Source organism: Pipistrellus hanaki (genome assembly GCF_964339955.1).
Source record: "Pipistrellus hanaki genome assembly, chromosome: 6".
In the NCBI taxonomy this organism is placed as follows: Eukaryota; Metazoa; Chordata; class Mammalia; order Chiroptera; family Vespertilionidae; genus Pipistrellus; species Pipistrellus hanaki.
Window position 1 is genome coordinate 67,189,939 of NC_140508.1, and position 226,893 is coordinate 67,416,831.

Below are 226,893 nucleotides of genomic sequence, written 5' to 3' on the forward strand. Positions count from 1 at the left end.
AACTCAATAATAATAATAAAAAAATCCTTAAAGACTCCATATCCTGTGTTGCCTTGATATCTGGTAAGATCCAGGGAGACCTGGATTGTCCTGACCTAAGTTCCTCTCCTCACTCTGCCCCCCACTGATAAGGTCTATAATGATGTAATGAAGTTGCCAAGAGCTTGTATTACATGTAAGTGTGGGAAATGCAAATGCAGATTATGAAAAGTGTTGCTATTATAAATACCATGTTGTAAAATAGTCAACAGCTTTTGATAAAATTTTGAACAAAAATTAGCTTCCCTGCATTGGCCTATGGACTGAAAGGTCAAGGGTTCAAGTCCCAGGCAAGGGGCATGGGCTTCGGTTGCAGGCTCAATCCCTAGCCCGTAGGGTCCTGTGTGGGAGGCAACCAATGTCTGTCTGTCTGTCTCTCTCTCTCCTCTCTTCCTTCCATTCTCTCTGGAAATCAATGAAAAAAAAAATCTTTGGGTGAGGATTAAAAAAAAAACAAAAACCCTTAAATTTACATCATAGTTGCATTCCTGAAAAAACAAAACACAACAATACACCTAATGGTTATAACCGGGAAAATAATATTTTCTGTATATACAGTACATAAAATGAGTTTGATGCAAGGTTCAGATAAACAAGTTTCATCTTCAAAATGTCCAACAACACATTTAAACAACATTTAAAAATTAAAGTGAGAGTTATATAACTAATTTAACTTTTAACTATTTTGAAGTGTACAATTCACAGGCATTTAGTACATTCATAGTGCTAAATTTCCATCTCGTTTCGAGACATTTTCATCCCCACAAACAGAAACCTTGACCTTTTAAGAGTCACACTCACTCCCTTTCCCCTGAAGCCTTTGGTCTCTATATTCTGACTCATTCTGGGTGTTTCATACAAGTGGATTCATACCGCAGAGGACCTTCCATGCCTGGATTCTTTCACTTAGCGTGATGCTTTCACTGTTCGCCCACTTTGTAGCATGCATCAGCACTTCATTCCTTCTTATGGCTCAATATTCCATTATGCGGAGAGATCACCACTGTGGAAGACAGTCCAGTGCTTCCTCCAAAAGTCAAACATGGAATTACCACGTGACCCAGCAGTTCCACTCCTAGGTATCTGAAAACAGGTATTCAAGCAGATCCTCGTGCCCAGATGTCCACAGCAGCACGATTCACATTGTTGGTGCATTCTGAGTCATGCGAGGCGTCGGCTCTTGTTAGGTGTGAAGGATTGTGGGTGCAATGGTATTTCTGTGCTGGGTTTCCATCCATCCAACAGAACCATGAGGGTGGGAAGAAAACACAGCAGGTCCCCAGTGCTGAAGCATGGATCTGATTCCCTTCCCATGACCTGATTCTCAACACCACTGGAGAGGATGGGAACTCCCTCACTGGAATGTAGGCCGCTCTTCGGAGAACATAATGTCCTGATTTTATATATGGCTCATGAGGACAGGGATTTCGAGTCTTGATTACTTCTGAATGCTCCATGCCTAGGCAGTGCCTGGCCCGTCTAGGTTTTACGTATATTCATGTATTGGTTGAATGAGTGGATGAAGAGCGTGTGGTTGTGTGGTCCAAAGATTCTCTTTCTCCTCAATGGGATGGAAAAGTAGCTGAGTTGTCCCTCGTATGAGCACATTTTTTAAAGGTAACTTTGGTTTGATTCATCTGTGTCCCTCAAGCACTCAACTCCAGGCCTTGTAAAATTCACTCTTTGTTGGGTTCCCAAGAAGGGGGGGGCGGGAGGAGAAACGCTAAGAAGGAAGCGGTTAAGCCATCTGTTTCTCTCTAAGGTGTGGGGAGGTCTGGCTGCCACATCTGTCACCCATGCATCTCCAGAGGTGGCTGAAATAACCTGACCCCTCTTGTTTGGTCTTTCTCAGTCAGTTCTTTCTGTCCCCTCTCAGCAGTATTCTTCCCTGATACTTACTGCCCCGCCCACTACTTCTTCAGGCCTCCTGATTTCTGAATCTCCATTCCCGTTAGGTCATTGTTGACTATTTCATATGTTTTGTCCAAGGAAATATTTCAAGTTAAGTTCTAAAGGCCACTGCAAACGTCAGAACCTGGGCTGAGGCTCCTGAGGTGACCTTGTTTCTTACAGTTATCGTCTTGGGACAGAGGGAGAAACCGAGGCACAGAGAAAGGCAGTGGCTGCCTCATTCATATAGAAATGAGCCATGAGAAACTGGTCTCCTGAGTTTTGGATTCTGAAGGGATTTCTTTTTTTGAGACTGAGAAACAGTGTATTTTAGCTAAGGGCAAAGGTGTCGTCTATCAGCACGGGGAAATCAGAACCATATCTCCCTTAGACCTGCCGACCGGGGCTCCTGCCCTGAGCCTTGAGCCCCTCCAGAGCTGGCTACATGATTTGTGGACCCCCGGCAAAATGACACTGTTAGGGTCCCTTGCTCAAAAGCAGAAAACAAACGTTGTTAAACCCAACCAAACAAAAATCCCCACCACTTTTTCCTTTCTTCTGCAATCCTTCTTGGTGTTGTTTACTTGTCATTTAACACAGCTTCCCCTCAGGCCCGGGGATACTCACAGAGACAGCGCAGTGGGCCCTGTCCCACTCCTCAGCATGTCCGCAGGGAGGGCCCACCTATTGCCAGGCCCCGCTGGCTTCCCAGCAGCTGCATTGGTGGCCACTGACAAGGAACCACGTTGAAACAGTCATTGGAAGCCAGTTCTGAGGGGTGACAGTGAATAACACAGCCTTAGGAATATTGATGAAACTGCCATTAAATAAGTGGTTAGAGGGAAGGTTGTAATGGTCAGGGTTCTCCAGGGAAACAGAATCAATATGCAATTTAGATAGATAGATAGATAGATAGATAGATAGATAGATAGATAGATAGACAGACATTTATTGTAAGGAACTGACTAATTGGCTCATGCAGTCTTGGTGCCTGGCAGGTACAAAACGCACAGCGCAGGCTGAAAATTCAGATGAGAGCTAAAGTTGCAGTCTCGCAGGCTACGAAGTCAGGCCTTTCTAGGTTTCTGCCTGAAGGAAGATTTTGTCTTCTCCAGGAAACTTCTCATTTTAGCTCTTCAGGCTTCAACCGATGAGGCCCACTCACAGTATGGAAGGTAATCTGCTTGATTCGAAGTCTACTGATTGAAGGGTTTAATCACATCGAAAGAATACCTTCACAGCAGCATCTGGACTGGTGTTCGGCCAAACAACAGGGCAGTAGAGCCTCCCCACGTTGGCACGAAAAACTAATACAAACAATGTGGAGCCACGGCACTCTGAAGAAGAGCAGGAATGCCGTCTTTCGTTTGTGCTGGGCGGTTTGAAACCAGTCACATCTGACACTAAAGAACGCGAAGATCTGGTTTCTGGACTCGTCAAGGGAGAAATGCTGCCCGGATACCAAGAAGAGTCTTCTCGTGCTCTCTGGCTGGACAATATGTACATATGTTGGCACCTCTTCCCTACCATTATTTCAGATCTTCGTGGACAAACCACTATACCCACATGGGCCCATGAACATATTTTGAAATCAAATAGTTTCTATAGACAGAGGCCCACACATACCCTAGGAGCAGTTCTAGGCATTTAAAGGGGCAGAGCAAGAGGGACCAGACCCAAGGACCGGGGTGCAGGGAGAGCCTGTGCTCCCGGTGCCCCTACGGTGCAGTGTGCCCAAATGGGATAAGAACAATGTCTACCATACCGAGTGGACCAGACTCTGTGCCAGTGATGTTCTCCCAACCTAAATCACTCTGACTTTAAGTTCTTTTCTTTTTTAAAGTAAATTTATTGGGGGTGATATTGGTTCATAACATTATATACATTTCAAGTGCACAGTTCTGCGATACATCATCTGTATATTGCATTGTGTGTTCCCCACTCAAAGTCTAGTCTCCATATGTTTGATCCCCTTAACCCTCTTCGAGTTTAGGTTCTTAGCAACCACATGGTACTGACTCATTTGCCTTCTTCATCGTAGCCTCGGGGCCTACCACAATGCATGGCATGTGGTAAGACTTCATTGAATAATTTTTGTGTGAATGAACTGAATGAATAAACGAATCTCTAGTTCTTAGTAGACGGCAACAGAGGGTGTGTGAAGTAGGCTTCATCCTGGGTTAAGATCGGGTTAGGAAGGTGGAGTGTCCATCTGCAAACAGGTTCTGGGAATGAGCATGGGAGTAGCCAGTTTTAATAAAGTTGAATTTGGTGCTGTCGTAACTCATTATGCAACTCATCATGTTGGGCTTGCACCTCCTCCTGAGGGCTGCAGCCTCTTGCTGCACATGGGAGTTTTGGTCTCGATCAGGAGTAAGCCGCAATTACTCAACTCTGCCTGGGAAAGTAGCCACAGACTACATGTAAATGAAGAACATGTGGTTTGTCCCAATAAAACTTCACTTAGTAAAACAGGCAGCAGGGTTTGGCCCAGGGGCAGGCGTTTGCTGTCCCTTGGTTTAGATGATCTGACATCCTTCACATCCTATCAGTCTATGACTTAAAGATTTCAAACCCATGGTGTGCAGGACAGAAGTGACCATACAATATCATTATACTCCTGTGGTGCCGGGGCCAACATTGTTCATTGATCACAGGCTTCATTTCTGACGAGGAAGGAATTGGCTTTTATAAAAAAATCACAGATAAGGAACTCTATTCTCCATTTTACTCTTTAAGAAGCAAATACTTGGAAAACTCCAGATACTCTCCTGAGTGCAGCATTGAGGAAGATAGAGGGAGTGATAGTTACATGGGATTTGCTTTATAATAATTTATTAAATTGCATATTTATGTTTTAGGCACTTTTTTCACTGTGTTATGTTTGTCAACAGATTAATTTAAAATGTACCCTTAATGAACATATTGGCAAATTATATATCAATGTCTGCACATTGGAAAAAAAATACTCATATTAGAAATATTAAGTTACATCTGACAATGAAAAACTGACCAAAGAAAAACTTGAAAAATCTCCAAAGTAGGCAGGCATGCACACCAAAGGAAATGCAAATATTGAAATAGTTTAAGTGTCTTAGATAACAGGTGGAGCTGGTTTCTTTGCTGGACAAACTCATGTGAGGGGAATTCACTGGCTGGTGGGGGGTAGGGGAGCTGCGAGGTCTACTGGCAGGGAGTCACAGGTTTCAAAATGTGGACCGGGGCTTCCTCCTTTAAGGGGCTCAGTTTCCCTGTCTGCACGTTGCAGTGACTGGACTGCGAGATCCTTAGATTATAAAATAAACAAGATGCAGAAGTGCAGGATGTCTGTCTGCAGATGGCAGAGAGAAAGGTAAGAAAAAATCAGAGAGCCAGGACCAGTTTGGCTCAGTGGATAGAGCGTCGGCCTGTGGACTGAAAGGTCACAGGTTCGATTCTGGTCAAGGGCATGTACCTCGGTTGCGGGCACATCCCCCATGGGGAGTGTGCAGGAGGCAGCTGGTCGATGATTCTCTCTCATTGATGTTTCTGACTCTCTGTCCCTCTCTCTTCTTCTCTGTAAAAAATCAATAAAATATATTTAAAAAAAGAAAGGGGGGCGGGGAGAAAAAATCAGAGATGCTGATACATCCCCACCCTAGTGCCAAGATGGAGAGACTGGGGCTCAGAAAGGGGAAGAGTGTGGCCCACATTTTCCCAGGGCACCAGAGGGGGAGCAGAACCAGAGCCGTCCCTCCAAAGTGCTCTTCTCCCTGATGCTTTCTGCATTCTGACCCTGGGGCAGCTGAGAAGCTGGGGCCGGTGAGGGAGGTTGCTGCTATTCCAGGCACGGCACTGGGGAAGTGAAGGCTGCCGGGTCCCAAAGCGGTCTGGGTCCGAGAGTCCAGGAGGAATCCAAGCCCCGTTTCACAGGAATGGCACTGGTTTCAGGGAAAGAATTCCCAGATGGGCCTGCCCTGACCTTCTCTGTTCTACCCCACACCAGCACTGCCTCAACACTGGCCATTGTTTTACCTTCACATCCTCGCACTTCCAGGAAAGGACCAGGGGGTGTTTCAATAAAACTCACAGGGCGTAGCCTTTCTTAGCTTCGGGGCAGGTACTAATGTTTCCCACGGAGCGTGGACCCATGCCCCCGGAGACCTGACTGTTATTTCCTGGTAAGATTCTGATAAATTGTAAGTGCATGAGCATGTGTGGGTTCTTACTTACGCCTGCATGTGGCTTTTCTTGGGCCTGTTGTGTCTTTGTGGCATACCTGCTCGCTCCTCGATTTACACGTTTGTCTATTATTCTTGGGCCTGTTGTGTGGACCGCAGACCAGCTGGATTGGCAGACCTGAGAGCTGGAGAAATGTAGTATCTCTGGCCCCTCTCAAGATCTACTGAATCAGAATCTGCATTCCATGGTTCTTGTGCACATCGATGTTTGACAAGCTTGGCATATCTGCATTCTAGATCTGGATAGCAAAAGGCACACGTGTCTCTGTATGTGAGTACAATGTGTCCCTTGTTCAAAGAGGAAGCATTTCCCGGGTACATTTTAAATTATGTACTGCAAGTTCTTTAAAAAAACAAACAAACAAACAAAAAAAACCAAACATATATATATATATATATGATTTTCCACAGAGAAGAAGGGAGAGGGATAGAGAGCTAGAAACGTCGATGAGAGAGAAATATCTACCAGCTGCCTCCTGCACACCCCCTACCGGGGATGTACCCGCAACCGAGGTACATGCCCTTGACCGGAATCGAACCTGGGACCTTCCAGTCTGCAGACCGATGTTCTATCCATTGAGCCAAACCGGTTTCGGCACACTGCAAGTTCTTAACACAATCATGTATACCCTCTGCCTCATGTGATTTTCCTAAAGGCCTTGGAAGGAGAGTGGGTGTAATTTGTGTTGAAAGCCTTCACAATATCCAAACCCTTGAAATCAATACATTTCATTCTAGGCATTGGTCCTAGGAGAAGAATCTGCGAGAAAGAAAAAGTGATTCACGCACAGGGTTTACATATGCATAGAATATACAATAGAAACCAAGAACTGGTCATAACTGGTTTGTCCAGTGGAGTTACAGTTTTGATGTGAGCAACAATATGGCCATTTGTGGAGGTCAGCTAACCAGTATTTCTTGGGTGGTCTCTCCATGCCAAGTTCATGCTGTGAAGAAGACTGATGAGCCCACTGAAGTCGTGAACACGGCCCCTGCTCTCATGATCAAGATGCTTAGGAAGTTTGTGTAACATGGGAGATTGTGCTATAACATAAACCAGAACTGAGGATATGGAATCTTACCTAATAATAGACAAACATGTAAATTGACTGTACCTCTGCCACGCCCACAGCCAATCAGAGTGAGTATGCAAATTAACCCAACAAAGATGATGGGTTAATTTGCATATGCAGGCTCAGCGTGGCCGGGGGCAGAGGGGGGGCAGGATGCCTGCTATGAGGGGATGGGAAGGGGGTGGCGGAGGGAGGTACAGAAGCAGTGCTCCAGACAGAAGAGAGGACTTGTCAGCTCCTGGGCAGGCCGGGAGTGGGGATGTGCCGGTTCCTGGGCAGCTGGGAGTGAAACCAGAGAAAGAAGGCCTATTCTTGCACGAATATTGTGCAACCAGCCAGGGATCAAACCTGGAACCCAGATAGGTGCTCTTGACCAGGAATAGAACCTGAGACCCTTAGGTGCGCAGGCCAACGCTCTAACTATTGGGAAACACAGGCCAGGCATGATCACTTTTTATCATTGTCCTTAGGTCAGGTTTCCTGGGAAACAGTCTCAGAGGCAGATACTTATGTGCAGGAGTTGCTCCTGTGAGAGGTAAGAAGCAGGACTGGAGAGGAGTGGAATTGTGATGTAGCTGCAACAAAGTCTCAGCCATTTTCATGGGAGTCCTGGGGCTGAGGGCCCTTCAAGGTGTCTCTAACCAAACAAGGGAGCTAGGCCTTAAGGTGCTAGGCCTTTGCACCTTAACACCCAGCAGTCCAGGGATACAGGTTGCCCTGGGAAGGGGGTGTGACCATGGGTGAAGCAGCTTACTTTGGCCCAGGGAAAGTCCCAGGGAGGGACTGAGCTGTGAGTGCCTCAGCCCTAAATGGGGATCTGGACAACACACCACCCCATCCACTCTAGAAGCCCCAAGTACAAATAAATTTGAAAACAAAGGACAGGAATGTGGGGTTTGGAGGTAAAGAATATTCAGCTCCACCACTGACTGGCTGTATGATGTTGGGCACTTCTCTTTGGGCCTCAGTTTCCCCATCTTCACAGAAGGTGCTACTAGACAGACTATCTTTCACTTCCTAGCTAGAGCTAATTGCGACACCATAAGTCACAGTCACCAGGTAAGCAGGTGCCCTGGAAGCTGACCACACAACTAGAGAAGATGGGGCTGAGGTGGGGCTGAAGGGTGGAGAGAAGCTATAGTCACAGGGAGTTCACAGAACTAACTGGGGAGACCCACCCCACTGGGACTGTCCCTCAAGGTGTTTCTCTGAAGCATTACATTAATAGCAGAACAAAATGGGACCTGAATCATCCTTTAATTACACAAATAAAGAATCAAAGAACATGCCCAATGTCACAGACTGAGTCAGTAGCAGACTTAGAAACAAACCTCTTGGTTCTTGAAACCTGGCCAAGTGATTTCTCAATACCCCCACATTGTCTGTACCTGGAGAGACTGGATGAAAGTTTGCTGTGGTTGGAAGAAAGAGATATTCTCTCAAGCTAACTTCCCTGAGAGGAGACCTGTTTGAAAGGAGTCCGGATGAAAGAGCATTTCCCTCACCATCCTCTTTAAAAAGGAGAAACCAAACCCCTGGCCAGTTTTTCTCAGTGGTTAGAGCATGGGCCATCGGACTGAAGGATCTCGGGTTCAATTCCCAGTCAAGGGCAGGTACCTGGGTTGCAGGTTCATCCCTGGCCCTGGTTGTAGTCAGAGTATTGGAAGGGCAGATGCTCTCTTAGCATCGTAAGGTTAGCATTAGATAAGATTCCCTCATGTAGACTTTGGGAGGTTCTCAGGGAAAAGTAATATTTCAGGTTCACATATTTGATCTTCAGTAAGCTAGCTGTAGGCTCGAGCCAGAGTGAGAGATGGCAATCCTTATCCTCCTTCTCCCACCAAAGAAGATGAATTTCTCTCTTCTCTCTTCTGGACCTCCACCACTCCACCACACAGAATCAACAGGCACTGAGAGTTGAGTTCTCCCTTCCCCACCCAACACCAGACGCATATATAAGAGAAAATTGCTTGCTATTCAGTGTACCTGGAAAGCAACAATAATTTATTTATACATGGTGTTCCTGCAGGGAGGTTTCTGACCCTTCTGCTTTCATTCCCCACCCCCACCCCATCCCCACCCCCACCCAGAGATGGACTAGAGACAAACAGGTCCATGTGGGATCCATGATGAAATGAGGCATCACACAGAACTCCAGGGCAGGAAACAAAGTGAGGCTATCCAATGGATTCCAAACAGTGGTCGGGACTGTGTTACTCATGTAATAAACCAATTCCAAATCTCAGTGGTTTAACACAATGATAATTTATCTCTCTTTTTTTTTAAAATATATTTTATTGATTTTTTACAGAGAGGAAGGGAGAGAGATAGAGAGCTAGAAACGTCGATGAGAGAGAAACATCGACCAGTTGCCTCTTGCACACCCCCTACCGGGGATGTGCTTGACCGGAATCGAACCTGGGACCTTTCAGTCCGAAGACCGACGCTCTACCACTGAGCCAAACCGGCTTCGGCTGATAATTTATCTCTTGCTCATGTCATAGTCCCAGGCAAGTGGGGAGGAGAAGCTGTGACCCACACAGAAATTCAGGGTCCCAGGCTCCTTCCACCTACACCTTCCTCTGGGTCTTCCAAGTCCTCTCCATGCAAAGGCAGCTAGGGACAGAGGAGTTTTGTGGGCCAGGTCCAGAATTTGGACACATCACTCCCACTCACATGTCATTGACCAGAACCCTGTCATATACAATAGCTACACTCAACCGAAAAGGGACCTATCATGCAACAGTCATTGTGCCATTATGGAACCGGCATGGCTATAATCATCCCTCTATTGTAGATAACCAAACTGAGGCTCAATGGGATAAAGTCATTCGGCCAAAATTACAGAGCCAGTAATCTACAGACACAAGATTTAAACCCATATCTGCTTGACTCCAAACACTTGCTTCTTTCTACTTCAGGGGTTGTGGGAGAAACCCCATACATGCAGACATTTCATTCTTCATCTCACCCATCATATTCTAGGTCAGACTCAATGAGTCAAGGAAGATGGAAACACAGAGAAAACTTTGCACATTTGTTTATTCATTAATCAACATATTATACATTTCCCATTTGTGCCCAAGACTCTTGTTGGATGAGGAGGATTTATAGATAAAACAGGTAAAAACTTAGCCCCCAAGGAGGTATTGGTCTCAAAGCCACATCTTCATCAAGGTTCTCTGTCTTTGTCCAGGCTTGAGGAAAAAGGAATCCCAGGAAGTAATTTCATACATAGCAGGAAGTGCTAATCTAGATTTATTCTGTGGAAAGAAAATAAAACAGAGCCTCAGCACAGGAACAACCCAAGTGACCTTTACATCCTCCCCACTGAGAGGAGCCTCCTGCCACCAGGCCCTAAGTCCCTTGGGATAAGTGGAGAGAGACCATGTGCTGGAATAGGTGAAAGGCTGCTGGCCTTTGGTCTAGGGATCAAGAACAAATCCAGACTTTTCACTGACTCTTGCTTCTGTCTTCCCTCTGGTAAAACGAGGACCCTACGTCAGAGGACCCTGCAAAGGCCTCTACATCATCCTAGGGTTTCCATTGGTTCCAGATCACCCAGCCGACCGAGGCCATAGCCGTAGCAGTACTATGTCAATGTACATTGCACCTCCAGACTTTTGTTGTTGTTGTTGTTGTTTTTTTTTAAGCAAGAAAACATAGTTATTATTATTTACATTTTATGTGCCAGATAGTATGTTCAGAATTGTATTTATATTCAACAAACAGTACTATCTCAGTTAATCTTTGCAAAGCTTTTAAAAATTTGATTTCATCATCATCATCATCATTTTATATATGAGAGTCAGGGAGGCTAAGTCACTTGCCTCACTCTTACAGCTGGTAAGTAGTAGAGTCAGGTTTGTCTGACCACCAAGCACTTGCTATATGCCACAGAGATGGACAACCTAACAATTACGTTCTTTTAAACTGTGGTAAAATACACATAACAAAATTTACCATCTTAATCATTTTTTTAACTTTTCAATTGCAGTTTACTTTCAATATTATTTTGTCTTGGTTTCAGAGCACCTTCAGTCTTAAAAAGCACTTTTACATTTAGTATTTCAGGGGGTATAAATGCATCCATTTCACAGATGGGGAAACTGAGGCCATGAAGGATGCAATCAATTGTTCATAGTCACCCAGTCAGTCAGAGGCAGACATTATATTAGAAGATAGAACTCTTGCCCCTTTTCATGGCTCCTTCCTCCTGGCTTATTTCAACAATCCTTCCCTTCCAGGACCCAGCCTCACCGGTCACTGGGGGATTCTTGGGGGTAACAGTGCGGAGGCAGAAGGTCTGCTTGTGGCAGGAGGGACAGGGAGAAGCAAGCATCTTCCTTTGCAGGGAAGGGCGTAGGTGGCTGAGGCTGCCTGAGGATGTGGGGAGGAGTGGAACGCTCAGGTCTCCTCCTCACCTCACGCTGGGTGGACACATACATTCCCACATGGCCCCCTGCAGCATTTGAGACTCTTCTGGAAGTGGCTGTCATTCAGGCAGTCGCTTGGGGGGCTGAACAACTTACACTAGCCAGTGACTATGGGACACCTCCCAAGATTGGCAAGAAGAACGTTACAACTCAGGCTAGATCCCCTAGGGACCACGCCAGGTCCCATCCCCATCTCCATCTCATGCATGGAAATCAGGTCCTCACCCACCTCAGCACCCAAACAGAGGCCAGTACATGTCTTGAAGGAGACTCCTTCCCACTGAGGGAGCCCCAACTGGTAGTGTAAATGTCAGACAGACAGATGGACTCATGGACTGACAGCAATCAATGAGTTGACAGATTGACTACTGACCAACCGACCGCCGGAGAGTACAGGGATGGGAGTGAACAAGCCCTGACTCTGCCCCACCCTCCAGCCCACTTCAGAGGAGCCCCCTCCACTTCCCCAAGATGCATGTCCTCAAGCTCAAATCTCACTGGTCCCCTTTCCCAGGACCCCATTTCCTCACCTGGCTCTGATGAGTCTATAGGATCCAAGCATTTGATGCCACAAAGGTCAGGACAGCATTTCTGCTTATGTGGACAGTGCCAGTCACTGTGGCATTGAGGAGGTTCAAACACAAGACACATGGCTGGCTCTATGGAGGGGCAGGCTCCATGTTTAGCTTTTTCTGAAGGGTAGGAACAGAAGAGGGAGAAGGAGCTGATTCTGAGTCAGGACCACAATTCTGAACAAGGAATCAACTGCCCAGGAGGGGAGAGAAAATTCAGGTGGCTGACCCCAAATGAATGCAGGGAGCAGCTAGGATTCCAGTGTGAAGGCAGCTGTGGGGCAGCATCAAGCTCAGACAAGCACTCAGCTAAGAGGGAGTCAATAACCCAGGAAAGAAGGTCCAGATGGAGGTGTGCTGATAAATGTTGTGAGAAGGCAGCCTTTGCAGCACTTGCCAATTTCCATTGTGTAAATACTCCCATCATGATTGATTTCAAACTAGTAGTATGATGGCAACTAGCTCATGACAGTCTTGGAAACTTGCCAATTGGCCATTGCAAGCCAGTATAAGCCAACTCCAGGGCACAGCTGCATAGAGCACATTAGGTGTTCCCGGAGAGAGGGAGAGATACCTCCTGGCTGGGAGGGAGCCAGAGAGGGGCAGGAGGGACAACTCATCAGAGACTGGAAGAAAGAGGGCGGATCAACTGATAAACAGAGATAAAGTGACCACCAAAAAAGCAATGCGGAACATTTGGAAAATGAAGCAGGAGGCAAAATGCCGTGACTGGGAAAAAGAGCAAACAGTCGGAAAGAAAGCTTGAAATTAGGGGCCGTGGACCAGACCATGGGAAAGATGACTTCCAGGCACCGGGATGGCCTGGGAGTCGCTGACTCACCTTTGCTCGTACCTACTACAGCCCCGGACGACAGGATTCCGAGGGCCAGGAGCACCGTGACGGCCAGGCTGTTCGGCTTCATGGTGAGGGCAGGAGGCTGTGGTGGCCGGTGCCAGCCGCATCCTTTATACCTTTCGCTGTGGGTGTGGCTCCGCCGGAGCTGCCCCGGCCATCCCAGCGGCTATTTCATAAGCAGGGAATTCAGGCAAAGACAGTGACCTCACCACCGGGAGGGTCAGTGGTTCTTTCTCCCCCAGGCAAGAGTACGAGGCCCAGAGAGGGAAAGGTAGAACTTGGAGGGGGACGGTCACAGTTTGGGGGGCCCTTTGGGGTGAATGGAGGAGAGGGGGGTTGGGGAGAGCTTCTTAGAAACCTGGAACAATCGCCAAGATGTGTGGAAAGGCCATCAGCAGCGGTCTCAGAGAAAGTGTAGCAAAAAGCGTCGCTCCTTCTCAGAATAACCTATGCACCTTTCATGGGACCCAAACTCAGAAAATATGACTCCACATGCCCCATGGCCCAAGGTCAGGTTTTGGAATCTGACCAACAGGAAATCTGAGTGTCAGAAGAACATGACAGGAAAACAGAAATGCAGGAATCAATCAGTACTCTATGGGAAACAGCCCTGACCGGTTTGGGTAGGTGGATAGAGTGTCGGGCCTGCAGACTCAAGGGTCCCAAGTTCAATTCCTGTCAAGGGCATGTACCTTGGTTGTGGGCACATCCCCAGTGGGGGGTGCGCAGGAGGCAGCTGACTGATGTTTCTCTCTCATCAATGTTTCTAACTCTCTTTCCTCTCCCTTTCCTCTCTGTAAAAAAAAAAAATCAATAAAATCTTTTTAAAAATCTATATGGGAAACAGTAGCCTCATCCTTTTTTTTTTTTTTTTTAAAGAGGTGAAGACTTTGATATATATATTTTATTTATTTTGTACAGAGAGGAAGGGAGAGAGATAGAGAGTTAGAAATATCTATGAGAGAGAGTCATTGATCAGCTGCCTCTTTCACACCCCCCACTGGGGACATGCCCACACCCAAGGTACATGCCCCTGACCAGAATCAAACCCGGGACCTTTCAGTCCCCAAGCCGACGCTCTATCCATTGAGCCAAACCGGTTTTGACGCCTCATCCTTTTTTACAAACCCTCAAGAATTTTCCCAAAAGGCGGAACACAGAGAGATCCGGCAGTCTTAGATTTTCACGGACAATTGTTTTAGGCATATGACACTTTATTCCTTTGTGTTGTTTTCATAGTAACAAGCGTTGAACTCTGATAAAGGAAGTCTGGGGGATGAGGAGGACATGGAAGAACTGGAGCCCAGTTATCTGAGTTAGAGCCTGTACTACTAGTGTCTTCTCCGGCCCCGGGAAGAAGGGATTTCCACCTGGGGAGAGAAGACAGGGTCAGCGATAGGGGAAACGGTGCAGGGGGCATTGGCTGCGTCCCAAGACCGCTGTGGTCAGAATCCTGCTAAGTCCCTCCCTCCCTAAGGATCAGGGCCTGGGGATTAGGAACACTAGGCAAGCCCTCCTAAGGAATGAAGAACATGTGTCCTTCACTTCACAGTTTACCTGTGGAGAGGAACGTGATTCATTATTATAAACTAAGAGAAAGAAAGCAAGAGCACCTGACACCAGCCATCATAAACATTCAGTGACAGTGCAGGAGCTTAGAGGTACATGTCCCTGTCACTCATTGAACAGCGACGCCCACGCCACGACAAGGAACTGTGCCTTTGCTGAGGAGAGAGGTCTCTTGATTGTCCTGGAGGCAAACTGTTCAGGGCCGATCCCCAGTTTCAAAGCTCTGATCTCAGCGACTTCCAAGGCACGGGGCAGCGGCTCTCAGCTCCCTCTGGGGACCTGCTTCCCTGGGGGCGTGTCTGGGGCAGGGGCAAGGATGGCAGCAGCTGGGAGATTTCTTACCTCAATCCAGACTCGGCCACGGAGCCACGCACTGCTTTCTGCAATTGTAGAAACAACACTTCATGTCCTTCTTGCAGCCTTTATCGTGCCGGCACTGCGATGTCATGGTGGAGGGGCAGAGGATTGTGAACTCCGGGCATATTCCAGGTTTTTCCACATCTGAGGAAGGAAGCCCCAGGGTGAGTTGGGGGCAGCTGTGAGTCCTTGCTGGGCCTCGGTCCCAGCCACTCACTTCTCTGAGGACGCATTCCCCACTCCATCACTCCCAGGACCTCTCCCTACACCCACTCTTCCCCATTTCAGGCCGCGCCATGTGGAGGCAGAGGAGGAGGAAAATCCCAGTGAGCGCGGACAGGCTGCTCTGCCTCATCTTGCAGAAGAGTGCGGTGAACTTTGGGACGGGATGTTTATATCGCCCATGGCAGGGGCCCGCCGGCAGGGGGAGCTGTAGAGCCTGTGACCCAAGGTCAGCAGCGCCTTCACTTGACCTTTCTGTTCATCAGCGGTTCTGTTCATGGCCCCCCGGGAAGAGGGGGAAGAGGCGCTGGAATAAATTCTGGGGCATAAGTCTGAGAGCCTAGAGGAGCTTCCTCTTTTTCAAGGAGTGTTAGGGCTGGCCCGGCCCTTCGTAATTCTTGCTTTCTGCAGTGGAGTTTGAGGCAACGAGAGGGAATTACCTTTCCAGGACATTCCTCAGGACTAACACACATCACTCCTCACTATGTAAGCCACACATCTCCCAACAGATTTAAGAAACAGGGACATTCGAAAAATTTACTTTGGATAAATGAACACTTGAAACACTCACAGGCACGATGACAAGGCAAGATAATGAGCTATTACGAGGATCATTTTCAGATTATGGAGAATTGGAGATCAGTTAACCAAGTCTGGGATATATTGTGAACTGACTGCACAGACACAAGTTTAAGTTGTGTGATGAATATTTTCTGCCTTAACTCCTATCTTTAGTTCTCCATGACTTTGTATAGACTTCTTTTGCTTTTTATTTTTATTTTTAATATATATATTTTATTGATTTGAGAGAGAGAGAGAGAGAGAGAGAGAGAGATATTAGAGAAAATCATTGACTAGCTGCCTCCTGCGTGCTCCACACTAGGGATCGAGCCCGCAACCCAGGCAGGTGCCCTGACCAGGAGTCAAACCGTGACCTCCTAGTTCATAGGTCCATGCTCAACCACTGATCCACACTGGTCGGGCTTGTTTTTAATTTTTAAAGAAATAGTTACTTCATTTTTTTAAAAAAATGACCTTTATTGTTGAACATATTACAGATGTCCCCTCCCCCCCATTAATCCTTTTCCCCTGTGCCCCCCACAAGGCCTTCATTACACTATTATCTGTGTACATGGGTTATGTATATATGCATATAAATTCTTCGGTTAATCTTCCCCCTCCCCTTTGTTTTAAAGGTTAAAAGTCTAATGAGGTCATTTTGGAATGTGAACCATAGGCCAAATAACTCTTTTAGCTCTTTCTGTGCTCATGTAAAAGTGTGTGTTGCTTCTGCTTGCTTGTTGGCAAAGGAGGAACCTATCTTAAGTCATGGTAAGAACTATGACTTTTTTTTTTTTTTACAGAGAAGAAGGGAGAGGGATAGAGTTAGAAACATTAATCAGCTGCCTCCTGCACACCCTTGACTGGGGATGTGCCCACAACCAAGGTACATGCCCCTGACCAGAATCAAACCTGCGATCCCTCAGTCCGCAGGCCAACACTCCATCCACTGAGCCAAACCGGTTAGGGCAAGACCATATTAATGGATGCACACAGGACCATTGGTACCAGGTGTGGGAGGCAGAGAGATGCTGAAGAAAAAGAAGGCTCTCTTCTACCGTAACTCTACCCACTAACTACTCTTCCTTCCTTCCTTCCTTCCTTCTTTCCTTCCTTCCTTCCTTCCTTCCTTCTTTCCTTCCTTCCTTTCTTCTTTCTTTCTTTCATTTTAATTAAAGTATAGTTGACATACAATATTATATTAGTGTTAGGTGTACAACAAAGTCATCTGACTTTTATATACCTTATAAAGGAATTACTATGACAAGTTTAGTATACACCTGTTACTGTACAAAATTATTGCAATATTATTGACTATATTCCCTATGTTGTGAATTATTTATTTTATAACTGGAAGTTTGTACCTCTTATTCCCTTTCACCTTTTAACCAGTCCTCTCACCCTCTGGTAACCATTATTTTATTCTCTGTCTCTATGAATCTGTTTCTGTTTTGTTTAGTTTAGATTTCGCAGATTTCATTAGTTTTCATGGCTAAATAATATATACATACATATATATCTCACATCTCCTTTATCTATTCATCTATTGATGGACACCAGGTTGCACCCATATTTTCACTATTATAAATAATGCTTCAATAAACATAGGCATTCATATATCTTTATGAATTAGTGTTTTTGTTTTCTTTGGATAAATACCCAGAATTAGAACTGCTGGGTCATCTGGTAATTCTAATTTTAATTTTTTGAGGAGCCTCCATACTGTTTTCCATAGTGGCCACACCAATTTACAATCCCACCAGCAGTGGGCTCCCTTTTTGCCACATCTTTGCCAACACGTGTTGTTTGTTATTTGTTTTTTTATGATAGCCATTTTGACAGATGTGAGATTCCTCTTCTTTCTACTGTAATCTTGTGGCTACTTCCTGCTGTTTTGTCACTGTGCACCTACATTGCTCTCTTCTAACTCTAGTTTGGCCTGTCCTCTGTGTGTTTTCATCCAAATTTAGAAGGGGAAAAAAACAACCCAACCCTTTCTAATTATTTTAACAGTCCAATAACTTACAGCGCCTGCACTTTGTTTTGATCATTCTATTATTCTGGAATTCTTGCTATGAACTTGATTTCTGGTTCAAGTAAAATGAAAAGATCAATGAGCCTTTTTTTTTTTTTTTTTTTTTTTTTTAAGGCTACTAATCCTCCTGACTAAGTCAACAACCTATAGAAAGAGATCAAGCCTATTGGACAGGCAGTTCCCAGCCTCAGCTCTGCCTTGACGCATGTAGAAGTCGGTTTCCCTGTCTGCAAGATGAAGATCTGGATTATGTCAGCAGGTACTTCCAATTCCAAATTCAGTGGAAGACTGTGGCTCAGGCCCCTGGGACAGGCTGAGAAGCAAGTGGTGTGAGCATGACCCTCATCATGCTGGACTCCTGGGGGCAGACACAGATGGCTGGCTGGGACAGCGCCTCCTCATCTGAGGAGGTTCTGGACAAGGAGAGCCTCAGAAGAGGCCAAAGAATGTCCAGTCATTATCAGTGACTCTGGCTGCTCACCTCCCAGGGTGCACACAGAACAGAGCCTGCAGGTGTAACATCAGGGTTACCGCTCAGCAGACGCTCCTCTGCTGGAGAACCCTGTGTCTCTGGGAGGAGCCTGGTAGCTACTGAGCTGCTCCCAAACAGCCGGGACCCTTAAGGCTGCATGCTCGTCCTGGGTGCTTCGGCCAGCAGCTGCGGCCCTTTCACTGACACGCAGCTCAGAACTTCACTTCCCAGTCATCCTTGCTCTCTCCCCTCCACTTCATGCAGAACTAATAAAGCCTTTTATGAGGCCTGAGGGGAGGTTAGGGAATATCGGCCACGAGGCCTTGGAAGCCCTACGAGCTCCAGTTTCCTTCCTTTTCATCATAGGCTAAACTAGAGGCCAGAAGCTGGGGCTGGAAGACGGAATGGAGGGAGGGAGCATAGCAGCTGCCACAGTGCTCACAGGTTTAGACAACTTTCATTTTTTTAAAATATATTTTTTAAAGTTGATTTTGAGAGAGAGAGAGAGAGAGAGAGAGAGAGAGAGAGAGAGGGAGAGAGAAACATTGACTTGACTGGTTGTTGTTTTCCATATGCACCTTGATTATCAACATAACACAACCTGGTATGTTGGCATGAGCCCTGTCTGGGAATCAAACCAGGACCTTTCAGTGCATGGGACAACACCCAACCAACTGAGCCATACCAGCCGGGGCCAACTTTCGTTTCTTGACTGCTGTGGTATATAAATTCCCATAATTAGAACATATTTGCCAGGCCAGTCTCAGAAATGGGAAGCTGAGCCCATGTCCCCCATGGAAGCTGGAAGGTCCAGATGTCTGCTCTCCCTGCCTCCTCTGCAGCCACCCCATGCGCACATGTACTGGCTCAGACAACACATGCTTCCGTCACGGATGTGGGGACCAGTGATGGTAAAAAGCAGACACGGAGGAAGGATGGGGTTTAATCCAGCATCCAATGGCTGCAGCATTTCACTTCCAGGAAGGGGCATGGAAGTGATGTCCAAGGCTATGGCAATGCTGGCTGGACAGGATGCGACACCAAATGAAGTGCCCAGAGGCAGGAATGGTATGCTGCACTGTGACTCGAGAGTCAAAGGTTGTGGGAGCTTCCAGGAGCACAGGCATTGTGGATGGATATGCGTCTCCATAAAAATGCCAAACTGCAGAAAGGGAAGACATAGTACCGCCTAGTGTGAAGAGGCTGAAATGTAACCTGTGATTAAAATCGGGGCAGGAAGATAATTCAGGTTCATCAAAAGTGGCCTTGTGAAACCGATGGAGCAACTGACAGAAGATAAGTCTTGTTGTCTAGCTTGTTATAAGAAGGCACTTTTCTAGGGACATTTCCATGGTGACTGGGGAGTCTTCCAGAGGTGCCAAAGCTGGGGCTAGAACTCAGGTCACTGACTCCCAAAATGCTCCTCCTCCTCCTCCTGTGGCTTTGGTTTCCAGAGAGCTTCCTGTCCAAGTGCCAACAACAGAGCTATGAGGTCATTCAAGTTTGCCCTACGAATACTCTCCATTCTCATCACTACTTGGATCTGCCCCACCCCCAACTTTATATCTCCAGAGAACACTATTCAACATTCCTACTAAAGGATTAAGGACTTGGTGTGTCTTGTCTCCTCATTCACATCTTAAAACGTAAAGTTGGGAAAGGATATTGCTTAATCCAAAAGAAATATGTGTTAATGGAGGCATCTTGGGCATGAACAAGTGGAATGTCCAGATTTCCATTTCCTGGTGATACGGAGAATACAGTTCTTGGGATGTTTCTTGGATTTCTAATATTAATCCCTAGGAGTGGGCCTCTTGCTCCTGCCCCTTGCTTTCCTTCACACCAGGAGCAGCTCACATGGAGCCCTCTCACCCCCACCCTCACTGGGGAGAGGGAGTCCCAACTCTACACCCACCTCCAGGAGCTTCCAGGAGCAGAGAAGTCATAGGAGCCAAACAAATGGAGTAGAAAGCAGTCTTTTATTGAGAAATCACTGAGGGAAGCAGCCCAGGTTTAGGCATCCTCGATAAGAGGAAGAATGAGCCATGTGGGAAAGGAGTTCAAATGCTGTAAGGACCAGGGACTGTAGTCCTGGGCCTTCACCGGTGCAGCAAGAACAGGCTCCACCTGTCAGGAGAGAGGAGAACCAGAGCTGTGAGTCGGCAGGTCAAAGCACTCAGAAGCAGTGAGAGATAGGGTCAAGTTCACATGTCACTCCTCTAAGAAGCCCAGTGACAGCCTCTGAGACACCTCAGTTTCCCCGTCACTTTCCAGGTTCCTCCCGCTCAAGAACCAAGGATCCTTTCCCACCGCTCAGCTTTCTCTGTTCCCTCAGGAGTTACCTCTTCCTCCATTCAGTTCCTCATTCTGGGCTTCATGCAGATTCTTCCACAGGAGCCCACGCAGCACTTCTTGTTCCCATTGCACTCAGAGTCCCTCATGCAGGCGTTGGGGGGATTCATCATGGCGCACCTCATCAGAACCCTGGGGCAGGAGCCAGGCTTCGAGGGGACTTTCTGTGGTTGTTGGACTGGACCTTTGACTGGATGTGAACCTTTGGCTGGATATGGACCTTGTCCTTTGGCCATCACATGTTCCACTTGTTGACCTCCATAAGGAACTGTGGAAAGAAAGAAGAAATGTACCCGCAGTTAGACCTCATGTCCCTCTTTCAGCTGTCTTGTCTTTATTCTTGGTCCAGTCACTGCTCACTCCAGTGGTAGAGGAGGATCGTCAAGGCTAACTCGGGTTTGTGCCCTGAGCTCTGGGGAATGGTCTACAGGACCACGGTTTACCATCCCTCCATCCCAAGTTCGGTGCTAAGGAAGAAATGCCAGACTGGAGCGACTCCAAGAAGTGAGGAGGACATATTGTGACTTCCGAGGGGAGAAGAGCTCGGAGACACATGCTAGGAGACCTGAGCTCCTCCTGGCTCTGGAGATTTCCTAGACAATTCCGCACCCTCTCTTGGTCGCAATGTCCTCCTTAGTAAAATGGTGGTCTTCTTCAAATTACATGCTCTCTGAAGCTCTTCAGGTTCTTTTTTTTTTTTTTTTTTAATAATATTTTACAGAGAGGAAGGGAGAGGGTTAGAGAACTAGAAACATCAATGAGATAGAAACATCGATCAGCTGACTCCTGCACACTCCCTACTGGGGACGTACCCGCAACCAAGGCACATGCCCTTGACCGGAATCGAACATGGGATCCCTTAATACAGGGGTCCTCAAACTTTTTAAAGTGGGGGCCAGATCACGGTCCCTCAGAGAGCTGGAGGGCCTGACTATATGAACTACTAATTCCTACTGTAACACCTTGGCTGCGCTCACTGCCCAAAAAACCTGGCGGGCAGGATCAGACTCCCCTGGGGGCTGCATGTGGCCCGCGGGGCCGTAGTTTGAAGACCCCTGCCTTAATACATAGGCCGACGCTCTATCCACTGAGCCAAACCAGTCAGGGCTGCCCTGCAGATTCTTAAACTCCTCTTAAAAGACTCACTAGTTTCAGGTGCTTTTACAGGGCAGACAGACAGGGGACAAACCCTACTCCCAGGGCCCAGATTCCTGGGACTCCTCACTTCATTCTGCAGAAGTCCCATTGTCTGAGGCCAAGGGACAGGACAACACTTCTTCCACAGTCTTCCTATCTCAGTCCTGGGGTGAAAAGCTGGACAACTTCCTAATTTATCTGGATACAACGGAGGTGACCAGAGGCTGAAGTGAGGGCCTGAGCCCTGCCTGCTGCTCCAGAAGTGCTTCCTGTCAGCACCCAGGTTGCCCCTGACAGACCCTCCTCAACCCAACCCAGCCCCACCGGGCCGCTTGTCCACTCACCTCCCCTGACAGCGGCCTGTCCCACCAGCAGGCCGAGGACAAAGAGAACCGCCAGAACCAAGAAGCTGCTGGGTCTCATGTTGTCGGGATGGTGTGTGGCTAAGGGCTGAGGCCAAGCCTAATTTATGTAGCCACAACTTGGCCTGGTGCCAAGGGCGGGTCTGTGGTATTACAAGGGACAGGACCTACATTTTTGTGTTTCTTCCAGGAACTACCCACCCCCAGCTTGGGAGGGACCTTGGGGCTTTTCCCAAAGACTATTCACAGAGGGAAATGACAGTCACTGTGTTACGCCACCTATGACAGTGCCAAGAGCTGTCCTACTTTCTCATGGGGAGCAGGGCTGCCGGCCCTGAGACACCATCACCACCAAATTCTTTATATTTAGAAAGGATAGGAGAAGCCCAGAGAAAAGACAGAATTCACTCAAGGTTACTCAGCAAGTCAGTGGTCCTGTGTTCAGATTTCAGAACGGAGGCCTTCTCCCATTCCTCCCTGGTCCTGCCAGCCCCACCCAAACAGTTTAACACCCCCCTTCCCCCCAGCATCAAGTTGGGCTTCTCTTTAATTTTCCCTAGGCCCTGAAAACAAACAAACAAACAAACAAACAAACAAACAAACAAACGTCAAAAGACAAATTTGCCATAAAAGTCTAATGGCTAATCATTGCACTTTGCCATTTCCTGGGTGGTCTCTGAAATGCACCAAAAAAGTAATGAGAAAGGTGGAAGTCTAGATCTGGAAGGAGATGATGCCTAGAAATCATAAGAAGAAGAAAACACCCAGCAAAGTGACAGGTAGAAAATAGAAATCATCTATTCTTAGAAGAGCACCCTATCTCTGAAGAGTCTAATGAGAACTGCTAATCATGAAAGTAAGGGTGTATGTTCTTGTGGCTCTATTGAAGTTTAGGTATTTCATATTTTATTGATTTTTTTTACAGAGAGGAAGGGAGAGGGATAGAGAGCTAGAAACATCGATGAGAGAGTGACATCCATCAGCTACCTCTTGCACACCCCCTACTGGGGATGTGCCCGCAACCAAGGTACATGCCCTTGACCGGAATTGAACCTGGGACCTTTCAGTCCACAGGCTGATGCTCTATCCACTAAGCCAAACCGGTTTCAGCAAAGTTTAGTTATATTGAAGTACATTACTTGAATGGACATTAAGGGGAGGAGGGAAACCCCTCCTTTTGGTTAACATGCTAGATATGAGCCCAGGAACTCCAAGAGATGGTCCCATCCTAGGAGGAGTTCAACTGTGGGAGAAAAATGAACCTAATTAATACACTAACAGAGAGAAAGTGGCGAGAGAGAATTCAGAAGGCACAAGCCTACCCTTCATTCCTCTTTTTCTTAAGAGCAGTTCATCCCACACTCTACCCACAGTTGGTTATGACCCAATAAACTAGCTTTCTTCCTAAGCTAGTCTGAGTCGGTATTTTGTCATAGTTACCAAAGTTGAGAGTAATAGAAACCCATACCCAGAAGTTGGGTGTTACCAGGGACAGAACCTGAAATGTAGATATGACTGAGTTGAGTTCAATTGAAACATAGAAAAAAAACAGACTAATTATTGGGTAGTAAACCAGTAAATGAAATCTTTATGATTTTTACAATTATATAAAAACACAAGGAGCTTATAAATACATTTAATACATTCTGTGCAAGACAGCTTCAGAGAAAATTATAAAACTTTAGTAAGAGACACTTTTGTTTAACACTCCTAATTAGAAAGGTATACCATACTCATGGATTGGAAGATTGAATATGATAAAGATGCCAGTTCCCTTCATATTGATTTTTAGATTCAATGCAATCCCAATTAAACCCCCAGAAAGGTTATTGTAAAAGTAAGCCAAAACTTGGCTGTACGATTATAAAATATACATAAAAACATGCAAAAGGCAAAATAGCCAAGATACTCTTGAATAAGAACAATTTCATAAAACTTTAACATAGCAGATCTCAAGGTATCTTTTAAAGCTGTAGTAATTACAATAAAGTGGTTAAAACATGATAGGTTAAATATGCAAATGAAATAGGATAGAGGGTCTAAAATCAGATGCTTGCACATAGTGAGAGTATGTTTTTAATATGGTTACATTACATAAATGGCTATGGTTATATTAAGAAGACTGCACATCATAATATCAACATAGGTTCCTGAGTGGTTGATGGAAGAAGAGATTGGATAGGAGAGACAAGGCAAAGAACATAAATATTGCTTCACCAAAAAACTTGTAAGCTCTGATGTATCCTACTATATTTATAAATATCTTAGAAAAAGAACAACAATCACTAGATCTCAGTTTACTGGCTTCTGGAAATGTCCATAAAATCTAACCAGTAGAAAAAAGCACGTTGGAAAGTGGTATCCAACGTTTTGGTATTTCAGGAGAAACACATACAACTTCCATATATGCCTATATTTTTATGGATGAAAAAGGGTAAAGGTGTGAAGGAATATCCACACTATGCTGGTAGTGGGCAGGGTTGATTCGACAAGAAATGTTGGCGGGAAAGGTGTAGAAGGCCAGCAAGTGAAATGAACTGAGGTTGAAGGAGGTCAGAGGCTCAGGCTGAAATTGCATAGTACGGCCTGCAGAGGGAGATGGAGTTCAAGGCCAAGGAAGCTGAGGCTCTGGGATCCCCAGAATTGCAGCACTGAAGTGAAGGACACCCAGGAGAAGGTGACCAGCCTTCAGACCCACTTCCCACAAAGCAAGGCTGAGGTCCTGGCTAACCTCTTGGCCTTTGCTTGTGACATCTGAGCAGGAATCCATGAAAACTACTGCGTAAATGGAGAGGGGACGAAGAAAGAAGCACCTGTTCCACAGATTGGCATTTTTAGATGTCTCCATGGAATAGGAAAATTTTGCAAAACTTGAGTTATAGTCCTCTGAAAAGGCATTAAGTTATTTCTGTCTATTATATAGCAGGTCTTTTACTTTTGGAGAATAGCAAATCTAGGTTTGTTGTATAGACTTAGAACTTATAAAAAGATTTTATCTTTTAAAAATATAAATTTTTATTGATTTAAGAGAGGAAGGGATAGAGAGATAGGAACATCAATGATGAGAGAGAATTATTGTGCCCTTGACTGGGATCGAATCCAGGATCCTTCAGTCTGCAGGCCAATACTCTATCCACTGAACCAAACCAGCTAGGGCAAAAGATTTCATCTTTTTATCTCATGTTTCTTAGAAATGTAATGGATATACATTGTTTCCTATGCCTTTTAACTCAAGTAATATATGTATACTAGAGACCTGGTGCACAAAATTTGTTCATGGGGGCCGGGGGCGGGGGGTGGGTAGGGCCCTCAGCCCAGCCTGCACCCTCTCAATCCAGGACCCTTTGAGGGATGTCCGACTGCCTCTCAAAATCTGGGACCACTGGCTCCTAACTGCTTGCTTGCCTGACTGCCTGATCACCCCTAACCCCTTTGCCTGCCTGATTGCTTGATCGCCCCTAACCATCTCTGCCTGCCTGATAGCCCCTCAGTACCTCTGCCTGCCTGATCACTCCTAATTGCTCCCCTCCTGGTCTGATTGCCCCTAATCACCTCTCCCTCACTCCACACCCAGGACCCAGGATTTCCTCCTCTAGCCAGCTGCAGACACCCAAGACCTGGGCCGGCTTCATCTGGGCTGCTGCCGCAGGTGCCTGGGATCACGGGGCAGATGGCTTGTCCCTTTCCCAAGCCACAGCCCCAGATACTGGCGCCCAGGCCAGCAGGGTGTGCGGCTTGTCCCTCTCCCAGGCTGCAGCCTGGCTGGTCCCCATTCCTCTCTTGTGAGCTCATTTGTGCCTGGCTGGTCCCCATTCCTCTCTCCTCCCTGTTGAGTGTCTGAGCCATTATGGCATGATGGCATGATAGCATGAGGACATGATGTCCATTGCATATAGCTCTTTATTATATAGGATATTAATAACATATATAAACATATATCAATAATAATATATATTACTACTTTTTCTCTCTCAGATGTAATAAAGATCCCAATTTTTAAAGAAAGAAAAAGTTTCCTCCCTAAAGCTTTCTTGAAGGTCAGGGGCTTTGTCCATGAAAAAGTAGTAAATAGCCCTGACTGGTGTGGCTCAGTTGGTATGAGTGTTGGCCTATACGCCGAAAGGTTTTGGGTTTGATACCCAGTCAGGGAACCACCACCAACAAAAAAAAAGTAGTAAGTAGTTATCTGTAACCTGTGTAGAACAGTAGCCAGACATAAATAGTCCTTTCTGGCTAAGGGTTAGAACAATGAGTATAATTGTTTGGGCCCTTTTAGTATCTCTTAGTCAAAATTACTAGATGATAGAATTCAAGAACTTGTTACATGCTTAGTATGCAGTGTCATGCATAAAAAGGAAAGAATGAAAGACAGAAACATTTGTGGAAATTAGAAAAATTACTATCATTGAGCACTGAACATTTTGATCTCAGAACTAACTCCAAAGCAAAAGTGGAATAAACAGTATGCAAAATATGATCTTCTGTGAAAATGTAGAAATAATAAAACTTCGATCAAATTGGACAAGGGGGCAAGCAGGTGGATAAGAGAGTCAGCTCTCTGACTGTTTTATATGTAATAGCTTCAAGTTTTATTTTACACTAGAGGCCTGGTGCACAAATTCGTGCACCAGTAGGGTCCCTGGCCTGGCCTGAGAGATTGGGCCAAAACTGATTCTCTGACATCCCCTGAGGGGTCCCAGATTGTAAGAGTGTGCAGGCCAGGCAGAGGGATTCCACCAGTGCACGATTGGGGCTGAGGAGGGACTGTGGGAGGGCTCCAGGACATGTCCAGCCCATCTCACTCAGTCCCAATCGGCCGGACCCCAGCAGCAAGCTAACCTATTGGTTGGAGCATCTGCCCCCTGGTGGTCAGTGCACATTATAGCGAGCAGTTGAGCTGCCTTAGCATACATATCATTAGCATATTATGCTTTGATTGGTTGAATGGATGACTGGATGACCAAGCACTTAGCATATTAGGCTTTTATTACATAGGATAATTTAAAAAAGTTTTAAAGGTTCTTGAAATAGGAAACTTCCACAAGGTAAAGATGTTCATCTTGGCTAACATAATTTACACCTTAAATAGAATAAAAACAAACACCTGGTGGGTTTTGTGTCCACTAATGCAGTGTTTCCCAACCTTCTCTCATGATGAGAATCACCTGGTGGAGTTGTTAAAACACAGATTCCTGAATCCCAACTAAGAAGTGCTAAACTAGAATTTTTGAGAACATATAGGTAAAATTGCATACCTAACTTAGTGCTCTGTATATAACATCTGTGTTAGAGCACTAGTTAAGTATACAATTTTACCTATATGTTCCCAAAAATTCTAGTTTAGCACTTCTTAGTTGGGATTCAGGAATCTGTGTTTTAACAACTCCACCAGGTGATTCTCATCATGAGAGAAGGTTGGGAAACACTGCACTAATGAAATCACTGATTCAGGCAATGATCATCCATGTCTTCCAAATCATTAGGGAGGGTGGGAGTAGAGATTAACCAAAGAACAGATATGCATATATGCGTAGCTCATGGACACAGATGATAGTATGAGAAAGGCTTGGGTGGAGGGTTGGGGTTTGGTGGAGGGGTGCAAAAAGGGAGAAAAATGGGAGACATCTGTAATACTGTCAACAATAAAAAAATAATAAAAATCATTAGGTGAAAGTTTGACTGGGACTGGCTATTTACAGGGGGCCAGCTTATCACCCCATAGTTTATTTGCTGTTTATAAGTAGGAAAGCATAACTTTACCATGGGGCCAGGAAAGGGCATATGAATGCACATGTCCAGGGTATGAACTCGATCCCTGGTAGGTGGTGTGCAGGAGGCAGCCAACTGATGTTTCACTCTCACGTGCATTCATCTATCTTCACCACCCTAGAAGTGGGTGGGCGGAACCCATGTTTCCCCCGAGGTGACGCAAGACAAAGGCACACCTGTAACATGTTTGTGCCAAGGTAGTTGAACTTGAACCTCACTGAGCCTCGAGAGCCAATAGAGAAGGAAGTTGAAAGGGAAGTGGAACATTGTGGGGAACAATTCATCTTTTTTCTTCAACAGGTAAATAGCATGAAGAGGGAGGAGGAAGAGAAGTTAGAGTTGGAGGAAATGTTTTAGATTAAAGAGATATGCAAGACATTGCAACCAATGCAATGTGTGCACCTTGCTTAGATTCTGACTCAAACACACCAACTGAACAATGTCATTTCGGAGACCATCAGGAAGACAGAATACTAGGAGAATATGATGTGATAGACATCACTGCTAATTTTGTCAGGTATGATGAAAACATGCTGATTATGTGAGAAAATGTCCTTATTTCTTTGAGATTCATATTGAAGTATTTAAGGGTGAAATGTAAGACACGTTGAATTTATTTGAAATTTATTTCAGCCCAAAAGGGGTAGGAATATACATGAAGGAAGTGTAAAATGTTAAATTTTGAGACTCTCAGATATAAGATGATTAAGTTCCAGGGATCTAATGTCAAGCATGGTGACTACAACCATCAATACTGGATTGTCTGCTTGAAGGCTGCTCAGAGTACATCTTTAATGCTCTCACCATGACGACAACAAAATGGTAATTGTATGGGATGAGGCAAGTGTTGCCTAACTTACTGTGGTATTTCATAATACCTACGTGTATCAAAGCATTACACTGCACGCCTTACTCTTACACAATGTTATATGTCAATTATATCTCAATTAAGCTGGGGGAAAATGTTAATTGTTGAATCTGGGTGAACAGCGGTAGGCAATTTTCTCAATCTGACAATGGATTCTGTGTACCAAACCCTGGCCTTTGAAGTGTATATCTACCTAAAAGTATTTATTGTTCTTTTGTGTATTAAAAAAAAAAAAATTATGATGATTTTTTTTTTTTACAAAAATCAAGATTTATTTTGGAACTTAAGAAATGATTTTAAGGTTCATATGGGAGAATGAAATACTTGTGACATGGATGATTTGAAAATGCAGAGTAGTGAAGGGTAATAGGACACGGTCAGTCATTAAAATGTATTGTGAAGCTGCAACAATTACAAGCAGTCCAGGCAGGAGAATAAACAGTCAGAAAGAGAACAGAAAACCCAGAATCAGTCCATTACATAGAAGTCTTTAGCTTTTGCTAAAGCTGTGATTCCCAACCAATGGCAAGAGTTCAAATTATTTACTAAATGATACTAGGACAATTGCTTAATAACTTGGGAAAAAAGGCATTTCCCTATCTTACACCCCATGCCTAAATAGATTTGGGCTGGGTTAAAGAATTAACATGGTTTTCAAAGTTACAAGAGAGCCCAGCTGGTGTGGCTCAGCTGTCTGGGCAATGTCAGGTGCACCGAAAGGTTACTGGTTCAATTCCCAGTTCAGGGCACAGGTCTAGGTTATGAACTCAGTCCCTGGCAGGAGGCAGTCAATTGATGTTTCACTCTCACATCCGTGTTTTTCTCTCTCTCTAAAAGAAAAAAAAAATTAAAAATCACATGAACCCTGACTGGTTTGGTCAGTAGATAGAGCCTCGGCCTTTAGACTCAGGAGTTCCAGGTTCGATTCCGGTCAAGGGCATGTACCTTGGTTGCGAGCACATCCCCAGTAGAGAGTGTGCAGGAGGCAGCTGATTGATGTTTCTCTCTCATCGATGTTTCAAACTTTCCCTCCCTCTCGCTTCCTCTCTGTAAAAAATCAATAAAATATATATATTTTTTAAATCACAAAATAATTATAAGTATAGTGAATAATTATCTGGCATTGGAGTAACAATGACTTTACAGCATAAAAACAAAGGGAGAAAATACAAATGAAAAGACTGAGCTAACTACCCCAAAACTGAAAACATTGGTACAAAGGAATAGAAGAGGATAGAATTAAACATTTATCAAGCTTATCTTTTTTTTTTTTCTTCAAGAGAAACATCACAAGTGCTTTATTCAAAGTAATGTCCATCGCTAGCTACACATTCCCCCATCTTTCAGGTAACTTGTGGATACTGTCCCAATAGAATTTTTCTTGTTTTGAGGCAGACAATTCAGAGACTCAATTTTCCATTTCTTCGTACGTTTTGAAGTGCTGCTCAGAAAGTGTGTGTGGCATTGATTGGAACAAGTGGTCATCTGAAGGAGCAAGGTCTGGTGAATATGGCAGGTGGGTTCATACTTCCCAGGCAAGATCTTTTACCGTGCCTTTAACTGGTTTTGAAATGTGTGATGGTGAGTCATGAAGCAAAATTACTTTGCCGTGTCTTCTGACCCATTGTGATCATTTTACAATCAAAGCATGGTTCAGTTTGATTATTTGTTGTTGGTAGCAATCAGTATTAACAGTTTCACCTGGTTGTAGAAGCTCATAATACACCACACCTTCCTGATCCCACCAAACACAGAGCATTGTCTTCTTTCCTAAGCGATGTTGATGGTTGACCTGAATCAATCCGTGATTTTTGTGCGTTTGGAATTATCAAGATAAATCCACTTTTTTAAAAACATTTCTTTATTGATTAAGGTATTGCATATTTGTTCTCAACCCCCCATATCAAGCTCATCTGATTCAATTCTCAAAACCATCCTATAAAATAAATATCATCTCTATCTTACTATTTTTTATTTTATAGAAGAGCAGACATGTTTAGAAAAGGTAAGTAATTCATTCAGAATCACAGAGCTCGAACTGGGGGCTCTTGTGTTCAAAGCCAGGTGTGCCTGACACCAGCTTACATCTGCTAACCACCTTCCCATTCTGCTTCTTGTGCACGACAAGTTAGTAGTACCCTTAATGTATAAACAGCTCTTTTTTTTTTTAAACATATTTTATTGATTTTTACAGAGAGGAAGGGAGAGGGATAGAGAGCTAGAAACATCGATGAGAGAGAAACATCGACCAGCTGCCTCCTGCACATCCCCCGCCAGTACATGCCCTTGACCGGAATCGAACCTGGGACCTTTTAGTCCAATGTACATGCCCTTGACCGGAATCGAACCTGGGACCTTTTAGTCCACAGACCGACGCTCTACCACTGAGCCAAACCGGTTTTGGCTATAAACAGTTCTTAAAGCTCCATAATAGAAATAACGTCTCCCCAATAAAAATGGGCAAAGTACAGAACCAGGCAAAAGAAGAAGTACAAGTGGTCTGTGTCAGTACATGAAGAAAGTCTCTCCCTCACCCAGATTCAGAGAAAGGCAAATTAAAATGAGACTGTTGTCCATTGGCAAGCATTTCCTTTTATTCTTTCATTGTTTTGAGGCAATATTTATTGAGGCTTCAGTGAACAGGAAAGACACCGCATTGCCCTGGCCCTGCTTTCAGAGGTGGTGCAGGGGCCTCCTGAGTGCACAAAGCATGGTAGCAGGTAGTCTCCCACGCGTCCCAGGTGCAGGACTCCGCAAGGCCTTCCCAAGGAAGAAACGCTGCCAGAGGCTGATGAGCAGCACCCGCTGTGGCTCACCTGGGAGCAAGCAGGCAACACGGGCCAGATGGAACCAGAGGGGAGACATGGTCTGCCTGCTCCACAGATGGTGGTGTGCTGGAAGCCAATTCCAGCACCTCAGCAGGGCTGAATCACCTGGAGATGGCTGAGGGCATTTCCCCAAACCTGAAAGGGATGCATGAATGATTGCTTGCTGCCAGACAGATGAGGGCATCTTAATCTACACGGTATTGCCTCCTCCTAGCCAAACACCTGAACAGCTGTAGGCAATTTTCTCATTCTGACAATGGATTCTGTGTACCAAACCCTGGCCTTTGAAGTGTATATCTACCTTGCCTTAGGACAATTTGTGTTAATAAAAAGCAAGGGGTCCTGAGACAAGGAGAACTTGGTTTCTTTAGCCAAGCTCCTCTGGCACCCATAATGCCTTCCAAAATTATGTTTCGTCTCTGGACTCTTATTTAAGTTACACAGAGTGCTTCTCCAGATTCCGGAACCCTTCTAGATGCTGGATGAAGACCCCTGGCAGTTGTGGTGAAGCACGAACCACCAAGATCCTGTCCTTCATTCAGAAGCCACCTGAGAGCCTCCTAGTTTATTCCAATTCTGCTCCACACATTGCTTGAAGATGTCTGCCTCCTTTCTGAGAGGAGTGCTGGAATGACACTCCCACTCTTCCCCTCTCCCTTCTTCCCTGCCCGGGCCCACCTATTTATTTGTTGTTTTTTTTTTTAATTCATTGGGGTGCTATAGGTTAATACCATCATACAGGCTCCAGGTGTGGGTTTCCATGTTACAAGATCTGTGTATTGCACCATGTGCCCACCGCCCAAAGTCAAATCACTCCCAAAGCCATATATTAGCACCCCATTCACCTCCCTCCTGCCCTCACAGAGCAATCAAGTGCTTGAGATAAAGAAGCTGCATGCAGGAGCCGAGGCCAGATCCCTGATGCCTGTCCCCTCAGTCCCTACGCAGGGTAGACCCTGTCCTTGCAGGTTTCAAGGTTGGAGAGTTCTGGGTCCCCCTGACCAGGGCATGCTGGTCTTAGGCCCCCTCTCTTGCTTATTGAATTTCATCCTTTCAAGATGACCTTGAGAGCATCTAGCCCAACCTGGTTGAGGGGGTTCAGGTTAAAACCCTTCAGCTCCGGTTTGCCTAGGGACTCAAAGAGGCAGTTTACATTCACATGAAGTTGTTTCCAGAGTTTCTCTATTTCTTTATCCAGATGATCCTGCTTTTTCTCAATCATTCCTTCGTCTGCGGGTGAAGCATGTTGATAAGCATGCTCCTGAAGCAAACATCACATCTTCCGAGAGGCTGAGGTCCTTCTGCAGGGCCCTCTCAGTTCTGTTTCCTTTCGGTGTCCAGGTCCACAGTTGTCTACCTGCCCCTCATCCTCCAGCACCTTCGCCATGAGCTCCTCCACTTCCACCAGGTACTGCAGCACCTGCTTCTCCAGGGGGCAGCGTGGTGCCTGCCAGCTCCACTCTGCTCCCGCTCTGCTGCCTACCTCTTTGATAACAGCCTCTATTTGGTGAGCGGATTTGTTAAGGATGTTTGGTTGCAAGCAACGGCAACTGAATTTTAGACCATTCTCTAGACCACTGCCTTCTCTGTTCAGGATTTTAATGGAGGAGTGGACAGGCTAGAGGTTATGGAAGAGTTCAGTGGCTCCAATCTGGGTCAGACACTCCCCCTGTGACAGGGGAAGTGTCTGGTGATTGACAGCCAAGCAACCTTACAGGAGGTGGAGCCTAATGACTCCACCAAAGGAAGGGATGCTGGGCAGACAAACACAGGAAGTGTCTGCTACAGAGCTGGTGGAGGCTTTCACACACCAATTTACTTCCTCTCTTTTTTAAAAATCAAATTTATTTATTTATTTTTCTTCAGGTGTACAATTCTATAATATGCCCGGCTGGCGTGGCTCAGTTGATGAGTGTTGAGCTATGAGCCGGAAGGTCACAGATGGATTCCCAGTCAGGGTACATGCCCAGGTTGTGGGCTGATCCCTGGGGTGGGGGTGGGTGTGCAGGAGGCAGCCAATCAATGATCTTCTCATCATTAATATTTCCATCTCTCTTCCTCTCTGAAATAAATGAAAATATTTTTTTAAAAATTCTCTAAAACATCTTCTATATATTGTGTTGTATTCACTACTCCAAGTCAAGTCTCTTTCCATCACCACTTATCCTCCCTTTACTCTCTCTTCCCTCCCCTTGCCCCTTTCTCTTTGGTTATCACTGTATTTCTTCATTTACTTCAGATGTGGGTTTTCCGAAATGCAATTTCAGGATATTCAAAGCCTGAAACACTGTCCTGCCCTTTGACGTTGCATTTTTGTTTGCTTCCCTGGTTGTTTCTGGGGCTTGATTCTTTTCTAATGGAGGTATAATTGACATATAAGATTATAGTAGTTCCAGGTGTACAACATATAATTCAGTATTTGTATATAGAACATTTGCAAAATGTTCTCCACAATTAATCAAACTTCCGTCACCACAATAAATCTAGCTAACTTCCACCGAAACTGGTTTGGCTCAGTGTATAGAGCATCGGTCTGCGGACTGAAGCCATGTTCGATTCGGGTCAAGGGTATGTACATTGGTGCGGGCACATCCCCAGTGGGGAGTGTGCAGGAGGCAGCTGGTCGATGTTTCTTTCTCATAGATGTTTCTAGCTCTCTATCCCTCTCCCTTCCTTTTTGTAAAAAATTAATAAAATGTATTTTTTTTTTAAATCTAGCTAACTTCTGTCACCACACAATTTTTTTCTGTGATGAGATCTTTTAAGGTCTACTCTCATAGCAATGTGCAAATATTCAATACACTATTATTAACTATAGGAATCACGTTGTACCTTACAAACCCAGGTCTTATTTATTTTTAACTGGAAGTTTGACATTTCTAATTTGACAGACTTAACCCCACGAAAATAGTCAGAGATCTAACTCAAAATGTATGTACAAAGATTGTTGTTGCAGCTTTACTTATAAGAGTGGAAAAAACAAAAAAGGAAACTTGTATGTTCCATGAAAGAGAACTGATTATATATGTTTTGGCATATCAATCTTGCAAAATACCATGCCGCTATTAGAAACGAAGATATTGCAGGACACTTCATCACCCAGGAAAATGTCTGGGAAATAATCTTAATTGAAAAAAGCATGTCTTTAATATGCAGATGAATTTCAAAATCAGGGAAGAAACAGCCTCATAAAATTATCCTTCCAGATAAAGCCTCCAAGGGAATGCTAGCATTCAAAAAGTAGCACCAGATCGCAGACTAGAGGCCCTGATTCCCGAGAGCTCAGGAGACAGCAACAAGGCCCAGCGAGGGACAAGGCTTGCTCCAGATCACAGCCCAAGCCAGCAAGACAGGCAGGCCTGGATCCTGCCCCCACCCATCGTCCATTCTTGCAAAAGCGCCCTGGCATTGAGGCTCTCAGGCAGGGAGAGGGTGGGACCAGGATGAGGCAGCCACCAGCAGCCACTCCATCCGCCCCCTCGGCCTCCTTCCCTTACTCAGCTGCCACCGCCTCCCTGGGGCCGCAGGTGTTAATTTAGGGGCCCCTGGGCCCTGACCTTATCGGGTGCCGCGACAGAAATATGAGGGCCTGGAACCTCCTCCTCCTGGTGGCCCTCCTGGCTCTGGGAAGCCAGCTGCCCGCTGCCTCGGGCAGGAGGAAGGGAGGTGAGTGAGCTTGGGTTCTTTTCCTCCAGGTACCAGCGGTTTCTGCCTCTCTGGGGAGCGTAAGGATTGGGGGAGGCAGGTAACTCAGTGTGTGTCTGTGTGTGTGTGTGTGTGTGTGTGCCTACTCAGTGGGCATGTTTTGTTTGTGCCCGTCAGCTTGTTCGTGCCTAAGTCTGTAAACATCTTCCTGCCAGTTTCTCTGTGCTCGTCCGTGCCTGATGCTCAGCTGAGTGTGGGGTCCTGGCTACACGCGTGCCCATCTCCGTGTACATGTGTGTGTTCGTGCCTGTGCGGGTCTGTCCCCTCTGCTCTGGTGGTCTCCACGGAGGCGTATGGGCCTGTGGGTCCACATGGCAGGGAGGTGGCCCTTCCTGTCATCCTCTGTGGCCGACAGGCCATGCCTGGTCTGGCTTCTGTCTGTCTCAGGCCCTCTCCGTCCCCAGCCCCGTCTGTGGAAGGGACTCTGAATTGAGTAGGGGTGTGGCTTTTTTAGATCTGGATCTGTTGGGAGGAAGCTCTAGCCCTTCTTCTCCCCCCCCCCCCCCCCCAACAACAACAAAAAAAGGCTGGGGCTGACCTGTCACCAGGGAAGGGAGGCCAGGCTGCCGGAGTAGCTAGACAGGTGCCTCCCCACCTGGGCGAGGCCTCCACTTCCATACCCTTCTGGGCTGGGACACTCTGACCTACATACACTGTGCAGCCTGGCCCTGCCTTGGAAGGGGACAGTGAAGGGGACAGGTCCCCCTTCACAGGGCCCTGGGGAGCAGTTCCCTGCAACCTTGCTGCCACATCTAGCCTAACTGGAAAAAAAAAGAAAAAGAAAAAGTTTTTACTGATTTCTTAGAGCAGCAGGTGCCAACCTTTCGGACCTCAAGGACCACTGGTTGGCGACCGCTGTCTTAGAGAGAGAAAGGGAGAGAGAGAGAGAGAGAGAGAGAGAGAGAGAGAGAGAGAGAGAGAGAGAGAGAGAGGGAGAGAGAGAGAGAGAGAGAGAGAGAAACATGGATGTGAGAGAAACATCAATCGGTTGCCTCCTGTATACACCCCAACTGAGGACCGAACTCCCAACCTGGGCATGTGCCCTGATCAGGAATCAAACTGGTGACCTTTCAGCACATGGGACAATGCTCAACCAACTGAGCCACACCAGCCAGAGCCCCTCTAGCCTAACGTATGCCTTCCTCAGAGGCAGGGCTCTCTCCCTGGGGATGAGCTGGTTTGGGGATGAGATTGCTCACAACTCAAGGCTGAGGAGGGAAGGGTGCTGTCAACTTCCACGGCCAGACCCCATGCTGGCTGAGAGTCCCAGGCCATCACCACCTTCCTCCTCACAGCAAGGCTGCGAGGTCACAGCTATTTCTATGCCCATTTTGCAGATGAGGAAACCGAGGCTCAGTGGGAAGCCACTTGCCCAAGGATAAAGACTGCTTCTGAGTCAGTGTCGAAGGTGGCTGCTGAGGGCAGGTCTTTGTAATCAGGAAGACTCACCTCCCAAACCTTGTGAAATGGGGTCTCGTGCCTCTCTCTCAGGAGTAAATGGAATAACACATGCTGGTCGCCCCCAGCTCATCGCATCTGCGTCGCTCCTGGGTCTCCCCCCTGAGGCCACTGCCTGGCTCTCTGGAGTTTCAGACAGAGGAGGAAAGCAGCAGAGTTGAGGGAAGGGGTGTCTTGGTTTATTTTCCGCGGAAGCGCAGTCACCTCTGTGTATCAGATTCCCTCCACACACACTCAGACACGTCTGGGTGTCTGACATAGAGGGCAGGGCACAGTCCCTGACAGAAGTGTCTTACAGGTGCTTTCAACAGTCGTATTGTATTCTGAAGAGACCGGGGTCTGTAGCTCTTTGCATATGGTTGCGCACTTGACCGAGTGTGTATGTTCATGTCTCTGTTCACACTCATGCTGCATGTTTACATATACATGACTGCATGTCTGGGTGTATGTGTAATTTCTGTGCATGAAATCTGGAAATGGCCCAAAATACTAACAAGAAAAGTGGCCAGGTAAGCTCCAGGGCAAAACATTCTAGAACCGTTCAGAGGACATCCTGGATGACCCAGCGGATGCAGATCCCTGGTGCAGTGCCACGGGCAGCAGTGCGAGCACAGGGTGGAAGTGGCCGGTGGTGGCCGTGTGACAATGTGCCAGGCTGCCAACACCTGACACACCTGCGAGGCTGGGCCTCCCTTCAAACTGTTCTTTCAAACAGTCTCTGAGCCCCCAGTGTTTTGTGTCAATGACTGTGCGTCAGCCCAATGGTGAGCAAAGCGGGCTGCGGTGGGGGGGTTATTGTCACAGCTGCTGGGCAAGTGAGAGAGGCAGACAAACAGAGACGGAATCACGCACTGAAGGAGGAGCCTCTGGGAGTGTGTGGACTGACAGAGTGAATCCTGAGGACGTGGTGCTTCAGCTGAGACCTGAGGAATGGGCAGAGGACAGAGCAGCAGGCGAGGGCATGGCCAACGCCAGCCCCTGCAAAGAGCAGAGGCCTGGAGCGGATCAGGAGCCACACGAGTGAAGAGGCTGAGGCCAGAGAGACGGGCAGGGGCCAGGCCTGGTTAGTGCAGGCGGAGATTTTTAACTTCATTCCCTCCCCCCGGCCCCTCATCTATTATGCCATCTGAGTCTCAAACCTGCCCAGAAGGAGGGAGTCCAGCTTCCCATTTCATAAACAGAAAACTGGGGCTTGGAGTAAACATTTTTAGAAAGTTGCCAGCCATTTGGGACGGGGATGGACGGTGAGGGCATTGTGCTGAGTGAAACAGAGAAAGACAAATGCCGTGGAATCTAAACCTTACATGTGAAATCGAAAACACAAAACAAAACCAAGAAAACCAAGCTCGTAGACACAGAGAGCGGACCCGTGGTTGCCAGGAGTGGAGGGGTGGAGGGCGAGTGAAATGGGTGAAGGGGATTCAAAGGCACAAGCGTCCAGTTATAAAACAAATACGTCACAAGGATGTCATGTGCAGCAGGCACCTACAGTTAATGACCCTGTATCGCATCTTTCAAAGTTGTTAAGAAAGTAGATCTTAAAAGTTTTCATCATAAGGAACAAAATTTTAACAATGCATGGTGACAGATGTTAACTAGACCTATCCTGGTGATCATTTTGAAATATATACAAATATTGAATCATTACCTTGTACATCTGAAGCTAACATAATGTTGTGTGTCGATTATACCTCTATGAAAGAACTAAATAAAAACAAATAAAAGCAAGTCCATCAAAAAAAAAAAAAAAATACAAATAGCCGGGACTGGTTTGGCTCAATGGATAGAGCGTCGGCTTGAGGACTGAAGGGTCCCGGGTTCGATTCCGGTCAAGGGCATGTACCTTGGTTGCAGGCATATTCCCAGTAGGGGGTGTGCAAGAGGCAGCTGATCGATGACTCTCTCTCATCAATGTTTCTAACTCTATCTCTCTCCCTTCCTCTCTGTATAAAATCAATGAAAAATATATTAAAAAAATACAAATAATAACTTGCCCAAGAACAGGCAAGAACTAAAGGGAGGAGAATTCAGAGCTGGTGAGTTCTGGGTCAGCCCCGAATCCAGAACTCTGGTCTGCCTCCAGCCGCAATATCTGGGGGGGTCTCTTCCAGAGAGACATGGGGGATGTCCACCGGACGATGGGCCCTGCCCTCAATCGGTGCCTGACCAGTGCGTGAACGACAGCCAGTGTCCCGCCAAGATGAAGTGCTGCCACAAAAACTGCTTCCGCCAGTGTGTCCGCAGGGTCACAGGTAAGTATCCCTCTCCACCTTGCTGACCGCCCGAGCCCCAAGTCCCAGGCCACAGGCCCCAGGGCCGAGGCTCAGGCAGGCTCACCCAGGCCCCTGTGTTGCAGTGAAGCAGGGCACCTGCCCCGAGGACCGACTGCGCTGCCTGAGCCCCATCCAGCACCTGTGCCACAAGGACGCAGACTGCAGGGGCAACAGCCGGTGCTGCCTCAGTGCCTGCGGCCGGGACTGCCGGAACCCAGTCAGAGGTGTGTCCCATGTGCCTGGCAGGCTCTTCCCTCCCTGAGCCCCAGCTCTAAGATGCCAGCCACCTCAGCACGCAGACTGGGACACCTTCTCAGAGCCTGGGCCTCCCTGAGACCATCAGTGGGGACGTGGGTGGGGTGTGCCGGGTCCTGGCAGGATGACGGAGGCACTGGGGATCCTTGGTTCTCTTGGTGAACTTGTCCCCGGGACCACAGCCCTGAACCACTTTGGGCTTCAGGCTGCTCTTTGAAGGATGGGGGAGGGGAGAGTCCTGCCTCCGGAGGCCACCAGGCCCAGCTGATGGGGTCTGGATGGACCATCAAGCCCAGAACTCAGAGCCCTATTGTGGGAGCGGTTAACCCTTTCCTTCTCTCTCCTCAGGCTAATTCTGGTTTAGGATCCATGGCTCTGAACCTCAGAGGTTCCCTGCAGGAAGGGCTGATGACGGGGCCTGGGACCTGCCGCCCAGACAGCACTGTCTCTGCCGGTGACAGTCCCAACCTCCTGATAAACACCGATCCGTGGTGACCTTCCCTGCAGCCATCCACCAGGTTTTTCCTCCTGGGAATCAAGGGCCATGGCCAGACCTCAAAGGACACCTCTCCTTTGGTGTACTGCCTGTACTCCTGTTTATCTTAATGCTTTTCCTTAAGTGAACTCACTTTTGTATATAAGTAATTTCAAAAGAAAAACTTGATGTGACTAACATAAACAGGATAAGCAGGATCACTTGTCACAAATAGAATCCTATATAATAAAGGCCTAATATGCTAAGTGTCCAGTCATCCATTCAACCAATCAAAACATATGTTAATGATATGCTAAGGCCACTCAACCAGTCGCTATGATGTGCACTGACCACCAGGAGGTAGATACTCCAATCGGTAGGTTAGCTTGCTGCTGAGTTCTGACTGATTGGGACTGAGCGAGAAGGGCCAGGCACACCCTGGAGCCATCCTGAGGTCCCTCCCCAGCTAGCCAACCTCCCTGACTCCAATCATTCACTGGTGGGGTCCCTCGGCCTGGCCTGTGCTCTCTTGTAATCCGGGACCCCTCAGGGGTTTCAGAGAGCCGGTTTTGGCTCAATCCCATAAGCCAAGCCAAGTGACTCCATTGGTGCACAAAATCGTGCACCAGGCCTCTAATAAAAGCTAATGCAATGAAAACCACTATGTTCCATTAAAATCATATCTGATTAAACAGTATTAAAGAACGTTATTAAATTCTAACTAGATGCTGTCACCTGCCAAGACTGTGAGTCTAAAGCATGCTCTCTGTTGTAATAACTGAAGATTAAAGATACATGCCTCTAACCCAAGATTAACTCCAAGTCATTGTTGGATAATGTTGCATCCAGGTGCACCCTAAGGTCACTTTAAGTTTAAGTTTAACATTTGGGGAAATGTTGCTTGAACAGTTGGGATGTCATACTTTGGGGAGGGTCTATCTCCACCATTGGACAATACTTCAGTCACTTCCATTTCTTTCTTTTTTGTTTGTTTTGTTAATCCTCACCTGAGGATATTTTTTCCCCATTGATTTTCAGAGAGAGTTGAAGGGAGAGAGTAAGGAGGGGGTGGGGGAGAAACATGGATGTGAAAGAGACACATTGGCTGACTGCCTCCCACACCCTCTCTGATGGGGGCAGGGAGTGAACCTGCAACCCAGGTACATGCCCTTGACAAGAATCAAACCCATGACCCTCCAGTGCACAGGCTGACGCTCTAACCTAGGGGTGTCGAACTCAATCAGAGAAGGGGCCAAAATCTAAAATCCAGCCTAAATCGCGGGCCGAATGGTTTACTGAACAGTCATAAACTGACAATGTCATAAACTGACAGCGGAGTGCAGTGATGACAGCGCGGTGCGGGCCACATTGCAAGGCCTGGCGGGCCGGATTTGGCCCGCGGGCCTTTTGTTTGACATGTGTGCTCGCTCTAACCATTGAGCACACTGACCAGGGCTCACCTCCATTTCTTGCAGGTCCCCATCTGTAGTCAGGGCCTGATAAGAAGGAGGGAAGTCAATGAGGGAATGACAGCCATCCCAAGAGACATTTCTGGACCCCGATAGCTGGATTCCTGGCTGTCCCTTTATCCAGGACTTGCTTGGGGAGAGGGTGGAGGTGGGCAGAATCCTCCCGCTTTACCTGCTGGGTCACCCCTTGTGTGCCGATAGAATCTGGGTCCTGGGCTTCTGGGTCTCACAGGCTGAAGACGAGATATTGGCCAAAGTTGGGGTTTCATTTGAGCTTTGACTGGAGAAGGAGCCGCTTTCAAGTTCATGTGGTTGTTGACAGAATTTCAGTTTTTTGAGGGCATGTGAATTTAATTCCTTAGTTCCTAGCTGGTGGTTGGTGGGAGGTTGCCCTTACTTCCTCGTCTTTCCCGCACGCGATTTGCTTCATTAAAACCAGCCCGGAGCCAACTGTTCTGTAACCTCATCCAGAAAGTGACATTCCATCACATTAGTCCCATTCTGTTCATTAGGAACAAATCAGGAAGTCTTACTCAAAAGGGGAACGGATTACACAAAGGTATGAATACCCGGAGGCAGGCATCCTTGGGAAATATTCTAGAAGCTGCAATGTCACACCCAGCCTACTTAATTCCAAAATCGCTGTACTTTATGTCACATCCAGCTTACTCTTTAGGTAAAACCCCATGGGTTCAGATGGTCCTTGGGGCTAGCAGCTGAAGGAGATTGGGGGGAGTGCCCATCCATGGCACTGGATGGATATATTCAGCCCCAAAGGCCCCCATGCCCCTTTTCCCACTTCTATCAAGCATGAATTCAAACCCCAGCATGACCTGGGACAAAACCAGATCCTGGCTTCATTCCTTCTGCCCTTTGGAACCAGATCTGTCACACCTTTCTGGAAACAACCTTTCCAACTCCAGGGGGAACCCCCGACTTTTGGGGAGATTGAAGGCTGCAGATAGAGCACCAGAGCAGGAAGTGGGAGACCTTCTTCTCTGCAGATCTGCCTCAGTTTCCTTGTTGGGAAAGTAAGGGAGTTGGCTAAGACAGCACTCAGTGTCTCTTTTCTAATTTTGAGGGAAGAACTGAAGTGATAAAGCCTAGAGCTGCACTGCCCAATATGGTAGCCACTGGTCACATATGGCTACTGAGCACGTACAATGTGATTGGTCCAATTGAGATTTACTGTAGGTGGATGTAGTGGGCAGAGTTCTAAATAATTGCCAGTGACCCTTGTCTCTGGATAATCTCCTTCTCTTTGAGTGTAGGTAGAGCCTGTGAGTGTGTGTTACATGGCAAAGGGAGATGGTCATGGGTGGGCCTGGCCTTTAAAAGCAGAGCATTTTCCCTGGCCGGTCACAGAAGAGGAAGCCAGCACTCTGGTTTGCTTGGAAGAAAGCAAACATCCATGTTGTGAATTGCCTATGGGGCCACATATGCAGAAACCACATGTAGCCTCTATCAACGGAGAGGGATCCCCAGCAGACAGCCCGAAGGAAAAGGGGACCTCAGTCCTACAACCACAAGGAAATGAATTCTGCCTGTAACCTGTGAGCTCGAAAGAGAACCCCAAGCCCCAGATGAAAACCATAGCCCTGGTTGATATCTTGACTTCAACCAAGTGAGGCCCTGGGTAGAGAGAATCCAGCCATGCTGTGCGCAGACTTCTAACCTATGGAAAATGTGAGATAATAAGTGTGTATTGTTTTAAGTTGCTAAGTTTGTGGTAACTTCACGGCAATGAATAACTATAATCACTGGATCTTGAAGACTTAGTACAAAAATGAAAATGTAACATCTCATTAGTAATTTATTTACTGATTCCATGTTGAGATTATGGTATTTTGGGTATACTGGTTACATAAAATACATTTGTTAGGTTTGATGGAGCAGTTAAGTTGATACCCTTACCCCAGGATCTGGCTTTTCAGGATGTTTCACTATGGACATTCCCTTTGCTGAAGACCACTTTTCACTTGCGGTGACCACCTTCCATTCTCTCCCCTCTGGGTATGCATAAAGAGGTCTCCGCCCAGAAAAATCTGCTGAAAGTCCTTTAAAAGCCTCTGACTCCCCTCCCTGGGTGCTGGAGCGCTGCAGGCTCAGCCACCTGGTGTGTGGGTGATGGAATAAATTCATAATCCCTCACCACTCTGGCCCTGTGCATGCCTCCTTCGGCGACCTAACAATATTATTAAGACTAATTTCACCTGTTTTCTTTTTAATGTTGCTATCAGAAGATTTTCAGTTATATGGGTGGCTTGCGTTGTATCTGTTGAACAGTGCTGCTCTCGAGGACTCAGAAATTGGTATATGACCTTGGGCAAGTCACCTCTCCAAGCTTTACATTTCTCCTTTTTTAAGATAACATATTTTTATTGATTTCAGAGAGGAAGGGAGAGGAAGAGGGAGAGAGAAACATCAATAATGAGAGAGAATCATTGATTGGCTGCCTCCTGCATACCCCCTACTGGGGATGGAGCCCACAACCAGGGCATGTACCCTGATAGGGAATCGAACTATAACCTTCTGGTTCATAGGTTGACACTCAACCACTGAGCCACGCGGACTGGGCGAGCCTTACATTTCTTATCTGTGAGGTTGGAATAATGTATTTTCAGCTTAAATGAGAGAGACCTATAGAATACTTAGTCCAATATAAGTGCTTGTTAAATGTTGGTCATGATTATTTTAAAACCATTAATATTTGTAAAGTTAGGAATCCTTTCTTGTATCCAGGTCTAGTCTCCAGCACCCTCTCCCCAACCAGGCATACAGTAGGTGCTTAATCAATGCTTGCATATTACACAACCTTGACAAACTCTTGGTCACCGTTCTCCCTTACCCTCACAACCCGCTCGGAAGTGGGAAGCGGGAATCTCTGGGCAGGTGAGGAGACTGAACTTCAAGGGGCTGAGGATCTGTCTGGGCTCCGCAGCCAGCAGGGAGGGCAGGTCTCCCTGGGGCTCTGGGGGTGGTGAGGCCTCTTCCCCCCGACTCCCAGCGCAGAGGAGGTGCGTTCTCACCTCAAGTCCACAACGCCCCGCTGAGTGCCCTGAGCAGGTGGCCGGGGCCCCTCTGTAAAAGGGGGAGCATAAGCCCCTGTCCCTGACAAGTTTGCAGGAGCAGCACCTAGGCAAAGTCACCTCCTTAGGCAGAGTGACCAGCACATCACTTAGGGAGCTGTCATTACCGTTGCTCTTTAGGGGGGACCCTGGCCCCTAAAGGCCTGCTCCTCCCCGCGTCTCTGACTCGGGAGGATGTCCCAGCCGTAGGGCCCGGTCCCCAGACACCCTCACACCCCCGGACGAGTCAGGAATAGAAACCACCGCCTCCGCCGCCCGCCCGCGGCCTCCCTCCTTCCCCCGGCAGCGATCGATGCGGCCTCAGGAGGAGGACAGGGAAGGAGGGGACAGCGGGACCTCCACAGCAGCCAGGCTCGGCGGGGCCACCAGGCAGAGACCGGCCGGGCGGCCAGGGGGCTCCCGGTCTCGGCGCCTCCCGGGACAGACGCTCTGGGCGGCAGGTAAGGGCCTCCCGCGGGGAGGGGCGTGGTCGGGGAAGGGAGGTGGGGCTGCGGTCCCGGTGCTCACACCCTCTCCCTGAGACCCTCCAGGGAGGGAGCGGTGTGGGATGGCCCCGCTTGGAGGCTGGTCCTGCTTGTTCCTCTGTCAGGTGGGGTTAGAAACCTCCCCGGAGGGTTCGGGGTAGGGATGCAAACCAGGGAAGAGTCCACAGAGCCCAGGGAAGTGACGGGACAAGTGTGGAAAGAGTCTTGAGAATCACAAAACCTAGTTTCCAGCCTTCCCTGTGCGTGGACTAGCTGTGGGGCACATCACTAACCTTTCCTGCTGGTACTCAGACTCTTTCTGGGGAATGTTTGTTGAATTCATTCTCCCCTTCCATAAACAGGAAGGTGAGTTCCAGAAAGAGAAAGGGGTTTGCCCACAGAGGGGCAGCTCATGGTGCTGGAACTGTGTTAGGGACCTCCTTTAAAAAAAAAAAAAAAAAAAAAAAATACATTTTTAAACATTGATTTCAAAGAGGAAGGGAGAGGGAGAGAGAAACATCAATGATGAGAGAGAATCATTAATCAGCTGCCGCCTGCACAGCCCACTCTGAGGATCGAGCTTGCAACTGGAGCATGTGCCCTGACCGGGAATCGAACCCTGACCTCCTGGTTCATAGGTGAGGCTCAACCACTCAGTCATGCCAGCTGGGCAGAAACCTCATTTTTTAAAATAAATATATTTTATTGATTTTTTTTACAGAGAGGAAGGGAGAGAGATAGAGAGTTAGAAACATCGATGAGAGAAAGTCATCGATCAGCTGCCTCTTGCACACCCCCTACTGGGGATATGCCCACAACCAAGGTACATGCCCTTGACCGGAATCGAACCCGGGATCCTTCAGTCCGCAGGCTGACACTCTATCCACTTTGAGCCAAACCGGTTTTGGCAGAAACCTCATTTTCTGATGACAAGCCCAGGTGGAGGGTGGGAGGCTGCTGCGGCGCACACATGTTTATTGTGCACAGTGTATGTGCCAGGACCGTGCTGCTGTGAACACTTTCCTCACGTAACCCTCACGGCTCTCCTGGGAGGGACGGTGCTCCCCGCTTTATGGGGCAGCTGAAGCTCAGAGCAGGGTCTGCTCACGGTCAACAGGAAGAGGCAGACTCAGAACTGGAGCCCAGGTCCGACCAGAAAGACACGCAGGAGCACGTACTGTGTTGCAGGGGTTTTGCACACATACAACAACCCTTCAGCTGAAGCGCTGTTACCCCCATTCTATAGGTAAGAGAGCCAAAGCCCAGACGGGAGGAGACTGGCCTCCGGCCACACAACACATCTAAGGACAAAAACCTCAACGCACTTCACCGCCGAGCCCAGGGTAAGTGAAGGACACCCTGCCCGCTCCTGGCCAGGCACTGGGCCAGCGGCTTGATGCACATTCCATCCCTGTCCACCCGAGAGGCAGGCATTACCGAACCCACAGTGCAGATGACATTACCGAGGTCAGGAGGCGAGTCACTGGGCCTCAGTTCCAGCAGCGCTTGGAGACGGTGGGCAGCGGCAGGAAACTGACATTCCCTGAATATCCACGCAGGCCGACCACCTCTATACCCGCCCCCGTCCCCCAGCCCTCCCCGGAAGGTCTGGCTTCTGCGTTGTGCAAGAAGCTGACCCGGAGGAGAGCAGCTTCCCCGAGGCTCCGGGTGCATCTGGAGACAGTGAGCAGGTGGATGATGTATTAGCCCTCTTCTGGGAGCCAAGCCCAACAAAGACATTGTTAGTTCAGCTGACCTTTTAACCATAGTTGGAGGTGGACATCTTTATCTCCACTTGACAGAGGCTCAGAGAGGTGACGTGACTTGCCTATAGTCACACAAGAAAGCCAGAGTTCAACCTGACAGACCCTGCAGATGCCGTAAATAGTCCCGGCCAATGGCTGTCAAGCTTGACCATGGGTCAGAATCACCCATCCCCAGAGTTTCTGACGCAGCCCGTCTAGGGCAGGCTGAGAAATCGTATTTTGACAAATTTCCAGATAATGCCAACTCTGCTAGCAAGGAACACACTTTGAGAATGGCTGGCCTAGACTGACTCTCCCCACAACCCTCAGTGGGAAGCACTCACTGTCCCCATTTTGCTAAGGAGCAGTTAGGTTCTGAGGGTGGCATGTCCAAGATACCACAGGAGACCTCTGGGATGCAAAACTCAAATTCTGTCTGGGAAAGGGAGACATCCTATAGAAGCATCCCTCCCCCCAGATGCCAGACTACCTGCCTCCAAAGTAGGTTCAGCGTTTGTTTATGTCAATGAAGCAAGGGTGGGGAGGCTCAGTGATTGACCAGAGTCCCCCAGTCAGGGAGTGAGGACTCGTCCAACCGAAGCCTGACTCTTCAGTCCAGAGGGCATGATACCTACTGAGCGCCTACTGCATACCACTTTTTAACAATTTGTCCGGCGTCCTGGGGCGTTTTAAAAAAGTCCCAATTTAGCCGAAATTGGACTGGGGCGGGGGGGGGGGGGGGGTCCAGGGTTCAATTCCTGTCAAGGGCATGTACCTTGGCTGCGGGCACATCCTCAGCAGGGGGCGTGCAAGAGGCAGCTGGTCGATGACTCTCTCATCGATGTTTCTAACTCTCTATCTCTCTCCCTTCCTCTCTGTAAAAAATCAATAAACTATTGATTTTAAAAAATCATTTTTTAAAAAAGTCCCAATTTTTTGAAAGATTCTTTCCAAAAACGGGACTTTTTTAAAACGCCGCGGGACAAATTGTTAAAAAGCGGGACTGTCCCGCCAAAAGCCGGACGCCTGGTCACCTTACCCTGGGTGGTAAATGGGACGGGACGGGGGTTTGATGATCTTCCCGTAAGGAAAGTCCGGGGGCCCCGGGACCCCTCCCCTCCCCTCCCTCCTAAGGGCGCTTCTCCCGTGTCCGCAGGGCAGGGCGCCACCGCCATGGTGAGCGAGTCCCCGGAGCCGGGCGCCGCGGCCGTGTGGCGGCGCAGGGACGAGGCGCTGAGCGTGAACGTGGGCGGCGTGCGGCGGCGGCTGAGCGCGCGCGCCCTGGCGCGCTTCCCGGGCACGCGGCTGGGCCGCCTGCAGGCCGCGGCGTCCGAGGAGCAGGCGCGGCGCCTGTGCGACGACTACGACGCGGCCGCCCGCGAGTTCTACTTCGACCGGCACCCGGGCTTCTTCCTGGGGCTGCTGCACTTCTACCGCACCGGCCGCCTGCACGTGCTGGACGAGCTGTGCGTGTTCGCCTTCGGCCAGGAGGCCGAGTACTGGGGCCTGGGCGAGGGCGCGCTGGCCGCGTGCTGCCGCGCGCGCTACCAGGAGCGGCGGGTGGCGCGGCCGCGCGCCTGGGACGAGGACAGCGACGCGCCGAGCAGCGTGGACCCGAACCCGGGCGAGATCTCCGACGTGCAGCGCGAGCTGGCGCGCTACGGCGCGGCGCGCTGCGGCCGCCTGCGCCGCCGCCTCTGGCTCACCATGGAGAACCCGGGCTACTCGCTGCCCAGCAAGCTCTTCAGCTGCGTGTCCATCGGCGTGGTGCTCGCCTCCATCGCCGCCATGTGCATCCACAGCCTGCCCGAGTACCAGGCCCGCGAGGCGGCCGCGGCCGTGGCGGCGGTGGCGGCGGGCCGCAGCCCGGAGGCCGTGCGCGACGACCCGGTGCTGCGGCGCCTGGAGTACTTCTGCATCGCCTGGTTCAGCTTCGAGGTGTCCTCGCGCCTCCTGCTGGCGCCCAGCCCGCGCAACTTCTTCTGCCACCCGCTCAACCTCATCGACATCGTGTCCGTGCTGCCCTTCTACCTCACGCTGATGGCCGGCGCGGCGCTCGGCGACCAGGGGGGCGCGGGCGGCGAGGATCTGGGTGACCTGGGCAAGGTGGTGCAGGTGTTCCGCCTCATGCGCATCTTCCGCGTGCTCAAGCTGGCGCGCCACTCCACCGGCCTGCGCTCCCTGGGCGCCACCCTCAAGGTAGGGCCTCCGAGGCCGGGCCGGGGGCTGCGGGGGAGGCAGGTGAAACCAGGGGGCAGGTCAGCAGATGGACGTAACCGGCCTGTTGTGTCCAGGCACACGGTGGACTGAAGCACATCCTTTATACCAGGCACAGGGCCAGACAGCAGGTGTACATTTCACGTCCAATTCGACCTTCCCAGCCTTCCGGTTATCTCTATGCCCCATGGGAGAAAACTGAAGCAGGGCTGTGCTGGTCCTCATTTCCAAAAAAATTAAAAATAAAACAGGAAGGTCACTTCTGATCTATGTGTCAAATATCAAATAATACGTAGCACAATATGCAATGCAGGATGCTAACTGGCTTCTCCACTGAGCCGTTCTTCCGAGGTTATCAGGGGCCACAGATATCCTAGGTCTTGTCTTGCTTAGTAGACAAGTCTAGTACAGCCCCAGAGCTCACACTGAGTGCTAATTCGGTGCCATTTTCACAAACATTATCGATTTCATCCCCTGAAAGATGCTCTTATTTATTCCCTTCCCGTAGATGACAGACCTGAGGCTGGCTTTTTAAAGCCTGGTTGCAGTTAATTGAAGCACCCTCCATGAGCCAGGCTCTGCACTGGGGGTGAATCACTGCCCGGGGAAGCTTACCCTTGAGGGGGTGAAATTAGCTTGGTTTGGGGAGCGGGGAGGGCACATGAACAGCTTGGACAGAGGCCCGAAGAGAGAACAGGATGGATGATGGGAGAGGGACATGGCGGGAGGGGTGCCAGTTGATAAGGTTGAAGAGGGTACTGAAGGGCCATGACCCCTTGGCTGAGGATTTTGGGCTTTGTCCCAAGGGAAATGGGATTTAAGCAGGGGCAAGTATTATTGTTGCTACTTTGCAGATGTGGAAACCGAGGCCCCAAGAGGTGACAGGACTTGTCGGAGGTTCCTCCTGACTCCAGCACCTCACGTTCTTTCTCCTACCCGCCCCCTGGAACCCTGCTAACGATCCCTGGAAGATGCTGGTTGATCCTTTCCGCCCACAGCTTAGTAAAGCCTTTTGTATGCCCCCTGGCAGGGCAGCCAGCATGCTGGGTGCAGGCAGGGTGGCCCGGGCAGAATGCTGGGGCAATGGACAGATAGAGAGAATTCCACTAGCTAGACACCCTGCACTCAGCGCCTCTCCAGAGATGACCCCTCCATCCCAGAACTCTGCCTTGCCTTCAGCATGCAGGGAGCCAGGGCCCGAGGCCACTAGCTCTTTCTGAGAGGAGGGGGAGAGTATTGATGGAGGCTTCCAGGGTCTAAGACACAGCTGTAAGACTCCAGACAGGAGCCTGGCTACTCCGAGTGAGGCTCCTGACCACCAGCAGCTTTCTCATTAGCTGGGAGCTTGCTAGAATTGCAGAATCCCTGGCCCTATGCCAGACTTCCTCGATTGGGTTCTGCCTTTTAAACAGTTTTGGGAGCCCTGCTCTAGACTAGGAGTTCTCAGCCTCTATTACCATTTGGGCTAGATAATTCCTTGTTGTGGGGGGCTGTCCTGTGCATTGAAGGATGTTTAGAAGCATCCTTGGCCTCCTACCCACTAGATACCGGAAGCACACCTGTCTCAGTTGTGACTATCAAAAATGTCTCCAGATATTGCCAAACATCACCTGGGCTGGCAGAACTGCTCTGGTTGAGAACTACTGCCCTAGGGCAGTGGTTGGCAAACTGCGGCTCTCCAGCCACATGCAGCTCACGAGCAGCAGTTTGCCGCTCTGTTGACTGATGAGTTTGCCGACCACTGATCTAGACTCTCAATTCCAATAATTACGGGCTGTTGTTGTTCCTTGTGATTAAGCCCCTATCTCAGTGGTCGGCAAACTCATTAGTCAACAGAGCGGCAAACCGCGGCTCTTGAGCCGCATGTGGCTCGCAAGTTGCATCTGGCTCTCGAGCCGAAGTTTGCCGACCACTGCCCCAGGGGTTGGCCTCAGGGGCAGAGCAAATATACACACCCATAAGCAAGTGCATTCTGTGAGAGGTCTAGGGAACATATATATCCTCTCAGCTTCCTTGAGAGGCAGAAAATATTTTGCGCTCCCCATCACCATCATCTTCAATAAGTTCTCCCACTTCTACCGGCTTATCAGAAATGAGGCCAACCAGTCAAAAGTACACAAAACCAACCCTTTGCATTGTGGAATATAAACTGTGGCTTTTTTATTTTTATTTTTTTTTACAGAGAGGAAGGGAGAGAGCCAGAGAGCCAGAAACATCGATGAGAGAGAGTCATCGATCAGCTGCCTCTTGCACACCCCCTACTGGGGATATGCCCTCAACCAAGGTGCATGCCCTTGACCAGAATCGAACCCGGGACCCTTCAGTCCCCAAGCCGACGCTCTATCCATTGAGCCAAACCGGTCTCGGCTGTGGCTCTCTCTTGATTCTGCAAGAGTAGAAATATCACAGGCCTTTCATTCACCGGCTGCTGCCACATTAGAAGGAACAGATGTGTCTCCGCAGGCACCTCAGACAGTGGAAATCAGGCCCGTGTTCAGGCCCAGGGAGTATGGCTGATTATTGTAGTTGAAAGACCTTCGTTTGGAGTCAGGGACCTAGGTCCTGGCACCAGCTCTGCCTTGCTCTGTGACTTTGGATGGACCTGTCCCTTCTACTCTCCGGGCCTCAGTTTCCCCATCTGCCCAGCGCCAGGTCTGTAAGCCCACCCAGCTCTGACTCGGCTTCCTACTTTTCCTCCAGCACAGCTACCGCGAGGTGGGCATCTTACTGCTGTACCTGGCCGTGGGCGTGTCGGTGTTCTCCGGAGTGGCCTACACAGCCGAGAAGGAGGAGGACGTGGGCTTCGACACCATCCCCGCCTGCTGGTGGTGGGGCACGGTGAGCATGACCACCGTGGGCTATGGGGACGTGGTGCCCGTGACGGTGGCCGGCAAGCTGGCGGCCTCGGGCTGCATCCTCGGGGGCATCCTGGTGGTGGCGCTCCCCATCACCATCATCTTCAATAAGTTCTCCCACTTCTACCGGCGCCAGAAGGCTCTGGAAGCCGCGGTGCGCAACAGCGGCCACCAGGAGTTTGAAGACTTGCTGAGCAGCGTGGATGGGGTGTCGGAGGGGTCTCTGGAGACATCCAGAGAGACCTCCCAGGAGGGAAGGTCTGCAGACCTGGAGGCCCAGGCCCCCGGTGAGCCTCCAAACTCTAAGATTTACTAAAACCAGGGCTCATGTTTCCCTCCCCACACCCCTACACTCAGCTACAACAGACCAGAGATCCGTCCCCTGCTGAAGTTCTGCTCAGGGTCACTCATCCTGGCCTGAGGATTGACACCCAGAAGCTGGGTCCCTTCCTCCAAAGGCTGAGGGAAGGACAGTGTCACCCTAGAGGATGTGAGCTCAAAGAGTGACCCAGAGACCTTTATAAACAAACCTCCAAGCCATCCGGGAAGAGCATGAGCCAGAGGGAGAAAGTCGAAAGGATGCTAACCATTCCTTGCCACCTGCTATTAGCTAGATCACATATGGCCCTACGTCGTTGGAGGGTGAGAATTAGCCCCATTTCACAGATGAGGAACGAAGGCTCAGAGTGGTGCAATGACTTGCTGGAATGGCACGCAACTAGAAGTGGTAGGGTCAAGTTTGGAATCCATGCTTGTTGGTCTGCCAACAGTGTTTCTTCCATTCTGTCTTCCCTCACGAAGCTTGCATAGGGTTTTAGTAGGTGTATGGACCCCTAGGGTTGATCTACTTAGATCCCTCTGTCAGAGCGAGGGAAAGGATGAGACAGGGGATTCAGATGTAGGAGCCCTGGACCTCACTTGTGGCTCTTTTCCAGGAGCGTCCGAAGGACTCGGCTCCCTAAGATGAGGCCCGGGAGGAAGGGGAGCTGCCTCCTTAGCTGATGTGAGAGGTTTGTGAAGCAGCATCTGTAGCTTCCTCCCAGGGCTGGCTTGAGGTACAGAAAAGAGGCCCTGGTCTGAGGCCTGAAGTCTAGCTCTAGTTCTACTGGGACCTGATTTGTGAAGTGGGCAAGTCCCTGCCCATCTCCAGGTTTCAGCCATTCTGTGAGATGGTCACAGTCAGCCTAGAGGGAGGTGAAAGCCAATGGAACAGGGAGGTTCTGATTTCCAGCCAGCTTGGCTCAGAAATGGTGGCCAAGAGCTGCCATGCATGGACACCTGTCCCCCTATGCTGAATCCCCCAATCTGCCCACAGCAGTGCCTCTCGGCCTACTCTGCAGACCTCCGGCCATCTCTTGAGTTACCAACTAGGCCAATGCCTGAGGCTCCTGCCCTTTTGGCCAGCTCCAGCCCCTCATTCTTGCTGGGGCATCTCTTGTATACTCACCTCTGAGTCCTCTCTACTCGCTAAAGAAGTTGGGAGACAAGGGCCCCATGGCCCTTTCCCACACTGTTGCTAGAACATCCATCACTGTACTGTCATTGTCTGGCTGTGGCTCTGTCTGTCCTACCACACTGGCTCCAGGATGGGGAACACAGTCCAGTTGAACTGGACTTGGTGCACAGTAGGTATTTAGTAAATGCTGAATGGATCAACTGATCTGTACAGCTACTGTGTGCCAAGCACTGAGGAGGAAGAGGAAAGAAAGAGCCCCAGGGAGACCTTGCCCTCCAGAGGGTGTAGACAGGCCTGAAAAGGAGGCCCTTTCAGCTCTGTCCCCTCTCCCTCCTTGCTTTTTTGAGGCTTTTACAATGATTTCCTTGTAGACTCTACACTCTCTCATTCAACAAATACCCACTGGAAAAGTCGTAAGTTGGGGCTTCACATGTGGCCTGCAGACAGGTTTCATTTAGCGGGACAATATTTTTAGTATATTTTAAAAAACGTGAATGCCTTTGGGTGAGGCGTGCAGTCTCAGGTTCCCCATCGTACCCCCCCCCGCCCCCACCCCACACACAGTCGCTCCTGTGTTAGCCCCACCACTTCGATTTACTTTACCCACGTTGGCTGTGATTTATGGACGTCTTATTAGATCCAGCAGATTGAATGCCAAGCAAAATATATATCCTTGTGTCTTGAAGCTTACAGACAAGTGGGGAGACAGATTTTAATCCAATAATCACGTGAGTAAATAATAATAAGCTCTACTAAATACAAGAACTATAAGGGTATATAATATAGCAGGGACCATTGACTGAGACGGTCAGAGAAGACTTTCCTGAGCAAGTGGACAGTTTAACATACGGAGTGTAGAGTCTACAAGGAAATCATTGTAAAATAGAAATTAGCCAGTTAGTGGGGTGGTGCAGCTCCAGGAAAGCAGTATATACCAAGCGGAGGGAACAGCATGTGTGAAGGCCTCATATCATACACAGGGCCTGGTACATAGGCTTCTGGACATAGATTTTTCAGTCTCCAGATTGGAGCAGAGACTGGAACTAAGCCAAGGGGCCACCCATGAATTGACTACACACACACACACACACACACACACACACACACACACACCACTGGCCCTCCCGCATGTTCACTTTGTGACATATAAGTCCAGCTCTGCCCAGGTCAAGGCACGGAGACCAGGTGGGCTGCATGCAACCACCCTCATGGTCTTGCTAAACCCAGCGAGTAGCCAGCTAGCTTCCAGGCTTTCTGACCCCACAGACAAGGCGCTGAAGCTGGTGTGGAGAAAGCTCAGGAGGGAATCTGGCCTGAGTCTATCGTGTGGTTGTGTGTGGTCCTGGCAGAAAAGCAACAGCTCCCTCCCACTCCCATGTATCAATGTAGCCATTATGCAAATAAAGAGGCTGGGCCCAGGGACCTGTTTGTGCCTGTGTGGAGCTGCCTGCCTGGCATGTTTTCTGGGTGATTGGGGCGGGCGGAGTGGTAACGTGGAGTGACTCAGAATCCCCACCTCTGGTTCCAATCTTACACTGGGCACAGGTTGCAAGTGACAGGAATCCAGCTGGAATTAACTTGGTCCAAGAGGGAAATTCACTAGCCTCAATCATGGAAGTGATGAACAACATTTACAACTAGGGTTCTTTGGATGCAAGCAAAAGAAACCTTAAGGGGGAAAAAATGAATTTATTGGAAGATGTATTCATTTCCTGTGGCTGCATAACAAATCACCACAAATTTGATGGCTTAAAACAACAGACTTACGGTATCCCTTCACCATTTTGAAGGCCAGAAACCCAAAAATCAGGTGTCAGCAGGCCACAGTCTCCGGAGGCTCTGCGGGAGAATTCTCTCCTTGCCTCTGCTGGCTTCTAGTGGCTGCTGGCTTCTGGTGGCCGCTGCCATTGCTTGGCTTGTGGCTGCATCACTCCAAACACTGCCTTTGTCATCCCAGCCTGTGTGTGTGTCCATTCTCCCAATACCCCTCTCTCATAAGGATGCCTGTGATGGTAGCTAGGGCCCACTGGGATACCAGATGTTCTCATCTGGAGATCCTTAACTTAGTCATTTCTGCCAAAAGACCCTTTTCCAAAAAAACCCCCCAAAAAACACATATACGGGTCCGAGATTACAGTGTGGACGTAACTTTGGGACCACCATTCAGCCTATTATAAAAGAAGATTGGTGAAGCTCACCCAATCAAAGGACAGGCTGAATGACCACGCCTCAGGAAATACAGGAATGAGGAGACCTCTAGGACTGAAGTAGAGGACTCATGAACCTTCTGTTTAGGATACTGTCATTCAAATGACCCTCCTCCAATCATCTTTCCCTGGATCATTCTGCTCACAGTACCCATCCAAAATAAAGGGGAGAGATGTTAACAGGCAAAAATAGTACATTTCCACTACACCCCAATTCGTGGCTGCCCAGCACTTGTTCTTCCTAAACATGTTTTATAAATGTGTCTAACATAAGGAAATGATCTTTGCCCTCTAGGCCAGGGGTCTTCAAACTACGGCCCGCGGGCCACATGCAGCCCCCAGGGGAGTCTGATCCTGCCCGCCAGGTTTTTTGGGCAGTGAGCGCAGCCAAGGTGTTACAGTAGGAATTAGTAGTTCATATAGTCCGGCCCTCCAGCTCTCTGAGGGACCGTGATCTGGCCCCCACTTTAAAAAGTTTGAGGACCCCTGCTCTAGGCCCTATCGATGTGATTTAACCCATGTGGTGGATCAGTTTGATGTCTTGTAGTGGAATCAGGGAATCCGTCTCTCTGATGCAGAGCTGGGAGAGAACTCAGGTGTACCAGAGTGAACAGTAAAGGAAACTGTTACCCTTCCCAGCAAAAGGCTTCCGGTGGTTTCTGGTTCTTGGAAGAGAGAATTAAACCAAGAGATGCCCATGGCTCCAGGGGTGTAATACGGAGCACATACCTAGTACAGCGGTTAAAATTAGATTCGCCTCTTGATTGAAATACCCCCGTCAGTTTCTAAGACCCATCCAGCCTTGCGCTGGTCAAACAGGGGAAACTGTTTTGATAGAAGTCATCCCTCTCCAGGGTCTCTGGTGGGGTCCCTGATTCTGCAGCCTCCTCAGAGATGTGGTACCACCGCTGAGTGTCTATTCTGGGACAGTGGCTCAGTTGGATTCTGCTGGCCTCCATGGGTCAGGGAGCCAAGGGGGGACTTTACAAACTATCACTCAGAAACTGGAGGTAGAGGACAGGCTTGGGATCCCACTAGACCTCCGGTGACATGGAAAAAGGTCAAAACATTATTTTCCACACGATGGTGAGCCTCCAGTAAGTGGTACTCTTCGGCCCAAGACATTGATATGAACATATTAGCTCCAAGTCTTCTTCAAGGTTCCCTGAAAGATTTTAGTGTTTGCCTTTCTTCTGCACCTGGTTACCCTGGTCAGTGGCCACAGGTCCTTTTGGAGAAGGCAGGAAATGTTCACATACATCCACAGAGCAGCAGTACCGCAGTCCTTTCTCAAGGGCAGTTAGCATATATTCCATTCACAGGGCTTTAGATCAACAACCAGACTCTGGGTATTAGGTATTAGGCAATGCTCTGCACTGGTCGTGGTGGCTTAACTCAGGGTGTTTATTTTTGCTTTAGAGACTTTTCTTTTTTTTTTTGCTTTGTTTTGTTGGCTATACAATCAAGAATTGAGCGGTCAGTTCTGATTAAAATATTTAGAGTCCTCTAGCCTGAGATCATGACTTATTCAGAGCCTGCTGAATACTACAATGAACATTCCCGCTTAATTTCTGAGGGTCAGATATCAACACCTGCCCTTCCACACCTCTGCCTTCCCCCTCCCCTCTGGTATCTGGGAGCCCTCCACCCAGAACCCTTGACCTAGACTATCCTCAGAGCAAGGGTCAAGTGTTCTGGGTTCACTGAGGGCCATAGTTAGAGGTATTTGCAGGACGGAGGCAAAAATGAGATCCAGTCCAGCCTCCTAGCTTCGGAAATATTTGAATCCTTTCCTCTCTGATGCCAAAGAATTTGGGGCCTTTAAATTCCATTTCATGTGGGCCAGCGATTGGTCCAAGTTTGCACTGGCCAACCCATCAGTTGTTAGAACCCAGCCAGCTCCTGGCCGGGCACGGAGAATGCAAAACCCCTGGTACGTCCTGCATGTCAAGAAGATCAGCCTGGTCCAACATTACCTTCCCCGGCCTTCTTCAAGCACCACAAAAATCCATTCCCACGAATATTCCCCACGTTGCTGATGGTATCAATTAACAAGTTTCTGTACTTCTGCATGGCCCCAAGATTCTTTCCTACTCACTCAGAGTCTGTTTTTCACCATGTAGGCCAAAACTGAGTCCCACCTTCCAGTTAGGCAGCCTTGAGAGGTGGGGCAAGCAGGCACTTGGGAGCTTCCTCCAGGAGGGAAGGGTGGGAACTGCTTCCACTCAGTGTTTTGGATTGCCCCACGGCCTCTCATGGAGCCGTTCCACTTGTCACTATCCCACACTTCCTGCCGATGCCCAGCTTCACTGAGGTGCAGCAGGGCTGTGACCTTGGCAACCTGCGCATGCATTGTCAAATTTGGTTTGGGGAGATCTCAGCCCCATGGCCGAGTCATGAGAACCTTCCACCACAGCCAGGGAAGTGCTCTCCGTTTCATTCTGTGCTCAGATTATTCTGGGCTTTGCTTTGTTGACTGTCCCTTTACATTATTTTGTGCAATTAGAAATAAACATTCGATCCCACAGCCTGGATATGCCTCTCCTCCTCAGATCGGACTGTGACAAAAGCTCCCCCTTCTCCAAGAGTCACCTCCTCGGTGGTCAGACCATATCAAGAAACACAGGAAGTAGCCCTTGACCATTGCACCTCATGGTCTGCAGGAGCCTGAGCCAGAGCATGAGCAGCAACCTTGAGTGTCTTGCCTCATGACAGCTCGATAATTTTTAACACCCACATTCTCTGGAGGACATGTTGCCTGTTCTGATTTCTGTATCAGTCAGGAGTCGTTAGTTGCAAATAACAGAAGCCAGTTCTGGAAAACTTAAGCAAAAAAATGAGTGCATGGGATAGCTCCTGGCTAGGATTAAAAAACCGGGCTCTGAGAAAGGAACAAGGGTGATATGGGGACCATGGTATTGAGGACCCATGAACCACCTCTTAGGGCGCTGTAATTAAAACACCTCAGGGACAACTGCCTCTATTCTATGTATAACTCTGCTCAAATGAGCAATTCCCTGAAGACTGAATCTAACTGGACTGGCTTGGGTTGCATGCCCATCACGTGGCTGGGGGAAAGAATGGAAGATCTGTCACCGACAGCCTCACCAGGACAGACAGCAGAGTAGGACGTGAAGAAAAATAACATTTCGTTCAACGTGGCTTTGCTGTGACATTAATGAGATGCCATAGGAACCCAACACTAACTTACATCAATTAGCCTGTGGTAAAATTGGCTTAGTGATGCATCATTTCATTTAAAGTTATAGAACCTATTGACAATGTTAAGTGAGGACTGACTCTGTGTTTAAATAATGAGGTTTGGTTTAACATGAGGTTTTATAAACAATTTTCTCACACCAGACTATCTGTATAGTCTGGTCTCTCCACCCAGGATGCCTTCTCTTCCCACCCTTCTCCACTTACCATCACTTCCCCATCTTGTAAGTTCAGGACTTACCTTCTCCAGAACATTACCTTCTCCAGAAAAGCTTCCTCGGACACTTCAGCAGAACTGACCATCCCTCCTCATGTGTCCACAGGCCGTGAACTTCCTTCTGCCACTGCATTTCCAATGTGGTTCTTGTGCGTATGACCGACTCTCCAGCTGGTCTGCAAGAACTGTGTCTGGTTCATCTTTATACCCCTGACAGTTAACTAGCTCAGGATCTGGCATACAGTAGGTAATCAACAAAAGTTTACTCCCTATCCTACCACCTCTCCCCTGGCTTTGGATTCTAGAACAAGCATAATACAAAGTCAATGTTACGAAGGTTCACAACACCACTATCTGGGCTATGGATGGAGGATCTCATTTTTAAAAAGAGGACAGCCTTTATTTAAAACAAAGGTGTAGGAAGAAGGAAGGAGGGATGATAATTCCAACATAAAAGCACATAGGAAGCATCTCAAATTAAAAACAACAAGGCAAAGGAGGAAACTATGTCTCATACATATACAAACTATTGACTTTGACTAATTATTTACATCCAAACCTTATAAAACAGCATTTCAAGTCAACACTTAAGCCAGTGTTATTTTTGTTACAAAAAGTTAAAGCTACAAACTTCACATTTTTTAAGTTGTACATCTGCAACAGCATTTATGCTTTTTTCCCCCCAAGTTGATCTGAGTACAAGCTGGTGGAAGAATTTTTCCCCCCAAACACAAATAAGAACATGGATTCCAAAGACAGTGAATATAATCCTGATGAAAACACAAACATAGCGCTTAAGAAAGGATTGGGGGGAGGGTGTGGAGTGGACAGAAAGAGTTTTCCAGTAAATAAGGAGCTGCAAACTTTAGAGGCAACATGGTATGCTGGAAAGGGCACTGGAATAAGAATCAGAAATGAATCTGAATTCTGGCTCTGCCGTATTCTAGCTATGTGACCTTGAGCAGCAGACTTCATCTCTCTGAGCCTGCTGCCTTTATCTGTAAGAGAACAACATACCTAGATCTCTCAGAGCTATTATGTTTTAATATAGGACTATTCAGCTTATCTATTTCTTCTTGAGTGAGTTTTAGTACTTTGTACTTTCAATTAGTCTATTTCACTTAAATTGTTGAATTTATTAACATAAAATTGTTCATAATATTAGCCCATAGGATCAATAAAGACCTCTCTCATTCTTGATGTTGCTAAGAGCTATTGAGTTTTAAATGGTATAATAAATTTTTGGCACCAGCTAGGTGCTAAATAAACATGACTTGGATCAGAATCTATAGTCTTAAGAAGTTAAGGTTACAGTTCTTAAGTTGCTTCAGAGTATTGGTTGGTCTGTCTATAATTCATCCATCCATCCATCCATCCATCCATCCCATCCATCCAAACACTCATCCATCAATACAATGGTTGGAAGAAGGGATAATGGAGAAGGAAAAATAGAAATTTGCTTCAAAATTACTGATGAGGAAGCAATAAAGACATTCTTAGAGAATTCAAGATTTTTTAAAGACACAATTAGGTGTGGGTCATCATTTCTTAGAAGGAGAGAACAAGTAAGGGGCTAAGAATTCCCTAGAAGCTTGAGTCACAAGTGCTTAAGCAATGACTGCCGCTCAGAGCTCAATTAGTATTCAAGGAAAAACAAGACTAGGATTTTCTCCTCTGCCTTCCTGTCACTAGAAAACAAATACAACTGGTCAGGAAGTTTATCTGATCCAAAGGAGACTGATTTCTGGCAGAGGACTATGTCTAGCTAGACTGAAGAGCACTGCACTTCGTTGGACCAGCATGTTGGGTGCACACATGCTTGAAACAAAATAAACTCCAGATCAAGATTCAGGAATATTTATGGGGAAAAACTGAAACTTGTTTTACTTAGATCTAGCTTAGGAAGACAGAAAAAGGGCATTGCTGGCCAAGTACAAAGTCCTTTTTAAAAAAAGAAAGAGGCTGAGGCCGGACTGCTAGCTAGCACAGCAGCTGGTGTGGGGGAGAGCCTGCTCCATGATTTGGTTCTTAAAATTCACTTGGCTGTCAGACTTGACTACTAATTCAGCTGTTTCCAGCTTAAAAATGCCCGTTAAGAGTTATTTAGTCAGAGTGAGAAAAGGTGGTCCCTTCATTTAAAAAAGACTTTCCCCTGTAAATGCTGGTCCCATACAGTGATGTTACGAATCCTGGTTCTATCACTTACTAGCTACACTGCCTTCCCCGAACCTGTTTGTCTATATGACATGGAGATAAAGAACTTAACTCAGTTATCGTGAAATTTGGAGCTCAGAGAAAGGGTCTACTGGGCAATGTGCCTGGCACATCTCGTGGGCGATGAGTGCTAGCTGCCATTTATTATTCCAGGGGGACCCTCAGATTGTCCCCTGTTCTCTGTATCTGCCACACAGCTGCTTAACTGGCCAAGCCCTGCAGAACAACTGGCTCTTGCATTTTTTAAAACTTGCTTTAATCGCAAAGAACAAAATCTGGCCACAGAAGAGGCACATTCCCCGCCTTTCCATTGATTTCCAGGTTTGAGAAGCAAAAGCAATTCTGGGGTCTAATTTCAGTGTCCTTAGGTGCAACCCAGGCACAGATCCCTATCTGAGAAGAAGAGATATTTGGGAATAAAAACACATTTGCCCTTCCCAACTGTCTCCTCTTTGCCGTGTGACTAAGTGACGGGTGGCCCTGAGCCAACGCTGCAGCAGGGCTCAGTGCTGTCTTCTGCGAGCCCTCTGCTCTGCTTTTGGCCGTAAATCTGCCTGTCCGGCAGATGGTGCAGAGGCCATGGAGGGGCTGGCACAGGAGCTGGCTCCCCTGGGAATCTCCTCACAGCCTCACCCATTGAAGGGAGAAAGCGAGAGCAAGTTCCCATTAGCAGGCTTGCCTGGAGTAACTTAACCAAAACCGAACGGGTCTCTTCTCTTGGAGAAGGGGCTGCTGGTTCAGTGAAGGGGAGGGAGCAACCCGAGGTCTAGTCCCAGCTCCCACTTCCACCTGCTTTGTGATTTGGGCCATGCTGCTTGCCCTCTCCAGCCTCAGCCATAACAGACAGCTAGGGTTCCTTCCAGCTCCGACTTCCACGTGTGTGGGTTGAGCCTCCTGGAGAACAAATCTCAGTCTGACAATCACGATCTCTTCCAGACCCCTTAGCAGTAAAATAAAAAAGTCACATATTTGAATGTGGATCACAAAACCCATGCCTCCTACCCATCTGTAAGGAATGCAGTGCAAAATGCCACGCGTGTGATCTCCACATGAACAACGAGAACTTCAAAGCCCTTTCCCTTTTGTGGACGGATCACAGCCCCGTGTTTGCTGGGAGATCCTAGCAGGCCTGCCCCCTCGCTGGGTCACGTCTCCTCTTAAGGCACTGGGCAGGATCTGGGCGGTGACTCCGGCAGTCGGTAGAGTGGAGGTGGATAAAAGGCGCTGAAACCACAAAGGCCAATTTGCAGAGAAGGCGCCAGGCTTCTCCTGGGACTCAAAAGTAAACACGCCTCTCCAGGCTTTCCCCTGGAAGCCACCGACAGCTCCAGGAGCCGGGATGACCCACACAAGGCCGAGACGTGGTGAAAACCGGCCCGGACCTAATTTTTAAATAAGCGGCCCTGCAAAAGGGTGAGGTTGGCTCCTGGGAGTGGAGTGGCCCCCAGTGTGCCTGCCCTGTGTTCCACAGTACCATCATCTCACAGAAAAGAGGCAGAAGAACTGTACCTGTACAGAGATGCCACCACACGGAGTGGGGAATCTAGTTACAATTTACACATATATGCATATTTATAGTTTTTAAAAAGTCTTCCGGAAAGAACAGCTGAAAGCTATTGGGAGAAGAAAAACAAAGACGATGTAAAACTTTCCCAGCTATCATTTCACTAGGAGTCTCTGTTCCTGGGGTTCGAAACTCTGAGTTTAAAGGTGCCCACATAAGTCCTTTGAAACAATAAACCTGACCGACGGAGACACGCACACACCGAGGCGCCTCGCTCGCTGACCAGCGGGCAGCCTTCCCCCGGCGCACGTTCCTGAGCTCACAAGGTGCCTGGAGAAGCAGCGGCGGGTGGGGGCCCACCAGCGTGCGCAGCGAGCGGTCCGCTCCGAGCTAAGCGGAGGCCTGTGGGGGTGGGCCCTCCCGCCGGGCCTGGCTCAGAAGTTCTGTTGCCGCCGCTTCTTAGCCTCAATGGCATCCAAGATGGGCTGCCGCTTGGACTGGTACTTCTGCCGGATCTCTTCAATTTCCTGCTCCATCATGGGGTCGAGGGCCAAGAGCCTCTTCCGAAGGTCCTCCACTGTCCAGCTCTTAAGCTAGGAGAGAAGGGGAAAGCACTGTCACCCAGGGGGAAGGGAGAGAGATGAACGTGTGATCACACGGAGCAGGGGAGGCAGGGGGTGAAGAGCGGCAGTTCACTCAAATGAAGACATGCCCCCGAGCTTCTCTGAGACCATTTCTTCCTACAAGAGTTCCAGGTGCTAATTTCTTTGTGCCTGGACCGAGAACTTAATGAATCACACTTCATCTCCCCTACCTTTTAAACTCATTGTTAGGCATTAAAATTACAGCGGTTTGATGTATGCAAACTAGTGGTTGTCTCCTCATTCTGTCTGACCAGGAGATGGGCATCTGGACACCACACCAAGGAGACGATGCTGACTAAGGAGCAGGTGCTCTCTCCCCACACCAGGGCCTGTGCGCTGTCACACGCATTAATCACCGCTAACATTTATTGGGGGTAATCGTACCCAAGACCCCACTCTAAGCACTTTCTGTGTATTATCTACATAAGCATCTTATAAACACAATCCAGGGGTGGGGGATTGGAGAAACCCTGAAACTTCTGAGATTCCATCACCCACAGAAGAAAACAGGACTTGATACATAAATTAATAACAACGGCTAGCACATAAAATGCTTTATATCCATCTATTCCTCCAATCCTTGAAAGCCTATGATTTGAGCATGTAATTATCCCCCAGTTACAGATGAACAAGTGAACGAAGAGAGTGGCTCAGCGCCTTGCCAGCGTCTCACAGCGAGGAAGGGCAGAGTCTGGATTCCAAACCAGAGTGGGTGCTCTTGCTCTTCGCCGGCATCGCAGGAGGAGCAGACTCCCCCGGCACCGCTTCACAACCAGCTCCACCCCCGGTCAGAACATGGCTCTGCCTCTCGCAAGTGCCGTGAGACTCAGGCAAGTTGCCCATCTCTCCTGGCCTTCCTCGTCTACAGAAGTGGGACAGCAACGCCTCATCATGTTCCTCGTTAGAACTGCTAGCACGGTGCCCGGTAGATGGTGTGCTTAGAGATGACACTGCGTGCGAGGCCGGGCCTCCTCACTCAAGCCCAGGAGCGCTCTGCCTGCGTCTGCAGCTGCTGGGTGAGGGGCCTGGCTGCTGACTGTGTGGAGTCTTCACTGAACCCAAGCAAGGCCGGTCCTGGCTGGCAGGGGGAATGAATGCAGCATTGTCCACAGCAGGTGGTGATAAATCCAGTGAGCTCACTACCCTTTTAATAGGTATCGGTTTTAAGAACTCAAAAGACTCTCTCAAATCTTAGAGAGATTTATAGAATCATCACCTCCCTCGGCCCCTTCCTGAGGCCGCCACCGGGAAGTGGTCGGGAAGGAGGGTGAAGGAGCCTTTCTGTCCCCCTTCCCTTAGGGAGTCGGGGGAGTGAGTGTCGAGTGGCCTCCCCAGCAATGGTTTAAGGAGGACCTGTCACCACAGGAATTTCCACTGGCCCCACTACAGGGAAGTCGTCTGAGAAGTGAGAAAAGCCTAACAGTTTAAGACCAAAGGTCCTTTGTAATGTGAGAATGGAAAGACCCGAGTGTGGGGAAATGATGGGAAAAAATGCAACTTCCTTTCCAGCCTGTAGTTTTATACCATCTAGGAGGTCAGTGTTCTTGGCCCAGGGACACCCCAAAAAGTGATGCTTGCTTAGTCTTTGGCTTTTCTAACTCCTTCTGCAGAGAACACCCCAGCGTGAACTGTCGGTACTGAATGCAGTAGTTAAGGACTTCCCTTTCAGATCACAGATCCTAAATCTCTACAGGCTGTGTAACCCTGGACGAATAACTGCACCTCTCTGAGCCTCGGTTTCCTCTTCCGGAAAACAGACAACACCAGTTCCTCCGTCCTTAGGCTGTAGTGAGGACTGGATGCAGAGTTCTCAGAACTTCATACAGTACAGAGTTCATAAGGGTGCAGAGTTCTCAGAACTTCATACAGTACACATGTAGCAGATGGTAAGCATTCCAAAAATGATAGCAGTTATCACTGTTATCTATAACTGTTGCTAATATTATTAAAATGACTATTAATCTCCATAAATAAGCTACTTCTGTAACTTCTGATCTAAGCCAGTATCAAACAAGTAAAAAAGAAAATATTCTATACTATTTTGAGCTAACATGCCTACAGGTTGGCACTTGCCTGCAATGCCCATTGAACTTATTAGAATTATAGTTCAACGAAATATTTCCCATCCATCCATCCATTTATCAAATATTCACTGAACACCGACGATGAGCCAGGCTCTGTCCGGGGCACAGGATGCACGGAGAGAGAATCCTGTGGTGACAGGTCACTGAGCCTCTTCTGGGGAGGCCGCTGCTGCCCGTTTCACTCCCTCACACCCCACGCGGGAGTGCTTTCTTTTTCAGGGAAAACAAAACACATCGCTGCCTTTTTGAAGCTAACACTGTAGTGAGGTAAGACAGACCAGTAATAGTTAACACAGTAAATTCCTCTTACATTGGACGGTGATAGGTGCTTTGGAAAAAGAAAAAAAAAAAAATACAGTGAGGAGAGGGGAGTTGGGAACTGGGAGGGGAGACTTGCTCTTTATCCACCGTTACGATGAAGAATAAAGTGCAGAATGAAGAAATGTGAGTTAGGAGAGCTGCACCAACTTGTTCTTTGACTCAAGGCAGCCCCTCTCCTCCGTACACCTGTCTCCCCTGGGTGAGAAGGGCTGCCTGGATGACCTCAAAGCACGTTTTAGACTCAACGTCTCTCAAAGTGTGATCCGTGGGTCACCTGCACCAGAACCACTTGGTAAAAATAGAGACTCCTGAGCTATTTGATCACCCAGGAGGGAGGCACAGGACTGCATGCTAAGGAAGCTATTCAGTGTGTCCTACAAACCCTCATGTTCAGTAAGCGTGATCCCCCACCTTCCTGCTTGTTTTCCCAGCAGCGAAATTCTCACAAAATAACTGGCCGGACTCTAGTGGAAAGCTTCTAGGTTTCCGATTATGCAGCTTTTTTGCCCTTGATGCTAATCTGGGCACCAATGACCTCCTCTGCTTTATCACAGCCACCTTCAGACCAACAGACTTGCCCAGAGACCTCTGGGGCTTAAGTTACACCTGACCTGTTAGCACACAGCCAGCCAGTCACTACTAATGACTCTGTCACACCATCCAGATATGGATTTTTCTGAAAACAAGCTGAGAGAATGGTTTTATGGCGCCAAGTATAGCATTTCACCTTCCTGGTCATTGGTAGCATAAATACATTTCAAGTGTTTTTCTTGCAGTAAAATAACCGTGGTTCTACAGTTTTAATACAGCAAATTCTCAAATTGGCCACGTGGGTAGCCTGAGCTGTTGTCATGAATTAATGGAAATGCCACCATTTAGCATGTCATCTATCCCCCCAAGGCTCAGAGCACTCTCTGCGCTGTGACTCTCACATTTACATCCCTAGACTATAATTCTCCTCTGCACCCCAGGCTCACATGTCCAGATCAGATCCTTCTGGACATCTCGGTCCCCAATGACCTCATGTAAGCCGGCTGCTTATCACATCTACAACAAAGGTATGGAGTCCTCCCCCTTCCTCACTCCATAACCTCCTCCCTACTGCCCAGGCTTCCCCACCTCAGGGTGCTCAAGTCAACATGATTCTTCCCTTCCCCTCACCACACCCCTGCCCATGCCCAATTCTTCAATCTAATCTCTGAAATACTAGTAGAGCTCAAATCCAACCACGTTTTTTATCCAAACCTTCAAATCAGGCCACCATTACCTCATAGCAACAAACATAATTAAACATAGAGAAATGGGTTAGATCAGGGGTTGGCAAACTGCAGCTCTCGAGCCACATGCAGCTCTTCAGCCCCTTGTGTGTGGCTCTTTCACAAAACACCACAGCCTGGGCGAGTCTATTTTGAAGAAATGGCACTAGAAGAGGTTTAAGTTTAGAAAACTTGGCTCTCAAAAGAAATTTCAATCGTACTGCTGATATTTGGCTCTGTTGACTAATGAGTTTGCCGACCACTGGGTTAGATCACCTCACCCTTGTTTCCTACTACACTTAGAACAAAACCCAACTCACCAAGGTTACAAAGGCCCACACCTCGGCCTCTCCAACTTCATTACCTACTGCCCAGCCCCAAACCTTTGCTCAGGACCCTCTAGCCACACTCTTAGATCCTCAAACAGGCCACATTTCTTCTGGCCTCAAGGGAAATTATCTTTCTGCCTTGATGACTCACCTCCCTGGTGCCGCCCCTTCTCAGCGCCACCCCCCCTCCCCCCCTGTCCGTGTCCCTAGGCCTTAGCTCAGAAGTCCCATTCTCTGGCCATTTAATCTAGAAAGGTCGTCTGTTTTCCATTATTCTCTATCTCAGTCCCAAGTTTATTTCCTTCCAAACAGCCATGGCACCTTGTAATCATGCTCATTTGTCTCTCTCACTAGGATGACAGTTCACTATGCGGAGCATGACACTGGCTGAAGGAATGAATGAAGCGCCCTTGGTTTCCAGTCAAACAACAAGGGAGCCACAGGAATACAGGCAGTGGCTTCCCTGGAGCACCACCCCTGGGGCGAGGCTCGGGGTGAGATGCCGAGAGGACTGTGTGTGGAACCAGGAGTGGTTCCCTCAAGGAGCTCCCATTCCTCACAGCATTCTTTTGAAGGAAGTCTTTGCTCACTTGATTAAAATCGAAATGTTTTATACTGACTGATAAGAAAGCAGGTTTCCAATCCTGGTAGTCAGCAATAAAAGACATGCCCAAATTTAAAAAAAAAAAAATTGGGGGTGGGGGGGAGGGAAAAAGAATTCCTACTACAAGAAACACACATTGGAAAGAACGAGATAATCAGAAGAATAAGACGCTAACCTTCTGGACAAGACCAAATGAATGCCGAGTCGAGCCACAGGCTTATAGACCGAAGGTGGGCTGTGTTGAAGAGAACAACAAACAGGGATTTGGGCTCTCTTCCTGGGAGAGGTCACAGAGGGATGGAGAAAGGAAAATACGCCACTTACTCACGGTTATTTACAGCTCCCGGGCTGCTTGGGAAAATGGACAGGGTGGGCTCCGAGTGTGAGAGGAAGCACTGATGTTTGAGGTCCCTTTCACTCCTAACAGCCGCCTAGACTGCACCCACCACGGCCAGCGGCCCTGACAGATGTCTGCCACGTGTCTGAGCAAGTAAAGGTAACACAACGCAGATGAGATTTCTCTGAAAATGAGGTCTCTGAAAATGTTATATCTAAAGTAGGCTTTTTTTTTTTTTTTTCCAATCTGAAATTCAGCCTTCCTCAGTTTCAGCAGGATACAAAGCTATCTTACTACTGATTCTACCCATAAACACGGAAGAAATAGGTTAATGACGTGAGCATATGCTGTGCGTTCGGCTTGGAGCAGGCACTTTTTGTCTGCCCCGTTTCACGTAAGCGATCTGTTAGGCAGGTATCGTTCCTGTTCTCCTTTGACAAACGAGGCCAATGAGGATGAGAGTGGACAAGTAACTCCCCAAAGTGAGACAGCAAAGAGTTGGAAGAGACTGTAACCACCACCACCTGCAGCGTTCCTGGAAATGGGTCCGTTAGTGGCAAACGTGACACTACAGAAGCTGATGGTCCTCACATTAAACAATGTCATTGCTCAGCAATGATGTTGATGACATCGGGAAGCCCGGTGACCTCTCTGGACTTGGTTTCCCCATCTGTGAAATGGGTGAATGACCTGCCTACTCTCTGCCTTTCCTCGTGTAAAAATGCCAGTGCCTGGCATGTGCCTGCTGAAGTGCATGACTCAAGGCAAGGTGGCTGAACATTATTCAAATCTAACGAACCAACTTTACTGGCAGCTCCACGAGGCCAGGAACACTGTTGGGCAGCAGCTGTTGGAGGAGCACACAGGTTTAGGGCAGGAGCACTGGCTTCGAGTCAGATGGACCTGGGTCCATGGGAGCTCTGCCCTTGGCAGATCACCTAACAGGTGCCTCCCCCGCCCCATTGTTCAGTGCAGGACAACAGCATTTACCCTACAAGGGGAGCTGTGAGGCCTACAGGTATTGGTAAAGTATATGACAGTGTCTAGTGCACACCAGAATGAAACTGGGTAAATTGGGAGCTGCCTCCTTAAATCCTTTTCTGGCAAATGGAGGACACAAGTGAGTAACAGAAACAGTGAGTAAGCACTGAGCCTGAATTGCTCTACATACAGTGCAGGACACACAGCATACACAGAGGTGTCACTCAAGAGCTGTGTGTGGAAACCCCACATCCAATAACCCGGTTTGTGTCCTTGGGCACAGCAAAATCCTCAGATTCCGGCAACAGCAGGAATAGAGAGGGCTAATGGGAACAGATTTCTTCTCACGCTGCTTTGTAACACAGAACTCTGCATTACATCGTGTCCGTGTCGGTTGCACAACCAGCCGGGAGAACAACTGAGAAGATCAGGCTGATGTTTCATCACAAGTGAGAACTCCGAGAAATGACACCAACGATCAGCCTGGATATCAGCAGCGTCCGGCTACACTAAGCGCATCAGAACGCACCGCAGGGCTGTGCCCGCCGTGGCTACAGGCCCATTTGAACACACAGGTCTGGTCCCCATCCCAGGTTCAGGGCTTAGACCTATTCCAAAGCTCAGCTCCTCTGCTGTGAGAAACTCTCACCTCTGAACTCGATTATGCAAATAGCATCATGAGTTGTCCCTAAAAAACAACCAAAGAGACTTGCCAAAGCTTTAAGGACAAGCTTCAATTCTGGACAGACGGAATTAGAGCACTCTATTCTGTGCCCAATGTCACAAACAAAATTTCTCAAACACTCATTCCTCTGGACAGGTGAGTCAGGCTGATGGATGCCCTGCCACAGGAAATGGTGTGGCCAGCTTAAGGGAAGAGCACACCTCTGGAATTTAGCAAGATGATAAGGAAGCTAAAAAGTCAAATGAAGCCATAACACGCCTTTCCACATCTTCAACACCAGCCCCTGAAGGTTAACAAAAGTGCAATGAAGAAAGTGCACGGAGGTTGTTGTAAGGCATCGAGGGCACTGATTCCGTCCCACCGAGGAGACCCTTTCTTGTCTCTAGGAGTGGGTTCTCGCCTGGGGAGAGGAGACTTTAGAAGATTCCCGGGTGATGCAATAATCTTTCAGCGGATGAGTAAGCGGACAGTCAAACAAAAAAGCAAGGAAGCTGACCGGTCAAATCACAATTGTGCAGACTAAGTAAGCACCAAGCCAGACCCTTCAATTTCAAAAGATATTGCTTCTTAAGTGAAACTTGTGCAAGTTTTAATGAGTGATTTCCTCTGATTCAAATTATGGTCATGCCAAATTTGCTTCCATCAGGCCCTTATAAAATCTTCCTGATGCTTCTCCAATAAGGAAGAAAAGCTGTAAAACTATATCGACTAAAGATTACTTCAACTCCATTTTGAGTTTATGATGATTTCAAATCAATACATAGAATTGTTATCAGAATACCAACCAAAGAAAACATGACTGCCCGTACATAAAATATGTACCAGGAAGACTGGAATGAAACGCAGACCTCAAACGTGGGTAAAAGCAAAGAAACCTGTCTGCAAGCAAACCTGGTGACATGGTGACAAGAGCTCTGACAAGGGTCAGCTGACTGGCCTCAACCAACACCAAGACTGAATCCAGAGAGGCTCCCGCCAGGCGAAGGGAGGCTCAGCATGGACAGTGCGCATGTGGCGTATAAAGAAGATGATTTGATAAATGGTATAAACGAAAAGACACGAAGCAAAAGTTTATTTTTCTTGAAACAAAGAGGTTTTACTGTAATATATATTGCTTGCATTATTTTACTTATCTCTGACTTATTGAGAACAATCCTCAAGTTTACCCTGGCAGAATTAATTTCTGAACTAGTACTTTTGCATGCTTAGAATTTATTCAATCTCTGCTCAGGCATGAACTTTCACAACTTACTCGAATATCACAATGCACCTGCTTTTTGTTACTGCTGTTTTGTTTTTGTTCTGTGAGTTTTAGAAAAGCCTTTGGCCAAAATTAATAAAGTTTTGACCAAACCCAGATTTTTTCCTTCCCTCATGACTCTGGCTTCCCACTGCAAGAACCCATAAAGACGTTCACACCATCAATATGAGAGTAATGGTTGTCACAAGGCGTGGCACTGCTGCTATCCAGCATTAAGTCTTTAATTATAGAGATGTAGCGAGTTCCTTCTCTGTGTCAGACACTCGTGCTAGGACTGGAGAAGGCATCAGGAGGGATGGTAGGGGTGTATTAAGTAAGGGTGTGTACGGGACAAAGTATATGGCAGGATTCCTTTACACTAGAAGTGGAGATAAATGAGGTAGATAAATTATGAAAACAAGCTACTAAGTGCCTAATGATGGCTAGTATTAATGAGAGCTACCTTTAACTGAGTGCTATGTGCTAGGCATTGTGCTCAGCACAGTACACGCATTGTCTCATGCAATCCTAAGAATAGTCTATGAAGTAAGTAGTATAATCCCATCTCATAGCTGTGGATACTGAGGGTTAGAGATACAGCAATTTTCTCACAGCCCTAAAGCCGGTAAGTGCAGGTGGCTGAGTTAGATGTGAGTCCCAGCATGTCCAGCTGTTAAAGCCAAGCAAGTCATCATGTGTAATAGGAGTTGAGAGAAGGAAGCATCCCTGTGGTCAGAGTCTCTGAGAGAAAGGTTTTACCTTCTTAGACATTTTTAATACAAAGAATGCATCCATTCTCTAACTGAGGGAAAATCTAAATTGTAGAATTTAAAAAAATAAAACACAAATCTTATTTCAAGTAATGATCACACTTGAGATACAGGGCGCTAATAAAATTAGGTTAAATACAGGGTGAGGCAAAAGTAGGATTACAGTTGGGAGTACATGAAGCAATTTATTCTTGTATTCTAATTTATTATTGTATTATTTTCCATTCAAACAAATGTAAACCCACTTTTGCCCCACCTTGTAAATGAAAGGATTTATGAGTGCGTGTGTCAGTAATAATATAGCCATTCAAAATTCCTCAAAATATGGCAGATGCCGTATTTCCCCACCACACCATGCTTCTGCTGAACAGAATTCTCTGTCTTTGGTTAGAGAATGCCCATCCAACCTCCCAGCACAGCTCAAACTCCCGCTCTTCTTTCTCCCTGACTACCTTTTCCTTTCATAAAGTGGGGGCTACCTACTCTTAAGTCAAATATATTTCCAGTCAGGCCAGCAGAAAAGAGCTCTCAATAAATACTATATAAGAAAGAAATATATCCTTAAGCTTTACACCCTTACTTGAAAATGACCTTTTACTGGGTTTCTTCAATTATTAGTAAGATGCTGGACTTTCAAGAAGCTTTGAAAATCTATAATCAATACATAAGTCTAATAGTATAAGTTTGTTAAATAAAGTTATATCAATTGGTCTAAACCAGCGTTTTTCAACCGCTGTTCCACGGCACACTAGTGTGCCGCGAGATGTTGCCTGGTGTGCCGTAGGTGAAGACAAGACAAGAATTTTATAATTTTTCACTATTTTGTTTACTTAATATTTCATAATAAAGTAATTATAAAATACTTTCTTTGTGTTTATTTGATTCCTATTCAAGAGAATTACTTTATATATAGTCAATATAGGCACAGAGTTAAATTTTTTAACATTTTCTAATGGTGGTGTGCCTCGTGATTTTTTTCATGAAACAAGTGTGCCTTTGCCCAAAAAAGGTTGAAAAACACTGGTCTAAACTGACCCATGCATGCCAAAATCAAAATAAATAGCTCGTCCAGTGTCATGACTGCAATCCTATAATAATAAAAGGCCAATATGCAAATGACCAAATGGTGGAATGACCAGTCACTATGATGCGCACTGACCACCAGGGGGCAGACATTCAATGCAGGAGCTGACCCCTGGTGGTCAGTGTGCTCCCACAGGGGGAGCACTGCTCAGCCAGAAGCCAGGCTCATGGCTGGTGAGCGCAGCGGTAGTGATGGGAGCCTCTCCGGCCTCTGTGGCAATGCTAAGGATGTCTGACTGATGGCTTAGTGGGCCTAAGCCATCAATCGAACATCCCCCCAGGGCTCCCGAATTGCAAGAGGGCACAGTCCAGGCTGAGGGACCCCCTGCCAAGTGCACGAATTTTGTGCACTGAGCATCTAGTAAAGCTATAAGAAAAAATGGACGTAGAAAACATCTCTAGTCTTGGTTGCTCATTATTGCTTTTAGAGAAAAATTCTACTTTAAGGGTAGCTCTAAATTGGTTTATGAATTTCACACTTAAGGAAACCAAACTGAGAGAGGAAAATTTTCAGAAAGTTAGCAAACACAGAGCTTAGAATAAGTAAATCTCTGAGGAAAACTGAAAATGTTTAAAGAAGGCACAGCACAGAATAGGGCAGAATACGATGTTCCTGATATTTGAAAGGACTGAAGAGTGATGTCAAAAGTATCAACATTCTTGCAGTGCTATTAATCTTTCAGAAGATGGAATACCTAAACAGCAACTGTACCGAGCTCCTGTTTTAACACAGCTTAATAATTCAGGAAAGGAGCTGGCTGATCACGTAAGAATCCCTACAAGCAGTGTCTCTGTACTTGCTCGGGCTGGAAATTTCCAAGATAACCAAAGGGCCAGGCTTTTCCCTCTCATCTCGCCAAACAGAAGAAGCCAAAGAATCCCTAGCAAATCTTAAAGCTACAATACAAACTGATCCCACTTTACTTAATAGAGGGAGTCTTAAAAGGTACTTTCTGACTAAATAGGATCCAATTTAAATACACTAAAAGGACAAACTGCTTACAGAAAACTAGTTAAGAATGCAAATAAAATTTTCTGAGTAAGCTATTTTGCAGGCCTACATTTTTACAATTTGAACTTGCTTAAACTGGGAAAACTTGTCAGTGCTCAATCTCTGGAGAGTACCTATATAAAAACCTTTGTAAATAAGTCCTACTGCTAGAACACTCATGCAATGAAGGGCCAGAGATTTACCAACTAAACACTCCCCACAGTGCTGGAAGCCAATTCCAGCATGTCATAATTACAAGAGTTTTATCAAAGGGTTGATGAAACTTGGGGGCTCAACAAGGGCTGAGTCATATATGTAATTACCTGTTGGAATGGCTAAAAGGCACTTCCCCCAAACCTGAATAGGATGATTGCTGCCAGACAGCTCAGGGCATCTTAATCTACATGTTATTGCCTCCTGTTGGCCAAACACCTGAACAGCTATAGACTATTCCCTAATTTGACAATGCTTCTGTACCTTACCCTTCTGTATTATCTCCACCTTGCCTTAGGACAAATTGTGTTAATAAAAAGCAAGGGTCCTGAGACTAGGAAAACTAAGAACTTAGAACTTAGCTCCTTTAGCGGAAGCTCCTCTGACGTCCAATGCCTTCCAAAATTATCTTTCGTCTATGGACCCTTATTTAGTCTATGCACAGCCTTTATCCAGATTGCTGAACCCTTTGTAATGCTGGAACAAGAACCCTGGCACCACAGAAATATCCCCTCAATAGCCTTTGAGAAAAAAAGAACTCTCTGCAAAAGAAGCAGATAAGTTCTATCTACAAGGCATGTCAGAATTTTTCTGCAATGGCTATCAAATCCTGTCAAAAACAGAAATCGTGTCTAGATAGGGTGGTGGTGGTGGTGGTGGTGTGTGTGTGAGAGAGAGAGAGAAAGAGAGAGAGAGAGAGGGGAGAGAGAGAGAGAAGCAGCTGGACACAAAGGACTGTAAACCGTATGACTCCATTCCCATGGCTTTGTGGGAAAGATAAAACTAAAGGGACAAAAACAAGGTAGGAGGGAGCTCTTGGGGATGATGGAAATGTTCTAAATTTTGATTATGATGGTATTATATGACTATATACGTTTGTCAAAACTGATCAAACTGTACACTCAAAAGGAACAAATTTTATATAAATATATAAAAATATGTAAATTAAACCTCGACAAACCTGACTTTACAAAACAAAAAAGTACACATCAGAAACTGTAGAAGATAGTTCAAGTAAGACTTAAAGGGAACAACTTTACATGTATATATCAGAAAAAAGATAACTGAAAAATTGTCCAATTAGAGGAAAAAAGACCCAGAATAAACTTACAGAAAGAACATAAATTCATGAATCCAAAAGCAAGGACCAACAAAACGAAAAGCTGGTGTTTTTTTGAAAAAAAGGAGAGAAAACTCATAAATTTGATCAAGAAAAAAAATATTAGGAATGAAAAGCAAGCTAGAATGACAGATATTACAAATTTTAAAATTCAAAATTTTATGCCAAAAGTTTTCAAAACTTAAATGAAATCAAGTTTTCTAGAAGGATCTCTAGATTTATCTGGAATAAAACCCTAAAGACCATGGACTAAGAATTCTGGACCGAAGGACAAAGCAGGATGAGATGCAATGTTAAAATGTGTACTTAAATGACAGTGCCACAGAGCAGGAATTAATCTTGGAAAATAGAGGCCGCCATGCTATTACTGAGCAGAAAGAAGTGCTTCTCCTGTAAGCAGGGTAAAAGGACTAGTTAACTCCCAATTCCCAGCTCTGGCAACGTGACAGATTACTTAGCTCACTCCCCAAACTTCCTCCTGAGAAAGAAGAGACATCTCCGGGGGCAGAAACATTGTTTGTATGCCCATCTCGCTTTCTTATAATGCTAACATTGGTCTTCCCAGTAAATCAAGAAGTCATAAAAGAAAGATAGGGCACAGGAAGGAGGATTTAAAGGCCCATTGTATAATGACTACATAATCACAATAAGCTGATTGTTAAAATCACTTATTAACCATTATTAGTCACTATGTTAAGCACTTTCTTGTATTATCTCATTTGCTCTTCATTAAATCTTACAGCTATAATTATTAACTTGATTCCAGAGATGGATAGATGGAACATTTTAGGTTTACAGAATTAATCTGCCTGAGGTTATCAAGTGGCAGAGATCAAAATTTAATCTGGCCCTGGCTGAATGGCTCCGTTGATTGAAGCGTCGTCCAGTGCACCAAATGGTTGTGGGTTGGATCCCCAGTCAGAACACATACCTGGGTTATAGGCTTGATCCCTGGTAGGGGCACATACAGGAGGCAACCAATTGATGTTTCTCACTGTCTCCCTTCCTCTTTTCTCTCTAAATTATTAAAAACTATATCCTCGGGAGAGGATTTTAGTAATCCTATATAACAAAAGGGTAATATGCAAATCGACTGAATGACCTATCACTATAATGTGCACTTACCACTAGGGGGCATGCGCTCAATGCAGGAGCTGCCCCCTGGTGGTCAGTGTGCTCCCTCAGGGGGAGCACCGCTCAGCCAGAAGCCGGGCTCATGGCTAGCGAGTGCAGCGGCAGTGGTGGGAGCTTCTCCTGCCCCTGGAGCAGCACTAAGGATGTCCCAGGCAGGGTTCCTGGGCTGCGAAAGGGCGCAGGCCAGGCTGAGGGACCCAAAAGTGCACAAATTCGTGCACCAGGTTTTTAATAATAATAATAATAATAATAATCCTAATATAGAAAAAGCCAGGGGCCATCACAACCAAAACAACCAGAAGGACGACCAAATGACTGAACGGCAGGCTGCGTGGGGCAACCAGGCCAGCAGGGGGGCAGTTGGGAGGCGACCAGGCTGGTGTGTGTGGGGGGATATTTGGGGACAATGAGGCCGGCTGGGAGGAAGGGCAGTCAGGGGCGACAGGACAGCAGAGGGGGCAGTTGGGGGCGACCAGGCCAGTGGGGAGGGCAGTAAGGGGCGACCAGGCTAGTAGGAGGGGGGACAAGTTGGGAGTGACCAGGCTGGCAGTGGGGCAGTTAGGGGCAATAAGGTAGGCAGGCAGGTGAGCAGTTAGGAGTCAGCGGTCCCGGATTGTGAGAGTGATGTCTGACTGCCCTCCCCTGCCCCATGCACAAATTTTGTGTATCGGTCCTCTAGTATAAAAATAAAAGGCTAAAAACTGAATCTGGCTCTATCTGACTAGTTGGTACTTTCAATGCAAAATCACCTAACATCTACAATTGGTCAGGTGCTTTCACACTTATATAATCTTAGTCCCCAAGGTTTAGCTGTTGGCCTCTGTAACAGAGTTAGCATAAGGCTGGCAAGTTTACTCAAGCCAACTTACCATAATACTAAGTCCTGGCTAAAGGCCAAAGACTGGCTCTCTCTATCTGCAAAATGGAAAAGGCAGATGATGCCAACCTTCTGCAGAGCTTCTGTGAGAAACAACTAACCACATGGGTAGAAGTTCCTGGGGAAAAATTTTGGTGGAAATTAAAGAAACACAGTATTTTCAGGCAGAACCTTTAAGCAATGATATGGATTACATCCCAACTTGTGAAATCCAACCTTCTTCTCAGAAATGACCAGAAGCGGTCAGGAGAACACTGGGTGACAGCTCTTGTTGGAGAGGTAAGAGAAGCCGCAAGCTCCTATTTCTCTGTACGGTACAGTGTTGGAACAGCTTACTGAGCAAGACGATGGCTTCTAGGAATTTAAGATATAAGCCATTTGGCACCCGTGCTTCCCGTGAAGCCACATGGAAATGACCTCAGGACAGCACTTCCGAGGGCCCAAGGCACCAAGCTAGTATTTGCAGATCTTAGGATCCATATCTGATCTTCTGTTCTAAGCCATGTAGATCTAAAGGATTTATCATCGTTAGACATACTCTCTCTACCCAAACTCACAGAACCCAATGTCTGGATTTGGCTCTTTGGCTCACCATGTGGTTAAGATAAAAATCATCCTGTATGTTAACAGCAGAGAATAATTGGCCACGAAGGGTGAACTTTGAAGAAGACAGCTGCCAAGCAGTTCCAGAACCAAACAAAGGAAATGAAACACAGTGTCAGGCTCACACAGACTGATGCCATTGTAAGCAACCTCCTGGGTCACAAGCCACTGGCAGTTAAGTCTAGCTCTACGTGCCATTTCAGTAACTGAATTAAAAACCAAGCCCGAATCCGCTAGCACGGTCCACCCGCAGAGCCAGGCTATGTGAGTTCAGACAAAGACGACATTCACTTGCCATGCGGTTTCTCAGAAAGCATATGTAAGTAAACAGCAGGTTTCCCTGGCAATTTTGGATACGTATGTCTTTTTCAGACTGCTGTTCTTGGCTGGTTTTCTGAAAGTAAAAAGCACAAGATCTCATTATATCCCGAGTACAAATGAATTCAGCTTTAACATACTTGAAATCTAGCTTTACAGGAAAAGCAAGAAATTTTAAACAAAAATAGTATGCCTTGTCAAGAACAATTTAGGACAGTCTCCTCACTAGAAACTTCTCGGCATGGTTACCTCAGTAAAGATCGGTTACCATGCAACTGGTGTTTACTCTGGCTAGTTCCTGGGCATTCACGTGGCACTGCAGGGTCAGAGACCAAAATACTAATCCTGTTCTCCATTCATCTTTCTTCCAGCACAGGATTATGAAAAGAAAATCACCAAAGAAAGGCTGAAAAACAAACAAGCATGGAGATAGGCCAGGACAGAAGGCAAAAATCTGAAAATATAGGGTCTGACATTTAAAATCCCAGCCTAAGTCACACAGTCAACACACACACACACACAAAAAAAACAATCTCAAAAGCAGACACAAGGCTCAACTCCTAAAGAAGCCTGGCTCAAAAAGTTAGAATGATCTAAAAGCAACCTAACACCAACCAAAAAAGTTCCAAACACTAAATGCCAAATAAAAGAAGAATGACTAAGTCAATCAAAGTAATATAATATGATGGGTTATTATGTAACCATGAAAACAAATGATTGTGTAAATGTTTTTAATGACAAGACAAAATGTTTAGGGTATGTTAAGTAAAAAAGTCAAGATACCATATTATACATGTAGAATGATCTCAAATGGTAATATCTAAGTATTCTACAAGATATACATGTAAAACACTGGAAGCAAATATGTTAAAATGTGAACTGCGATTATTGCTGGGGGTGATGGAAATGCAGGAGAAATGTTCTTCTCTAAGCTTTCTTCCATTTCTAAACTTTCTACAATGGGCATGTATTCTTTTTACAATTAACAGGGAATGGGGGAACAGCATTGCAACATCCTAGAAGAGCAAATCAACACGAAAAAAGAGGACGAAAAATAACACTTATTAAATGTTTACTGCAGGCCAGGCACTGTCCTAGTGTTTTACATGCATTATCTCACTTGACATTTACAACAGTCCTAGGAGACAGCTGTGACTTTTATCCATGTTTGATAGGTAAGGAAACGGAAGACTAGCCAAGTGACACAATAGGTGGAGAAGATAGGTTATGAACCCCAACAGAATGACTGGTGGCTTTAACCATCCTGTATCTCTCTCTTCTCAACCACAATGGCAGAATCTGCCTTCCTGTCTACAAATTTGACTTAAAAACAAGTCTCAATAAAAAATTTACTTGAAAAGACACAATAATAATTTAGGAGAATATGATAAGAGGAATCTGCCAAGGCACTAAGCTACTGAGGTAAAATTTTAAAGTAGAAGAGCTGACAGCACCTCTAATTGAAGTTACAGAGAGGGTCTGTGATCACACAGCACGACAGGTGAAAATATACCGACTAAATTCTACAGGACAGAGAAGGCTGGGAATAACCATCCAAGAAAGACTTCTCATAGCTGTTCATTAAACTGCCACGAAAAAAAGAAAACATTTTAAAGGTACAATACTAGCACTCGGACAGAAAGTTTCTGAATTTGCCTTCCCCCTGCCACACCTCTAAAAGTCTCTAACAACGGGGGGCACTGACCACTGAAGGCTAGAAAATAGAAACTGAAGAGAAAAGATAAAAAGCATTGGACCTGATGCCAAATTACATAATCTGCCACAGCCTGGGAGGACCCCTCACTCTTTTTACAGCCCAGCCCTGAAGGCCTTTGGTTAGAAATAATCAATTTTGCTTGGCAAAAAGGCATTAAGACACAGAAGTACTTTGGATCAAATTCTGTAGAATCAGCCTATTTGAGATGCATTAAAGTTAATGCCAAAACCAATATGGTGTTCTGTTCACAGCTCCTTTCTAGAGGTATTAAAAGCAAAAAAAATACTGAAGCTCAGAATTTAAAGTGGAAACTTTCTATAAAAACAAGCCACTTTTAGATACTAGAAGCTATCAAGATTTGGCAATTCAAAATTCACCATGAATATTTAGGAAAATTGGCTAACTGTTTAGAAAAATATGAAGTTGGATCACTACCTTACAATTTTTATATTAAATTATTCCTATTGGTTTTGGGTCTGTTCCTTTTTCAATTCCAAATTATGATCATGAAGACTTAAAAAAATATTTTTATTAATTTCAGAGAGAGGAAGGGAGAGGGAGAGAGAAACAGAAACATCAATGATGAGAGAGACAATTGGCTGCCTCCGAGCCAGCAACCCGGTATATGCCCTGACCAGGAATTGAACCGCAACCTCCAGGTTCATGGGCTGACGCTCAAACCACGGAGTCACGCCAGCCAGGCACTATCTTACTCTTTACATCAAGACAAATTACAGGCAGAATAAATATTGGAGAGAAAAAAAAATCTAAAAAAAAGACTTAATATTTTTATAATTGTGGGATGGGAAAAATCTTCGAAACATGGCATACATTTCCATAAACCACAAAGAAAGAACTGCAAAATCAAAGTACCTGAAAATTTAAATTATCTTAACAGTTAAGACACCATATATAGTGTCAACCAATAAGGGAAATAAGAACTCCCTTAATTCAGATAAATCACACAAACTGGCGATTCAAACAGCAAAAACAACAGGGAAATCTAATAATACATATCACTATTTCAAACTTGTAAAGCTTAACCCACACACTTTACTTGTAGGGATTAATTCAGATCATGCAAAGATGGTCATTAAAACAATGTTTAATATTAAAAGGCTGACGGCCGCCTAAATGTCCAAGATCTGGGGATTAAATCAGAGGTCACGGTGCAAATGTTTTCAAGAGTGGGAGAAAAAGTAAAAATAAGCTCACCAGGCCAGCTATAAAACAATAAACCGGAAGTGGTGTGACCTGTGGTAAACCGGAGAGCTCACTGCCACTTCGGTACTTGGAAAAATTACATGTGCCAGGGCCAACTGTGCCCCCTCTTCCCCTCCCACTGGGATGTATAATCCACAGCCACGAAGAAAGTACTGTTGCCTGGTCTCTGTGGCCAGCCCGAGAGCACCTCCTTCCTGTGAGTGCTGAATGCTTATCTATCTCATGTGAGTAGTTACATGAGCTCATTGATGAGCATCACTGACTCAAGACTGGATGAAACCTTTGAGGTCATCCAGTGCAACACGGAGCTTCTCTTGAAGCTACATCATTGAACCTTGTTTAATAGGCCCAGGTACAGAACATGGGAGGAAGGAGGGGTGGAGAGTGCTGTGGAGAGGCCAGTAGTCAGGGAATAGGGACTAGGCTTTCCTGTGGGATTTTCATTTTCTGTAATAACAAATCTAAGATAGGAAGGCAAAGATAGGTGAAAATTCAAAAAAAAAAAAAAAAAGGAGAAAGCTACATCACAAACCTTTATATAACTGCACGTAAAACTGCACATATTGACTAAATACCAGGAACTCAATTTCTTAAAATTCTCAAAGGGCTGAATTCATAGTACTAGTTGTTAGGCACATTCCTTGAGCAATGAACTTCTGGACAGCTGATACCCTCATTCACCAAGCTGGCACAGAGAATTGCCTCAGATGATGAGACAGATGGTAAATGGTATTTGATCACATGTTAACTCACTCTCGTTTATAATGACAGTCTCAGCAGCACTTCAAAAGTAGGAAACCTCCCCTTGAATCTGGAATGGTGGTGCTTCTTCCCAGCGTGTGAAAATAACTTCTGCCATATCTGGAGAACACAGGCACTTCGCTAAATTTCCTGACTTTACTTCATCTTAAACCCCATGCCCTTAAGGTTTTTTAAACTTCAAAAGATACACTAATGGAGAACAGATGGCTAAGAGTTAGGGAATGGGGTGGGGAGCATGTACTTACAAAAGTCAACAGAGGGGCCCTTGTGGTGACAAAACCCTTCTCTGTCTCAATGGAGTAATGTCAATATCCAGGCTATGACACTGTACTATAGTTTTGTAAGATGTTATCATTGGGGGAAATGGAAAAGAGTACACAGGATCTATTATTTCTTACAACTGCATGGGAATCTATAACTATCTCAAAATGAAAAGTTTAGTTTCTTAAAAAAGGAATGCAAATAAAATTTTTAAAAAGCAAGTGGCAGTGACTGATGGGTCTGTAAAGTGGATCTGAGTCTGTCCTTCCTCCAGCAGCTGGCCACCTTCCTATCCAGTGTGTGTGCAATGCGAGCTCAGCTCTGCACACAGGGGCACACACAGGTGATGGCTGTGGTGTCTCTTCCTCTCAATCATTCTCATTCATATTCTCTCTCTCTCTCTCTCTCTCTCTCTCTCTCTCTCTCTCTCTCTCCACACACACACACACACACACACACACACACACTGTTTTATATTAACAACAACATTAGATCAGGACATATTGATAGGAAATGTCCAGGTCTTACAGCTCCCAGGAGAAAGGTGTAAGGGAAGCCAATCTGATTGAGAAAACACAAAAGATCCATTTGAATCAGTAGGTTTGATACGTAAACCCTGTGAATAAAAAAGGTTGTGAAGTTCATTTTAGATATTGAATGCTTCAAAGCAAACAACGTTTGTTTAACTAGGAAGTGGGCGCTGCCTCAGTAGGGCCCTCGGTAAAACTGTGAGCTAAGTTTTGGGCTTGCCTCCAACTTCTCTGTTTTGAGCAGCCCATCCCGTTATCTTCAACTCTTCCCCTCTGGCCGTTCATCTTTCCCACCTAGGCATTACACACATAAATAAAATGTAGTGAATGCCTACTATGTGTCAGGTACCTTGCTAAGCACTTGAGCAGTATTTTCTAATTTAATCTTTTCAATAACCCTGAAGTAAATATGATTAGTATCTTCATTTTAGGGTAAGTGACTTGCCTAGAGTTACAGATCTCATAAACAGTGAAGCCAGGAATGAATCCAGGTCTATGCGGCTCTGGGTCAGGAAGTTATACGGCCTCCTGAAATCATTTTGGTCTCCGTGCACTTTAAAAGAACGGGGGGGGGGGGGAGACCTGACATGTACTGAGCGTCTTTTATATGCTTTGCACAGGCTATCACTTTCAGGCTCAAGTATCCCCCGTGACAGGTATGTATTATCTCCACTTTAAAGATTAGCAAACAAAGACCGAGAGTTTGAGGGCTCTTGAGACTTTCTGAGCTGCCCTTTACTCAGCAGATGAAGAATGAAGAGCCCCAGGAAGATCAGGTGGCCTGAGCAGGACACAAAGCTAGCTACTGTCAGAGCTGAGTCTGTTTCCCTCTGCTGCTCTTTATGTAAGCTGTCACTCTGAAAGGAACTAACATCAATAACCGAGGAGGACTGCCAGGCACTTGGCTCAACGCTTTACATGCTGCACCCGACTCTGATGGAGGGGATGCCCAACACTGCAGGTCCAACCAAGGTTTTCTGCTAACATTTTACCAAAGAAGGGGGAAAAGACTTAAACTTCACATCTACCAAGTTCATAAACTAATTGACATGCTCCTACATACTCAGATGAATGGATATTACTAAAAGAAATCAAAGATTTGGAAAGTTTTCCAAAGAATGCACATGGGTTCCTACCATGTACAGTAATTGCTACTTTCACCATCTTCTTCTCAAATTCTGTAACCGTAAGAAAGCAAGTGTCCCTGCCAATAAAATTTAAAATCAGACAAGATAAAGGGGAAGCAGGGCGCTACTAGTGAAAGGGTATAAAGTTTCAGGGACACAAGAGGAGCAAGCCCTAGCGACCTACATCACAGCACTGTGCCTATAGGTGACTCTCTTTCATTGTATACTGAAAAATTTGCCATGAGGATAAGACCTGATATTATGTGTTTTAATCAGAAGAAGAAAAAAAAGAAAATAATAATAATAATAATAATAATAATAATAATAAAGGGTAGGAGGAGAAAAAACACCCAATAAGAAAAATAATATGAATATTGCTAAAAAGTATGCAATATTTTTTACAATGGTAAGAAAAGTAAACTTAAAGAAAAGCTACCGTTGAGCAGATAACGAGCACAAAAGAGGAACATTCTGGAATAAGAGCCTGGATGAGACTGCCAGGCGCCCCATGACCGATTTCACCTGAGCGTATAGCAAATGTTTGCTTCAGCCATTAAGACTCCTCTATAACAGTCACCTTTGTTTCCACAGAAGTTATATCTGGATAAAACCAAAAGTGTTCTTAAGCCAATAATGCCTTTTTTAGTTAGCATGACATTTCCTGAACAACAGCATAATAACTATGAAACCCATGGTTGCAAAGTAAATAATAAAGAACATCAAAAGAGGGTGTCAATTCAATTGTTCCAACAAGGGGGATAATTCATGTAATTAATGAAACATAAAGCATGTCAATCTGCCTTATGTACCAAGTATGAAAAATTTTAAGTCAACAATAAATACTCCTCTAATATTACAAAATTCCCAGTAAGATGCAATACATCTGAAACCATTCTTCCTGGTCACCATAGTCCCCATGACGTATTATAAAGATGATTGTTTTTACCTGCTTTGTAACATTAATTAAGTGCCTAGTATGTGCCTGGAACTTAAGATCAGTTGGTTTTGCTTTCTTCCCTGTGATAAAACACCCAACCTGAGGATCTGGGTCCCAGAACTGACTCTTGTCACTAAGCAGGAAAGTTGTCTTTCAATGTCTCTGGACTTCAGATCATCAAACCACAGAAATGATAAACAAACTCACCTTGCTTCCCTCACAGGAACACTGTAAGCATCACCAAATAAAGGAGCAAAGCATGCATGTGCCTTTAACAATATTAAATGTTATATCACCCTAATGTGATGATAGTATTACCCTCAGCAGCAAAAAGAAGCATAGCAGAAGTTAAGGTTTAATTGCTCCTTTGGCCTTCTCCTGTTTCTGGATTATTTGTTATTGCTAAAGGATCTAGAATTTTTTTTTTAACTAAGGTGCAATTAAAGCATGAAACAATAACAAAATAAATAATAATACTTAATACACAATGAACCAAAAAACAAACAGAAGCAGTTTTATAATTCCCTGCGAGTAGAATTCTACCATAGTTCTAAATGGTAGAATTTAGAAAGAACTTGGTTCAAAATAACCCCAACCTCCATTGCATTGAATCTTTCCTCAAACCCTTTGGGGAAAGTCGGACAGTGGTGTTATGCTTGATTTTCACAGACTACAAACCTGAAGCTCAAAGGGGAGAGTAACTCACACAAGGCCATTCACCCCTCTTGTGGCACAATTTAATGTTCACTCTACTGGCCCATGTTTCAAGGTGCCCCTATTTTCAATGACATTCACTTCATGTGATGTCCAACTTTCAGGCAGATGAAGCAATTTTACCCCTCATTCTGCATAGCGGCAACCTCTGCTTTACCTAAAGGAACGCCACACCAGAGGCTGCGCTCACAAGAAGTGAGAGGGCGCCATCTATTGGCAAAAAGAATGCATTGCACTGGGAGTAGTGTGATAGCTCAAGATTTGAAAACTAAAAGTACTGTAACATTAAATTTATGTTGATGAGAGGTGGGTAGAAAGAGAAAACTCTAAGGAAAAGAGATGTAAGGGAAATCAAGCAAGCACTGGGAAGTTCTTAAAATGATACCCATGACCACTCTGGGTTCTAGCTCCTTTTTTAAGGACAGTTTTTAAAGCAGGCTCAGGGAACACGTTTCCTTTGGGAATGGATCTCTGGTTAAGTGAATGGCAAGCACTGGGGGCAGTGGTTTCAGTTACTGAAGTTTACTCCAAGGACAATGTTTCAAGAAAGAAGGGGAGAGTGGAGGGAAAGAGGAGGAAGTGGACATTGTGAAGTGCCGGTGATATGCTTAAGGCACTTTAGATGCATTGCTACATTAATTCTCATACACACAGAAGCTTTCCTATAGGGATCAGTATTACCTCCATTTTACAGATGAAGAAACTGAGGCACAGGGAGAACAAAGTGGCCCAAATATACTCAGATTGGACCTTAAAAGCCTGACTGTAGTGATCTTAACTACCAGGCATACTATTGCCGCAACCAAAAGAGCAATCACTTAGTTACTCAGAGGCACAATATATTTCCTTACAAGCTGACCCAGCTGCAGCTTTATATAAGAACTTCTAAACAAATGTAAAATCTAACACGTTCCTATCTAAAAACAACCAACATCTTGAGCTCTGTCTTTTTCTCAGTGGGAATACAAGAAATCACCATCAATCAGCCTTCTTCTGTCTGAACCATCTTCTCAATATCTCTCTTCCTTCCACTGTAAGCTCAAAGTCAGTAATATCAGCATCAAACTCCAATAGTGAGAGGAAAGGACAAGAAACATGCCTCCCATTCCGAATTATTGGTGCTTGGAGCAAACATTGTCAAAGACAAGAGATGCTCGGCTCTGTTGTATTTCACCTGTGTAGTGGAACATCAGGATTTGTGAGGAAATGATACATGCAATATCCTATATAATAAAAGCCTAATATGCTAAGTGTCCAGCCATTTGTTTGACTGCTCGACCAACTGTTATGATGTGCACTGACCACCAGGGGGCAGATGCTCTGACCAGTAGGTTAGCTTGCTGCTGGGGTCTGCTGATTTGGATTGGGTGAGATGGGCCGGACACACCCTGGACAAATCTGTGCACCAGGCCTCTAGTATCTCAGATAATGAGAAAAGTTCCACATCATGTTTTTATTTTTTTATTTTAAAGGCATGAGACTACAAAAGCAAATATTACTTTCAGATTTCTAACAGAGATTCTTCCTTTGGAGGGGTGGGAAGAGAAAACTGGCATAAATATTTTCCCTGTGTTCTTAACATTTCATGTCCAGGAACATACTGAATTGTCAAGAGTCCATATGATTAAAAAAAAATGGGAGGTGAAGGTGAGAAGAAAGAGTGAAGCAAATATAATATATTTGACAGCTCAAAAGGAAGAAGAGTGAAAAGATGTCTAGGTGAATGATTACAATTCTAAGTTGTGGCTGTGGATTCAACACTAAGAAAAATCAATTACATTCATCTCTCAGCTGAAAATGTAAAACTGCTTTTTAGATTAATAAATAATTTACATTAAAATATCTTTGAGCCTTTGGACTGATGAAGAGTAAATAACATAAAACTTAGTCATTTTTCTTTCCTGACTTCAAATTTAGCAAAATTAGAGTACCTGAAGCAATTCTTGCCTTAGTGGAAATGAAAGTCAAATTTCAGGTTCTGATACATCAAGTAGGAATTCTAGGCCTGCAGGGAACTCCTTCCCTCCTTAATACCATCCCAGCAGCCTTTTGATACCTAGGGCACCTAACAGGGAGAGTGATTAGTCACGCTCCGTGACACAGGTGTTATGACTAAATTATTCTCTTTAGTTTATATAAACACCACCGGACTGTGGCAGAGAGATACCTCTCACTAAATCTACTCATTGCTCATCACCGTCACCATTAGCAGCATTAACTACAAAAAAAGAAAGAAAGAAAAAAGCTCTATAGGTTTAACTTGCTTCTCAAAACTAAAAGGGTAAAGCATGAACCTTAAAAAACAAAAGTAACATAAAAAGTTTCATTCTCTATTTACAAATAAGTTTATGAAGAGATAAACTTTAAAACCACTACAAACAGCCTATCATCAGAGGACTAGCTGAATAAACTACCGTACATGGATGAGGGCTATCTCTGTGTACTGCTATGAAGAGATTTCTAGGATGCAAAAGTAAGTGAAAACAGAAAGGTAGATTGAAGTGAGTATAGTATTGGTATACTATTGCTTAGTTAAAAATGGGAGTACAGCCAAAACCGGTTTGGCTCAGTGGATAGAGCGTCGGTCTGCGGACTGAAAGGTCCCGGGTTTGATTCCGGTCAAGGGCATGTACATTGGTTGCGGGTACAACCCCAGTAGGGGCTGTGCAGGAGGCAGCTGGTCGATGTTTCTCTCTCATCGACGTTTCTAGCTCTCTATCCCTCTCCCTTCCTCTCTGTGGAAAATCAATAAAAAAAATTTTTTTAAATGGGAGTACAAATATACATGTATTTGTATGTTGGTGTGTGTGTGTGTGTGAATAAAACCAAAATGTAACAACAACAAAAGAGGGAAGAGACAGAGTAGAAAGAATAGGGATAGAAGCTAAGTCTGCATAACATTTGCCTTTGGAATCATATATAGCTTATATAATTATAAAGTGGAGTAATAAAAAGCAGTATCTAAAAACAGTGGTGTGTGTGTAGGGCATAAAGGGGGAAGACTTACACATTAAAAGCAATTTAAGAGATTTATCTATTGACTGAATGTATGAATTTTAATTGGACCCTAATTCAAACAAACTAGGCTGGCTAGTTAGCTCAGTTGGTTACAGCATGGTGCTAATTCAAATAAACTAAAAAAAAAAGTATGAGATGACTGGGAAAATTTGAATATTGACATTGTAGGTATTTTATGGCATTAAATAATCATTCTTTTTTTTAAATTGATTTTTAGAGAGAGGAAAGAAGAGAAATAGAGAGCTAGAAACACCGATGAGCGAGAAACATCACGGGTCAGCTCCCTTCTACCAGGGATTGATTTAGAAACCCAGGCCTGTGCCCTGACAGGGAATCAAACCAATGACCTCTTGGTTCATGGATTGACACTCAATCACTGAGCCATACCAACTGGGCAAGAATCATTATTGTTCATTTTTAAAGGTCTAATAAAGATATTGTGGTTATGGTTTTTAAAAAGATCTTTATAGCCACATTAGAGGACCAGTGCACAAATTCATGCACGGGTGGGGTCCCTCAGCCTGGCCAGCTATCGGGGCTCATCTAACACAGTCCTGATAGGGCTGATTGGGGCTTGGGGTTTGGCTGGCCCTGAGCATGGCCAATCGGGCCCACCAGCTGCGGAGAGGGACTGCGGGAGATTGGCTGTGGGAACACACTGACCACCAGGGGGCAGCTCCTTCGTAAAGCGTCTGCCCCATGGTGGTCAGGGTGTCATCATAGTGACCTATTGTTTGGTTGACTGGTCCTAAGGATCACTTAGGCTTTTATATATATAAATATGGAAATATTTAAAAGTGAAATATGCCAGAGATTTTTTTTTTCCAGAATAATCAAGTGGAGGGAATATTAGAAGTGGAGGATGAGTCATGAGTTGATGATTGTTACTGTTGAGTAGTGGAAACTTCATTAGATTCTATCTGACAAGTAGAGGTTAGGATATTTAAGGATATACACTAATTTTTAAAAATTCATTTTGAAAAACGTGGACCATAAATTCAAAGGCAATGCTTGGGAATGTTTTTTTTGTTTCTAAAAGATGGCAGATAAAAGTTTCAAGTTATACATACCTGGGTTTCCACAAAACATCAAGTTGCATCCTTAGGAATATTTAATTTAAATATGAATAAATGAAGCATCTCTGTACCTACAGCAATCATGATTTTAAATTATAAATAAGTTAATAATAATCTCACCTCCGACCAAATGTCTAACTTCTAAAGTGTATAATCAAAAGGAAAAAGTGCAACCTAAAAAAAAGTGACTTATGTCCTATTAATTTAGTAAAGCTTCTTTATAAAAACCAAAAAAAATCTCTACATCGCCATCATATTTGAAGCCCCAATCTAGAAAAGGATGGTTAAGATAAAGTTACATAAAATCAGGACTATCAGCCTCCTGGGGAAAACTCGGGGCTAAAATTTATCCTTCCTAACCACAAAAAGCTATGAGTAGTTTATGACTGTGTAACTACCCAGGGAATCCAATCAATCAATCTTGTTCAGGTTCTTTTATCAAATTAATTTAGAATTAACAGTTTAATGGTTTTATATCCTCATGGACCATTATCACACAACTTCAGAGAGATATTTAGGTTATTAGCCCTTTGTGCTTTATTAGAATTCTATTTTTAATTTCTCTGACTCACCAAGAAAAAATCTAAAACAAGTCCTGTATGTTTCCAGCAAAAATAAGGGCACACTGGGGCACTCCCTTATTTCACCTGAAGGGCTCTCTCTGTCCCTCTGCCCCCCTTCCTCACACACCTACCCATGTCTGCATGCTCCAAATACAGTTTCTCAGTAATTCCTGGCATTCCACATTCCTCAACGCCTCCACAGTCACACTTCCCTCTCTGCCCAGAATGCCCTTTCCCTCCTTCTCTAGCTCGAGAATTTCTATTCATCTTTCAAAATACCCTTCAAATGGGACTTCTTAATGCTTTACCTGGAGTTCTTGTTCCCTCTTCTGGCCTCCTACTGCACTTTTTACATGCACTGTATGAGCAGAACCTGCCAGAATAGCCTAGAGGGAGGCCACAGTGTAGGTGGTTAAGAGGATGGGCTCTGGAGCCAACAGCTTTGCTTCAGATCCCTGCTGTGCCACTTATTATTTGTATAAACTTAATCATTACCTACTCCCTTTAACCCTCAAGTTTTCTTATCCTAAAATGGCAATAATAACATTACCTACTTCGTGGGAAGGTTGTGAGGACTGAGTTATATGCATAAAGGACTTAGACCAATGCCTGGCACATTGTAAATTCTCAATAAATGTAAGCTATTGTTATTAGCACAGTGTATCAAAACTAATTTATTATCTTTTCTGCTACATTATGAACTCTCTCAGGGCAGTGATTTACTTCAGAGACTGTGTCTCAGTTTAAGTGAAAATAGTGTGCCGACCTTAAGCTGGGCAATTGCTAGTAGGTGTTAGGAATACAAAAATGAATATAATAAAATCCCAGTTGTCAAGGACCTTGCAATCCTGCCTATTCATACAAAGCACACATGAGGACGTCAGTGACTAGATTAATCTGTGGGGGCTAGGTACTAGCAACTCTTTTTATAGAATAAGTCATAAGAAACTTGGAAACAACTTCATTTGAATAAATAGAAAACTTACTCCAAAACCCAAGGATACTAAGAACTAATAATCAACAATACTTGTAGAGTTAATAACATTGAAAAGTACTGTGGTTCATCTAGATCTGCAGACACTCTGGCTAACTCTAGAATAAAACGAGGAAATCTAAGAATCTAAAAAAAGAATATGCGCCACTCTTTTTTAAATTAAAGCAAGTAATATGTTAATACAGTGATACGTTCTTGCTGTAAAAACAACTAAAACTAAAATTCCTTTCCTCAAAGATAATGACTCTAAATTTTACATCCTCTTTTTTAAAAATTTTTTTTATTGATTTCAAATCAATAAAAAGGGAGAGGGAGAGAGAGAAAGATAGAAACATCAATGATGAGAGAGAACCATTGATCGGTTGCCTCCTACACGTCCCCTACTGGGGATCAAGCCCGCAACCTGGGCATATGCCCTTGACTGGATCGAACCTGAGACCCTTTAGTCCGCAGGCTGATGCTCTATCCAAGCTGAACCAAACCAGCTAGGGCCAGAGTCTGTCTTTTAACAGATTTTAATGCATTCACACGTATTGTGATTATTGCTATGTAACTGCTAGCCTGTGTTCCTCTGCTCAGCCACAGTGGCCTTTGTTCCTTCCTTTCATACATCCATGTCCTGTTTCAGGGCCGGTGTCCCGCTGGTCCCTCCGCCAGTCTCCCATGGCTGGCCTTGGTCTTTGTTCAGGTCTTAGCTGAATGTCACCCCCCGCAAGGCCTCCTCTCACATTACCTAGTCACCGCCCTTTTTTCTTTAAATTATTATTACTCAAACTGATATAGGACCTGACTCTATGTGTTTCCCTCAGCACACTTAAGCTCCAGGAGAGCACGAGCCTCATCTGTCGTGTTCATGACCCCAGGCACCCAGGCATCTTAGACTGAAATCTCCCAGTGTATTTTTGGAGGATTCATGATTCAAACTACATGCAAGTTTACAGCTTTTTGTGGCTTTACAAATGGCAAAGCGGGAGAGTCTGAATTCTCACAAAAGTAGCATTCATGCCGGGACCAGTTTGGCTCAGTGGATAAAGCGTCGGCCTGGGGACTGAAAGGTCCCGGGTTCGATTCCGGTCAAGGGCATGTACCTTGGTTGCGGGCGCATCCCCAGTAGGGGGTGTGCAAGAGGCAGCTGATCGATGATTCTCTCTCATCGATGTTTCTAACTCTCTATCCCTCTCTCTTCCTCTCTGTGAAAAATCAATAAAATATATTAAAAAAAAAAAAAAGTAGCATTCATTACCAAAAATGTAGTCTGTTTAGAGAATATGAAATGCAAATTTTAGAAAGTATTGTATCCTCAAGCACCTATTTATATTTAATCTCTTTATATATTAAACATTAAAGGAAATCTATGTCGCATTTTCAACTTGGCAAATAAGGCAATTTCATTTTAGAATTGCAACAAGTATTGAGTTTCAGATGAAAATATAAAGATTTCTGTCAGCATTACATCCTGCCATTTCTGATTAAATTACTCCCTATTTGCCATTTTGGGCAAAAAATTCATTTCAAAATAGCAATTGCCTTCACAGAGAGAAAGAGAATTATTTTCCATAATTAAATAGTGCCTGCCAGGAAACTGAGTCTCTGTAGAGACTGTTGAGGGAAACATGTCAGCTAGCCTGATACACACCCTTTTCTAAACTTAGTGGGATTATCCAGAGTCCTTTCTTCACTAACGGGCTGGTTCTTTCTTTGCCAGATGTCACTTACAAATACGCATTTTCCTATTTGATAGCTCTAGTAAGAGTACAGGAAGCTCAAAAGGGGAGTAAAAAGAAAAATTTTAAATCATGCAATATTAAAAAAACATAAACACATCCTTATCTTTGAACTTCTAAAGCACCTAACTGGAAAGAAAGAAAACCCCATATAAATTTAGTATCAAGCATACATTGATACTCAAAAAACTAATAAGTAAATGAGTGAACAAAAAATGACAGATGATAATGCATAGTAGATGATGAATAAATGAACACAGATTATAAAACAAATGAACTGGGTTCTAACATGGACTCAGTAACTGATCAGTTAAATAACCTCAGGTGAGTTATTCTGGTCCTCAAATCTCTATCATTAGCTGTACAATGTGACATTTCTGCTCCACAAAAGTAGAAATTATGTTATGGAAGAATGACATCATTTCCTCTAAGCCAGTCAGTAGGACAGTGGAAAGCAAGGACTAGGAAGGCCTCTCTCAGAATCCAAATAAAATGCTTAAGCTAAGCTCTTATAATCAACAACAGAATTATGACAGAATTTAAGAATGTAAAAATTTTAAAAAGTAAAAATTAAATATCCCTAAAGAGAAAATTGTTTTCTAAAAATATTCAGAAAAGGAATGCACACTCCTTAGCTTGCTTTTCCTCCTTCCCCCAATTTTTTTATTGCCTCTACTCATTAAATCTCTGTGAACTTTAACAAGTATCTGTGGCTGCAGGAGAATGTTCCACAGCAGAGAAAGAATAAAACACACCCAGTTTTTTCATAAGAAACTTCAGAACAACTTAATGGTCATCCATGGGCAAAATTCAGAATAATCCTCTCAGAGAGCCTAAAATGAGGATAATGGTTAGCAAAACAACAAAGACACTACAAGCAGCATTAACTGCCCTCTACACTAATCCTTAAATAAAACCTCCCAATCTCAAATAAATTATTAAAGACTTCGCATTTTCATTTGATGACTGAACATTTCTTTTACCATTACCAATTTCAAACTCAACAAAAGAAAAATGGCAAGTGAATAAAGGATTTTTAAAGTGAAAAAGATGCTGCTAACTGGGAGAGCCAAACTATTTAATGTCAGTCAAATGTTGTTGTCTCAAACTCCTGAGGCCTCAGCCCCGGAGCTGCTTCCAGAGCTGGTTAGAGGAGACCTGAAACGCATAGGAAAATGCTCAGGCACTTTCAGCGAAATGACAGAACTGGATGCGTGATACTTCAAATCGCTTTCTCCAGCACACATTACCACTTCTAACACTACTTACAAACTCATAGTCTCCATCCTGTGGCACTTTCCAATCTGAAGAGTTCTTCAGTGGGCCAGACCCACTCTTGCCAAAGCTGTTGATCTGATTTTCCTTTTCTTTTTGTTCAAAGTATTCAAGGAAAGATGGTTTTGCAGGCTGCATGGTCTCATCCCTTCCTGAAAACCAAGAAAAAGAAAAGGTGAAACATAATGTCTTAGATTTCAGATAAGTTAATAAATATATCTATCTCCATTCAGATGGATTCCAGCCTCTAGATCTGTGGCTGCTGGTTAGAGACTTCTTTAAAAATCTAATGAAAAGTGCAGGAAAATGCAAAAAGGTTCACTGAAAATATTCTCACACAATTGCAAAAGACTTACAGGCCCTTAAAATACATGCAAAGATGTCATCAGTGTCCCCTTTTCTAGGTGAAAAACTTGGGTGATACAATAATTTTGCATAAGCTGCAAATAATATTTTTCAGTCCCCTATAGCAAGTAGCCCCTATAATATTAGACTGAAAACAGAGGAGCAAGCAAAATATTTATTAATCATCTACATACACAATATTCTCTACAAGCACTACAGTAGGAAAGGAGGAGTGATTCAGTAGGGTAACTTCCCTTCATAATCCCAATTGGACTAATGAGAAAAATCTGCATGAAAAAGTATAAGTAAGTCACAATCCACACCATGAAATAATATGTAACTTTTAAAATACCACTTACAAATGGTTTATGGTAACGTTAAGGCTGAAAATGAGATACAATATTATATTACAGTATGATATAAATTCTGTAAAATCACATACAGAGGGAGAAAATAAAAAGACTAAAAGAAAATATACCAAAATGTTAATAAGATTAGTCTCTGATAGGATTGTAGGTGATTTTATTTACTTCTTTTAAATATTTTTCTTTTTTTATTTTAAATGACTTTTCATTTTTCAATTACAAGTTACATATATTATATTAGTTTCAAGTGTATAACCCAGTGACTAGACATTTATATAACTTATGAAGTGATCACCCTGATAAATCTAGTAGCTATAAGACACCATACAAGTTCTTTTAAGCCTTCTTTTTTATTTTTAAAAATATATATTTTATTGATTTTTACAGAGAGGAAGAGAGAGGGATAGTTAGAAACATCAGTGAGAGAGAATCATCGACCAGCTGCCTCTTGCACACCCCCCCACTGGGGATGTGCCCGCAACCAAGGTACATGTCCTTGACCGGAATCGAACCCAGGACCCTTCAGTCTGCAGGCCGACGCTCTATCCATTGAGCCAAACCGATTTCGGCTAAGCCTTCTTTTTTAAAAGAACATAGTATAGAATATGTACTATCATATATTAAATAGAACAGACAATAAGAATTACATCTGACCAGAAGATGGGGAAATCTCGTAAGTTGGACTGGTCAGAGAAGACATTCTTAGGTTGGGTTCTCAAACTATCCCTAAGAAAAGCATCAGCAGTTACAGAACAGGACAGGTATGTATGAGAGCAGCAGCAGACAACAGTTACTAGTTACAATAAGTGACAATAGCAAAAAGAACAATTTTACTTGGCATGACGTAAAAACTTAGCTAGCTCAGCCGAAACCGGTTTGGCTCAGTGGTAGAGCGTTGGTCTGCGGACTGAAAGGTCCCAGGTTCAATTCCAGTCAGGGGCATGTATGTTGGTTGTGGGCACATCCCTGGTAGGGGGTGTGCAAGAGGCAGCTGGTCAATGTTTCTCTCTCATCGACGTTTCTAGCTCTCTATCTCTCTCCCTTCCTCTCTGTAAAAAAATCAATAAAATACATTAAAAACAAAACAAAACAAAAAAAAACCTAGCTAGCTCAATGTACCTATTTCATGTTGAAGTGGCTTTGTGCAGTTTTTCTTTAGTGCTTTCCATGAACATGTGGATCTACATAGCCCTCTCCCCAGTAACCAGAAAAAAAGAGCAGAAGGCACAGAGCCTTAAGAAGTGGATGGGCTACGTATGGTGCCAGATGGGCACTAGAAATACTGGGGGAGCACTCCTTACGTTATAATTATTACTATGTACTTCTATGATGCTTCAGATCTTTAAACCAGGACGAAACACTAAAGATAGTTTTTCTGTAGTTCAATTCTAAAACATGACATAAATGCTCTGGCTAGTATGGCTCAGTTGTCCTGTGCACTAAAAGGCTGCCAGTTTGATTCCTGGTCAGGGCACATGCACGTGTTACCAGCTTGATCCCTGGTAGGGAAAGTACAAGAGGCCACTGTCTCTCTCTCTCTCTCTCTCTCTCTCTCTCTCTCTCTCTCTCTCTCTCTCTCTCAAAAATCAACTTTTAAAGATCTTTAAAATTAAATAAATAAAACTTGGCTTAAAAATAAAAGGAATGTGTCTATTAAGCTAGAGTATAACCATTTGTCTAATATCTATCACTGTTTACATGAGAATATGAGGACATTTGCTTCCACATGATGGTCTCATCATAACTTCATGACCGCCATGCAAATAAGTAGGAGGAAAGAAAATGTGCACTTATTAGGCACCTACCAAGTGCTAGACAATGTACTATTTCACTTAATCCTCAAGTCTTTTGAGGTATATATAGTTATTTCCACCTTCTAAGTGAGAAATTTGCCATCAAGGATAGAATATCCTTAAACCCCCATCATCAAGTTTGAAGCTTAGTTTGCTCCCTCTCACATTGTAAATTGTCTAAAACCAAAGTGAAAATTCCTACCCTGTCAGAACTGCCAATGAGTATAGAAAGAGCAGGGGAACGGAATTTTCCCAGTAACCTTATCTTTAAACTTTTCTTTCAGCACTTCTGTGCTAGAGGATCAAGCATGCTGGACAACAGCCTGTCAGTGCTGAAAGCATAAGAGAATCATTCCAAGCTGATTAAAGGCAGGGCTGTCCCCAGGGCTTCAGCTGGCCGCTGGGCTTTGTGTTCCAATGGGAGGGAGGGCATTTTTTTCAAGTGTATCCCAGGAAATGAAGAAGTTTGGTTGAATGATAATACCAGAAACCTGAAGCCATAGGGAGAGCAGAAAAGTCATGTCTTGCTGGGATTCTTTTATCTGATGGAGGAAATGCATGAATTCCTATATTAGGACTGGCCCATGTTTCTTTGTAAGCAGCTTCTGTCCAGCTAAATGGATGATCTGTCTAAGCCCACAGACAAAGGGGTGAATTCATAAGTAACTGTAGCCTATACTTATTTCCCTTTGAAAAAATGCTATATAAAAGCAAAAGGACCCGGATGAATCAACTGATGAATAAATAAAATGTGGTATATCTACACAGTGGAATATTATTCAGCAATAAAATGAAATGAAATACTGATACCTGATACAATATGGATGAACCTAAAATGTTCTGAAAGAAGCCAATCACAAAAGACCACATATTCTCTATTTTTTGTGAGATGTTCAGAATAAACAAATCTGTAGAGGCAGAAAGAGGTTAGTGGTTGCCTATGACTACGAGGTTGGGGTAAATAGGTGGGATATGAAAAAAAGTTCCTTTTTGGAGTGATCAAAATGTTCTAAAATTAGATTGTAAACAAAATAGAGTATCTAACCATACAATGAAATATTATTCAGTCATAAAAAGGAATGAGGTACCTTGAAAACATTAAGCTTAGTGATAGAAGCCAGACACAAAGGCCATATTTTGTGTGATTTCATTTATATAAAATGCCCAGAACAGGCAAAGCCACAGACACAGAAAGCAGATTAATGGTTGCTTGAGGATAGGGGAGGGGGCGGGGGGACTGCTAACAGGATTGTGGTTTCTCTTGGGGGTGATGAAAATGTCTGGAATTCAACAGTGGTTATGGTTGCACAACCTTGTTAATACACTAAAATCCACAGAATTATAACTTTAAAATGGTGAAATGTGAATTACACCTCAATTAGAAAATAATAAAAATTTTAAAACTAAATTATGGTATTGTTTAACACAACGCTTTAAATACACCGAAAACCACTGAATTGCATGTTTTATTTTATTTCATTTTTGCATTTCAATAACTTTATTGTAATGTAGATCGCCTAATATCAAAACATAATGGTAGTTGGTTAGGTTACTTCTGCCAACTCAAAAATAACATAGATGTAATCAAAATATTGAAATGTATCAACCGTTTGGGAAAAACTGGAAAGTTATCTACAAAATATTGTTTACAAAAGTATAAGATACACTGTGGTACTTGAGTTTATTTTCCAGTGCATATTTATCCATAGCATGATGTCAAAATTGGGTACACACTGTACTGAGTAACCATTTATAATACTTTTAATATTGCAGATCTTATACTCACTGACTTAAGAGAAAGTCCTGAATGCTACATAGGCAACCTCATACCTATTAAGATGTGTATTTATTTAAGACCTTCTGTTGACACAGTAGGAGAAATTAGTGCAAGTATATTCTCTTCATTTTAAACAAGATCCTAAATTAAAAGCAATGGCAAAATTAGTTCCTGAATTACACATGTTAAATGAGTAAAGTATATAGTATACAAATTATATATCAACTAGAGGCCAGGTGCACGGAATTGGTGCACTAGCATGGGGTTGGGGAGAGGGATGTCCTTTAGCCTGGATTGCAAGAGGGCACAGGACAAGCTGAGGGACCCCCATTGGTGCACGACTGGGGACAGGGAGGGATGCAGGAGGTTGGCCAGCTGGGGAGGACCGTGGGAAGGCTCCAGGGTATATCCAGCCCATCTTACTCAGTCCTGATCGGCCAGACCCCAGCAGCAAGCTAACCTACTGGTCGCAGCATCTGCCCCCTGGCAGTCAGTGCATTCATAGCAACTGGTCAACCAGTCAACTGTCTGCCCCCTGGTTGTCAGTGCACGTCACAGTGAGTGGATGAGTGAACTTAGAATATCATTAGCATATTACGCTTTGATTGGTTGAATGGCGAACCAGACACTTAGCACATTAGGCTTTTATTATATAGGACTAGAGGCCCAGTGCATGAAATTCATGTATGGGGGTGGAGGGTCCCCTCAGCCCAGCCTGCACTCTCTCCAATCTGGGACCTCTTGGGGTATGTCCAACTGCCAGTTTAGGCACAATTCCAGGGATCATGCCTAAACCAGCAGTCAGACATCCCTCTCATAATCCTGGACTGCTGGCTCCTAATTGCTTACCTGCCTGCTTGCCTGCCTGGTCACCCCTAACTGCTCCCCCACCCCGCTGGCCTGATCACCCCTCACTGCTTCTACATGCCGGCCTGATCACCCCTAACTGCCTCCCACTGCCAGCCAGATTGCCCCCAACTGCCACCTCCCTGCCAGCCTGGTTGCCCCCAACCCCCGCCAGCCTTACTGCTTACTGCTTACTCCTTACTGCTCCTCCCCCCCTCCCGCCAGCCTAATCACCCCCAACAACCCCCCCTACTGGACTGGTCACTCCCAACTGCCCCCCTCACTGGCCTGGTTGTCCCCCATCCCCCCCCCCCCCCCCACCAGCCTGGATGTCCCATGCAGCCTGTTGTTCATTCGTTTGGTCATTCCTCACTAACCCCCCTGCTGGCCTGGTCACCCCACGCAGCCTGCTTGTTCAGGCATTTGGTCATCCCTCACTAACCCCTCCTGCCAGCCTGATTGCCTCTTGCAGCCTGCTTGTTCAGTTGTTTGGTTGTCCCCCCCGCCAGTTGGTAGGCAGCCATCTTGTGAGGGTGTGGTGGTCAATTTGCATATTACCTCTTTATTATATAGGAGGATGACTCAATTGATATAGAGTAGAAGACCTCTTACCTTTACTACCACTTTTATTTTTGGATTCATCTAAACTATAACACAATGCCAAGGTCATCATAACTGGTAGGAAGCTTGGCCAAAGTTTGAAGCCCATCTTTTCCTTTGGAACAATCACCTACTAAACATTAAACTTTATGCCCTTCCATTTTGAACATTCATTTTTAAGACTGTCACTAAGTAAACCACAATGGTCAACCTACTCTCTCCTTAATTTCTAGAGTAATAACTCTTTTTCTACCTTAATAGTAATTAAATCTGTTTTAAACTAGAAAACTGGACAGAGCCCACATTTTCTTCTCAGTTTCACATGTGAATATTTGTGAGGGGGAAAAAACTTGAGTAATCCCTCAAAACTTTTTTTCTTTCTTGGAATAATATGTCTTATCATAAGGTCACTTGTTTGTTTTTTATCTAACTTTTATTATATGTGTGTGGTTTTTGGTTTTGGTTTTTTTACTGGGAAGCTTCATGTATTAACTCATTTAATTACACAAGTTATTCTTCAAGTTTCTGTGTGTGGCCATAAATGTTCCTTTGAATGTTCTTTGAAACCACTAAGAATTACTGGAATCATAAGTTATAAAATTACCTCGAGCCCAACTGAAATAACTCTTCCAGTTAACCAGCTCGAGGAGGTGCCCTTCTGTAATCTGACTTGACTTTTGAATAATGGTGCTATAGTTCTTAAAGTCTGGTGAACTGTCATGTATGTATTTAGAGATCTAAATCCAAATTTCAAACGACTAACTAAAGAGTTAGAGTCAGCATATCTGAAAACATACAAAAGGCTTACAGGTGAGAATAACCCATACCACTGTTATTTTAATAATTTCCTAGTGATCTTGCCTTTTCTGGTCTTTTCAAGCTCCAAATCATCCAACTCTTCTAAAAAAAAAAAAAAAAAAGCCCACTTTGTTATATCGCTTCTCTTTTTCTTTTTTTAATACTTTTCTGATCAAAATGTCCTTATACTACACTATTACTAACAGAATCAAGTTTGAACTCAATGTTCTCCAATATCCAGCCAACATCCACTTCAGCCCCACAAAATATTCAATTTTTTTTCTATCCTTCTGATATTATGCCTGCCTGGAATATCCTCCCTTAACCTTTCTGTATATCCAAGTCTTTATTTTCCTTCTTAGCAAAGAAGGAAATCCTTTAACACTTTGCTATTCTACTTACCCAGAATTTGGCCCAAGATTATATTACCCTCATGTGTAGGGGACTCCAGCCTTAACTAAGATGTATCATCATCAAAGAGCACTATCTGAAGAACCTAGCTGGTACTTCCGCCACACAAGGAATTAGAAAGAACAGGTATAGTACAGTAGGCTCTCCATAAACATTAGATAATGGTTATAACAACTGTCATCTTCCCCTTGTACCTATAAACTCCTCATCAGCAGTAAATTCCTCATTTGGTATTTGTACAGTACATAGTAATGACACACAGTGACTACCTAATACTTCTTGCTTGGTAGTAAGTAATTATTTTTTAATATGTTTTATTGATTTTTTACAGAGAGGAAGGGCGAGGGATAGAGAATTAAAAATATTAATGAGAGAGAAACATCGATCAGCTGCCTCCTGCTCACTCTCTACTGGGGATGTGCCCAAAACCAAGGTACATGCCCTTGACCAGAATAGAACCTAGGACCCTTGAGTCCGCAGGCCGATGCTCTAGCCACTGAGCCAAACTGGTTAGGGCAAGTAATTATTTTTTAATAAATACTTATTATATTTTTAGAACATAAACACTTAAGAGAATTATCTACTTTCTGTTTATAAATTAATTTAAATTTATCAAAATGCATCTCCATTTTCTAGCTGAATAAGAGTAGGCAGGTCAAAAGTGCTTAGAGCAATAAAGAAATATATTCCCCTAACTGACTGAAATGGACTTATCTGCCTCTTAGGCATAAGAGTCAAAGTATGTTTTTGGCACTCATTTTCCTTTGCTCTTCATTATTATTACACTACTGCCCTCTCTTGGTTCACCTTTCACCAACTGAACTACTATGACTGAACACCTTATCATCCCCGAAATATAGGTCTTGAGCCTTACATCCATGCTACCCTGAAATCTGGTGCTTTCATATCCTAACATGTGGTTTGGCAGGATTCATGTTTTGAATGAATTTTCAGGCATCAAGAGTCTGTGCTTTTTGGCTCATTCAAAAAGAATAAAAAATATGAATGGTTTCCAAAGATAAAATGTGGGCCCAACATCTGGACACAATTAGAAAAAATGCACAAACAATTAGGATCTAGTCTCCACTCTGGCACAATGACCCTGAATTATTTGTGCAACTGTGAGAAAAGTTTAAGGGCCAAGATGTCTGCTCTTCTATTGTAACTCTCACCCAGGAGGGAGCTTTTGATAAGTGTCCAGTGAACCACAGTGACTATCTTTCAGGAATGGAAAAAATTCCAGTCAGTAATACATTCCACAGTATAAAGATAAGAGCTTGAAACTCTACAAAGGAAGGTTCTTGTGGATCCAAAGTCTAGCCTTCTTTAAAATCTACCATCTTGTATTTTGAGCTATTTAACAGATCCTCAGAATACCTATCATCTTACTTATAAGAAATTTCTCTCTCTCTCTCTCTCTCTCTCTCTCTCTCTCTCTCTCTCTCTCTCTCTCTCCCTCTCTCTCTCTCTCTCTCTCTCCCCCCCTTCTTCCTTTCCTCGCTCCCTCCCTCTCTCTTTTCAGCACATTTTTAAAAGCATTTCTGAAACTGACAAGTGACCTTCCATTAGATCAAACATTTTCATACCAGAGTTCAGACAGAGGTAGCATTTACAAAACATCAATAATACCAAGAGTGAAAACTAAAAGCCTAACTAGCAAGAAGAAAGGAATCAGGATGCTGAGTAGTAGCACTGGTTCAAGGAAAATCTGGGTCCAATAAAAACACCACTATCAAACATTAAAAGACTCATATAATTAATAGAGTACCAACCACTTTTAAGCATTTACATGCTAAATATGTTACATATATTATATCATCTTCACAAACCTACAAAGTAGAAACTTTTATGCTCCACTTTTTCAGACTAGGAAACTGAGGCTCAAGAAAAGAAATAACTTGCCCAAGCTGACCTAGTTCATAAGATTGTGGGTCACATTTCAAAGTAAATTACTGTCCTTTCCACTATTCCTTTGTCCTTCTGTTGCTCTTACTCAGAGATATGATTCTAACAAAACTAAATGTTTGAAGTCAAGCTTTGGTAGGTATAACTGCCCTATTGCTATCTGAAACTCTCCTATGATGCTGACTGTGAGTGGCAAGGATACATGAACACTTAATATTCTGATGATAGTTTTTAAACATCCTGGGGATTAGAAATTGGACAGTAAGCCTATTGTGGTAAAAGAAGTGTTAAAATACCTGTAGTCCTTTATGTTCTCTTTATCATCCTTGCAAAATGCTATTATCTGAGTCCGAGAGAATGAGACAGATAACACACAAGGGAGTCAATGTTATAACAACCCCCTTCAAACAACTGCAGGTGGAAAGAAAATAGGCTGTGAGTCAAGAATTTCCATTTTATACAGCTCCAAAATTAGTATCTGATGGATGGTGGTGAAATGAAATCACTTCAACAAGAGCCTGGACTTTGGTTGACAATAGGTGTCTTCATGAGACTTAGGACTTTCTGCGGAACTATCAATACAGAATGTTTTTACCACATAATATCATCACAGTAACTTGCCCAAAACATACGTCTGAGTTATGCTAACTTAATTATGCCACTATTCTTTAAAATTCTATTTCAAAGAGATTAATGTGGCAACTGCTCTAGAATAAAAATTAATCCTAATATATAAAGAGCCAGGGTCCATCATGACCTAAACAACCAGACGAACGACCGAACAGCAGGCTAGGGTCCTGGCTGTGTGGAGCGGGAATCAGTCCTGGGTCATGTAAGTGGAAACCATAAGATATAGAAACAAGGCAGATCTATCCCTCCACATGGGGAGATATTGGCAGAAGAATAGCAGGGAGCCAGAACTCCCACCATTATTCATAACAATAATGAATTCCCCCACACACACACACATACACACACACACCTACAAACCTTGGGTCAAGTGAGGAGCCTGAACTTCTACTTTCTTCCAGAGCAGTATCAAAGCAAGCCAGATAAAACAGGGTTGAAAAAGATTCAGAGTTTCATAATGCTCAAAATTTCTAGGTTTCAATTATCAAATTATTCATACAAAGCAGAAAGATCTAAAACCAAATTAAAAAATTAATAGATACTAACACTGAGATAGTAGAGATGATAGAGTTACTTGATAATAAGTTTAAAGCAGCCATCAAAATAATCTTTACCTAAATGATTTTGAACATCCTTAAGTAGGGAAAAAAAGAAAGTTATGGCCAGTAAATAGAAAGTCTCAGCAAAGAAAATGAAGCTATAAAGAAGAACCAAGTGAAAATTATAGTACAGAAGATTATAATAACTGAAATAAATAACTCAGTGAATAGGCTCAAAGCAGAATGTATGGAACAGAGGAAACACTCAGGGAACTAGAAAATATAACAATAAAAATATCCAATGAGAATAGGGAGAAAATGGGCTTGAAAACAACAACAGAAAAAAGATCAGAACCACAGGAACCAGTGGAATCATAACAACAACACAAAATAAAACTAACATTTGGAGTCCAGGAAGAAATTAAAGGAGATGGAGCTGAAAGAATACTTGAAGAAATAATGGCTGAAAACTCTTCCAATTGGTCAAAAGACAGAAATCCTCAATTTTAAGGAGGTGAGCAAATATAAAATAAGACAAGCCCAAAGATATCAATACCCATATCATAGTCAAACTTCTGAGAAATAAAAATAAAAACTAAAAAATCTTGAAAGTCTTGAATGACAAATAACACTTTATAAGGAAAAAATAATTCTCATGACAATAGGTTTTCCATTAGAAACCATAAAGTCTAAAAATAAAAGAACTAGCTGAAACTGGTTTGGCTCAGTGGATAGAGCATCGACCTGTGGACTGAAGGGTCCCAGGTTCGATTCCAGTCAAGGGCATATACCTGGGTTGCGAGCACATCCCCAGTATGGGGTGTGCAGGAGGCAGCTGATCGATGTTTCTCTCTCATCAATGTTTCTAGCTCTCTATTACTCTCCCTTCCTCTCTGTAAAAAATCAATTAAATATATATTTTTTAAAATAAAAGAACTGTCAACAGAGTCCTATTTCCAATGAAAATATCCTTCAGCAATATGGGGGAGATCAAGGCACCTCAGGAAAGAGAAAACACAAATGCAAGCAAGAATTGATAAAGAATACTATCCAAATCTCAAAAAATATATGAAATATATTCAATGTCATCTGTCTAGGTAAACTCAAATTTATTCTTCCATTACTTACTTACTAGGATAGCTAAAATTAAATAGGTTTATAGTATTAATTATTAGCAAGTATCTGCAGGATCTGGAACTCTCATTCACTGCTGGTGGTTGTATAAATTGGATAAAAGGACGCAAAACTTTATCTACTAAAACTAAACATATGCCTACATCATGAGTCATTCAATTTACTGCTTTTATATATCCAAAAGACATGAGCATATAGGTCCTCAAAATCATTTATGAAAGGATGTTTAGCATAGCTTTATTCATAATATTTTCAAATTAGAAACAGCTTACAAATCTGCCTATAGGAGAATGGAAGAATGGTAGTAAATTCAAATAATAGAATACTACACACCTATAAAAAAAAAAAGAGTAAAATCCTGATATGAAGAATAATGTGGGTTAATTTCATAGATATTATGTTGAGCAAAACAAGTGAGACACAAATGAGAATATATCATATAAATCCATTGATATGTATTTCATGAGCTGATGGTATATAAAGGTCAGAAAATTAAGAAATTCTGAGAGTAGTAGTCAGAAAGAGGGATGAAAGCAACTTCTAAAATCTTGAAAAAGATTCTACATCTTATATTGGGAGTTACATATATAAACAAGTTTGATCTCTACATTGACGTTTCATGCACAGGTGGAGTTAAATATAAGTGTTTTCTAGCACTGAAAGCCACTTATTATTTGAGCTTGGGTTCGTTCCTCAGCTTTCAGAGTCCGTGCTAATCTTCATTATGTCTATTATCTTTTGAAGATAAATAGTGCCATCAAGATCTAATTCTATAGCTCAGTAACCCTGAATAATGAAAGAGGGCTTATCCTGATTAAGAACTCTAAAGAAATCATACTAACAATTCAATATAATTCACCAAATATTCTGTATAAAATATATTCTCAAATGGAGTACCATTCATGACTCAATAATTGGAATTTAAGAGGAAGTAAAAGAGGTCTTTTGTTATTCTCAAAGTTTGTGGACTCAGTGGTAATACTGATAAGCCGTTGAAAAAGTAGGTATTTACTTTTTCTACAAGTATTTAAATTGTTTGGATAATACCAAAAGACTGTAAACTTTTAGACTAAATATACTTTAATATATTTTTATTGTTGATTTTGGAGAGGAAGGGAAAGGGAGAGAAAGATAGGAACATCAATGATGAGACAGAATAATTGATCGGCTTCCTCCTGCATACCCCACACTGGGGATCTAGCCTGCAACTCAGACATGTGCCCTGACCAGGAATCAAACCATGACTTCCTGGTTCATTGGTTGATGCTCAACTACTGAGAAATACCAGCCAGGTAGCCTAAGCATACTCCAAAAAGTGACTTTCATATATTGGGAAATGAGACATTAAAGTAATATGTAATCTTATATAATTAAAGGCTAATATGCAAATCGACCAAACAGCAGAACAACCAGTCGCTATAACATGCACTGTCCACCAGAGGGCAAAAGCTTAATGCAGGAGCTTCCCTCTGGTGGTCAGTGTGCTCCCAAAGGGGAAACGCCACTCAGCCAGAAGCCCGGAGTCAGGCTCACTGCTGGCAAGTGCAACGGTGGTGGCAGGAGCCTCTCCCATGGGGAGTGGGCCAGCCATCAGTCAGACATCCACCGAGGACTCCCGAACTGCAAGAGGGCACAGGCTGGGCTGAGGAACCCCCACCCCCAGTGCACAAATTTCGTGCACCGGGCCTCTAGTATCTAACATAAAGAACTATGGCAAATCAGTTAAAAAAAAAAAAAAAAAAAAAAGCTATTAAAGAACTCATTAGATTCTTGTGTAGGCAACATAGAAGTGAATTAGATGAAAACCAAAGAGGCTAGGCAACAAAAGCTGTAAGTTGTCATTATTAATATTTATTTTGATACATATCAATCAGTTCTGCACAAGAATTTGAAATTTTATTTTTAAAACGTATTCAATTACTTGGTTAGGGCCATTTTAGCTGATAATAGTTTCAAAACTATACACATGGTAACATGATACATTTAGAGGACATCAATTCTGGTTAAGAATTCTGAGAAATCTGGGAAGAGAGAAGAAATGTTTAAGCTATTTTGACAGATTTAGGCTGGTTTCAGTCTTATTTGAACTTTGCCTTATATGAATTATCCAAACTCCTACCTAAATATACATTGCCCTAGTGTTGCTGTGGTTATTTAAAATAAATAACAGTGCTAATCTTGAAGAAAGCCTACCACAGAAAGGAGATTTGTGAACACAAATGGGAACACATTTTTAACTCATAACCTATTACAGAGCTCCCTCTGATGGTCAAAGGAAGTGCAAGAATCCTAACACAAAACCTCTCATGTCACTACAGGACTATGTCCCTCTGTTCTTAGGGACAAACAAATTTCTTCTACAGCCTTATGAAAAATCCAGTCACATAAACAAATAGCAGACACCTTCCAAAATCCCCAAACTGATATTTTATCTAGACATGTGTTTTCAAAGTAGTGTGGGCCATGGTTTAGCAATATGGTTCTTACAGGTGTTCTGGAGGTGTCTTGTAAAGCAATCAAATCTCACCTCACTCTAATTTCCTCCTTCCAAATACATTCTGATTCTTTACTATAGACTCAGATATATACAACCAAATATACTCCCTCATGTAACAATACCATTAACCTATCAACAGAGGCAGACCCCCTTTGAAAATCATCCACCTTTTGCTTCTGGACATCCTGGGGAAACATGTAGAGTAGCCAGTTATTCAAATGACCAGCAAGAAGAGGTATATTCATGTAGGCTGAGGCTCCCCAACATAGGACCTGTAACATGAGTCTTAGTCCTCACCCTCAACAACTTATGGGGCTCTGCTGAGAAGCAGTATAATATAATGATTAAGAGTATGAATTTTTAAATCAAAGACATCTGGCATCAAGTCTTGGCTTTTCTATTACTCACTATGTAATCATGAGCACTCTGCAATTTCGTTTCTGTTACCACAAAATCGGGGGCGGTGATGGTGGGGGTACTATATGGCTATATTTACCACACAGCATGGTTGTAATGATTAAAGTAAATGTGAAACGCTTATAAAGGATTAAGCACAGAGCCCGATATATATTACATGCCAAGGTATTAAAGATTATTATTGTCATAATGTCTATCCTCCTGAGTATAATAAATAATGTATGCATAATAATTCTTTCTAAAAATAAATATTTCTGGAATCCAGAAGCCAGCGCCAGTCTTACCATGAATGTTGGTGAGTTGTATACTATGGGTCTAATGCCCACTAATGTTAGAGTAGGCTTCCAAAACAAATCAGGAGGTTAGCAGAGAGAAGCATACGCTCTGGAGTTCTTTCAGTTCCCAGCTCTACCACTTCCTGCCATGTGACCATGAGCAAATAACAATCTCTCTGAACCTGTTCCCTTATAGAGAAACTATAGAAATATCATTGCTGTAGACAGGTCAAGATGACTGACAGAAAAAAAGATGATGGAAAAAGCTGAACCGCGAGAGGCTTACCCTCCTGCTCCAAACACATAGAAATTCAAGATTTAAAAACAGCAACAACAGCTGAGGCCGGTTTGGCTCAGTGGATAGGTCGGTCAGTCTGTGGACTGAGGGGTCCCGAGTTCGATTCCGGTCAAGGGCATGTGCATTGGTTGCGGGCACATCCCCAGTAGGGGGTGTGCGGGAGGTGGCTGGTCAATATTTCTCTCTCATCAACATTTCTAGCTCTCTATCTCTCTCTCGGTAAAAAATCAATAAAATATATTTTAAAACACACACACACACACACACACACACAGAGTAATGTTTTAACGAAAGTCTATAGATGGCACAAGCAAGGTGGCCCATTGGTAAAGCCAAATCAACTGGTTTGAAGACTAATATGAGAACACGAATTGGGATAAAGACAGGAGCCAAGACACATCAAGGTAGAACTCAATTCCCAGCATAAAGGTAGGATCCAGGACTCAAGGACATGGCTTAGGAATGGCTTCTGACCACTAAAGCAATGGAAAGAGTCAACTTCTAGAAATATGATTCCTGGGCTGTACCACAAGCATACTTTGAAAATGAGAAATAATCTAAGGACTGCTCTAGAGAGAAATACCCCTGAGGGCCCCAAGAAAGATGCCTACCTGTTAGCCATGTGTGATATTATTTTTATAAACATGTGAACTATTAGAACTATAAAAGGCAAGGAAATATGCAAGTTTAAAAATTCTTTAGCCTTTTGACCCAGCATTCCACTTCTAGGAATATATATATCAGAAACACTAATTCAAAAGTAAGTATGTACCCCTATGCTCACTGCAGTGCAATTACAATAGCCAAGATTTGGAAGCAGCCCAACTGCCCATCAGTAGATGAGTGGACAAAAAAGTTGTGGTACATTTACACAATGGACTACTATTCCATTGTAAGGTAAGAAAGGAAATCTTACCTTTTATGACAGCAGGGATGGACCTGGAGAGCATTATGCTAAGTGAAATAAGTCACTCAAAGAAAGACAGATACCATATAATTTCACTTATATGTGAAATCTAATGAAAAAAATAAACAAACAAAATAGAAACAGACTCACAGATACAGAGAACTGACAGCTGTTAGAGGGGAAGAGAGTTGAGGGACTGGGTGAAAAAGATAAAGGAATTAAAAAAACAAAACAAAACAAAACAAAAAACACCCAAAACTCACAGACACAGACACAGTATGGTGATTACCAGAGGGAAAGGTGGGTGGGGAGGTAGAAGAGGTCACAGGGGGGGTAAATGGTGATGAAAGGAGACTTGACTTTGGGTGGTGAATACACAATACAATACACAATCTACAACAGGTGTTACAGAAGGGTAAAACCTATATAATTTTATTAACCAATGTCACCCCAATAAATTCAATAAGATTTTAAAAATAAAAAAAAATAATTCTTTAATTTTACAGATTAGAGCACTGAAGTCCATACAAGGAAAGTGAGTTATCCAACATAACACAGATAGTATCTGAGTCAGGCTTAGTAAAAAAGACTCCTTTAAATGTTTAAAAATCAGTTCTGAAGAAATGATATGATGTTTGAGATTTGCTTTAAGTTAACTCAGTCTGTTATTTTCCTTGGGAGGGGGAGCCTAAAATAAGATGGGCAATGAATGCGTTAATCATTTTTTAAACCGGGCAATAGGTCCATTGGACTCATAATATTATTCTGTGCAAATGTGTATGTTTTAATTTTCCATAATGAAAATTTAAATAACTCCTAAAATAGTAAGAGGCAAAGATCTCAAAATAAGTGGTAGATCTGTCAAACTTGTGACTCAAAATCTATATTATAAGACCTGCAGCAGATTGTTTGTGAACTGAGTATATTTAATATCACTCTGCTGCGACTATTGAGGTTTTAATTTTTTTCATCATGTCTATAATAAAAGATGCATTTTTCTCATTAGGCATGCTAAAACTATCCAAGCTCAGAAACTGCACAAATCCACTGAATTAATTAGCACGTGAAATATGAAAATTACATTAGGAACAAAATTAATTCTTTACATTAAAAAAGACAGATTTTCCATAACCCATTCATGCACTGGGTCAGCTTAGGTATATTACACAGTGATTATAATCATCTGCATAATTATAGCCCTTCAAACAAAAAGATATGGCACTCAGAGTCAAAGAGAGAACTAGAGTCTCAGCAGCTTATTACTGCAAAGCAAATCTTCCTAACAAATCACATGGCTACTTAGAAAAAAGAAAATAAATTTAGTTCATAGCATTCACTAGACTATTTATGTAACACCAAGCACAATATATCTAGGGTGCTTCAACTTTGAGTTTAGGGGATACAACATTCCCTAAGAATTCAGTAAGTACTTAAAGAGACTAGCAGAGAGTGACAAATGTCACTTTGTAACTATCAGTTTTTAAGGCCATAAAAAGCAGTGCAAGGAGGAAGAAGAGAGGAAAAGGGATTCTTAAGGCAATATATAGTTGAAAGTCCTAATTTACAGGACACACAATGATATCAGCAATATTGTGATGGTTTTTTATTTTTCTGATAAATGCTAGAGAAAATTTTTTGGGGAAAATTTAAAGACATATAATCCTATTACCAATAATAGCTACTTTAAAAATATATATGTTTTTATTGATTCCAGAGAATCGGTTGGCTGCCTTCTATACACTCCCTACTGGGGATCGAACCGTGATTTCCTAATTAATGGGTCAACGCTCAAACACTGAGCAACACTACTTTTTTAATATTTGGTTTATTTCTCTCCAGCTTTTTTATTCAGTCAGTTTTTTTCCCCAGTCATTTTTCTATGCACATGTTAACATGTTAATTTTTTTTTTTTTTACTTTGGTAAAACTGGGTTATGCTATAAATTTGTTTCCTTTTTAAAAAAAAAATATATTTTATTGATTTTTAACAGAGAGAAAGGGAGAGAGATAGAGAGCTAGAAGCTAAACTTAAGCAAAGTTTAGGCTAAATCGTACTTACACAACTAAATTACTAGCGTTTTATACTCTCATGAGAGAGAAACATCGACCAGCTGCCTCTTGCACACCCCCTACCAGGGATGTGCCCACAACCAAGGTACATGCCCTTGACCGGAATTGAACCTGGGACCTTTCAGTCCGCAGACCAACGCTCTACCACTGAGCCAAACCGGCTTCGGCTCCTTTTTTCTTTTTAAATATATTTTTATTGATTTCAGAGAGGAAGAGGGAGAGATAGAAAACAGCAGTGATGAGTGAGAATCATTGATCAGCTGCCTCCAACAAGCCCCCTTACTGGGGATTGAACCTGAAACCTGGGCATGTGACCTGACAGGGAATTGAACCATGTCTTCCAGGTTCATAGCTCAATACTCAACCACTGAACCACACTGTCTGTCTAAGCGATTCCTTCTAAATATTTCCCCCAAACAGGATTTTTAATATTTTTATATGGTGTAGTATTCCATCCTATGGTTGCATCATAGTTTATTTGACTAACCATTTTCCATTAAACATTTAAATTAATCCAATTTTTCAATTTTAAGTAACGTATTTGAAAAAATTCTTAAATATAATTTGCTTATATCTTCAATTATTTTCTTGGGCCAGGGCCCTAGAAGTGGAATTTATTGAGTCAAAGGTTTGAACTTTTCAAATTCTTGATACATACTACATTCCAGAAAAGATACACAAGTTACATATCCACTAATAGTATTATTACTCTTCAATCTGTGTGGTTCTGGTCAGAAGAAACACAGATGATGAGCAAGCCCCAAAATAAAACAAACACACAAACAACCTTTTCCCTTCAAAAACAAAGGGTTGCCTGGCCAGCATGGCTCAGTGGTTGAGCGTCACCAGGAGGTCACGGTTCTATTCTGGGTCAGAGCACATGACCAGATACAGACTTGATCCCCAGTAGGGGGCGTGCAAGAGGCAGCCAATCAATGATTCTCATCATTTATGTTTCTATCTCTCTATCCCTCTCCCTTTCTCTCTGAAATAAAAAATAAAAATAAATAAATAAAAAAACCCAAAGGGTTGATTATAAATACAAATACCTGAAAGGTGAAACTAGAGGGAAATCCTAAGAACCACAGCCCTGGAACTGTCTCAGCCACAATAAACCAGCTGCAGTTCCCTTGAACTCACTAGCCTTTCTCTTGCCTCCTCGAATCTGTGAGCATTGTTCCCTTTGCTGGACCATTTCCAACCCACACTACTCACTTGCCAACCAGCTTACCTTTCTCCTCCAGGAATTCTTCAGTAATCCGCAGTCTAAACTAAATATTCTTCCACTCTGCTTCGACAGCACCCTATATTACCCCTATTTTAGAACTCATTTCATACACTGAAGAATAATCAATGGTCTGTCCCCCACACTAGGCAATGAGTTCCTTCAGGGCAGGGACTATTTCTTCATTTCCTGTTGCATTTTTGGCATCTACAATGTACCTGGGATATGATAGGCACTGAAGAAAAATGTATTAAGTGAATTAATCAATCACAAAGCAGAAGGTCTAGGGGAGGGGTTAGAGAACTTTTTCGGTCTGTAAAGAGCTGGACAGCAAAACTTTCAGGATTTGGGATTCCCATGGTCTCAGTCACCAATACTCAACTCTGCTTCTATAGCACAAAAGAAGTCATAGACACTCTGTAAGTGAATGGACATGGCTATGTTCCAATAAAACTTTGTCAAAACCAGGTGGCATGCCACATTTTGGATGTGGACCATAGTTTTCTAATCCCTGATTTAGAGGAAGAAAAAAAAAATATAATGAAGAAAAGATGAAGAGACTTACTGCTTTAAACTTAAGCAAAGTTTAGGCTAAATCGTACTTACACAACTAAATTACTAGCGTTTTATACTCTCAAATTCCTTTCCTCTGCGACTTGGTATGTAATGCAGAGTAAGGGGAAGGGAAGCAATCGAAGAAGGTAGAAGAGGATGGCATTCTGATGGGAGCTGAGCTCCGGTGTCAGGCCTCAGGCAAAAAAGGATCAGTGGGATAAGAAGTAGAGATGGGCTTAAACTCAAAGGGATTTGATAGGTCGTTTAAGTGTGTGCAGTCATTCTGAACAGATTGACTGAGTACTGGTAAACCTGGGTGAGACGCACACGCACAGAGTATTATGAAAAAGATAAGATATATACAGTCAACAGCTCAGAATTTCAATAGCTCAGAACTATGCATCAGATCAATGTGCTTGCCTCCACAGATTCGGGAAGCGGAGGGGAAATGACATCATTCAGTGAGAGAATGGTCACTGACGCTTTCCTGCCTCTGACTCACATGCCAGCTTTCCCCTTCCCCAAACCCGTGCCCTCACCACAACCCACGTTTCTACTCCTTTGGTTGCAGCAACAGAAGAGGCCTCCAGACTGAGCCTGTGTGGACCATGTGAACCTGTCTTCTCTGGAAAGTGTATGGTCTACCTGAGAAGTTAGGATATTTGATCAGAGCCTTACTTTTCATAGTCCCTTCCTCTTCCTCATCCTCGGCATTGATCACCATGGTGCCCAGCTGTGACAGCAATGTTCCGTCGTGCTCAATCATAGTATTGGCTCCATCACTCATGGTGCTGGCTACTCGGACAGTGCCCATCTCATCACCTGCTGCTCGAACCATGGTGCCAGAATCCAATTCATCCTCCTCCTGTAAAAGAATAGACTCTCAAATTGGAGCTAATTTGATCAAAAGTGAGTTTTCTGAATTATTATTACTCATCTTGGTGCAAATATTTCTGGATTTGACACTTACTCAGATTCTAACTGGGATTACTTTTATTTAACCAAAGAACATAAATTTACTCAAGTAAGAGTAATATATCTAAAGGACTCCCTCCTTCTCCCCTTCTTAATAGAGTTTGGCAACATATATCTAAAGATCTATGAACACCCTTGGAATCTCAGGGTTGTGAGAGAGTCTATAAGTTTAGACTCTACATATTTAGCATGAATCCTAGGTTCCCCAAAGGACACAGAAAAACAAAGCCTCAGACATGAGCATTCTCTTTCCAGAATAAAAATGTGCATTGAATGAAAGATAAAATGTGTAAGTGTCTTAGGAAGCACTGTGAGAAGAGCACGCACATATGATGAAAGCCTCTAGCAAGGCTTGGTCCAGGACAGGACAGAGTCATGTAAAAAGAGTCTCCAGCTGCAGGCTGACCCAATACCTACACATCTTACCTGGCTTAGCAATCCTATCTAATAAAGAGGGGATATGCAAATTGACCATCACACCATAACAAGATGGCTGCACCCACAGTAGAGGTGGGATTCCCATAGCACAATATGGTTGCGCCCACAGTGGAGGCTGAGTTCCTGTAACAAGCCTTAACGAACAATCAGCAGGGACCTGAGGCTGCATGGTGCTGGGCTGGGGCAGGGGACCTGAGGCTGTGCCCCCCACCTGTTGGGGTTTGACAAAGGACCTGAGGCTGCGCCCTCTGCCCCAGCACTGGGCTGGGGGATCTCAGGCCGCACCCCCCACCTGGCAGGGCTTGACAGGGGTGGGGCCAGCCAGGTCTGGATCTAGCCCAATGGAGGTGGGGCCAGCCAAGTCTGGGTCTCACACGATTTTGAGGTGCACATGGGTGGGTGGGTGGGGACTTGACTCTGGTTCTCATGGCATGCCCAGACTCTGACAGGAACAGGAGGAAGATTTTCATATACATTCTACTTATTTTCTTTCATCTCTGACACTTTTATTATAGAGAAAGGGCAAATAGCAATATTAAAATATTTCCTCTAATTAATTCCCTTTTAATGTGCACAAATTTCGTGCACGGGTCACTAGTAATGAAATAATGAGCATTAATGCCTGAGGCCCAAAGCCAGGCCTGCCACTCACCGAGTTTTCTTCTTCCTCGTGGTCCACCTCCCGCTGCTGGGCTTCCTGGCGTTTCAGTTTCACATCCATGGCTTCGTTAATCAAGTCCCGCAGGATCGACACTCCTTTGGCGCTCTTGACAAACGGGTGCTTAAGCAAGAAAGTGATAAACGCTGGGGACGGTTTATAAGCACCAGTGCCAAAACAGTGCCTGGCACACAGCAGGTACTTGATAGTGTTTGTTGAGTCCGTAGATGAATCTAATCTTTCTCTTTTTGCTTTGGACAATAGCTAACCCCCTTACTTTACTAGTATGACCAAGCAGATGCAGTCAGGTTTTGCCCACCCGTTCTGGCCTGTCTAGAACTGCGCTGCCCTTTCTCTCTGCCAGACCTAGAGATTCTCAACCTGCTGGAGGAAATGTTGTAATGTTGGGAGCTTCTAGTTACAATGTTTGAAGAACACAAACAGCATGGGAGGGCAGGGACAGCACAATCCTGCAAAGTGGAGCCTCTGGCACAACACACTGTAGCACATTCTGTGCATCTTTCAATGTCTCAGAGTACATGTACACTCGGATAAATAATACTGAAAACTTTTTCCAGAGATAAGCAAAAGGTCTAGTAATTTGGAAGGTAAGTTTGGAGTAGGGGTTTAAATGGAATAAAGACTTTGTTTAGAAATTACTGAATAATTTACTCATCCTGCTTATTCTTTCTATTCAGTGAACTACAGCATTTTCAATTATTATTTAGGTAAAAACAAATTTAATGTAAAAGTGTAGTTATTGCAGAAATACTAAAATTAGTCACAAAGACACTTGAAACACAGGAATATTGCTGAATTACATTTATAAAAATGAGTTTTTTAAATATTAATACCAACAACAAAAGTGTCCTTCGATAGAGGATTGGATTAAGAATATGTAGTACATATCTACTATGGAAAACTCAGCCATAAGAAAAGACAACTGCCATTTGCAACAACTTGGATAGACCTTAAGAGTATTACGCTAAGTGAAATAAGTCAGTCAGAAAAAGTTAAAAACCATATGATTTCATTCATTTGTAGGATATAAAACTGGAAACAGACAATAGTGTGGTGCTTACCAGAGGGAAGGGAATGGAGATTGGGTGAACGAGGTCTAACATATGATGACGGAAGATAAGTTTAACTTTGGATAGTGGGCACACAGTATACAGATCTCATATCATAGAAATGTATACTTGAAACCTACATGATCCTATTAATCAATGCCACCTCAATACATTGATTTTTTTTTAAAAAAATAAAACAAATAAATATTAATATCATCTTACATATTTGTTGTTTATAGCACAATTGTAAGAAATCTCTGTAAAAGGTGAGTGGATGGGTGGGAAGAGATCAACCAAAAAACTTATATGCATATATGCATAACCCATGGCCCATGGACACAGACAATAAGGTGGTGAAGGGGTCAATGGTGGTCAAATGGGGACATGTAATACTTTCAATAATAAAGATTTTTAAAAAAGAAATCTATGTGAAATCTCTTCGATTTTTTTTTTGGGGGGGGGGGGGGTGTTGTATATTGCTTTTCCAAACTTACTCTGATATTGTCCCCAGTGCTTCTCTTTTTAATCCCTTCTCTATTCCCCAGGACTCATGAAAGGATATGGTCTCCAAGTTCTCTATAGATTGGAAGTATGCCTCAACATGTGGTGGGCTTGTAACACAGGAGATATCTTTTCCATAAAACTTTATCAGAACCCCAGCCAGGCAGGAAAAGAATTTGCCACTATACTTAAAAACAAGACACAGTTCATTTGCAAGAATATCATATTTACTGTTCTTTCCCATTGGAAAGCTTATTAGATAATTTCCTTCCTCATATCATATACAAATAAGTCTGGTCTGCTATTACTTACCATTGTTTTATGCAAGTGCCCACCCATTCATATTCCTAAATATCGTGAATGGAATGGTTTCTGTTCTTGTTACTGCTCTTACATCTAAATTCTTTCATGATGATAGGTACAGGTCTCTAACTATTTCATTATGCCAGTAAGTTGAGTAAGGCTGGAACATTTCTATATTGATAAATATGTTATTTTATTATAAATTGTTATCTTTATATGTCTACATTATATCATAGACATTATACTGATTCTTTTAAAATTATGGGCATAAACAAGTTTATTATCTATGAGTTTCATTCCAGAAGAGTAATGAATGCTAAAAAAAATAACATATGCATATACATATACATATACATATATATGTGTGTGTGTGTGTGTGTGTGTTGCCCCCCAAAATGTATACACTTTGAATAATTATAAAGGCAGTGTTTATTAAAAACCATTTCATTTTCAAATTAAGCTATTAGCTGTTAAAGTGTGTATACATTTTGCTTGGAACACCTTGTATATATGGGGACTGGATATGGTTGAAAACTATTGGCCTAGCATAATAATAATAACAGCAAATATTTGTCAAATCCATATCGTACTATCTATAATATGTATAAAGCATTCTTCAAAGTTATACATAGTATATCACTTAGTCTTCAGGTGCTCACTAAATGTCAATTCCCATTCTCTAATCCCATAGAGCCCTATATCTCCTTGCCATATTGTCTTGTTCAATTACTTAACATTCTTTTCTATGTCTTTTTGACTCAGTTAGGACCAAACCTCCTGAGAAGCAGGAAATGTCTTATACTTCTTTCCCATCTCCACACAGGTGTAGGTGGGTTAAAAGCATCTTTTGGTTAGCATGTGAATGAAATTCAGAGGGAGCACCGCAGGGTGATTCATACCTGTAGGAGTTGAGTGGCTGTGGCTCTATGCTCAGGGCTCTTTACAAGACACTGCTTCACAAAATCCATGAAGCTATCTGACCACAGTTCTGGCTTTCGGAATGTGGGAGGAGGGTTGGTAGGAATCATAAAGATTGCCTGGTTAAAAAAAAAGAAAGAAAGAAAAGTGATGCTTCAATAAAAATGTAACTGGAAATACATTTGAGGTTTGATAAAATGATTTTTCTCTTATCCACTAAAGAGCCCACCCAAATTCCAACAAAAGTCTAAGTATTCAAGGTAAGAAGTATGGCAATTAAAGAACATGATACAAATCACTCTCTCCTTCCCCTTTCCTGCCTCACCTTCTCCTTCTTTCATATGCATCCTTGTCCCCCAAACCTCACAATATCCACCAAACTTTTTAAAAATACATATTTTAAAATTGATTTTTAGAGAGAGAGCAAGGGAAAGGCAGAGAGAGAGAAACACTAATGTACCGGGGATAGAGCCTGCAACACAGACATGTGCCCTGACCAGGAAATGACCCCACCGAGCTTTTTATAATTTTTGTTAACCACAGTACATTGCCTTTCAAAGTAAAAAGGCAAGACCTAAGAGCATTAATGTCCTAAAGATAAAACCTCAGCCGCAGAACTGTCAAATTTCCATCCTTCCTAAAGGTTACCACCACCACTGGCTATAACTAGTTACTGCAAGAACACCATAAACTCAGAAGTCCCCCAAATCATAAGGAATTCATCCCCTTTCAAACCAAGCCAATTCAACATACTTAAAAAAAAAAAAAAAAAAATTTGGCCCACTACACTGTAGTTAATTGAGTTTCCACTAAAAGAGCCACAGTTTTAAAAAGTAAATAAAACTCTCTGCAATAATCAGCTGAAATTATAGTCTTTAAATCTAAAAATATAACCAGTAAATAGTCCACCCTTCCCTACTTCTCCACCTCCCAAAAAAGACGGGAGCTTATCTAGGGGCCCATGAATACTTTTTAAAAAAACTGTTAGTCTTTCAATAGAAGAACTAGTTGATCAGGACTGAGTGAGATGAGCAACACAGGCCTGGAGCCCTTCCGCAGTTCCTCTCCAGCCTGATCATGCACCGGTGGGGTCCCTCAGCCTGTCCTGCACCGTCTCACAATCCAGGACCCCTAGGGGGATGTCAGAGAGCTGGTCTCATCCCAATCCTGCAGGCCACTCCCCTTGGGAGGGCACCAGAGGCAGGGCTCATGGCTGGTAAGCACTGCTGCTGCTGAGGCAGTGAGAGTCTCTTCCGATTGGACTGATTGGGCACGAGCTCACATTAGACACATTAGGGCCAGGATGAGCAGGAGCGGCAGATAGAAGCTGCAGGCGGCATTGGACTGCGGGTTTTGGCCCGATCCCTGCAGGCCACCCAGAGGGACCCCACCATGCACGAATTCATGCACCAGGCCTCTAGTAAATACTATAAAAGCCCAAGGAAGGGTTGAGGTCTTATAACAGTGCTGTGGTGAGGGGTCCGGTGGGTGGTGGTGGTAAACCCTGGAAGCCCCTTAGGGTATTTTGGTGGAGAGTAAATCTATGGGCCCTTAACATTCTAGAAGTAGATGGAGGGTGGCAAGTACAGAGCCTCCAGATGAAGAGAGGGTGATGATCTACAAACCAAAACTTACAAATTCAAATACCTGCAAGGGCCAGGCAGGAAAAAGACAACACATGAACCAGGCTGGGTGTTAGTCACATGAGTTCAAAAAAATAGTTTGCTTTCCTCTTACTACTACTATAAGACAAATCGTACTGTAAGACAAACGTTAGAGAAAACACTGCAGTATGTGACACTGATACTTGGTAGACAGGGAACTGTGGAGGCTGATGAAGTGGAAGCCCATGCCTGTGTAAAGGAGAAGACCACTACTCAGCGCCAGTTAATATCACATTAAAATGTGAGCAGCTAAACTAAAAAATACACATTGCACAAGTCGCACCAAGCATTTCTGTGGCCCATGTCTTACCTCGGGCTATTGATACACAGCCTTTGGAATGAAGAGGGGTAAATTATACTTTAATTAATTAGAGACTACAGCTAGTGGAAGTGTATCATCTGGAGTCCAGACTAACATTTAATAACATATAATTAACTCATTTATTATTTGGTACCTAACCAAGTAAGTCACCTAACTAACTTTCTAATGATGACTAGTAATTAACCACCCCACTGGTTTCCCATCCATTTCCTTACTCTCATTGGATGGATATCGGCATATGGGGGCTTCCCTTCAGCCATTTCTATGGCAGTTATTCCCAATGACCAGATGTCTGCCACGCAGTTGTACCCAATTTCCTGAATCACTTCTGGAGCCATCCAAAATGGTGTTCCTATGACTGTATTTCGTTTGGCCATAGTATCCTAAAATAGAAAGGAGAGAGACCAACACTAAGCATCAAAACTATGAAGAAAAGAGACTTTTTCAACAATAAAAAATATCTTACACCTGAAATACATATAAAAACCATACTCAAGGCATGACCAAGTGAGTCACAAAGAAATTCAAATAACCTAGAGACATAATAGATTCTCAGTCAGTTACTAAAACACAAAAAAATTGATACAACTTTTAGTAGGCAATTTGGCAGTAATTATTAAACTTAAATGTCCATATCCTTTTACCCAAATCTATTTCAGGAGATGTATCTCGGCACCCTAAAATATATAGGGCAAGTAGGTTTACAGTTGTGAGTATATGAAATGCAGTTTATTCTTATATTGTTATTTACTAATTATTGTATAATTTTCCATATGAACAACTGTAAATCTACTTTTGCCCCACCCTGTATGCACAAGTATTGTAGAAATATTTGTAATATGGGGAGGGGGGAGAAAAATGAAATAACCCAAATGACCATCTAAAGGGGGTAAGTTAAAAACAATAAATATCCATACAATGAAATACTACATTTAAAAAAAAGAGATAAAAACATTTTTCTGGCATGGAAAAAATGTACAAGGTATATTGTGAAGCAAAAAAAAAAAAATTAGATTACAAAATTAGCTATAATATAGCCTTTTTATAAAAGAAAAATAATGGAACAACAACCAATAACAATAAGTATTGTTGTTCTATGGATAGCAAAACAAACAAATAAACAAAAATCTCAAGTAACATGCACCAAACTATTAACAATTGTATCTAGAAGTTACAAACACTAAAGACTTCTTTCCATCCCTATATTTCTATAACACTCTATGGTTTACATTTGCAATAAGGATGTATTACATGTGCAATAAGGAAATTAAATAAAGAAAATTACATACGCATCTGTATACATATATTTTAAATATACATTTTATATAATTTATACATATTTTTATATAATATATAGTCATATATAAAGTCTTAGTTTGGGGATTAAAGAAGAATTATAGAGAGACTAGAGAGCCAGTGCATGAAATTCGTACACAGGGGGTCCCCTCAGCTCAGCCTGCACCCTCTCACAATCCTGGACTGCTGGCTCCTACTCGCTCACCTGCCTGCCTGCCTGATCGCCCTTAACTGCTCCCCCCCTTGCCGGCCTAATCACCCCTCATTGCCTCTGCATGCCGGCCTGATTGCCCCTAACTGCCTCCCCTGCCGGTTTGATTGCCCCTAATTGCCCCCTGCTGCCAACCAGGTCATTCCCAACTGCCCTCTCCCTGCCAGCCTGGTTGCTCCTAAATGCCCCCCTCCACTGGCCTGGTCACTCCTTACTGTCCCCCCCCTCCAGCCTGGTCTCCCCCAATTGCCGACCTCTGCCAGTCTGGTTGCCCCTAACTGCCCTCCCTGCCAGCCTAATTACCCCCAACTCTCCCCCACCCCGTGCCAGCCTGGTTGCCCCTAACTGCCCCCCCCTCCACTGGCCTAGTTACCCCCAACTGCCCCTCCTACTGGCCTGGTTACCCCCAAATTCACCCCCACTGCCAGCCTGGTTGCCCCCAACTGACCCCCCTGCTGGCCTGGTTGCCCCATGCAGACTGCTGTTCAGTCATTTGGTCATCCCTCATTAATCAATCTCCTGCTGGCCTAGTCGTAGGCAGCCATGATAAAGTCCTGATGGTTTGCATATTACCTCTTTATTATATAGGAAGGGTAGTACAAATGGGCAAATAACCACCTGCATATTTCCCCAGAGAGGCACGGTCCTAATGAAAGAAAACTTTCCTAGAACTCCTATATTTTAGAAAGAGAAGGATTTTAAACAACTAAATATGTAACAGTACTTCCCAACATCATCATCCTATTCCTTCTGGAATGCCTGTAGCTTACATTAGGTTATGCTAGTGGGAGCAAATGATAAAAATTTTTAATCGATCTCACTTTGTCAATCCTATGCAAAAAATTAACACAGGAACTATTTTACTGCTTAGTCATTTCCTTTGCTCTGAAACTTGAAATTTGCATGGGTATTTTCAAATGGTGGTAATCAAAGTTGTTTTCAAGGATTATAACTAGAAATGAGTATTTGGATAACTGTAAATTTTTTGAAAATTAAGAGTGATGAGTAGATACTAAACCAACTAGATCAATAGAAAATATTGACTCCAGAAACAAGCTAACATGTTCCAGGTAGATTTAAGTTAAAAAATAAATTAATTAAAACTGTATATAATACTAGCTCTAAAAAAAATCAAACAAGATATATCTATATAGTCTACCACCCAAGAAAACTGTTTAATATATAATTTGTTGCAAATTTTAGTATACATCTGTCCAAAACTGTCTTTATTTTTCTATATATACTTCACATATACTCGTGTATTTTACAAAATCAGATCACTCTAGACTTCCTGTTTGGAAAAATGGGGTTTTTTTTGCCATAAACTGGTGGGACAGAAGGAGAATCAAGAGACTGAATCCTGGAATCAAACAAGTACAGTTTTTTCAGTAACTGCTATCTGCTACCTGAAGGTTCAATGAAAAGACATTATGACTTATTCAAGGAAAGCAGTTTGAATTTAATTTTTCTTCCTTTTATAAATATAAGGATGCAGCCCAATAGAATTTAAACTTCTACTCTGTCATTTCTTATCTTAGATTTAATTTAATTTTATTATTTTTTTAGTTTCTTGTTAATCTTCGCTTGAGGATGTTTTTCCATTTATTTCTAGAGAGAGTGGAAGGGAGGGGGAGAGACAGAGAGAGAGAAACGCTGATGTGAGAGACGCATTAATTGGTTGCCTCCCACACATACCCCAAGCAGGGCCAGGGATGTGCCCTTGGCAGGAATCAAACCTGGGACCCTTCAGTTGGCTGGCTAACGCTCTATCCACTGAGCCAGACCACCTAGGGCTAGATTTTATTTTTATCAAAGTAAACTAAACTTTAACTATGGAACCTGAATCCCAGGAAAAGATCTAAAATAATCTACTAGTGCCGAAACCGGTTTGGCTCAATGGATGGAGCATCAGCCTGCGGACTGAAGGGTCCCGGGTTCGATTCCGGTCAGGGGCATGTGCCTTGGTTGCGGGCACATCCCCAGTGTGGGGGGTGTGCAGGAGGCAGTTGATCGATGGTTCTCTCTCATCAATGTTTCTAACTCTCTATCCTCCTCTCTTCCTCTCTGTAAAAAATTCAATAAAATGTATTTTAAAAATAATAATAATCTACTAGCTCTTTGGTAATCTATTAGTACATTCTATAACTTTTTTACTAATACAATTATATCAAGTATTATATTTTAAAAACAAATAAGAAGTCCTTCTCAGGACAGAGCTGAAAGTTAGCAGTGTAAGTAAAATATGTTTGTGTGTGTTAATTCTCACCCGAGGATATTTTTTCCATTGATTTTTACTGAGAGTAAAGGAGAGAGGGAAGGAGGGAGGAAGAGAAAGAGAATCATTAATGTGAGAAAGATACATCAATTGGTTGCCTCCACAGACCTGGGCTGGGTATTGAATCTGCGATCTAAGAACATGCCCTTGACCAGGAATTGAACCTGCAACCCTTTGGTGCACAGGCCAACACTCTAACCACTGAACAACACTGGCCAGAACAACAAGTAACAGTTTTACTTACTGTAAGTTGACCTGCTACCCCAAAATCTGCAAGTTTTGCATTTCCTTCTGTATTTAGCAAAATATTTCCTGCCTTGATATCTCGGTGTATTTTTCTCATGAAATGAAGGTATTCCAGTCCCTTAAGCGTTGATTGTAATATTGTAGCTATTTCATCTTCTGTTAACTAAATAAGAATGAGAAATCAAAATCCTTTAGTTTACATCAGGACGTTTGAAAAAGGAAAAAGAAAAGAAAAAAAAAAAGATCCAAACTCCTTTTCTAGAATATAAATATAAGATCGTATTCAGCCTGTAAACAGCATTTGACAGCAATACCATTGCTACACTATCAACTTCCAAAGTTATGTATTTCCAGCCCAGATCTCTTCCCAAATACGAGATTCATATATCTGCCTACACAACATCTCCAATGAATACTAACAAGTGTCATAAGCATAATATATCAAACTCAAATTCTTTATCTCTACCACTACCCTACCCCTCTCCTTACCATCCACCCAACTCTACTCTTTCCAGTCTCCTCTCTCTCAGTAAAAGCAATTTCATTCTTTCAGCTATTCTGCCCCAAAACCTTGAGGCCATTCTTAGCTTTTCTCTGTCTTCAAAATATATCCAAACGTATTCTCTGTAATCATTCTGGTCCAAGCACCAGGAAGTCCTGCCTGAACTATCCTAATAATTTCCTAACCAGTCTCACTGCTTCTGCCCTTGACCCTCTGCAATGTATTTTCCACACAGAAGCCAGAAAGTTGGATAGAAGGCAGAAAAAAGAAGATGGCATAAGAGATTAGCTCAGTGGCATTATTCTAGAAGAAAACTTACTGTTTTATTTCGTAATCGAATGATATCAGACACAGAACCAGCCCCACAGTACTCCATAACGATCCACAAGTCTGTGTTCTTAAAATAACTGCCATAATATTTGACTACATGAGGGCTGGAGAGAGAGAGAAAATATAAGTTAGTGGAAAATCCTTCAAACATCTCTATTAATTCATACTGATAAACACCTGAAAATTTCTCTGCTCAAAAGAGCAAGTATACATATTTATGGTTAAAATGGGCACCCTCCTGATAAGAATGTAAACTAGTATAACTTTTCTGGAGGGCAATAGGTAATAAAAATGGAAAAAAATGTATGGGTCCTTTAACCCACAGCATTTTTAAGTCTACAATTCATTCTAAAAAAAAACAACAAAAAAACAAATATTAAAAAAGAAATGATAACCATCGTAGTACTGTTTATAAAACTGATAATTTGGATACCATCTAAATTAGGGAGTTTAGTTACAGAATACTTGATAATATGAGATTTCTTGTTCTCTATCTCTTTCTCTCTCTCTCTCTCTCTCTCTCACACACACACACACACACACACACACACACACACACACACACAGTGGCAATTGCGTTGGTAAGCGCAGTGAAACTCCAAAAAGAGATGTGGAAGGATATGTATACTAAGCAGTATTTAATAATGATTACTTCTCCAAGGGGAAAAGTGATTTTATCTTCTCCTTTTTATTTGAAATTTTCCTAGATGTCACATGTAGTTTGAGGGGGGGAAACGAAAACCCACTACAACCTATTATAAAGAAAAAATTTGGAGTTTCAAGCCTGAAGAGAGATTCCAAACAAGGAAGTTCAGAGAAAAATCAAACATTCCATTATAATTAAATAATTTGCCATCTGAAAGCTACCCGCTTTAACTGGCTAGATTATCATCAGGGTTAGTAATGTTGCATAATAACTGAAGATGCTAAAACCAACGGGGCTTCATTAACTCTCAGGATTTCAAGCCCCTTCATCCTTGGGAAATATGCCAATGACAAGGACAGGAGGAAAAACCTCCACGTAAGTGAATATTAATGAAGAAATGGATGAACAAGTCTTTTAAGGTATATAACCACACTTGCTCACACCTCCCTAAATTCCCATGGTATTTACAGCCTCTACGAGGCAATTACTGTCAGGTACTTCCTGTTGGAATATGTTCTATAAGTCTTATATTTTTAGCTGGATTTTCCTGTACATGCATATGCCTGGCCTGTCCAATCAGTCTACTCCCAGAGGATGAGAACTCAGTCCTGTATTTCTTTGTATTCCTTACAGTACTTAGCACAGAGTAGGCTCTTCAAAATACCTCTTCGCTAATTATAGACACATTTGTACGCCCTGTTTGTAACACAGCTCATGGAGTCACTCAAAAGTGGCCAAGTCTCAAGTTGTCAACTGGAAAGAATTCCATAATATATCTAATGGAGGAGGAAAAGCAACCCTGCTACTTTATTCTGGTCAAGACAATCAAGAAATACAAGGTTTTTATCTTATGTAGAGTAACCACCAGTGTACAGAGAATAAAAGAAAGAGAGGGAGGAAGAAGAGATATGACTCCATTCACGAGTCTGTGAGACTTCAGAACTCCAGGGCAAATTTCCTAGCAGGTAGCTCCCCTTGTCCTAATGTTGAAGCTTTACAAAAAAAAAAAAAAAAAAAAGTGGGGTGGGGGCAGTACCAAGTTGACCTGCTGACCAAAAGAGCTTTGGAAGAATGAATGCAGCTTCAAGTGCAAGACTTTCTCATTCCCCTTTCAACCCCTAGAGCTGGCATTGCCCCCCTCAGTGGCCATTTCTCTCAAATCTAAACAGTACCAGAGAAGCCTGCCCCATCACTGTGACCGCCCATGTTGTCACAGTATTTCAGAGCAAACCACGTGCTTTTCTGCGGTCGCCTGTTGGCCTGACTTCCTGCTACAGCATTTGACAAATTTTAGTTCCTCAAAAATAACAAATTTAGCTACTCTTAGCTTGAATAATTTCTTAAAGATATAAAGAAAGGACCAATAAGATAGAAATAAATTTTTTCTTTTAACCTATCTATCAGTATGTCCTAAGGTTTCTAAAGCTAAAAAGCAATGAATTATCTCTTTTTAACTGACTCTGGAGAAATGTTTTCTCAATAGGAAGTAAGAGATCATTATTTAAAAAAAAAAAAAAAAAAAAAAGCTAGCACCACCTTCTCCCTCTTCGCCTCTTCCTAGTTTTGAAAAGGGCTTACTGAAAAAACAAAACAGAAAACTATGCAGAAATAGAAAGTATAAAAGTTTAGCTACAAAAACACAAACTTTTCCATTATATTTCTTTCTGGAAAAACAAACACATGCACAGTGATTCCATTAAGTGCTCCCTTCTGTAACATGTCTAAGTAAATGCAACTCTAGGCATCAAACTATTTAAATGATCACAGCAAATTCAAAACCAATGTTCTCTCCAGAGTTCTCTCCACATGCCTTTACCTGTCACATTGCTGCATTATAGAGATTTCTTTGATTATCTCCTGCAGGTCTGATTCCACAGGAACTTGCTTAATAGCCACAATCTGGCCTGTCTCTTTATGAATAGCTTTGTATACACTGCCATAGGACCTATAATTGGAGGAAGGAGAACATTTATTAAAGTCATAAGCCAAGAGATAAATGTGGTAAAACATAAGGAACTTTCAGTTCCAATTTATAAGCCTAGGTACCTAATACATGTATACTTAGCTCTACTTGTAAAATTGACATAGTTAAAGTATGTTGGGGGTGGGAGAAAGAGGGGGGGGATGGGGATTGCCATTAAGAAAACTACCATAAAATGGCATCTTAAAAACTTGACATTTAAATTGTACTAAATGTGTTAGTATGAATAATTATTATAGTATCTACCATTTCATGTCTGATGTCTGTCAAAAACTGTGTATCATCTCAGTTCATCCATACACACACACACACACACACACACACACACACACACACAATGAAATGGGGGCCATTATCCCTATTACACAGGTAAATGTGAAAAGGCTCAGAGGGACTACATGCCTTGGCCAAGGTCACACGTAAGTGATAAATAAATGATCGTCCAGAATTTGAATCCAGTTGTGACTGAATACAAAGCCTTAGCTCGCTCCACATCTATCCTGGGCCACAAACCGGAGGTCTTGTTTCCTTGTGCTCACTCTAGTACTGAGTTTTTCATTCCTCGCTCCTCTTACTTGCAATAAAATTTAAAACATTATGGAAATGAATTAAAGGTCTAAATCTCTTTAAATGCTAGTATCAGGTGAACAGAGCATATAAATATTCTTTTTGCCTTTTACTCCATCTTCTCTTAAGAGCTTATAATGAAAATAAATAAAAATCATATAGCTATATTCACTCAATTTGGAGGTTAAAAGAGTATTAAACTTAGAATCTAGAGATCTAGTCCTATCACCATCACATTTACAAACATAGTTTTAATTTTTAACCATGTTATGCCTCAATTTTCTCATATGTAAAATGACAACAACACAAACCACTTTACAAGATAATTGTTAATCAGCTTAACAATAACCCACAACCTTCAGACCAACTACTTTATAAGATAATTGTAATGGCCAAATGACATACCACCATCACCTTAAATAGATTATAGCTTCATTGAAATTCTGATGGGTGCCAGTGAAATAATGAGTAAACTGTCTTTCCCGTTTCCCAAATACACATACTTCTTCATAATGTCTTGGTGAGAAAATATCAAAATAACAATGCAACCTATATCAAAATAGCTGAGTGCTCTAAGCTGCCAAAATGGTACTCAATACTCATTTCAATGTGTTTGTTTTTAAAAATCTATGCAGAGCACATAAAAATTATTTCTACTCCATCATAACCCTTTACATTGGCAAAACTACTATAGTGATCCTTAAACATTACATAAGCTTTTTTTTTTTTTTCTCCTCAAGAGTAAAGTAACCACTGACCATGTAGAGAAGACCCTTGTTCCTTGCTAAGGTAATCCTCTGATTTGTTAGAGTGGTGAACACCTTTTCCCAGGGGATGAAGCCAGTCGGAGTAATCCTGTTCCCTTCAGCCAGTGACCTAGTTCTGACCAATGAAATTTGAGGGGAATTCTGCTGAAGGGTTTCTGGGTAAGACTTTCTTCCCAGGTAAGAGAGAAGCACACAAGGCCCATTTTTACTTGCTACTTCCTTTCCTGCTTTGGTTACTGTCATGTGAGACATGATGCTTGAAACTAATGTGGTCATCTTGAGATAATAATTACACAAATGCTAAGCCAATATTCAAGCCAATTAACCGTTCTGGAATCTTTCACTCCCAGATTTATTATTTTTAGTTATTAAATGCCCTTATTGGTTAGCCACTGTTAGCGGGGTATTCTGTCACTTTCAGCCAAAGTTATTCTTGATACTCTAATTCCCATCTGAAAATGCCTTTATTTCACCTTCATTCAGGAATGACTTTTGCTGGACACAGAATTCTTCTTTGACAATAGCTTTCCCTCAGCATTTTTACTGCAATTATCCAATTTCTATTGTTGTTTAGAAGTCATCTATCATCAGATTATCAATTTTCACAGGTAATCTCTCTGTACCTTTTAAGATTTCCTCTTCATCCTTAACATTCTAAAATTTAACTAGCAGTTGATTTATTTGGTATTTAATAAACTTCTTCAATCTGAAAGCACATGTCTTTCTTCAAGTCTGGAGAATTCTCAGCATTATCTCTTTATTTTCTCTTTACCTCTTCCAATATATCCTTCTAGAATTCCTCTTGGACCTGTATTACTTTCTCAATCCATGCTGTCTTCTTGGTTTCTAACACTATTTCTCTGTTCTGCATTTTGTAATTGATCCCACTTCTCTCTTCCAACTCAAAAATTCTCTCTTCAGCTTCTCTAGTTTACTATTTATCCCATTTATTAGGCCTTTAGAACTTCAATAATTGTAGTTTTCATTGTCAAGATTCCCAACTTTTTATTATTCAATGGGGCTGGCTGGCTGTTTATGTTAATAATCTGGTATTCTTTTAAGGATGTCATTCCCTCCTTTTATCTTTTTGAAAATCATAAACAAACATTTTAAGTCTCTTTCCAGACTACTCTATTATTTCTTCCTTAGGTGTGAATTCTCCCATTTGTTAGGTCTGCTGATTATATCATGGCAGTGGATTTGTTTCTATGAGTTTCCTTTTATATTGATTTTTCTCTATATAATGCTCACTGTCATGAGCACTCCATGTCGGTTTCATAGTTCCCTCAGCCAGTCATCCAGGCTGTACAATTTAAATATATATATTTTATTGATTTTTCTTACAGAGAGGAAGGGAGAGATATAGAGAGATAGAAATGTCGATGAGAGAGAAACATCGACTGGCTGCCTCTTGCACACCCCCTACTGGGGATGCGCCCGCAACTCAGGTACATGCCCTTGACCGGAATCGAACCTGGGACCCTTCAGCCCGCAGACCGACGCTCTACCACTGAGCCAAACCGGTTTTGGCCAGGCTGTACAATTTAAACCAGATCTCATATTAGAAGTTTGGGGGGTTTGGCCCCTCAAGAGACCAGACCTAAATGCAGTGCAAGCCCAGTTCCTATTGTCAGACCAGCATCTCCCCTTTTTCTCCAGGCACAAGTGACAGACAAATTTATTTCAGATTTAGTTCATAGATGAAGAGCCTCGGCCCAGCCCACAACTTCATGTAGAAAGCCCACCTGCAATCTCTAACAAGGACAGACATGCTTTACCCCTTTATTACTATTACAGATATCTTTTCTTTCATGGATCCATAGCTGTCTATGTATCCTAATATTTAAAAATTAATTTTCACTCATTATTCTTATACTAGTGGCTGGTGCATGAAATTCGTGCATGGAGGTGGAGGGGGAGTCCCTCAGCCCAGCTTGTACCCTCTCCAATCTGGGACACCTCGAGGGATGTCCAACCGGGATTGGGCCTAAACAGTCAGACATCCCTCTCACAATCCAGGACTGCTGGCTCCCAACTGCTCACCTGCCTGTCTACCTGATTGCCCCTAACCACTTCTGCCTGCCAGCCTGATCACCCCTAACCATTCCCCTGCCAGCCTGATTAATGCCTAACTGCTCCCCTACTGGCCCAATTGCCTCTAACTGCCCTCCCCTGCAGGCCTGGTCGCCCCTAACTGTCCTCCCTTGCAGGCCTGGTCCCTCCCAACTGCCCTCCCCTGCTGGCCATCTTGTGTTGGAGTAATGGTCAATTTGCATATTACCTCTTTATTATATAGGCTATTTAAAATGGAAAGGAGAGCTCCATATACTCCCTCAGCAATGTTGACCAGAATACTCTCCATGCTTCCCTATGCTATCTTGGTAGCAAACAAAATTCTGATAGCTCACATGAGCAATTAAGATACATAATTCTACATACTGCACTTACAGTAATCTAAAGAAGATTTAGAAAGCTTATCAGTGAGCAATCATGCTCACTTACAGGCATGGCCTTAAGACCAAGTCCCTACAACAGAACCTAAGTGAACTTTAACTGACGATGGTGGGAAGCATGTGTTTCCCATAAGCCATACAAGGCAAGGATCAATGTAGAAAAACAGAAATATTTGAGGGCAAATTAACCAGGTACAAGTCTTAACATTACCACTCACTAGCTATGAAACCATGGGCAAGATGTTTTTTGAGTCACTATATACCCATAAGTAAAATAGGAGGGGAAAACAGTAGGCTCTAATTCAAAGTAGGCTCTAATTTCCAAGTGCTGTCCAGTCATCCTGGTCTGGAGCTTTGGCTCTACTGTCCACAGTCCCACACAATTTCCTTAAAATGCAGACTGACTGCAGGCTCCAGAATCCAACGTCTTCCTTTAGCCAAAGCTCATTTTACAAGGCACTTGTCAGTGCAAGTTTGCAAGCCATTCGTTTTCCAGAACAGTTTAAGGATGGCATGGCAGTTGAGCAGTAAGTGCAGTTAAGGTCTTCCTTCAGGATTTTGCTGGTTAAATGAGGCTTGATCAAGTTCTTTCAGCATGATGACAGAAATGCAAGCATTTGTGGGAAGAATAGCAGGGGAAGAAAGACTTGAAGCATTATTTGCTTTTTCCTTGGTAATATTTTGATAGGAAAATTTCCATCGATGAGAATATTCATAGATCTAAAACACAATAAAAAATAAGCATAATTAGCTTAGTTTTTCCTTACATTATCTTCTGTCTGTAGTTTTCTTTTCACAGTCTCCAAACCCAATCAATACAGACTGAGCTCCCTTAAAGAATACCTAAATATATTTGAAGACCTAAGATTTAACTTTAATTTGACATGAGAAAATTTGAAAAATGCTTGTTGATACAGTTAAAAATAAAATACTAGTTGCCCACTTACTGAGCACTTACTATGTGCCAAGCACTGTACTAAGTACTTTACCCCCATTATCTCATGTAATACTCAACCCTGAGAGAGAGATACTAATATCCCCATTTTATAGCTGAGGCTTGTGAAGCTTTAAATATTAAGCAATTTGCCCAAGCTCACTCATTTATTATGACTAATAAACAACAAAGCAAGGGTTTTAACACAGGTCTGTCTGACTTCAAAGTCTATACCCTTATTGCTGTAACACACTTCTATTAAAAAATGAAAGAAACAAGTCAGATACATAGTTATGCCTAGCACTCTTTATCTTATTCAGCATAACCTGTGATCATTGTTAGATTAAGGGCCGTGGATTCATTTTTTTTTTTTTTTTTTTTTTTGAGAAAACAGCAAGGACACCAAGGTAAAGCTGAAAAAGGCAGCAAGAGACACAGAGAACAGTTGTTTTTCCCATACCTTTAAAGCTGCAAAGTCAAGTTGCAGTCTTCAGATTTATCTTGCGACTTGTCTTTAAGCAGCACAGATGGTATCATCTCTTACTTTCCTTCTCTGCAGAATTTCGTGCTGGATTCCAAAGAGTATTTTTCCAACTTAACAAAAAGATGATGACTAATGCTTTTTACAAGGAGGTAAACCATGAAAAGCCTATTCCATGTAATCCAGGGTAGGGTTTAACATGATTAATGAACTACATTGGGAAATAAATGACACTAAACCCCAAAATAATTTAATGACAATTTTAAAGAGTATACAGTAATTAAAACAACAGACATTTAAAATCAGAACCTATAGTAAATAGACATTTTTAAAAATTAATATTTCAGTTCTTCTCTTAAAACAGTACTCCCAAGAGACTTAAAACACACACACACACACACACACACACTCACACACTTATTTGCTTATATATACAAACTATTTCTGAAGTATACATTAAAAAAACTGTTACACTGGTTGTTTCTGGGATGTGGAGAGATAGAGTTAGTGGACAGATTTTTTTCACTGTGTACGTTTTTATGCTTTTTGAATTTTGAACAAGAATTACTTACCTATTTAAAAATTAACAACAACAAAAACTTAAGAAAGGGTATCCCTAATATTTTAATGTTCTTTAATTACAGGAGAATAAATAAACACACACACAAGAATGAAAAGGATATGTAAAAGTAAAAGTAATTATGATATAACCTTTATTATCATGAAAGTCAATAACGGCCACTGGCTATTACTAAATAACATGTCACCAGTACATTATAAACTCATTCACAAATCTGTGTTTCAGGAATTCCACTGGTACCAAACCTGGGATTTTGGGTCTTTTAGGAAGTTATAAAACTAGCAATAGTTCTTGATTTATTTACTATATTTCACAATGTTGCACTAACAAAAATGCTGAATTTCTTTTTTAAATTGAAACAAATTATTACATTTCAATTAGAAGCCATGAACTACAAATTAATATGTCAGACTGACAAAAATTTTTAAATAAAGTATAAAATAATTATACTGTTAAATAGATTTTTAAAAAAATCATGCAAACCATGGATTCTACAAGAGTAAAAAACAAAAACAAAACAAAAAACCCAATAGATGTTCTTGGTGTTAAAAAGACCAGAATCACTAAATCTTTCTAGAAAAGTGACTGGGGGAAGAGGACAAGGGCATTTCAAGATGTAAATTTACCTCCCATCCCTCGCAGAGCAGTGCCAATATGCATCATCCCCCTTCCTTCTCCTTAGGTTTGCAAAATATTGCCATAAGAAAGGTGCATGTCCTTCTGGTGTTGGGGGAAGAAAACGACAGGCATCTACCTGTGTTTTCTGTTTACTCACCCTTCTCCAAGTTTCTCTAAGACATCAAACACTTCTTCTGGCTGTTTAGTTAAACTATCTTCATCCAACTTTTTCAGCTGCCTGTGAGTGAAGAAATATAAACACAAAACACATTTTACTTGTTAGCAACTAGAACACAAAATACATTACTTTATTTTTTAAATATATTTTTATTGATTTCAGAGAGGGAAGAAGAGGGAGAGAGAGATAGAAACATCAATGCTGAGAGATAATCATTGATCAACTGCCTCCTGCACAGCCCCTACTAAGGATTGCGCCCACAACCCAGGGATGTAACCCGACCAGGAACCGAACCATGACCTCCTGGCTCATAGGTCAAGGCTCGACCACTGAGCCACACCAGCTGGGCCTAAAATGCTAATTTTAAAATAAACAATGTGCCCGGTTTGATTCCGGGTCAGGGCACATGCCTGGGTTGTGGGCTTGATCTCCAGTAAGGGGCATGAAGAGGACAGCCAATCAATGATTCTCTCTCATCACTGATGTTTCTACCTCTCTCCTTCCCTTCTCTGAAATCAATAAAAATATATTTTTTTAAAAAAGAAACACAAAATTAGCATCTTAGGAATTCCTCTATGACAGGGGTCAGCAAACTCATTAGTCAATAGAGCCAAATATCAATAGTACAACGACTGAAATTTCTTTTGAAGCCGAAACCAACTTCTGCGCATGGGCCATAAAGTTTCAATCGCATGGTACATGTGCACGTGGTTATTTTGTGGAAAATCCACACTCAAGGGGCCAAAGAGCCGCATGTGGCTCATGAGCTGCAGTTTGCCGACCACTGGAAGTCTTCACTAGTAAACAACAACAGTAAACTTAGAGACTTTTAAGGGAAGCTGAAGAGCTGTCCTATGGAAGTATAACATGTGTCCTGGGTCACTCTGATGAGCAAAATCAGGACCAGGTGGTCGTGAGCTAGCTATCAAGAGGCTAACTTCAGTCCAACAGGTGTAAGAATTTTGTAACAATAAAAGTAATTTCAGCCCTGGCCTGTGTTGCCCATGTGTTAGAACACTGGCCCACATGTTGAAGGGTCACTGGCGTGATTCCCGGTCAGGGTCATATACCTGATCCCCAGTCCCCGTCGGGGTGCGTACGGGGGAGTCTCTCTCCCCCGCCCCCCCCCCCATCCTTTCCACCTCCCTTCCACTCTCTCTAAAAAATATCCTCACTCCTTCGGTGAGGATTTAAAAACACACACAAAAAAAGTAGTTCTAAAGTCGTTTAGACAGCCTTAAGTTATCCCTAGATCCCCATCACTGGAAGCTTTAAACAGAAAATAAATCATGTGGCTGAAATGCTATAGAGTGGATTCAAGCATTGGATGTAACCTTTATAATTAATTCATTTAAATCTTAATATTCCGTGAATTAAAATGGTGTAACTATCTCTTCAGAAAAGAGGTTTAATGTAAAGTTAACTATGAATTGAAACGGTCATAAGACTGGAGACGAAGGAATACATAGAAGATCCTTGCCCACCATTAATAAGTTGTTCATTTTTTTTGAAACACAGAGATTTTACAGGTATCCCAGGAACAGGAAGTAGAAAGTATATGCTTTGACATGTTCAAAGTGAAATATACCTAGGCAGCTGAGTTTCAAACAGCATCACAAAGACTCTCCCACAAGTAGTCATGTACCTCTGACTAGTCCCAAAATCAAAGATAAATGGTGGCTTACAATTTCCAGATAATTCAGGTTTTTCTGTTTATGCCAAACAACCATAACACACATGGGAAGATATAAATTAATATTATTATTTTTTTATTATTTATTTTTTACAGAGAGGAAGGGAGAGAGATAGAGAGCTAGAAACATCGATGAGAGAAAACATCGACCAGCTGCCTCTTGCATACCCCCTACCAGGGATGTGCCCGCAACCAAGGTACATGCCCTTGACCGGAATCAAACCTGGGACCTTTCAGTCCGCAGACCGACGCTCTACCGCTGAGCCAAACCGGTTTCGGCTAAATTAATATTATTTTAAACTCTGGAAAGTATTAACAGGCTTAAAGAAGGAGCTTGCTAAGAAATATTTGTGTGCCTGTGTATATCTTCTGCACAATGACTTCCTGAAACTACAAAAGACAATAAAGAAAAGAGCTCAGGAAATGGTGAAATATAGAAGTAGTCACACTGGTGATTTCTTTGTAAAGAAAAGGTTTAAACTAGCTGAACAATATCAATTTTTACATTCATACACACACTCAAAAAAAGACTTGAATTTTAAAAATAAACACACACACACATAACTTCCTAGAGAAAAATAGCGAAACCAGAACAAAATTATAGACATATCAAGTGTATCTACCAACAAACACTGATCTAAAAAGAATAATCTAATAGAATTTTCAAAATATCAAAGACTAGAGAAATGGAGTTTTACTCCAAGTCAATAATTATCATAACTTGAAAATGAACATAACAAAATGACCACAGTGACCTTTGAAAAACAAAAGGTCCTAAAAATTAAATTCCAGTGACATCATTAAAAACTCCCAGCTTCCAAACATAAAGGGCTGAAATGAAACTCCTCTTAAACTTCAGAAGTAAAATTTCTTTTTTTTTTTAAAGTTTTTTATTGATGTGAGAAACATCGATCGGCCTCCTGTATGCACCCCAACTGGAGATGGAACCCGCAAACCATGTATGTGTCCTGACTGGGAATCGAACCCGAGGTCCTTCAGTGCATGGGACAAGGCTCAAGCAACTGAGCCACACTGGCCAGGACAGAAGTGAAATTCTATGAACTCAGAAGTTAGGATGACATCTCATAAGTCAGGGGACTTTTTTTGTAACTATATAAACAATGGACAATATCTCATTCCTCAAGTATAATTAAAGTTTTATAAACAACTTATATAAAGGAAGATCAAATGTGTTCCTTGGAAGTTGACTTTGTGGTTACAAAAAACTAAACTCACTATTTCAACTACAGGGAGACCACGGCGTAACAAAGGAAACTGCTGCGGCCGTGGGAGAGACAGCTGCAAGCCCCTGATAATACTGACTCTTCAAACTTTATGTGACTGCTCAGGTACTTTTTAAAAACAATCTAAGTGCTCTTTCCTTTGGTTTTTGTTCCAATGTAAGGGCTCTTTATATCACTGGTGCCTGGTAACCCAGACGTGGTCAATAAACATTTGCTAAATGGATTAACAAGTGCAATGATGGGCATCATAAACCTTTATCAGAAGTCTTTGTGAGTTTTCAAAATAAAATAGAATTTCACGCCCTGGCTAGTGCTGTGCAGTGGTTACAGCATCGGCCCGCACACTGAAGGGTTGCAGGTTCGATCCAGCCCTAACAAATCAATATGTCTCACATCACAACAGGCTTGGGCTCACTCACTCGCTCTCTCTCTCTCCCTCCCCCCTTTTCAGCTCCTCCTCCCTTCCACTCTCTCTAAAAATCAATGAAAAAATATCCTCCAGCCCTAACCGGTTTGGCTCAGTGGACAGACCGTTGGCCTTCGGACTCAAGGGTCCCAGGTTCGGTTCCGGTCAAGGGCATGTACCTTGGTTGCGGGCACATCCCCAGTGGAGAGTGTGCAGGAGGTAGCCGATCGGTGTTTCTAACTCTCTATCCCTTTCCTTTCCTCTCTGTAAAAAAATCAATACAATATATTAAAAAAAAAAAAAAAATCCTCCAGTGAGGATTTACAACAGCAAAAACACTTATACAGAATTTCACCCCCAGAAGTATTACTGGATTATTAACAAATAGGATTTCTATAAAAAAAATCTTTTGATAAGTGACTTAATGACATTTTATTAATGTCATGAATCTTCATGGAAGAAGTACTATAACATAACAGCCCAACTCGGATGATTCAGCTCTCTCAGCTGGGACTGGCCCAGGTCCTAGGTAGTTTCACAGCTTACTCAGAACCGAACAGGCGTGGCCAACACAGCCTCCACGGACCAAATCCCAGCAGATGCTCTTCTCCTAAGTCAGATGGCCACGTGCAGGATCAGCATCCCAGAAATGCACTCTACACCTTCCGCCACACTATTATCTAATGGCAACTCACAATCTATCACCCTTCTACATAACCATCAACTTTAACCCATCAGTCACACACAAATGTCAAACTCACGAGCACAAGAGAGCATTTCCTACTTGGGATTGCTAGGAGCACATCCAGTCTGAACCTCGGAAAAGACACCTGTACCTTTCCAACCCAAATAAGGGTGTTTTATGAAATAGTTACTTACAGGTTTGGCTAAATCTCAAACTTCTTTCTCCCAACTTAGAACTCTAGGAAGGTTCATTTTATTTATGTATACGCATGCTTCTTTCCACACAGTATTCAATGTGGATGGGTTACAACAAATATAAATAAGATAAATTGATGAAGTTGTTAATGATCAATAAAAGTAATGTGCTCCCTGACCCCTCAAATTCATATGTTGAAGTACCTCCAAAGGTGACTGTATTTGGAGACAGGGCCTTTAACGAGGTCTTTAGTGTAAAATCAGGTCATCTGGGTAGGCCCTAATACAACACAACTAGTGTCCTTCATAGAGCAGATGAGGACACAGATGGGTACAGAGGGAAGATGATATGAAGACATAGAAAGGAGACAGCTATCTACAAACAAAGAAGACAGGCCTCAAAAGGAACAACTTTACCGATGCCTTGATCTCAGACTTCTAGCTTCCAAAACCACGAGAAAATGAATTTGTTGTCTAAGTCACCCAGTCTGTGAAACTGACACAGCAGCTCTACTCAACTACTAGTACAAATGATGATCAAGTTAATCTGCTACAGAGGAGGCAGTTCACTAGTTATGAGAGCAAGAAGGCACCATTCATTTGAAAATTCAGCCCTTCAATGCTCTTCTCTTGCACATTTAATACTTTTTTTTTTTAACCCAAAAGGCGCAGGAATAAGTGTCAAAAAAACAAAAAGCCTTACTCTTTTGCCCAAGATTACACAGCATAAGGCAAAGGTAGAAACAAAACTCAGATGCCTAAACATCTTTCCATTAAACCGAAGCCTTGGAGAAAAAATGAACATGCTTTGGAAAAAAACATAACCAGTGTGCATTTATGACTGAATCACTATGGTGCTATTGCAGATCTTGCTGACATACATACGGCCCTGTGAGGCATGAGAGTGAGGCAGCTACGAGCATGAACTTTGGACCACACTGCCTGGATTAAAACTCCAGCTCTGCCATGTACTAACTGTGGGACCCCCAACAAATCACTAACATCTCTGTGACTCAGTTTTGGAGGGTTTTTTTGTTTGTTTTTTTAAAATATATTTTATTGATTTATCACAGAGAAGAAGGTAGAGGGACAGAGAGCCAGAAACATCGATGAGAGAGAAACATTGATCATCTGCCTCCTGCACACACCCTCCTGGGGATGTGCCTGCAACCAAGGTACATGCCCTTGATCAGAATAGAACCCGGGACCCTTGAGTCCACAGGCCAACGCTCTATCCACTGAGCCAAACCGGTTTCGGCATGTGCCTCAGTTTTATCACCTGTAAACTAGATACAGAAATAGCCACCACATGGAGTTGTTGTGGGGACCAAATGTGCCAATAACAAATTGAATAATATAAAATTACCATTTTTTATAGGTCAAAACCGGTCAAATATCAGCAATTCCATATGGTTCAACAGGAGACGAAGCGAGCACCAAACACAGGGTCTGGCGCTCAGAAAGTGCTCTGTGAGTGCTAACAATCATTATTATCTCCGTCTCCGCACGGTGAATTCTGAGTCTATCCCAACCAGCTATTTGCCTCCTGCAGTGTTTGTGCACTTCAAAAACAAACCCTAAGTGTGCAGCCCCGGCTGCCAATCCCTTCCCTTCACCTCTCCATTGCCTCACACTCCCACGCACCGAGCACTTCCTACTTCACTGCTCATTCTGCTGCAGGAAGTCAGAGGTCTCTGTGAAACAGCAGCGAACTATGCTGCTCCTCAGAGAAGCATGACTCCCTCAGTCTCTACTGTCTGCTTTCCTCCAGATGTGACTGGCATAAGACCCTGGTGCCCGCAGAGCAAATCAATGATACCCCTGCAACCAATCCAGGAGTTCACACTTTCTAGGCTCAGCCACCTTCTTGATCTTGACTTTAAACAGTTCCAGGTGGCTGTAGGATCTGGAGCTGATACTCACAAAACAATAAGGCCTGAGAAGGGCTCAGTGACCCAGACCTAAGAGCAAAGAAGGGAACTCACAGGACTGTGTCTCAAATCTTCTAGGCCTCAATGTGCCCATCTTGAAAACATTCTATTTCCTCATCTACCTCCCAACATTGGGTTTTGAAGGGCTGTGGAGCATGTGAGGCGTATAAAAAGCGCTGCTCCAGGGACTCCTGGAGGTACTGGTTTTCTAGCTTTCTAGCATGTGAGGATATCAGGAATGAAAGATTGCCATCACCAGGACAGAGTAAGGACACTACCAAGAGCATCTTTCCTACATGCTATCCTCCTGGAAGCCTTCCCTGGCTTCCCTTCACAGTACACCTTCAGCCTTAGCAGCAAAGCTTTCCCCTCATCAGGTCCTCCCTCCCGCACTGCCTCTCTCCGGTGGGACTTCCTCCCTGACGGGAGTCCACCCAGCCCTCGTCTCCGCTGGTCCGGATCCACCCTGAGACGGACCCCCTCACAAGATCTCATCTTACTTCAGCATTCCCCATCTCTCAGAGAGTCCCTTCGGGACAGCCTTCCCCCCAGAACACCTCCTCCACCCCCCTGAGCAGGTGCTCTCCCTAACTTGTCTCCAGGTTCCGCAGCAGTTGCTCCCTTTAGCATTGCCCCAGAATGTCTCCCACAGCCAGGGCTCTCCCTAACCGGCCTCACGTTGATCCCCTCCCCGCGTGCTGCCCTCTGTACCCCCAATCCGCCAGAGGTCCCCCCATTTAGCAGGTGTCCCATCAGCCGGGTCGCCACGCCCCGCAGGTCCCTGTCCCCCCCGGGGGGGGGGGGAGGAACCTCGCACTCGGTGTCTCTCCTCCGCCTGCTCCCATTCCCTCCCCCGTCCCCTTCCTCCCAGCCAGTGGCCCCTCACCGGCGCGGCGGGTTCCTCAGCTGCACCGTCTCCATGGCGCTGCCAGCAGCCGCCCAGACCCACTCACTGCTCCATCCTCCCCCAGGACCTCCCAGAGCACGCCCCGCAGACCCTCCCACACTTCCGCTTTCCGCCCACACCGGAAGCGGCGCGAGGCGCGGGGAGCTGGGCGGGGCCGTGAGGCGCCGGCGTCACGTGGTGCGCAGGGGGCGTGGCCCCGGAACTGTCGAAGGCTCTTCATCTGAGCGCCGTAAGCCGGGCTGGGGACTAAAAGATGTTGGCTCGGGACTCAAAGATGCTGTCTCGTTGCGACGCTATTTGCCCATGGCTGAGAGGGTCCCCAGGCCCGGAACCCCTCTCTGCCTCAACCCCGAGCCCTCGTTTCTCAGACGGAGAAGCCGAGACTTCCTGCGAAGCGCCGGCTTGATAAGAACTGCGGATTCTTAATAAGCCAAGCTTCCTGGGCAGCGCTGCTCCAGGGACTCGTGGAGGTATGGGTGGTTTTCTAGCTTTCTGACCCGGTTGCATTCTTCCAAATGGAGGCTGGACCCTGCGTACCCTGCCATCGCATGCCACAGAGCCTCAGCCTGCAAACTGCCCAAGCTCCCCCCCACCCCCTGTCCACTGCCTCACCTCTGGGTTACTTGGCAGACATAAAAATAGCTAATGCTTATTAAGCTCTTGCTAGGTCCTCGCTTTCGAATGTTATCTCCTTTAATCATTTTATCAAGCCTGTAACGTTAGCCTCAGTTTTGTGTACTTAACGCAGTGCTTACTACCTTCTCGGTGCTTTACTAATATTAACTCATTTAACACTCCGATCAACTCTACAAGGTGAGTACGCTAGTATGACTCTCTCCCAAGGCACAGAGATGAAGAGCGCAGAGCTAATAATGTAGGGTTAGGGATTTCAAGTCTGACTCTAGAGCCTGCACCACCAAACTGACAACCACTGAGATGGACCTGCTAGTTGAACATGTGAATCAGAAAGCTTCCTTTCCTCTCTGAGCTCCAGTTTAAACTGTTGCCATTGGTGCGTCTTCAGTTGCCACCACAGTCAGTGAGTGTTAGGAAAAAGGCAGATGCCACCCAATTTACCAAGGGGGAGTGGGGTAGTGACAGGAGCACCTTACCCAGAGCAACCTTTCATTGTTGTTAATTGTCCTGTTTTTCCCCTATGTCATCTATGAAACGTAACACCTGAGCAACCAACTTTGAGGGCTACCCAGATATGGCACTCCATGTTCTAAAAATGGGATAATGGAGCCATTGCCCTGACATAGGAGGAAAACCTTCTATAAGGTACTAGATTGTCACTTGGTCCTTAAAACAATACTATGAAGTAATCATTATTATCCCCAGTTTATAGGTTAGGAAGCTAGTGAGAGCAAAAAAAATCAATAAATAACAAATAAGTACATAAATAAAAATGCCTCCCAGGAGTTACACACACACACACACACACACACACACACACACACACTCACACACAATGGCAACCACAACTCAGAATTATGTCCTTAACCCAATACTACCAAAAGAAGAAAAAGAGCAAAAAGGCTATCTCGAAGTCCTATATCTCTCTTTTCAAGAAAAAAACAAAAACTGCCCCATGAGCACCCAGCAGACATCCTCTTACCTCATTGGTCAGGTCAGATCACATTCTCAATCGCTGGCCCAAGAGAATGGGATTGTTGTTGTTGGTAATGTCAACTCTGTGCCTGTTAAGAAGGGCTCCTGGTGGCCAATTGGGCTCAAATTTACAAAGAGCCTAGCAGCTGGTGCTAAACAAGGATCTCTCATGCCAAGCTTCAGGGAAAGCATGACCTGCCTGCCTACTGCGTTGTGTTCTTACTATCTGAGCTGGCCCTTATACAGGAATTCCTGGATCGAAATTCTACCAATAGGAGCTGCACAGCTCAATACTTATTTGGTATCTTTTTTAAAATATATATATTTTATTGCCAAAACCGGTTTGGCTCAGTGGATAGAGCGTCCGCCTGCGGACTGAAAGGTCCCAGGTTCGATTCCGGTCAAGGGCATGTACATTGGTTGCGGGCACATCTCCGGTGGGGGGTGTGCAAGAGGCAGGTTCTCATCGATATTTGTAACTCTCTATCCCTCTCTCTTCCTCTCTGTAAAAAAATCAATAAAATCAATAATATACATATATATATATGTACGTATGTATATATATATATTATTGATTTTTCACAGAGAGGGAGAGGGATAGATAGCCAGAAATATCAATGAGAGAGAATCATCGACCAGCTGCCTCCTGCACAACCCCCACCGGAGACATGCCCACAACCAATGTACATGCCCCTGACTGGAATCAAATCTGGGACTCTTCAGTCTGCACACCAACACTCTATCCACTGAGCCAAACCAGTTTCGACCTTATTTGTATCTTTATTGACTAATCAGAGTGGCTCCATTCTGACCAATTAGGATAGTGCTATTCAGACCAATCATACAGTGAGGATTTGGAGTCCTTATCTGCATAGAAATGGGCCAATCAGTGGCTGAAGGTGGCCACTCTTCTTTATATAAATCCAGCTTCCACACTGAGGCTGGCTTTTGGTTTCCAGTAAATGCTGCATTTACTTGGTCAGAGCCATAACACCAGAGCTGCCTCATGCCCAGCCCACCTCACCATTGAGATGTTTCACAGTTTAGCAGTTTTCATTGAAGCTATCCTGCGTGCCCCCTCCCACCTTTACCACCCCTCAAATTGGGGGACTTATATTGGGTTAAATTGGCAGTGATGACCTTTGGTTCACAGTTGAGAGACATCTTGAATCATTTCCTGTGCCAGGAGAATCTCTGGCAAATTTAGATGCCAGAAGTGAAAATGGATATATTGAGTAGATAGCCAGCTGTGTGTGTCTCATCTGGTTTCCCCACCACATTGTTCATTCTTTCCTTTTTTATGGGCCTCAGCTGGGTCGAGGATTCAGCTGCAACAGCCACCTACCCCTCAGTTCACAGAATTTAAATAATTATAACTAGATTCCTCAGAGCAGAGACCAGATCGTGCCAGGTTCTATTAGGTCTTGGAGAGCAAAGATCAAGACTTACTTCCTACCTTTAAAGAATTCAAAGTCTTTGAAAAAAAAAAACTGTAAGCGGGCAGAGTACTACCCTGTTTCCCCAAAAATAAGACAGTGTCTTATATTAATTTTTGCTCCCAAAGATGTGCTAGGTCTTATTTTCAGGGGATGTCTTATTTTTCCATGAAGAAGAATACGGTACACATTTATTGTTAAATGAAAGTAAAGGAAATTTATTACCTGTATACAGTACGGTAGTACTGTAGTTGTCAACACAAACCAGACAAACTGTGAATCCTACAGTATCAAGAATTTACTCATTTATTCAATGACAATCATGTCATCTTCTGGAACATCATCATAACAATCCAATTCCTGAATTTCCTGGTGAATTTCTTGTGACTCCATTTCTTTCAAAATCAGTGGACCAAATCTCTCATGTTTAGCCTAGGGGGGCCTTATTTTGGGGGGGATGCCTTATATTTCACTCAGAAGGAAACCTATAAGTAGGTCTTATTTTCAGAGGATGTCTTATTTTCGGGGAAACAGGGTAAGTGCTAAATTAGGGATAAACCTCAGGAGGAATAGGAGCAGAGGAGGGACATAATGGAAGAGGGGAGGAGTATTCAGGAAAGGGCTTCAGATGAGATATTTGAGTTGATTATAGGTTGGATAAAGCAAAAGAAAAAGAGTTGGGGGGTGGGGGGAGAATCCAGGAGAGGAGAGCGTACCCAAAGGTTAGGGAGTAAGAGAAACAGCTGTATGCAGGTAGCAACAAGCAGTTAAACATTTTAAGTGGGACATTAAGTCAGAAGAGGCTGAAGATAAGCTGTTTCCCTCAGCGGAAGATCTTTATCAACTTCTCAGTGCATTCATTTATTAAGTCAGTGTCCCTAAAACTCCAGGTGACAGTTCGTTTCCAGCCTCAGGGCCTTAACACACTCTCTCTCTCTCTTTCTCTCTCTCTCTCTCTCTCTCTCTCTCTCTCTCTCTCTCTCTATATATATATATATATATATATATAATATTTTATTTTTTACAGAGAGGAAGGGAGAGAGATAGTTAGAAACATGGATGAGAGAGAAAAACATCGATCTGTTGTCTCCTGCCCACTGGGAATGTGCCTGCAACCAAGGTACATGCCCTTGACAAGAATCAAACCTGGGACCCTTGAGTCTGCAGGCCAACGCTCTGTCCACTGAGCAAACCGGTTAGGGCAGGGCCTTGAGTTTTGCTATCCCTCTGCCTGCCCAAATATTCTCTGGTCTCAGCTCCATTACTAGTCCCTCCGAGATGCCTTCCCCACCCCCTTATGGAAAATAGTTTCCACCTGGCCTCTTGCTAGTGCATGAGTGTTTTCCTTACAGCACTAATAATAACACAGTGTTTTCCTCTGTATGTGCTCCTGGGTTAATTGCCTGCCAGGTCCCACGTGCATGCAAGTGCGTGTGAGCAGATACCCGGCCTCTTGCACGGTTGCACACGTGGCGTCCTAACAGCTTCAGGAGCCCCCCTACCGCTCAGGGCCGATCGCGCTTCCGCGACGTTAGCCCCGCCCTGCGCACGCGCCTGCGCAGAGGGCGGTGCCGCGGGCCCCTAGTTCGCGCAGGCTCCGCCTCCGCCCGCTCGGCCCCGCCCCCTCCCGGCAGGTTACCCGGCGACCAAGCGCTCGCCGCCCGGTGTTTCTCTCCCCCTCCCCTCCTCTGCCCCCCACGCCGTTCCGCAAGACTCGGCGGCGGGATCGGAGGCGGCCGCCATTTGCCGCCGGACCCCAGGATGGCCCCCAAACTCTCGGACTCTGTGGAGCGGCTGCGCGCCGCCGGCAACCAGAGCTTCCGCAACGGCCAGTTCTCCGAGGCCGCCGCGCTCTACAGCCGCGCGCTGCGGGTGATGCAGGAGCAAGGTACCCGCCGCCCCGTTCTCTCCCCGGGGCCGCTTCCCTCCCCCGGCGCCCCGGCCCCCGCTGCCCCCCAGAGCCCGCCCGCCCGCGCCGCCCCTGCCTTCCCGCGGCCCCCACTCCCCGGGGCCGGCCGCCCGCCAGCCCTCCCGCCCGGCCCGCGTGCGCATCCTGGGAGCAACTTCCCTGGCCCTTCCGCCTCGGGGAAAAAAGTCACAAGGTTTTATTACTGCTTCTTTCCCACTGAGTGACAGGTCAGAAACACATTTTCCTGTGAATAGATTCTTTTATCACTTGTTGGTTATGGTAAAAAAAAAAAAAAAAACACTACATTTGCCATCTTAGTCGTTTCTAAGTAGACTGTGAAGTGTGTAATATTATTCACATTGTTGTGCAACAGATCGCCAGAACTTTCTCATCTTGCAGCACCGAAACTCAACACCCACTGAACGCGAATTCCCCCTCCCTCAGCTCTCGGTGTACCTTTCCTCTGCCTGTATCTATGATTTTAACGTCTTTAGATATTGGAAGAAAGGACATTATAATCCATGTTGTAGCATGTGGCAGGATTTCCTTTTATTAAGGCCGCATAATATTCCATGGCAAGGCTATGCCACATTTTTGTTTGTTTGCTTGTTTGTTTGTTTGTTTGTTTGTTTGAATCTCCAAGGTCCTGCTTTGAATTCTTTCGGATGAATACCCAGAAGTGGGATTGCTGGATCACATATAGTAGTTTTGTTTTCCATAGTCGCTGCACCGTTTTACATTCCCATCAACAGTGCATAATGGTTCCAGCTCCTCAGCATCCTCACCAGCACTTTTCTGTTCTTTTGATAGTTGGCCACCCTGATAGGTATGAGTTGCCTGCTTTTTAAATGTCCTATTGGCTCCCAACCTGTTGTTCAGGCCTCATTCTGACCCCTGCAGATACATAGCTCAACTCACTTTCTCCTTAACCATTTATTCTTCAAGTAAATTATTACTTGTTGAGCAACTGTATGTACTGAGTGTCTAACAAGGCAGCGAAGGCCCTTTCTCTCAAGGATCATACATTCTTTTATATACACACACACACACACACACACACATATATGTATATATATATTATTTTTATATATAAATATATTTGTATATATATATTATTGTATATATATATTTGTATATATATATTATTTTTTTTATTATTGATTTCAGAGAGGGAGAGGGAGAGATAGAAACATCAACGAGAATCATTGATCGGCTGTCTCCTGCACACCCCCCACTGGGGCTGGAGTCTGCTACCCAGGCATGTGCCCTTGACTGGAATCGAACCCCGGACCTTTCAGTCCGCCGCTGCTCTATCCAATGAGTCAAACCGCCTAGGGCCGATTATATTCCATTGCAATGCTATACCACTTTGTTTGTTTGTTTGTTTGTTTGTTTTAATCTCCAAGGTCCTGCTTTGAATTCTTTTGGATGATCATTCTTGTTTTGGAGGGATGGGTGGATCTCATGCTAGTAAATAAGACTCGTCCCATAACTATTAGGGGTATGTAGAAGACAAATACGGTGGTGTGGGAGAGTTCAGTAGGGAGCTCCATTAGAATGGGGGGTCAAGGACAGCTTTGAAGAGGTGACATTTGAATGATGAGAGAAGCCAGGTGCACAGTTTTGGTGCTGAGCTTTTCAGGTGGAGGGAACTGCAATTACAGGCATATCCTCTTACTGTATTTCACAGATGTTGCGATTTTTTACAAGTGGAAGACAGGATCCTCCACCAGCAAAAAGATCACTACTCTCTTTGCTGTGGTGGGCTGGAGCTGACCCAAACATTCTCAGGTGTGCCTGGACAAGGCACCGAGGCGAAGAAGCGCGATGTGGTTCCAGGAGCCAAAGCCTACTGAGCTAGTGGAGGGAGAAGTGGGATGAGGTCAGCTATCAGGCAGAACCTTATTGTGTAGACATTTTACACAACAGGTCATGGTAAGGAGGTTTTATTCAGAGAGTTTTTAACAGGACTAACATATTCTTAAGCGTTCTCCCAGACAGCTCAAGTCAACAGCCCTTTGCCCAAAACCTCTTCTCCCAAGTGTCTTAGCAAGGAGCCCTCATTGGGATCCCTTTTCTGTAGTGCCCATTTCCCTTTGCCTCTTCTCTTCCTCATTTTTTTGGCTAGCATTTGTTGTGTGCTAGACATTATCCCTTTATGTCCTTATACTAACCTATGATAAGACACTTTATACTCTTCTCGGCACTGCCTACGGAGGTTAACAGCCACTCCCCCAGACCCTCTGTGAAACCTAAGATCGTCAAAAAGAGGATCAAGAAGTTAATCCTACACCAATCAGACCAATTATGTCAAAATTAAGTGAAACTAGCAGAAACTCAGAGGTATTAATGGACAACAGTGTGCAGAAGGTTCAAGGCCCGATCTTGATGCCCAGCCTTGGTTATGGGAGCAACAAGAAATCAAATAGCTGAAACCGGTTTGGCTCAGTGGATAGAGTGTCAGCCTGTGGACTGAAAGGTCCCAGGTTCGATTCTGGTCAAGGGCATGTACCTTGGTTGCGAGCACATTCCCAGTAGGGGGTGTGCAGGAGACAGCTGATCGATGTTTCTCTCTCATTGATGTTTCTGTCTATGTGTCTCCCCTTCCTCTAGGTAAAAATCAATAAAATAATTTTTAAAAAGAAAGAAAACAAATCATGTGGAAAAGCAGCCCAGCTGCCAACCCCAATGCCAGACTGCGCAGCAAAGAAAATGAATAGACAGATGTGTACACATTGTATTTGTGTTAATTAAACCATAAAATTCTGCCATCTGGCAATAAAAAAATAAAAAGACTCTTTATAGATGAGTAAAGAGGAGTTAAATTGGCCTGCTCCAGGATTATACAATGAAGACATGTCATAGGCAGGATTTTAACATGGGTCTGATTCCCAAGTCCAAGTTTTTTATCATTTTGCTAGACTTCTCCCCAAATCCTTTGCAAATTGTAGTCTTTTTTTGAACTTCTGCAGTTTCAAACCACTCTTGCCCCCTTCTTTTGTTCTAGAACACTCCTTTTAGGCCCACCTGCTCCTCTCAGCCTCACTTGAGGTTGCTGAATAATCTGAGATATTGATACTTCCACCATCTTCTTCCATCCTACCCTAGCTTGCCTGGAATAGCATGTGCTTTTGTGTGGCTTCATTCTGGGTCCCTAGAAGAGCTATCATGGTATCTAGATTTAGTAGGGGACCAGAGTTTGGTTCTTACCCATTTCTAGATAATCTCTGGGCAAGTTCCTTGATTTCTCTAATTTTTCTGTTTGAAGAGAAAACCAGGGATCAACCTAACACAGTGAACCCTTCTAGCAGGTGTGTGAAGTGACACCTTCATGTGGTAGGTGAGCACCTATCAGAGGAGTCAGTGACTTGTGCAGTGTCTCAGGCTGGATTGCAGGTTCGAGGCCCTTTCCGCCACACCACTGCTGCTGCTGAGCACCGTGTTCTGGAGACTTGAGATGGATTACAGGTCTTGAGTGCTTGTACTTGCTCCTTAAGGGGGATATATTTTACTTCTCTGTACCTTGCTTCTCACTCAGGGCCTGGCAAAATACGGAAAAAAAGTTATGTTATTGTTTGTTACTGTTGGTATTGAGTGAAAGATATGCATCAATATGGTAACATACGTAGAGAAAAAAGCAAGTTGCAGAAGGATAGACAATAGAGTGCCGCTTAGGAAAAGCTTTGAAAGATATATCTTACCTGTGATTACATATATAATAAAGATAGACAAACATGGATGAGAATGTTATATACCAACTTCAGGATTGTGCTGACATCTGGGGTTCTGGGGACAACAAGGGAAAGGATGGGGATGAGTGGAGCGTTAGCCATATAAAAAAATTTTAAAGGTTGGAAACAAATATAATATATGCTAGGCCTAGTGATGGATACTGGGTATTTGTTACACTGTTTTATGCATGTTTTACAATTAAAAAAAAAAATTTTTTAATAAATTTTATTGATTTTTTACAGAGAGGAGGAGAGGGAATAGAGAGCTAGAAACGTCGATGAGAGAGAAACATCGACCAGCTGCCTCTTGCACACCCCCTACCGGGGATGTGCTCGCAACCAAGGTACATGCCCTTGACCGGAATCGAACCTGGGACCTTTCAGTCCGCAGGCCGACACTCTATCCACTGAGCCAAACCGGTTTCGGCAAATTTTTTATTTTTTTAAAAATATATATTTTATTGATTTTTTACAGAGAGGAAGGGAGAGGGATAGAGAGTTAGAAACATTGATGAGAGCCGAAACCGGTTTGGCTCAATGGATAGAGCATCATCGGCTTGGGGACTGAAAGGTCCTGGGTTCGATTCTGGTCAAGGGCATGTACCTTGTTTGCGGGCATATCCCCAGTAGGGGGTGTGCAAGAGGCAGCTGATCGATGACTCTCTCTCATCGATGTTTCTGACTCTCTCCCTTCCTCTCTGTACAAAATCAATAAAATATATATTTTTAAAAGAAACATTGATGAGAAACATCAATCAGCTGCCTCCTGCACACCCCCCAATGGGAATTTACCCGCAACCAAGGTGCATGCTCCTGACCGGAATCTAACCCAGGACCCTTTAGTCTGCAGGCTGGCCACTGAGCCAAACCGGTTTCGGCATGTTTTACAATTTTTAAAAGAGAACTTGTTTTCAATTATTTTGGGTATATACCGTGTTTCCCCGAAAATAAGACATCCTCTGAAAATAAGACCTAGCGTGTGGAAAGATAAGACATCCCATGAAAATAAGACTTAGCGCAGCTTTGGGAGAAAAAATTAATATAAGACACTGTCTTATTTTCGGGGAAACAGGGTAGCAGGGAGTGGAATTACTGGGTCAACACACAGTAGTTTCTTTTTCATTTATTTTTTCACTACAGCCCATGCTAGTTAGTGGGTATGCAGTGGTTGAAAAAATATTTTTAAAACTGAAAATTATTGTGGCCACAATAAAGGACACGAGCTTCTGATATTCCTAAAGGTGAGGACTGCCCTTAGAGAAATGTCTGATAAATCTCCGCCCCATTGGGGAGCTTGAGTCCTTCCCCGATTAAGTTTTCCCTAGCAAAGTCCTGTCTGATTTGAGCAGGTAGAATTAGTCTCTGTCTTCTATCTTTTCCTTTTATTTTTCTTTGTATGATTTACATGTTTTCTTTTTGGGGTGGAGTGGGGGTGTGGGAACCATGGCTTTATTTATAAAATTCTTTGGGATGGCATTGGTCAACATGAACATACAGGTTTCAGGTGTGGATTTCTGTGTTGCAAGATCTGTATGTTTACATTTTTTTTTGTAATAAAATTAACACACACACACCAAGTATAGATTTTTTTTGAGGCAGAAGCTAGCTATTTCATGTTCTTTTTTTGCCTGGTACCAAGTTTAGTGCTGGCATGACTGAATAAGATGCTTGGTGTTCTTGCTGCCAAGTGCTAATGGTGAACTTGCCAGCCTATCAAACCAGCAAGCCTGATCTGGTTACAGTCATCTCTGCTCCCTTTTACCAAAGCCCAGAGAGCTCTTAGTGAAATGCACTCTGTGCCCCAAGGCATCCGTTTCCCAAATTGTTAATCTCTTGTTTTCTGTTTCCACCTGGGCAGATTCTGTGGACTATAAAGAAGAAAGTGTTCTCTACTCCAACCGGGCGGCATGCCACTTGAAGGATGGGAACTGCAGTGATTGCATCAAAGATTGCACTTCGTAAGCAGTCAAGAAACTTTGGGGTGCCTGAGGGGCTCAGAAGAGGAAGCTGGGTTTATCTGGCCTGTTTCTTCTTTGACTGATCCCATCAGTTACATCTGTGACAGACACTAGGAAGTGTCCCTGTCCCGAGGTCACTGAGCATACTTGATCTCTCTGGCCCCTGTCCTGTATCTTTGGGGTCTTGGCTCTGCTGCTCTTAGGGTGGTACTTACAGGTGGGCCTTTGTGAGATTTGGAACCTGGAGTTGAGGTAGAGTTGTAGACTAGTTAGTGGCTTGCCCAGGTTTTTTTTGTTTTTGGTTTTTGTGGTTCTTTTGGTGGATATATGTGAGAGAGGAAGGTAGGGAGAGAGAGGGAAATAAGCAAGGAGAAAGGAGGAAATGGTATTCATCAATGACCAGGTATAGAGGACATTAAACAAATTTTCATACTTCTTTCTTCTTCAGGCAAGTCTGGTGTTGCCTCTTTCTCCATCACTAAACTAGGATGCATAGCTTAATGTGTTCTTAGATCTGATATCCTGTGACATTGCCTTAGATCCATGCCCTGGTGATAGATGAGAGAGTGTGCTCATGGAGCCTGTGCTAAGTTGATTAGTGCCAGGTTAGAACTGGGCTGCAGAGAAGTGAGGTGGTAAGTGATTTGCCTGGGATCACATGGTTAATGGCAGAGGTAGAATTCAAACACCACTCCAAAGTCTCTATGGCATTCCCATTAGGCCACCATTCTTTGGAAACATAGAAGCATAAAAGGTACAAAGTGCTTGTTCTTGATTTTGGGGGTATTGCAACTATGAAAACTGATGCATGTGCATACAACTTTCACAGTATTAGTGGCACTCTGCTCTCTTTCCTTTCTCTACTTCAGTCTAAGTTGAAAAGTCCCTCTTGCAAGGTTTGACCTTTTTAGTAGTGTCTCTGTGCCAGAAATGACCCCTATATTACAGAATACTGTAGCTGAGCCTGCCTGGACGGGCTGTTGGGAGTGCCCTGGTGACTTAGCAGCCAGATGACATTTCTGCCTCCTGCTCTAGAGCACTGGCCTTGGTTCCCTTCAGCATGAAGCCCTTGCTGCGGCGAGCATCGGCCTATGAGGCCCTGGAGAAGTATCCCCTGGCCTACGTGGACTACAAGACTGTGCTGCAAATTGATGACAGTGTGATGTCAGCCTTGGAAGGCGTCAACAGGTGAGCCTGGGTCACCTTGGGCATTCCCTCTGGAACTTCCTGACCTCTGTCATTAGCTTGAAACTGTCTCATCTTGTGGCAGGATCCCTTTGGGATAGGCTTAGAAATTCCTAATGACCTTATTGGCAAGTGTGGAAGGAGAATTTGCTATCATATTTGGTAGGTGTTAAGGGTTCAGGATTGATGAATTGGATTTTGTTTGTTTTTGCCGAGGTGCTTAAATTCATTCACGTAGTAGTAGTTTGTTGAGCTCTGTTGAAGGTGTTGTGCCAGGTTCCGTAGGAAAAAGAGATACAGGCACTTGTTTCAGGGAGCTAACTAGAGTGGGGAAGGTAAGACCCAAACATGCAGTTCAGACACAAGGCTACAGGGATATTACTTGTGGATATGGCTCGTATATTGTACTATGGCCCCTTCACAAGGCCCCTCAGCCATTGACGCTTTGTGGATGTCCTCATTGGCGTGATTGACCATGTTGCCCTTCTTTGAATGGGCCGCTAGAAAGCCAAACACCATACTCATAGAAAACCCTTGTTAGGACTTCATGGTATATATTTGTGTGTCATTTCTGGCTTTACTTGTTTTCTGTCTACCTCTCCTTGTTTCTCTCATTCAACAAATTCTGCCACTTGAGTGCCAGACTTTGCACTAGGGCCTGGTCTGATGCCCAAGACATACCTCTTCCTGCTCTGATAGAGCTTCTAGTCGCATGGAGAAAACCTATCATTTATAGGAAGCACACTATAAGGGATGAGCAGCACTGTGGGAACCCCTTTCAGGTCCCGCATGGTTCAGGGTTCAGGTTCTGGAGAAGGCCACACAAATGAAAGAGACAAGAAAAGTATTATTTGGGAATACTGGGGGCCAGGGGGGAGCCCACTTTTAGAGGGAGGACTACACCCCCACCCCGCTCTGGCTTTGCTATCCATTTTATTAAGGTTATGGGATACACCCATATCCTTTAGGCAGGAAATCACAATAATAGTCAATCGGCAATAATTTACATAAGACTAATGGGTGGAGGCTGCTTTAGCTAACAATGTTTCAACTAAGTGGTTAGAGCAATTAAGTTTATTGACCAGCCTTCTGGGTTTCCTGTCCACATCTTTCTATTAGTGAGACAATGATCTGTTTCCGGCACAGCACAGGGGCAGTAGCAGCAGAAATGAGGCACATAGTCAGCGAGGGGGAAGCCTGAGTGGAGGTGAGCTGAGGCAGAGATGAGTAGAGCTCTAGGGCCAAAGGCCAGCAAGGAGAAAGGGCAGCCTGTGCAAGAGTGAGGGTGATGTCCTACAGAACCCGTGAGCAGTCCGTTTCCCATGGGGCTGCATGGATGGGTGATGCGGCCAGGTCACAAAGAGCTTGGTGCTCAGGAGCTTGGACTTAACCCAAGCACAGTGAGGCATCAGGAAAGGGCCTTAAGCAGGGAGCAAAATGAGCAGATTTGAGAGAAACTCACTGGTTGTCATGTGGGAGGGTTACATGGAAAAACAGACTGGGAAGGGGGCATGCACTAATGCAGAAGAGATGGTCGAAACAGTGGATAGAGAGCAGTGGGACCATTCAGAGGACATTTAGGGAGTATTTCACCAAGTTTTGGTGGTTGGGGTGGGGAGAAGGGAAAAATAGAGAAACTAGGGGTTTGACAAGTTGAGTTGGAGATGATTTTGGGACATGAGACTTGAGAGGTAAGGAGGACAGTGGGTGTTTACATAGATTTGGAGCAAAGGAGAGCAATATCAGCCAGACATGCAGATTGGAGGGTTATCAGTGTAGAGGTGAATTGAGGTTGTGGGGGAAAAGAACACAACAAGTATGTAGGAAGAAGAGGTTGGAACTTTGAGAAATTCTAGCATTTCAGAGACTTATAGATTAGCAGCTGGAGCGGTAGGAGGAAACTTGAAGTATTTAGTGTCACAAGGGAAGGAGTATTTCCAGAAGGATGAAGCTGTCACTCATGTCACGTGTTTCAGTGAGCTTAAGTAGACGAAGCGTTGAGGAATGAAGTCACTGGTGAGTCTGGTAGAAGTGTTTCAAAGGAATCAGTTGGCAGAGGAGTGTAGCTGTAATGGCAGAGGGTTGTCCAGGGAGGGTTGTATTCAGTGAGGAAAGAGTTAAATGCTGGTAGCTATCAGAAACATGAAGATACAGGAGAGGGAGATGCTGGCTGAGTGTGGCAGGGAGAAATGGGGTCCAGAGCTTAGGTGGGGGGATTGGCTTTATCAGCTCTTCTGTTGTGACGAGAGAGACACAGAGAGGGTTGGATACCTGGGCAGGTATGTTTGTTTTGGAGAGGGGTGGTTGGAGTGCACAGTGGAAGAGATGAGAGGATTAAAATAGCTGGGATGACCATAAAAATAGTTTTGGGGGCTTAGAGACCATGAATTAGTAGTGATATTGTGTTGTTTTCATTCTAGTATTACAAGAATATGGTTGTAAAGTAGAAAAGGCATACAGTTGGCTTTATGCACTCATTGAACACATACTTACTGAGTCTTGATGGGTGCCAGGTAATGATGTGCTAGTTGCTATAGTACAGTTGACAAATTGGACATGGCCACTGAGCAGTGTTTTGAGAATGTTAACTGGCCTAGAAGGTGGGTATGGGGACTGGGAAGTGGAAGAGATTGTTCCAGGAAGAGGACAGCTGTATGGAGAGGCTTAAACATAAGGATCAAGAGAGAATGTGGCGCCCTTGCTGGTTTGGCTATGGATAGAGCCTTGGCCTGCGGATGAAGGGTCCCAAGTTCAATTCCCGTGAAGGGCACATGCCCAGGTCGATCCCCAGTAGGGGCGTACAGGAGACAGCCAGTCAATGATTCTCATTGATGTTTCCCTCTCACTTCCTCTCTGAACTCAATAAAAAATGTGTTTTGGTTTTTTTTTAAAGAGGGAATGTGGCCCTAACAGGTTTGGCTTGGTGGATGGAGCGTCAATTTCGGTAGGGGCATGTGCCAGTGGGGGGTGTGCAGGAGGCACTCTATCCCTCTCCCTTCCTCTCTGTAAAAAATCAATAAAATATATTTTTTTTTAAAAAGAGGGAATGTGGCAACTGATAAAGATGGAGAGATGGGAGGGAACTAGATATCGGGCCCTACGGAAATGGAAAAGACAGAAGGATTTTAAAATTTGAGAATGACATAAGATTTTCATTTTTTTAAACATCTCTGAGCATAAATCCAAAATCAGGTGCTTGCATGAAAAATATAAAACATGCTCCTTCCCGGGGGAATGTGTGGTGCTTTGGGGTTAAGGTAGTGTGTAAGTACCTTTAATAGGCAACAAACAAGTCATCACTGTGGTCTGACCAAACGAGGGCCAGGCAGGGAGGGAAGGTCATGGTGGCTAAACTGAGATGTCTTTGTGGGTGGCACTCAGGTTCCTCTCCTGCTGCATGTCAGGAGGATATGAAGAGTTATCGAGGGAAGATGATAACTGTGACTCTCATACACCTCCTTTGGGTTTAAAAGAGGGGGAACATGAGTGCTTCCTAGCCCAACCTACACCTCCCTGTAATCCTGCCTTTGTTTCCAGAATGACCAGAGCCCTCATGGACTCCCTTGGGCCAGAGTGGCGCCTGAAACTGCCCGCTATCCCCTTGGTGCCTGTTTCAGCTCAGAAGAGGTGGGATTCAGAATACCACAACGAGACACCGAAAGGCAAATCCAAAGAAACCACAACTGCCAAGAGCAGAGGTAGGCTGTGACTTCCTGCTCAGTTTTGCAGTTTCCCTGTAGCTACTTTTTTTAGAGTAATCCTATAAAAATTGGCCTTGTTTAAGCTGAGTTATAAAAACAATATTAAAACAGAAAAAGTCTTAATCTCAAAGGCTGTCCCAACTCTACCAGGAGGGTTGTGAGAAAGCCTCTCCCACTGGAGGGATTAAGTGATATAAGGCATGTTGAGCTCCTAGCCTGGCACATATGTATGTAGCATTTGTTCCCTTCTCTCTTCTGGCAGCATTTGGGAAGTATCGTGTTGGATGCTTTGGTTACAAGAACAGAAAATGTACCATGGTAAAAATAACAGATTTTACTGGCTCATATAATTGGAAAATCCAGAGTTCAGGTTCAGGCAAGGTTCACCCAACAGCTCTCTACATTATCGGGTTCTGATTCCATTTCTCTGTACTTCTCTCAAATTTCTTCTTTGGTGTAGTCAAGTTTGTCTTCAGATGGGCTTCCCTCTTCCCAGTAAAATAGCTGACAGTTCTTGGTCTCATCCATATACCATGCCTCATGACCCAGAGGGAGAGACGAACTTTCTTCAGAGAGAGTTTCTTCCCCCTCAAATCTCTGACTCGCATTTTCTCCGTTTATTCCAGGCTGTTTGGTCACAGGCCATTCCCTGCACTACCCTGTTTCCCCGAAAATAAGACAGTGTCTTATGTTAATTTTTTCTCCCAAAGTTGTGCTAGGTCTTGTTTTCAGGGGATGTCTTATCTTTCCGTGCGCTAGGTCTTATTTTCGGAGGATGTCTTATTTTCGGGGAAACACTGTAGTTACTGTGACTGAGGGCTGAGATTTTGTGGGGAGCTCAGCCCTAAGCCATCTGCCCCACCTGCACAGCTAGAGGCTCTGCCTCCCCAGGAACATGAGCACCGTGTGAGTCTCTGGGGAGAAGAAATGAAAGGGGGGAGGTCAAAGGCAGGTAGCCCTACACGGGAGAGTGTCCATCTTGACTGTAAATGAAGAGGCCATTCTTCAGGCGGGGGCTCACTGGACGCGCTAATAATGCTCCACGGGAATTATCCCAGCTCGGCTGCCATCCCACTCCATACACAGGGGCTGAGGAGAAGCAGTGCAGAGGGGGTCAGGGCTGGAGCCTTGCGTGGGTGGGAGCAGTTGTCCCCTTCCAGGAGAAACCTATCTGGCCGTAGGCAGCATTTGGTCTGTTTTGTGGGAGCCTGTTAACGGTTCCCCCCTCTTCCCTAGGATGAACATGTGGGTGCTAATGAACTAGATGGCTTCAATGCACCTACCATTTGTTTGGTTCTTTCAGAATCACTGAGTCATGTGTGTTCCAGGCCCTGCGCTAGGCAGTGTGACACAGGATGGGCTGTAGTGGCCCTCAGAAGCTCTCAGTTTAATGAGAGACTGAGACAGCATTTTAAAATATAAAAGTAAGAACAAGGGCTTAAGAGTCTTTAGTATTTGGGGAGTTCAAAATCAGAATTGATGTGTGTGTGGCAGGGGGAGTCAGGAAAAGGCTCACTGAGGAGGTGGCAGTGGGAGGTGACAGGTTGAGCCGGGCATTAAAGGGTGAGTTCTTCAGGTGGGAAAGGAAGAAGGGACAGGAATACTTGGCAGAGACAGTGGAGTTAGAGAGGAATGCATGCGGTGTAACTGGTGAGCAGCGGGAGTAAGCAAGACTATAGCATGTGGTGTGTTGCAGAGCCGGGGGAAAACTGTGTGCATATTGCAACCTATAGGCTCTGCTTTAGAGAAACTCAAGCACATATGCACAGAAGACATGTCCAAGAATGTTCACAGCAGAACGTTAGTAATAGCAAAGAACAAAACTGGAAATAACACAGGTCTCCACAAATAGGAAAATGGAAAACCAATTGTATTGCAGCAGTGAGAATGGATGAGCTGCTATAGGTATATGCATCAGCACAGATCAATCTCAAGAATATAATTTGAACAAGGAGGAAAAGAAAGCAAGGTTATAGAAGAATACATAGAATTATTTGTTCCTTTGCATAAAATTCAAAAACAAACAAATGGTTTATAAATACTATTGTATAAAGTAAACTACCAAAAACAAAAAAGGAAAGTATGTACAGAAGTGGGGATAATGGTTTCCTCCAGGGGTGGATTGACTTGAGGAAGAGCCCAAAGGGCTTTAAAAGTCCCCATAAATGCTCTGTTTCTTCATAAAGTGAGGGTATTGGTTTTACTCCTAAAGCATTACCCTTATCATATATATTATTTTATAAAATAGCAGGTGATACAGTAGTTGGGACTGGAACAATTCAGGCCTGGAGGCCAGGCTGAGCAGCATGGATTGTACCTTCCCTCTTCTATTTCTCTCTGAAAGCTGGGGCAGATGTTAGGTGAGGCTCAACCCAAAACAGTGATGAGGAATAGCACTCCTCTTCCTCTTTCTGAAAGCCTGGTGCTTAAATTTTAGTTATTCTCCTGCTTTGAGTTCATAGGGGGCTCTGCATTTTCTCATGTAGTCTCAGATGTTCTCCTGACAATAGTCCTGTAGAGGAGGTGTTGCCCCATTGTATTGGTGAGGAAATTTAGATCCAACAGAGAAGGTAGGTCACACAAGATCTTCTGCTGCCAAGTGGCAGTGCCAAGGCTAGAACCCAAGGTGCTTTTTATCATGTGTTATCATGTGCATGTATAAGTATGTTTATATCAGGAGTCCTCAACCTCTTCTGAATGAAAAACTGTGTTTATTTCCCAGAAGCCATCAATTGGGGGAATCATTGCTCAGGAGGGACGCTTTACAGCAGCATAGGAAGCCTGTGGGGAGGGTTGTGGACGACTTAGACGCTGCCGGAGACCTCACTTATCTCAGTCTGGCACCTGCTCCATGGTTTTTTCCTCTTCTGAATTTGTATCTAGTGCCTTCTTCTGGGGATGTGGAGAGAGCCAGAGCTCTGAAGGAAGAAGGCAATGAGCTTGTAAAGAAGGGAAACCATAAGAAAGCTATTGAGAAGTACAGTGAAAGCCTCTCGTATAGTAACCTGGAGTCCGCCACGTACAGCAACAGGTACCTTCCCCACAGCTGCTGGCTGGGGATTTCAGGACATTGGATATTCTGTTCCATAATCTTCTCTTGGACTGCAGTGGGCTCTCCTTCCCTAGCATTTAGTCAGTATGTTACAGCTCAGAACATGCATTCACACTCAGTGGCATGTATTGTTAGTAGCATTCACTCTCTTAAAGGGATAGAAACTGAGAAATGCCAAAGGAGAACCTGGGCTTTGTTAACCTCCCTCCCCAGAATTTTCATTTACGATGTCTTGCTATACAGACACAACCTCAACACTAGTCTTGTAGCCTTTCCACCTACTCTGATCCAACCCCATGGCTTCTCCAAAACCCTCATATTGGAAACTTTGGCCCTGAGAGCACAAGGCAGAACCCAGGATATGGAGTAATTACCGCCTGGCCTGGAAGTGAGAGACAGGTCCAGGCCAGCCTGGGGGTGAGACTCCCGGTGCTGTAGAAGACCCTGCACCTGCAGCACATGTTACTCTTTAGTTCGAAGATCTTGGACCTACTATAGGCTCATCCTTCCTTATCCAAATCTGTGTTTCATATTTTAGTGAGGTAATGTGGTCCATATACTGAATCACATACCATTTATGGTCGGGGACAGCTTGTGAAGTTAATTGTTAGCATTTCTGCAGTGAAGCAGAAATAAATTCCACATTCACATGTGGTGGTATAAAGAAAGTCTAGCCTAGCCCTAGCCAGTTTGACTCAGTGGATAGAGCATCAGCCTGAGGACCAAAGGGTCCCAGATTTGATTCCAGTCAAGGGCATGTACCTTGGTTGCAGGCACCTCCCTGGCCCCAGCCCTGGTCAGGGCTTGTGCAGTTAGAGTTAGCAACCAATCGGTGTGTTTCTCTGTCTTTCCCTTTTTCTTCCACTCTCTCTAAAAGATCAATGGAAAAATATCCTCCAGTGAGGATTAACAGAACAACAAAAAAAGAAAGACTTAGCCTCATGTTGGTTCAAGTCAGAGTTTACTGCCTAAGGAATTGAAAAGAGAACTTTCAAACTGAAAGCTTAAATTTTGGACCTGTGGTTTTCCTGGCTGATTGGAACAGGGTGCCTCCGTCTGCCAGACTAACTTGAAAAAGAGGGCTGCAGCATCTCCCAACTCCTCTTTCTCTGGCCTTGCTCGCCTCATGTTCCTGGAGACCTCTAGGAACCCATTTTCATGCACATGTGTCTGTGTCAGTGTTAAGTACTGTTGCTTTATAATATTTTTTAGGCTGGTCTTTTCCTTGTACTTCTCAATCCAAGCAGCCCTGGCTATTTCCCCAGATTTGCTCTTCTAGCTAAACCAATTGACAAATTCCCAAGAGTGTTTTGGATTTTTGACTGGGATTACATTGAATCTATTGATTTAACTTAGAGGACTGATAACTACAAAACTGAATTTTCCATCCATTGTGACTGAAATTACACCACATCCTGGATGTCATCTCAGTGCCCCATCATGCACATGCCCTGTGAGCATCACCTTGGGCTCCCTTCAGTTCTCTGAGTGCAGTTGATACCTAAGTGGATATCACCACTCGGATACCTGGCCCCTACAGCTGGCCAGCTCCTGCATGGACCTCCAGAGACTCATTTTCTCCTCACAGCAATTCTTCAGCTTAGGTCATGGTCCCATTTTATCTGAGAAAACAGGTTTGGAAGGTGGGTTAACAAGCACAAGTTAAACAACTCATACATGGTAGAGTTGTGACTGAAGCCAGGTCTTTGTAACTCCAAAGCTTGGGTTCCTTTCACTCACTCATTTTATCTTCAAGACTGCTTTGTAATAGAAGAAAAAAAAAATAGGTACATACAACTAAGTGACTACTTTATACCCGTTGAAAACGATGAGGTGGAATGGATGGATTTCCATACTGAGCTCCAAGATATCGTTTTTAGTGACTGTCTTTGGAGAAAGGACTAGAATTGAGATAAACACACTTTCCCCCATAGGTGCAGAGTGGCTTGGATGGATGCGCAGGACTTTTTTTTCCAATATTTTATTTTGAACATTTTTAATATAAGTTGAAAGATTTTTCATTGAACACCCATATTCTTACCATCTAACTTCATAATTAACATTTTGTTGCATTTGCTTTATCACTATTTAGCCATCTGCTGATCCATGTTTATTTTTTATGCTTTTCAAAGTTGCAGACACCTATATATCTCGCCCTAATACATCAGCAAACATATCATTAATTAAATCCCAGTATTTTTCTTAAGGCAGGTAACTTTTTAATCTGTCAGGGGGAAGGTTTCAGGAAACTTTTTCTTGGCTTCAAAGAGCCCAGTATGGGGATGTGAGGTAGACCAAATGCTGGGGCTCAGTGAGGCCTGGGCTGGAGGCAGGAGAAGCCAGGGTGAGTCCCAGGTCCGCCCCTCAGGAGGAGTGGAAACTTAAGGCGCTTCACCGCTAAGCCACGTTTTCACTGTGGAAAGGGGCTGGGTTGATGAGAGGACTGAGAACATGTAAAGTAAGCAGCACAGCGTAGGTAGGTGTTCAGGGAATCAGGGTCACTCCTCACACCATCTGGTTCTGGGTGGCCCCTAAAAGTGACTGACCCCTCGGAACGATCTTCCGTCAGAGCGCTCTGCTATTTGGCCCTGAAGCAGTACAAGGAAGCGGTGAAGGACTGCACAGAAGCCCTCAAGCTGGATGGGAAGAACGTGAAGGCATTTTACAGACGGGCTCAAGCCTATAAGGCACTCAAGGTAAGATCCTCCTCAACTAAGCTACAGGCATCTGTGCCTGTGGTGGCACCTCCAGATGGTGGTCAAGGTGGTGCTACATCCCTTTCCATCCGGGGGCCCAGGCAGCTCCTGTCAGACCTGTATGCTGGGGTCTGAAAAGCTTCTCTGTCTCAGCAGCTGTCTTTCCTCCCGCCTCCCACCCCGCTTAATCTCACCTCAGTCATGGTGCCATCCTCACACCCTTCCTTCTCTCTTCTATTAGGACTATAAATCCAGCTTTGCAGACATCAACAGTCTCCTGAAAATCGAGCCTAAGAATGTCCCTGCACAGAAGTTGCAGCAAGAAGTTAACCAGATCTTAAACTAAAATCCCAAAAGGGCAGCAGAAAACCTCCACTGGATGCCTTCCTCTGTGTGTTTCTGGGACCCAGCATGCCCCCAAGTGAGCTCTGAAGCACCCTCCCTCTGCCCTGCAAAGCGGCAGTAGCCTCCTACCCCTTAAGAGGCTGTGTTCACATTAAGCTCAGTGCAGCAAAAAACACATTGTTTTGCTGGGAAGGTCCCCTGCTATGCTGAAGTCCTGTTCTCCATCCCCCTGCCTAGATAGCTAGCAGATCACACAAACAGGTCCTATCAGCAAGCGCTGGGCCCTATCCCTGCCCTGAGCATGCTCCAGACTGAGTGCTGCCCTAGGAGCATCACCAGACCCGCCTCACTGTGGTTCATGAGCAGATTAAGCTGGGGGTGTGGAAGGGGGGGCCACAGGACTAGAAAACCTTGGCCCATCCACACCTAAAGCAGCCTGTTGAGCTGGTTCTCCAGGGCTGCCATCCCGCCCTGTCCTTGGCGTATCCCCTGTGTTCTGAGTTCCAGCCCTTTTTGGCCAGGCCCCACTTTGGTAGGGATGCAGAACCCTGACCCTGGTGTGGCTTTGCCTGGGGCTCTGTGCTGCTGCTTGCATGGAGGAGCCCAACTGTGTCAGGAACCCAGAGGTGGCCACTTCTCCTGAAGGTGGGTGGAAAGAAAGGCCTCCTTGAAGTCAGTGACCTTCTGTTCTGGGCAGGGACTTTTGACCCCAACAGTGGCCCTCCAGGCTTCTTATTTCTTTGTTATATGAAGTTAATTTGAACTGAACTGACTCGGTTTTGTTGAATTGTGTGTTTAAGCGATTACATTAAACATTTTTCTTCTACAAAAAATGTCTGTTGTACTTTCATTTTCAGCTTTTTTTCAGCTCTGTGCTGAAAATTTTGCAACAACAACAATAAAAGCTACCACTTTTCGATTAGCATTCAGCTAATCATTGAACAAATCATTCACTGAAATGTCTGCTCGGCCCAGGCCCCACGTTGCTGGGGAAACCATGAGTGAGTGGACACGGTCCCTGGTCTCAGAGGGCTGACAGTCTAGTGCACATGTGTCAAACACAAGGCCCGCGGGCCAAATCCAGCCCGCCAGGCCTTGCAATGTGGCCTGCACTGCGCTGTCATCACTGCACTCCGCTGTCAGTTTATGACATTGTCAGTTTATGACTGTTCAGTAAACCATTTGGCCCGCGATATAGGCTGGATTTTAGATTTTGGCCCCTTCTCTGATTGAGTTCGACACCCCTAGTCTAGTGGGACAGTGAGAAATTAATCGGATGATCCCAGGAACAAGTGTAAAACTACGGCCAACTTACACATTTTAGGGGAGTCCTCACACAGTACTTTCCCTGCTAAAAGGAAAAGGATCCCCGAGGAAGTTTGAGTTGAGCTCTAAGGTGGGAGTTCAGCTGGTGAAGAGGGGAGGGTGAAGGCCCTCATTGGGAGCACAGAGATCAGAAAGTGCCGCTCCGGTTCACCAAACACCGTCTGGACAGGAGGGGGGACAGTGCTCTCGCAGCCAGCCAGGCTGCCTCCCTCTCCTGGCCTGTGTCTTAGTTCAGTAGTTTTCCTCTTCATGGAGCCATACCTGGTGACTCCATAAAACAAAGCAGAGGGTTTTCCTTATCTCTTTGCCCGTCACAGTGCTGAGCAGTGTTAGCACGCTGCTCCCAACCTCTGAGAAGTCCGCTGAGCAACCCAGCCTTGGAGCTGAAGCGGGTTTTAGGGTCCACAAACGCCATGGCCAGGGACCATTTCAAAGCGGGGAGCTGTACCCTCTAACTGCCCCCTCGTAAGCAGGCATGCCTCTTACCTGGTTTGAGGCAGGTTTAGTGGTGACATCCAGTCACGACTGACTGACTTTCTCTTCTTGAGTTCTAGAAGGCAAGTATCTGGACTTACTAATGAAAACTTAGAAGCTGAGACTATTACAACCTCAAGAAGCTTTTCCCTCCCTACAGGGGAGGAAAATCGTGGCCCAGAAGGTAGCCTAAAGCATTTCCACAGGAGTTCTTCATGTTACACAGTCCTTTGGTCCAGAGCCTAGAAGCAGTTGCTGCCTCCAGGGTGTTTCCCTGCACTGCAGGCACTCAAGCCAGGCATCAGGTGTGGGCACCTGCAGCTTTCGCTTCTCAGTGCTGCGTGGACAACCAATTGTCCGTCCGCTGCACATGGGTGGGTGGTAGCTGCTGCCCCAGGCCCAGCAGTTCCGTGCTACTGTCCACACCCTCTGTGTACTTCAGCGCTCATCCGGTTTCTGACCCTTACAACCAAAGCCCCAGCCCAGTCAGGCCTACCCTTTGCTCTGCCCCACCTCCCTCACCCAAGAAGGCCTCCTGGAAGACAAACCAGTTTGCAGCACTTTTAATGCACAAAAGGGGCGGGGAGGGGGAGTAGTGGATTGGGGAAGGTGAAGGCGGGTGTAGTGGGGATGAATGGTGATGGACAGAGACAGGGTGGTGAACAGATGATGTGCTGTAGAATTGTGCCCCTGAAACCTCTCTAATTTTATTAATCAGTGTCTCCCCAATAAATTAAGTAAAAAAAAGAAAAAGGTCATTGGCTGGCTGCCCTCGTTCCACATACAGAGCTCAGGTACAGATACAGCCCAACTAGGAAATAAGTTATGGTTCACAGGGCTTCAGAGCCAAGAGCAGGAACACTGTTCTCTTGTCAGCCAAGGGAGTGAGGATTCCATTTTCTGAGGACAAAAAAGTAAAATTAAATGTTTCTATGAATTTGGGTGTGGGGGTTCACATTCAGTCTATAACAAGATTCTTTGGAGAAAATCCTCATTCTTCAGGAACTCCCAATTCTTCAATCCTCTCTCACTTAATCTCTCAGAATATATAGACATGTCAATAATTCAATGGCTGAATTCTATTTTATTCATGTGTGTGTGTGTGTGTGTGTGTGTGTGTGTGTGTGTGAGTGATTCAGTAAAACCAGTTAGGTCCAAGTATCCCTTCTCATTTTAAACTTTAATAAAACTTGGTATAAATGTAAACTTAACATTTAGGATTTGATGTTCTGATATCAAATGGCACAGTCTACAGACAGCCTGAGCGGCTGGGCCGGAAATGTCGCCTTTCTGTCAAAGGCATGACAGCTCCCAACTGCTCATGTGACAGAAAGTTTTCGTTGGGAAATAACAGCATTTGTTTACACACATTTACAAAAGCAAAAAGAGGTCTGTTTTTAGTTTGGTTAAAACTTTAGTTTTCAAAAACCCAGGAATTAGTGGAAAAAAAAAAAAAATGAAGCACTAGATGTAGTAGAAAATAAACAGAGCTCTGAAAAAAGTTCCATGTAACAAAAATTAAATTCTATGAAATTCATTCAGGATTTCTTTTCCCTTTTTTCCTTTAATTCCTTTATGTTTGTCATATTCTTGTTTTAATTTTTGCAGTTACTCATAAAGTGAAAACAACTAACAAGATCTCAATTTCCCAAAGTTTAGCTATGTCTCTATTGGTGTTTTTAAAATCTTTACCAAATAAATATATGTGGTTTCGTTGTTTGACAAAAAATAAAAAATAAAAAAAATGTTTCTCAAGTATGACAGACACCTGGTCTCCCCACTAAGAACAGGGGCTGTACCAAGCCAGGCCTTCAGGCAGGCAGACAGGTGCCAGGGGAAGCCAGGCCTATTAGGAAGATGGGGCGGGCAGCCAGCAAGAGAACATCTCCTCCCCTTTGATAGTCCGCACCCATTCCAGTCACACTGCTGGTCCTCTCCTTTGATCCTCACAGCTTCCCCCTGAGAAAGCCGTGTCACACATGGTTCTCAGGGACTTTGTGAAAGCCGGCCAGTCCCTGCCCAGTTCCTTAGTGCTTCTGGGCTCAGCTACGTCTGTCACCATTCCTCTCAACCCCACCCACCCACCTGGTTTCAATTACATTCGCTTTCATCTTCTTCTCCTTGGTCTGTTGAGCCTGCATGCAACACAGCCAGAGCTTCCTCTACCTGTGGGACAGTGGGAGGACTTAGTGCAGCTGCCCTAAGGGTCCCAGGAGAGCTCTGACCTCCCCAGGCCTCAGCACGCTAAAGACAAGAGTTCCCCTCCCTCCATAGCATTTCTGCAGAACCCTCATCTGGCTACTGCTTGCCAGCTCCAGGACGGAAACCCACAGTCACCTTCTCAAGACAGACAAACACTGCTGGGGAAATGATAACCCTTACAGAACACAGCTCCTTGTGCCAAAACCTTGCCTATGGAGCTGCAGAGAATCATCGGTGATTCTGCCCCACGCCACGATTCTGCAGGTATTAGCAAGAAGATAAACCTCATCTGTCCGAGCAGCAGCCTGCTGGCTCATCTAGGAGCCACCTTCGCTCTCCGCCTGCCCTCAGGGCGCTCTGCCACCCACAGCCCAGCCCACCTTGGCATTGAGGGACTCTGGAGACTCCAGCATGAACAGCAGTTCTGAGTTGTCGATCTCCAGCAGCATGCCCGTGATCTTGCCCGCCAGCTGAGTGTGGACATTGTAGATAAGGGGGTAGAGACGCTCACCTGGATGGAACAGCCTCTGATGGCTTATGAACACACACACCTGGCTGCTAGCCCAGCACCCCAGGGGCGGTATTGTGGAATGGAGCAGTGAGGCATCTGGGTGGCTGTCCCCGAACCACTCCTTCCAGACTGTCCTCTTACTTAACCTGGTGGCCCTCAGCCTCTTTCCCAAATGAAGGCATAGCAAACCCCATTTTGGAGGTCAATCTGCAGCATCGTATTTGGTGCTAGATATAAAGTAGCTGCATGGGGTCTGATACAAAGGTGATTGCTCTTTAAAGACTACCCTTGTTCATTCTGCAGGAAATAGTTCCAAATACACACTAAGATTCTAGACAGGATATGATAACGTTGAACCTGTTTTTTTGGGGGTGGGGGGTGGGAGGTGGGGGGTGTGTGTGGAGAGGGAGGAGCCAAATACACCAGATAAATTCACCTTCCACCATTCTGGTACTTCTAATGACGGGGCCTAGTGTTGGTGGTCAGCCATTTTGGCAATATGTGGAAAGTCTAGCCAGGCTGGGGTGCTGGGGTGCTGGGGTGCCCTGAGTGTGAGTGGGAGAGATCTTCCTGTGATGAAAGTGCAGATGTTTGCAAGGAACTGCTACGAGAGCCCTCTGCCTCCAGTAAGCCCACTGAGACCTTTTCTTTGAGGTACAGGAAATAAAGTGGCACTACGCCAAGCGAGCTGAGGAAACAATGGGGCGGTGGCAGTGGGGGCCTGCAGAGAAGGGTTAGGAGATCTTGGTGGACTTGAAGAGAAGAACCTGCCAACCACTAGCTTGTTCATTCATTCAACATTTAGTGGCGCCCTTGAGGAGGGCCTGTCACAAACACGGGATGAGCTGCACAGGAAGTCAGGGTCCAGTGGTCCATTTTCCCAATGCACATTTACTTACCACCTCCCTGTAATGGGCCCCATTGGGGCAGCTGATGAAATCTGGTGACAGCTTCTTCCCAGTCAGGGGAGGTGTGAGGAACCGTAACACCCGCCTTAGGGGCCATGTCCCAGCAGAAACCCAAAACCACACCCCTCCTCTTGACCCCAGATCTCCCCACATCTGGGGTCTCGCCCAGCCTAAGTCAAAGTCAAGTACAGCAGAGCTGAAGGAACCTCAAGAATATCTCATTTGACCAGTATTTTAGGATGAGAGAACGGGGCCTAGATTACAGGCCCAACTCGGCAAGGTCACTCAGCAGATTGGCCAGCGACATAGCTAGATGTTATCCTCATGTCTGACCTCCACTTGGTGCTCCCCACCAGACTAGCCAGCTTCCAGCCCCCCTCCTCTGCTCCAGAGCAGGGCAACCAGCCACTCACCGATCATCTGCTTTTGCTTGTGCGGTGGTGCTGCGGCCAGCATGGACACGGTCAGGGGTTCCTGTCCGGGGATGCACACAGCAGGCTCCTGGACCTGCACATGGTGCCGGGGACACATCCCTTAACCACCTGGACAGGCAAGGCCTTGAAACATTTAACCCTGTCAGGTGGGCACAGGCCTCCAGGAAGGCTCTGGAAGAGGGGAGCAGGGGGCAAGGCATGGACACCTGGGTGGGACAGAGTCTCCAACAAGGGCACGGTGGGCTGGCTGACAAAGTTACACTCTGAGGTAGATGTTTTCCATGGTGCTAGGAACCTCTAAATGCCCCCAGTCCATGTTGCCAAACGAAGCCACACCTTACTAATCCCTTTGTGTCGAACAAAGCACTTTTGATCCAGTAGCTTTTACGGCCATATTTCCTCCGTACCTCTGACTCTTTCACATCTTGATAACATGAAGAGCATTTGCTCTTTAATGACTACTCTTGTGCATTTTGCAAGAGGTAGTTCAAAGCATACACAGTGAAATTCTAGACAGCAGATGAAAATGCTGAGTTTGAGACTTTTGGGGGGAGTACAGGGAGATAAATATACAGCCTTCAAACTTATAATGACAGTAGATATTTTCTGTTCTGTTTTGGTTAATCACATCCTTGCTGCTTAACACATAAGTACTAAGGAAATCCAAATTAATTTTGGTAATAACCCAGGCAAAGCAAATCGTAACTAATAATAAAACGTGGTCCTGACCCTTTCCCTCCTTCTGTTAGTAAGGGTGATCATTTTTTGATTGTACCTTGTTAATAAGTGAAACTTTATAAGCCAAGAAAAGGTCCAGAGGGTCAATGCCTTAGCCAAGGTTCTAGCCAACTCCCCCCCCGCCCCCCCGGCGCCCAGATAAGAGGGCAGTTGGATCAGTCTTACCTCATGGGTGCTGGGTGTTTCTGAGGAATACCTCTGTGTCAGGAGAGGCCCACTTGGCATAGAGCACCCTGCCTCACCAAGGCCGGAGGTCTGGGTACCAATGTTGGCTGTAAGAAATAAGCAGGGATGTTAGCACCTGACAGCGACCTGAAGCGACAAAGCCTAGAGATGAGCATTCATGTAGAACTCCCAGCACAGAGATCCACAAACATCTGCCACACGTGCTTGCCTCTAGTCAAAATCTATGCCCTTGCTCATAGCTGTTGCTGTGAACCTACTAAGTTCAGATCCGATGCTAAGCCCCTACACTTACTATCTCATTCACCCACACAACAAAAGGGGAAAACTGTTTTCATCCCCACTTTAAAGATGAGGCAATCCGATAATAGTAGTTAGCAAGGCCACAGAGTAAGCGAACCCCAGGAACTGGGCCTGCAAGACTCTGGAGTACACACTAACTACTGTGCCACACAGCCTCAAAGTCAGCCCTGCTCTCCAAGAGGGTGAATGGCAAGGTCACCACGAAGGCTGGTTCGAACTCCCTGCTAGTGCCAACCCAGCACCAAGCCCCTGCCCCAGCCCCCTTGCACACGCTCTCCTCTGGCCCTGCCCGCACTCACCCACTGACTGGGTGTAGGACATCTGGTGTGGCTCCTGGGGAGAGGCCTTCTCGTCACTGCCGATGTGGGTTGGGGAGCGCTGAGACGTGGTTGGTGACCAGGCCATCGAGGTGGCTTGTAGTACAGAGAACAGGGAAAGAGAAAGGGTGGCAGGAAGGGGGATCGTTAATCAGAGTAGCACACCACCCCCTGACGGTGCCAGGTGAGGAAGGGGAACCAGAACATTCACAGCAGGAAGACGAGTGAATCCAGCTGGTCAGGCAGACCCCCAACTCTTGGGAGGGGGTGTGGCAAGTTCCTATTACAAGTCAATTCCCGTCTCCCCAGAGCCCCAAGGGGCACAGGCATCATGATCACAGCTCTTCGTCCCCCCAGACAGTTTCAGATCGGGTGACCTTCACTCTTAGAGAAGGGCCATTCGTCAGCAACGCGGCCAAAGGAGCTTCATTTTCTCAGCTTCGCAGGAATCTCCAGCCACAAATCAGACTGAAGACAATGCGAGCCTTTTACAGGGTCAGCGCTGTGCTTGGTGCGCTTACCCCTATCTCATTCAGGCCCACATTCGGGAGAGGAAACTGAGGCTCAGAGAGAAAGTTACCCACCCAGATGAACTCTTTAGGAAGTGACAGAGCCAGGCTTGACCCCAGAATTCATGTTCTTCACACACTCCCCCATGGGTCCCACACTCAGGGGTGGAAGGGGCTGGATCACTCACTCAAGGGTCTAGGTGGCTGGGCCGTCCAGCTGTGGGGAGCCTGGACAGGCGGGCCAGAGCCATAGCACGCAGCCTGGGCTGGAGGCTGAGGGAGAAGAAGACCCAGGTGAGGGGCTGCAGCGGGGAAGTGGGAACTACATCCCCCCAAGGAGGTCACCGCAGGAACTCCGCAAAGCTGGGATGTAAAGACCCACAAAGCTGGGATGAAGGCCTGCCTCCCATATGGGACCGCCATTTTCCCTCAACTCTTTGGGCAAGATCTCAGGTTCAGTCCTCATCCCTGTTATCAGAGCCACTAGCCCAACGGCCTGGATACCATGGTGACGCGTCCTCTGGAACGTGTGCCTCTGAAAGCAGTTGCTAACAGGAGCAGGAATGTCCCCATTCTAGGGGCCTCTAGTGGCTAACATCTCTCTGCTTCCTCGGGGTCCCACAAGCTCCTTTTCCCAAACCAGGCCCCTCGGAGGTGGTAGCAGGCACACTGCAAAAACGGCCACTTAGGTTGGGGGAGGGCTGCCGACTCTGTCCGTGTGGGAGGTCAGGATGGCATGGTAGGGAAAAACAATGTGTGTGGTCAAGAGACCCATGCTTCCTTTGTTTACTGCAGTAGTTCTCAAACTGAAATTTGACCAAAGAATCTTTTCAGCACACCATTCACAAATCTCTCTCCCATACATAAGCACTGTTTGACAGCGACACTCTTAGAGAAGGGTTTTCATCAGCTTTTAGAAATGGGGTTAAAACAGCCTGCTGTCTCAGGCAGAAGCAGGCTGGGAACTATGTCTGCCTGGAAGCTCTCTTCCTGCTCTGCCTGGCTGTCAGGCTGCGGGCAGGCCCTCACCTGGGGCACAGTGGGCAGGAAGTAGCTGACGGGCTGCTGGAAAGAGCCCAAGAGGGGGCCACCCAGGGCCCACACGTTGGAGAGGCGCTGCTGCATGAACTGGTTGGTCAAGATGGCCTTCCGCTCATCTTTGCGCTGAGCCAGCGCCACGTACAGCGGCTTGGTACCCAGGATGCACCCGTTCATCTCTGTCACGGCCTTCGTTGCCTCTTCTGGAGAGGAAAAACACACAAAGCCAAACCCTTTGCTGTGGCCACCCTCTGTCATCACCTAAAAGCAAGACAAGACAAGGGCTGCTGGGGGAGGGGAAGGAAGACCCCCGGGGCCGGCTCCCCTCCTCCCCTAGGGCCCAGCCTGGTCCTGAGCAGGACCAGCAGAAACTTACTGTCGGGGTGTCCTGTCACCCTGCATTCACTGAGGCCCACCACATGCCAGACACTGACACTCCCCACTTCACTGTGATTCCCACTTTATAGGTGAGGAAAGTGGGGCTCAAAAGTGACAGATCTACTTGCTGACTAACAGCTACTCATATTGCACAGACCATTCGCAGAACTAGGGAGAAGAGCTGCATTTCAGAATATCTCTCTCTCTCAATTTTCTTTCTGAAAGATTTTCTTAGGCTGTGGTGGGAAGCTGGCTTAATTAAATGCATAAACCGTCCTCAGAGAGGCCATCATGAAGTGAGATGATAGGCTAAGGTTAGCTAAGAATCTAAGACTAGGGCTGGTTCTTCAGCCAGGGCCACCATCTTAAACATTTTCGTTGAAGTCGCTATGATGAAAACAATCTGCATTTCAACCACTTCTTGAGTTTTCTTTTTTTTACACTACATATTTTTATTGATTTCAGAGAGGAAAGGAGGGGGAAAGAGAGAGATAGAAACATCAATGATGAGAGAGAATCATTGATCGGCTGCCTCCTACATGCTCCCTACTGGGGACTGAGCCTGCAACCCCGGCATGAGTTCTTGACCAGAATAGAACCTGGGACCTTTCAGTCTGCAGGCTGATGCTCTATCCACTGAGCCAAACTGGCTAGGGCTGGGTTTTCCTAATGACTCATACAACTTCTTCAAAAGGGTGCTCTTTACAGCTATATTTTCTAGAGACTCCAATAAAGAGAATTGTAAAAACATGAAAATAAGTTGAATTTCTATTTCTGGTGCTTTAACATGTTAATTATCTTTTTGGTAGAAATAAAAGCCTTTTTTACCATTAAAAAATAAATAAAAAGAGTGACTTTTCCTGGGTCACCCAGTCAGTGGGTCACACATTCAGCCAATGTACCGTCCGGTAAACTCCCACTTCCTCCACAAGGCCTGAGCCAGGTCTTTCAAAATCTGGGGAAGAGGTTCTTAGCCTTTTAACTAAAATAACCTTTCTATTTTGGAATATCTTTATATTTATAGAAAAGTCTCAAAAATAGAACAGAGTTGCTGTATATCTTTCACTGAGCTTGCCTCCCCATGTTAACATGGTACATTCGTCCAAACTACCATAGTAACATTGGCACAGTACTATCAACTACAACGTTAGCTACTAGGCTATTAACTAAACCAGACATTTCATTTGGATTTTACTAGTTTTACTGCTAATATTCTTTTCCTCTTCCAGGATCCAATCCACATTACATTTAGAGTTCTTCATCTTTTTTAGGCTAGCCCTGCTCACCTCCATGAGCAATGGGGTTGAGATAATTTTTTGAATCTGCTCTATTAGAGCCCATGCTCTACATCGGTGATTTTCCAACAGTACTTTGCTACCTGCTTGACCCGAGAGTTCACAGATCCACAGGGAGGTCAATAGATGGGATCAGGGGGTCTGTAAACTCAAATGGGGGAAAAATGGCATCTGTATTTTCACATTAGTATTTCCTCCTATTTTGAATGTAAGAACAAAAAATGTGACTTTGGGGGAAGAAAAAATATTTTCATATTCATTATTGCTGATCTCAAATATCTTTTATGCTAATTGCTACTTCATTAAACTTATAGTTTGATACATTAATAAAGAAGCACATATTGCTGTCACCTTAGTGTTTTGATAATTATTTCAATATAATTGTTTTTGTAATCCTATGAATTTTCCTTTATGCATTTAAAACTATTCTCAAAGCCTGGCTGGTGTGGCTCAGTGGTGGAGCATCAACCCAGGAATCAAGAGGTCACGGTTCGATTCCTAGTCAGGCTTGATCCCCAGTAGGGGGCGGGCATTCAGAAGGCAGCTGGATTGATGTTACTCCCTTATCAGTGTTTCTATCCCTCTATCCCTCTCCCTTCCTCTCTCTAAAATCAATTCAGACATCTACATGCAATTTCTGACTCAGGTGTCTGTATTAGGAGCTCTCTAGGGAATTTTAGTGAGCAGTCAGCACTGAAGAAGCATCCAGTGAGCCCAACTCCCTCATCTTATAGATGAGGCTCAGAAGACATCTGCTCAAGGTCACAGAGCTACTGAGTAGAATAGCCAATCATCACACTTCAGGTACTAAGAATGCTTAACAAATGAATAGATGAAGAATGATATAGCCCAACCCTCTCATTTTTCAGATGCAGAAACTGAGGCCCAGGAGGAGTATATCACTGGTCAAGACCAGACAACAAAGTCAATGGAAATGCTAAGACATGTATTTCTGGAATCTGGCATATCGTAGGCACTCAATAATGCTTGTCGAATGAACCAAGGTTTGAGTGTGCCCCAATAAGACCAGCTGTGTGTCTGGGACTGTATTACCATTCTCTTTCCCTCCAGTGCAGACAAGCTCCAACGGGGTCAGACATAGCCCCCAAATCCAAAAGGTGTGGCTCAGCACCAACTGCCTGAAGGGCATGGGAGGAAGAAGGGGTGTGTGGGCAGTGAGAGGATAGGAGGGGGAGGCTATCTGTCCACTGGAGGCACCACAGCCCTCACCTTGGCACTGGTGATCACTCCGTAGGGAGAGAACTCTTTCCTCAGCCTCTCATTATCAATGGAGTCATCCAGGTTCTTCACATACAGGTTCACGCCCTGGAAGGAAAGGACACTGCTAGATACGCCTTCCTCCCCAAGCTCCTCCCTGACTTGTGTGGTGGGCTGTGGAAGCCCTGGTCTCCAAGCTTCCTGTTCCCAGTCCCACACAATACCCATACCCCCCATCAATCACACAGCATGCCCCTCACCTGGAGGCTGGAGAGCATACAATCCCTAAAGCCTAGTTCCCAGAAGTGGGGCTGCTAGAGGAAGGAATCCCATTCGGGGCCCTCACCTGGTAATGGTTCAGCCGGTCCTGCTTCAACTGCTTCATCTGCTGGAACCTTCGCTTAAGCTCATTCTGCCGCTCCGCCCACTTCTGGGCACGGCCCACGTAGAGCAGCTGCCCTCTCACCTCCTTCCCATTCATGTCCATCACAGCCTGGGCAGAGAAGATGGAGCGACAGTGCGTGGTGACCACCCCCATGAGGCCCTGGCCTTAGCCATGGCCTCCAGGACCACCTCCCGATTTAGAAGGGACCACCTGCCAACCAGGCTGGCCTTGTTAGCAGAGAATAATTAGTACCAGGATAAAGGCCATCCACTTTTTAAACACATGGGACAAAATTTCAGAGTAAGCTGTAGAGTTTTAAAAATTTGCTTCTGACTCTTATTTTAAAAAGGGAAATTTGCAGTTTCCCATATTTGATAATCAGTTTATAGCTACCTACACATGGATTTTTTTAAAGCAGCAAGCATAATTCTTTCAAAATGGCATGACAGCATAATCGACATCTCCTACTTCATGTTGGATTTCACGGCATAAAGAATCCTTTTGCTAATTATGAGAACGTTTGTTTTAGAAATACTGGTGTTTTAACCCTGCTGGTTTTGCTTTCCTTCAGTTAACTGGACTAAGCCTACCAGACCCTAACTTGTCAGTGGCCTTGATTGCATGAAATCCTACATCTTTTGTGAGATATGAAATGTCTCTCTGAAATCCATTTACACTAAACTGAATTTGCATTGACTTATCTGCAAAAATCAGATAAGTACCGGCTCAATAGTTAGGATGAGATGATAGTGTTAGTAAAGAGAAATGTTGAAGGGAACTTACTTTTTCAGTGGTCTGTTCATTAGTAAATACTTTCACATAATGATGACTTTTGCTTTCCTGCCTAAATATGCAAATATATGTAAATATACATTGTGGACTCAGGAACTACCTGTTGTACAGCAGTCTTAAAAGTCATTACCAAAGTCTCTAAGATCTTGGAGTTGATGGACCCCTGCAGCTTCATTCATCTACTCCCCCTTGTCGCTTTGCAGTTGGGGAAAACAAAACCCAGAGGGCACACAAGAACACACAGGACACACAAGAAGTTACCTTTCAAAGGAGTCATTTACTTAAGAACAACACTTCAGAGTCAGAAAGTTTATTCTAATCCCAGTGGAACCTAATACAAACCATGAAACCTAATAACAGCAGCAGAGCCCATATCAGTGGGGGGAGAAATGAGAATGTATGCAAAACCCCCAGCACAGTGCCTGGCCCGTGCTGAGTGCTCAGTGAGAGGAGGCTGTTATGGAGATGGCACCGGGATCCAGTTCTCCCGAGCTGAGCTCTTCCATGGCGGGTGATCTTAATGGGGCAGCAACCATGGGAAGAGCTTTATGGTTGGCCATAAAGAGCTTATGGGAGGCCAAATATAACATTGTTATTCCAGCTTTGTCATTGTATGACCTTGTACTATTCACTCACTCAGCAAATATATATCTAGTAGCTACTGACAAGTGTAATACTAGAGATTTAATGGTGAAACAAGACCCAGCCTCTACTCTGTTCATATATATATATATATATATATATATATATATATATATATATATATATTGATTTCAGAGAGGAAGGGAGAAGGAGAAGGAGATAGAAACATCAATGATGAGACAGAATCATTGATCGGCTGCCTCCTGCATGCTCCCTACTGGGGATCGAGCCCACAACCCGGGCATGTGTCCTTGACTGGAATCAAATCTGGGACCCTGCGGTCTGCAGGCTGATGCTCTATCCACTGAGCCAAACCAGCTAGGGCTCTACTCTTGGTTCTGTTCATGTGCTACTAATGGAGACAGACAGAAGGTTTCACAAGTTAAGTGATAACAGGAAGAGGCAGCTCCCTGAAGGAGGGAAAGTAGGAGACCCAAAGGACAGGCACTAAGTCGCCTAAAGCCACGCTGTCCAATAAGGTGGTTCGTAGCCACAAGCAGCTACTAAGCACTTGAAATATGGCCGGTCTGAATTGTGCTGGAGGTACCAGATTTCAAAGAACTAAGTATAAAAAGGGGGATGTAAAAAAAAAAAATCTCAACTTTTACATTAAATACTCGTTGACGTGGTGATCATTTGAAAATGTTGATGTTGAATAAAATACATTACAATTAATTTCACAGGTTTTTTTTACCCTTTTTAATGTGGCTATTGAAATTTTTTTTTTTTTAATCTACTGGAGAATTTTAAATTGCATATGTGGCTCACGTAACATTTTTATTGGACAGCATTGGTCTAAACTGCAGGAAAAGGGAAGTGCTGTGAGAAAACAGCATTTGGAAATAAGAAATAGCATAACACTTCCCGCCCTGCCTCAGTCCCACAATTCAAGCAGAGGGCAGAGGCTGTCTCGAAGGCACTGCCCTTCTACCTCTTGTGCAGCACGAGCCTATAAAATAAGCAGCCTCACGGCTCCGAAGGCCCGGAAGGAGGCTGAAGCCTTCTGCCTCCAGCACAGGCAGGAAGGGCCCTGGCTCGTGACCTTTCCTTCCGCAGGCAGCTGGAGCCCTCTGCTCCCAACCTCCCTTCTTCCTAGTCCTGGCTCAGCACTTCTCCGTGAAGCAAGGGCACGGGGAGGAGGCTCCTACCTTCTGGGCTTCCTCATGCTTCTCAAAGTTGACAAAGCCAAAGCCTCGGGACTGGCCGCTGTCATCCCTCATCACCTTCACACTCAGCGTCTTCCCTGGGAAGGACCAACCTGGCTCAAAGGGGAGCTTGGAACGCCCCAAGGTGTTCCCCTTTCCTCCCGCCAAATCTCCAGAAAGCCCCAGGAGGGCCTGTCCTCCCAGCCTGGCTGGGGAGCAGAAGAGAAAGTGAGCCCAAACTCGGTCAGAAACACACTCACCAAACTGGGAGAAGAGCTCCTCCAGGCCCTGCTCGTCTATGTCCGTTTTCAGGTTCTTCACGTAGACGTTGGTGAACTCCTTGGCCCGCACCCCCAGCTCAGCCTCCCGCTCCTGCCGGGACTTGAACTGGCTAACGAAGCTGTGGACACACCACACACCGACAGGGTAGGCAGCTGCCAGCCACCAGCCACCCCCACCTCAATCCCAGCCCAGCCCAGCCCACAACCCTGGGTCATGGGAGCCAATTGCTACCAGCCTCTGGCCTCTGATTCCCTCATCAGAAGACTGGGCAGGACAATACTGCTTAGAATATATCCAAGGCTTCTGCAGCCGAGATTCTATGTGCCAGCATAAAGTTAAGAAGAATTCATTCTTGTGGCAAATGCACGGGGAGGTCCTACAGACACCAGGCAGCTGAGTACACAGGAGATAAGAGCATGAACTTGTGAGTCACACTTGAATCCTCGCTCTGAGCAGCCTAGCTGTGGGGCCCCGGGCAAGCTCCTTAATCTCTCTGAGTCTCAGTGTTCATTCCTATAAAATGGGATCAAACTCACACCACAAGGATTTGCTCGTTCATTTGCCACGTACACTGGGCAACAGTAGTGGGAGAACCAGACACAATTCATGCTAGTGCTGCTGTGGGGAGACCGAAATAACTTAAATACAATATTCACTTTAAAAATTGTCATCTCCAAGTTCAAGTCAACACATCTAGGAAAGTATCGTCGATTAAGAAAAACAAACAAAAATAGCCAAAACCGGTTTGGCTCAGTGGATAGAGCATCAGCCTGGGGACTGAAAGGTCCTAGGTTTGATTCCGGTTCAGGGCATGTACCTTGGTTGCGGGCACATCCCCAGTAGGGGGTGTGCAAGAGGCAGCTGGTCGATGTTTCTCTCTCATTGATGTTCCTAGCTCTCTCTCTATCTCCCTTTCTCTACGTAAAAAATCAAACAAAAAGAAAAAGAAAAACAAAAACTGCTGTGGCCAGTTGGCTCAGTTGGTTGAGTGTTGTCCCATGCACTAAGGTCACCCGTACAATTCCGGGTCAGGGCACATGCCCGGGTTGCAGGCTCCAGTAGGGGGCATGCAGGAGGTAGCCAATTAATGTTTCTCTCTCTCTCCCCCTTCCTCTTTCTCTAAAATAAATAAAAACATATTCTTTAATAGAAGGAAAATACAAAACAAAACCAAACATAAGAAAATTTGATAGTATCTATAGCACATTTAGCACAAACAAGTTGTCTCTGGCACTAAAATTTGGAGAAAACTGAGTGGCAAAGGTAAACGTGGACACATGATAGCTAATGAGATAACATCTTTCTGGGAAAAGCCCACCATTGTTCAGTTTTGCTGACAGAAGCTTCCCCTGGGAAACCCTGGACAGAATGACTCTCCAGGCACCTCCCCACTCAAAGCCCCCATCGCTCCACAGGGCTGAGCATGGGGCGGAGCCCTCAGATGTGCAGAAGCAAAACTGGGGGAGGGCACTGCCCGAAGAGATTCTCTCCAGTGTCTGCATCTCAATTTTCCCCTCTGTGAAGTGGGGATGATGCCAAACTGATACATATGAGGATGGCCGGCCAAGCATATGCCTACTTTCCCACCCATCCAAAAACCCCATGAAATAACACAAAAGGGCTTAAGACAAAAAAAATCCACAGGCATGCTGAGAAGGCTGAGCCCATTGATGATCTGGCCATCCCTTCCGAATCATCATTTCATTTTCTCCTCAGAAAAATCCTCTAAGCATATGCCAGCAATCCCATTTTTAAATGAGGAAAGGGAGTCCTTGAGAGCGTAAGCCACTCTTCCGAGGTCACAGTGCCAGGGAGAATACCGGCTGCTGCTCAGTGCCTGGTGCCCTTAGATGGTGGTGGGCAGCATGGGTCCCCAGCTGGTGATGCTTATGATTCTGTCCCTTCAGCTTCGGTCCACCCAAGCCTGCCACTCACACTTTGCGGTTATTCAGCAGCATCCCGTTCATGGTGCTGATGGCCTGCTGCGCAGCCTCACGGGTCTCAAAATGGACAAAGCCAAAGCCTCGGGAGCCGCGGTCATCACACACCACCTGGGCCACAGAGACAAAGAGCAAGAAGAGCAGCCAACAGGGGGTTTGGGTAGAATAGAACGGCAAGATGATAGAGCTAATATCTGAGTGCTAACTCTGTGACTGGGACAGACAGGGAGGAGAGATGAGATAGTCCAGCTAACAGCCCACCACTGCCTAGAAGCAGAGCCACCCAGCTCCCTGTGGGCACATGAAGGAGTCCAGCCAAGACCAGACCTGTTCAGCTGAACTCAGCCCAAATCAACAACTGCAGGATCATAAGCTAAGTAACGGCTGTTGACAGTGCCTAAGCTTCAGGGTGGTTACACAGCAAGAGCAGACTGAAACACAGGCGGCCTCTGATAGGTATATGAAGATGAAACTGAAAGAATTACTTCCATTCTGGTCCTTGCTGAACCTAGAGCTTAATTGAAAAGACCTCATATACTGTAGAGAGGTGCTTCTGGAATACCTCTGCCACACAGGTACTTGACCCAGACCCCCTCAACAGGGCACACCAACCTTGCAAGACAGGATGTTTCCAAAGACGGAGAAGGTGTCATATAAGGCCTTGTTGTCAATGGATTCCTCCAGGTTCTTGATGAAGATGTTGCCCACACCCGACTTTCGAAGTCCTGGGTCTCGCTGGGACCACATGATGCGAATGGGTTGGCCTTTGATAATATCAAAGTTCATTGTATCCAGTGCCAGCTCCGCTGGACAGGAGGAGAGAAAGGAGCAAGTTAAGGGGACCCCCTGAACCCTCAGGTGCTTAATTGGGAGCCTCCTTCCAAAAAAAAGAGCCGATGTCAGGGTCTCATTGGAGATAAGAGCCTGAATTAAAGTGTATGGCACTCCTCCCACTTTTTAGGATCTCATTCAACTCCTCACTATAGCCATGTGAGCATGGATTCCTACCCCCATTTTACAGAAGGGAAGACTGAGGCTCAGAAAGGGGAAAGATAAGTGGCAGAGCCAGGTCTATAGTGGTCTCTAAAGCACATCAAGTAGATAAAAATGTAAAGGAGGGCTTCTATGACAAACGGTGGCAGCAGTTAGAGGAAATTCAAGCTCAGAGGTGCTGAGCAGCAGAGTTGAAATTTGATCCGAAGTAGAAAGATTTTGGGGGAGGCAAACATCACCTCTCTGAGCTGGTTTCTTCCTCTCAAGTAGTGATGATGATGATGATGATGATGGTAGTGATATTAACCACCCTCTCACACCTAACAAAGGGAAATAATACCCTCTACCTCTAGGTAGTCAGATAGGCTGAAAATTAAGTAAGGTATGCAAGGTGCCTTGTCCTTAGCATCTGGCACAAACAGATGGTTGGCAAATGGCAGTGTGTCTGAAAACAGCAGCCCATGCCTGTCCTCTTGCGACTGCTATGGCCTTTACCTCTCCGGGGTAACATGCTGTCCCCTGCTTAAAGGATTCTCTACTTCCAGAGGATGGACAGGAACTGTGCAGAACTCAGTGGAGTCTGGTTTTTCCATCTAGTTCTACCAGTGAACACCCAGGGGCTAAACCCCTTCTCTCTGGAGCTCAGCTTCCCCATCTATGAAGTCTGGCCAAAAGGTCAGGGTGCAGAGAACTTGGAGAAAGCTGGAGATGGCAGTGGGTGGGGAAAGCAGAGCAAAGGAGAAGTCCCCCTGGAATCCAGCTCAGCCATCCCCTGGGAAACAGGCTGAACCACCCCAACAACCCCCCAGTTGGGAGAGACCTCCCCATTCACCCAGGAGATGCAGAGTAAGGGCGCCCTCTCTGGGCCTGATGGGGTTGAAGGCTCAGTAAGGGCAGGCCTTTTTGGGTTGTTTCTGGAGTCTTCCACCTGAATGCTGGTTACTATTTTTTCCCCTTAGGTTACACTTATTGAGTCCATACAATATTCTGGAGACTTCATAGACAGTTCTTCCAAGCCTCAGTTCTCATTTCACAGGTGCTGTGCCAAGTGTGAACTTTTGCTCAAGCTCACACCCTAGTGGCAGAACTTGAACAAAACCGGGGCTCTTAAACTCCTCTCTCACCAGAGGTGTGGGCACACCCATCCCGCAGGCGCTAATCAATCCCATCAGCTCTGAGAAACGGGTTGTGGAGCCTAAAGTGGAGGCGGTTTTTCTGGGCTTGTCAAGGGAACAGCGCCTGGTGCAGACCTCGTGTCAGCAGCCGGCAGAGGCCGAGCCCCAGCCCAGCTCTCCCGGCTTCCCCACTGGTTACCTATGTCGCCTCCCACATCGCCCTTACCAGGTGCTTTGAATTTTCTTCTCCCAACCACTCTATCAAGCAGGCCCGCTCCCCATTTTTCAGACAGGCAAGGGAAGCTCAGGATGGTTGAGTAATTTGCTTAAAGTCACACAGCTGCTGGCTTTCTAATCCTAGGGTTGGCCTGGCCCGGGTTAACATGCTGTCCCTTGCTTAAAGGATTCTCTACTTCCAGAGGATGGACAGGAACTGTGCAGAACTCAGTGGAGTCTGGTTTTTCCATCTAGTTCTACCAGTGAACACCCAGGGGCTAAACCCCTTCTCTCTGGAGCCCTTGGATGTTTCCACTCAGCCTTAATACCTCCCCTCTCCAAGCTGGAGCACCAGGAAAACACAGTAGGCGCACACTAATTGCTAGTTCCAGCCTCCGGGGGCTCTCTGGGTCCGTGTTTCCCTGGCTGCAAAACGGAGGATGCAGGAGCAGAGATGGAAGAGCGACTGGCAGGGATGCGGAGATGGGTTCATCCGCGTCAGCCCGCCTGTCCCAGCCCCGGGCTCACCGTCGGCCGGCTGCTGGAAGTTGATGTAGGCATAGCCCAGCGAGCGGCGGGTGGCCACGTCGCGGCACACGCGGATGGACAGGATGGGTCCGGCCAGCGAGAACTTCTCGTACAGCATGGCCTCGGTCACGTCGGGGTGCAGGTCGCCCACGTAGAGCGAGGCAAGCGGGAGGCCCGGGCCGCTGGCGCTCATGGTGGGTGGGGGGGGACGAGGTGCCAGCCCCGCACCCCGCGTGCGTCCCCGGGCGGTCCCTCGGCGGCGGACTCTCCCTGCCCGCGCGCCCGCCCCTCCTTTTACCGCCCCCCCGGCGCCCGCGGGCCAATCGCCTCGGCCCCGGCCCCTCCCCTCAGCTCCCCACCTGGGATCCCTCAGCGGCTTAGAAGCCTCCGGTGGGAGACCCCTTCGGCCCCGCCTCCGGAGGCGCGAGAGCCCTCACCTGGCCTGAGCTGGGGCCTGAAACCTGGGTTGTAATCCCCAAAGCTATAGCCTTTAGGGCGCCGGTCCCTTCTTGGTAAGCATTAAAGGAGACTGCACATTACAGACAGGAGCATCTGGAGCCGGATGCCTGGCTAGTTTCAAAGACGTGTCCCTACCCAGCCAGCTAAAAGGTGTCTTTCTCAAGGCAGCCCAACCCAGCCCCCCTTCTGGAACCGGCCTAGTGACTTGGGACTGAAGGCTCCGTGTGGGAACTGGAGACCACTAAGGCCTTCTTTGGCACTGCCTATGGAGTTTGCTGGGATATTCCCTGCCCACCTTTCTCATTTAAGGATCCATTCCGTCTGCACACCAGGAAAGCTCACCGAGGCACTCTAAGGAACAGTGAGGCCCCAATGAGGTTAGGGCGGTGGTCCCGAGCGGAACAGCAAGACCCTTCTATCAATCTTGAGTTTGCAGATCCGATCTGTGCGGTGGAGTCATTTCTGAAGAATTCCAATCCATTGTGGGACAGTACTTCATCTGACCTCTAGGAGGGGCGCACCCTCCTGATTTCCCTACTGCAGCAAAGCAGGTCCCCTGACCTTTGGTTGGTTTTGTCTCTGAACCAGGGGCAGGAGCTGCTCTGCCTGCCCAGCCTACAGTAGCAAGTAGGCACCAATAGATTCTAATCTTGGACTAAAAATTACTCTCTTAATGATTTTCCCCCCCTCTCCTTGTGAGAAATCACATGAGGAAACACAAGAGCTGCTGGCTACCATAGCGTTGAGACAGATGCCAGACTATTATTTGGAGGTGACCAGGCCTTATGTAACCATCTGTCTTGGTTACATCTCAGGGTTTAAAAAAAAAGGGGGTTGGGGCAGGAGGGGAAAAAGATACTTGAATGGGATGCAAAATCCACTGGCATCACCAAATTTCAGAAGCTCCCAAAGACCTGAAGTGGTTTATATATAATATAAGGTGGGTAGGCTTTGTATTAATGGTAATTTCTTTCCTTTGACAACACTTTGACTTCAAGTTCTAAAGGATGACATAAAGCTGTTGCCTACTTTTAAAGAAAGAGTAGCGCCTAAAATGAGTGTGATAAAAAAAAAAAAAAGTTAGCTAATTCTGGTAGTGATAGAAATGGTACCACACATTAACATCAATTCACAGGCAACTAACTGATAAAATTTTTTATTTCACTTTTGAATTTTTACACGTTTCCTGATTATTCTGTGTAAGGTGGAAACTAGAACTATTTAAAAGACATACACAAATCTAGTACATCAATAACCGGGGATTTTCTTTTTTTGCTATACTATTTTCACAACCACGGGTGTGCTTGCTAGGCAATATAACCATCACAGAAGCAAACGTGAGGCAGAATACTGGTAAGGAAAAACAAAGCAAGAAAGAGCTACCAGATATACAGACAGGCTCGTTCCACGTTCACTACTGCATTTTCAAGCGCCAAATATTTAACTGCACATTTTTTGTTCAGCTAGAAAGGAGGGATTTTTTTTTCTTTTTTCTTTTTGGTTTGTTTTCATCAGTGCATGAAGGTTTCTTGTCTCATTTCAGCAGATGGACAAACAGATGGATACTACAGCTATGTGGAATGTTAAGGAGAGGGGGAATACTGTGAAACTGGTAGGCCTGGGTATTCTGGATTCTCCCCAATGCAGTGATCATGCAACTTCCCTGCATCAGAGGGTCTTGTTTAAACACGTCTGTGAACTTGGCTGGATGAGTACAGTTGGGAGATCAGGTACCAACAAGCATTATCAGGGCTGGCTGTTAATACAGAGAGGAGTCATGGATTTTTAAAAATACTTTTTGATTCAGATCTTGGTGACGGAAGAACAACTGTGCTGAGAACTGGAGGAAGACAGAGCTGCGGTGCTGGAAGCTCCTCTTGACTGAAACAAGGCCTGCTCACCAAGTGCTCACCCATTTCCCTCTCACCCCCTCCAGCCCTCCTGTCCCTGTCCATATAGTATTAAACTGTGAACAAAGGAAAAATAAAGATAAATTTCAAAAAGAAAGAAAAAGGTAAAGCAGCAGGACAGAAACTTAAGAAAAAGAAAAAACAAAGTCAACAGTCAAAAAGACAGTGGGAAAGAATATTTAGATTTCAGAATTTAAAAGCCCGGAGCTAGGAAGAACCCAAAGACTGAGTACTCCTCATGTGAAAGGCAATCTCTGCAGAACATTATTCATAGTGACTACCCAGGAGACAGATAAGGCCATTCATAAGATACACGGCTTGCTTTCTTTTTTAGCTCATGATTATAAGGAAAATATTCCACGACTGAAGCACAAGTTGCAAACCAGTGACATTGTTGTAGGACAGGGGTTTTAGTCACGCGTGTTGTATGAGCACTGGACCTTCCCATGATGTCATAACCCAGTTAACTGCCACAAAGAATTTCAATGTTCGGCTCCGAATTTCCTCAGAGAAAGACACTGGACATCTGCGATCATGAACTTTTGAGCGGCAAGAGCCCCAACTGGTCAAGTGTCTATAGCCCCGAACAGGCATAATTACTGTGAATTGCCATTAAACTCGAATGTGAAATGACAGGCATCTCACACCAAGTCCCAGCATCACAATATAATCACTACAGCTTTCTGTACAACTTTACAATGGAGCAGTATTTCAGTGACTGTTTAAACTTTCCCCAAAGTTACAGATATTTCAGGTCTATTTTTCTACCAGTAAGAGTTCTGCTTAGTTACAAAACCCCATAATCACAGTGTTTAGTTTTTAAAGAAAAATTAAACACACAGTAATCCTGTCAATGTTAAAAATCAAAACTTCAGAATGCCGTGGCATTTATGTGACCAATCTGAGTTTAAGATACAAATACCAGCTGTTTATCCCATGAACCATTTTTGCTAGGCTGAGGCTGTGAAAAATTGAAGTCAATGTACGATTCTTTCCTTTTTTCTTTTTTATCGCACAAAGGGATATATGTGGAGGGTACAGAGTGACACTGAACAGATCACGGGGCACAATAGACATTAGTTCTCTCCCTCCCCAGCATCTCCTTCATCTCCCTGGTTTTCCGACGTCCACAGCTGCAAGAGAAAAACAGAGTCATGATCAAAGCAGGGCTACTAAAATGTACTCTCGGCGGTTTCCCATCTGTAGCGCCTTATCTCCCTCAACTGTTTATAAGATTATTCCTGTATGAGTGCCAACAGTGGTGACTAAAAAGGTCAAAACTTTAGTACTCATTCAACACTTAAATCGAACCTATAATATTTAACACTTACAAGGCACAAACCTCTCTTGGGTCTTGGGCAATAGTGAATTATGAGGTGGTGAGTAGACTGTGAACCCTCCAAAAGCAGTCACTGAAACCAGTAGTACTTACAGTGAGATTGTCCCTAAGCAACTGCATGATCAGCGTGCTGTCTTTGTACGACTCTTCATTCAGTGTATCCAATTCAGCAATTGCTTCATCAAATGCCTACAACAAAGAGCCCTTAGCAAAAAAATCACAGGTTTTCTGAAGCACATTTAGTCCAATTTTTTCCTGCTAACTAATGAAAATAATTTATCCTGTCCAGCACCTTGGGAGAACCTAGGCCATTATTACCTTGTTTGCCAGCTGTTGCAGCAAACATATACCGTAATGAAAGTTTATTAAGTACCAACAATGACAAAAATTTTTAGATAAGTCAGCAGGTATCAGTTAATAGAGCATTCATTCTAGGCAAATTCATGTAATTTTTTAATTACCAAAGACATTTCTAGTAATCCTTTAAGAAGAAAACAACAACAAAAACAAAACAAAAAACTACAACTCAAAACATCTGGATACAAAGAATCAAGGGAGAACAGAACTTCACTTAACACACTTTTTCCAAATTCTATAACCCAAAGCTTGACAAGAAACAACAAACTGCCTTCACTCTGAATTTTTCACAACCTCCCTCCCCCCAAAAATACTAGTCAAACAAAAATAAAACACAAAATAGCAGGTGTTGAGAAGAAATCAGAAAGTAGGTATGAATTTATTTCATAAAATATATACTCAAATATATATTTTATGAAAATAGTCCAAGACAGTGAGTTATTTTCAGGAAGTAAGTTATTAAGAACAGCTCTGTTTTACTACGATAAGAAACCAGAGGGCCTTTCTCACCGTTTTCGCCAGGCTGCAAGCCTTTTCAGGAGAGTTCAGGATCTCGTAGTAAAACACTGAGAAATTCAGTGCCAGGCCAAGTCGAATGGGGTGTGTAGGCTGCATTTCTTTCTTACTAATTTCAAATGCTTCCTGGTAAGCCTGCTGAGAGTTCGACACGGTGGCTAAAAGAAAGGTAAAGAAATATTAAAGATTGGATTCTTTCAGAAGCTGCATCACACACTGGACCACTATCAAATTATTTTACCAAACTGGGCTGAATTAAATTGATTAACAATCATTTGCTAAATGTTTGTTCTAAGTTAAGTACTACATTAAATGCTTTAGGGGAAAAACAATATGACAAAGCCTACGAAGGCAGTAAGAAATATAGAAATAACCTTTAACAAGACAGAACATAAAAAATATGCTCTAGTGGAAAGGTCATGGACTGTGAACCCAAACTTGAATTACCAGCTCTTATTCACTGGGTGTGTGGCTTGAAGTGAAAACCTCTGTAGCCTTGGTTTCCTTATCAGAAGAATGAACAGACTTCCACCCAAACTCCCAGGGTTGTGTAAGGAATAAATAAGACTACAATATTTGGCACATAATAGGCACTTAATAAAACACAGCTATAATTATCACCATCACAGTAATACAAGTAAGAGATAAAAGAGATGTATCACTCTTTATATGGTGCTTTCATACTCAAGTTTCACCTCTAAGGAGAGCTACCAAATAATCCTCAAGTTAAAATTCTCTTTGGAAGTATTACTACACCAGACTTTTATTTTTAATTTTTGTTAAAATTAAAAATTCTCACTGCAGGGTATTTTTTTGGGGGGAGGAGGGAGAAACAATGATGTGAGAGAGACATATCAATTGATTTGACTCCTGCTTGCTCCCCAATCAGGACCGGGGATGAAGCCTGCACCTGAGGTACGTGTTCTTGACCAGAATTGAACCTGTGACCCTTCAGTCAATGGGCTGACACTTTATCCACTAAGCTAAACTGGTTAGGACTGCACTAGACTTTTAATCCCCTCCCTATCTTCCCCTTAGATACATTTTGATCTGTCAACCCCCATGACCCCTTTTATCACACAGGTCAGCACAATGCTGTGGTCTTTTTGAGTACTGTGATGGTAGTGTCTACAGAGAATAGACAAGGTAAAAACTGTTAAAATTATTATAAAGGAAGACTGACTCCACTAGTGCTCAAATTCCTTTTCTTTTTTTGAATGTTACTTACTTTGCTTATTGTCTCCAGAAGCCACCTCAGAAAGATATCTAAAATAATCTCCTTTCATTTTCAAGTAGAACACCTTACTTTCTGGTTGTGTAGCATTGGGAATAAGGTATTTGTCCAACAGCTCCTAAAAAATGATTCACATTTTGTTAAGAAACTAGAAATATTATTTACAAGATGTTAAAACTATGTCTGAGATTCAAGATACACACTACCACTTCTAAATATTTTTTTGAAGATTTAAAAAAAACATTTTTCATCCAAAGCGTTTAAAAGTTTTTAGCAGATGTCTGTTTTCTTCTGTTAAAAATCACTTCACCATCCATAAGGGGTTGATTAAAGTAGAGCCATACAATGGAATGCTATGTAGGCCTTAAAAATGATGATGTGGAACTACACTGTTAATATGAAAAGGTTCTCAAAAGAAGTCTGAGTGAAATAAAAATGGCAGATATCACATGAATCCTATTTTAATATTAAAAAATGTGTCTACACGCACAAAAATGTGTATAGAAAAAGTCTGGAATGATACTTTTTCAATGTTAATAATGATTCTCTAGGTGATAGGAACTGTCTGTATGACCTTGGACAAATGACCTAACTATCCTTAGCCTCAGTTTCCTCTGCTCTCCAATGGAAGCACAATAGCCATCTTCTAGAGTAGTTATGAGAAAGAGCTAAATACATAAAGTGCTTAACATGTTGCCTGGCACATAGTAAGCACTCAAAAGGTAGCTACTACTATTATTAATAATAAATTCCTTTAAACATTTATGCTTACAACAAAAGCAGTTCTGAAGGAGTCCAAGCTTCGTAAACAGAGCAATATTTTCGAAGAGTTGTTTTAGAATGTGGCATCCTGAAAAACTGGTTAAGAGGCAGTAAGTACCATGCGTTCTTCACATTCTTTCAGATGCTCTTAAAAGCTGGTCTACATTTTCAGGAATTATGGAACTTTCTTGCCTTTGGAATACATGCCATACTTCATCTGAATATCAGATGCACCTAACATTCAGGAATTAGTGCACCATTAACAAACCCCCAATTACCAACAGGCAACAAATTTAGTCATGACATTCTTACACTATGAGTCTAACAAAAAGAGCAGCTCAATGCAAAAGCTTAGTTATAAGGGGATGTGATCAATCAAAGTGAAAAGATGCAAAGAGCAATATTAATTTTAATTCTTTGCAGACAGACAGGGTGCAACTCCTTATGGGTTAGGGATGAGGAGAACTGCCTGATAACTGACAAGCTCTGTACAGGTTTTCAAAAGAAAGGTGTCATGGGCAGTAATTCGGAGAGGCAGCCAGCAGGGGATGAGGTAGATCCACAAGTGTGAATTCCTTTTCCCTTCAAAGCAGCCCTCACAGTTCATTTTTACCTGATTTCACCTGGAAGAAAAAGAAAGTTCCCAGTGGGCTCAGGATGTGAGGGAAAGTAGGATATGCACCCCTCCCATCCAACCCCAGATGGTGGTCAGAGTGGAAGCAGTTAGGAACCAATCATCTGACCAAGGTTTCTGTAAAACACAGAAGAGGAAAATCCCCAAACAGACCTACATGGCTAACTTTTGGACAAAAGCAGGACTTTACATGGGGCAGAGGCTGAAAGGCAGGCTAGTTTTTTGCTCCTAATATACAGAATAGCCTATCTGTACTGCTTCTATCTATTATAATCCTGCCTATCTGGATTCGATTTCTAAAGAAAAGATGGAGGAATGTTGACTCAATGTTCCTATTTTTCACGGGTCATTTTGAAGGGAGAGGGGAAAATTCCCCATAAATGACAAGCAACCTCTGATCAAGTAAGAGGTAAGAAAAATCACTTCATATGTTTAAAAATTACTTGCAAATGGTTTTCAGCTTTCCAGTATATTCAGACACCTTTGTCTCATAAGCTGTTTGAGAGTTTGCATTTGAACATTAAGTTAATACAACTTACAAATCACTGTTTGAAACAGAACCACTGGCCTTACCAGAACATCATTGCAGATGTCCTGCAGTTCTGCCTCTATCTTCTCCCGGTACTCTTTGCCCATCTGCTGCTTCTTCTCGTTCCTCTCTGTTTTCTGTTCAATGCTGGAGATGACACGCCAGGAAGAACGGCGGGCGCCTACCACATTCTTGTAGGCGACAGAGAGCAGATTTCTCTCTTCATTGGAGAGTTCGTGCCCCTGCTCCGTGACTGCCTTCATAGCGGCAGCCATGTCATCATAGCGCTCAGCCTGCTCGGCGAGTTTGGCTTTCTGTACCAGCTCACTTTTATCCATGGTCATTCCCTAAAACAAGAACAAGAGAAAAAGAGAAGCAAGTGTCAGGTGTCAGGGCTCAGAAAATGCACGGGACTCTTCTTGCACCCATCTGAAAAGAAACATACCTGTATGTGTAACATCTATTTCCAGATGCCCTCAACAAAACTGACCAGACACACCTATCAACTTAGGTATTTTGCTAAGATTTTTTTCTTACTTTGATCAATTAATTTCCCCAACAATACTACAGGGTAGATATGGTCATAATAATCCGTCCCCCTTCTTTGAGGTGAAGAAATAGAGGTTCAGCGAAGGCAACACAGCTTAGAGATGATAGAAAGCTAGAACTCAAATTCAAGTGTCTCTCTCTACAGTTTTTGTTTTCTTCTACATTCCTCAACAAACAGAGACTGCTTAATGATTTCTTTAGAAACTTACGCTACATACGTTCTTTACTTTTTTCAAGAATTGTCCTGTTTTGACCAAATAATGTGGGGGAAAATATCTTAACTGTGATGATTGTTTTAATCTTCAGGCAAAACATAAGATTTTATGTTATATTTGGCAGTGCCCATCAAGCAGTAGGTACCTAGAAAATATGTGACATTTTTATCATATCTTCTGTGATTTGCTAAATTTGTTACAAGAATACACTGTAGCATAAATCACGGGCAGGCAAATTTGGCTCTACCACCAGTCCTGCTACTTACAAGTGTTATGACCTTGGTCAAATCACTTAGCTCTGAGCTTTGTTTCCTCAGTGGAAAATAAAAAAACTACCAACCCTCCACAGAATTATATACAATAATCAGGCACTAATTCAATACATGGTATAGGTTGCAAGAGATATGAGTGTATTCTACAACATGCACAGCAACAGAACTTCAAACTATAATTGAGTTCCTCTAAAAGTTTCTCTGAAATAGACAAAAATCTTAGTGGCTTCAGTTTATCATTTTATCAAACTCTTTATATACCAATCAGTGAATGCCTTTTAAATTACTCACCTCTCCTTAGTCAATTCCCCACTATAATAATCACCATTTATAGAGAATACAGTAAGTTTTGGATAACATGTAGCTAAAAATTAGCCAAATACGAATTAATTTTATGTACTATTGATTTAAATTTCAATATATCCATCTGTGCCAGTGAAAAAATCCACTAACATTCCAAAGTATAAAAAGATAAAATACTACTTTAAATAGTAATGGGAATATCAGTATTTTTAAAACAAATTCTCTCTAAACACACATACACAAACATATATGGTATAAAAATTTAAGACTCTGAAAATGGTTAATAATTTTAAAATAGAAAAGGAAGTATAAGCCCTATTCACAAACTGGTTTTGCCTTAAAAGTAATTTTTGTATTTTCAAGTGAGAAATTCTACAGATGCCTGTACCACATAAAAGTATTTTATGAGATGGAACACAGTGATAAGATACACCCCACACCTAGACAATTCAAATAGTTGGTATTTTAGTTCAGAACTATGGCATTTCTGCCCCCTGCTGATTACCTAAATCATATTCAGAGCCGTGTTTTACATAAGGCTCACTAACTCTAAGCTTACACTCAGTGAAAGGGTCTCACCTTGATCCATTTGACATCTTCACCCACATCACTAGAATGAGACTATGAGAGTTGTTAATCCTCTCAGAATATTTGATTTGCTCTCCCACATTTCCTGGCAACCTCCTGCATGTAGGAGGGGTCACACGATTAGTTCTGTCCAATGAAATATAACTAGAAATGATGCTACTTCCAGGTTAAAACTGCTCAAAGCTACTTTCAGGTTGAAACTGCTAAAGGAAACAACCATGGTTCATCAGACTCTCTTCTTACAGCAGCTGCTGTCACAAAACAGTGGAGTTTCTGTAACCCGAGTCTGTAAGGTGAAGGAACCCCTGCAGATCTGCACTGGACATGCAATGGGAAAAAGAAACAAACTTTTGTTGGGTTAAGTCACTGACATGGTGGGGCTGTTTGTTTCCACAATACAACCTAGTCTACTCTAATATAATAATATAAGCACATAAAAAAAACATACTATTGGAGGGGCGGGAATGGAGGACAGTATTACGATAACTATAAATTTGTCAACAATCTTAAAATTATATACTCTCTCAATATGTCTAACTTTCTTGACCATAAAGTCTTTGAGATCAGGACACTATTTCCATCATTAAATAACCCTACTTCATTGTTCCTAAAAAAGAGAAACAGAAAGAAGCCAACTTTCAATGAACTTTAAAAATTTCCCAGTCTGTAGACTAATTCAAAGTCAGCAGTCACTTAGTCTTAGTGGTCCACTCCAAATTCATAAAACAGTGCCTATGCAACTCTACATAGGAAAGATTCCAGTTAATAAAGTACTGGCCACAGGCCAGCCAATTCAGAGCTAAGCCATCCCATGCAGTATTATAGAAGAGTAATAGAGAAATACGAAGGATCAACACTGCTAAAGGAGACCTGGAAACTCTCTGGCTCTTCTAGACCCCCAAGTAAGAAACACACCTCTTCCTCTCCTTCCCAAACATTAAAAGTTAAATCATAGCTCTTTAAAGAATCCTGACTCTCCTTGGGATCTCCCAAATGTACACATTCTATTTCTCAAAATAAAATGGGATCTTTCTGGTTTGGGGACATATATTTCAAAGCTTCTTTGGGATCACTGCAAGAGCCCTTGGAGATTGAGAACCCATCAAGATATGGAAAGATTGACCACATCCCTTAAATAAAGTATGAATCTATTTTAAAAATTTGAATTACACATACAAAAACAACTTACAACAAGCAAAAGCCATAGCTAAATGTCCTGATGCCTGCTGCTTATGTAACTTTTGACTTATATAACATGGATTCCGAAGCAGCAAGACCAATTTCAACAGGAAATGGGTTACACAACACCCAGCAGTTTGCAGGAAGGCAGCAGACAACAGAGAAATTAAATTGTTCCTACTTCTACATCTATGATAAACCTCCCATGAGCCTTCCCCTAGTCTTACTACTTTCAGTCTCTCGTTATCTTTAGCCCACTTCAGGTCTGTGCTACCAGATCCATTCTTCATTCTTGACACTCTGATACAAAGTCACTTCCTGCTCAAATTCCTTTAAAGCCCCCTCTTGCCAATACCAATCCAATTTTTCCCACCAATAAGGATTTCCAACCATCTTTCCCAGATTTTTCCCATAACATGCCTTCCATGCAATACTATACTTCTCAGGCAAAATGGTTTTCTTACAAAGTATTCTTTTCTTTCTTTGTTCACCAAGCCGCTCCTCTTCCTGGAATGCCCTTTTCCATCTACTCTGCAAACGAAATTCTTCCCAAGCATAGCTCAAGTGTCAACTCCTCCATGAAGCCTTTTCATAAGCTACTACACCCGACCGTTTAATATGATAGCCACTAGCCACACGTGGCTAATGTCAGATGTTTAGACTGTAATATTTAAAATATGGAGTTAAATTTTTATAAAGTATTTAAATTAATTTCACTTGTTTCTTTTTACTTTTTAAAATGTTACAAGATAATTTTAAACTATATGTAGCTCACATTGTATTTCTATTGGACAGCATTACTCTAAAATAAAAATATTCTCACAAAGCATTTTCTATATACCTCTCTTAAGGTTTTATCACATTTCTTTAGTACCAAAATTATTAGTCTATATTCCTTAAATCCCTTACAACACCAAAACTCCTTGAGGGCATATCCCCCACAGCACCTTGCACATAATCAGCATAAATAAAAATATCTGCTAAATAGCGGAAACTAGTTTGGCTAAGTGGACAGAGTGTCAGCCTAGGGACTAAAAGGTCCCCGGTTCGATTCCAGTCAAGGGCATATAACTTGGTTGCGGGCACATCCTCAGTAGGGGGTGTGCAAGAGGCAACTGATCGATGATTCTCTCTCATCGATGTTTCTAACTCTCTATCCCTTTCTCTTCCTCTCTGTAAAAAACCAATAAAATATATATTTAAAAAAAAATCTGCTAAATAAATGAACAGATCCCAAAATGAAAAAATAGTCAAACTGCAACCTCGGTAGAACTCTCTCTTCTTAAATAATGCAAAGCACCTATTCTTCATGAGCACATTAAATCCTTCTTATATTTGTACCTCATCTTTTGTATTTCTGGCACCTACTTAAAAATTAGTCATGCCTCCACCCTTACTCCATAACTTTCAATGACTCTTCTGGCTACTCCATCAAATCTAAACTCTACCTGGATTTCAAAGTCCTTCATAACTTGGCTTTTCAAGACCTGTTAAGACTTTCTCTTCCAGTATTCTCCAACATGCACCTTTTCCCCAGGCTGGACATCACAGAATACTCTAAATGCCACTATCAAACATGCCTAAAATTGCTTCTGTACCATATAGTCTTCCCTTATCTCTGGTTTCTCTTTCCACGGTTTCAGTTACCCGCAGTTAAATGCAGTCTGAAAATGTTAAAAAGAAAATTCCAGAAATAAACTATTTGTAAGTTTTAAATTGTGAGCCACTATGAGTAGTGTGATAAAATCTCTTGACATCTGGCTCGGTACTACCAGGACATGAATCATTCCTTTGTCAAGAAACTCTAGCCAAAGATGCTACCTGCCCATTAGTCACTTAGCAGTTTCCATTATCAGATCAGTTATAGAGAGAAAAAGAAAGATAAAAATTCACATAACTTTTATTATAGTAGATTGTTATAATTGTTCTATTTTATTACTAGCTACTGTGTTTTTTAAAATAAGTCTTTATTGTTCAGATTATTACAATTGTTCCTCCCTCCCCCACCGTAGCTCCCCTTCATCTGGTTCTCACCCCACCCTCTGCCCTTACCTCCCCACCACTGTCCTCATCCATAGGTGTATAATTTTTGTTCAGTCTCTTCCCGCACCCTCACACCCCTTCCCCTGAGAATTGTCAGTCCTCATCCTTTCAATGCCCTTGATTCTATTATATTCACCAGTTTATTCTGTTCTTCAGATTTTTAATTCACTTGATTTTTAGATTCACTTGCTGATAGATATTTATTTGTTGTTCATAATTTTTATCTTTACCTTTTTCTTCTTCCTCTTCTTAAAGAATACCTTTCAGCATTTCATATAATATTGGTTTGGTGTCCATGAACTCCTTCAGCTTTTTATCTGTGAAGCTCTTTATCTGACCTTCATTTCTGAATGATAGCTTTGCTGGGTAATCTTAGTTGTAGGTTCTTGCTATTCATCACTTTGAATATTTCTTGCCACTCCCATCTAGCCTGCATAGTTTCTGTTGAGAAATCAGCTGACAATCGTATGGGTGCTCCCTTATAGGTAACTGTTTTTCTCTTGCTGCTTTTAATATTCTCTTTGTCTTTTGCTCTTGGCATTTTAATTATGTGTCTTGGTGTGGTCCTCTTTGGATTCCTTTTGTTTGGGGTTCTGTGCACTTCCTGTAAGTCTATTCTTTCACCAGGTGGGGGAAGTTTTCTGACATTATTTCTTCAAATAGGTTTTCAGTATCTTGCACTCTCTCTACTTCTGGCACCCCCCTAATTCTGATGTTGGTACCCTTGAAGTTGTCCCAGAGGCTCCTTACACTATCTTCAAATTTTTGGATTCTTTTTCTTTTGCTTTTCTGATTATTTTTTGCTTCTTTGTATTTCAAATCTTTGACTTGATTCTTACGGTCCTCTAGTCTGCTGTTAGGTCTCTGTATAATATTTTTTATTTCAGTCACTGTATGTTTAATTTCTAGTTGCTCCTTTTTTATATCCTCGAGGGTCTCGCTAAATTTATCCAACTTTTCTAGGAAATTCTTGAAAAACCTTATAACTGTGGTTTTGAACTCTATATCCAGTTGTTTGTTTTCCTCCATTTCTTTTGTTTGTGATGTTTGTCACCACATTTTCACGCTTTTCTGAGTAGTTTTGTGTGCTAGGTGTCCTATATGGCCCTGTGGTTCAGCCTCCCCAGTTACCTGAGGTGGACACTCTTGGTGCACCCCTTTGTGGACTATGTGTACAGCCTTGTTGTAGTTAAGTCTTGATTGTTGTTGGTATTACTGGGAGAAATTGACCTCCAGGCCAATTGGCTGTGAGGATCAGCTGTGTCTACACTGGGAGAACTTTTGTGCTGGAGACTGCCTTATGAGACAAGACTTGCAAAATTGCAAAAGCTTCTGTACTCAGTTTGAATGGGGCAGAGTCTCAGGGCTGAGCAGACAACGTTGGCTTCCTGTCAGCCCTGCCCTATGAGGCCCCTGGGTATCAGTGCCCTCGGTAATTGTTGTAGTCTTCTCTGCGCGCACTTGCACACGTGCCTCCCCTGCGTTTCCATGCGCTCTTGACAGTCCAGACTCACCCCATATGGATCTGGGTTCTCCCCCTCCTCACTGTCCTCATTCATAGGGTCTCGCCCGGAACTGGGGTTCAGTGCAGCTGGGGGCTTCCGTCTCTTTCCTGCTAGAGAAAGCCAGCCTGGCACTCAGCCACTGCCCGACCTCTCCACGTGCGTGTCTACGTACCTCAGTCATTTCCAGCTCCTCTGAGTCTCCATGTGTCCCTCTCTTTCCTTCTACCCTGTTTCCCGAAAATAAGACAGTGTCTTATACTGTGTTTCCCCAAAAATAAGACATCCTCCGAAAATAAGACCTAGTGCATGGAAATATAAGACATCCCCTGAAAATAAGACCTAGTGCAACTTTGGGAGAAAAAAATTAATATAAGACACTGTCTTATTTTTGGGGAAACGGTATTAATTTTTTGCTCCCAAAGATGCACTAGATCTTATTTTCAGGGGATGTCTTATTTTTCCATGAAGAATACGGTACACATTTATTGTTAAATGAAAATAAAGGAAATTTATTACCTGTATATGGTACGGTAGTACAGTAGTTGTCACACAAACCAGACAAACTGTGAATCCTACAGTAGCAAGAATTTACTCATTTATTCAATGACAATCATGTCATCATCTTCTGGAACATCATCATAACAATCCAATTCCTGAATTTCCTGGTGAATTTCTTGTGACTCCATTTCTTTCAGAATCAGTGGACCAAATCTCTCATGTTTAGCAATAGCATTCTGAGACAGAGCCTGGGGGGGGGGGGGGGGGGCCTTATTTTTTTGGGGATGCCTTATATTTCACTCAGAAGGAAACCTGTAAGTAGGTCTTATTTTCGGAGGATGTCTTATTTTCGGGGAAACACGGTAGTTGTAGAATTTCCACTCAGACAATTTCCTGTGATTCTGGATGATGTCTGTTCTGTCTTTTAGCTGTAGTTTTGAAATTGTTATGCCAGGTAGCAGTTTTAAGTGTTCACCTATGCCACCATCTTGGTTTCTCAGAATCCGTAGGAGCCTAGCTACTGTTGTTAATTTCTTACTGTGCCTAATTTATAAATTAAATTTTATCATAGCTATGTTATGTAAAGGGGAAAACATGGTATATATGGAGTTTGGTACTACCTGCGGTCTTAGAACATAACCTCCGAGGATAAGGGGGAACTACTGTAGTTCATTTCATCTAGAATGTCCTATTTACTTTCTGTCTATACAAACTCTATCCTTCCATCTAGGACCAGAAGGCCTTCCCTGATTACCCCACCCCCAGCTTATCTACCCTGGCTCTGAACCAAATACACCTGTAGCCTATTACACAGTCTAGGGCTTCTCTATATCTACATTCTGTGTCTTCTATGCTAAAGATGACATAGAATGCACATGCTGTGTGCATGTCCTCAAAAGAAAAGCTTTACATTTGTTTCTCATTTAATGCCTAAAATAAGACAATCACAAAATTAATGTTCAAATAAGTATCTGTGAATTTTTAAAATAAATCATTACTAGGAGAGCAGAAAGAACACAGGCTAACATATGTGTGGTATGGAGGAAAGACAACAGGACAATATGTAAGAGCAGGATCTACCACTACACAGCCACATGAGCTTATTCAATCTCAGTCTTCCAATCTACAAATTGGAAACAATAGCCTCTACCTCAGAAAAGGAAATACTGTGAATATGAGGGGCAGAAAATTAAATAAATACATGGAGGGGGCGTTCAAAGGAAGAGAGGAGGACAGCTGTAATACTTTCAACAATCAAGATAATTTTCTTAAAAAGAATAGTAAGTACAATTTAAAAAAATATATATTTTATTGATTTTTCACAGAGAGGAAGGGAGAGAGATAGAGAGCCAGAAACGTCGATGAGAGAGAGAAACATCGACCAGCCGCCTCCTGCACACCCCCCACCGGGGATGTGCCCGCAACCAACGCACATGCCCTTGACCGGAATCGAACCCGGGACCCCTCAGTCCGCAGACCGATGCTCCACCACTGAGCCAAACAGGTTTTGGGAGTACAATTTTTTTTTTTATGCATAGTGCATATCACACCTCTCAAGAGTGCCTATACATCACAAAATATAAGCTTGGATTTATTTTTAAATATATTTTTATTAATTTCAGAGAGAAAGGAAGAGGGAAAGAGAGATAAAAACATTTATGATGAGAATCATGGACTGGCTGCCTCCTGCAAGTCCCCCACTAGGGATGGAGCCCACAACCAAGGCATGTGCCCTTGACCGGAATCGAACCTGGTGACTGGAATCAAACCTGCACCTTTTAGTTCGCAGTCTTAAGTCCTATCCACTGAGCCAAACTGGCTAGAGCTGGATTTAAAAAAATATATACTTTATTGATTTTTTTACCAAGAGGAAGGGAGACAGATAGATAGAAACATCAGTGAGAGAGAAATATCGCTCAGCTGTCTCCTGCACACTCCCTGAGTATGTGCCCGCAACCAAGGTACATGCTCTTGATGGAATTGAACCTGGGACCCTTCAGTCCGCAGGACGATGCTCTATCCACCGAGCCAAACCAGTCAGAGCTGCAATTAAAAAAAAAAAAATACAAACCATGAGAAGGAAAAGTCCAGATTAATCCTGCACAGGAAGTGAATATTATAATGCTAACATTATATATAAGACTTCACCTCTCAATGTCCTCAAAATGGACACAAATGTTAACTTTAACAGTTTTATTCAGTAGTTCCTAATTGCATTTTGTTAAGTAGTGATGATTTATAATTAGGACTTACTTTTCTTCTGAGACTCTGAAGGAAGGTTCCAGACCAAGATAAACATCAGCAAGAGAGCCTTTATCTTGCTTTTTAAAAAAACATATATATTTTATTTATTTTTTACAAAAAGAGGAAGGGAGAGGGATAGAGAGCTAGAAACATTGATGAGAAACATTGATTAGCTGCCTCCTGCACACACCACACCGGGGATGTGCCCGCAACCAAGGTACATGCCCTTTACCGGTATCGAACCTGGGACCTTTCAGTCAGTAAGCCTATGCTCCATCCACTGAGCCAAACTGGCTTTGGCTATCTTACCTTTTAAAAGGCCTTTAAGGACTGCAGCCCATCATCAGGCCTAGCACTAACAGCAAAGTCACAATTGCAAAGCAGAAAAATGTACTGAGAGACTGAAAGGTCTAACCCCGCAGTAGGCCAAAGATTTATTTCCTTGTGCCAGCATAGATCAAGAAGTCACCGACATGCTCCAGAATGGGATTGCTCAAGCACAGTCATTTAATGATGGCTGTCGGGCTGTTCAAAGCCACTAGATGTAGCACTTCAGAGGGCAATCTAAATATCCAACAGGGGAGTGGTTAAGAGAGAGATAAATGTTACAAGATTACATGGCCATCAAAAGAAGGGATTTAACGCTAGCCAGTTTTCCTGTGTTTAGACCCTTGGACTGCAGAGTCCCAGGTCTGGTCAAGGGTATGTACCTCAGGTGCAGGCTTAGTTCCTGGCCCTAGTTGGGGGTGCATGTGGGAGGCAACCAATGGATGTATCTCTCACATTGATGTTTCTCTCCCTGTGTTTCTCCCCCACCCTTCCATTCTTTCTTTAAAAAAAAAAAAAAAAAATCGCCGAAACCGGTTTGGCTCAGTGGTAGAGCATCTGCAGACTGAAAGGTCCCAGGTTCGATTCCTGTCAGGGGCATGTACATTGGTTGTGGGCACATCCCCGGTGTGGGGTGTGCAGGAGGCAGCTGGTCGATGTTTCTCTCTCATCAACGTTTCTAGCTCTCTCTCTCCCTTCTTCTCTCTAAAAAAAATCAATAAAACATATTTAAAAAAATCAATGGAAAAAAATATCCTTGGATGAGAATTATAAAAAAAGAAAGAGCCCTAGCCAGTTTGGCTCAGAGGGTTGAGTGTCGGTCTGTGGACTTAAGGGTCCTGGGTTCAATTCCGGTCAAAGGCCTTTGCCGGGGTTGCAGGCTCGATCCCCAGTGTGAGGTGTGCAGCAGGCAGCCAATGAATGATTCTTTCATCATTGATGTTTCTGTCTCCCTCTCCCTTCCTCTCTCTAAAAGCAGTAAAAATGTATTTAAAAAAAAAAAACAAAGAAAAAAACAAAGAAAAAGAGAGAAGGGATTTAATGTCATAGAAATATCTGTTAAAGAGAGATAAAGAAGGGGAGGGTAAATCTGCATCACTACATTTCATCTTGGTAAAATATCTCCTAAAAAACATTATGAAGAATAATTCTACAGATAGCCATGAAATACCAGTGGCTAGAAGGAAACATTCAAGAATAAGAAAAAAAATAAAGGGCTCTATAGCCATTGTTAATCGATGTTTTCTTTTTTTTAAAAAGCACTGCAAAAAGCAAGAGTTGAAAATGATAGCTGTGGCCTTTGGAAGTACTAATTTTCACCTATGTGTTGTTTTCAAGGGGAAAAAAATCCTCAATTTAATTGAATTTAATAATTGTTATAAGTTTAAAGCGAGAATTCTATATCTATTTATTATGTGTCAGGATTATTGAAGCTCTAATACAGAACAAATCTGAGTGGGATCTGACTCACATTGTATGACCTTGGGCATAGCACAATGGAAAGCCCTACATACAACAAATCTGAGCTTCTGAAAGAAATTAGGTGACTTTTTAATAAATTTTCTGAATCTCTGTTTCCTAAAATGTTAAAGAGACATTTGTAACTAACAAGCAAGATGGTATACATGAAATGAGAAGACAGCACATATCAAAGCTGCTTCTTGGAGAAAGAACCAGGCTAGAATGAGAGGGAACAGGTTGTTTAAACATGAATGGTCCTGACTGGCTTTATGGGTTGGGATGGGGTTTTATTCAGAAGAGAAAAAGGGAACTGCTCAAGGGAAGGTAGGGGAGGGTCAGGGTAAAGGGGGGAGGAAGGTAGGGGAGGGTCAGGGTAAAGGGGGGAGATCAACCAAAGGACTTGTATGCATGCATATAAACCTAATCAATGGACACAAACAACAGGGGGGTGAGGGCATGAGTGGAAGGGAGGGAGGGTAATAAGGACACATATGTAATACCTTAATCAATAAAGAAAAAAACATTATTTAAAAAAAGAGGAAACTCCTCACAGGGACCAAAAATATAGATGCATGAATAAAGTGCATTCTGCTTTTCTAGATGAATGAGAAATCAAAGGCCAAGGTAGATACAGAAATGTTATCAATCTAGAGAGGAAACTGCAAGGAACATCTTAAAAATCTAAGCTCAAAAGTTTGCATGGGGTAAGGAATTGACAATAAATTCTGAAAAACATTTACAGATGTACCAAACCAGATAGAACACCCATCCTATATAATAAAAGGTTAATATGCAAATCGACTGAACAGCAAAACGACCGTTCACTATGATGCACACTGACCACCAGGGGGCACTCAATGCAGGAGCTGCCCCCACCCACAGGTCCCAATTAGCTGTTTCTTATCTATTTACAGATGGAAACTGAGCTTCCACAAACCCTTGAAATACTTTGTGTCCATCTCTCAAAAGTCTAATCAGCTATACAACTGGTCTAGGAAAGAAAACAAACAAACAAACAAAATCCATTAATTATAGTTTACCTAAATGTGCAAAGCACTAAGGGGTTTATATCAACTCATTTAGTCCTGAGAATGTCACTGTCCCTTTTCTAGATTCAAAACTTACCTGCCCAGGGTCACACAGTAAATCCAGTACCTGGCTCTTTCCTCAATGCACTACTCCTAAAGATCAACTATGATTTTCAATGCTTATTTAATAAAAAGATAGAATGAGTAATTTTTTGAAGATTCTTCAAAAGGTATTACAGTGAGATTTGAGAATTGGCCATAATTCATCTAGCTTTAAAAGCCAAAATCAAATGAAGCAGTTAGAAACAGCATATGCCAGAAATTCACCAGACTGTTAAACAAGCTTTCAGGTAAGATTTATGAACAAACAATAACAATGGCCAGAGGCCACGTGTACTTTATTGTCGCCTCCAATTTCTGTCCAGGTCAAGGCCATTCAGAAATAACTTTTATTGTTGGCTCTCTTAGGGAAAACAATGAAATAAACTTACATAATAGAGGAATGGCCAAATTTTTAAAAAAGTAATCTCACTCCAACTCTGCTGGGAATGACTTGTTCTCTAGAGGTTGTCAATCAATTTCACCACATTTTAAGTATTACAAACATAACGATGCCTATATTAGATCTTTTAGCAGAGAAAGGAGTTAAGGTGATTGGATTTTAGCAGGCACATCACAAAATAAGATCATATTTGTATTGAGACCAAGATGGTTCCAAATCTTAAAATTAATTATACAATTAATTTCTTGCTTCCTGGCTAGTGAATTGTCACCTCTCCCTAGAAAAATGTAGGAACCCAGAAATTTAAAGTTGCTTAACTGCCCAGCCACAGTGGCTCAGTGGTTGAATTATGAACCAGGAGGTCACCTACTGGTCAGGGCACATGCCTGGTTTGGGTTGTGGGCAGGATCCCCAGGGTGGGGCATGCAGGAAGCAGCTGATCAATGCTTCTCATCATTGATGTTTCTACCCCCAACCCCAACTCTCTAAAATCAATAAAGATTTTTTTTTTTAAGTTGCTTTACAAGGAAATTTTAGTTCATTCTCTATGCCTTAGGTATCCATCCCCATTTAAAGGAAAACAGTTTAGTTTGATGCCACTGAAAAAGCAGGCAGCATAACAGGATGTTTAATTTAGAATTTTCTCTCTACTCATCTCCTCCTCCCTAACAAAATATGAAAAATCTAAAACTCTACAAAAAGGTAGTATGATTAAGAAAAACCAATAAAGGTGGCCCTCAACAATGAAGGTTTAAATAAATAAATAAGGTCTAAACTCAACTAGATGAAGAACCTAGGATTGGATAAATCCACAAAATAACTAACTAGCTTTCTCTCTAGTATGAAGCCAATACTAGAAAAAATGGCCTTTCACAAGCAGTATCATTCCTCCAAGCCAGAATATATATACTCTCCCTCAACAAATTACATTGTACCTATTTTCAAAAATAGCTAAAATTCCTATTTAAAAACAATTACAGTTACACACTGAAAGATATATGTGTGTTCTACTACTAGTAGAAGCCTATCAGCAAAGCCTGGGTTTGATTCCTGGCTCCAACACTTACCTTGTGCTGTATTTCCCTAGGAAAATGATTTAAATTCTTTGTGCTTCAGTTTCTTCATCTGTAAAATGAGGCTAACAGTGGTTACCTATCACTGGCAGTTATAAAGTGTTACTGAATGTGTAAAGTGCTCAGAACAAAGCTTGGCACATAGTAAGAAATTAAGTGGTGGATATTATTATTACACATTAATTGTTTGATGCTACCTCATCAGTTGGTGAATGACAAACGGATAAACACCATATGTGTCTATGCTATATAGCATAGGTCTGATCTATATATGCTCATCTTCATTTGTATGTTCAAATAACATTTATAAATACCTACTATATCCCAGATCCTTATTCTAATTATTGAATTTGTCACAATAACACATTAAAGACTATTACCATTTGCAATACAGAGATGAGAAAATGTGCTAAAAAGATTGGAGATGCTAGACACAAAATTAGGTTCTGTTAATACTGTCAATTTTTGAAAGCAGCATATACAAAAAGGTTGGATCTCATCAGAATGCAACTGGAGGGGAAAAAAGAAAGCCATTAACAGTGAACTTAGTGATTAGAAAACAAAACCAAATGCTTATATTTAACAATGTATAGTTTGTAAGAAGCCTCACAACTCTGGAGCTAGAGAAACCCAGAGAGTAAGCAGCAGGCTGAAAATCACAGCTAGAGCTACAGGCAAGACCTGAATCAAATTGATCTGACGCCAAGTGTAGTGCTCATCCTGCTTCCATGTCCATAGTCAAATGAGCAAAATGCATTTATTGCAGTGGCCCCAAAATCTGGAGACTCTGTCTTGGGAGCCGGCATCATGGGAATGTGCTCAGTCTGGTTTTATGAGACTGTCTCTCGGATCTATAGAGCTCCAATTCTAAAATGGCTTCAAGCACTGCATGATGGGAAATGTACAGAAGATTATAGGGTAGGAGCCATACCTCAGAGGCTGACAGTCCATAAATATTTACTACTGATGAAGGAAGATATTAAATTTGAAAACCAGGTGTGTGGTCTAGGCTAAATCACCTCACCTGTCATAAAGACTCCATCTGTAAGATGGGTGAATGGTTTCTTATCTCTTTGAAAGGAGGGGCTAGAAAAATAATTCAGCAGTTGCTACTGAATTATTAGCCTTCTATTTTGAAGACCACAGGTTAAAATTCTAATTTGGGTCCAGAAAATGGACAGGTTTTATCCTTATCATCCTGTGTGCTGCTAAGGACATAGAAAATTGAGGGCTCAGGTAACAGAGATGCACACTCCAAAATTAGGAATGGGGTATATTGGAAGTGTTTAAGAAGAAAATCACTAAAAAACAAGTAATATAATTATACATTTAAGTTTCTAACATGAAAATGCAAAAACCTGAGTAGCCACATGTTCTATTCTATAGACTGCACATGTGTGTGGTTTCATTTGAACAATTGAGACCGAGTGAGAAATGCAATTTTTGTATTCTTACAAGTGCTTCATATTTCTGTTTGGGCTCCTGTGGCCTCCTGAATTTTATATGTTCATAGCACCATCTTGCCAAATTCTACCTTATCTCCCACACAGGGCAAGTAAAATCTGAGCCTGATGCTGCCTACCTAAGAGAAGAGCAGTGAAGGCAAGGACACGAGACACGAATTCTTACAGAAAAGGTTGGCAAATTGTCTTACCAATACTGCCACCTTTGAAAACCTCATTATACGCAGAATTCTCCATTTGCAATAGACAAAGATGTACTCATGGTATGAAGACAAGGGCCCCAAATCATTTCCACCCTTCCCTATCACCAGGGAAGCCATCAGGCAAATTTCATTCCTAAAAACATGCTAATACACAGTATGGGGGAATTGTGGGCGAGTACACAAAAGGCTCTGGCATTAATGACGGCAAATACCGTGGGAAAATATTCGATTCTCAGTCTCTGACATTTTTTTTTTTTCTTCCTGAGGATCCGATCTGATTCAGTAACAGATTCCAACAAATGCATTTTCTTGATGCAAACCTCCACCCTGTGCTTCCCAGGGAACCAGGGAATCTCGGTCGTCCCCCCCCCCCCCCCCCCGGGCTCCAAAGCCAGAGAACCAGGATGAAAAATGGCTTTGCTGCAAAGTGGGAGGGGGGGGGATCATCTCTCTGTTCTCTCCCAAGGTTAAACCCCTTACCCATTCTGGGGGAGTCAAGCAGGGGCATGGGGGCTCGAGAACTCGCCCGCATTTGGTTCAATTTTAATTTCTGGAAACCGGAAAGCAAGGAGCAGGGGTGACAGGGCTGAAAACGTTGGATCTCAAGGTGCAGTCGCGCGGGGATCGAAACTGGGCAGTGAGGGAGGGTCCGGGGTGCGCGCCTCGCTATCCCTTCCGGTCCGCTCCGGAGCCGCACCCAGCCCGCCGGGCAGCCCGCTGGCGGCGAGGGCGCCGGGCCTCTCCGGGGCCGTGGGCCCGGCCCCGGAAACAGGGAGGGGCCGCGGCGAGGCCGGGCCCGCGCCGCAGGCGACCGCGCGGGGCAGGGGAGGGCGCGCGCCACTCCTCCCGGAGCCCACCCGGGGGTCACCCTGGTGGCCGCCGCCACCGCCGCGAGCGGGGAGCTTCGGGATGGGGCCCCCGGGGGCCCCGGGCGGGCCCCGCGCCGCACTCACCGTGGGAGGTCGGCAGGGACAAAGGCGATGGCGAGCGGAGCTCCGAGCGCGGTGACCGCTTCCTTCCCAGGCCCACTCCTCAAGCAGCGGCGGCGGCGGCTGCAGCGGCGGCACGGCAGCTACCCCGGCTCCGGAATCGGCGGCGGCGGTGGCGGCAGCTCCACTTCCGCTCCGGTCACCACTTCCGCTCCGGCCCGAGCCCCGCCCCGTCCCCTACGCCGTCTCCTTATTGGGCGAGCGGGGCACGGGGTTGCCCCGGCCGCCCTAGAGGGGCGCTGACGGAGAGAGGAGGAAGCGGAGCGCACGCCGGAGGCGGCGGGCGCGGGAGGGCGGAGGGCGTGGGCCCGGGGCGAGGGGGAGGCGGGCGGAGGGGGCGGAAATAAGGGCGGGGGAGCGGAAAGAGGAGGAGGGAGGGGAAGGGGCGGTGTGTGTGGGGGAGGGTAAAGGACTGGGTGGTGCAGGAGCCTGGAGAACTGGGCGAGGTTTGGGGTTGGGCGGGCCCGAGGCCGCCTCTACTTAGGCTAAAACTCGCGAGGGGTTAGGCCGAAAGAGTCCGGGGTCATCGGTCCCCACCCCACCCGAAAAGTCATCGCCACGGCCTCGGAGGCAAGAGACCTGTCCCCTCATGCCTACATTTTCGTTTAATTCCTCTGTTCAGTCCTTCAAGGTCCTTGCCATTTCCTCCTTTGTGGACTGAAGAGGTGCCAGAAATTGAACCGGTGAAGGTCTTTTCTTTTCTTTCTTTCTTTTTTTTTTTTTTTTTTTTTTTTTTTTTTTTTTTTTTTTAAGTGTTTATGATCTCTTCATTGAATATGCCGCTTTCCAAGCTCTTAAGAAGCTTAAGGAAAGGAAATAGCTCCCCGAGTCCCGAAACTGATCTCTCCATTTTCAACATTCTCTTCCTCCCCAAGGCAGTTGATTTTTTTTTTTTTAATGGAATGCATTGGGATGATATTGGCTAGTCAATTATATAGGTTTCAGGTGAAGGAGGTTGACAAACAGTTCTTCAAAATGCCTCTCACCTCCCCTTCCTTTCATCCAGTCTTTCGACAAATAATTGAGCAGACGGTGTGCTTGGTGTTGGAGACACAGCAAGAACAGGGCAGAGGGGGGCCTGGTCTTGGAGTGCAGGTCTGGGAGGAGAGAGAACAAGGTGAATAGGTCTTTGTCATCCCTCCTTTACCCTGAATCAGCTTAAAGATAGATTTCTAACTCATCACTTTACTCTCAGCCCTGCCCCCATCAACTCCCAGAGTGATCTCTGAGACATGCTATTCTAATCACGTCCCTTCCTTGCTTGAATCCTTTGGTGATTACTCAGACCTGGAAGATCATTGATAAGCACCCTGCCTGTGACAGGTTCTCCAGAAGTTGCCCTTACCCTTTAGTCTTTCCCAGCTCTTTGTCCCCCAACATAAAACCCCAGTTCCACTGGGTGATTCCTCCTCCCCCCTATGTGCTTGCTCCAGTATTTCTAAACCGTTTGTGTTAGTTGCCAAGGGTTTTTACAGAGGGAGATATTTCTGTGAACAGAAATCTGCATCTCTGCCTTGTCTGGTAACACTGTGTCCACATTTCTGTGTGGCAACATTCGGCTCAAGCCAAGGAGTGGCTGCCCACTCTAGATCAGGCATAGACTTTTCCAAGTGCCAGGGACCCCTCCTGATGGAGTCTGCTTTCCTCACTCATGTTATCTGTCACCCCTCATCCCAGCTTTTAACTTGAGCAAGATTGTAATGAAAACAGCATGGATTTGACATCAAAACCGCAGGATTTGAACCCTGGGAAAGTTTCTCAGTGTAAAAAGTTCCCCGGGGGAGCATCCAGAGACTGCTGAGGTTGAAATAAGCCTTAATGTGATGTGACTGTGCCTTATCCCCTGATCCAGAAAATAGCCTAGTGGGTCACAGGGCTTGTTGTGATTACACCACAAGTGACATCATCCGTGTACGGAGGGGACAGAAATGCCCTTTTGCCAGGCATCCCTGGGTGCCTGCTAATGTGTTGCATGGGTACACTGCTTTCACCATCTCTGCATTCTAGGCCAGGGGTCAGCAAACCACAGCTGTTAACTGACAGAGACACAAAGAGATACGGACATACAACGTGGTGGATGTAGCCATCGAAATATACCGTATTTTCCCTTGTATAAGATGCTATTTTTTTTTTCTTTTCTAAAATCATTAGACTGAAAATTAAGGGGCATCTTATACACGGAAGCCAAGGACGGAAGTACACAGGTGCATAGCTGCTGCCCTTACCTTGTCCAATAGGCTTCCTCCAATCACGAGCCTTACTGTTGCCTACATCAGCTGATGCCGTAATTGGAGGTGGAGGTGGAGAGTGCACAGATGCAACAGAAACCAGAGTGTTCTGAGCCCATAAAGATGTTGAAAATAAAAAGATATTAAATACCAGTAAGCGATTCTCGTACTCTGCAAAATTCAAATTGAATATAATCAGTTATACAAAAGAGCATGGAAACAGAGCTGCAGAGAGACAATGTGGACCTCCTCCCGCTGAGTGTGTGATCAGACAGTGGAAAACAGGAAGAACAACTCCTTAAGATGCCAAAAAAGAAGAAGGCCTTAAGAGGAGAACCAGCAAAATACTTGAAATATTAATTTCTTAATTTGGGGTTGGAAAAGTTGGGGGTGTCTTATACATGGGGGTGTCTTATACACAGAAAAACAAGGTATGTGCACCGGGTATTATGGGAGCCTGGGATAAGGGCACCTAATCCATCAATGTGGTGGGAGAGTGGGAAAGACTTCCTGAAAGAGGTGATACTTGAACTTTAGAGTCCATATTGAATTTTTAAAAAAATTCATAGATTGTATCATTTTAGGGCAGCTTTAGGTTTTCAGAAAAAGTAACCAGAGAATATAGAGTTCTTATATACCCAATCTCTCCTACCCACTGTTTCCCCTGTTATTAAAATCTTACATTATGTGGTACATTAGTTATAAACCAATGCTGATAATTATTATTAAAGTCCACAGTTTATATTAAGGTTTATTCTTTTGTTGTATAGGTCTATGGATTTTGATACATGCATAATTGCCATTACAGTATCATACAGAACAGACTCACTGTCGTAAAAATCCCTGTGCTTCAACTATTCAAATCCCACTCCTTCCTTCACCCCAACCCTTGGCAATAACTTCTCTTATATTTCTTAATTTGGTCTTTTCCAGATGTCATAGAGTATATAGCCTTTACTGACGTTTCTTTCATTGAGCAATGTGATTCTTTCATATCTTTTCATGGCTTAAGAGCTCATTACTCTTTATCACTGGATATTCCAGTATATGAATAGTTATTCCAGTATACGAATATTCCAGTTTCTCCATTTACAGACTACTTGGGATTGACTTATGTCCTCAAAAAAAAAAAAAAAAAAAAAAAAAAGTTGAAATCCTAATCTATGGTACCTATCATTGTAACCTTATTTGGAAAAGAGCCTTTGTAGATGTAATCAAGATGAGGTCTTTAGGGTAGGTTCTAATTCTCTATGATTTATGTCCTTATTTAAAAAAAAAATGGCATAGGGAGGCACACAGGGGAGATGACAGAGGCAGTGATTGAAGTGATGCAGCTACAAGCCAAGGAATGCCAAGGACCCATAGCCACCATCAGAAACTAGGAAGATGCAGGAAAGATTCTATCAGCATCTCAGAGGGGCATGGACCTGCTAAAACTTTGATTTCAGACTTCTAGCCTCCAGAAGTGTGAGAGAATACATTGGGTTGTTTTAACCCATGTGGTGTGTGGCACATTGTTACAGCGGCCATAGAAAACTGATCCCCCTCCTGAGGGACATCTTGAGTCAGCTTTTGATGAATAAAGCTGCTTATAAACCTCTATGTACAGGTTTATGAGTGGACATAAATGTCCATCTCTTGGGTAAATACCTAGGAGCATAACTACTAGATTGCATGTTAAAACTATGTTTCGCTTTGTAAGAAATTGCCAAATTGTCTTCCCAAGTGGCTGCACCGTTTTGCATTTCCACAAGCAGTGAAAGGGAGTTCCTGGTGCTCCACATTCATGCCAGCATTTGGTATTGTCGGGCATTGGTTTGTTTTGTCTTGTTTTTCATTTCAGCCATTCTTATAAAGATATATGTAACGTAAGAACCTGGTTTGTCTCTCCCAGAATTTCCTCTTGTTCCTAATATTCTGAAATTTCGTGATTAATGGCCTTGATGTAGTAGGTCCCCTTCCTTCCTGATTTCCTTTTTTTCTTTCTACCTTCCTTTCTTCCTCCCTCCCTTTCTTTGCTTTCCCTTTTCTTCCATTTCTTCTTCCCTCCCTTCTTTCTTCCTCTCTTTCACTTATGACAATTTTCAAACAAATACAAAAGTAGAGAAAAGAGTACAGTAAACATGTACCCATCACCTAGTTTTAGTTTACTATTCTAAGTCTGGGTGAGGAGGGGGTTTTGTTTTAAAGTCACCAAAGCTGTGGCTAAGAGATTAAGGTTGCTACTGCTACTCCTGCTGCTGCCACCGTAACTTCCTGGTCACATGAAGCTGGAGACCTGGCACTGGATTGGGGTCTGGACACTGACATTTGGCTGAAAAGTAAAGTTCAAAGACAACAGGACTGTTTTTGGGCTTGAATAAGAAGTTGAAATTGCAGGGAGGCTTATGCCATGTCAATGCCCATGAGGTCTTTGATATCCAACCAAGTTTGGCTTTTCGTTTTAATGGAACAAAGGCTGAAATCCTGGCTCAGAGAAGTCTATAGGTATAACCAGAAACAGAGCTTCCATAGCTCCCACTAACTTTTCCAGACAAGAGTAAGCTGTGGTAAAGAGACTAGAATTCTCCAAACTCACTGAATTGAATTTTGGTGATATAATCTCCTTTGCTTCCAGATAACTGAGGTCACTGGAAAGGTAGACATCATTAATGTAAAAAAAAAAAAAGGATTATGAACCTGCATTTCTATTTCACGAGAGCTGAGTCAGAAGTCAGTTTCACAGTGTGTCGAGGCTTTGCAGATTCCTACCTGCAGAGAAAGTGACAGGGCATTGTCACGCTCCAGAGCTACCCGCCTCCGATCTCTCCAGAGTGCCATCTGGGCAAAAAGAACCATCAGTTTATTAAGTGCCTGTGTATTTTAAGAATGATATTTTTTAGCATTTAATTTTAAGTAAGAAAACACCTGCTGTATTCCTTTGAACTAATGTATTTTTATTGCATGGTGATGCATGAATATATTTTTATTGTAAGAAAATGAAAATATTAATGATAAAAACTAGAGTCTCCTGTGATTACCACCCTCCTCATGCCATTTCTCCTCCCCAGAAAGTAACCAAGTATCAATGATAGGGCAGCATGCATTAATCACGCTAGGTTAGGTTATGCTGTAATAACAAACATCCTCAAAATCTCAGTTCCTTACAACAACAAAGGTTTATTTCTTGATCCTCCCATGTTTGGGTGTATCTCCAGAAGCAGGCCAAAGAAGCAGCTGGGATATGCTAATCTCATTGTACAGGAAAAAGAACGGTGGAACCTCTTAAACCTTCCCCTTGGAAGTCTCATGTCACTTTCACATACATTTCCTCAAAGCAAATCACATGCCCGAGCCCTAACTGGTTTGGCTCAGTGGATAGGGTCCCAGGTTTGATTCCGGTCAAGGGCATGTACCTTGGTTGCAGGCACATCCCCAGTAGGGAGTGTGTAGGAGGCAGCTGATAGATGTTTCCCTCTCATCCATGTTTCTAACTCTCTATTCTTCTCCCTTCATCTCTGTAAAAAAATCAATAAAATACTCTAAAAAAAAATCACATGGCCAAGCCTGAGTCCAGTGGGGTGGAGGTGTAAAGTTCATCTGTAGAGAGGGGCAGTGAACATTTCCCCAAAGTTTAAAGAGTGAGTATATACTGCTATAGAAATCGATATGATTTATATATATATATAATTTATTATGGTACTGATCCTTTCTTCATGAAAAAATATGTCTTAGAAGTCGTTCTATGTTGTTATACATTTAGATCCATTGCCTTTCTAAATGGCTGCATGGTATGCCACTGCATGGGTGGGTGGACTACAGTGTAACAGTTTCCCTATTTGAAGATATTTAAATTGCTTCTAATTTTTGATCATTGTAAACAAGGGTGTAACAAATACCCTTTACTTGCCCCTTGTGAATATGAGCAAGTGTTTCTCTAGGGTGGGAACAGAGAAGTGGAATTGCTGATGAATAGCTCTCCAAAGGAACTGTGCCAACTTTCTGTCTGTATCCTGATGTGGCCCACTCATTAGGGGACTTTCAGAGAGCTTAGTAACAGGACTGTTTACAAGGTATAATGCAGCACCCAGGCCTGGTAACATGGGAGCTGTCACTGCCCCTGGGTCTAACGGAGCAAGGGGAGAGAGCAGTTAGTAAGCACAGAGGAGAGTCGTGTGGAAAGAGATGCGTGAAGCCAGCCTAACATGGTCCCATTGGAAGGACCTAAGGGAATAAATGTCTCAAATCACTCTTTCTCTCCCGTCTCCTACTGGGCTGACCTCAACCCGATGACAGAGGGCCAAAGAGTCTGTTGATGTGGCCCATGCAGGCCTGCCTCCTGGGACACAGAGGAGGTGGAGAGGAGAGAGCCAATCTGGAGGAGCACCACTTTCCCGCCCACAGGCCAGGAAATGACTTAATGGTTTGCTAATCTCACAAGAGAAAAATAGTACTTAAGTGCATTTTAACTTTGAATTATCCTAATTATTAGCAAGGACTTCTGCTGATAATGCAGGGACAGGGGGTGAGAAGATGTAAAGCCAGACACTGCTTCAGTCATTATGTAGTCACATTGGGGGGCAGTAGAGAGGAAGAACCAAGAAATGGATCTTGGTTCTTTTGATCAAGCCTTACCTGAAGCTACTAATGACTGTTCAGTAATAGGAGCCAATGAATTCCCTTTTGCTTCAGATGGTTTTGGTGGTGCTGGTGATGGTGGTGGTGGTGGTAGTGGTGGTAGTAGTAGTAGTAGTATAATAGTAGTGTGTGTGTGTGTGTGTGTGTGTGTGTGTGTGTGTTTGGTCACTCATAACTGGAAGGACTCCAAATGACCTTGGATTTGAACCCCATTCTTTTTCTCATACCAGGCTTCATATATTTTTTTGTACATATACATTTAGGGCTGAATGAGACCTTAGATATTATTCTATTTTAATTGCCATTTTTATTTATATATTCAAAAGTTTAGACATACAAAAATATAAGAGAGTAAGGAAACAAATCTTTCATTTTTGCTTGTAATTTTAAATAGTAGAGAGAGAGAGAAAATTGTAAATAAAGTTGAAATCACTTTTATATCCTCCTCTAATTCATTCTCCCAGGGAGAACCACCAACATGAATTTGTTTATACTGTATATCTTTTCCTACCATAATTTAATATTTTAACCATAGATGTATATATCCATAAATAGCACATAGAATTGCTTTGTGGGTTACAGATTTTTATATGAATGTCACCTTGTGCTTGTATCATTGTGTATTTTGCTTTTATCACTCAGCATTAGGTTCTCAAGACCTAAACATCTTCATTCTCATAAATGTGGTTTATTTTCACTGTTCTGATATACTCCATGGCCTAAATATACCACAATGAACTTAATTTATTTCTGTAATACACACTGAGGTTACAGGTTGTTTTCTCTCTGCTGCAGTCAACATCCTGGAGCATCTCATGGGACACACTAGGTATATATTTAGAAGTTGAACTGCTGGATCACAAGACATGCACTTTTTTTTTTTTTTTTTTTTTTTTTTAGCTTTACACCGATTAGTTCATTTACTTCGGTTGTGCCAAGCTACATTTCCACCAGCATTGTCGGAAACCTCGTTTCCCCCATGTCCACATCAATGCCTGGCTTTTTGATTTTGTCAGTCTGATCGGTATGGAATTTTATCTACTACTTGTTTTAATTTGCATTTCTCTTATTACTAGTGAAGATGAAGGTAAGCCTCTTTCTCTATGTTTATTGATGATCCTGCTTCCTCTTCCACCCTCCCATCCCTGTTTTACTAGTGAGGGAAATATGGCAAGGGCCACACAGTTCTTCTGCAACAGTACTGTGTCTAGAACTTGGGTCTTCTGACTCCAGTCAAGTCTTTTTTTTTTAGCACACTGAACCACTTCCAGACATAAATTTTCAGAGTGTTGTTGTTTTTACGAACAGAAACGACAAAATAAAAAACGATCTCTATCCTTTATAAATGTAGGGGCTAATTATCAATAGTTGGATGCTGTATCAGTTAGAGTTAGGACAAAGATGCCAAATGCCAGTGACTTTAACAAATTAAAAGTTATTTTATTTCCCCTCTCCTGTTAAAGCTGTAGATAGGCATATTGAGGTTGATTTGGTAGTTTGTGCTGTAAAGTTGTCTGGAACTTTTTAAAAAAATGTATTTTATTGATTTTTTACAGAAAGGAAGGGAGAGGGATAGAGAGTTAGAAACATCGATCAGCTGCTTCCTGCACACCCCCTACTTGGGGATGTGCCTGCAACCAAGGTACATGCCCTTGGCCAGAATCGAACCCGGGACCCCTCAATCTGTAGACCGACACTCTATCCACTGAGCCAAACTGGTCAGGGCTTGTCTGGAACTTATGCTCCTTAAATCTTGTTCCTTCTTTCTACATAGCTGCTATTTCCAAGCTCACCTCATGGTCCAAAATGGCTGCTCCAACTTCTCCCTTACCTCTGCATCCAAACCAGAAAGAAGGAGGAAGAGGCCGGGGGGGGGGGGGGGGGGGGGAGGAGGAATTGGTTGCAACCCAGCTGTCTTTTAACGAAATGTTCTAGAATCTGCTGCGTGATTATCTGATTGACATTCTGTTGGACAGAACTCAGTTACATGGCCATACTTGGCTATAAGAGAGGTTGTGAAAATTAGTATTGATTTGGGGGACCATCTGCCTAGGCAGAAGGGGAATGACCTGTATACACTATTCAAAGTCCAGAATTGGACGGGCATCCTTATGTGGCAGGCGAGTGGGCTCTGCTTTCGGGGAGGAGTGCCCTTGTCCTCTAACACCTGTGACGCCTGGCTCTTCCCTCAGGGAAACTCTTCCTTGTCCAGGATCCTTACGGCCATATCTGGTAGACATCAGTGTCACATTGTATGGGACAGCACAGCTTTTATACTTCCTGATAATTTGGAGTTTCTTCTGCTTTTTAGAGGAAAGGGATACATTTATTAGGGGACATTTACAGCCCCCTGCCACAGATGCTGAGAAAAATGCCTGGCTGCATTGCAGTTGAGTTTTCCCTCCACCTGTGATCCTGCGAGCACTCCATAGTAAACTTCCTGCGTGCACACCTTTATGTTGGAGTCTGATTCATGGGGCACCCAACCCATATCAGACTCCAAAGTCACACAGAACTGGGTTTGAGTGTTATTCCAAACATGCTCTAGCTATGTGGCCTTAGACATTATAAATCAACTACTAGTCTTTATAAGCCTCAGAGTTTTAATGTCTAGAGATTCACTGATAATAGTATTTGTCTCGTCTAGTGAGAATGAGGAGAAATAACGCGTGCAAAGCACTGAGCATCTCCCCCCCCCCCCCCCCCCCCCTCCCCTCAGCTCCTTGCAGGCATTTCCAGAAACCGGTGTCCTCATACTTAAAGCAGACCTGTGTGCTACCTTATTTCCAGGAGATGGCGCCAGCGGATAAGGCTGTAGCCCTATTCAGCTCAGTTACAATTTTTAAAACAGATTACCCATCAGTTTCATGTACATTATCTCATTTGATCCCCCCTTCAAACCATTTACCAAGTGCTGACTATTCTATCAGTTATTCTTTGATCCAGCCCTCAACAAATGCTGACTGAGCACATTCTCTAAGGGCAGCTTTGATGATGACTAAGAAACAAACAAAAACAAAAAGAAAATAAATGAATAAAATCTCAAGCACCTGTTGGAAAGCTGGATTATGAGATGAAAGATAATTTTTAGCCACTGGTTCTTGCCAACTCTTGTTTTTGAAGGAAGCTGCTTTAATAAAGCGGAAGAAGCTTAACTTGACTAAAACTGAGTCAGGAAAAAGCCAAGGTGCTTCTCTAGGGACCATTTGCAGTCCTACCCAAGGGTTATTGATCTGAGGGCAGAGCAATTGGTTCCTGGATTGATTACAATTGCCGAGTAGAAGAAAGAGGAAAAAAATCCATTAAGGAAGTGCTGAAGGGCTGTGGGGGAGGTGAGGTGAGCTGGCCTGTATTCAGGAGTCCGGACAGAAGTGACTTTGCAGGTCCTTCAGCTTTGCAGGCAAGTCAGCAGGCCCAGGGCCTTGCCAAGGTCTATTTCTTTTTGTTATTGTTAATCCTCACCTGAGGATATTTTCCCATTGATTTTTAGAGACAGTGGAAGGGGGGGAGAGACAGAGAGAAACATTGATTTGAGAGGGAGACACATCGATTGGTTGCTGTCTGCACACACCCTGACGAGGGCTGGGGATTCAACCTGCAACCAAGGTACGTGCCCTTGACCGGAATAGAACTGGGACTCTTCAATCCCTGGGGCCTACACTCTATCCCCTGAGCCAAACCGGCTAGGGCTGGCCAAGGTCTATTTCTAGGGTGGGGATGAGAGTGCCCTCATCAACCTTTTCACACCCACTCCAGAACTATGAATGAGCTTACCTAAAGGTCATCTCAGTAGTGCAATTTTTGGGGTGCCAAGAAAGACCCCATTCATGGGGGAAATTCTTCTCTCTTGCAACAAGCAATCTCTGATGTCCAAAATGCCACCATTAGTGATGCATTGTCCCTTAAAACGCATATTTCAGGAATTAAGAACAGGATTTCTATATAGGGGTGTGTGTGTATGTGATTATATTGACCTGGAGAAAAACCTGCAAATATACTCATCAGTTGTTAACATGTTTTCTTAAGCCAGTTATATGTTATATGAAATTTTTGGCTAAAGCCATTTTGAGAATTAGTTGTTTTGTTTTTCTACTTGTAACTGACAGTTCTGACTGATGTGAAGACCAGTGACACACCTTACAGGGTTGCTCTAAAAGCTTGAGTGAGAGAATGTATGTAGGGCTCCTGGTACAGGGGAAGCTCTCATTAAATGATAACTTCTTGTCACTGATAATAGCAACTACCAATCAATGGTTGTTTGTAAGCTCCTCTTATGGAGTTACTAAGAGCAAGGTTTTATAAGAGGTTCCTGAACTGATTAGAAAAGTTTGATTACTTGGGAGTTACAAGAGGATCCAGTACTCAGGAATATAGAGAACATCAATTCAGAGAAATGGCCACATGGATGATTGAATAAGTATTTGTTAAATGGATGACTAAAGGAATGGAAGAATTTAGAAAAAGGGTTTTTTTCCTGAAAGCAAGAGTCTCATTCCTAATTCCAACAAGCACTTATGGGGGACTTCCTCTGAGCCAGGCACTGTGCTGGCTGTTGAAGCCCCAGAGATGAATGTTTTCAAGGGGCACCCAGCCTGGTGCAAGGGTGGCAAGCCCAGGTACCCACAGGGTCTAGTCTGGTAATATAAATGTGGGAAGTGAGCCAGTCTGAGGAAAAAACAGGGGTAAAATAATTATTTTATATTTTCCTTTAATCCACTGTAAGAAAAAAAAAAAACACATTGCCAGAAGTGTGGCAAGTGGCTCTGATAGGAGGTTTTAAGGCCAAGACAATAGGACATGGTGTGGACTATAGAGAAATGGAGAAACCAGGCTCTCTCTCCAAAGGTGGCACTGCCCCGAGGGTGGAGAAGTACACTCATGTTGCTGGATTTCCAATTTGTCAAGAGAAGCCAGAAATCTGGATTTTATGTGAAATCTCTTGATTTTTAATTTTTGGCAATGAATGCAAAAAAATTTTAAAAACACCATGTGGGCCCAAGCAGTACAGGCCCAAATACAGCAGTGAGTCTGTCTGAATGCCAGACCTGAGCCCGAGGGTCCAGTGGTTGATCTCCAGTCCAATGGGAGAGACAGATGGGCACGTGGGAGATTTCAGCACAGTTTGATAAGTGTGAAGATGGGAAGACGGGAAGTGATGGGTGCCCAGAAGCAGAGATGGGGGTGAGGGGAGTTTTTGAGGAGAAGATGACACCTGATCTGAATCCTAGAGGAGGACTCCTCAAGTCAAGAAACTGAGGTTGGGCAGTCCAGTCCCAGAGAACAGTGCAGGGAGTTCAGTGGGCAGGAACCCAGCAGACTGGCAAAGCTCAGGTGTCAGACAGGGCTGGGGAGGGCTGGGGACTCTGGGGAGGTGGGCAGGGCCAGGTAGACAGTGGCTTAGATCTATCTGTTCAACGACATTTTAATAATCCTTCTTTGTATTTCTGATATTTTTTTTCTTTTTTCTTTTTTTCCCCTTCAATTCTATTTTTTTAATTATTATTATTTTTATTAAATTATTATCTGTGTGCATATTTTACCATTGCCCCCCACTCCCATACATATCCACCCTCCCCAGAGTTTTGTGTCCATTGGTTGTACTTATATGCATGTATACAAGTCCTTCGGTTCTGTTATTTCTTGCTAATAAACCAGAGGTTGTTTCTGTGCCCCCAAACAACCATTGCCTGTGAGAAAAAGAAGCCCCTTCGGCTACCAGTGTTGGCAAGGAGCCTCTTTCTGTCTCCTTTAACCTCTCTGGTTCTCCCTCCTTTGTGCCTCACTCTGATCCTTAGACAATTAAAGGAAATACTTTTGACCTTTGTCAAAACACCTGGGATTGCCAGCACAGAAAGAAAGAATTTGCACAGGAGGAAATTTCTCAGTCCTTCCCAAATGGCGCTCCCTCTTCTCTATGTCCAGAGCCAAGTGCAGTTAGGACCCCGAGGGGCGGCCAGCAGGGCCCTGGGCTGAAGTCCTTGCACTGTGGCTAAGACCCAGCCACTTATACCCGATCGCATTGGGCTAAGAACATGTTTGTTACACAGTGTTTAGCTCATAGTACCTTAAATCGCTTTCACATACTTATCTTACTGCTGGTAGACTTATAGCATAAAAACAGTTGATATAATCAATCAAACAGAGGAACTATGGTGATAAGATCTGACTGGAGCAGACTAAGGGGCGGAAAGCCACCAGGTAGGAGAGGGACATTTTTCTTCAGTATTTGACAATGAGAACTCCTGTGGTTCCACATTCTCACTAGTTTTTAATGTCGGTGCTTTGGAGTTTGGCTATTCTACGGGTATCTCATGGCAATGGATCTGCGTTTCCCTGATGACATACAATGGGGAACATATTTTCACATGCTTATTTGCCACTTATATATTTTCTTTGGAGAGGTGTTTGTTAAGGTCTTTGACACATTTTTAAAAAAATTTCTTATTGTTGAGTTGTAAGAGTTCTTTGTATATTTTGGATAACAGTCCTTTATCAGATGTGTCACTTGTAAGTGTTTTCTGCCAGTCTGTAGCTTGTCTTCTCATTCTCTTCACATTGTCCATTGCAGAGCAGTTTTTAATTTTAATGAAGTCTTCTTCCAAACTTCAATTGAGACTCACACTTCTGCAACCAAGACCTGTTTGATTCTACACAAGCTTAGGGGCTGATGTCTTCTCTCAGCGGTGGAATTACACTTACCACGCTTGTGGGACTGATGCGGAAGACCATTATGTCATGTATTCACTGATAGCAATGAATGCAATTGTTAAGCAGGCTGGCATATTCTCATCAGCATGGCCAGCACATTCTTTCCTGAAGGCCGATCTGAGTGAAAAGTCAAATTATTCAATGAAGGTGGCTTGGTGAGTATTTAATCATTCAGCTCTATTGCATGTCAAGCATTGTGCTGGGCGCTTGGTGGAGAATGGTGAATGAGAGAGATGGGCTCGTGAATCCTAAGGTGCAGGGAGAAGACAGGCCCTGAACAGATAATGAGATAACGAGACGCCTCGGTAAAGAAAGAAAGAAAAAAAAAAGGACTGATCATCTTATCCTCTGCTTCCTCTCTGGACCTTCTAAAAAATAACACTCAGAACATGCCCTAGCTGGTTTGGCTTGGTGGATAGAGCATTGGCCTGCGGACTGAAGGGTCCCGGGTTTGATTACAGTCAAGGGCACATGCCCAGCTGTCAGGCTCGATCCCCAGTAGGGGGTGTGCAGGAGGCAGCCTCTTTCTTTGATGTTTCTATCTCTCTCCCTCTCCCTTCTTCTCTGAAAAGTATATTTAAAAAAATAAATAAAGGCACAGTATGATCCAAAGCCAAATTTCGCTTGCTGCCTGTTTATGTATAGTCTATAAACTAAGAATAGTTTTACTTTCCCACATAGTTGGGGGGAGGTGGAAATCAAAAGAAAAATAATATTTGTGACACATGATAATGATTCAAAATTCAGATTTCTGTTTCAAATAAAGTTTTCTTGGAACACGGCCATGTGTTCTAGTGCGTGTCCCATGTGTTGCTGATGGCTGCTTTCACGCTGCAATGACATAGTTGAGTAGACGCAATGGTGACCATATGGCATGCAAAGCCAAAAATATTTACGATCTGGCCCTGTACAGAGATATGTGTCAGAAATGTCATGCGTTGTCCAATACAGTATCCGGCCACTAGCTCCACGTGGCTATCCAATACCTAAAATATGACTAGTGCATGTGGCTAAGGACCTGAGAGTTTCATTAATTAAATAAGTTCTATTTCCATTTAATTGATTTACATTTAAATAGCTGTATGCGGCAGGGGCTGCAGTATTGGCTGGCACTGCCATAGAGATAACAGGAGGGTATCTAGACTGGGAGACACCCCACCTTGGAAGATGAGGCCTTGCCCGAAAGCAGAGAGATGAAGTGAGAAGGTACCTATGGAGACGGATGCCCTGGCCTGCCTCCTTCTCTCAGGCTTGTAGCCTCACCTAGACTCCAGGATGCTGGCAGGGAGGGCTATACTCTGAAGAGCCCTCCCTGCAGCACTTGACCAGCTCAGGAGGAAAGACCTAGCGTCTCCCTAATGGAGAGTCCCACCAAAGCTCGTGGGTAATAGGGCTCCTCACATCCACACGCTCCCAATGAACTTCAGTCCGGGTCCCACCCTTCGCTCTGTGTGACAGCCCAGGATTACCACACATTTGAGGAAAGATGGAGACAGAAAAGAGGCCAAACAGGTAAACGGATTTAAGCAAAGATCTATGAGAATACATATTTTGTGAAATTTGGAGGGCCATAAAGTTGGGTGAGAAAAATGATCTCATTTTCACCAAGTTTAATTTAAACTCAGCATTTCCTTCGCTTATGAACATTAGCAACAAATCATAGTCTTTTTAGCAATTCCTGTGGTTTCTTCACCAATAGAAACCACATACTTTCCTGTCACAATGCCACGGTTGAAGTTATCTCAAAATATCACTTATGCTCATCACGACTTGGAAATTATAGGAGTTATTAGACACTCTGCTAAATCTTCTAATATAGAAGCCCATATGTTACTATGTGACAGATTTGTTTTAAAATATTTTGATAACTGCATTTCAATACAAACGATTTCTTTTGAAATCCTCTGTACGGGAGTTTATTCGTTTAAAAATACAGGCATGGGCAAAAGTAGGTTAACAGTTATAATACAAATAAATAATACAATGATTTACAAAGTTCATGGCTCTCCAAATAATATAAACTGCACATTTATTATTAGTTATACAATGATTAATAAAAATAATATGAGAATAAACTGTTCCTTGTCCTCACAACTGTAAACCTCACCCTGCATTATGCTGAGCAGAGGTCCACAGACTTCATCAGACTGTGAAGGGGTCCATGGCCCAAGAAGGGTTAAGAGCCTCTGTATTAATGTTCTCTCCAGAGTTATAAGTGGACTCGGAATGCAAAGAATAATCATCTAGTGCTCTGTACCAGATTTCCAACCTCATAATTCCCCGCATAGGTCTTATTATTCTTTTGATAGCTTCCATTAGTACTTTGAAATGCACCTTTTGTTATTTCAATGAGATGTTTGAAGGGAAGAGAGATAAACAGATGTTCTTTATTAGCCCTCTTGACCGGAAAGTTCAGCATTCTTTTGTAAAAATGGTACATGCACATCATAAACAAGTTAGAGAAGTACAAAAAGGACAGCAAAAAAGCACCTCCAACTCCACCACCCGTTTGGTGAGCACATGAGTGTACAAATAAATATACATATGCACACTAACTTATCTATATATATAAAAAGCCATAACAACCTTAACAACCGGTCGCTATGATGCCCACTGTGGCAGCCAGCAGCAGGATCAGGGGGTGGGGGCCTCTGGCCAACCTCATGACACCTCCCCTCCTCTACCCCGTCCCCCCTCCCCCCTCCTGCCCCTGATCATATGCCTCCACCCCAATAGGGGACAGGGCTGGCCGGCCTACCTCCCCCTGGCCGCCCCACCCCTGATTGCACCACCCTCCTAGGGGTGGTCCTCTGACCAATGAGATATAAGTGGAAATTGGAGAATTTTGTCTATTGTCTCCCTCATACAAAGGGGTGGGGAAACTCATCAAGCTCTTGCCCTTTCTCATTGCCTTTGCTTTCATTCTTACCTGGGATGCAGGTGAGATTTCTGGAAGTGGAGCAGCCATCCTGTGACTATGAGGATAGAGCCACCTGCTAAGAATAATAGAACGGAAAGATAGAAATAGCTTCAGTTCTTAATGAGTTCTTTGAGCCTCTGAACTAGCCTTACCTGCTTATCCCCAGACTTCTAGTTACATGCGAGAAATAAGGCTTTATTTGGTTACATGCAGCTCTACGCAATTCTAACTGACAAGTTCTCCATGAAAAGTCTCTTCTCTCCCTGTAGCCCTGACACATGACCTTAATAAGCACCTGTGGTGATCCAAAAATAGACCTGGGCAGGAGGGATTGGCTGTGGCTGTGATTCTGAACTTGCTGAGCCATCACCTGTTCTGTCCGTGCTCTGAAGAAGAGTACCATTAATTACACTCCCCTCGGCCAGTCAGAGCACAGGAGGCTGCGTCTGTGTTCTCAGGGAGGCCCAAATATAGCTCAGGTGCCTGCATGGCTTTTGCTGAGTGTGCAGCATCTGTATGTCTGGCAGCCCCAGTAAAGAATGGGGAAGGTTCTCCCGGGAGAAGGAAGTTGAGTGCAGAGTACGAAGAAGGTGCTAGAAACCGGGGATATAGGCAAGGCTTGGTTCAAGGAAATGAGATGCTTCCTCCTGCTTCCTGCAGCGTAGATATTATCCCTCCTACTTACCAGATAACAAAACTTGCTCAAGTCCTGAAGGTGGACTGAACATGGGTCAGTCCTGTTATTTGGTTGCATGCAACAGAAGTGGACTCTATACCTGAAGAAAAAAAATATTGGTGAAGAATATGAGATGGCTCACAGAATTGCAGGCAAGGCTGAAACACTAATTGGAACCATAGATTCAGGAGGCCTGGGCAGCAGGAACCACCGTTGAGATGACATAGATAGGTCATGAGTCCACTATACAGTTAGAGGGCAGGGTGCCTGGACTGATGGTCTTTCTGGATGGTGTTGGGAAGAGTGGCTTTCCTGAAGCAACCCAAAAGTTTGAAGAATGGCAAGAGGATGTGGGGTGGTAAAAACCAAACAGCAACAAAATGCCCACCTCAGATCGGATAAAATCGGTCAAGGGTCTGGGTGTGGGAGACTGGCTGGCTTTAGTTAAAAATCTTAGCACTGCCTTTCACTATCTGTCCTTGTCAAGTCAATTTCCTCCTCTGTGAGTAACGAGAACGAGACAGGTTTAAAACCACGTGAATGTAAGCTCCTGGAAAAAAAGGGATCTTTGCCTTTTCCCACTGAACTTATTCTGGGGCGCGGCTCATAGTGAATGCGCAATGCATGTTTATTGAATGAGTGAATGAACTTTACATGTATCCCTGCATACCTCTTAGGTAGGGAGCTATTTTGTTGAAAAGATAATGTGACAGGTGCTTGGAGTGGAAAGCGAACTCCATCTCCTGCCTCACCCCTGCACTCTGGGGACGGAGAAGGTAAGAGAGGGCGAGATCTAGGCAGATACTGAGTCAGACTCTTCCTTGATACACTCCCCATCAGCATGCTGGACTGCTTACTGACATCACAGTCACTCAGCCCTCGTCGTCCAAGCAGGATCTTCAGCTAAAAACAACTAGCCCATGTTAAGTGCAGGATGGATCCACTCCAGAAATCTTCTCCAGGGCTTCTGACATAATGCTGGGTGTTAAACTCTGCTCGTCGGTTTGATGGGCTAAGAAGTCTGAAGTGACCACGTCCCTGCATTTCACAGTGAAATGTGACATATAGTGGCACTTAGAGTAAATTGCAGCCCCGGGGAATGTGTGTATTTTTTTTTTTTTTTTTTTTTAAATACATCCAGGAGGACATTGTTGGTGAAGTGAATGTATTTCAACTATGTCATTTATGTCTTCAGCCACTAGTCTTAACAAGATGAAATTCTCAGTTGTTTAGTTCCCCATTATAGAAATATAAAGCATAAAACAAAGAGGAAAACCTTGAAGAAACAGGAATTTCAATAATCAACATCTTTGGTGATAATCATCATCACCCTCAGAAGCACCCCAACACCACCACAATTTATCACACTACTGTCACACCACCGTTATTATCCCCATCATCACCATGTCACCAACGACCATCAATGCCACCACCAATCCAACCAAGCCCAATGTTGCCAACAGCAGTGAAACCACCACTACCATCACCATCATCACCATCACTACCACCACCTTTACCACTTCTATCATCTCCATCTCTATCATCTTCACCGTGAAATTATCATCAGTATTGTTAGCGTTACATAGTAAATGATTAGGGGCCCCATCCCGGTGCCCTTTGTCAGGCTGGTCTCATCACCTGTAAGAGTTGGTTGCTCACAGGTCACAGCTATTCTGTTCTCCTGAGAATTCCCCTCGGCCAACAGAACTTCCTTGCTAAGAAATGCCTAGAAGTTCCCCTCTGAAGCCATCCTGCACTCAATGACTGACTACCTGGGCTGTACAAATCCCCCGACCCCTTGCCTTAACGCTGTGGGAGTATCCATGCTCCAGAGCTCTCTAAGGGATCAGGCTGAGGCTAGACCTCAGCAGAACCCATACTTTTTTGCCTATCTTTCTCTCCTGTTCTAGTCTGCTCCCCTCATTTCTTAACAGGTTTCACCTTGAAAAGTCCCTCAATAAATCATTTCTACAAAAATCCTTTTCCAGATGGGAGGGGGTGAGTGGGAAGGGTGAAAAAGGTGAAGCGAGTAAGAAGTACAAATTAGTCATAGCCCATGGACACAGACAATAGATAGGTGAAGGCCTGGGATGGGGTGGGAGATGGGTGTAGGGGGGCAAAGAGGGAAAATGAGAGACATCTGTAATACTCTCAACAATAAAATAGATTTAAATAATTAACAACTAGAAAAAAATCCCTTTTACTTCAAGAGAACCCAACCTAAGATATGACTGCCGCTTTAGTCAATGATGTAGGACAGTAGTCGCCAATCATATATATATATATATATATATATATATATATTATGATTGCAGAAGGTAGTTGTCCAAGGCATCCCGAGGGCAGTGCAATCCTGAACCCCGGGATTCAGGCCAGGTGACTCTCTGATCAATGAGGAGACAGAGAGATTATGAAGACTATGAAAAATCTTATGGATAGGGGGTAGTCTCCAAAGCACATCTTCTTTCCTCATGACTGGAATTCCTAGACTTGATCCTGGTTCCTCCTGGGCAGAAGGTGGTGTGAAGTGGAAGAGACATAGCATAGGTTTGATGTCATTGAGATCTAGATTCAAACAGTGGCTCTCCTGTGCCTACCTAACGCACTGAGAGATATTTGATGATTAACTGACGTTGTGGCTTTGGGCAAATCACGTTACTTCTCTGAGTCTCAATTTCTCATTTTTAAAATGGAGGTGACCATCACACTTAGCTAGCAGAGTCATGAAGATTAAATAAGTGAGGTGAAGCATCT

At 44.0% G+C, this 226,893-nt stretch overlaps 8 protein-coding genes, 1 long non-coding RNA gene and 1 pseudogene across 11 annotated transcripts; 3 read left to right on the forward strand and 7 right to left on the reverse strand.

The window, feature by feature from the left end:
* Positions 1–11,478: 11,478 nt before the first annotated feature.
* Positions 11,479–13,153, reverse strand: LOC311625133 (antileukoproteinase-like; the record flags this gene model as incomplete). The annotated part of the gene is made up of 3 exons (XM_084889069.1): positions 11,479–11,498; positions 12,189–12,350; positions 13,072–13,153. 3 exons carry the CDS (start codon positions 13,151–13,153, stop codon positions 11,479–11,481), a joined length of 264 nt encoding a protein of 87 aa, XP_084745195.1.
* Positions 13,154–20,263: 7,110 nt separating this feature from the next.
* Positions 20,264–22,242, reverse strand: PI3 (peptidase inhibitor 3). Its single transcript, XM_084887424.1, has 3 exons — positions 22,136–22,242; positions 20,645–20,922; positions 20,264–20,429 (listed from the first exon to the last, which is right to left on the reverse strand). Exons 1-2 carry the CDS (start codon positions 22,212–22,214, stop codon positions 20,657–20,659), a joined length of 345 nt encoding a protein of 114 aa, XP_084743550.1. The 5' UTR covers positions 22,215–22,242; the 3' UTR covers positions 20,264–20,429; positions 20,645–20,656.
* Positions 22,243–32,634: 10,392 nt separating this feature from the next.
* Positions 32,635–34,998, reverse strand: LOC311625134 (p53 and DNA damage-regulated protein 1-like; annotated as a pseudogene). Its single transcript has 2 exons — positions 34,995–34,998; positions 32,635–33,118 (listed from the first exon to the last, which is right to left on the reverse strand). The product of its transcript is annotated as a p53 and DNA damage-regulated protein 1-like (transcript).
* A 201-nt stretch (positions 34,999–35,199) lies between these two features.
* Positions 35,200–39,725, forward strand: WFDC5 (WAP four-disulfide core domain 5; the record flags this gene model as incomplete). Its single annotated transcript, XM_084887435.1, has 4 exons — positions 35,200–35,284; positions 38,893–39,033; positions 39,138–39,278; positions 39,658–39,725. The coding sequence occupies 4 exons, from the start codon at positions 35,200–35,202 to the stop codon at positions 39,660–39,662; spliced, it is 372 nt and encodes a 123-aa protein (XP_084743561.1). The 3' UTR covers positions 39,663–39,725.
* A 4,946-nt stretch (positions 39,726–44,671) lies between these two features.
* KCNS1 (potassium voltage-gated channel modifier subfamily S member 1) lies at positions 44,672–54,552 on the forward strand. Its single transcript, XM_084888535.1, has 4 exons — positions 44,672–44,782; positions 46,053–46,149; positions 47,708–48,750; positions 51,469–54,552. Exons 3-4 carry the CDS (start codon positions 47,725–47,727, stop codon positions 51,937–51,939), a joined length of 1,497 nt encoding a protein of 498 aa, XP_084744661.1. The 5' UTR covers positions 44,672–44,782; positions 46,053–46,149; positions 47,708–47,724; the 3' UTR covers positions 51,940–54,552.
* Positions 54,553–59,404: 4,852 nt separating this feature from the next.
* On the reverse strand, positions 59,405–141,421 carry STK4 (serine/threonine kinase 4). The gene is made up of 11 exons (XM_084888722.1): positions 141,292–141,421; positions 134,232–134,312; positions 127,510–127,638; positions 125,037–125,151; positions 124,214–124,378; positions 120,403–120,570; positions 118,183–118,320; positions 115,404–115,532; positions 114,017–114,203; positions 93,947–94,104; positions 59,405–63,033 (listed from the first exon to the last, which is right to left on the reverse strand). Exons 1-11 carry the CDS (start codon positions 141,324–141,326, stop codon positions 62,875–62,877), a joined length of 1,464 nt encoding a protein of 487 aa, XP_084744848.1. The 5' UTR covers positions 141,327–141,421; the 3' UTR covers positions 59,405–62,874.
* A 4,536-nt stretch (positions 141,422–145,957) lies between these two features.
* On the forward strand, positions 145,958–163,966 carry TOMM34 (translocase of outer mitochondrial membrane 34). Of its 2 annotated transcripts, XM_084888742.1 has the most exons (7): positions 145,960–146,247; positions 151,858–151,957; positions 152,993–153,145; positions 156,680–156,840; positions 159,727–159,874; positions 162,465–162,591; positions 162,833–163,964. In XM_084888742.1, the coding sequence occupies exons 1-7, from the start codon at positions 146,121–146,123 to the stop codon at positions 162,935–162,937; spliced, it is 921 nt and encodes a 306-aa protein (XP_084744868.1). In that variant the 5' UTR covers positions 145,960–146,120; the 3' UTR covers positions 162,938–163,964. The 2 variants fall into 2 exon arrangements, with proteins under 2 accessions (XP_084744869.1, XP_084744868.1); XM_084888743.1 differs by lacking the exon at positions 152,993–153,145 and having other exon boundaries at positions 145,958–146,247; positions 162,833–163,966.
* PABPC1L (poly(A) binding protein cytoplasmic 1 like) lies at positions 148,199–183,063 on the reverse strand. The gene is made up of 15 exons (XM_084888775.1): positions 182,809–183,063; positions 180,569–180,762; positions 179,952–180,067; positions 177,738–178,134; positions 175,117–175,263; positions 174,783–174,878; positions 171,871–172,140; positions 171,030–171,114; positions 170,315–170,428; positions 169,695–169,801; positions 168,771–168,864; positions 167,319–167,449; positions 166,822–166,902; positions 164,749–164,812; positions 148,199–149,809 (listed from the first exon to the last, which is right to left on the reverse strand). The coding sequence occupies exons 1-13, from the start codon at positions 182,999–183,001 to the stop codon at positions 166,828–166,830; spliced, it is 2,019 nt and encodes a 672-aa protein (XP_084744901.1). The 5' UTR covers positions 183,002–183,063; the 3' UTR covers positions 148,199–149,809; positions 164,749–164,812; positions 166,822–166,827.
* Positions 183,064–184,407: 1,344 nt separating this feature from the next.
* On the reverse strand, positions 184,408–207,295 carry YWHAB (tyrosine 3-monooxygenase/tryptophan 5-monooxygenase activation protein beta). Its single transcript, XM_084888753.1, has 6 exons — positions 206,955–207,295; positions 190,593–190,895; positions 188,618–188,741; positions 187,384–187,547; positions 186,610–186,705; positions 184,408–186,310 (listed from the first exon to the last, which is right to left on the reverse strand). Exons 2-6 carry the CDS (start codon positions 190,890–190,892, stop codon positions 186,254–186,256), a joined length of 741 nt encoding a protein of 246 aa, XP_084744879.1. The 5' UTR covers positions 190,893–190,895; positions 206,955–207,295; the 3' UTR covers positions 184,408–186,253.
* A 445-nt stretch (positions 207,296–207,740) lies between these two features.
* LOC311625007 lies at positions 207,741–223,730 on the reverse strand. The gene is made up of 5 exons (XR_014795420.1): positions 223,616–223,730; positions 223,473–223,539; positions 211,970–212,038; positions 209,216–209,389; positions 207,741–208,087 (listed from the first exon to the last, which is right to left on the reverse strand). It is a non-coding gene; the product is annotated as an uncharacterized lncRNA (long non-coding RNA).
* Positions 223,731–226,893: the final 3,163 nt, after the last annotated feature.

Bases quoted from the DNA above. Each gene is read 5' to 3' on its own strand.
- PI3 (XM_084887424.1), bottom strand. From the start codon at position 22,214: ATGAGACCCAGCAGCTTCTTGGTTCTGGCGGTTCTCTTTGTCCTCGGC. The intron at 20,923-22,135 runs GTGAGTGGACAA...TTCTTTCCACAG, and splicing joins ACAGGCCGCTGTCAGGGGAG to TTCCTTATGGAGGTCAACAA.
- KCNS1 (XM_084888535.1), top strand. From the start codon at position 47,725: ATGGTGAGCGAGTCCCCGGAGCCGGGCGCCGCGGCCGTGTGGCGGCGC. The intron at 48,751-51,468 runs GTAGGGCCTCCG...CTTTTCCTCCAG, and splicing joins CCCTGGGCGCCACCCTCAAG to CACAGCTACCGCGAGGTGGG.
- STK4 (XM_084888722.1), bottom strand. From the start codon at position 141,326: ATGGAGACGGTGCAGCTGAGGAACCCGCCGCGCCG. The intron at 125,152-127,509 runs GTAAAGGCATGT...CTCTCTCTCCAG, and splicing joins ATAATGCAGCAATGTGACAG to CCCTCATGTAGTCAAATATT. The intron at 114,204-115,403 runs GTGAGTGGCAGG...ATTCTTTTACAG, and splicing joins ACGAGGAAGAAGAAAACTCG to GAGGAGGATGAATTGGATTC.
- TOMM34 (XM_084888742.1), top strand. From the start codon at position 146,121: ATGGCCCCCAAACTCTCGGACTCTGTGGAGCGGCTGCGCGCCGCCGGC. The intron at 146,248-151,857 runs GTACCCGCCGCC...CCACCTGGGCAG, and splicing joins GCGGGTGATGCAGGAGCAAG to ATTCTGTGGACTATAAAGAA. The intron at 151,958-152,992 runs GTAAGCAGTCAA...CTCCTGCTCTAG, and splicing joins TGCATCAAAGATTGCACTTC to AGCACTGGCCTTGGTTCCCT.
- PABPC1L (XM_084888775.1), bottom strand. From the start codon at position 183,001: ATGAGCGCCAGCGGCCCGGGCCTCCCGCTTGCCTCGCTCTACGTGGGC. The intron at 171,115-171,870 runs GTGAGGGCCTGC...CTTCTCCCTCAG, and splicing joins TCCTGCCCACTGTGCCCCAG to CCTCCAGCCCAGGCTGCGTG. The intron at 170,429-171,029 runs GTGAGTGATCCA...CTGTACTACAAG, and splicing joins CCAGCCACCTAGACCCTTGA to CCACCTCGATGGCCTGGTCA.
- YWHAB (XM_084888753.1), bottom strand. From the start codon at position 190,892: ATGACCATGGATAAAAGTGAGCTGGTACAGAAAGCCAAACTCGCCGAG. The intron at 186,706-187,383 runs GTGAGAAAGGCC...TCTTTGTTGTAG, and splicing joins CTTGCAGCCTGGCGAAAACG to GCATTTGATGAAGCAATTGC. The intron at 186,311-186,609 runs GTAAGTACTACT...TTTCTCTTGCAG, and splicing joins TGCTTAGGGACAATCTCACT to CTGTGGACGTCGGAAAACCA.